Here is a 248128-nt window from a genome sequence, read left to right on the forward strand (position 1 = left end):
CTAATGCGGTGCGTCGATCGCATTGGATGAAAGGGAGTAGTACATGCGCGGCATCCAGCCGTACTCAGCACGGCCATCTCGGGGACCTACCTTTTGGCATTTGGAACGGGTGCTTGGCGTTCGATCCCGCGATGCGGTGGTCTGCTTATGAAGCGGGCTGCAGATTTCCTGACAGCCGGATGACTTGCGCTTTGGCAGCATTGGATGGCAGAGTCTGTCGCCAGGCCCGGGGGGGCAAGCCTGGTAGCGGCACAGCGCGGAAACGAGTGTCGATTCGGCCTTTTTTTTTTTTTGCATCACTTAGTCGCGAGAATACGGGATGCTCATCGGATGAACGATATGTTGGGCCGAATTCAATGGGTCAGTTGTTCCCGGTCGCGAACCCCGATATCAAGTCGGCCATGGCCATACACTCACACACACACACACACACACACACTTGCGCCGGTAGTTCGTGTCCTTGTTTTCTTTTTTTGCGCGGCCTCGGGTTACTCAGCCATCCATCGTATGTTCCCACGCCGGCCACTTTTTTTCCCTCCCGCATGACGGGCCAAGAGTTGGCTGGGGGGCTCGTCATGAGACCCTCCTCCTTGTTCGACCCTCCCAGGGACCGATTCTCGTGTTTCCATTGCCCAATGGAATTCCGCATCGACGGGTTCTTGTTCTTCACTGTTTTTTCCATCCGCGTGTGGCCCATGGGCGATCAGACTTCTGCGCTGTTGCTGACCATTACGCATAGTCCAGCTGCTGTACCCAGAGTTACGCGCATCCTCGGGTTCCCACCAGGGTCCAAGGGTCCAAAGGTGGGCATAATCAGGGGGAATTCCACTGATTTGATGGGTAACACCATGTCTGTGAGTGCTCGTGAGTCCACAGCCAAAAAGGCACCAGACGTCACTGAGTGAGGCCAACTAAAGGGTTGGCTACCAGCCGCTCTTCATGCGGTTGTGCTCAGCACTGCCAGCGCACATCATGGCCAGGGAGGACGGGGGAGGACCCTGTTGGATGTCTTCATCAGGGCCACCACACCCAGGACTTTTTGTGCTGATGCCCTGGAGCAATTGTGTCATTGTATTTTTTTTTCCTTTTCTCAGCCAGGTTATACTATGTATGTGCCTACAGAAAGACAAGTACTTTCCCAGGTGCCAATCAAGTTGTACCAGACATAACCCTGGCACCGCAACGGAGGAGGACCATGTGTACATAGTAGGCTTTTACCCTTTTTCCCATGCGCAGGTCAACAAACACCTGCCAATTGGGAGGTTAATTCCACGCCGCCCCTCCCATCCACTCTTTTCGGCTGGTTCTTCATTAAATTGATGGCCTTTTTCATACTAGCCTCTTCGGCTTCCTCTCCAGACAGGACGCCGACAGTGGACATGGAGAACTCGTGGATTAGCAAGGGAGAGGACGCGAAAGCCAAGAGGCAGATGGGCCAAGGAGGGGGTATCCATGTTATCCATTATGGAATAAAAACCCCAAAAAAACAAATAAAACAAATAAAAAAAAAACACAATGGCAAAACGTATGCCATGGCCATAGTAGTAGAAGGAGAACAGACACCATTTGCCGCGCCACCTTGCTGGAGACACTATTACGAGTGGCTTTCCTGCTAGCACCCGTCGGCCGGCACACTAGGCCCAAGATAGTGCGCCAGATTCTGCTGCTTCGTCGTCCTTTGAGTCTGCAAATGTTAAGACTGGAGCGCGGTTTTTTTGGATTTGGGAGGGATGCGCGAGATACGTACAGCTACTAGGGCCCCGACTAGACCGTATCTGCGCTTCCCACATCCTCCGTTAGGCCCTTTTTCCTTTTTCCCCTTGTACCTCTCTAGTCTCGTTCTCGTAACCGTTATTGCATCTGCTGCTGTTCCTGTGACTATTACGAGCTTTTCCATTCCCTTGTGTTTCGTTGTGGTGGCACACACACACCCTCACTCAGTCACTCACTCACTCACACACACACACACACACACACCTATTCCTCCTCCTCCTCCTCCTCCTCGTCATCCTCCTCCCTAGAAGCCCTTACCTTGCTTCATTGCCTCTCATTAAAGCTTTCCAACTTCATACCCCCTCTCGCCGTTACGAACCGAGTATCTCTTTTGTAGACATCCAGGCACTGTGTTCCGTTGTATAGAGACCGCATCACAACCATGCGTCTCGGATCAGCCGGCCTCCTGGCCCTGCTATGGTCCTATGGCAGCAATATCGTGACAGCTTCACCACTTGCTGAAGCTGGCGCAGCAATGCCCGGCCTACGGCCCAGACAACAATCAGGCACAGGCGTCCAAAACCCACCCACAACGTCGACGACTCCCCCAACAACCTCTATACCGATAACGAGCGCCGCCGACGAGGCCACGACGACAATCACACAAACCGTAACCCAAGGTGGCGGCGCTGGCGGTACCGTCACCGTCACGAGCGCATCACTTCGTACAATCATCACCACTGTTGTCGTCACCACCACCACTTTCGAGACTACCACGATTACCAGCAACGATGTCGCGACAGCAACTGTGACGAACTACGTCACGTCGACCGTCCTCGCGAAGCGTAGCATCAACTTCTTCGCCGCCGAAGCAGCCCCTGTCGATGCCCCCGCCGCTCAAATCACCCCCGCTGCCGACGCCGATCTGCGCAAGTACGCTTTCATTGAGAAGCGCGCCCTCGTTACTGTGACTGTTACTGTGTCAGGCTCCGCCGGCGCCGATTCGACTGTGACCGTAACTCAAACCAGCACCGTCGTCCGAACCACGACGTCGGCGCTTGTCCAGACTTCCACCATCACGAGCGTCCAGTACAACAACGCTCAAACGACGGTAACGGTGACTTCGACTCTCATCGTCACCTCGACTTCGATCGACACTTCCTCCCCATCGACGGTCGCCTCTGGCCCGACGACAGGCGCCATCGCGACGGAGACGTCTTCATCGTCAGGCGGCTCGGGTAGTGGCGATAGTGACGGGCTTTCCACCGGTGCGAAGGCGGGAATTGGCGCGGGAGTAGGTGTTGTCGGGCTTTTGGCACTTCTCGGAGGCGCATACTGGCTCTACAAGCGCCGCAAGGCCAACCGTCCCAGCGCCGCCGACCTCGCCGATATGCGCGCCTATGACCCCAACGGCCCTTCTCCCCTGGATCACACTCACATGTCGGAGACCGGTGCAGGTCTCGGCGCTGCCGGCGCCGCGGCTCACAGGCGCCAGCCGCCGCCCAGGAAGAGCGCCCAGCTCTCCCCGCCCACGGCAAGCGTTAGCCCCATGTCGAATCAGACTGTCACGCCCGCGAACGACTACGGCTCAGGATTCGCGAGGCCGCCGGCGAACGGCGCCAATGAGCTGGGCGACACGAGGGTACTCCCTGCGGAGATGGGTGGTGACGAAGTTGTCGAGATGGGCGACGGACAGCCGAGACCGCCGCCGCCGCAGCAGCCGCAGCCCGGCAGGCAGAACATGACCTTCCAGTCCGGGCCGGTGCCTGATGTGTACGAGATGCCCACCGAGAGGTATCGGTAATGTTTCCTTTGTCAAGGGTTGAAGGGAACGGTTTCTTGTGTATATATATACAGCACACTTTTTCTTACTTTTTTTTTTTTTTTTTTTTTTTTTTTGTTATTTTTTCCCCTTGGACATCGAAAGCGTTGCATTGAAGCTTTTGCCTTATCTGGACAGGCAAAGCTGGAGCGGGAGGGCGGATGGTAGATGAAGAAGAAGAAGAAGAAGAAGAAGAAGAAGAAGAGGCTGCGAGAAGCATCATAAGGGCTTTTTTTTTTATACTTAGTTTGCCCAAATTTTTCCGGTAGATAATCTTCGTAATGTGTACGAGGTTGCAGAGCAATGCGAATTGCATGACATGGAGCTTATGGCGTGTTGTTTTTCTTGTTTGTTTCCCGCGTGAAGCTGTTGTTGGTTTTAAAAAAGTTAAGCCCTGTTCGGATCGTCATCGCAGGTCATCCACAACGCCAACGGCCCGCCATGTCGGCGCCATGGATGAGTTGCGCCTCTAGTGTAGCCGGTGGGAGCTCGGCGCGTGGCTTGCAGAGGAGGGGGGTTTCATCCGCTTTTGCTTTTGCTTCCATTGTCCCGTGAGAGTTGCTGGAGATTCTTTGTAAGCATCTGCATTTCCAGCGCATGGGCTTTTCGCATTGTGCCAATTCGACACCCAACATCAATTTGGGTTGCTGGCGAGAGTGACATGACTGAGACAAGTTCCCTAGGTGTGGTATTACAGCTACAGGTGTATCCCGGGGAGGCATGTGTCGTTCGTCCCAAGTTTTGGTTTTGACGTGACAGTGATGTCCCTGATCGCCCGCAACTTTCGGGGGAGGCAAGCAATGATGTACGCTGTAGTCAATCTCGCAACTGATCGACTTGGGGGAGGGGGGAGGGGCTACATGTGTAATGCAACACTACTTAGAATACTCTGATCAAGATCTCATGGGGAGCGTTGCATGAGAGCTTCACGTGGGGGGGGGGGACTATTCCGGCTATAGTCAGAAGCAGCTCCAGCGCCTCCAACAGACCCTAGCATTCCGCTATCGGGAAATATGGCGGCGTCATTATGATTTGGCCGCAAGAGACATTCCATACTCGGACGTCATGTTGTCGTGGCCCCAACTCAGTCGTTAATCAACTTTGAATGTTCCAGAAGTTCGCCTCTTTCGTCAGCAATCAAGATCTTGCTGTCACCATTGTGGGATGCCATTTGTCAGTTTCAGAGTCATATCCCAAAAAACTCCATCATCGGCGATAATTCTGCCGAATTCTAACCCAGAGGTAAGCCAAGGCTTTTGCTGTCACAGCCAACCACCCCGGACGTAACACACCCGTCAAGCCAGGTCGAGGTGCTTAAAGAATGCAAGACACCTCGATAAGCAACCACCCGTCCTAAGAGCTCCGGGCGGTGGCACCATGTCGGGTATCTCCTACGATGCGGGCGAATCGGGGGATCCATTTAACGGCGGGTGCAGGGGAAAAGGAAGAAAAAAAGAAAAAGAAAAAAAGACTACTGCGTAAGCTCAACCACACAACATCCCTGTCCGGTTTGTTTCTGTCTCTCTAGCTGCAGCTCCGAATCGTTCCAGACCCCGGAACAGGAGCTTTACTTATCTGATTTCTCATCTTGAAGAAAATACCGCCGCCGTGGAAGGGGACTGAACGAAGACAGGGCCCTAGGAAGGGGGGCGAATCCGTAGTGTTTTGAGTCTTGACTTTTGTGACTCTTGGACTTTTTCTGCGATCTCTTATTTCCCATCTAAACATTGCTGTTCCTTTGTCTCAGCAACTCATCGTTTCCTCTGAACGACAGACACTCTTGTCCTGACTCGTACAAGCGCCCTTTCTTAAGGTTGTGCTTTTTTTTTTTTTTTGTTCTCGAAGCCACTGTTTTAGGCGGGTAATAGTCAACATCGTGCCATTGTGTCTCTGCCACCCCCGGCCGACATAGGAACTGGAGGGGGAAAAGGTTGCCAACGCGCTTTAAAAAAAAATTGCTTATCGTCCGATGCGCCGCGCCTGTATGTAATATATGCACAGCACCCCGCCATCTTCAACAGTAACACCCCGCCGGCCGCTCTACCATCACAACTCCGTCTACCACTTTTGACGATCCCCACGTCACTACTCAAGGGAGTGGTGCTCATTTGAGTCATAATTCGACTCAAAAGGCCTTTAGGTTCTGACATTTTTCCCACCCCCGGAGCCTCGATTGGCCTCCTTAACCTAAGCTGCGCTCAACGTCTCCTCATAGACACTTCTTGGCTTCAAGTCTTGCCGAGGTCTTTTGCTAGGTTACCACAACTCTCAGAAACCCCCGTCGCCGATCCAGCGGCAGCACAATGGACGCCGCAAAGAAAGACCGCGTTCATGACGCCGAAGCTGGGCCCGGCGCGAGCTCCGCCGACATCGACGCCCGGGACAGGGATTCCGTCAACGACGAACTCCTCGCGTTGAAGGAAAAGCAACTTGTGCGCAAGCTCGACTTGCACCTTATCCCACTGGTCATGCTTTTGTATCTCCTGAGTTTCCTCGACCGGTATGTTTTCCTCTCTGTCTCTCTAACCTAATCCTCTTTCTGACATGCGCCACAGCGTCAACATTGGTAATGCCCGGTTGTACAACCTCGAAAGGGACCTCGGGCTGCAGGGGAACCAATTCCAGGTCGCAGTCTCGATCCTCTTCGTGACGTACATCATTTTCGAGATCCCCTCCAATCTTGTTCTCAAACTCTTCACCCCTAGCCGCTGGATCGCCTTCATTACTGTCTCATGGGGCATCATCGCCACTCTCACCGGCCTTGTGGAGTCCTACGGTTCATTGATTGCATGCCGCCTTCTCCTCGGCGCTGTCGAGGCCGGCCTCTTTCCCGGTCTCAACGTCTATCTCACCTTCTTCTACCGCAGGCACGAGCTTGCGCTGCGTGTCGGCTACCTCTTCGTCAGTGCTGCCATTGCCGGCGGTCTCGGCGGTCTGTTGGCGTATGGCATTGGGCACATGGAGGGCGTCGCGGGGATGAGCGGCTGGCGTTGGATCATGATCATCGAGGGCCTGCCGACGGTCGTGCTCGGTATCGTGACCTATTTCTTGCTGCCCAATGATGCTGGCAGCGCGTATTTCCTCAATGAGGAGGAGAAGGCGCTGATGGTTGCGAGGCGAGGACGGGAATACGGCAACACGACCAGCGCGCAGGAGTTTAGTCGCGAGGACATGTGGAAGGCGTTCAAGGACTGGAAGGTCTGGGTGTTTTGCATTGCGCTGTTTGGCGCGGATACGATGCTTTACGGTGAGTTTTTGTTCCCCTTCTGATTTACTTGTAGAGTGGTGACTGATGATTTCCAGGTTTCTCGACCTTTCTCCCGACCATCATCAACGGCCTTGGATCATGGTCGACCGCCGAGGTGCAGCTTCTTACTGTGCCCTGTTACTTCCTCGGCGCCGTGGTGTACATGTCCATGGCTTTTCTCTCGGACCGGATGCAGCGTCGCGGCATATTCTGCGTCATCTTTGGCAGCATCAGCGTCATTGGCTACGGCGTGCTCATCTCCAATACGTCGTCAGGTGTGCATTACTTTGGGTGTTTCCTCGTGGCCGCGGGACTTTATGTTGTCGTCGGGCTGCCGTTGGCATGGGTGAGTTAAACTTCAACTTGTGTAAAGGGCGTGACGTTGTGCTAACATGAGTTTACAGTTGCCGAATAATACCCCGCGCTATGGTAAGAGAACAACTGCTAGCGGTATGCAATTGTCGATCGGAAACTGTGCCGGAGTCATGTCATCATTCATATAGTGAGTCTGCTTCTAGTTATGTTGCCTTTAGGCAAAAACTGACAGAGAAATAGTCAAGCAGTTGATAAACCAAGATACATCCGCGGCCACGCGGTGACACTGAGCATGGTCGGAATGGCCACCTGCTTGTACGGCTTCCTGTGGTTCTGGTACTCGAGGGCGAACAAGCAGCGTGAAGCTGGCCAGCTCGAGGATAAGTACCGCGACCTGTCAGACGATGAGCTTGCGGAGCTAGGCGATGAGAGCCCGCGCTTCAAATACACTTATTGAGTTAAATAGAGGAAGAGACCTCACGAAGGAGGCCGGGGCGAGATTAGATAGAAGAGATACCGGGCCTATCAAACGAAAATAATATACCCCTCAAGAACGAGACTGACTTTCCACGTTTCCTAGCCATGATATGTATGAGCCTTTGGTATAAAAACATGTTTCCATAGCTCTCTCCTTGTGCAAAAGCCGTACCTAACGTGATATTACGTCTGTCTATTGGATACGACAAAAAATGCAAAATGAGAGGGACGAGACTCGAACTCGCGCGGGTTGCCCCACCAGGAAACAGATGTTAAGCTGACCTTAACCTGGCGCCATAACCAACTCGGCCACCCTCCCGTGATGATCCGATGGATCTGATTGGTTGTTGGAACGGGCTCACAATCCCAATTATCAACCTTGCCTGCGAGTGGAGATGAGCCCGTAGTTCACTCCGCTGTGGGGTTGTCCTGTTGTTGTTCCAGACGGTTGAATATCGTATGCTCGCGACCAGTAGCACGAGTACTTTTCATTGCTCGTTTGAGTTGTTTAGAGATTTAAAGTGCGTATGCCAAATCTTCGTGTAACGTTTTCGTCGAAGCATCATTTAGGCTCGGACCCTGTATGACATTTAAACGCAGCAGTTCTTCCTCGCAAAAATAACACACTTTACTGTTCTCAATTCGCTAATTAACCTTAACTACGTGATTTTCACAATGGGTTCGCTATCGTACTCGTTTTCGTAAGCTGAGTAAGGTAGTGAAATGATACTCCAAAGCGATAAGAGTTATCTGGGTCAACCATATCAAGACCTTGTTAGCATCCTCAAAGGCAGAACTGATCAGTGTAAGGAGTTTACCTCGAGCTTAATCATCAACTGTCTTTGGATAGTCTTCCCGCCCAAAACACCACATTTGTAGATGCGCCGCAAATCAGCCATGACGCTGCTTTAACTGCAGAGCCACACCTCTTCCGTATCCTCAACCACCCTATATTGTAAGAGTCACGGCTCATAGAGTCGGGTATAAAGCCGATGGTTTGACTTTCGCTTTAATTTGTTTGAGTTTTCCAACGGCCTATAAAGATATCTATTTGACCTTATTTATCTGACTCTCTTAAAGTAGGTTACAGGTTGCCCTGTTGCCTCAGAGGTTTTGTTACTTTAATTACCCACTAAGCCATTCACTCGAATGCGAGTGCCAAATATTGCACTGTTTGGACAAATAGTTTCCTTTGTTCAAAGGATCGAGGAGCGTGTCACTTGCCTGTAGCCTAGATAAAATACTGCTAACCAAAGGCCGTATTCTGGCTGCAGTAGGATTCCTCACAGATATCCGCTCCCAGCAATCGAGTTGGCTCTCCCCCCAGATCTGGGAACCATCTTCAACAGCAACTCTGACCTACGGGGCATATGAAATGCCAGCGATGGTGTTAGATCCGCTGAACCGAGTCAATTTGACTTCACCTGCGCCAAGCTAAGAAAACTTCGCCTTGGCAACGATGCGGGCCAGTGGGCTTAGTCAATGTGACTCTACATGAGCTCGACTGGTCATGTTCGGAGAAGCGGCGGCCGATCTCTCGGTTTTGCGAATCCCGAGAACTTGTTCCTTTTCGACGTCGAGTTGCGACTTAAATGCTCTACCTGGGGTTCCGACGGAGAGAAAGCCGACGGAAAAGGCAGCCAAGACAACTTATCCTAGCGCACTCGCCTAAACCCTGTCAACCAAACAGTAACGACTGGTTATTTCAACATCGTATGTCGTGTTGCAGCTTGATTTTTGTCTCCGCCTGCGCATCGCCAAGTGCCAAGTGCCCAAAGCCGAAAGAACTATTTGAGGGGTAATCTGGGGATCCCATGGGACTAGTGGAGAACTCCGCCGGGTGAAAGTTGTGAGAGCATATAGTTAAAAGGAGACAACATGTCAGAGCTTGGTTTCTTATGTTGAAAGATATGTTTCTATTCGTTTCTAGCATCTACACAAGACATTGAAGCCTTCGGACTTAATATGACGACCAACATGTCTGCCAACGCTGGCGGCACTCCCGCTGGAGTTATTGACGGCAGCTCAATTCACCGTGTTGATACCGCCAATGACGACATTCAGAAGATTCCTAACATGGAGAAGGTGGACGAGTTTGGCGCTCATGCCAAGACTGACCCTAAAGAAATTGCCCTTGTCAAGAAGCTGGACGCGTTCATCATTGTATGGAAGATCACAGTCGTACCAGAGGGAGTGCGCTAACGCATGACAGCCTATTCTCTGGTTGATGTACCTCTTCAACTTTCTCGATCGAAATGCCATCATCAATGCCAGGTTAAACACACTGGAAGCCGACCTTGGCCTGGTCGGGACCCAGTACAACACTTGTGTCTCCATCTTATTCGTAGGGTAAGATTTCTTCTTTCAGAAACAGTGCTGCCAGAAATCTAATGCGTGTTGTAGATATATCTGCGGCCAGATTCCGTCCAACATGATTTTGAACAGGGTACGGCCTTCCTGGTACATGGCTGGTAAGACGCTTTCCCTTCTGCTGAACAATTGGCCATCGCCGCGATCGGGAGATAGGATTGTCGTTATCCCATGGAACCCATTCTAACTTCTTCAGGCTTTTGCCTCGCATGGTCTATTGTCAGTCTCTTGACGTTCAAAGTCAACAGTTATGAGGGAATGATTGCGTGTCGCTTCTTCCTTGGTATCACCGAAGCACCGGTAATTTGGCCCTAGAAAAGGAGGTTCTCTTGATTCCTGCCGCTAAATGATATCATAGTTCTACCCAGGCGCACTATATATCATCAGCATGTTTTACACCAGAAAGGAGGTCGCGACTCGCATGTCCCTTTTCTATACCGGAAACATGCTGGCAAGTTCGTTCTCTGGACTCATCGCCGCGGGTATCTTCGCAGGGCTTGACGGGACTATGGGCTTGGCTGGATGGCAATGGTAAATATGCTTGAGAATTCTAACTCCAATAGTTGAAAGGCTAATACTTGCCCAGGCTTTTCATTGTCCAGGGAGCAGTATCAATCGGAGTTGCGTTTGCGGCATTCTTCCTTCTCCCTGACCATCCGTTAACCACGCGCTGGTTGACGCCCCAGCAAAGACAACTGGCACACAACCGCATCTACATCGATACGACTGATCGCCGTGAGGCAACTAGTGTATGGGTCGGCCTTCGTGACGCTTGTCTCGACTGGCGCACCTGGGCATTCTGCCTCATGTACCATCTTCACCTCGCAGCGAACGGCTTCCAAAACTTCCTGCCAACAGTCATGCAAACCCTGGACTACAACACAACTGTCACCCTCGCTTTGACTTGCCCACCGTATATCCTGGCTGCTTTAGTCGGCATCTTGGTTTCTTGGACTTCCGGCCGATACAACGAGCGGACGCTGCATATCACGATCATGAAGGCTATTGTCATCGGTGGTTTCGTAGTGGCGGTTGCCACCCTCAATATTGCTGCACGGCTGGTGGGTATCGTGTTCTTCGTTGGCGCCACGTTTGGAATCAACAACATTATCCTCGGCTGGGCATCTAGCACGTTGGGACAGACGGATGAGAAGAAAGCCGTGGCAATCGCCATGTGTAATACCCTTGGCAGTGTCGCCAGCATTTACACACCTTACCTTTGGCCCAGCACAGACTCACCTCGCTACCTGACGGCATGGATGGCAAGCATCGCCTTTTCGGTTGGAGTAATCATTATCGCTTGGTGGCTGCGCATCTCCCTGCAAAGAAAAAACAAGAAGACAAGGGAGAATCACCCAGAAGAGACAAACTTTTACGTATATTAGTGGTGCCATCGAATGTCGAAAGAATAAAATGAGGCTGATTCCACAGATTCTGAGCTCGGACTTGTAACCAACCATAGAGCTCAATGAAAAGATACTGTCTATTGAAACTTACTTATGCGAATGAAAAGTCGATATTGACTTGATGACGAGATGAAAACTTCTCAATTATTGTGTGTGTTGATCAAGGTTCCCATGAATCTTGTAACAGAAAACCAGGGAATTCTCTGGAATCTCTAGGAGAGAGCAACTAGATTTATGGCTTGCATGCGTCGTATTAAACTCTGAATTTTGACAGCTGATTCAAGCTTTACGAAGACTTAACTTTCTTTCGGCCCATAAGGGAACTTTGAAATGTTTTCCAAAGTCAGAACCTCTACGGATTTATCCTGGTTGCATTTGCACGATGGGGACGTAGATGAGCCTTTGAATAGAAGCTCAGGTACTCCTTCCTTTCGGCCGAAAAGGTGCCTCTTGAGCCTATTACACTAGGTGTTGAGAGATTTATCTGCCACCATCTGAATGTTTGGGTACTTCACCGGCGTCAATGCTTGGTTTGGGTCATCTACCTTTTGTTCAAGGCGTCATAGAAACCATGACGGTCTCTCCATACAACTGTCCACGTATCCTCACCTATCTCAATGAGAATGACTTAATTCAGTGCAAAGCATGTTCTTCCATCTGCCTTATGAGAAGTTGTCTATTTAAGTCGAGGCCTTCTCCCATGTCTAGCCTAGAAGATTCAATCACTCTCAAACCCTGCCTAGATCTTTACCCATCTCTCATCGGTGGTGCGTTAATACATTCGTTGTCTCGTCAAAGTATGTAAGTCAAGCCCATCAATCAATCTCGCCACAGTCTAACTTTTTGCAAAGCTGGAATAAGTCCTCAACCTGAGCAAAAATGCCTTTTTTATTGATAAGTTTTGCTACCGTTCTAGCCATTATTGGCACCTTTGGAATAGGTGCTATTGTGGGAAGAAAAACTGCAGCAGGTGAACAAGGAGGAATAGGGGGCCGGGTGAGATTTGAAGAAAACTCCGGAGATGGGGGGACGGACATAAAACAAAATGTCGAAGGGGTTGCTCTTTCAGCAGGAGTTGGGTTACTAGCTCTTGTGGAACAGACGTTCGACAACCGCGTCCTTTACAACACTTGGACCGACGATAAGGGCACATTCTCAACCTGGGGACCGGATCCCATCCATGTCAACATTACAGAGACCCCCACCAACGACCAGGCCTTGGATGTCGACAAGATGGCAAAATGCTCGTTTGACGTTGAAAAACATGAATGCAGCAGAGACAATGCTGGACACGCATCCGTCTGCAAGGCTCTTGTTGAATCTTTCAGTGGAAGCCAGGCCAACAATTGGGTTGAAGCGACGGTTCAGGACTCTTGCCTCCAGAACCAGGAAGGCAAGTGTTGTGTCAGCTGGCGAACTCAAGCCATCAAGGACGTCAAGTACGAAGAGTTTGCAGCCCCTGCCAAGAATTTGCTTGAGCAATGCACGGACGAACAGAACGCTTCCGGACGGCTTTTTGATTCCTCGATCGGATCGCAGTGCACATTTGTCTGCATGTCCAACAGTCCCAATGGCTGCTAAAACATAAGCAAGCATAGCAGATCGTTGCTTACTCCTCCTGGATAACGAAAGGCAATGGGCATCACGGAGTGGCAAGAAAGGGAGATGTGAACAGAGTGGCAGTGGAAGTAGCCAGGCCATGTTTTTGCTGTTTTTATAACTTCAACCTGGATACGAGACGTTGGGTATTTCTGATGTGCTATGACTCTAGCACTACTGTGGCATCAGTTTTGCGGCAGAAATAGTGGGCATTTGTATTTCCCTTCTATCTATATGTCTAATCGCGTGTTTTGGGTTTCGAGTAATCTTTTCCTTGGGCAAGGCTATCTCTCTAGAAGCATCAGCCTACCGTTACATTCTCTTAGTTTAGACCCAATTTAAGCAAAGCTTCAAACTAGTCGAAGGGTGATTCACACGTCTCATCAAGTATGAGTTGGGAATGATCACGGATCAGGCAGTCTCGTAAGTAGACATTGTGGTTTTAAAAGTCTTATTTGTTGGGAATATTAGGAAACAACTTGAGCGATCGCCTCGAGACACCCTGCCTACGCAGACGTACTCAACAGAAACCTAAAATATATTTCTACAAGCCTATTACAGTGAAAGACGGTTTTTTTGAAACTGAAAAGAACTACGAAATGAGCTTCGTGACTAAGGAGGGCAAGAAAACAGTGTATGCTTCATGTCACGGCCACGGTCCTGTTATCGTCTTGAGGTTTGGTTCCGAATTTCCCTACGTCGACATGCGCTGTTTTTATTTTTATTTTTGTTACTGATAGATGTGTATGACTTGAAGCAATATGTTCATCATTCAACGGTTTTCTCTACTTAAGCTGTCGAAGCAATGGTTTGGAGTCAGCCAATGGCAACTGATGGATGCATCTTGCTGTAATAGGCAATGAGGTTGGTAATTGGTTGGCTATATCTTGTGCCCCTGTCTACCTAGTGTCAGGGCCAGGCAGCAGTTGGCAAGGACTCAACATGCGGAGTTAATCGGACCATTTGTTGTCACCTCGACTCGCTTAGTTCATACGGCTTCCTGGCCATGACCAACACCTGAATACAAGATCTGATCGCCGTCGTCAGCCAATAAACGTCAGAATGTTGTGCTCTGCTTGCCAGGAAAAGCTCAGTTTGATAACGTCACTTCGGATGACCGACTTTCCATCCCACCACCGAACTTATCAAAGCCTGGTATGGTCCGTCAACGCCGGATGCTATATTTGTAATCGAATCTGGGGTTTGCTATCTTCTGAGGAAAGGCATTTTGTTTCCGTCCAATCTCAAAAATCAGATCTTGACAACTCAAGCAAAGGCACCAGCGAGGCAACGACTCTAGGAAGTGCCGATAACGCGATCACCTCTATCCGCATAATACCTGACGAGAGCTCCGAAGGGTCCTATTCAATTGTGATAGTATTCAAATTGAGGAATGCATCCTCTTCAAGGGTCCCCACGGCGAGGAGACGCTGGACTCAATTAAAAGTGCAACCCTACAGAGGTAAGATGAATGGTACATCATACACACAGGAATGAGCAACTGCCGCTATTACTTTTAGCAATAAATTGCATATGAATCTTGTAGACCCCTGACTGTGGTATAGATCGAACTCCAAGCATACCAACGACGGTACATTCCCGAAGCACGTCCTCGGAAGAGACCCTATCTCTCGCGAAATCTTGGGTGCGAGATTGTGTGGCAAATCATGAAGCATGTAACGCGAACTATGCAGACCAAAAGTGGTATCCGACACGTCTTGTTGATTTCGGGCCTGTGGAAAACGCATCTATCTCTTGCCGTATCCTGAACACTAAGGAGAATATCCCCGACGGTCCTTATAGGACGCTTAGCCACTGCTGGGGGCTCGCAGACTGCCTTTGTCTGACCATGAGTAATTACGACGAGTTACACGCTGGAATTCCCCTAGAAAGCGTCCCGCGGCTGTACCACGATGCGGGGCTCGTCGCCAGAAGACTCGGTATTCGGTATCTATGGATAGATTCTCTTTGCATCATTCAGAAAGGCGATGAAATGGACGACTGGCGCCACGAGTCAACCCTCATGGACAAGGTGTATTCCCGCGCCTTCTGCAACATCTCCGCCATGTCTGCTCCCGATGGCAACCACTCGTTGTTTAACGACCGCGATCCCGATTTCCACCAACCCCAAATCGTTGACTTACAAACCGGAGACTCCACGATTCCATACCTGGTCATAGACGAGGCGTTCTGGGACAGCGAGGTCTCGCAAGCGCCCATCAACAAAAGAGGCTGGGTGCTACAAGAAGTGCTTCTCTCTCGACGCATATTATACTTTGGTGAGAGCCAGATCCTTTGGGACTGTCGGTCCCATCGCGCGGCTGAGATATGGCCCCCGGATGCTCCTCTCGACGACCTCACCAAAAGAGGCCACGTCAAAGATCTTGGCCTCGGCTGTGGTGTCAGTCATGGCTCTAGCGATAGCCGCAATGCGCACCTCTGCTGGGACGATATCGTTTACGACTATACCCGTTGCGACATCACCTTTGCTGGCGACAAAATGGTCGCTCTTTCTGCGGTCGCGAAGGAGATGGCATTGGTATTTGGGGATGAGTACGTGGCGGGGATGTGGCGCCGGTACTTGGAATCTGGGCTCCTCTGGCACGTATGCGAAAATCGGACCGCTCCGAGTCCGCGAGCCGCGGTCTATCGCGCTCCGAGTTGGTCGTGGGCGGCGGCAGATGATGCGGTATTCCCGGGCCGACCGTTCGAGAAGGGGGCCTCAGAGATTCTCATAGAGGTGGAGGACTATCACCTCGACTACACCACGAAGGACAGAACCGGGCTGGTTTCCGGAGGATGGCTGCGCCTGTGGGGCGTGCTGAAGCCGATCAAGCTCGTGCCTCATACTGTAGCGACAAGACCGAATGACGTCCAGTGGGAAGTACTCGTCGATGGAGCAAGTAACATTGTTGGGACTTCGGTGCATTTCGTGGGACTAGACGACTTTCACGCCAACTTTGACGATGAGAATGCCGAGTCGGCGTTGTTTTGTATGCCAGCTAAGCTGCTTACTGGCCTGAATGACTTTCTCTACATTCTGTTGCTCGAGTTGCTGGATAAAGAAAGAGGCATATTTCGCCGCATTGGGCTTGCTCGGGGGTTTTCTGGGGAAGCGAAGAACCGTGTTTTGGCGCGCAGTGCGGAAGAGAGCAAGCTTCCTTGCGAAGAGTATCGTGGCGGAAGACACTTGATACGAGTTATATAAGACGAATCCGCAAGAAATTACTACAAGCAGCAACCCTTCAAACAGAATTCCCCACCATTCCATATTTTTACGGTCTTCTAAAGTAGACTGCGACCTTGGATGACATAGCTTCTTCATTGACTAATCCATCAGCATAAGACCGAGGTTCTCTGGATACATGGCTAGGTGCTCGTTGCAACATGATGCCATTTTTTGCAACGCACCGCCCCAAAACGCCATAGCCAAGGGCAGATAATAAATCTCTATCCATCAACACCGCCGACCAATTCCTCAACCACTACTCTCGAGCACCCTCCAAATCATCTGCCGATGCTTTACATGCGCGCCGATACTCAACCGCGCACCCGTCTTCAGTAAGACCTCGCACGGCAACGCGTTCTCCTCACCAATCCTCACCGTCCTCCTCCAGCCGTCGTTCCGTCTCCACTCCCACCTCTCCGCCGTAACCTCATCCCCTACCCTCGAGATACCCTGGCAGAACTGACCAAGCCAGACAACCATACCCCGGGCCTTGTTCGCGTCGTCCTCGAACTCGAGAACCACGCACTCCGGACCCTTGGACGCATCGTCGGAGCCTCGGCCGCCGGCGCGCTCCGGCTCAACATCCCGCCAGAGTTCCTCGTAGTCGCACTCCTTCCCCGTGGCCGGGTTCACCATGCGCCCCTTTTCGAGCGTGAGGTCGCCTTCCTGGGGGTACATGTCGCCTTCGTCACCCGCCTTCTCGGGTTCCGTCGTGCGAGAGTCGATCCAGTGCTCCCACCGCGAATGACGGATCTCGCCGCCTTTGCCGTCGGGGATGAGAGATGAAGATGAGGTGCCAGCGATGCCCCACTCCAAGCCATCAGTGTAATGTTCTGTCATGCAGCGTCAGTCATGCGTTGTCCAACTACACTAATCTCTCTCTCTCTCTCTCTCTCTCTCTCTCTTTTTTTTTTTTTTTTTTTTTTGGCTCTTTTAATTATGGAATTGTAAAGCCTCATCATGTGCAGTTCCGGGGAGACGGTTGTGACTTGACTCACCCTTGGCGGCGCCCTCCGTAGTCGGCCCGGATTTCAAGATGCGGAGATCGACGAACCGGCGCTGCGGGGACGTGAGCACTATCGTGGACGTCGGCTCGCTCGCCTCGTCGGGCACCCAGCGGATGTGTTCGCGGAACGAGACGCTGCCCATGATAACCTGATCTGGTTTCTACTAGGCCGGGCCGGCAATAAGGTTTCAGCGAAACGTGGATGGTGGCTTTCTCGGCGGGTTTAGTGAGGAGGTGAGAGCGTGTGGGGGGTTTAAAGTGAGTGTGTGAGTGTGAGAGGCGTTTAAGTCTTCCTGCACCGTGTGGCAGGAGTCAAACGTTGCACAAGGTGATCCACAATAAATTGGTTACACCCTCATGCCGTCATAATCCAACCGGATACCTCCCACCCCTTGTTGTCTACGTTTTCTACGCTTCGACGAACCGCAAAAAAACGTGCCTTTATTACCGTTGTGCTCTATGCGAGGTCTATGTCTAAGTCTATGTGTAATTGCCTTGTCTATCCCAACTCCCCAGTTCCCAGCAAAAATAATTGGGGTTGACTCGGTCACCTCATGTGGCTTTCTCAAGTCGCTCTACAACTTCGACGAGCTCCTTCACCTTCTCCTCGCACTCTTGCTTACTGCGCTCTTGCGCCTCGTAAGTTTCGCGCAATCTGTCGACCATGAACGGCTTGAGTGGCGTGCGCTTGGCGGTCTTGTAGTCGTAGACGACGATGTCCTCGAAGCAGCGGGCCGCGGGCCGGCGGTGACGGTCGGAGATGAGCAGAGCTTCGAGAAGGACGTAGTCTGACTCGTAGGTTGGTTTGGACACGAGTTTGTGGAGGACTGTGACATGGTCTGGGTAGGCCATGGGCTGGGTGTGTTAACCCTAGAGGATAAAAGGACGAAACCAGACGGAACAATTTCACGAGGGGGACACTGAAGGGAGATGGATCGTGAACAGATATGGAAAAGAGCAGACTTACAAACTTGTAGTCGGTCTTGATGCTTCTCATAATCAGGCCAATGTCCCGGGGCGTCATAAGATTGGCCCACTCGTCCGCGTGCTCCGGGTCCACGGTCGTCGCGAAGTTGCGGAGCCAGTTCACCCGCGCCGACTCAGCGTACTTGTTATACACGACGTTGTTGACGTGACCTGTTTCTGTTAGATAATGTCCCGAGTATAAGGCACGTGCGGCGAGGTGTAAGTCGTACCCTGCAGCGTGTTAGTGAGTTCTCATATGAGGTAGCCATCGTCATTCACTCACCATTGCGTCCTGTTACAATGTCGTTAGCAATTCACTTTATTTCAGCTCATCTCAAAGAGCAAACATGGCTGAAAACATACCTGATCTCCCCATGTCACAGTGTGCTTGTCCAGGCCCCTCCACCCTGGACCTGTGAGGAAGCCTTCACGGCCGGCGAGCAGCTCAAGCCACTGGCCATTGACGGCCGTCTGAAGCGCCTTCAGCTCCTGCGCCTGCTCGCCCTGCAGATTGAGGCTTGCGCAATGCTTGATGCGCGCCTGCAGCTCTGAAAGCCACCTCGGGTTAAACTGCGCGGCCTCATTGCCGTTGCCGTTCGTGGACGCAGCGCGATACGGCGCGGTGGTACCGAATGAACGGCTGCAAGCCGGGGCCTGCGAGACCCGGGAAAGAGGGCTACGGAGGGCGGAGATGACGCTGCGCATTGTAGAACGTCACAACTGTAATATGATAAATAAATGAGAATAACTATATCAAAAAAAAAAGCGAGAAAAAAAAAACGAGGTGTGAAGAATTTGACGATGCCGGTGAAAGTGGATGATGGAACAATGAGGAAACTCGGTTTCCGTCGGCTGCGAACCGCGAGGACGAGTGGGAACGCAATTCCCAGTCATCGGCGCTGCCTTGTTCGGTAGTTTGGTTGGTGCGCCCTGTGGGATGGTAGGGCGTGGGGGCATGGTGCTGGAGGGGCTAGTGGATGGCTGAATCAGATATAGGTGTGCGTTTCGCTGCTTCAGTCATCCACCAAGCGAGGCTTAGCCTCGTTACTCCCCTTGGTGTAGTTGGTTCATCACGTTCGACTGTAATGGTTTATCCACATTCATCGAAAGGTCTCTAGTTCGATTCTGGAAGGGGAGAACTACTCTTTTTAATTTTTTTTAGCTTTGTGCCCAGCAAGACTTCTTACTGAGGATATCATGTGTTAAATTTTTGCGTGCATGCATAGAAAAGAAGCATATCGATGTCGATATACTATTATTTGTTTTGATGTGAATTATACTTTGCATCTAATCATATGCTGTCATGCGCATTTATGAGATGCCGTTCAAAGACGCATGGCTGCTTTTGCTCCAAAAGGAAGCCATCACACCCTGCCCCGACCGCAGCAAATACCGCCCCTCACCAGGTTGAAGAATTCTCGGTGTGCAGCCCCTCCCTCACCTCTTTCACCCCAACGGCTTGCTGCCCGTTCGGTCAAAAGGCCACCGGATGCTTGTCTTGTGGAAACGGGTGTGCGGGGGCCGCCGCCGCCTCGCCTGGCCCTGAGAGCTGCGAGCTGGTCATAGCTCCCAGTGACCCACCTTCCGGATCTGGGAGGACTAGGTGGAAGGGTAGGAGCTACTACGACTAGCAAAGCTACCGCGCGACGCACATTCTCTTTTGACTGCGGTCCCAGGGGAAGTTAACGCACGCGTCGTTGCCGTAAAACTCTGCCATGTTGCTTCCCCAATGTTGCTACGTCGCTTTCTGGTGATTTCAGAGTAAAGAAAGGGCTTTAATTAACGTTGAAGCTGTTTTTTCTGCATTTACAACTTGTTGAAAAAGTTTATCGGCCAAGAAAGTGGCGGTAACTTCTGCCGTGAGGGTTGGGCACGCGTGGGCTGACTGTCGGACACCAAAACAAATCTTAGCCGGAGACTTACCGACGCCATATTTGCGACACCACATGTGGTTTAAATTGATTATTCTATTTTCTCTTCATCAGTAGAGTCTAAAAGAGATGGAACTGTCGCCTTGAGAACCCCGCTTTTCTTGAAAGAGACGTTTAGTCAAAAGGGAGGCAGTCAATGGCGGTGGGGTTTGTCCTCGTTCCTGCCCGAGTTTCCCCGCGTCGTCGGCGGTCCGCGTTCAAGAAGCCAGCCAGGCAGCCGACTTTTTAACACAACGAGGCCAACTTCTTCCTAGCATAATGCACTTTACTTTTCATATCATGAAGTAGACCTTGAGGCGACTGCCAGGCGTAAGCTGTGGTGACGTCGCAAGTTGGCGGCGGGGCGGCGCGCCATGTGTGACGTGTGGTCGCCCCTTATTTTCGCCTCGCTCGACGCGACGTCGCCGAGCCGCCAAATGCGTTTTTTGCGGCGAAGCGATGCCGTGGAGTCCCAATCGATGACTCGTAATGCTGAAAGAGCTTCGTGTTTTACTATGCTTTGATTGTCATCTAGATTTTGGGCTGTTGGGAGGAGCGGCCAACTTATCGGTCAAGGCAGATGACCATGATGGCTGGCACACGTGTTCTCCTCCACATTGGGTATACATGCGTCAGAGATTGCGTTGGCGGTTCAGAGTCACAGGATGAATATGAGGTTTCAAAAAGTGAGTAGAAGATCAATAATAAAGGACGTGAAGCTCTGAAATGGGACTTTTCCGCCTGGAAAGGCCGTGTCGGTCATGGCCGTAGTTGGTTAGTGAGGAGGGCGGTGATATGTGAATAGCTTCCATCGCACTCCGCCTTCACTCTTGACGTGCCCCGTGGCTTTTGGGGCGCAAAAAAGTCATACGCGCTTTTGAAAATAGTGCGAGGCAAAAAGATTTGCAATCTCGAGTTTACAGTAGTCACCAGGGAGCAGGCTGAACAGATTTGTGATGGTGGCACGTGTGGACGCAAAAGTAGAGTTTTCTCATCGGTCGCGTGACGCGATCGTGGGTGGGTGAGGGGCGATACTCGGTGTAAGTCAAATCGGGCAGGAAAAATGCAGGAAATCCAACAAAAATATCCGCGACCAGATCGTCGACCAAGATAATGAGCCAGTGTGTTTTTTAGATGGAAAAAAGGGTGTTGTGGGTGGTTGTGAGGTGGTGGTGCAAGATGTGCGGATAGCTTCAATTCGGCTTCGCGCGACCGAATCACGAGAGGCCGGAGGACCGGCCGGGGTTGAGCGCGCGATATCCGGGTCCCGACGCGCCGTAAATGCGAAAAAAGAAGCACCAAGCGACGGAGAAAAATTCGAGCAACACGACCATGGCATCAAATTTGGACGAAAGCACAAGTGCAAAGGCGTAGGCCAGATGCGACGGGCGGCATGGTGTTGGATGAGATGGAGCGACGGGCGGCGAAAATGGCAAACTCGGCGAGGGAAAGGAGCTGCAATGCGAGGGAAGTTGGGACCGGACCGGAGGGTTGTGGATCGGCGGATGCAAGGCTCAAAAACGCGATAAATGCGAGCAATGAGTCATTTCTCGTGATGGAGGGTGACCAAACAGGAAAAAGAGGGAAGAGAAGGGGAGAGAGGAAGGGGAAGAGAAGCGGTGGTTGAGGTGGGCGATGAGAATGAGTTGGGTGGGAATGGCGAAGGTGCCGGATCAGACAGCAGCAGCGACAACAGCAGCAGCATTCGCAGAAAGATGGGCGAGCGGCGTGGAGAAGAGAAACTAACTCCAACATCGGCTTCGAGGGAAATTTTGACCAATCAGAAAATTCAACCACAGCAGATAGAGCATTTGATTTAATGCGACAGATGGAAATTTGGGAATGGTACTTGCTGTTTGTACCTTTTCGTGGCCATGGAAAAGAGAGAAAATGGCCATGGCAGTTGCGAATGGGGGGAGGGGGAGAAGGGACGAAGGTGGGAAGGGGGGATGGATGGTGGGAGGGGCCCGGGGCCACGGGGAAGGAAGGCAAGGCCCAAGGCCAGTGCAAGGTGGGCAAGCACTGATCACTGATCTTTGGTAAGTATGATCTGGGACAGGTTCTAGGTGGAGATGGGGGAATGGGAAGGCGTGAAAAAAAAAAAGCCAAGGAAGGATTAGAGGGTGTTTGCGTTTGTTTGGCGGGAACGCAGCCGCGGCAGTGGCCCCCCTGGAGAACCGTAGAAAAGAACCAGAAGGCAATTTAGTGACGGGCAATAAAGGACCCCTGAGGAGCCTTGACAGGACCAGGCAGGCAGCGGGTTCGAACTGATTTCCCTTCATCCACTCTCACGCCATGGATTTACAGGGAGTCGAGCTGCTGAAGGGGGGGTTTGAGAGGGGCCCCATCTAGGGTGTGACAGCAGAGACGACAGAAGCTTCAGAAGCTTCATGCGACGCGTCTAGAGCTTGGATGGATGGATGGGTGGTGGAGGCGGTCGTGGCATGAGCCTTCATCCGTCTTGTCTTGTCTTGTCTTGTCTTGTCTTGGGAGATGTGCTCGTCTGTGCCGTTTCTGTTGCTATGATCTTCATTGCCACACTGGCATGGCATTTCTTCCATCTAGGAGAGATACCGTTTCTGTAAGACCACTCATAACTGTTTGAGCATAGCTGGCAAGATGGCAAGGCAACAAGTAAGCACCGCATGTAGGGAAAGAATCGTAAGCCGTGCTTGCCTTCCGTTATCTCTTCATGACTACACAATACATAGTAGGCAAGCAGCGTCACTGGGCCAAATCTAAAATAAAGGCGCACGTATGTCGATTCCAGCCAGCCAAGCGCCAATCGCCGATTCAAATCAAGACAAGGAAAAGAAGGAGGAGGGAGGAGAAGAGGGGAGCAAAAGAGGAGGTGAAGTCGGGGGGCAGGAGAGAGGGAGTGGGAAGGTGTGTAGGGCAGGAGGGCAAGCACGGAAGCTGGGGCTCTGCCACACCTGCCGCTGCCGCCGCCGCCGCTGCCCATGTTGTTGCTGTTATCAGAGCAGAGGAGTAGGAGCAGGAACAGGAGCAGGTACTGCTGGTATTGGCGTCTTCCCTTCCACCAGAGAACTAGAACCAGACCCAGAGCAAGTGCAAGAACCCTACATGCCTGCACTTGCACCTGCACCTGCACCACCGCCGCTAGCTACCCGACTCGACGAGACCTTGCTAGCTTTGACGGGGCAGGGACCGTCTAAATCCTTCTCAACTGCCACAAGTGTGGGCTGGTGCAGCCCTTTTGGTGTGGTGTGGTAGTGGTGCTGGAAGTGCTGTGGTCACTGGGTGGGTGTAGGGGTGATGGGGGACCGGTCACTAAAAAAACCATACACGCGGGAGAGCACCTTGAGTCTTGGGGTGGGAGGGAGGAGCGGGAGCTTTGCCCAAGACCGCCCTCCCACCAAAAAAGTTACTGATTGCGCACCACGCTCTTCTGTCCCCGCCCATTTATAAAAACAAGCCCCATCCCCTCCACGCACGCGCTCCCTCCCCCCTCTCGTTCCCGATCTCTCTCTCTTGTCTCCCTCAACCAACGCGTCAATTTCTCTCGCAATTTTCGATACTTCGAATTCTTAATCGACTTCAATCGCCCTTTCGATTGCATCCGCAAAACAGCACCCTTTTCCCACGCATCAACCTTTCCCACCACATCAATCACAATGCCTCCCAAGAAGACCGAGGGCGCTGCCGCCGCTCCCAAGAAGGCCTCCCACGCCAGCTACCAGGTTCGTGCCCAATCACCCGGTCTTTTTTGCAAAGTCTCTTCTTTGCTAACCATCTGCAGGACATGATCACCGATGCTATTGTTGCTGTATGTTTTCCAGCTCCTCTCCCTCCGGCGCAAAGGGTTACGCGATCGGGGATCCACGGGTCGCCTGTGCCGGGTCTCACCACCTCCGCACCCCTTCGACTCGTGGGCCTCGATTTGCAGCGCCTACCCTCACCAGGGCGGCAAACCCCTTCTTGAGTATGCATTGATTACTGACGCGTCTTTTCTCATACAGCTCAAGGAGCGCAATGGATCTTCCCGCCAGGCCCTGAAGAAGTACGTCAAGGCCAACAACCAGATCAACGTTGTTAGCGACACCATGTTCGACTCTCTCTTCAACAAGGCCCTCCGTGCCGGTGTCGAGAAGGGTGCCTTTGAGCAGCCCAAGGGTACATTTAACTCTGACCCTCTCTTCATCTCATCCCATTTAACTAACATCATGCAGGCCCCTCTGGTGGCACCAAGCTCGCCAAGAAGGCTCCCAAGAAGGAGGAGAAGAAGACTGAGAAGAAGGCTGCCCCTAAGAAGGCTGCCGAGAAGGAGACCAAGGAGAAGAAGGCTGCCGCTCCCAAGAAGGCCGCCGCCAAGAAGGAGACCAAGGAGCCCAAGGAGAAGAAGGCCGCTGCCCCCAAGAAGGCTGCTGCCGAGAAGGAGACCAAGAAGCCCGCCGCCAAGAAGGCTGTAAGTTTTGACTGACGATCGGTTTTATAACCTCATGTACTAACTTACTATCAGGACAAGGCTGCTGACAAGGAGAAGCCTGCTGCTCTTACCAAGACCAAGACTGGTCGCGTCACCAAGCCCGAGAAGAAGGCTCCCGCCGCCAAGAAGGAGGCCAAGGAGCCGAAGGAGAAGAAGGCTGCTGCCCCCAAGAAGGCTGCCGCTCCTAAGAAGGCCGCGGCTAAGAAGGACTCCAAGAAGGAGGCCAAGTCCGAGACCGCTGCCTCGGCATAAAAGCACTGCAAACCGCGCCGCGCGTCCTTGAACGATGAATCATATCGGGATAGCTGAGGCTTCGCAATGTTTGGTCACGAATCTTTCTTAGCTCCAACAACGGCGTTTACGGGAGTATGTCGATTTCTTGGGACAACAGGTCAAATGGGACCGGGAAGGGTGGTGGGAAACCAACTGGAGAAGGGAAAACGCGACGTCGTTGTGTTTCTTATTTTGCGCGTTGGTTCTGTGTGTTTTTAAACCAGTTGGACTTGCAGAGAGTCCCATCTCGTTTGGACTCGGGATGGTGTGCGTTTTGGGCTGAAAGAAGGGAACACCGGATCGGGATGTGTGTTTGTCATGTTCTTTTTGCGCGCCTGATTTCTTTTACAAAGGCCTTGTTTTTTCGCGTTGCGCGCGCGCGTTGTTTCTGAGACGATCCCCTGGTTGTGTTTTTACATCATGGCCTGGGTCGATTGATCTCTGACGACGAAGCCCTCACCATTGTAACTATAGCTCACGCGATTATACCAACGAAGAGGGCCTTTTCACTGTTCAATTGCGAGCGAGATCTCGATTGTTTCATTCACACCAAGTGCATTTTTGTGTGTGTCCCCTAACATTTCATAACAGCTCTCAGTTTATGATTCTCATATGACGCGACTACGAGAGAAAGAAGAGGATCAGAGAGGCTCGAGCTCACCTGACGGTCTCGAGTGGCGGTCAAGCCGGTGGTCAAGGGTGGGAAGCGCGGACGGAGCAGCCGTATTTTATCCCAAAGTGGCTCGCCATCGTTCACCTTTGCTATTTTATTTCATTTTAACATTGTCACAGGGAAAGGCGACATTTCGTTTGATGTTCACCTGGGTCCGAGCAAATAGACGAAATGAAAGATGAGAATGTCAGAACGGAGAAAAGGAAGGGGGGAAAATAAAATAAAAGGAGAGACGACGGGAGGGCCAAAAAAAAAAAATGGCTGTTTCCACGGCCCCCCCTTCTCTCTCTCTCACTCTCCTTTCTCCCCAAGGGTGAAGAGTTTCGGGGTGGAGTCGACGCGGTTCTTGTTTCCAAGGGTGGTTATGTTTTTTTTTTCCCCCCCTCCTTCTCTCTTGTGTTTACATTCTGGGGGCACCGCCTTACGCCGATTCCTTCTCGTCCTTCGCACCCAAGCTTCCGGCGTGTTTCGGTCAGGCATAGTCACGTGCACCTCCGGGGGAACGGCCGTGAACGGTTTCTCCTCCCTCGTGTCCTTGGCTATTTTGTCTTGTCGGTGACTCTTTTGTTCATTCTCTTTTTTGTTTCTTCCCCCCTTCCCCCCTCTATTAACCATCCATACTTCTAATGTTGCCTACTTTTGCTGGTGTCATTTTTATTTCACATAGTTTTTTTTTTTTTTTTTTTTTTTTTTTTGGGTGCTATGTGCTTTTTGCTGGCTCGGCTATTTGCTGCTCATGTCTTACCGCCATGCTCGCGACTGCGCTGTGGCCTGACTTGATCCAAGACTAGAACCGGCCGCTGACCTCATTAGACGACATAGATGTTATCGCAACGTCGAGTTTTGTTGACTCGTCAGGCACAGAATGCTGGAATGGACACAACCTACAGAAACAGCGGGCATCAACTTTTGTTTTTATCCCACTCAAGAACCACCCTCACCTCCCCAAGAAAGAAAAAAAAAAAAAAAAACTGACAAGTGTGTCATGGTGTGTTTCTCGACGTGAGCTTTCTCACGCTGGATTGGGGTATATGGACTACTCCAAACCGACTCCAAGAAAAACTACGTAGCAACAGATTAGGCGTGGCCCTGCGGCTACCGCGATTTCTAGGCAGGGCAGTTTGACACGTGCGGCGAGCAGACGGTGCCACACCACTAACCGGGTCCGGTCCCATCCTCGCTGATCCTACGGGCTCTGGTCCGAAGACACTGCAGAGCTCTGTGGGCATGAGTGATCACTTGATCATCTGATATGCTACCGAATAAGAGTCGATTGCTTGTGAGTGCCGGTGCTTGGCACAGCAAAGACAGGTGGTGCAGATGGATGGGGATGGAGGTCATCACTACTATCACTTTCAGATCCGAGTCATAGTTAGCTGTTACTGCCTGTGCTCCACAGTTGAGAGTTCCCGGACGTCGGGTCCCTCAAACTAATCTCTCCGGGCGAGAAGATGACGGGCGGGCGGGCGCTCGGAAAAGCCTCAGGTGGCGATGCGGGGAAAGCTTGAACAGAGTGGTGGCCAAGTGAGGCGAGTGAGGTGATGACCACACTGTAACGGGTGTCCAGTGTCGAGCGAAGCCGGGAGCTCTAGGTTGTACAATCTCGCCGCGGTGTTCGGTGAGCCGCTGTCACACCAGTGAGCGCGGTCTTGGGTGCTGGTGCTCTGCAGCAGCTCATCAGTCTGGCGGGGAGCAATGCGCTGCAGCAGCAGTTTGTAGCAGTTTGGGGAGTGAATGTTGCGTGCTGCTGTGCTACAGTAGGCCTGATGTGCAAGGAGTGACGTGGATGGCTAGTTCCGAGCTTGCTTCCCATTGGTGTTCCTGAAACAAACCTTCATGTTTGGAGGGGGGAAGACACAGAGAACTTGCCTTGAATGTCGAGTAAGGTATCGAGTACAAGAGGTACATGCCTCGGTGTCATGTTTGCACGAGGGAGCGTGCTGGGCGACTGTCGTTGCAAGCGCCGACAGCCGAGATATGGGCGCGCCATGGCATTGTTCTCTCTGTGTCTTGTTTCTGGGCGCGCGAGATGATGAAGCAGACATGACAAGACCGATAAGTCGGCCGTCACTGGGCAGGGCGATTCCTTTTCAATGCTTTCCCCCTTGACGAGCGAATCTCCTCCAACCATGTCCCCTACCAGTGTCGATTCCGGGTCGGGATCCCTGTTGTCAATCCGGAACACCACGAGCGACATGTGCAGGGGGCAACCGTACAGTTGGGGGGGAGAGAGCTGGAGTGATGAAGCGAGGGGTCCTTTGGGGGTCCTGAGCGGAAAACGACTGAGGGGTCGTGGGAGGACGGGCCTGCTAACAGCTGGGATGGAGCCTTGAGGAGGGAGAATGGCCGAGGGAGGCTGCCTGTCTGCAAGTCACAGCGCGGCCTATGTGAGGCGACATGGGAGGACAAGCATTGACAGAAGAAGAAATAACGAATGACGAATGGCTGGATGGAGGGTGTATCTTGGATGGACGGTGATAGTTTGGGACTGGTGTGAGTGAGAAGTGGTCGAGCATGAAGAGGGGGGAAGGGAAGCTGCTGCTGACATAGTGACGGCGCCAGGGCAGGTGGTGGTGGTACTGGGGCGCTAGTCAAGATTGGCCTGTGCACTGTTCTTGTTCCTTCCCGTCCGTTTCGGGGTATGTGGGGGAGAAGGGACGCAATGTCATCGCGGAAGGGTAAGAACGAAGAAGAGAGGTACCTACCGAGTAGGGATACGAAGGGGGAAAGGGAAGGTACTTGCGGCCGTCTAGTGATTCTGTGGTTTCCTTGCCTTCCCTTTACCTCCCCGACGGCAGGAACAAGGTCAGCAAACACAAACTGACTGTGCTGAGAAGGTACTTCCCTCCCTCCTGCTCTTTCCCAACGTTGCAGATTGACCGAGCTGCACTGAATCTGGAACTGCAACTGCGACTTCTGCAACTGGCGCGCAGATGCAAAAATATGGAAACCGACCTCTAAAAAGGGACTAAAAAGGGAAGAGGGAAAAACAGAGAAGGAAAGAAATAGTACACTAGGTAGCAGCAGCAGCAGCAGCAAGCACGTCTTGATCCGGAATGTACACTATTACTACACCAACCGACCAGCAGACAGACAGGCACACATAATCGGGCTCCTCTTTTTCATCATCCCCCCCGCCTCAGCGCCAGGTTCTGTCGGTGTCCCCATCAAAAGTGTCGTCAATTCACCACTACTGCTGCGAGCTGGTTCCCAGCACACCTAACCCCCGGCCACCGATAAGCAGATACAGATAGCTGCTGCGACGTTACGCCTGCTTTATTCGTACCTCCATCGCTGTGCCTGAGATTGAGATTGAGAGCGAGCGAGCGAGAGAGGTGTGTGACTGGTCTGTCACTGTTTCTTCTGGGTCGACTATCCCACCAACCGTCACGCCGTTTTGATCGCAAGCCAACCAACCCAACGACTGACGGCCACCACCGCCGAGCACTGCCACTACACCACCAATTTCCACCACCATACACCTTAATACCTCACCTTTTAGCAGACACCACCCAGCAGTTCTATCTCTACCTGTCTACCGGTTGGGTCAAGTCAGTCAGTCCCGTCTGCCTGTTCACGCGCTTTGCAGCATCGTCTATTCCTCGTATCGACCTCGGTAAGCAGTGGAAACGCCCCCCGTTTCCCCGTCTGCTTTGCCAGTCATCCAGTCAACCCCAGAAATCCAAAATCTCCGTATTCTTGCGACTGTCCTGCGTCCCAACCGATCCTTCCGGCCGACTCGACTGACGCCGCCCGCAGCCTCCGAACCCCCTCAGACTATCAATCCAACCCTCCAAGCTCTCCGCTTCTCTCCTCTATCTTCTCATAAATCGAATTCCGTCCTTTACAGGAACGCTTCAAGCACCTCCTCCGTCGCAGCCTACGTCGGCAGCGTCGCTCCCTCTCACTTCGACACTGCCTGTGTCTTTTCCTACGGGACATGGCAATGGCGGCTGCCTAATATTTCCCCTCGATATTCCTGCATTACAAGAAACCCACTCCGCCCGTGCCGACGAACCATTGCCTACCCCAACCATGGCATCCGAACACAACCCATTCCGTCGGAAGAGCGCCTCGACCTCATTGTCATCCTCTACTCCCCAGCCTGTGACAACGTCGGCGTTTCTAGAGTCCATCACATCCGGTATCTCGAGAGATAACATACCCCCGCCTCTCGAAACGCGACCCGCCAAAGCAAAGGTCGTCAAGAGGGTCAGAGTGCTTTCCCCTCCGCCCTCATCCCCTTCGTCTCCCGAGTCGGTACATAGCAGAGGTTTCGGCCGGCAGGACGACACCAGCGACGATGGATCTGACGAAGAGGATGACCAGTTCTCCAAGAGGTTCCCCGAGCTTCCCGGTGACCTTCCCGAGGCTGCGCCGCTGCGTTTGGCGAATGCAAACAATACGCCCGACAACCCTTTTGTGAAAACACTGCAGGACCTGGAGTCACTGACGGATGGGAATCCTTCTTCGTCTTCGAGCGGAGCTGGCGGGGCTGCCAAATCACTGGACGTGAATGCGTTCAAGATGCTATTGCTCACTGGCCAGGCAGGGGCTGGATCGCCGGCTCAGCAAATGTCATCATCACAAGGCGACAAGGCTGTAGAAACGGCACAGTCATTATCGGATGTGTCTCAGGTTGCGGGCCACGGGACGCCCGGTTCCTCACAGGATATGGCGGACCGCGGCATTGCGCTTGCCTCACCAGGGTCCGCGAAGAAGAAACCTCCCCCGCCGAGTTCGAGGCATGGAAGGAAAATTAGCGTCCAGGTGCCAGAACAGCCGCACATCACATCTGAGCATGCCTCGCCAACTTCTCCATCTGATGTCAATAAACCCCTTCCTCCGGCTCCTACCTCTCATGGCGGGGACGGGCCGGAGGATATTTTCGCCCGAGAAGCCGCTGGTAAGGTCCCAGAACTGGACTCCCCCACTCCAACTTCAACACCTACCCCGGCGTCGGGAAAGAAGCCGACACCAGCTCCTCCACCACGACGGGGTCATGCGCGAAGCCAATCCCTGACTGCTTCTGCCGGGGGAAACAACCCGAGTGCTGCCGCTTATGAGGCCGATACACCACCTCGGTCGTCCATGGAATCACAACGGTCACGGTCAGAGAGCTTTCGAGGCGGCATTAATGCGCCCGCACCGCCGCCTCCCCGGCGGCCAAATGCTTCACACCGGCAGTCTTTCCAACTAGCCTCACCATCATCGATTGCATCGTTCAACACTGCCAATTCAACTCCTTCTGATGTTGAGAATCTGCCTGTGGGGAACACTCTTCCGAAAATATCACCTCCTCCGCCGCCGCCTGCGCGGAACCCATCAACACGCCGTCCCCCAAGCGTAAGGAGTTTTGACGCAACAAGCAGAAAAATTAGCGGTGGTAAGGAGAACGCCCCGCCGCCTCCTCCACCCAGACAGCGAGGTAGTAGCCGCGGGAGTATGGACGGATATGGGGTGGTCAGGAGAACAAGTACTGACAGCACGAGGGCTTTCAACACCAACGTGCCAGAGGAACCAGGTCCCGAGGACATCACGCAGGGGGCTGCAGCTGATACAGGTAAAGGAGCAGATATACTTGCTGACTTGGTCGCGTTACAACGGGAGGTAGATGCGTTGAGAGCACGACAGGGCAAGTAAGGAGTATGTTGATAGACGATTGGAGTTGGAATAGAGAGGCTACCCGCCAAGCGGGCTGTCACGCCCTCGTGGGGCAGCTGGTTATCTTAAACTAGGGTTTGTACATTTACGGACGTACCGGGATGCGACATGAGTAATGGAATGGTTATGAGCTGAAGTTCGCTACTTGATGTTTCCGTGCAACAGGTTCCAAGTGGCCGGGTCGGTTTTTGGATCCAAACAACCGTCACAGTCGTGTCTCTCCCAGGTTGAGACCGGAGGCCCGCGAATTGCTTCGGGGTGAATGAACGTCCGAACTGGCCGTAATATGTCTACACGGGGGACCCGACATAGTATTTTTAAGGATATTTCCGGACTAGTTTTCCACATGAGAAAGCAGCATGTGGCATAGTAGCTTTCACTAGCCCCCTTTCGTCTCTGCTTCAATACTTTCCTCAACGGGAACATGGTCTATTTTCAGTAATTCTCTCGACTGACGTTCGGTTTGAGGCATAGCTTCTTGTGGGCGCGGGTGCCGGCGCCGGTGCGCCTTGACCGCTGCCGCTGCCGTGGGCATGGTTGGTGGCGACCTGAGGTGAAGGGTGTCATTGAGTTTCTTTCCGCCATTTCGTGTCCGTAATGGCATTTGTGTGGGCGGAAGTGGGTGTGGCCTCAAGTTGCCGGGGCAAAGTATCGATGAAATTTTGACATGAGACGCGAGTGACATACATGAAAGTATTTGATAATGTCGATAGTTGGCGGTAGTACAGTTGGACTGACGCCGCGGGAGGCTTGGGAAGTTTCGTGCACAGAAACTGTAAAGCTTAAACAACAGCATAAGTCTAGACGGCCAAGCCTGTTTGATCGCCGATGTGACTAAACCAGTCCAGGCGCTAAATGGTGCCCAGGACAGTTTATATACTTCATTACTTGTTTTTAGCTTTTTGCCCTTTGCAAGTCTAACTATCAATGATTCACTACGCACGATGACCATCCCCGAGGACACCCTCCCTCCCGCTAGGTTGAAATAGACTCTTGGAACTGGGATCGCTCGTGGTGCCGAGGGAGGGGATGGGGGTTGCCCGCGTTGGGTTTGGTGGGACGTTTTGACAAGTAAACCCCTCCGAAATGCTCGCCGTTATTGGATTGTCACTTCAGCATCCTAGATCCGACGAGTTCGTTCCTTTCGCTCGTGGTTAAATTGCCACTTTCGTGATGTCTTGGGTATAATCTCCGTAACTTTCACACGATCATTGATACCCGACTATGAAGATGAACTTATCATTAGAAGCTAGGTAGAAGACACTCGTCCTGGCGATAAGATGCATGTACGCCAAGGTGACTACAACCGGGAATATTTCCGAGACGTATCTGGGAGTCGCCAAGATGGAGGTGAACAAAGGATGGCTTGGTGGTAAACCTTGGTTTTCACAGAGTTCAACCCCCGTCGGCGATTATGTTGTTTTCCTAACACCCTAAGGTTAGTCGGCATCGAGCCGAATCCGTTTGTAACGAAGTCTACAATTATGCTTCATTCAGATTCACCCATTGGAAGTGTGTCCGGCGAGATGAGGGGGGTGATGAGCCTTTGGAAGATTCTGTTCAATGGGCGACTATGATTTTGTATAAGAACTGGAGGATGCCACCCTCGTTTGAAGGATGGATCACTACACCTTGAAGTTCTTCAGCTTAGATCGTCTACAAACTGCACAGTTCTCTCTACATCGTTCAATCTACTTCTCTCTCTCAGAATACCATTAAATCACAATGTCTTCCCTCATCACTCCTGTACCAGTTCCCCTGGGCCCCGAGAGCAAAAAGCCTGTTACGACTGCCGCTGCCTCTGCTGCACCGCTCAATGCCGCGGGCGACAAGGCCAACTTGACCAACTTCTGGCGTAACCCAGATGCCGGCAACATCTATCGACATGCGGAGCATCTTACAGGTCCCGTCACCCAGTCTCTTGTCGATCATGCGCGTCTCCGCGAGGCCATTACCGCCGCCGCTGCGAGTTCCAACCCGAACCCGTTGAGGGTGATGGATATGTGCTGCGGTACGGGAGTAGTATCGGGGTGTATCCAGAGAATGTTGAGAGAGATGGGGACTAAGGAGCGCGAGAAGCTAGAGCTGCTAAGTGCGGATAGTAGTGAGGCGCAACTGGGGGTTGTGAAGGATAAGATTGCCAGAGAGGGATGGACTGGAACGGACGTTGCTCAGTGCGATATCATGGTAAGGGTTACAAGTTCCTTTTTAGAAAAGTTACGGCCATGGCTAATATTCGCCACGCAGGACCAATCTTTTCCTACCGGAAGTTTCGATGTCGTTATTTGCGCAATGGCAATCATGCTCATCGCCGATCCATATAAGGCCATGGCTGGTAAGTCTATCTGTCCTCATTCTCATTGCGAACCCGCCAACTGACATTCACAGAATGCTACCGTGTCACCAAACCAGGCGGTACCTTCGCCACGTCAACGTGGGTGATAGAAGGTTGGGTCCCAGATACTCGCGACGCCGTCGCTTCCTTGTCCTTGCCCGGTCAGCAATCTGTCTGCTGGCCTCAGAATTCAGCCGAGCTGACGAACCTTTGGGGCCCCGGGTGTTGGGAATCACCAAGCTTCGTCCGGTCGATGTTCACAGCGGCAGGGTTCGTGGACGTCGAGGTCGAAGTCGTGACGAAGTGGGTCAATTTCCAAAACGCCGACGAGTGGTGTACCGTCTTCCAGGCCTTCATGCACGGCGTTGTTGAGAGATTCTGGACGATGGAGCAAAAAGAGAAGTTGAAGGGAAAGCTGATGCCTACGCTGAGGGCGTTCCTGGAGCGGAAATACCAAGGCGGGCCGTTCAGTGTTGAGAGGACTGTTCTGCTTGCCAGGGGACGCAAGCCTGAGATGTAATTATCCGAGGACGTGGCTGCTCGAGGCTATGTGTTGATTGATAATTAGGCTTCTTTGTGTGGGCAGTTGAAATTTGGTTTTTGCATTGTCCAGATATTACGATGGCTCTGTACCCTGACGAAGGACTCTTCTGGATTACAACATGACAAGGCGCTGTTAAAACTCGTCCTAGGGAGGAAACCATAAAGTGAACCGGCACCCTGCCTTTCGAAACGAATTGAAGGTTCAAGGCCAGCGAAGTGGCAATGCGGCATACATTGATGTCAATGCTGAGTGTTGTATCAATAACAAACTCTTTTTTTTTTGAAGCTGAACCAAGAGACTAAAGACCATTCAAACACACGGATTGGGCCTGACAGTTGTCTGAATTCTCCAGATAAACGCCGTCCTATATTCAATTAGCCCTACCCTTTGCACCGGGATGCCCTGTCTCATTCGGTATCGTCCAATCACACTAGGTAGGGTTCGACCATATGTTCGTGTTCGGTTCTTGAAAGTTTGGAAGGGCCGGTCGCCAACTAAAGTAAGGCTGCGCCCGTGACAGCGTTTCTTCAGCGTCAAGATTCATTTCGTATTGTAACGGGAGAACTTCTCGCGACCTGAAGCTAACTAGGAAACGAACTATCACATCCTAAAGTGCGAGCCTTCGCTCTATTTTTAATGAATTTCAAAATGACACCTAGCGTTTGTGAATAGGGTACCAATTGTGCAAGATCTGGGCAATGCCATTCTTCATAGTTGATACTCTCATAGTTGATTGTGTAAAAACTCCCACCTGCTCCCTTGCAGATTCCCTGCCAGTTATTTAGGTTCAATGATTTACTCAATGTCTTTAAAATACAACCCTACGACTGTCGACCAACGGTAAGGGATAAGCCAAAATCAGCTAACATTGCGAGGGGCGTGTCCGTTAGCTACAACCCTTCGTATTGCGTCACACCACCTTGGAAGTTTTGGAATATCCTGAGCTTTGCAGTTGTGTTGACCTTAATAGCAGTACATTTAAAATTTTAGACCAGTCCCTTGCAGTGTATCTGAACTCATCAATATCTGTGGTGACGACAATGATGTTCTCCCTGCGGCAGCATCAATACCCCTCTATTGCTCACCTTGGCGAAGTTTCGAGTTGACGATTAAGAGTGGGATGCTGTAGCTAAACTTGTTTCTGCGACCTGAACAGTTCGCGACCTTTCTCGTGAGCGAATACCAGGCCAACTCCGGTAAAAAGTACAGGCGGGGTAAGAGATTATTGATGCAACCGGAAAGAGGCTATCACGAGACCTACGCTACTCTTAGTCTCTGCCACACACAATGTTGATCACTTATAGCCCAAGCTTTTTTGTGCAACACAATACTGGATTGCGGTAACTGAAGTCAAATTGTACGAATAACTCCATTTGCAACTCCACAATCCACTCTGCAAATTGATGTTATCTCACTAGAGTAAATACCTGAATCATCAAGCTCACGTATTTCACCACCTTAATCTATTCATGAACCTTCAAACACTGTGGCCCCGTTGTTTCCATCCAGCACATCTTTTGTAGTTAACAACACAACGAGATCAGAGTGTCAAGACTGTTTGTTCCAATTGCCAATCCTGGATGTCAAATGTAGAGCTACAATATTTTTGAGTAATTTAATTTTGCCTGATGCTTCCTCCGGTACGAACTAGGTGTCTTAAAAGGGCATCAGCCGGGCCATGGGTGCCCAAACAGGCTGCTGCGATGCCGCTCCGAGCATCCGAGGTGGATGTTGATTATTGTGGGCCACCGGGATATCGTGCTCGGGGATCGCAGAACCCCGTGGGATACGCGGGTGGGATAGTTTTCAAGAAGCAGGGATAGCCCATTTGGCGAGGTCCAATACAGTACGTGTAAGGGTGGTCGCTATTTGATGAGTGTGTTCTTAAGGACATGGATATTTTAAGCTCCTATTGACAGGTACCGTTTCAAAGAGATTGCTGCAGAACTCTTCGCGCCTGCGTACGACGTAGTACGCAGCGAAATGCTTATCACCGTTGTTATCGCCAAGGCGTCAATATGTTATACTTTCACCATTACGGAGATTATTGTTATGTACTAAAACCGCTTGCTATAGCGTCCGCCGTTACCGTTGAACTTACGATTCCGTGTACGTGTGTGGTCAGTGCCTTGAGCACAATTTGCCATCCAAGGCATTATGCTTTCTTATTCAACCCTTATTATTTATTCTTGATCTCGACCCGAGGGGACCCGAATGAGATTCATGTGAGATGTGGTGATGATTCAGATTGCGTGTTATGGCCCCCATGAAGCTGCAAACGATCTGCGGTTTTGAAGCAGAACTCGGCTCGTAGTTTACTGAGCATCGTCTGCGTGGCTGTCCGGGGTTCAGTGATGTGGTCTTCGGCCCCCCTCACGGATTTCCGAGTGACAACTTGATGCTCGCGATACCTTGGCGACCGAGATTGATAAAGAAAGCCTATGAAACAACTGTGAGGGAGGAATGCAAGCACCTCAGCCGCAGGTGGTCTGCCGCAAACGGCTACCGCAACCGACCAGACACCGGCAATGGTGCATCTGAGACAAAGATCTGGACTGTCTAGACCGGGCCGTTCTGGAGCGCCACCATTCCTCCTCGCCGGAGCCTCAATGCCCGTTCCTTGTCGATCAATTTGGGTGGTAATATAAAATTACTATACTTGAGTTGCGGTGGTTACCAAATGCACTGAGTCGAGAAACTCGGAGCGTTCCCCACCGAAGACCACCTTTCAATTCCTCATAATCAAGCAAATACCGAGCAGCGCGCCTGGAAAACCTCCTCTCCTCAGGATTCATCGCATCTTCACACACTCATTATTTCAGCTTTCTTTTCCCTACCTTCTTTTCGTTTAAACAGTCACTCCTTCAACATGAAAGCCGCTTTGGCTATTCTTTTGGCGCCGCTGGCCGCCCTCGCCACGCCACTGGGTATCGCGCCCAATAACATTGAATCTCGCTCAAACGGAATTATAAAGCGACAAGCATCCGTCAGCATTGACCAGCTCTACAAGAAGAGAGGTGGGCTCTACATTGGTGTCTCCGGCGACAATGGTATTATGCAGCAAGGGAAGACGGAGGCTATTATAAAGGCAAACTTTGGTCAAGTTACACCGGAATACTCCATGAAGTGGGAGGCTACGGAACCCACCCGAGGCAACTTCACGTGGGGCAATTCCGACTATCTCGTTAAGTGGGCGCAAGCCAACGGTAAATCTATTCGCGGCCATACGTTGTTATGGCATACTGCGTTGCCGACATGGGTTTCGGATATCAAGGACAGAAACGTCCTCTCTTCGGTTCTGCAGAAGCACATCAAGGCCGTTGTTGGGCGTTACAAGGGCAAGATTAGGTCTTGGGTGAGTGTTTTCCCTGGCAAAACGCTAGCCTGGCATTGCTAACCAAACCGATGTGCAAGGACGTTGTCAATGAAATCTTCAACGACAACGGGTCGCTCCGTAACAATACTTTCTTTAATGTCATGGGTGAATCCTACGTGGGCGTTGCTTTCCGCGCGGCTAGGGCTGCTGACCCGGCTGCCAAGCTCTATATCAATGATTACAATCTGGACAACAAAGACTGGGGAAAGATTCCCGCGTTGGTCAACAAGGTTAATCAGTGGATCTCACAGGGTATTCCCATTGATGGGATTGGTACGCTTTCGTCCTCACAAATAGGATATGCATCATCGGCTAAACATTTGGAACAGGATCTCAATGCCATCTGGCCGCAAACATGTCGAGCAATATCGAAGGAGCACTCAAGGCCCTGGCGGCCGCTCGTGTTTCTGAGATTGCCATCACTGAGCTCGACATTAGAAACGGCCCGCCGGCTGATTGGGCAACCGTTGTTGGCGCGTGCCTCAACGTGCCAAAATGCCGCGGTATCACAGTTTGGGGAGTGAGCGACAAGGTGAGAAAAAGGCGATAATTCATGCTCGTTGACATCCAACTGACTCTTGATAGCAATCTTGGCAAAGTGAAGTAAAGCCGCTTCTCTTCGACGAGAACTTTGAGCCTAAGCCGGTATACACTGCTATTGTGAACAAGCTGAAGAAGTGGTGAAGAGGTTGGAAATGTTCACTTTGGACGAAATGTTATTATTTCTAGCCTGTGCCATCTCAATATTTCACTCTACCTAGGTAGCGAAAGCGTCTCGAACTTATTGATAGCCTTTGTGTTCTGATAGACACGTCTTTAATTCAAGTACTACAAACACTGCCTGAAATCATCACAGATGATAGTGAGAGGGAAATCTTGGGAAACTATCTGTCATTCAATGTTCAGTATTCTGGTTCATGCATCGCTACCTTATTCATGGCTGACTATTAATGGCCTTGGATGTAAAGGTAAGTAAGTACATTGGTGGGCTTGAGAAAAACAAGATTCTTTTAAGACCATTTTTGAAATGTTTGTGTAAACAGGATGTTGAGGTTTCCACATGTCAAATAGAAGGCGGAAATGTGATCATTCAAGTTTGGGAGTACAGACCACCATAGTCCATGACAACAAGAGCAGTAAGAACGCTCGATGACGAAGATAGACAGCGGACGCCTAAGGCTGAATAGAGAGCAGAATGAGAAGTGATGGTGAAGTTATGGCATTGACAAGACAATCAAAATAAATGTAGATGACGTGAAAAGTAGTGAACGGAAAGTTGGGCTGCCTATCATTATTGCCACAGCCCCTTCGTTCATATTTGCTGTATTATATTCTAGCCTATTATCAATGCTCATCCTATTTGAATTTAGGGCTTGTCAGCCGGATCCAATGGCTTTTTCCCCTCCTTTTCCACGTTTGCCCTCTTCTGTGCCGCTGGGGCGTTCGGGTCATTCTTCATATTCTCCTGGCTAGGCTGCGGCTCCTCCTGCAATCCAATCTTATCATTTTCGGGGTTGCTGACGGGCTTCGCCAATGAGGCTGAGTCGGGGCTGTTTTCAGAATCGAGACCACGGGCTTTGTTAACGGTCTGGCTTTCAGGATCGGAGGAGATCGGCTCGCGGACGTTTGATGAGGCACCCGGGGAGGCTTGCTTAGTTGCAACTGAGCGGCTAATTAGGCGGTTTGCGGACACTGGGAGTGGCTGTTAGTGATGAATTGGAACCATGGATTGATACTATCTGTGAAGAAATACTGACAAGGTCTTGCGGTACGCCCTACGGCTGCGCGGAAGGCCTGGCGGTAAAGTGCTGATGACATGATGTTGGTTTGAGATTTTGCTAGTAAGTATTGGCGATGAGATACTTTTTCTCTGTAATGGGACGGGTTGGAAATCTAAGTACGGGTCTGAGGATTTTATTGATGATGATACCGATGTGTGTCGCAGGTTTGACGTCACGTTGTCAATAAACGTCATCATAGAATCACAGTTGAGCTATCCGACAGCCTTAAGCTAACCCCTGTCTGGAAAGCAAGTAGAAACATGCAGGCACACTCAAATAGCATAATTAATGCTCTGAATATATTTGGAGAAATAAAAGCGCGCGTTTCTGGCGTTTCTGAGCAATACACTACCTTGTATTCTATCCGCCTAAAGGTGCCAGGCCAACCGATGTATCGAGAGTAAAACTCTTTCTATCATTCTTAATTTATTTTTGCCATCTTAGGTGAAAAAATATTATATTTCTCTCAACTTCAAGCTTATCCTTGCTCTGCACAACCGCTAGGAAACGCAAACTGAAGTCACAAATCTGTTATTCACCATTGTCTGTGGCAGGTAACACTGTAGTGCTAACAGTCACACCGCCTAAACCATGGTACAATGAAAGTGAAATTCATTAAGAAGGTTTAGCAGGATTTTGGCGTCTCCTGTATTGGATGAGCTGAGGAATCTACACTTCAGTTTTCAGTTATGCTAATGTTCCCAAGGTTCCTCTTCTCAAACCAGAGTAGACCAAAAACTCCTTGTGGAAGTGCTATTAGTTATTGCACAGAATTTCTCAATCAAAAAAGTAGTTTGTAAACAAAATGATGTCCGGCTCAGATTCAACGGCACTATCGTCATAGGTACTTCTAACAAAAGAGTGAAAAGAACATGGAATGCCAAGGCCCAGTTTTGGCCTCAGTGTCCTCAAACTTGGCCTCGCCCACTGTCGCCCGTTATGACATGTGAGGTTTTCCAGGAAATCGATGCCATGAGAATCTGAGAAGTAATCATTCTGTGAGTACACAAAGTTGCGCTTGTGTTTCGTTGACGAGCACATGAAAATAGGCATTTCCGTAGTTACATCAGTAGTAGTAGAACCTGTGTTCAGGCCCGTTCAGCATACATGGGCTGTAGGCACGACATTTACATCAAATCTGCACCAGAACAGTAGTTTTTAGAGTAGTAAATGGGGTGTCATTAACAAATGGAGGTTATGGTGCGTCAGCTATCATGTCGATATTGAAAATTGGCCGTCCGAGAAAGATGCTCCCTGATGTTTCCCTTGCTATGCTGAAAGCTGGTGCAAGGGTATGACGAGGGCCATCTCGGTACCCAAAAATGACCCTTGGTCGATCCTGGTCCCAAGCCTTGCTGACATCAGAGCTTGCCTGCCTCAGGTTTCTTGTCTTTCCCTTATAAATCTAAATTAAGCTGAAATATTCTGCCTACGGGCATTTGGTCAATTTGAAACGATACAGAGAAGATGTAAGTTACCACCTGGAGACCATAAGTTCGAATTTGGGTCAGATCACTAACAACCTTCTAGTAGCATGGCCCCTGCACTAAGGATGACACGCTCAATCAAAGAGACGCTACCAATTTTTTTCCTCTTTCCATTTTCCCAAGTTTTTCATGGTCTATTATGTGTAGGAGATCTCATCTGTGAAGTATGAGCCTTTCTCCTCGCTAATCTCTGGCACATTCATACGTCGGCCAAGTTTGTTGTTAGACCATCACCAAATATTTCGGCTTTCATGTCATTAGTCGCAAGCCAGTCGCCACAGCAGTTATGCAGGGCGCGCAACCAGGTCCGATGAGGCCTGCGAAGATAGTTGCGCAAATAGGACCCTACATCGGCTAATGGTCTTGGTTAGCCCAAAAGTAAGTAAGGATCCGAGAGAAAAACTTGCCACCAGACTTTGAAAACACATCTGTCTTGCGTTCTAAGTTCAGCAGGCTCGTCCAATAGCTTCCCACGCGGTGTGCAAGCTGACCGGTCCACCAAGCATTGCTGAGATGATTCGTCCATAATCAACGGACCAGCAAAGGAAGTCGCTGGTTGGTTTATGAAAACTGCTTGCTATGTGAATTCATCTTGAATCGTGTTTCTTCCCTAGATGGCAAAACTGACGCTGACCACGCACCCAACGGCGGCATATTTGACCAAGGTAGGCACTGGAAGCACTCAGTGTCGAGGAATGCGGGGTCTCAGTAGCTCCGCTTACAAGGACTCCTCCGTATTACCTTGATCCCTGACTAGAGCTGCAGGTGATGTAGGCCAGGGTCGGCTTCATTCCCTCGGCCATCCATCGGACGACTGCGTTACTCCTCACCTGAAGAAGAAGTCAGTCAACCTCAAAGCCCCTCCTGCTTTGTTTCGTCCTGATCCGGTACTGAATCAGGGCAGCCCATAAACTCCATCATTTCATCCTGTCAACGCGAACGATTTCAAGCACATTGAATGGAACACATCATCATTGACTATCGCTGTGGACGTGATAACCCCCCATGAACACGACCGCGCAAGATAACGTTACACTTGGTCCGACAGTGACTGTGCCATCGGAGACAGTTCCGGGGAAAAAGCCGCCTAAGAAACGCATCCGAAACTTTACAGCTGACGACCGAGCTGCGCACCGAATCTTTGAGAAGGGTCGTCGCGAGGCCTTCAAAGAGCGGTTGATTGTATGTTTTCTGTGCCCCAGATGTATGGTACGAAGGTAGCTAACTTTGGCCTTTCACAGGAACTCGCCGGCCAGCTCCCTGCCCTTGCAGATGCGGACCCCCAACGCTTGTCGAAACATGTCGTGATCGACGAGAGCATCGCGCGCCACAAACTTTTGGAAAGTCGATGTGTCGGGGCACTGCGAGGCATCCAGTCATTGATTCAAGAGCGTGATGAGTTGCTGGCCGAGGTGAATAACTGGAGAAGTTCTACCGGTACCTCTTTGCGGCAGCCTAGACCTATCGTCATCAACGTCGATGGCCTTATAGAAACCGAAAAGGATACCCAGCGTCGCGCATCTGCCGTGCGTGTAAGCCAAAGCCAAACTACAAGAAGAAGCTCCGAACAGTCTGGAGGCCCTTCTGAGGAGGCGTTCCAAGCCGCAGTACCGACCGAGTGGGACCAGCCGGATGAAACGGCACATATACCTCGAGTCCTCCCGTCAGAGCCTATCCAAGATGTATCTGCTGCCTCTGAACTTAATGGCCTCTTAATTGACTCCTCCTGGCCACAAGTCACGCAGGACCGGCCGGTCACGTTTTCTGTAGAACCAGCCATGGAAGCCTTGGCTCTCCCGGGTCAACAATCAATGCAATCCGATGCCCATTCGGACCTTTTGCCTGCTTCTAAACCGGGCGTGAACAATTACCAACTACTGGAAAATATCAATACCCAGCAAGACTTGTACCGAGATATTCAATCCATGGAGTATACTGCTACGAATATGTCATTCGAGACATCCCATGTACCACCCTCCCCAAGCTATTTGAGTTCAGTCGCTATACAACAAAGCATGCCCTTTCAACATCAGCAGCAATGGGTTCCATGGCCTGGATGACTTCTTCTTGGTCTACGCTCATGTTCTACTGTGTATTGGGATGGCATGGTGTAGTGGCAACCTATATCTGTTGCAAGACCTCCTCCACCTTGGCCTTGCTTCTCTCTTCGCCACCGATGAAGAGTTTGAGTGCGTCCGCCAGACGGGTCGTCGAAACCGGGTCGGCCTGAATTGCTTTCTGCAACTCTGCGCCTCCATTGGCGAGGTAGTCGATGTCGGTGCTTGCCAGCTTGCCGTCCCATTCGGCCGCCGCCAAAGGGTCGATGTTTACGAGCTTTTTCAAACGCTCGGGGACCGGTTTGGCTTCCTTGTACACATTTACGGGTTTTGGGGTACCCTCACCAGGTTGCTTAGTGCCGTCGTACTCCAGCTTCGCAAGTTGGTCAAGCACTGTGTGTGAAATGGTTGCTGAGTGACAGCCCATTTCGCCTGCTGCCATGGCCTCCTTGGCCGAGATGAAACTGGCGTTCTTCACAAGAGGCTGTTCTTTCCCAGTTTCCTTGTACAGTCGCTTGTATGTTTCGATGATCTGGACAATGCGTGCTGACATGGGATGTTCTGTCGCGGGGTCCTCGACATTGGGCCAGAGAGTGTCAGGCTCGTCGTGAGCTCGTACCTCTTACCCTGCAGTCAGCTTCGTCTCTTGCACAAAGGCTTGAATGCACTTACCGTTGTAATAAGGGCTAATATAAAGCATTCCAGCCTGGCTGCAAGCGATAGCCTGAGGAAGGCTGAACAGCGCCGTGCCAAGAGTTGGGATGCCCTCCGAGGAAAGAATCTTCGCGGCGTTGAGTGCAGGTCCAGTCGAGGGGATTTTGATACAGTATCTGTCACGCCCAATACCCGCTCGCGCGAATTCCTGATCGTAAAGACGTGCGTGATCTAACGTCTCCTTTGTTTTGTACGCGTTCGAGGGAAGTGTTTGAAGCAGGACCCGGCCTTGGATAGATCCTATGTTCTTCTTGCACATGAGGACAGCCTATGATGCCTATTGTCAGCCAAAGACCCAATTATTTGAGTAGCTTGGAATTTTCGCACCATGCGGGTGTAGATGGCGAGCCAACCTTGATTTTTCAACTCTTTGGCGGTCTCAAGCAACAACTCCTTATTCGAAGGGTGTCCAAGCTGAATGTCAACCCATAACTGGTTGCTCGTCTGGTCATGAGGCACAATCGGCATGTTCCTGATGTACTCAGGATCCATCCAGTCGACGTCGACATTAACTACTTCGGTTAGCCACGAAACCCAAGTTTGTCTCACTTCAGACACTCACGCTCCTCTTCGAGTTTATCGAGCCACGTTATGTTGCCTTTGCTTCCCATGGTGTCTGATTTGTACAATTGAGCCTGGTAAATTATGCCGGTATTTTCAGTTGTATGCTGGAGATTGGCTACAAAGATCATTTCAATACTTACTTACTAGCTGCTTTAATACTATCGATTCTCTAAGTGGTTTGATTCTATTCATACTTGCATCAGGATGAACTATGATGCCCTGCGTGTGTCACTTATCCCACCGCCGTTATCTGGGCCTTGATGGTTCCATTCTTAGGCTCGTATGACCAATAGTAATATTTGCCTAGAATCATCTCATGATGCCACACACAGGGCCACATAAAGCACACACGCAGGGCATCGCGAACCCCGCACCTCCGGATGTATATCCCAGTCCGTCGTCTGATTGCGTCTGCAGGTTGGTGGGGGTCAAGAGGATCCTCTGGGGTAAATGCCTCCGGATACAATCACATTGTTTCCCCGGGAGTCGGTCTCCACAGCTGATGAGTGATGCTACACTAGTTCTAGCTCCTCGAATTTCTTCTCACTCTCTTTTTGTATTATAGGAAATATCTTAAGGTGAGAAACTGCGAGCAAGGCCACTGTATGTTGGCAGGCTTAATGTATGTATATTTACTTAGCCTATGAAGCTTCTTACTTTTCGTGCAAAACCCGGCGCCCGGGCAAGCCAGGCAAAGACATTCAGTTCTAAGTACAGAGGAAGAATCTCACACAGTAAAAACAGCGGTTCAAGGAAACCCCCCAGTTTGCCCTGCACAGGGCAGACAACTAGCGCGTCTAAGTCTCACTTCAGTCTAGCCGGTTTGTGGACACACACAGGGCAGCCCCGCACTTCTCCAGACGTCATGCAACCATCGACGCGGAGGCTGCCCTGTGCAGGGCGCTGCGGCAGCAAGTTTATGTCACGGGAGAAGGTTGAAAGAATCATAACAGCCGTTCAACAGCCGACTGATGTTGATTAGCCTGACACTGGTGACGAACACTATGTAAAATCTTAATCAGCCCTAATTGCGGAAGGAGGGGTGGTAAGGATGCTTTTAGTTAAGTTAGTGTGGGTTATATAAGATGCCGAGATGCTTTGACTTCATCGTGCGATCTGGTCAATCGTTACCAACAGTCTTTTTTTCGATGGTTTCTTTCAACAACATATAATCTCAACTGTGCTATCATGTCTCGGGTATCTGACATTGAGGGAGATGCCAAGGCTAAGCTTGATGTTCGCCACGTCGAGCACAGCAATACTGACTACAACAGGAACATCAATGCAAAGTACGGAAGCATCCATCGCCGAGCCTACGTAATACTGATTGGAGTATAGGATTCGCAACCCGCTCATTGGGATCTCCAGGTCAGACCTTCAAGTCCAGGTTGCAGGCTTCTGTCATGAGTTCGGGTTCGCAGGTCAAGAGGAGGTCTTCTATCGCGGCGCTCTCGCAGCTCAAAACCCCGAGACTTACGAATCAATAGAGGAACTGACCGAAGACGACAAGAATACTCTCCGTCGTGAAGTCACGCATAAATGGCACCTCCCGAAGGATCTTTATTACAGCATAGCTCTCTGCTCCCTTGGTTCCGCCATTCAGGGTTGGGATAACACAGGAGCTAATGGCGCCAATTTATCTTTCCCTCAAGAATTTGGAATTGAGAACAACCAAGCTCTTGTTGGTGTAATCAATGCAGGGCCCACGCTATTTGGCTTGCTGAGTGCATGGGCTGCGGATCCTATCAATAATTACCTTGGCCGCCGAGGCACCATCTTTCTTACTGGCCTTTTCTGCGTCTTTCCTGTGCTTGCTCAGGCTTTCACTCAGAATTGGTGGGGTTTGATGATCTGCCGACTTTTCATGGGACTGGGCATGGGCGTTAAAATATCGACTATTCCTGTGTACTCCGCGGAAGTAGCCCCTGCCACGGTCCGAGGAGGCATAGTCACGAGCTTTCAGCTGTGGGTGGCGTTTGGCATTTTGGTTGGATTCTGTTCCAACTTGATTTGGTATCGCATTGGTGATCTTGCATGGCGGTTCCAGCTTGCTGCTGCCTTTGCTCCGGCCATACCAGTCCTGATTTTTGTGTGGTCATGTCCAGGTAAGAAAAACCTTGAGTAAAGGCAACAGAGCCATAATTATTCACTCCAAGGCAGAGTCACCGCGATGGCTTATGAAAAAGGGCCGATACCAAGAATCATTCAAGTCCTTTTGTCGAATCCGAAATACCGAAATGATGGCTGCTCGAGACCTGTATTATGCTCATCGACAGGTAATCGAAGAGCATAACGCTTTCGGTGGCCAAACTCTCATGCGCCGGATGACAGAACTCCTTACTGTTCCTCGCTTGCGCAGGGCAACACTTGCTTCTTCTTGGATCGTGATCTCGCAGCAGTTCTCAGGTATCTACGGCGTACCCTTTCGCTTCAAAGAGCTGTGGATAACGCGCTACAGGTATCAATATCATGGCTTTTTACTCGTCGACAATTTTTCAGCAAGCAGGATACTCAGCCAAAGATTGTCTACTAGCGTCAATGGGCTTCGGGTTAATCATGTTCATCTTCGCTTTCCCGGCGGTTTACATGATGGACACTTTCGGTCGCAGAAACCTCTTGCTCATCACTTTTCCAAACATGGCTTGGTGCTTGCTAGCAGCTGGGTTGAGTTTCATGATGGATGCACAGTCGAGCGCTAGAGTGCCACTGATTGCCTTTTTCATCTATCTTTTCACGGCCATGTACGGACCTGGTAAGTAAAGTGATAATCCAGTGTTATCAACCCCCTCTAAACTTCACAGGTATCGGACCTTTGCCATCAATTTACTTCTCGGAAGCATTCCCCTTGTCTCACCGCGAAATCGGCTCGGCGTTTACCATTTGCGTCAACAATGCAATTGGAAGCGCTCTCACACTGTCGTTCCCCGAACTTTTGCACAGGATCGGGCCGACCGGGGCGTTCGGCTTTTATGCAGGCTTAAATCTGTTTGCTTTCATCGTGATTTTCTTCATTATTCCAGAGACCAAGTAAGTTGAAAAGAACCCCCGAAGAACCCCAAGTCTGACTTTTTCCTAAGGCAACGGACACTGGAAGAACTTGACTATATCTTTGGGGTCCCCACGCGTAGGCATGCAGCGTATCAAATTCGCACGTGGCTTCCTTGGTTTATTAGAAGATATGTGTTTTTCGAAAAGAGTGCTCAGCTTGAGCCCCTTTACCATCTGGAGTGACGTCGGAATCTTCAAAATGTTCACGAAGTTTGGTAGAGCCGATGCATAAGAATAATATTTGCTAGCTATGTTTTGACGCAAGGGTCCCCAGATCACCCGCCGCCTCAAGGTCGCGCGACTTGCGTGTCTTCAAGTTTCTCGAGACATAACGTCCCGCACCCACATTTAGGCACCCCCCACATTTAGGCACCCCAAAAATCGCTCAACACCATAACTACCCCTCAACTTCAATTATTTACTACTTTTTTAACTTTTTACTAATTATAATCTAACTTTATATGCTTATTATTTATACTTACATACGCTAATATACCGAAGATGACTTGCTTAAGGTATTTAAGGCTATTACTAGTAGCTATAGTATAAAAAAAGCAGCTTATAATAAAGGCATACTACGAACTATACTATAAAACAGAATAAGAAGTTACTAAACAAGAGGTATTGCTTTCGCTAGGTTATAGAAGCTATCACTAACCTAGGAAAGTTACTTAGCTAAATAGATTCGAATACAAGCTACCCTAAGCTTTCTACCAACCTATCAATAGCTTAAGGATTTTGCTAAGAGGATTCTATAGACACGTAGAGACTTCTAGCCTCTCGGAAGAAACTAGGTTTAATCATTTATCAAGAGAAATCTATCAATCAAGGTTTAGAGAAGCAGAGCAATTAATTCCTAGCGTGTCAATAGTGCCTTAACTAATATAATTAGGGAATAGTTTAAGCATCTCGCTCTACCTAAGATATAAGCAATCAAAGCAAGCAATCGATATAATATAGATAAAATAGGTATTTTAGAAGGTAGAAGATTAAATAGATTAGTTCTTAGATTATTAGAAACTTGCTTTATTCGAAAGAAATAGCCTAGGTCTTAGGCTTAGATATCTTTAATTAAGTATATCTTTATAACTAGTAAGGTATTACCTCTACTTATAATATATAAGGGGAAGACTATTTAATAATAGTAGTTTCCTCTCGATTTAACTAAATATAATAGCTAGAAGTTTATAATAATAGAAAATAGCTAGACGTCGGATTCTACTACTATTAAATAGTTATAAAAGGTCTTTATACTATTAACCTAACCCTAAGACCTTAAAGAGTCTAGATTACTTATTTTTAATAAGCATAGTAGCTATAAAATAATAGAATTTATATATATCTGCTTTAAGAATAAGATACTCTTACTCTTCCTACTGCTATATATATCTTACGTTCTTTAGCTGCTTAATTAGTTAGTATTTAGGCTGTTAAAAGCTATATATAAGAAAAAGCTTCTATACCTAGATTAATAAGACGCTAGCATTATTATAAGCAAGAGAAACTTTCTCCTCTGCTATGGAAAAGCATGCTATATAGCATTTATAAGCAAGAATATCATTAGCGGTTGGAAATATATAGGTCTATAGCTTATAAGCATAGCTAAACCGCTAATAAGCCTTCTTCTACTTAGGAACCTATCAATACTAGCTAGACAGACCGATCAGCCTTATAAGGGACTGTCTAATGCTATAGCAGGCGAAAAATAAGTATTAAAGATATTAGCAGTATGCTAGTTAACGCTAACGAAGCGGTCTAAGCTATAAGATTAATTTAACTTATATAATAAGGTTAGGCATGATCGAAATACTTAACGACTGCTTTTTTATAAGGTTTAAAAGGGATTTAATAAACAGAGCTATAAACTAGCTATAGCTTAGTAAAAGATTAAGGTGCTAGAAGCAGAAGTTAAGGCATCTAGGGCTAGGAAGTAGAAGAAGGTTATAATAAGCCTAAATTCGAAGTTTGCTAACATTAAAGCTATTCGGAAGGCTTAAATTAAAGTAGGCGAAATTAAGGATAGCTTAGATAAATCTAGTAAGTCTGATTTACTTATTCTTAAGGGAAATAGTATTGTTATAGCAATAGATTAAATATAATTAATGGCTAAAGTTGATATATAGTAAAATGCATTATGATTCTTAAGGTGCCTAAATATAGGGGGTGCCTAAATATAGGTACGGGACGTTATTAACTATAAAACCAAGCTATTTCGTATAGCATTATAACTAAAATCCTATTAGATTCTTCCTAATTAACGTGTTTTAACATAATCTATCTATAAGATATCTTTAGACTTATAGTCAAAGTATAAGGAAAGCTATTAGTATATTTAGTAAAATTATAACTAACGCTTCCTACGGTTTAACTAGTAAGGCAGAACTTATAGTCGACTGCCGAATACTAGCTAACACTATTCCTTGTCTAAACTATACTACTATACTTTTAAATACGGCAAGTAGTAGCTATAATAGAGGAGTAACCTAAGATAATAGATAGAAGGAGTAAGTTATTAAGCTATATAGTAGATAATAGTTAGGTTAATATTAAATAGAAGGCGAGAGGTAGTAAAAGTAAAGTAACTTAGGAAGAAATCTAACTTAAGCTATAGAAAACGTATAGATTAACGTCCCGCACCTATATTTAGGCACCCCCTATATTTAGGCACCCTAAAAATCATAATGCATTTTACTATATATTAACTTTAGCTATTAATTATATTTAATTTATTACTATAATAATACTATTTCCCTTAAGAGTAGGTAAATTAGACTTACTAGATTTATCTAAGCTATCCTTAATTTCGCTTACTTTAATTTAAGCCTTCCGAATAGCTTTAATGTTAGCAAACTTCGAATTTAGGCTTATTATAACCTTCTTCTACTTCCTAGCCCTAGATGCCTTAACTTCTGCTTCTAGCACCTTAATCTTTTACTAAGCTATAGCTAGTTTATAGCTCTGTTTATTAAATCCCTTTTAAACCTTATAAAAAAGCAGTCGTTAAGTATTTCGATCATGCCTAACCTTATTATATAAGTTAAATTAATCCTATAGCTTAGACCGCTTCGTTAGCGTTAACTAGCATACTGCTAATATCTCTAATACTTATTTTTCGCCTGCTATAGCATTAGACAGTCCCTTATAAGGCTGATCGGTCTGTCTAGCTAGTATTGATAGGTTCCTAAGTAGAAGAAGGCTTATTAGCGGTTTAGCTATGCTTATAAGCTATAGACCTATATATTTCCAACCGCTAATGATATTCTTGCTTATAAATGCTATATAGCATGCTTTTCCATAGCAGAGGAGAAAGTTTCTCTTGCTTATAATAATGCTAGCGTCTTATTAATCTAGGTATAGAAGCTCTTTCTTATAAATAGCTTTTAGCAGCTTAAATACTAACTAATCAAGCGGCTAAAGAACGTAGGATATATATAGTAGTAGGAAGAGTAAGAGTATCTTATTCTTAAAGTAGATATATATAAATTCTGTTATTTTATAGCTACTATGCCTATTAAGAATAAGTAATCTAGACTTTTTAAGGTCTTAAGGTTAGTATTATAAGGTTTTAGCTAGAAATAGTTATAATAGTAATAAATATCGTATTTTTCTAAAGCTAATTCTTAATCCTCTAGATTAAGAGTCTAAAGCTAGAACCTATCTTTTATCTAGGTATTATACCTTGCTAAGTAAAATATATATATTAACCTTCTTAGTATAGTATCTTATAACGCTTCTAATAGTATAGCGCCTTATAGCTTTTTGCCTTATTATAACTACCTCCTTATTATAGTTACTATCCCTAGCAACTTACGTATAGAAAATATAGATCCTCCTTTTTTTTTTTTTTTTTTTTTTAAGCAAGGCGTAAGGCTCTAGGTCGGGCTTAGTTAGGCTTTTGCTTAGAGTTCGGTATAGCTTAGTCAGGCTAGCCTTTCTCTAAAAAAAAACTTTTCTTAGCGCTTTTATTTCCTTATCGCCTACTTTATTTATTTACTTTTCTTTTCTATTAACATCCTTGCTATAGCGTTCGGTTCTTCTATCGATTACGACTTACGTATTATTTGCTAGCTTTTCTCTTTATCTTTAGCAGAATCGCCTTATTTTTCTCTTTCTCGAGATTGTCTTTATTTATTCTCTAGACGTTCGGTCGCGATTAGACAGCATAGCGCTTTAAAAACCCTAGACCCGGACGCCTTACGAGAAAGGCAGAGTTCATAGTAGCAGGATTAATAAGACCCTTACTCTTAATAGTAAAAAAGGTAATTAGCATAGTTAGGCATAGCGACTTCGTACCTTAAAAGCAGCGAAAACCTATCGTTATAATACTATTCTTCGGGAGAAGCGTTAGCCTTCCCTAGGTAAAGATTAAAACTGTATTTTCGCTAATTTAACTACGACCGAAAAGTCTAAATCGAGTAAGTCTAGTAAAGAAGGCGATAGTAATAAGTCTAACGCTAGCAACTCGACCCTTAATCCCCTGCCTACTACTAGCCTTACTTAACGCTCCCCTACCCCCTTATCTACGGTAGAGTCTAGCTTTAATAACGCCTTCCCTTCGCCTCCTCCTAGTAAGTAACTTCCCGACCTTTAGCTAGAAGGTAATAATACTACTTTTTCGCCTTATCTTTATTATATTCGTATTATAATAAGGGAATTGATAGGGACGTATCACGAATTGATAGGGACGTATCATCCTTAGGGACGTATTATATTCTAAGGTTGTGATTAGCTAGAAATTTTGGTAACCTATAGGTATAAGTTGGCGAAGGCGGTGAGGCTAGCGTTGCTAACGCCCTACCTTTTCATAGCTATAAGAGGCCTGCCTCCGTTTCATAGATATAAAGCCGGCCTGCCTTACTAGCTTACGTTTCTTAGCTATTCCTCTTATTTGAGATTTGTAAAACTATCTAAACGACCGCTTTTGCAAATCTTAAATAGTAGGTCTTTTTCTTCCCTTTTAAAGAGGAATTAGGTTTTATCAAACTAAACTAAAACGGCTTTTATAAATCTTAATTGATTTCTACTTCTATTTCCTCTTATATAATAATAAAGAATACCCCCCCTACCTTTAACGTTTAAGACTTTTATTACTATTACTAAGTAGTTCCTATTAACTCCTTGTCTTATGTGTCACAGTTCTATTAGACACAACAGCAGGGATGCCACAGTTATGGGGCTGCCAGTGTGGCTGCCAGTGGGGCTGCCACACGTGGGGCGATACTGTCGCCCTAGACCGCCCTATAGGTATATTAGACCACCTGTTCGCTAGACCTAGGATAGACCTAACCTAATAGACAACAATGACTAGAACGACTGATTAACTGTGACAAGTGGTAGCACAACCTACTTTGCGATCCCTCGCGACCTCATAGTTAATTTTTCAGCATGGGCAAATAAGCTACTTTTTTCAATCCGTTGAGAAACACCAGACCGTGGCCAATCCGCCCGCACCAGGCTAATTCTGCTGCTAACGCTGCTGCTAACGCCGACGCCGCCAATATGCGCGCACCAGCTATACTATTCGCCTCCCCTCAAGACCCTACGCGAGACCATCACCCCTCGTACCGTCAACGCCGTTATCCCTCTACGCCTACGCCAGCGTGGGACCCAACGGTATGGCCGTCAATTGACGACCTCAAGGCTATCCAGACCCGCCAACAGCGCCCAGAGCCCTGCCGGAAGTGTAGCGCTAGATTCCCCAGCAAGAACGCTCTCTTCCGCCACGTCTATGCCAATAGCTGTGGAAGCCAGTTTCGCTGTCGCATCTGCTATAGCGATTTCACATCTCGCAACGCCCTATTCCGACACCTACAACAGGGCTGCCAGCCCTCAGCCTGTAGGGCTGGAATCCCACAGCAGGAGACTGCTAAGACTGCCGAGATTACTGAGACTGCCGAGACTGCCGAGACTGCCGAGACTACTGCCGAGACTACTGCCGAGACTGCCGAGACTACTGCCGAGACTACTGCCGAGACTGCCGAGACTGCCGAGACTACTGCCGAGACTACTGCCGAGACTGCCGAGACTACTACCGAGACTACTGCCGAGACTACTGCCGAGACTGCCGAGACTACTGCCGAGACTGCCGGCCAGACCATAGAAGTTATAGAACGGGCTTCTGCGCCGTTTCTACAGACCCTCTTCAACGCCGCTAAGCATGCCCATATCTATACCGAAATTAGCCTCTGTATGACTATGCTACAGTCCCAACGACAACAACAGCAACTGCTTTTCCTACCAGACCCAGGGAGAAGATTCGCAGCCATAACGAACATTCAGCAACGATACGGAGTATTCTGGCCCGACGCCGACAGCAAGTACGGCAGGGAGCCTATATTCTATGACCAACAGACACTATGCTACCGAGACGTAGATCTATGGCTCTTAGCAATTGGAAGGAAAATCGTTAATCCATACGCTCGAGACGAAGTCCTCCGAGAATGGCAGAGCCTACTCAGAGGTAAAGCACTCAGCTGGTGGGAATATCACCTTAGGCCCGTGGAAAGGAACCGGTATAGGGCCCTAGGATGGTACGGCCTACAGAAGGGACTAAGTGCCCGCTTTGGGCCAACCCAGCTAGTTAATTACAGCCAGCCAGCCAGCCAGCCAGACAGTTACGCCCAGCCAGTTAATTACAGCCAGCCAGCCAGCCAGCCAGACAGTTACGCCCAGCTAGTTAATTACAGCCAGCCAGCCAGCCAGCCAGACAGTTACGCCCAGCTAGTTAATTACAGCCAGCCAGCCAGCCAGCCAGACAGTTACGCCCAGCCAGACAGTTACGCCCAGCCAGTTAATTACAGCCAGCCTTAGGCATACCCCCCTATTACGCCTCGCACTAATAGAGGCCTAAGGAAGTCATGTTATTAAGCCGTTTAAAGTCATGTTTAGGCAGCCGAAACGATCGGGACGATCGTCTTTTTCGGGACGGGCACCTGTCACAGTTCTATTAGACACAACAGCAGGGATGCCACAGTTATGGGGCTGCCAGTGTGGCTGCCAGTGGGGCTGCCACACGTGGGGCGATACTGTCGCCCTAGACCGCCCTATAGGTATATTAGACCACCTGTTCGCTAGACCTAGGATAGACCTAACCTAATAGACAACAATGACTAGAACGACTTATTAACTGTGACACTCCTTGTCTTATGGATGCTTGCTTATAATCTTCTTCTATTCGAACGAAGGCTAGTTGATCGGCTAGTACTAAGAGTAGTTACTTAGCTTCGTGTCTGCTGCTAGGAAGAGGTTAGCGCCTAGCTACTGGCTGTCTCTTATATAAGCCTTGCTAAGGTAATCCTATTACGGCTTCCTAGTAGTCTGTTATATTTACGCCTTGCTACTAATTAGCTAGGTTGTTAACTTTATAGTTAGCTATATGATTGTCTAGCTAGCTAGCTGCTTGATTAGGTGCTATCCCTTAATGATAAGGATAATAAGACTAGCTATATTAAGTTCTTAAGTCTGCTACGAAGGTTTCTTATAATCTTCGGATTAAGGATCCGTCAATATAGATCCTAGGAAGAAGACTCCTATAGCCGCTATTATAGGTAAACCTTATCCTTTATAAACTATACCCTATCTATAAGTTTAAAGTAGATCTTATAATAGCATAGGATACTATACTTTATAGAGACAGTATAGTCCTCTATATAGTCTCTAAGAGGCGTTAGAAATAGATTTCTACCTATTAGTAAAGCCTTCTTTGCTAGACGGTATTGCTTCGTAATTAAACTAAGATACTATGATAAAAGTATTATTCGAAGCTCCCTAAGGTACTTAGATCTATTCCTTATAAACTTACGGCTTGTAAGGATCTTATCCTATATATAAGCTTGCTTAAAGCAAACCTCTTAATCCTTAAGCATATCCTATATTATATTAACTAAGTAATATAGGTAGCTAAGTCTATTAAGAAGATAGCCTTTAATGTTGTTATTACTTAATTCCGTCCCTAAGGTTATACGGATGCCGAAGTTTCGGTACTAGCGAATAGAATAACATACCTATTACTCCCTTAATAGTAGATATATTCTATATAGGTAGTTTAGAATAGGCTATTAGTCTTTAAACTCTTTATAAAGGTTTGCTTATGCTTTCCTAAAGGCATCCTCTATCTTAGCAAATAGAACTAACTTCTATATTATAAGAACCCCCCGGTAGCTATATAGCATAGCCTTATCTACTAAAGTATAGATATAAGCATAGTCTTTATTACTAAGTTTAGTATCTAGTTATAAAGCTAGATCGTCTTCTTTAGACCTATTATTATTAGAATAGCTTTAAAGCTACTTCTACTTAGCTTTAAGTATAACGTTTAAGTTAATATAGTAAATATAAAGCTATTATTATATATTTAGAAAGTATTTATTAAAAGCTGCTTTTATCTATCTATCGTAGTCGGTAATAATAATATCTAGTTAGCAAATAAAGTTCTAATTAATAAGTTATAAGATACTTTGCGATAAGAACTAAAACCCTTTTAGTCTCTTATTATTAATAAGACTAAATACTATATTAAATACCGATCTAAGATATATTTGCCTTATAGCTTAAAAGAGTAAAAGCTTGAAGCGATTAGTATTATAGGTATTATTAAAGCTAATAACCTCGGGGAACTGCTTCTATATCTAGAGAAAGTATAGAAACGTCTAGACAAGCCTAACAAGCCGATTTAGCTTATTATCTACTTACTTTATAATATAAAGGATCTCTTACTTATTAAAAAGCTTGATTAAAGCTATAGTTAGTATATACTTATTAAGCTTTTCGCAATTGATTTAGGCTCTAGCATTATAAATATCTTGCTAAGTAAAAATAGATTTAGGAAACTACTTCTAAATAATAATACCTACGTTATATACCTAAATACTAACCTACCGACTAATAGTCTTAACTATATCCTTAATAAGCTTAGTTAACTTCTTATAAGATAGGTATATAGATAATGCTAAGCTAGAGATATAATTATGCTAGCTATATATTAGGTTAAAATACTAACGTAAAAGCTATTTCCCTTCTTCTATTACTTTAGTAATAATTTGCTATTAGCAATCATACTTCCGAGATACGCAGGCTTAGATGCTAGTACTTCTACCTTGCTTTAATAGCCTAAATGTTGGAACGGTAGGTAGGAATCTCGTAGATAGTACGATATCCTTATAACAGGGTATTAGAGTAAGGGAACTTGTACTTATGAAGTAGGGCTTTAATAGTAAAGAATGTATAGGCTTATATTGAAGCTGAGTTGGTTGAGGAACTAATAGCTAGCTAAGGGAGAGAATTAGGCTAGTTATATAGTAGTATAACGTCGCCTATAATAGCTAATATAGGAAGCTATAAGCTAGGTTTAGTATACGTAAGTATATACGTCAACTAGCTTATAAAGCAGCTTATAAATCAGACTAGAATCTTCTTTAACTAAATAGACTTTTAGATAAGGTTAAAGAGAGTATTCCATAGGGATCTGAATATCATATGTTTAAACTAGCAAGCAGCCATTCTTAGCTAGTTACTTTTGTAAGTCCTACTAAGTCTTAGATAAGACTAAATAGGATAAATAAGTAAAATAGAAGTATAATATACTTATACTTCTAACACTAAATCGATTATAACGAAGTATATAGCGAATTATACGTCCTTTACGATAGCATCTATTATACTTTATAATTCTAAATCTATGCTTTTTTACAAATTTATTAACTTAGTCGAGGAGGGTTTTAATTATTACTTCTAGTTTGCTAGGGATCGGTAGGTTTAGAATAGTTTCGGGGGTAGGTAATTTCAACCTTTCGCTTATAGTAAGGAATAAAGTACTTAGAGAAGATGGTATCGCTATTACTTCTAGGCTTTGTCGGGGAGGTAAATAAGGTAGAGGAGGAGGAGACTTGCCGATTAAGGATATGTCTAAAGGGTGTAGTAAGTAGCCTTAAGCCTTACGATATCGACGAACGCGTTTATATTGTTAGAAGAAAGCATGCGTAAGACGTCGGTTTATCTTAACAACCTCTTAAATAAGGCTTAGAATAGTAGAGAACTAATCTAAAGTAGGTTATAAAAGTTAATTTTTAAGTTATAATACTAATTAGCTTTCTTTTAATTAACGTTTAAGTAAAATTATACGCTATATACGTATTATCCCCTTTAGAAAGGAATATAAAAAATATAATTTATCTCTCTAAGGGTTATAGCTTATATCGGAATCTTACTATAATTATTTAGATAGAATCTTAGAGATTAGGTTAGGTTAACCTTTACGATCGCTAGCCTTATAGAATTAACTAATAATAGTATTACTACTAACTAAGATAGCATAGCGTTAGCGCTTAGGAGAAGGCAATTGATTATATATACTAGAGCTGCTAGGTCGGCGACGCGATTAAGGCTTTAATTAACTTGTAAAGGTAGATATCTTAACGTTATAAAGGAGAATAAATTAAATATATCTAATACGCTTTTATAGTTATAAAGGGATAGGCTAAGAAGATAAGAAAGATACTTTATTAGATGATAGCAGAATTCGGATATACTAATAATAAAATTTTAAGCTAATTACAACCTTAGAATGTAATACGTCCCTAAGGATAATACGTCCCTATCAATTCGTAATGCGTCCCTATCAATTCCCTATAATAAAGGTATATAAATACGGTTATAAAAGAGATAGAATAATTCTCGATCCTAAGTAAGTCGCTATCCCTAAGTATTTTTTTACTTTAAAAAGATTTTTACGTTATACGTAATATAACTATCGCGGAGATATATATACTATAGTAAGTAAAGCGTTTTCCTTCCTTATCCTTAGCAATTAGCTAATATTTATCCTTATAAGTATTATCCTTTATATTTAGTAACTATTAAGACTATTTCCTTTTATAAAAAGTTATTTAATACTTAATATACTATATTTAGGATAAGAATAATAAAGATATTTGCTAGCAAATCTCCTTTATTACGCGCGACTTATTTATTAGCTATAACGCCTTAGAAAACGCTTACTATAAGTATTATAAAATAACTACTTCTAAGTAGCCTAAACCTATATATATTCTTAATTAACTTATTTATAAGGTTTTTACTAACGTTTAGTTAGGCGATTATTATAGCTTATAAAGTAATTATTAACCGTTGCTATTAGATATATAACGATTTTATAACCTTTATTTATAATAAAGGTCCCCCTTGCTATTTAGTAAAGACCTTGTTTTATTATATTCTTTATTTATTTTCTAACTTTCTTATCTAGCAAAGCGTAAGCAATTCTACCCCTAAGTCTTCCTTAGAGATATAAGCTTTATAAGTTAGCAATTAGCTAAAGAGATAGCTTACGAAGAACTTTTTCATATCTTCTATACCTAAGGCTATGCTATGCGATATAACTAGTAAGTAGTTTATCTTTTCAAGCTTTTCCGAAAGTATATTATTAAGCTTTCTTTTTACTAAGGTTCGGCTTTCCTATCCTTATTAGATAATAATTATCTTATTTTTACTTATTATTCGCCTTATTTTCGTTTAGTTTGCTTAAGACTTTTTTTAAGAGGATCGTAAGTTTAAGAATAACTACGGCGGATAATCCTATTTAACCCTGAATAGCAGTATTCTATCTCCCTTTTAATTTATTTTCCTATCTTCTTAGCTAGTTACGTCTTAATAGTTAGGATCGCTTTATATAGGCAGCTTATCCTAGCGGTTAGGTATTAGAAAAAAAGGTTTTTTTTTAGGTATCGCGCTACCTTGATATTATTCCTTTATTTTACTCTTTTTAAATTATCTCTTTCGTTTCTTTTTATAGTCTTATATTACCTATTAAGCGCTAACTATATCGCTAGAATATACCTAAGAGTTATACTTTACTAGCTACTTTTTCTATTTAACAAGGTAATAAGTATTATCTCCTTTTATTCGACGGCTAACGATATAGTCTAGTTCCTATAGCTAGTTATCTTCCTCTAGGTAAGGCATTAGTAAGAGATCGCTATCCTTATTACTATGCTACGGCTTTAGTAAGCTAATATAAAAAACATTATATAACTAGCTATATTACTTTAGTAATACTAGTCGGTATGCTTAATAGCTAATCTTTTCTAAGACCTTGAAAAGGCTTATAAACTTCGAGGCTAACTTATATTAAGTTGCCTTAAACTATAAGTTCCTTATAGATAATATAACTAGGGACTTCTTAAGGATGTTAAGGGGTTAGTACCGTTTATTATAAGCTTTTGCTTATAATTCGGTTACCTTTCCTTAGTATTCCTTAAGTTAGTTACGTAATTCTTAGAGTTTTTCTAGGCGTTTAGTTACTGTTCGAATATTCGTAGGCGCACATTCAGGGGTCAATCGTGATGTGTATTGTGCTTCTTCTTTTCCTAAGACCTGTCCGTATCCCTTACGCGCCTTCTTCCGGCGTGTTCCCTGTGACTAAGCGCACCTAGCGCGGTCCTCGGCCAAACATTCCTCCTAGCGCCTTCCTGGCATCCTAGGCGCTCTGCGTGTGCATCGCTTCCAGCGCCCCTGGCCTACCACCCTTTTTGACAAGAAACGTTTGCTTATTACCGTATGCCTTTAACGACATGAAAGTTTATTATAGCAAGGCCAATGTTTTCCTAAAATGTGCCAAAAAGGCAACTAAGTATGAATAAAGTTTTTCCTTTTTTCGGAACTTGAAATTGCATTGGTTTTCGTTCTAGTGGTTAGGCCAACCAACTCTCATTTACGTCCACTTCCTAAAGCCACGTCTCTGCCTTGCGATCTGTCCGCTCTGCGGTCTTCCCGGTTGCACCAGAACATGTGTATGGAATCGGTCTGAGCAAAAATGCCAGTGACACACGTTTCGGTACTCCAATTACAGCGGGTGAAGCTTGTTGTGAAGGCTTTAGGGGACAACCCAAGGTTGCTGTTGCTTGACTGTCAATACAAGAATTGGGCAGAGGCTGTACACGACATATCGCAAAGTTTATTTCGCCTTCTCCGCTCCGTCCGTCCCATTTGGTCTACATGATCATAAAGACAAAACTCATATCATTCGTCCCAGTTAGTGTCTTCAGTCGTAGCCTCGCCGAAAATTGCCAAAAATACCACTAGCGTAGTGTTCTAAGTTGACAACCTTACATTATGCTAAGCTAGTCAGTCCCCTGTAATATGTGGGGTCTGCATACTGAAGCTCGTTTACGATACGGCGTCGGCGTCGCCTGCCCAGTTTTCTGCTGAGCATCAGGCTGAAAGCATCAGCGCTGTCGGTAACAACGAGGGCCAAAGGAAGTTGACACCGCGCTGGCAAATCTCGATATGCTCATATTGGCGTCCTTTATGTTAAAAGCAACTGTTATCTTTTACTGACCAGCAACCACAATTGCGAGAGCCTAAGCGTAGGTAGGAAGTACAGCGTTAAATTGTTAAAGCAATCTGGAAAGTGTAAAGGCTTCGTCATTTTCGGCCTGGGGTTTGAAAATATTAAATAATCTTGGATTTTAAAAACTCAGCCTACCTCGTATGATTAATCAAGAAGTCAAACGCGCAGTCATGTAGGCAAAAACAATAATCAGTTATCTCTTTCACGGATTTGAGAGATTTGTGACTGATACTAGAGTAAAGGATTCCTCTTGACTCGGAACAGCATATTGTTTTCAAAAACTTCTTTGTTAAGTTGGTAAGAACAAAGAATAGAGGCCGAGGAACCTCTCGTGCCCTCTGGTTCATTTGTGCAGTACAGTAAACCGGAGCTGCCAATGGCCAGTTTGCAATGCTTTTGTCTAGAAAACACGTAGACTCCGTCTCTTATAAAGTTTCTGAAATACTGCAGGCCATTCTCGATTGATGTGTGATGATATTGGCTTAAGAACTGCCATTTATATAGTGCAATATGCTCAGGCTGAAGCCTCGGTGCGAGCCCACAAGTTGGTAAAACGAGCCGCGAGATCACCCACTCCTTCTTCTACGTCGGCTTGTTCCGCTCTTTGCTGCATTTCGCTGATATTAATTGCAGGCTTCCCCCTAATGTAATCATGCAATTCCTGCCATCTCTGTACCTCGAGCAATCTCCCAGAGTCCATATCAAACATGAGATTGGCTGAGAATGCGTTGCTTTGAATCTTTTGCACTAATGAAGTGATATCTTAACACTCATATTCTATTCGACAGGGAGATCTCAAGTAGGACTTACTAGAGTAGTTTTGCTGAAGCACCTGCAGAATAGTTGAGGAGCTACCGCGCAAATCATACGGGCTGATACCCAAGATCATGAAGGCTGCTTCTAGCTCAAACTTCTTGAAACCTTTCCCCACGTCAATAGCTGCTTGAACTTGCCCGATCGTTATCTGAGGTAAGTTGGATCCCATCTTGTTTCGTAGCATGTTCACCCGTGTAGGCCATCCGTTCCAAAACGCTTCATCTCCCAGCCCTGGATGGACATTAAAAAGGCCACGAGCAATGAGCTCTTCCATAGAAACTTGACAGGACTTTTCTGGGTCCAAGGCAAGTCTTCCTTGGGATAGGTACTCACCAAGGTAGAAAGTACCTTTGGCCCTTATATTGTAGAGCGACTCGAGACTATACCCGTCTGAGCTTTTGTGAAATCTATGGAAATATTCCAAGACTTGTAAATCTCGTGCAAACACATGGGATCCGCGGTCGAACTGGGCAGTATCTACCATTAGGATTTTGATATCTGACAACTTTTGTTGTTGGCCCAATGCCTTGTGACGGAACAAACAGTATTGAAAGGCAGCCAAGGGGGAACTGGTCCAGGATAGGAGGTTGCATGGGTACTCTTGCTTTTGGTCGGCGCATTGCCACTGCAGGTGATCATTGAGAAGGTCGGCAGCTTTCTTGCGCTCCATTTGGTAGAGGTCGGTTTCTTGTTTTGACGACTTCAGGGCAGCCGGGGAAACCGCCTCAGTTTGAGTTGTCATTCCGGACGAATTGGGATCAGAAACGCGGAAAAGGTACCTTGGAATATTCTCTAGTGAGGTATTCAGAGTCCAGTTAAACGGGTCTAAGGGATGGAAAGGAGCCCTGGCGTTGGCATCATTATATCCAGACATTGTGGCGGTCGTGATGCTTTAGACGTGGTTAAATATGACTCTGAGAGTTGAGTTCTTTTCGATTGGGTGCTTGAATGGGTGACAATGACGGCGCTTTATCTCCAAAATTGTCAATATATAGTTCACTGGTAACTGGTATGCTGGAGGCCGCGGGACCTTGGAAGGAAAGGCATATGATAGGCCAGTTTCACTTCAGTGGCCGAATCACCCGTATCTGGCAGTCCCTAGTACGCCCAACCTCAGCCATGCTTGATTATGTTCCAACCACAACCTTACAGTATAAATGCACTTCTGCCTAAAACGACTCGAGGCAGGCTGTGATGCACTGTCCGTACGATACTACTAGGAGCTGCAAATGACGGTCAAACCAGGGCGCAGGCGACATATGCGGGAGGCCGCATAAGTAAGGCAAGTAAGGCAGGCGCCCAATGACAACGAGAAGCTGTGTTTCTTTATGTGCACGTATCTGCTCGATGCCAGTTCCAACAACATGGCACAGCCCCTTTGTTGACACCGCATCTTCCTTTGGTACAATGCTTCCAACCAACATCGTCGTACCCTGCCGACTCGAGAAACTGGTATCAAGTATCTTTTAGACAACTGCATTCCCCTCGGCAGATATACCGTGTCTCTCTCTCTAGACTTACATCACTGTTCCAGCACAAGGACTTCGTTCACCGCCATTTTCACACGGCTGCAAAGCAACATCCATCCAAGCCATTCACATTTCCATCAGACGCATATTAGTCGCTCCAGTCAATAACATCCAGCGTGGTCACCGAAAGTGAACAAGGCCGTTGGTGGTGCTCCGAGAACCAGGGAGTAAAAAAAAAAACCAATCAAAATTTGCCTCCTTTGCTGCGAGAGGCAAACGACATCCCAGAGAAGAAACAGTTTGCTTTCAGAATTTCGAACATGGTAAGAGTTTTCCGTCCATCATAATGACCGCCAAACACAGTAACACACCCCAATGTACACAATCACGATTTACAATACACTCGTTCGCAGAACTACGCTCCAACGAAACCATCCGACCTACAGCCCATACTCGCCCCACCTCCCGAGTATTCCACGCCCGAGCCATGCTGTCAACCGGCACGATGGATATCGAGCTTATAGGGTCCGTGGAATGGGTCCGCAAAATGTACTATATACCTGGAGATTGACGAACCGTCCCGAAAGCGAGCGGGACAGGCTGAATCCACTCAGAAGACGGCTGTAGGGTCGGTTTTGGAGCGCTCGCTGCTCCCACAGGGGTGCCGACATTCAGACAATGAAGTATATGCACTCCTATGGGTCGACTGTGACGTGCAGAGTAGGATATTAGCACCTAAATCCGATATCTCCAGAGCGGAGCAGGACGGAGTTTTCAACATCACGAGTCAAGCATGGCAAGGGAGCGAAGGACGAGATCAAGATTAGATGTGAAATAATTCAGTGTGATCAATTACTAATTTCATTCCTCATGAACGACTCTTTTTGTACAAAGTTCAGGAAGCCACCCCACCTAACGCCGTCGCAATGAATGCTCATATGATACAGAAAGTCTGACTCTCAAAGAGCCATGATGCATGCATAGTGTGTGTATGCAAGTGATGTGTATGTCCAACGTGGGGCGCACGCTTGAAAACCCTGAAATGTTTTCTATCCAAGGCTAGGGGGTATCCATGCGAAAAGATATGCTTTGTCTAAGCAGTAGCCTCGTTCTTCTCGGCATCGCTGGCGGAAGCGGACTCGTGGCCGCGCTTGGCGTTGTGGCCGTTCCACTTGGCCGAGGTGATGGGGTTGACACGCTGCACATACATGGTGTCGATCTCCTCGAGAGAGCGGTCCTTGGATTCGATGACGAAGAAGAAGACAATGACGGCAAGCGCGGCACAGCAGCCGGCAAAGACGAGACCGTAAAGGTAGTCAATGGCGTCGGTGATGTAGCGGGTGAAGAAGGACATGAGGCTATAATCTGTTAGCAAAAGTCTTTGGGTAAAAGGAGCAAACAATACGTACAAGTTCCAGAGCCAGTTAGAAGCAGTGGCCAGAGCCATGGCGGGAGCACGGTAGCGGGCAGGGTAGAGCTCGGCAACGACGGCCCAGACGAGAGGACCCCAGGTAGTAGCGAAACCGGCGATGAACAAGCAGGAGAAGGCGACAAGAACAGCGCCAGCCTGAGGAGTGTTCTGGGGATTGACGTGGTCAAGAGCGAAGTGACCAACGAAGGCGTAGACGAAGAAGCAGGCCATCATCCACAGAGCACCGACAATGAGGGCATTGCGGCGGCCGCAGTTCTTGACAACCCACAGACCGCCGAAAGTGCAGGCAACGTTGACGGAGCCGAGAATGAGCTGGGTAACGTAACTGTTGCTGAGACCAGTGGCGGAGAAAACGGTAGTACCAAAGTAGAAGAAGAAGTTGGCACCAGTGAGCTGCTGGCCGGCCTGAAGCACAATACCGAGCATGGTACGGTAAAACATGCGAGGACCGGTGAAGATCTCCCAGATAGAGGTGTCGGCTCCAGCACTCTCCTCAGCGACCTTGGCGGCAATCTCTTCCATCTGGACGTTGACGGAGGGGGAGTTGGGCTCAACACCAGCGAGCTTGGCGATGGTGCGACGGGCCTCGTCCTCACGGCCCTGGCGGAAAGCGTAACGGGGCGACTCGGGGAGAAGCAGGATACCGGCACCGAGGATCAGGGCCCAGGCGAAGCCGATGCCGTTGGGAATGCGCCAGGAAGCGCTGCCGGCCTTGGCCTCGGTGCCCCAGTTGATGATCTCGGCGGTCCAGATACCAAGGGTAATGAACAACTGGTAGGTAGAGACAATGACACCACGAATGATGGCGGGGGTAGACTCGGACTGATACATGGGGACGACGACGGAAAGGGCACCGATACCGACACCGTTGACAAGGCGGCCAATGGCGAACTGGTACCACTTGGACTGGGAAGAGATCTCGATGACGATACCGACGCAAGACCAGAAGGCGAAGGCGGAGATGGTCAGGCGGCGACCAAGGGTGTCGGCGAGCTTGCCGGCAGTGAGAGCACCAACGAGACAGCCTACGCAGAGAAGACCGACAATGGTACCCTGGCGGGCAGCAGAGAAGATGTAGGAACCATCGGACTGAAGTTCACCGAAGCGCTGGGCGTAGTCCTCCATGAGGAAGAAACCGGAGATTTGACCACTAACGAGAGAAGAATAAAAGAGTCAGTGTCATGCAAACAGATTTAAAGTGAATCGGTCTCAGACTCGGGAATAGTCTCAAGAATGGAGAACCGATGGGATGGTAAGACATACCTGACATAACCGAACATGAAACCACCAATAGAGGCAACAAGACCTAGAAAGCAGGCGGCAAAGGTGACCTTCTGCTCGGCGATAACATCGGAGCCAGAATCCGGGGTAGAAGGATGGGACTGATCCGTATGGTCGTTGTGCTCGACGCTTTTGCCACCAAACTTGGGGAACTGCATCTTGAGAATAGGTGTGTGTGACACGAAGGTCGAACCTGACTGGATGAAGAGGTATTGGTGTAGCAACCAGGGGAGGTTGAGATGGAGAGACGAGGTAAAATCTTTGTTATTATAGTTGTTTGCTAATGCTGTCGAGGTTTGGATGGTAGAAGACGATAACGACGACGATGGTGTTGTGTGTTTTTATTTGTTAATGTTTGCGGAAGGAGGAAGGGAGGAAGGGTGAGATGAAGGAGGAGGAAGAAGGAGGTTGTGTGAGATCAAACTCAGATTAGATAGGATGGGAAAGAGAAAGACCAAAAAACAGCAAACGAAGAAGGCGCGGAAATATGTCTTTTGTATCAAAGGGAAGGACCAAGGCAGGTCATACATCACCTTCCCCGTTCACCGGGAATTTACTGGGGCAAAGCAAAGAAGGAAAAAAAAACAAAATACTTGTGTGGACGTGTGACCAACTCTTCTGGAAAGCCTCACCCCGATCTCCCCCGTATACCCCCGTTCGCCTCCGCGCATGTTCCCACAGACACGGATGGGAAGATGCTTTTCGTGCCTCATGATCACCTTTTCTCCGTTTCTTACCAAGCAGGCCAACTCCACTACCAAACGACACAAGTCGGGGGCCCGTGGGCGAGCAAGTAAGAGTGTGGGCAAACCACAACGTAAGAGTGTGGACTGTGGGAGATGGGGAGAGGGGGCGAGGAGTGAGCTGGTTCTGGCCAGACTGTGGGAATATCCTCACACTGTCCTCGACAGCTTCAATCTCGAACAACCTCTGTCGCTGGGATGTGACCAACGGAAGGGGCGTCAGGTCTAAGGTACGTATCGCCTTTGGTAGAGTACATGAGCTTAGAAGCCAAAGAGTACCCAGGTACCATCCATTGAAAGGGGAGCAGGGTCCGGCGTCCCCATCGGCCATGGACTGACTGACGTTGACTCTCATCACATTTTCTCGGTCGAATCCTCGGCCACTAAGAGGAGACGAGCTGAAGTGTCGAGAGTTGAGGCTCCGGGAAGGGAGCTGGAGCCACCGCTGGCATGGGCAACAGCACAGACGCAGACGCAAGGCACAGCGAGCAATGGGAGAGGGAAAGGGGAGAGAGAGAAAAAAAAATTACAAGCAAGAAACCACAATAATTCTGATAGATGGGACCCATCATCCCGCCGAGAGGGGACCGTCGTGTCGTTGTCGGGATGCCCTGCAACGTCAAGGGTGGGTAGGAATTCGCCGAAAAAGAGACTCAAAAGGGGGAACCACAATTGACATGGAATCGGACCCTTTCTCCTTGGCAACATGGCCTGGCAGCTTCGTTGTCGCAATCTGGTTTAGCGGGCTTGAACCTAAGTTGATCCGCCTGCGGCTGCTGGTGGAGATCCCGAAGGCTCCGATTGACGTCAGGGCGAGCTGGCGCTGTGGTATGGAGGGACGGGAGAAGGCCGCGGCGCGAGGCACGAGTGGCCGTTAAAGACTCATGTTCCTGAACATTGCTGACAAAGGGACGCCGGCTTTTAGCACTAGTCGAGAGCGAGAGAGTCAGATACCCTGCCACGTTTTTCTTTCGGGCCAGCCGTTTCTTCAAGAGATCGCCAACTACGTACATCAGACGGGGTTGTTCAGCCAAGCCAAACAAAAATGCTTGGTAAAGGGGACAGAAAAGCAGTCCAAGGAAGGAAAATAAAAAAAATATGTCGGTTTGATGCAAAAACGTAAAGCAGGGAACATGGTGGCTGCAAGTACCGTACCGTACCGCTTGCAGATCCACCGCACGGGCGGCATCTGCCATCTGGCATGGCACGGCCTAGCAATGGGAATACCGTGGGTATGGCCAAACGCCAGACACCGATGCAATCTGCAGATTCTCTCACAATCTGTCGGTGTCTCTGGCCGCGGTGGGTGGGATGTCGTGAGGACAGGGGTGTCGTTGTCAGTCGTCCACCAGGCCGTCAGCCAACTGCTGATGGTGCTGGTGTAGTTGGTGCTTGCTTGCTTGCTTGCTTGCATGGCATAGCATGGCGAGCCCACGCAAGGTCCGAATATAGAGTGGCCCCTGTCCCTGTCCCTGTTCCCTTGTCGCCGCCCATCTTGTTTTCCACCAGGTCTGATTTGGATTGCGCTTGGCTATCTTCCCTCGTTATCTCGTCCCCTGTCAGCTCAACCCCTGGCACCCTGCCCACTGTTCGGTCCGGCAATCAGATGCCGCCGCACAGCTCTGGCTTGACGTTTTAGCTCCTGAAGTTTGATCTTGCTGCAGAGCACGGTGGCGGCATTTACAACGCACAAATTCAGGCGTTGTTTCGATAATCATTACGACTTGAACCACTAATGATTTAGGTAACTAGGTTTGCATTTCGAACGAGGTCAAGCACTTGGCAAAGAGAAGAAGTAGAAGAGGTCCTCCCCCACTCGGAAGGGGGGCGTACGACTGCCTCACCGGCCTTTTGGAAGGTGATGACAGGAAAACGAGAATGAGAGCCCAGAAAAAGACCGAGACTCGGCCACAAGGGCCCGTCAAAAACTCCTTACTGTAGCCCCATCCTCTACCAAGCGAGGCGTGAGAAGAGAGACGCGCGAGACAGAGTGAAGAGAATGTGCTGGCAGAACCATGACGGTACGGCCTGAGCTTGATGAGATGTGGAAACGCAGAGGAGAAGGGGGAGGAGAATTGGACCGCGTAAAAGGGCCGAACTGGATAGAATTCACGATGGGCACGCGAAAAAAGGCGAGGAGGATGGCATGTAGCGTTGAATGAGAAGTGGGAATAGAGGAGCCGCGAGCGACGATGCAACGAGATGAGGCCGAAGACGCAGTCTTTTTTTTTCTTCATGCTGGACTAGTTGCTGTGCGTATAAACTCTGTCCGTCTGTGAATAGTCTGCTGCTACAAATCTCGCGATAATGCACTTGACCGAGATCATACCCCTCTCCTACCTTCCCCCCTATCAACCCCTCCTCCCCACCTCATCAAGTGAGGACAAGATCACAACCATCTGGACATCACCAGACAGTCAAACACATAAAATGTCAAAATATCACACAATTCCAATGTTCAAAAAACACAAAACATTCCACGTCGTAGAAAAGGTGACAGCACAAAACACAAAAAAAAAAGAATAAAAAAAGGTCCACATCGCGCAAATTCTCGCCTCGCCTTCGGGACGTGCGCCTTGAAAGCGGATCCATTCTGGCCGCGCCGGTGGACGCTCCTGCTTAAAGGGCCCGAAATGCGGCCACGCCGCCAGTGCGGCTCCCCGCCCCGCTGTTATTCCCGCCCGGTGGGCTGATCGGATGTTTTCCGTCGCCCTTTCCGCTCTAGACTTTGATGATGCGGCGCCACAGTGCCTTCCCTCCCTATGCTTGGTTGCTTGCTGTTCCTTCCCATCGACTAAAGAGGTACGTATAGAGAGAGTGATACCGGTAGTACCAGTGTGCATGTGGCTCCATCCATATAACCATGAACTATGCAAATCATAGTACCATTTTATACGCTGACATAATCACCAATAATATGGAATTTCATCACACCCAAAGAAAAAAGAAAAAACCACCACAAGGTAAGCCCACTGCCCAGATCGATTCCGCCGCGAATTCTCGAATGACGCATACGCCACAGTCGAGAGACGGTCTTGGCCCGTATACTCAACTCTCATCGTCACGCGCTTAAGTTTCTTTGCTACTCTAAGAGAGAATAATAGTCCATGTGATTCTCGGCGCCGATGGATTTCCCGTTTTCCCAGCCACGGACGTTTTCTCCCGGATCCCGGGCCTACGTCGAAAGTCTGGCTTCGTCTAATCAGATCCAGATCCAGATCGAGATGCCAATGACGTTTGTATTTCTTTGTTTTTAGTCTCTCTCTCTCTTTTTTTTTTTTTTTTTGTCTGTTGTTCTGGTTCCTTGTTACCAAGCGGACAGACTCTCGTACCAAGTAAACCCCCAATCAGAAACCTCACGACGACCCTGCCCTGCCCGTCGTCCCGTACCATAGTAGCGTAAGTTCTCCATTGTTGTAATGCATTTCTCATCAATCAGGCGACGACCCCAATTATTCTTTTTTTTTTTTTTCCACCGCACCTGAAGCTCCGAAAACTTGACGCCTCACAATCACGGGGATACACCGACTCAGACGATCGGTGTTACAGCCCTACGGCGGCGAAAGAGCGGATCGGGAGGGTCACGTCAGTTTGTCGGAGATAACAAAATCGTAGAGAGGGAAAAAAAAAAAAATCAATCAGTAGTCATCAAGGTATGACGGCATTGCTGATTTTTTTTTTTTTCCCCTTCCCCTTCGCTCTCCCCATCTAATCAGTCAATGGCCACTTGCCCTGTAAAGCACGCGATAAACGAGTCATGGCCAGTGACGTAAAACCTCACGACAAGATGCGCTCCATCAACAGGGAACAGCTGAGCAAAACTCTTCACCGGGAACACGTTTTTTTTCTTTTTCTTCTCTCATATCATCTAACGAAAGGCTTGTGTCACTCGAGTCCCTTTGCGACTCAGTTCCCTCAAGGTATTGATACATATGATAAAAACAAACGGTGACAAACTGCACATCATTGTCTCCGCAACTGTGTAATGAGTTCTTCGCCCCCCCCCCCCCCCCCCCCCCTTTACCGGAAAGCCGGCCTTCCCGTCCTCCTCCCCGCTCTCCGCTGAACACCGAGCAAAATATCCACACACATCGGGCCTTGTTAGCCCGTCTTCAAGCCCGGAACAAGCTCGGAATTGTAATCACGTAGTTATCCACCTCGCTTGTGTGCCTTTCGCTGCTTCAACCAGTGGTGGTGGTGACCTCGGTTCCGGCCCTTGACACCTTTCTAAGATGGGGACTCGGCCACCTCGACATCCTTGCGCCGGCGCTTCGCCTTCCGCGCGCTCGGCACGGGAGTGGCCGCGACCGATTCCGTAGCCCCCTCCTCGTCGCCGTTTCCTCCCGCTTCCAGCTCCGCCATGACCTCATCCGTCAACTCCACAGGTTCCCCTGGCAGCACGTTTGATCCCGTCTTGCGCGCAAAGTTACCCCGGAGCATCAGCTTGCCGGCCTTGGTTCGCGAAGGCTGGGTTGACGCGGGCACGCGGATAGGTGGCATGTCATCGTCGACATCGCTGTTCTGCACCGACTCCGGCTGCAGCGACGTTACTGACCGGCTTCTGCTGCCCGAAGTGATGCGCTGTCTAGCCGCCATCTTCTTTTCCTGTAGACGGTCCGGAATCTTGCGAATATCGAGCTGTGATTGTGATGGTGTACCGTTTTGCGAGTCTTCGCCCTCGCCTTCAACTTCGTTATCGCCGTTCCCCTCGCTGACGCGCTCTTTTGCAGACCGGCCCCTCGAAAGTCTAACCCGCTTCTTGGCCGGGCTGGGTTCTCTCGAACCTTCCTGCTGACTTGCGGGTGGCTGCAGAGACGGGGTAAAACCAAGTCGTGGAGTCGACTGTTGCGACACGGCCGACGAAGGCTGTCGTTGTGCGGACGGGGAGTCCTCAGCGTTGGTCAGCTGAGTCTCATCGTTACCCTCCTCCTCGTCGGAACTGTCACTATCTACTATCTTCTCGGCGCTGCGGGCGTTCTTCTTCGACTTGGAATCTTCCTTCCTCAGCTCGGCCCTAGGCGCGACAGCCTTGTATTCGGTCTCCACATCCCCCTCCTCAAGTCCGTCGCTGATGAACTTGGCACCTCTGGGACCGTTCTCTTTGGCGTCCTTCAGAATCCAGCGTGCGCAGTCTCTAACTTTCTTTTCCTGGTAATTCGGAACCCGCTGCTTGAGACGGTGCCACAGCAATTTGAGCGTAGGCTTGTGCCATTTCCGCCGGAATGGAACGTCGACCAGTTTCGACCAAGATATAGCCGCCTCATCACCGGCAGCTCCGGCCAGAATCGACTCGACAAATCTGTACTTGTCCTCGGGCGACATTTCCTGGATCTGCTTACGGGCCTTGTGCAGGATCCAGGGGACTTCCTCGTCGTCGGCTGACCGCCGAAGGAGATCGGCTTCGTTCAGTTCAACGTTGAGGGTTTTCCATTTCCTCAGGCATTGCAGGCGACTGCGTTTTCTATGCATCATTTCGCTAATGGTTTGCCAGTTGATGAGATCGGTGGGCTTCTCCAGGTGGCTGCGGAGCGGCTTCCTCATCCGCCGAAGTGAAGTAGTCACCGCCTCAATCAATTCCCGTTCCTCTTCCTCTGTCCACTTCCGGCGCTCGTCGGTTCGGCCACAAATAATGTAGTTGCGGTAACGATCGCGAACGTCAGACGGAAGCCGGCCGATCTCGTCGGCGATCATGACCCATGATCCGTCATACTTGTCGTGTAGTATTGCAACCTTGGCTTCCTCTTCCTTGGTCCAGTCTCCTCCTCGCTTCTTGTGGTTGTGAAATTCTTGTCGAGCAACGTTGATAACCTTCTGACGCGGCCTGTTGGGAATAGCCCTGGTGATGAAGTCCCACATCTCTTTAAATTGTGAGTGATCAAAATTCGCGTTCTTAACCTCTTTCGATATTTCGCTCTTCGTCTTCTTGCGTTGCTTCATGTGAATGAGGTCATTCATTTCCTCCTGCGTCAAACCGTGGTCGTCACGGTATTGGCCAACTATGTCCGCAAGCTTCTTAAGCTCCTCCACGTCAAAAGAGCCCACTTTGGGATTCGCCTGAGCCAGTGGTTGTGCACTTTTTCGCGGACTGCTCTGCGCCGACGATTTTTGGGCAGGAGACTTGGCGACTTTGGAGACGCGAGATGCTGCCGACGTTGCTGTCTTCGTCTTCTTGACAGTAGATGCTGGCGCTTTCAGCTTCGGCTGCTTCGTAGTGGCCGCCTTAGCAGATGCTACACGGGCCGACGGAGGCGGCGACGGGGCTGCAAGACTTTCGTCGGCTTCGAGATTCCCCGTCTGGTCCTCCTCATCCTGGTTTGAGAAGAAATTAGGCTTGGAACGCTGCCGCTTGGAGGCAGTCGAGCGTCCGGATTTGTGTACAGAGCTGGGTACGTTGCTTGGTTCAGACATGTCAACGAGTAAATCGGCATTCCGCTGGCGTTTGCGCCCAGGCGTGGCCGCCGTGCCAGCCTGTGCATCCTTGCGGTTACCTGACTTTGACGTCGAACCACCATGGTTGAGCGCGTCCTTGAAGGTCTTGATGGGCAGCTGAGGCTGCTCAACGTGTTCTACATCAACATCGTCGGCATCAGACTCCGCTTCATCACTACTGGGCGTGTCTTCCCTGGGCGGCTGAGATGACGGAGGCAATTGATCGGCAAAATCTCCCTGTTCAGACTGGCCGTCGTCGACAAGAGCTCCGGACGCCAGGGGCGCGTTCGAGGTGTCCGCCATGCTGACGTCTCCGTCAAGCTCGGACACTGGATCAGGCTGTGACTCTTCATCTTCCGAGTCATCCTGGCTGGCGGCCGAGGGACTTTGTTGAGCCGCCCCACTCTCGTCTTCTTTTTCCGAAGCTTCCTCTTCTGATTCCGCGGCTTCTGAGATGATGTCGTGCAGAGAGGTGGACTCCCTAGACACTCCCTGTCGGAAAGCTGAAATTTGAGAGCCCCGGGACATGCTTCGGCGTCTCTGGGCAATGACGCTCGGCGAAGAAAGCGAAACTTCATTATCGTTGTCGCTGGTGTCGTGATCGGCATCATCGCTGATGGAAAGACCGGTAGCAGAAGCGCCCTTCGTAGGCTGGAACAATTGTCTAGAAACAGTCGCGAGCTGCGATTGTTGAGGTTCGGACTTGAGGGTGGCGTCCATGCTGAGATCCTGGTCGAATTCAGGGCTTTCCAGTTCGCGTTCAACCGTCAGCTGGTTGGATGGGGAATCAGGTATCGTCTCTTGCGGCTGGGCTTCCATTTCGTCATCTTCAATGTCCTCCAAAGGTTTGCGGGTCTTTCTCTTCTTCTTGCGGCTCGACTCTTCGAGTTCGACGGAGTCAGATGGCCTTGATCTGCGCTTGCGCTTCTTTTTGTTGCTGGTGGGTGCAACACCAGGCTCGGTCTTGATCTCGAGGCGCTCGCTGGAGGACGAAGCATCGTCGCCATTTGCTTCCTCCCGTTCAGAGCGGCTCGTCCGCTCGCTTGTTGTCGGGCTGGGGAGAGCTTGATCGGAAGGCTCGTAATCGGCATTCTTCTTCTTGGATTTGCGCTTCTTTCGGCCAGTCTCTTTTTCCTCAACCTTCTTCTCCTTCTTGGGCATCTCCTGCTTCTGGGGGCTATTGTCGTCACTGGCGCTGTTATCGTTGTCGGATCCGTATGCAGCAATATCATCGTCTTCGTCGCCTTTAGCTTGGGTAGAAAATGGCATCATGTCGGAGAAGGGATCGACATAGTCTTCGGTGATGCCGTCAGGGATATCCTCGGACTCGTCGTTGTCATCCGTGTGATCCGCCTGGTCCCATTGCTGCGACATGTCCGATGCTCGATCGTCAAGCATTGACTCCTCCATTTCGGCGGGAGCGGTCGAAGAGAATTGCTTGTGGTCGACTTCCTCACGCGGTGGCCTCGTCGGGCCAGGTGACGAATTCTTATGTGGCGACGTGCCGAAGAATCGCTGTGAGAGGGAGCTGAACATGGCGTGGCTCTAGCAAGGCTACCACCGCAGCACAATTGCGCTATTGGGCGATTGAAATTAACCTAGCGAGGGTCCGTCGTCGTCGCTCGCAAGGCAGCTCTGTCAGGGAGCTCCTTGGATAGCGGTTGGGGGGGTCGACGTCGGTGTCGATGTTGAAGTCGAGGTGGGCGACGAAACGGACAGCGGGGAAACTTTTTTTCACCATGTAAGGGAGGCACGGTACGGTGGCTGGCTATTGCTGGCTGCTGCTGCACGTAACGCGACAGAAACGCGGGTGCAAACCCATAAAGACCTATAGTGGGTCCGACCGGGGGGTTTTGTGGCTGTAGGCGAGTACCGAAGGGGAAGCTTGGGCCTGTCTTTCCAGTGCTGTGGGATTCTATTGATAGAGGGGATGAACCAGTGACCAGTGGTGTATTTGGCCCACTACGATCGACCGGCTTAGCGACGTTGGTAACGGTTACGGCGCTGAAGCTGCAAGATTAGCGAGACCAGATTATGTAACACAGGCATCCCATCACTTCTATTTGGAAAGAGAGACCTGGAAATCCCCTTCCAAAGATGGGTTAGGCTAACATTCTCGTGGGGGCAGGTTCGATGACATAAATGCTTAGATTAAGAATGCAAATTGCTGTTTCTCTAAGAACAATGAAACTTGACATTTACTTTCTACCAGATGTAACCAGAACCCTCCATCTCAAGAGTTGATTCACTCGGCAGCTTCATATGTTGGATCACAGCATTATCCTCATTAACAATGCCATAATTCTACAGTTTCGTATTCCTATCATTACATCGTTATCTAATCAAACACCATAACCAACATACCGTAACACCAAAACATACACTTCCTAGCCACGTCGTTTGCTTCCTTCCAGCCCTACTTCTCTCCGTCCCTTTTTCTGCGGAAAAGACTACCAAAGAACTTCTTCTTGCCAGGCTCTGTTTTGGGTGGCGGGATAGGAGCACTAGGAGCAGTAGGAACAACACCAACACCGGCGCCAGAACCAGCGCCAGAACCAGAACCAGAACCAGAACCAGAACCAGAACCAGAACCAGAATCACCACCCTCATCCCCCAGGAACGTCCTCATGCCGACTGCCGCGTCTTCACTACTGCTGCCCCCTGAGCCCACCTCCCTCCCGTGCTTGAGTTCGGCCATTGAGACCATCTTGCCCAGGAGGCGGGTTCTTCCGGGCACCGCGGCGGGTTTCTGCAAGTTCGCCGCCGATTCCAGTCGCCGGACCGACCGTGGAGGCGGAGGGTCCACCGTAGGAGCTATTCATCCTTGTCAGTACTGTCCGTCATCCTTTCAAGTATTCGAGGAGTACTCACTTGTACGGTACGTAAACGCCGCCACAGACGCCGCAGGACGGACGGTTCGGTCCTTCTTGACAGAGAAATCGGCCCGAGTGACGAACTCAGAACCAGACGCTGCCGGCGGAGACGAAGGGACCGGGGGAGGGGCGGGGATGGACGCCACGGGGATGGGAGGCCGCCGCATAGGTGAACGCGGAGGAGGAGGAGGCGGCGGCGGCGGCGGGAGTTGCGGCTGGGGAGGTGCGTGAGTGACGGCTGGGCCTGGTCCGAAATCGACGTCGATGAAGGCAGGGGCCTCCGGTCGCGCCCTCCGCTGAGGCACCGATGGCAACGGCTTGTCAGGCGCAGGCAAGCTCGGCGCCTCAAACCGCAAGGATTTCATCGAGCGGACCTGGCGAGGCGGACGACGTGTAGGTGTCTCGATGTCACCTTCCTCCATCGAATCGTCACGCTCTGCGAGGCCCGCTGAACAGGGTGAGAGGACGTCCGCCATCTCACGGTTGAGCTCGTTTCCGATGTCCGCAATGAGTCTCGAGGTTGAGCGGAAGACAGTGGTAGCAGCAGTACTCGCTCCGGACTGGCTAAAGGTTGCACCAGGAGGAGGACTCTTCATTGCGCTGAAGCGGAGCGGTTGAGGATATGCTTGCGAGACGGGGATCTGGGCGAGGTCGGCGACGGCTTTACGTCTGCGGACTTTCAAAGAAGGAAGGTCCGAGTCGGTGGCTTGCTGGGCTGAGTCTCTTCTGTTGGGGAGCGATGAAATGCGCGAGCGCCCGGCAGAGCTGACAGCTGGTGAAGTCGCCGAGTTTCTGAGACCAGGCGACTGCGCGGGAGATTCCATGACGGGATCCAAAGCTGGAAAATGAGAGGTATCGCGCGCTGCATGCGGAGCGGCGAGAGCTGTAGCGGCTGAAGTAGACGCAGACGCAGAAGCAGAGGCATCTTGGGAGCTTTTCTCAATACGAGTACGCCGAGCGTGTTTGCTGGTCGTGGAGCGATCCGATGAAGCAACTGACGTAAAGGATAGAGCTTGAGAGCGACGCGACTCCGTGGTCGAAGAAGAATTGATTGAGGGTGCATCAGAAGCTGCTTGAGAAATACCTGACAAGCGATCGTGATGAGATGCGGCAGATGAAGCTACCGACGCAATTGAAGCCGCGTCCTGAGTTTGAGATTCCTGGGCGCCAACCTGTGCGATGGGCTGAGAAGATCGAAGCTTGGTTCTGCCTTGAGATTCCTTGGGAAGATGAGCATCTCCAACTGTGGAAGATGTACCCCCTCGTCCCAACATATTCTGCCGTCTCTCTTGTGAGTGCATACGACGGATGTCGGCGTCCATACGAGAGTCATAGGTTCCGTAGGAGCGGGCATCATGGACTGGCAGCTGACGGCTAGGCGGGCTGTCAATGGTTCGATTAGAGGCCTGAGAGTGACGGATATTCTGATGTCTTAATGAAGTGTCGCTGAGAGTGTAAGTCTGGGCCGCCTCGGTGTTGGGAATGTATGACACCGGTCGGAGAATCGGCGAATGTAGCAGGGTCCCAGCCTGCGGTTGGGCCTCGGCAGATGAAAGTTCGCTCAAGTGTCGCGGGGTCAGGTCCTCTTCCTTCTCATCATCACTCTGCGCCTGTGACATAAAGTCGAGGGGAGTAAGACGACGACCAGCAGCCGGACTGTGGATGACTGTGAGGAAACTGTCTTGTGAGTAGATTGAAGAAGAGTCTTCAAAGTCGGGACCGTCGTCGTCGAATGCGATACTTTGCGGATCTGTCTCGTCGCAGGGCTGCCGGGTCTGAGCGTCGTCTGATGTGCCGTGAGTCTGAGTGTCTTGCGCCGGTTCAAGGCCATCCGTCTGCGGAGAAGATGGGGAGCTGCAGAGAGGGGAAACTGGTGCGGGAGGCAACGCAGAGATGTCATAATCAATACTGTTTGGAGAGACATCGTTCTCGTCCTTGTCAGTAGTCGCTGGAACAGGTGAGTAGGGTCTAATGACGGTACAAGAAAAGAGTGCAGATTCTGGGCGGTAAACTGCTGTGATTTCGCTGAGCGCCTCGTCAACAATGACCTGGTTACGAGGGGTAGTAGGCACATCTTGAGCCTGTTGAGGTGCAAAAACCGTCGTCGTGACTGATCTCTGCGAGGCAGCGACCGAGGGCGGACGAACATATGTGAATTCATCGGAAACATCGTTCAGGTAAGCAGAAGCGGATGTGAGGTCTCTAGCGTTAGTATGCGAATCAGCGAGGGTGGCAGTAAGAGTGCTCGATGGAGGTGTTCGGGTTGAGACCCGTTCAGATGCAATGATGGGTCCCTGCTGTCGTCTAATGGAGTTTCTGTTCAAAGAGGGCGATGAAAGGAATTGAGGTGGGAAAGAACCTGTAAACTCACGCTCACTGCCTGTGTGAACAGCGACAAAGAAATCAGTGCTCTCGCGAGGGATTGAAGCGGTCGGGTCAAAGACAAGAGACTTGGTCGACTGCACCAGAGTCTGGTGTGCCGATGATGCTCTCGGCCGGTCGAGTGTGAAGTCATCAAAGGAAGATTCGCGTTTGTGGGTCGAGCTGAGGACAGAAAAGTGTGAGCTGTTGTTGCAGAGATAAGCCGGAAGTAAGGGTGATGAAGGGGCGAGGTTCAAAGGAAGAGGCATGAACGAACGTCTCTTTGCTGCCTCCTCATCCATGTCTTTGGTCACTGGAAACGGCCTCTTCTTTTTCTTCCAGATCGGGTCTTGTTCTTCTTCGTCAGGGAGGAAGTTTCTGGTTACACCTTCAGGGATGGAAGGCAACAGAAGGAACTCTTTGTAGTCTTCTGACCAGCACCAGGTCAGGTTCGGTTTCTGGACTGTGCAGTCCTCTCCTTGCCTGTCTGCCTTGGCTTTGGCGAGAAGATACCGTCGAGTGTATTCCATAGGCGCGAGGCGCGGGCGGGCGAGGCGGAACTTGGGCGGCGGTTCATTGTTGCCAGAATACACGGTAGGGTGTTGGGGTTGAAGGAGGTAGAGGGGGAGGTTGGACGAAATCGATGGTGAGATCAGGTTAGAGGGACTTCGGAGGGATGCAGCATAAGATGAAATTCGCTCGCTCTCGGAGGCTGTTCTGGTTCGCTTACGAGCTGCGGCCTGGCTAAAATCATTGCCGACGCGTCTCATCTCCTCCGGGGGAACGGGATCGGAGATTTGCGACTTTTCGATACCGGTGCTCCGCTTGTTCCGCAGCTTGGTAGCGCTGGGAACGGATCGAGTAGGTGTCTTGGGACGAAGCGAACTACTGGATCTGGTTGTGCGAAGGAAGCTTCTAGGTCCAGACTCAGTCGGGGTCCCGGGTGGCATGCCAAACTGGTCGAGAAGCTCTTTGAGGGTAGGTAGTTCGGGGATTTCCTTCTCCATATCGGAGTTGGCGACAAAGTTGGCAAAGGACTTGACCTTGTGAAGTATGTTTGACGGAGTGCGCGGCCGTTCAATATTGGAGGCCGGCGTTTGAGGCAACGGCGTCTTTGGACGCGATGCCAACACAAGAGCTTTGGCGAGGTCATCCTCGTCTTCATCATCTGACTCCCAGGTATAGGTTGGAGTGCCATTATCGATCTTGGCCGGGACGATAAGACCATATATGGCAAGTTGATGCTTTTCCCAGCCCTTTTCAAGCTCAATGTGGCGTGCTAGGGGATGTTCATGGAAATCAGTCTTGGAAAGATCATCCGGATACAGCAAAACTGGAGGGGAGTCAAAGTCGTAAGCCCATTCTCTGCCATCGGACTTGGCGCCAGAAATCTCGCGGCCTGGACATCCTGCGAGGAGGGGGGAGGGGAGGGGAGGAGGGAGTGGTGGAGGAACGACCGTCAGTGGAGGGCTCTCGATGGCGTAGGTCAATTGCGGGATGACGATCGGAGGGGGAGCAGGGCGATTTCGTCGCAGAAGCCCTGAGAGAGGTATAGGTCGAAGGGTCTCAGTTGACTCTGTGGTTCTGAGACTGGCTCCGGAGGCCATGAAAGAAGAGCCTTGAACAGGCGAATTGGGAGTCGGAGGGGGCGTGTCAGAAGAGCATCCATCATCCAGAGAAGGTTGAGGGCTGTTGCGGGATGATTCTGAAGCCATCTTCGCAGGTATAATCGAGCGTAAACAAGACCAAGGATGAAGGGCATCTGGAAGTTGTGAATTATTAGATGGAGGATCGCCGAATAAGATGAGTATGAGATGGAATATGGGATGGAGCGAGGGAAAGGATTGAGAAGTTCTGCAGCAAGCTTCGCAGGTGTTAGTTTTCAGCCTTGAGTGTGAGATTTGGTGACTATCAACGTACTGGGTATTGGAAATGCTTGTCAGAGAATAATGTGTTGCTTTGCTAACTCCAACTAACTGAGTAGTTGTAAAGGTAGTCGAGCAAGGAGCAGGTGAAGCTGAAGAAAGAAGATTGGCAGTTTGGAGAGAATATAGGTTGGTGAGTCGATTGTGTAGTTTGGCAAGTTGGCGATTTGAAGCGGCCACAAAATCTGAAGAGAGAAAAGTGAAAAAAAACAATAACACCTCCAAACCGATCCTCGGGTTGACGAGCTGGGAGTTGGGAAGGAACGACTGAAGGCAGGTGCACGGGCCAAGGGTTGTGATGCTCAGTGAGGATGAATCATGGTGTTGATGCCGCTTGTTGACATTCGAGGTGTCTGCCTGAAAGACACTGCCGAAACTTTGAGACGGACCTTGGGGAGTTGGTAGGGTTGTGAGATGGTTCAGGCTTCATGGGCAATATCTGGCTCACGAGACTATCTACACACTAGCAACACATTCCAATACATATTTATGATAGTATAGCAGTCGTGATATTCACATGGAACATTGACCAAGCTGTGTCAAATACACAGCGACGAAACTAACTCTAGCCTACGATATGTAGAGTTATTTCTTGATGTAGCATTTTGGTCGGGCCTCTGGCTGGTCAACCAGGCCAGCTATATCTGACCACGTGACTGAGTTGTGAGCTACATCAACTTTGATAAAGAAAGAGAAAGTGGTAACAGGCTGAAAATTACACCCATGGCAACGGCGGTGTAAGAAATCAAAGACAAGCGACGTCAGTATGCACCAGGCCAGGCTTTTCGCACGGTGGCCACACTTGAGCATGAGTTCGTATCATAGATGAGTTTAAAATGAAGGTTGACTAGTCTTTTGTGTAATTCTGTTATGAAAGCTAGACTGTGTTTTAGAAAATATTGCACAAGGAAGTTCGTGGGCCAGGTTAAGTTTCTTGCCTTGTTATCCATCTCTGCTAAATTAGGAAGTTCAAAAAATGAGAAAGGGGTGAAATTTGTCAAGATTAATTCGATTACAATCAAACAAGAGATATGGCATATCAGCCACAGGTCTCCATGGAATAACCTAGGCCAGTGGGTGAGAGACAAGCTTCTCGCACATAGGGAAGGAACAAACCAGCTGGCGAAGCCCTAACAGCAAAACATATTGAATGCATGTCTTCAAGAACATTATGAGATATTGATTAGATAACACACTGAATAGATAGAACGACTTGAGTGAGGCCTCAATTAAATTGTCAAATTACAGCTGGGTTGTAACAGCCTAATGGTAATCCAATTAGCCAATGGAGCCGGAGAAATATCTATAAACCTAACTAAATGCCAAGAAACTAACCAAATTGCAAAAGAGAACAAAAAACTTCACCGACTCCTCGGCCCCTCCGGATATCTCACGGGTATCTCACCTCCAGTGAAGCCATCGTGACAGCTCATTGGCGTCGTCAATGCAGCAACGTCCCACTGCATCCTGAATCCGGAACCAAGCATGTGGGGCTTCTTCCCAATTAGGATATCAAGCCACCTCCCTTTCCCCCTCCATCTTCACCGTTTCCTCCAATCGAGTCTTGGCAAAACTGCCTGCGCCACAATTCAATTGTTTGTTGGAACTACTACATGGTACTATGAATGTAGTGGTAGCAAAAACAAGGGTTGTGCCAAGGAAAAAGGGAAAAAAAAGATACATTGAATTACCAGGAACCGATAGGCGCCCTCCGTGTCACTGTGGCTTGACCAGGTGACGTTTCTGGCTGCTTTTGATCCATAACAATCAAAATCTCGCACCTCCGCCGCAATTTTCAAGGCCAGATAGGCTTGTTTCTTTTGCCCAATTCCGCTCGTTTTCTCCCCCATTTCCTCCCCTCCCTCCATTCCAAACGGCCAAAACGGCCAACCGTCATCCAACTTTCACTCACATTTCAAGGACCTGACGACAACCGTTGACTAAAGCTCGCAGCTGGCCCTGCATGCTAGTCATTTCTCGACAATGGCATCCGTGAGCAAGGGTGGTCGGCTTACGCTGCTGCGACCCTCTTCTCGGACCCGGTGGACCGGGACGCGTAGTCGTGGCCCTTGGTCTTGGGGGCTGTCAGCAACGGCAAACACGGCAACAAGAGGTCCGCCGCCGAGCTGCCTTTCGGCGAGGCCTGCCTTTACCGCAAAGTGCTTCTCCACATATCCTTCACGAAGGACCGGTACGTTGGTGCGCGTATGTTCTTTTCTCTTACGACTGTTTTCTGCCATGTTTCATTGGCGCGTATTGTGCGGCCTAGGGGGTGAGCCGCAGCATGGACGTGGGATCGAACCCGACAACATGGGAGGATGCGCTACCCAAAACCTGGGCAGTCCTTATTTGGCGTTGGTTTTGTCAGATTTTCGGCATCTTTATAGCAGGGATGTCGTCCTTCCAGTTGCCTGTTTCAGCTGCAGGCCAAGATGTGCGGCCAGGCTGTGTCTTGTCAGATCATGTCAGTCTTGTGATGGGTGTGATTTTGACCTCTTGGCGTCAGCCGAATAGGCTCATGCTTCACGATGAAAGTCTTGCATCGACATCTTGTCTTTGTACCACATGATTCCTTCTGGTCGAGGCCAGAATGTCAAGGCAATGAAAGAGCTGTGAAACGCCATCGCAAGATGTGATGAGCTTGACAAGCATCACAATATCATGATGATGCCAGTTTGGTCATATAACACCAAGCTCCGACCACTTCCAGTTCCCACCCCCCCAATCAAATGAGAGAAGCCATTCTACGATGAGCCTCTATAAAGATGTAGAGATGAAGATGAGTCTTTCAAGTGAAACTCATCGCTCACAACGCGCCTACCTCTCACGGAATCATGACTAACTCACCCAGACACACAATCCACCTCCAAACAAGACACCAAACAAGAAGCACCGAAATCCCAAGATGGCGACTCCCTCCCCAAAAAGATGCTCGAGTCCGCCGCGACGTCCTTCGCCTCGATACTAGTTCTCGCAGCCGGTTTCGCCATAGCAGGCTATGCCTACCACAAAACCTACAAGCGCATCGTCCTCCAGAAGATGACGCGGGCGTTCACGCCCGGCGATCCCGTCCTCGAGCTCGCCGCCATCGGCAAGGAAGTCCCGCAGACCGCCGCCGAGGCCGACGACCGCTGGGTGCAACGGCCGGAGCAGGCCCGCATCGACAAGATCGTCGACGGCTCCGAGGTCGGACACTACTTCCTCATGGTCGGCGAGAAGGGCACGGGCAAGAGCAGCATGCTGATCGAGGCGATGCGCAAGATTGACGGTGACGGCGTCGCCATGTTCGAGGCCCACGCCGACCTGGAGATCGTGCGTATCCGTCTCGGCAAGGCGCTCGACTTTGAGTTCCACGAGGACTACATCGGCGGCTACTTCTCCGAGCGCGGGCCGCGCGACACCACTGCGCTGCTGGACATTGAGCGTGCCCTCAACAAGCTCGAGAAGGTGGCCCTCGTCAACCGCGCCGAGCGCAAGAGGCCGCTCGTCGTCATCATCAACCAGATGCACCTCATCCGCGACGACGAGGACGGCAAGGACCTTCTCGAGCTGCTGCAGCAGCGCGCCGAGCAGTGGGCCGCCGCCAACCTCGTCACCATGGTCTTCAACACCGACGACTACTGGGTGTACGAACGCTTCAAGCAGCTGGCCACGCGCATGGAGGTCATGTCGGTGCGCGACCTGCCCAAGTTCCAGGCCATCAACGCGCTGTGGAAGTACCGCGTCAAGTACTTCAACGAGCAGCTCAGCCAGGAGAAGCTCGAGGAGGTCTACGACCTGGTCGGCGGCAGGCTGTCGTTCCTCAACCGGGCCGCCAAGAGCAAGGACATGGTTGCTACGTGCAAACAGATCTGCCAAGTCGAGAAGACGTGGTTCCTCAACCAATGCTGGATCCTCGGCGCTGAGATGGACGACGACGTGATGGACCAACAGAAGTGGGCTGTAAGTCACAATACCACCACCACCACCACCCACACCACCACCCAGGAGGACATTCTCCGGAGGAGGACAGGCACTTTCACATGGTGAACTTAACGCTGACAATCACAGGCGGGCGCAATGGTCCTGGCACAAGCCCTCGTCGACAAGGAGGAGGACATGGACAGCCTCTACGACCCGGAAAAGGGCCACGTCCTCCCCTCCTACCCCATGCACAAGGCGCAGCAAATCATGACCCGCGCCGACTTCATCCGCGACATGGACCGCCTCAACCTTTTTAGCATCGCCGCCAACGCCGAAGTCCGCGCGTCCTCGGTGCCGATGCACCGCGCCTTCCAGGAGATTTGCGCCGAGGAGGGCTTCCGCGAACACCTCGCGAAGACGATCCAGCGTATCGGAGACATCGAGTCGCTCGGCCGCACTCGCGAGCTCGTCGCCAAGGATCTGGTCCTCGGCGGCAAGTATGAGATTCTGAAGGAGGGTAAGAATGGCATTGTTGTCAAGCTTGTCGAGGGTGAGGACCGCGGAATGTATGTTTGAGCCTAGCGGGGCGGCGGGCGTGGAAGTGAACTGCGGAAGACCAAAAACACCAAAAAAAAAAAAAAAGTGTATGATGGGACGATGACGGGATGCTCGCATGGTGGAGGGATTTTAAACCGATCGGGGAACTCTCGCGAGGCTGACGCCTTGACTGGGAAGTCCCTAAGATTGCGATTAACCCGTTTCTGCGATTTGCGGATGTGAAGATGCGCGATCAGATTCGATGGGTCCGTCCCAACCCAACCCACCACACCACACTCACACCCTGATCCCGATCTTAGGGTATCCCATCCCCCCCCCCCCCCCCCCTTTCCACGGATCGGACATGACTCCGTGGTGATTGATTGGAAGGCTCACCGGTTCGCAGCTCATCTGACTTGGGATGAAGCTTGTTGGGGGGCCGGGCGATCACCCAAGATGGCGGATGGGGCTGTCATCGCGTGGTTCTAAGAATCTACTACTCACACTGACGTGTAAAGTCCATCATGGACATGGCCAACGATGCCAAAAACGATCCTTTTTTTTTTCTTCTTCTTTATCTTTTCCTATTTTTTTCCCTGCGTTTTATTTGCTTGTACGATACGGAAGAGTGTGGACTAGAGATACAGGTTGGTTGGAACGTTGCATTAATGCCCCGTCCATCCACCACCCTTGGGCGGCCCCCATGTACGATCGATTGTTAATATCCGACAAATCAAGATTTTTTTTTTTGTTTGTTTTCCCATGTACATGTACAATTGGTTCGAAAAACTTGGAAATAACCCCCGTGAGAGCTTCAAGTTTCGATCCCCAAAGATCTTCGCGTCGGAGCCCCCCCCTGGATCACGCTCTTCATCTCGCATACATGCACAGATTCTGATGTGAGATAGCCGTAGTCTTCCGATCCCCTGCTCTACGACGTCTTGGGGAGTTTCATCCCCCCCCCCCCCCCCCCCCCCCCCCCCCCTTCAAGATAGCGTCGCGATACGCAACCGTGGTGTTGCGATCTTGAATCGGAGAAGACCCCGTCATTGTTCGTCCTCCATCGTCCATTCTCACCACCCCCCCCTCCCCATGAATAATGGGAGAAAACCTAGAACGCGATCGACTCCACACAGTCTTCCGACAAATTCAACCTAGCAACCAAACCATCACCTTTTGCTAATTGCAATAGGCGGACAAGATTTACTAGACTCGGATCTCAATCCAATAGACCTGTTTGCTTTTGTCACTTCTTCACAAAAGGTCTCCCTTTCCCCTCCCCAAGAAGTAGGTAGAATGAAACGTGGAGAAGTACTCCGCTTTCTTCATCCTCTCTCCCAACCCCAGCCAGTGCCCCAACTCAATCTAACCAGATTTAACATTACCAGGTTTACTACTACTACTCTCTTTCTTTCTCATCACCTTTCCTCGTGAAGCGGTTCATTATTTTTTTTGCGCAGGGGTTAGGGAGATGGGATTCTATAGCAACGAATATTGGCCCGCTGGGGGGTGGAAGGACGGGGGCGTAGATTGGGGGCCACACGCCAAGACCCCGAAATCAGCCATTCTCCCGCCCGTCCAAATCTCACCTAAACGAAGATGCATCCTGCGAGCGTGCGAGAGAGAGAGAGAGAGAGAGAGAGAGAGAGAGAGAGAACGGAGGGGGAAAACCGAGGCACGACAACAAAAGGAAATGCACGCCATGCCGCCCTCCATAGGGTGGCCCTGTATTATCGTCTTTTTTTTTTTTTTTTTTTTTCTTTCTTCGCCTCACCTGCGAGCTGCAACGCCATCAAAAGACGCACGCACAGTCCGGGGATTGGTTGGGTGATTCAGGGTTCACCAAAAAAAAAAAAAAAGGATAGATCCATTCTGCTGCAGAATCTCATCCTCGCGCCGCGCCCCTCCCCATCTCCCCCATCTACGCGACCCAGCATACAGGCCACAGAAGCAAATCATAGACCCTTGCCTGCCGTATCCATAGGTACACACATGTACAGGGTGGTGGGATCTTCTCCACGTACTCAGGTAGTACTAGTAGCCTGTACGTGGACCAAAGCAGAGAGAGATCCCAATCAACCCACAGATGCAGATGCAGATGCAGATGCAGAGTAAAGGAGTGTGGTGGGAATTCATTAGGAGGAGAAAAAGAAGAAGAAGAAGAAGACGCCGGGGCATATTTAAAAAAAAAAAAAAAAAAAAACCAGAATGACAAGGGAAGAGGATGGACATCTTGTATGCATTGGCGCGCTGGCAAATGGAGATCCTCACCTCAGAAGGTGAGTCGTACGAGGGGGAATCACAAGGTGCCTCCCCACCCCCTCAACCGCATCTACTTTGCCAATCAGCATGCATCCGAATAACAGACCCTGCTTAGCTATACACAGATACATGGAACTGCACAAATTGAGTGCATGTCTTGAGACAATATGCATGAGCGGCCTACCGGCCCGATTGAGGCTCGTCCATGACATTGCCATTTTAACGCTGTCCGTCCAGTGTTGTTCCTCATGGGGATTTTCCTCTTCGCCGTAGCGGGTAAACAGACACATCCAGGCCGGGGGGGCACACCTGATACGTGTGATTGAATCTTCATCAATGAGTCGAGTCTCTGCAGCTGAAGGCGGCCTCCCCCCTTTCCCTTGACAGGGGAAACGCAAGGCCACGTGCATACAATCAAGCCATCATGATAGGACAATTGACGGGAACATACATTCATGGGAACATAATCTTGTGAGGGCGGGCGCAAACATGCGCGGCTTGTATGTGGTATTGTTATCGTCGGCCTCTTCAAGCCAGTGTTCGACCATGATGAACGAACGCCCTAGTATTGCCCTCCCTGCAAAACTGGAAAGCAGTGGTAGGTAATAAACATGTGCAAAAAAATCAGATTCGGACAGTGTCCGAGCCGCCCACCTAGAGATCAATCCCCTGATCCCCTGACTGTGTCCCAAATTACCCAGGCAAAAGAGCAGAGACAAAACAAGATGAAAAAAAAAAAAAAAAACACATGCCCAAGCAGACCATGGGAGAAGAGCCATCCTCCCAAGTACAGTAAGAAACTCCGGTCAGCGAGGCAACCAGCCGCTGAGGAAACCCGCGTCCAAGTCCACCAAGCTCCGCTGAAGAAAGTCCCGCGTGCAAAGAGTACCGAATCCGACAAGTCCTGACCGTTGTTGTGCTGGCCTTCTCAGGGTTGTAAAGTATTCTGCCTCTCGACTGCCTCCTGTTCGTCCGTTGTATGAAGTTGTGATGCATGTGGCTTGACCCCTTATACATGATGTCGTCTCCGTTACATGCCTCGTCCGATAACTCCAACTACACAAATGCCAACCCCAGTAAGAGATAGAGTGAGGAAATGATAAGGGAAAAAAAATAGCGAGAGAATACAACACACGGTCATGTTATACCGGCGGAAAAGCAAAATACGAGCATTGTGTACACCCCAGAGACTAGGTGCAGAGGAAGTCGAGACCTTGGTTTCTTGCGACACCTTGCCAGTCCCAAACAGAAACCCAGTCACCGAAATCCATAAGCCGCCAGAGCTCTTCGAGGACGTCAAGCACGCGATCGCAGTTACGGAGACCCGTGTAGCCACGGATCGACCGGAGCACTGTGCGAACGCGCTCTTGTTGGGCAGGATCGAAACAGGTTGCTCCAATGACGAGACAAGGCATAAGCAGCAATGTTAAGGCGGGGTCAGACGGTTTAAAGCCCTCCATGATGGCCAGAGACTCGTCGACCGCAGCAGTTATGCGGTTATCGTGTTGAGGAGGCCGACGAATGGGCGGCGGAGATGCAGGGCGCTGCTCGTCAATGATGGCACAGCTCGAAGAACCAGCATCCGATTCGTGCATGGAGCTAGTCCTGGATGGTCCTCGAGAGCTGGGATCGCGCTTCAACTGCATCGCCGACGGAAATCCGGCTGCTGTCGAGGGCCTTAGTCCGGGCGAAGATGCACAGCTGGTAGCTGTAGATGGACGGGATATTTGTGAATGACGACGGGAAGAAGAAGATGAGGTTGAGGTAGCGATCGAAGTCGCCACTGAAAATACTGACGGTCTCCTCTCGGAGGCCGTGGGAGGATAGATGGTTCGGAACAGATGCAAGAACATCATGTGCTTGTAAACATGCCCAACCCTGTGCCGGCTGTCACCGGGAGGCCACACAGGCATCCACTGCTCGATGGCCTCTTGGATCTCCTGAGCCCGGTACAGGATATGATAGTTCACCACCGTCTCGGATCCCCGGTAGACGTTTTCCCGAATGGTGTTCCTAATCGTGGTGATATGGCAAAGATACTGGAACAGACCATCGGCAACGCCCAAGAGGCGAGGTGACTCAATAGGAACCAGAGGGCTCCAATCCTCGGAAGCAAGACGAGGGCCGTCCATGGTAGGGTGCCACAGAAGCTCGTCGGCGTAGATATGATACTGAAAGAACTCTTGGATAAAGCTTAGGAATACAGTGTCTTCGGGGGGCGTCTGTTGAATGAGATCCTTGTAGGCCCGCAGATGAACCCTGTGGGCACCGTGAGGGTTGCCTTCGATAAGGGTGGTGACGAGAAGGCAGAGCATCTGAGCGAAGCGAGCAGAAGAAATCGCCTGGCCATCTGCGTCCTCTTCCTCGGAGCGACGAATATCTGCGTAGAATGACTCCATCGCCTGCTTGTGATGGTAGTCAGATCTCTCCTGCAGCGCCTCTCGGTTGGTGGTCGGATGCTGCTGCAATAGCTTGGCGCCATAAGGAGTGTCAAAGTCGATATGCTTGCTGCTCATAGCAAGGATCGAATGCATCACACCTTGGTGCAGATTTGCCAGGGGAAGGATAATGTCCTTGAATGCGTTCTTTGCCTCACCTTCAACCGTGAGTACGTTGCTGAGATGAACACCGTAGTGTTTCCAAAAGATCTTGTCCTCGATGGTGTCGACGCCATTGAACAAAGGTTGCATGGTAAAGACGAGCGAGTCTTCGGCCCCGAGGCGGTCTGTGAGGTTGTTAGACAGGATCGACAGGCAAACAGTCAAGTGCACACCCACCATCGCAGGCCTTCTCTTTGCCACTCCTCCAAAGCTTCTTCTCATGATACCCCTCGCAGACCACAGCGTTCTTTTCGCAGTTCATACCTGTTGCAAGATTAGAAGCGTTTTTAGTGATGAACTTGCACTCGCCACTCACATCTAGGCTTTGCCTCGTCGCACTTCTTCTTCCGTCTCCGACATGTAATGCATCCAGTCTTGGATCGTCCTTTGGTAACCTTGCTCGGGTTCACCACAGGTGCCAGAGGGTGCTTACGAGGCCGGCCACGGGGTCGTTTTTGTTTTGGTTGGTTGGAGGATGGCGAGATCAAGGCGGCTTCGGCTGAGCTTAGCGGGGCCTCCTTCACATCATCTAGTTTGAAGTCGTCGTCCATAGGTTCTAGTTTGGGTACGGTGAGAATATCGTCCGAGCCCTGTTCCCATACAATGTCGTTGTCAGCGTCGTCTCCGTCGAAGGCATCAGCGTGGGCAGTGCTCCAGGAATCAGTGCAAGACGAGGATGCGGAGTGTACCATTGTCGGAGCGCAGGAAGGGTCCATTGTTGCAATGTCCATGCCAGTGCTGACGGGAGACAACTGGCCCGTATGAGACTGAGTAGCGGTGGCCGAGTTCATCCAGGCGGCCGCTTGGGAGAGAGGCGAGTGCGGGAGGAGCATGTCTCCGTTCATGTTGTCGTCCGAGTAAGTGCTGTTGTTGTCTGACCAAGAGAGATCTCCCTCATCCGACGCGACCGGCATAACATTAGAATCCATGGCTCGTCAATAACGAGACCATGCCAACAGGGAAGAGGCCAAAACCAAGGCTCCTATGCCAGTTGACTGTGTGTCGTGGCAGGTGAAGCAGTGGCGAGTGGTAGTCGAGAGCTGGGCGGTCGATCAAATATCAAGGCCAAAGGGCAAGAGGATCTCCGAGGAGGCGAGAGTGTGGAGAAGCAGACGGCAGCAAAGTGGCCTCGAAGTTGACAACAGGGCAGAGTCAAAGGGGACGAGACGAAGTAGGCGAGAGAAGACGACAAAGAGGTTGAGGTAGGCGAAGTCGTCGAAGATCAAGAGCTGTGGCGGACCGCTCAAGAAGAAGGGAAAGGCTGATCGCTGAGAAGCCGACGTGGAATGGAGGGGCTGAAGTGGGTGGAGAGATGATCGCTGGGTCTTATTTGGAAACCAGCTTGCCGTCGAGACGAAGTGGGAAAGAGGGTGAGGGTCGTTGGACGACAGGACATGGGCCGGCTGCTTTCGAGGGGCGGGATATGCACATACATATCTGCAGATAGGTGCGCTACTAGTGGGTGGGAAGTTGGGACAGTGACAGGGTCTATCTGGAGGAGTGAGGACGACGTGCAGAGAGAATCGATGTTTCTCCCACACGCACTAAAGTCCCCTAGCACCTTAGCTCCCCACATGCGCAAGGTGTGCACGACGGCGAGTTGGGGGGGAGTATTGTTTCCCATACGATCATGGATGGACATGGGCGGATAAGGACGGTGTGGGATGTGAGGTGAGGTCTCACGTTGTGCCAAGAGAGCAGGGTAGAGGTGAACATACTGGGGGTGATCCTCCGCCCCCAGGCCAGCCAGGTACTGCTGTGCCGTCGGTGCCGTGAGGCAGATGATGCTAATAAAAGGAGAGCAGCAACCCAGCAGTTGTCGTATAATGAAAATGGTAGCGAAAGCACAGCGGAAATACTGTCAGCTTGGCCATCGTCAACACGGTGGACGCCATGTGGACTTTTGGGGCCTTCTTGGCGACAATTCTCCACTTTGTAGTGTACTGGTACGGTGTGGTTGGTGGTGCTCTCTGTGTGTCTGTTCTATTGATGAGTCGAGCAAGCAGGCAGGCGGCCAGCAACAGAGAGATGATGGGGAAGCCCTCTCTTAGTCGTCCCGTTTGCTCCTCCAACCCAGGAGCGAGCACCCTCGGCTCCTCCTCCTCTTCCTCTCAGGGCTCACCTCTACATCTGGTCTCTAGTGTGTACCTAGTACACTCGCCGTCCACCAGCCCTGGTCGCTGCTAGCGTCGTTTGGCCAAGCCCCCCTGTCGATGACAGAGAAGTATCCCTTTGTATCCCAAGTCATTACCCGCACGACACAACCCCACGATGTCTCAAGTCGTTATGATTCGCTGTCGTAGAATTTCTTCTGTTATTGACATGGGCCATCTTAGCCAGAAGGTGGACTGTGCGCACACCCCAAGCCCCAGTCATGCTCGAAAGAGTGATGCAGCGCGGAGGCTCCACCACAGTGGGAGAGATCAAGTTAAAGAGAGCGACGGTACGGTGCAATGCAGTGCAGTGCTTGGTGGTTCGAGTTACAGAGACACGCGAAAGGGCCCTGTTCAATCATGATGATGAGATGCAGAGATGAGCCATGACCAAGCCTGAATCACGACTCATGAGGTTATCGTATGCGTAAGGAAGACGGGCAGTATCCGCACCTAGTGTCATTTTGAGGCTGTCGTGCCTATCGCCCAGGGATGCTTCGGCATTCCGGCGTCTCCTGGGCCATTAAGTGACGGACGACTTGACCAAAGCAGTCGATATGAACAACATCTACGGTGTAAGACAAGGAGGTGGCATCGTATCGTGTCGCATCGTGTCAAAGAAAGTGTGGGGAGAAGGAGGGGAGACTGAAGCTGCGAGCGGATCTCGGAGAAAGGGTCCTCAAGGACTCAGAAGTTGTCCACGACTTGATTCGTCTCGTTCTCTTCTGGTGACCGAGATGTAGAATCTCCAGTCAAGAACATTTCGGTTCACGGAATTGCGGTAGTGGGCTCCATTTCGGGCACAAAAACGAGTCAATGTTGGCTGTTATTTGCCCGTGTGTGTATCGGAACAGTGGTGCGTACCAGACGCTGGCTGTGCCATGATATCATGGTGGATTCTGACAGTGAGGGTCACGCTTCTAAGGCCTGGCTGGTGCATATGCAGGCGGCCTGATTCGGAAGGACGATTGACACTCCGTGTCCAGCGTCTCCAGAGGTTTTGGGGCTATCCTTACGGCGAGTGTGAGTCGCCCGAAATGCGAACTAAAGTCAAGGTGCCTGATCTTGGGGGGCGGAATCTTTCTTGAGACGGAGTGTGGCATGGTGCGGTGTAGACTTTTGCGGTGGGCAATACCATATGAGAGGTGACGATGTGTGTGTGGTCGGTGTGTGTGGTGGACGGCATTGACAACTAGTTGGGCCAGTCATCGACCTTGGTGTGCGTTAGGCGGTGCCGGAAAATCTGTCGCCTTGTCGTTGCCTTCACAAATGCCGTGCTGTGGTAGTGTGGGAGACGTTGAGTGAACAAGGGGATTGGCCAGTGGATGGATGCAATGCGTCTGTTCTCTCCACGATCCAATCCGTCCGACCAACAGCCAACCACGGAGACGCCTGCGGTGAGAAGCAGGCGGCATGCTGCTACTGCTGGGTAGTCGGAGAAACTGTCGCAAGTGCCTGAGCTCTGCAGGATTGGTTTGGTCCTTGGGCAGAGACACATGGCCGGCGTGGTGGAGCGGACTCTGGATGAGAGAGATCTGACTCCTCAGGAAAGTGCTGGCGCTGCATCGATCTGCTCGCGAGCCAAGTTCGAAAAAGTCATCTCGTTGGTCGGGCTTGGAGTGGCAGGATTCGCCTCATTGGAACCTGAAACCTCCTCGTCGGTTTGTCTCCGTGGCCGCAGACGTAGCCGCAGCGTCGATTTGTGTTGTCATCGCGTGGTGTCGAGTTGTCACTGCAATGCGCCGCGCTGGGCCGGCTTGCATTGGCTGCTTCTAGACTGGGAGTGGACTGGACTGGACTGGGACGTGCTGGCGATGGGGCTGATGATGGGTCTGATGCTGGGATTTGAAGGAGGAAATTTGCCGGGGCTCATTGTCAGGGTCGTCGGGAATACAGAGGACATACGTAGTAGACGAGGGACTGTGGATGTATCCAGGTTGGCCGTGATGCTCTTCCGTGTGGCCGTCTCTCCGTGCCGATAAAGTCAGTATCGAACGACATCCGTAAGCTTGGGCCTCTTTTGCTGGAGTCTCTGGAGTCCCTGGAGATGTCGGTCGGAAGACACTTTAATTAGGGCGAGGATCTAGTGTATTGCTGGTAGTGCTAACTTGCAGAATAAGTTGATTTTGCGGAGCGGTTTGCGGGTCTTTCGGACGTGACCTGGTACTGGACGGGCGACCCTGACCCATCGAAACATCAAGCTAGTGAGAAGTGCATCGACTACTACGCCGTCGTCATGCGCCTGCCAGGAGGAATTAGGGAGCGGACGCCTGTCAGTAGCAAGGCGAAGACGCACGTCGTATTGTTGTTTTTGCTGCCGCAGATGAACGGCGGTGTTGTTGTTGTTGTTGTTGTTGTTGTTGTTGTTGTTGTTGTTGTTGTTGTTGTTGTTGTTGTTGTTGTCGTCGTCGTCGTGGTTAGTGAGCTGCTCGGTCCCAATGGAGTTGAAGATTTAGTTGGAGTTAGTCATTGGGCGGAGAGAGAGAGAGAGAAACAAATGGAAGAAAAACTCTCTCCTTCTTACCTAAAGGCCCAAAAGCCTAAAAAAAACTAGTTGTGCAGGATGTATGTACTGATTGAGGAAACTGTGCACCGGGCCAGAAACTCGCAGTTTCCCGTAAAAATGTCCTATGCTCACTCCGGTCCTTCCATGCACCCTTCCATTATTCCATTCTTCCATTCGGGAGGCAGGTACTCTGGCTGCGGAGAGTGCGGCCTTCCTGAGATAGCTAGCTAGCTCGGTATTTTAAAGTCCCGGTACGTACACTATCCACCTGGATGAGCAAGACAGCCTGTGTTGGGTGTGTTCTCAGCAGCTCAGAGGCTACGCTGTAAATAGAGCAAGATCACCTTCCTCTTTCCTCGTTCTTCCCTATCAGCGCCATTTGTGTTAATGATTCTCTAGACAGGTTACTACTTCCCATTTTGAACCTGTTCCGTTGCCGCTTTTATTTATTTCGGTGTGCACATTTTATTGTGTTCAATAGTCAGTGACATATCCGTAATTGACAGCGCCCGTGCTCGCAATCATGGTAGTCATGGACAGCCCGGGCAGGCCGGGCAGCCTCTGTGCTTGCATCATCCATAACCTTGACATCGGCCGTGACCACGGTTGAGCGGCTGCTCGATCGCAGAGATTTACATGCGTCCCTTCCCTTCCTTCCCTTCCCGTCCTGCTAATGTCTTACGATGCACTGTGCACCCAGTGGGCTCTACCGCCGCTTCAACACAACCAGGCCCACTATAAGCCGCTGTCGATGGGGGCCCACAGACATTCACCAGGCCACTGACGCACCCTGGAAGGTCGAGCTGGAGCTGAAGCTGGAGCTAGGGACTTACCTAGGGGTACAAGAGCACTGGAGTCAGCGTCTGTGGTAGGCGTAGTGTAGTGCAAGCGAAAGGCGGCCCTCTTGCCCTGCACAGTGGAGCTGGGTTGGGACCCTTCCATCCTTTCGCCAAGAGTGGGAAGAGACAAGGAGAGAAGGAGAGGAGAGCAGAGAAGAGCTTTGGTGAGAAAGAGGTAGGAAGGTACCTTTCCAGCGGGGAAAGGTACCTTCCTACCTTGCTTCTTACCTTGCACAATACGGAGCAACTCCTGCCCTGTCCACGATCCCTTCCCCTTCACCCTTCACCCTGTTCGGATGGATGCATACCATGTACTTTCCTCCTCTTGTATGCTCCTACCTTTTTAAATCTGCCGGAGAAAACTCCGTTCTGTGCCTGACTCTCCGAGGGAAGGTAAAGATGAAATTAACAAGGCAAGGCAAGGCAAGGCAAGGGCATCCATCATGACTACTTCGCTTCTTCCCGTTCCCCTGCCCTCAGACACATTTGGAGAATGGAGAGGGAGAAGAAGGGAAGGAGGAGAAGGGGGGGCCATTTCGCGCTTACCAACAACGACATCTCGTTACGAGGAACAATACGGTCGGAGTCCAAAATTGAAACGCCACAATTGATTGCGCAGGACCTGCGGTTGGCCTGGCCCGTGGTCTGGTCGAACCATACTTATCCCCCAATGTCTTTTTTATTCCGGCTGTGGTGTACCCATCAGCACCCTAAACAGAGACAGCAGCAGGCATCATGCAACCCACTGCAGCAAGCACAAGCCACAAGCAGCAGCCAGTGACGGATACAGGCAAAGAAATACCATCGATAACCTCATCACAGGCGATTCAAGTTTCCTCGTCTCTTCCCTCCCCCCCCTCCCCCTCCCCCTCCCCCCATGTCGGCCTTTCGCCGCTCGACATCCTGAATTGCTCTGTTCTGATTTGGCGACCCTACTACTACTCCCTCGGTGCGCCTCAATCAACCGGCCATTGACCGAGACGTAGCCCTCTCCAAGACTTTGCCTAGAAATATCCTGGCAAATATCGGTCCGTATGAGCCCTGCATCTGGGGCACGCCAAGCCAAGGTCCTGATGCTCTGGGATGTTGATGCACTCATCTACCACTCTTTCTGGGTCGGAGGCTCACCTTGCAATTCAGACCCTGGAGCCATTGTCCACACCTTGAAAACGGTCATTAGACAAGGTTGGCACAGAGGTCCAATCTTAACGACAGAGACCTACCACCAACGACATTACACCTCCACGGAGTCAAGACTTCTCTTTTTTCGAGTTCTTTGGAGGCGGGACAAAGGACGTGAAAGAGACGCAACGAATTGGCAAATCCAAATCATTCATCTCGCCAGGCTTGTTGTCACATCTCTCATCTTTCACTTAATTGTTACCTCCCAGCAATTATATACCTCCACTCAGGCGAGAGCAATCGACATCCATCAGAAGACGCCGCATCCCCGGCGGAGATGAGTCCTACATGTCACAATACCTAAAGTAATTATCCGACTGCCTTGTGTTGTCGTTGCTGCTCTGCTACGCAATGGCCCGGCGCTCGAGTCATCCATCCGCGCCCGTCTTGCGCCGTCGGTCGTCGTTGGCCTCTCGCTCCCGTAAATCGCCGATCGAGTAGATCTTTGTCCCTTTCGACCTTGCCAATGTCTCGCGCCTCGGCCGGCACTGAACCCCGTTGCGGCTTCTGTGATTGTCCCCCAACTCGGCTGTTCATCACAATCCCGAGCCTGCATGACCAAAAAAGCAAGCATCCAGTCAAGACAATGGCTGCCCACGAGACCTTATCCAACAAGTCATGTCTTATCGCCAACTCCCTACGGAGCACAACACCCTGGATTTCTCCCACTTCGGTACCAGCCGTTGCTCTTCACCCGCTTTCCGAGCCACCGGGGACTTGGCTGAGAGGTACTCCGTACGTTACGGATAAATCCCCACGCGCAGCCTTTGGTCCTATCATTATCCGCCATTGTGTGGAGAAGGAGGCTTGCTTGTGCGAAGGACGGCTTCGCCCAGCTAACATCGTCTTCGAGAAAGACCGTGTGCCATGTTCAAGCCGTAATGTGGAGGCCCTTCATAGGTACATGACGAACAGCAGGCATTGTACACTGTTCGGCCGAGTTTTGGTATGGAGAAATTGCGCCTTGCCACGGCTGTGCACTCTGCCCCGAGATATAGGCGTGAGACAAGCCGCCCTGCACCCTTGACATGTTCCTTTGTGGCCTGGAGCCGTTGACTTTGCCAGCCATCGGACATCAGAGCAGTTTGTGGGCAAGAAAAGGGAGATGGCCAATCCGTGACAATGGGACGCATGGCTCCGGCATGCCCTACACTCTGTATGGTTGGTTGGAAGTTTGGGCGTCCCAACTGTCACTTCTCACCCTCTCGGCAAAATGCTCAGGTTGAACGGCATATGCGCCGAGCCCTTTGCTTCAGCCGAAGAGGGGTTGCATGGCCGCCGCTGACTTTGTCACACCCTGATCCCAGGCCTAGCCCTGGTCGTCTCGGGTGCTGGCGCTGATTTTGAGCAGCGACAGCGAGTGGCGCCCCCACGTTCAGAAAAAGAAGACATCGGTTCCAACATTTGGTTTGCGTTTTGCGATGCCAGTTGACCCGTCAAAGGGGAATCTCTCCGTCAAACGCATGCGACTACCGAACCTTCCGTCCGTGCCATTTCTAACGCAACAATGTATGTCGAGTTAGGCTAGAGTTTCTGATGCCCACGCACGCTCGGTCGTCTTCCCACTCACACATGGCGCCGCCCGCTGATCTTCCATTACCATTTGCCTTGCCTAGGAACGATGTACGCCCGTACTGTGTACCATGCCATTCTGTCAATGAGCTGAGGCCCTTGACCAGGCAGGCCAGAGGGGCCTAGTCAATCGCCCACGATGGCTTCGGCCGACAGGCCCTTTCCGTGTTCAACTTGGGCCTTGACCCAGGGGGAAGCCACTGGAGCATGCGCGTTGACTTACGGGTGCTAGAACGGACCAGGGGTAGCTACACTTTCTCTTGCACCATTACGACAAGCTACCTCCAATAAGACGGCTAATATGGCTTCCGGGGAAACTTACACCACCCTCGTGACATTTGGAGCCGATGTCGAGGTACATCATGTGTCGTTTTCGCTCTCAAAAGTCGTCAGGTAACGGAAACTTGAAAGATCAAATTCAACGACAATAACGCTGTCCCAGAATAAGCCGGCTACCTCCAGCTCGGCTTGCTGATGACCTAAATGCACAGTAAATTTTCTCAAACCGACATGCAATGCTCGCTATACACCCGCGACCCATTTTTCGAGGGTTAGAACAGATCTGAACAAAGTCGCCGGCGAAAGTTTAGGCCATCCATAGATCGGCTTTGCAACTATTTAGGTACATATGACTTATCCAGTATTACAACAGAATGCATGTGCTTTTCATGAAACACCTATGTCGAGCTTTCCGGCCAGCGCCACGGCTAGTACTCAGCAAGATTCTTCTCGTCCGGGGTTATGACGAGTGGCTGAGACATGCATGTGCTCCTCCTAGAGGGCGGGCGAGGGGAACATCAATGCTTTCCTCCGCCCATGGAAATCTGACAGCACCTGTCGGCTTGCCTAACACGGAATTCCAGACGTTGGGGGGCTTTGTTCCGACTGAGGCTCATCCAAACGATCCAGCGCGGCCAACCTGTTTCCCTTTTACGACGGTGGCTTTAAAGGGCGCTGTCGCTGGTCGACCCAACGATGCCGGCTCTCTCAGTAACGCCCCCCAGCTCATCGTCACATATCACACACATAATGATACGACGACATTACTGGATGATGAGGTCAAAATAGAAAGCGGTGTCCATAAGCCCAGCAGGATAGCATCATCACCCTAACCAAGAGGGGTTCAATGGTCGTCGGCCACAGCAGTACCCATTGGCATCGCTTTGCCAGGTCAGAATAGGAAAAGCTGCATTGGAGGAGCACTCGATCAACGTGCGACTTTGGAAGCAACAGAGGACCCCGACGGCCGCAAATCTTGAAGCCCGAGCGCAGGGCTTGGACCGTCATCGGATCTAGCTACTTCCCGTCTTTTTTTTTTTTTTTTGACTTTGCGAGACGGTGCGTGCCGTCAACGGCTGATCTCCACCAACATTGGATCATCATCAGTGCGCAATCGAGTCCATTCTGCCACTGCCCGTGCGTCAACACTTCACACAAGCCCGATATATGGATCACGGCTGCTGCTTATTATCCGTTGGCTCGAGGTCAATCTAAATGTTCATCCTCTTCCCCTCCCCGTAAAGTCCCTGGATCGTGGTATTCCAAAGGCCCAGCTGCAGGGCCCGTGGTGGTGCAGGTGCGGTGAGGGGCAGATTCTGTTATTGTGCAGTGCAGCGCAGCAGCCCGCTTGGCTTCCTGCTTGTCATGCTGAGGGGGCACCTTCAGGCTGTTACAATGATTGTTGGTCAATTTCATGCTGAGACTGCTCATCTTGGGCCCGCAGAGGAAGGCCATGCCACAAAAAGAACGGGAAATAGAGCTGGAGAAACCCCCATTGCAACCTCAGTCGGGCTCACGGTGGAACATCAACCTCTCTAACCTCTCTTATCCTCTCGTTCGGCTCAACCCTAGATCCATGGCCCAATAGCACAATCCCTGGCCATGCTTGCCAGGATGCAGGAGGCTAACCAAAAGTCTGTTAGTGGGGGAAAAGAAAGACGAAGAGAGTACTTCGGAGTACTTTGCACCACACCCACCATACCCACCACACTTTTGGCGCAACCATCTATTTATTGGTGCGCATTCGACTCGTCTGCGATTCACCTTCCTTGCCCTTGGCGGCTTTGGTTACTGGACTGAGGATGTGGGGTTTTGTTCCTGTTTCTCGGCAGGCATCTTGATTGTGGTTCGTCGCTCATCCTCTAAGTGTCTCCATCCTCAACCGAAAAGGGTCCTCTTGGAGGTCCTGAGACCCTCTATACTGCTGCAGAGCCCGCTGCAGACTCGGGGATTTTCGCAGGGGGCCAGGAGGTGGGTGATTTCATCAAAGACGCCAACTTCGCGTTTATGGAAGGAAGAGCCTTGACCTTCTGCTGCTGTGAACCTCATCTCGCTCTTGAACCTAAGCAACCAGGAGTGGAAAGCTGATGCCTCCTGATCTCGTCATCCCACCTCACAATCACTTACAGCACAGCTGGCAATCTCCACACGAGTCGTGTGAGATCTTCAACAACTAGCTGCTGTTGCAGGCTTGATGCCTGCCTGGGCTGGGGTTCGACCGTCTGGTGCACATCTCGGCCGACCACCGCGTCAGCTCTGTAGTCCATTGATATTCTCTGGGTTTGGCATATACTACGTAAGCTGGCTTCACCTCCATGTTGGGAGGGAATGGAGAAACACTCGGCCTTTACATTGGGCATCCCGTGCCTCATATTTTTGATTGCAACATCACACCGCCAAATGGGTGTGCACTATGTTCCTGGGCAATCGACTTCGCGAAGGCAGGTAAATGCCAATCTAGTGGCGACACCGTCCGATCTACTCCGTTAGGGTACGCGAGCTGCCGTTGAGACCGAGATCGAAACAATCCTTTAACCAGCTCCAAACGCACGAGGTAGCAAACTGGTCTTGGTGGGCACCAGTCATTTCCTTTAGGCGTCGGTCCGCGGACTTCCTGGCATCCCTTCTTCAGCTCCCTTCCCGCAAGTGTCAAGACGGATTGGAGATCGGCCGCCTTGAATGCAGTGATGCTAACTCATGCAAGGCGTCAAGTAATAATCAGTAGCTCCCCATCGCTTCCAACAGTCTACTTGCAGCACAGACCCGCGCTATCACAAGGTCCGCAAATGGAAGTGGCGCGCAAGGCTCACGGGAGCAGGGATTAGGCTGTCAGCTAGCTGGATCACGAAAAAGATGTGATTCATGCCAAGTTGACCAACCACCACGCTCAAAGCTTCCTCTGGCTGAACCACTCATGTCCGACAGCCTTGCTGGATCTACATCTAGCGTGTGTGCTTGAGGGGCAGGGCGCAGGCATCCAGCGGTGTTCACCTCATCTTGCCTTGAGAAAGACTGGGTCATTGTGAAGCAGGACTGTCCCGGCGGGAAAAGTCGGTGTCTGGATCATCTAAACCTAGAAAACGGAACACGTTGATTTCTTAGCAGGGGACAAGCCAATTCCATATTTCTGGGGAAAGGAATCCCTTGACAAGGCCTCATTCGAGCGAGCTGTGAACCCCGCCATCTTCAACGACACCCCTCCACGTAATCGCGATGGCGGAGAGGACTAACAGACACAGCCCACGATGCAGGTTCCGGCATCATTTCAAACTCACTCCCCTACCAAACCTTTCAGCTGGACGGGCACAGCGAGGGGCCTCAGTTTGCTTCTTTCCAGGTTTTCGTCACGTCTAGGCCAGAGAAATCGGCCCAAGAACGCCTCCTAGCCGCCAACCATGTTTGGGTCAGGTCTAGCTCGTCGAGGAGGGTGGTGTCAAAGAAGCTAACAGCAAGTTAGCTCCCTGGGCGCCTAAACCTGCTTCGGAGGGTACCTCACCGCATTGTTCCCGTCATCATGACTGGCTCTAACACGAGGCCCGAAGGCATGTGCCATAACAATCCTCGGACGATGGCCGGTAGCCTCTCTTTCAGTCAACTTTGGCCGAAATATTGATATTTGGCACTTTTGAACTGCGCAGCATGCGGCAGATCTCCCACGGTCTACAGGATCTAATCTCGATCACCGACATTGGCGGGTCCACTGTCATCTGGCCAACTTCTCCGCCCATCGAACAGGTATTCTCCCGGCTGGTGCCCAAGGACCTTCGTTGCCATGCAGTGCCGTCAGTCAAAAACAAGGGGCGGTGGGAGTTCACATGCATTGGTACCTAGTTCGGGTAGTACATGCAGCATTCATGAACGGAATTGTGCCATGGTCGTAAGAATTGCAGCCCCGACAGACCGAATAAACCGGATGATTGACAAGTTTGCAACGGCAGCCGACTAGCACTAGCCCTTCACCACAAACTTGCCCTCCACTCCACAGAACTGGGACACTAAGTGTCTATCGTATGGCCGCGTGTGTGAGTACCAAATGCACGTAACTCTCGAGAGCAACATGTTCTTGCGCTGGGCCAAATAGGGTACAGCCTCAATCAACATATCTGTCGTAGATGTGCGGTATGACGGATGGGACCCTACTGGGCTTTGACGCAAGAACCGGAGGGTGTATCGTTCGTTTGTGCCTCGCAAGCCAACCGAGATGCAAAGGCCGTCATGGTGTCACAAGCTGGTATGCACCCCTTTTCTAGGACGAAGCATCGCTCTCTTGGCCCTATAGACTGCCATACGAAGACACCTCGAAATTTCGATACTCTTCTTTCACCGGTCTACTACGCAATGACGGATAGAAGTTGAACCTGCAATAGTCCGAACCTGGCCTACTAGCTTTTGCATTCACGCAAGTACCATGGTACCAGTAGCTTAGCTTACCAATGGATTTGATTCGGCTAGTGACCGCGGGGATAGTGAGACATTCTCCTCGGGTGACACAAAATGAATGTCGGGGTTTGTCAAGAACGACATGTCAGATCTCACGCGTGGTCTCTGCTTATGGGACTCCCTTACCATTGCCATCCAAAGAACTAACTACAACCTGACAAAGCGGCCGGCATTGCTCAGTAGCCCTCCGGAAAGGACAGGTAATATGCCTTTCTCGCATCCTAAGTGGCAACGTCTAATCTGACGGTGGCGCATTCCTGCCCTGGATCACTTGGGTCACCATCCACTTCAACTGAGGTGGCAGGTGATGGCATTTATTACCCCTGATTTGTTGGGTTACACCATCTCATCGGCAAATGTCTCTTCGTGCTAACCTTGCCATGTGAAGCTATTTTTTGACTATGATTGTTGCCTCTTGAGAACCGAAGGCTGCGACTTGGCCCATCGCGTAGCTTGTTTCCGCCTGCGAAACGTGGTCGGCATCATTGAACGTAGACCTATCAGCCAATGTTCAGCGTCGACGCAGCCCCGAGGCAATGGATCACTACGCCCCTGAGACACCAAGCACATTCGACCAAGACCAACACACAGCCCACAAAGTCTTGATGCGCGAAGCCATTCTCGTCGTCTTCATTTGCGAGTGGCGTTAAGAATCCGATGGGTCTGGATGCAGTGACTGGTCGCCTTGTGCAGCCAGATGAGCAACATCTCGGTTGGATTCGTGGTTCCGCAACACTTTAGATAATGCCATGAGCGCCCAAATACTTACTTTCTTTTTCCTCTTTTCCATCCTCCCAAGTTGCACACTTAGTGGCTTATAACCCTCGACCTTGCTTTTGCAGTGCGGGAAAACACATGCCCCCTGCGTCGTTATTTCTCTGACGCAGCTGATTGTTTCTTATTCCTGCTCCCCGTTGTTCTGTTTGGGTTGTCTCAACACAATGCACGGGGAGGCCCAGCTTTCTTTTTTTTTCTCATCTTTTTTTTTCTTTCATGACGTTTTCGGCTGCGGGCATTTGGCACGTACCGATGAGACAGAGGCGAGGGGGAAATCTGAGGGGAAAGATGGGCGTTGATTCAGAATTGCATGTGGCCGGCCCCTCTTGCGGGCTGGAATGCGCTTCACCGGTGGTCCAGGTCGGCGACGTCTGCTTCTAGGCGATTTTGAGGTCGCCGATGAGGCGTCAGGAGCTGGTATGTTGTGTCTCGGATCTATGGCCCGTAGCTGGAAGACCCAGCTTAAGCTAATGATGAATATCATCGTTGCTTTCTACAGTTTGATCCTGCTTGGCCTGCTTATCTGCTAATGATCTTCAGACGGGGGGAGGATAAGATGGCTTTTTCTTTCGCGGGAGGGGGGTGGCTGTTTACCAACGCGGCTTGACGAACGGCCCGCGACGAGACGGTTTAACGTTCGCCGGGGCTCCTTGTTGTCCACATTTTTCTAGCTCGCGAGCGTATTCAACGTTCGGAGGGGGCCCATTTGAGGCCGGCCAGCCCGCCGCCCGGGAAGATGGATGGAAGGGATGAGTCGGAAGGAGGCGTGGATGGCGTCAAGGTTTTGGGTTAGGGTAAGGTCTGAGCTTTCGTTGTGGGCAAAACGCCGTTCCGCAGTCTTTTTGGGATAAGAGAGGATAGGGGGGGCGTGAGTTGAACACAGGTCTTTTCCTTGTGTTTTTGCTTTTCTGATTAAGTTGTCTGGGTCCGGTGGATTCTGTTTCCCTGCAGGGCTTTCCAGGTCCCCGAGACCACGGGAAGCATTTCATGATCTACTCGGCTTCAGCCGCGTACTGCATCCCGCGCCGCGCTCTGCCATCTGGGGGCCTTGCGAGTGATGATGGCGTTGTTAGTTCAGCTGGTGTATTCAGCCGGAGGAAAAAATGGCATACGCCAGCAGAAAATATCCAAGACGTCATCTATTTGCTTTTGGAGTGCGGGGAGATTGACTGGACGCCCGCTCTTCGGGGTTCTCTTCGGGGTTTTGGGATGTAAGGGTTTGGGACAATTGGGACAATTGTGACAACCGTGTTCGGATAGGGGGATTTGTATGCACGGATGTGTGGAATGTCAGCAGCCATGGAAGGGACCAGTGAGAGGCTAGATGTATACTTGGGTGGCGGACTAGAGGGATGTGATGGTCGTTTTGTGGCTTTGGGCGTTGCACACGTGGATGGTGGCCTCCTGTGGCGAAAGGTTGTTTTGTTTTTTTTGGCGATTTTGATCTAGGGGTTATAGGAAGTTGGAGATGCGGCATGTGAGGGCAACTCTTGTCTTTTTGAGCTCATTTACATTTGAGATTGTTGGTTTACATGTTGGACTTTTGCTGTGTAAGTATTGACGACGCAAACAACTTCATAGTACTGTGTATTCTCATCCTGAATGGTCTTGGTATCGCAGAGTTCCTGAGTGTACATGAAGAAGCAGTGAAATGAAAGACATTGCGAAGAGGCAATGGTAGGGAGAAGCCTCCCTGATATGACAAGTAAACGATGACTGTGATCAGTTTCCTCGCAGCACACTTCCAGAACAAAGTTATCATGAAGCGAGGCTGCGAGTGGCCTAGACAGGCACATCCCTCCTCAAACATTGACTGATACTCGTGTCCGGTTTTCCACTGAAAGAGATTAGTTAGTAATCCAATACATCATCATTCAGAAAGAAGTGGAACTGCTACATGGCTGAATGTAAGACGTGTTCTCGAATTTATCGATTCCATTCAGATCAGTATCTCCTGTAGTTCTAGAAACAGTTTACGTGTTTCACGCCATGTCTAAGTGCCTCTGCCTCAACGTGACTGTGTGTATGTTTGGTGATGCCAAGGTTCGTCCCGAAAGTTTGCTTGCGTTGAGTTTGAGTATTTAAATTCGGCCTTCTAGGGCTGATGCTGAATCTGCCTTCTTCTGGTGTATTGGATTCGGAAAGTCTCCGTTTCAGTTCGGATGTTTTGTCGTGATGTTGTAACTATTTGTGTTAGGTTATAAATACGAGTTAATGACGAACAATGGCAAGTTTGCTAACCTTATGAACTATGACTGAATCAATAAGTAGGAATTGGGAATGCTAAATATTCTTACTGAGGCAGTGAGTGAATGGGAAGAAAGTTAATTGCTAAAAGTTTCATCCATCCAACGGAAAGTCCTTGGTGATTCATACTTCCATAACTTGTTGGTGAGAATACTGAATTTGATGAATGGCACAAGACACAGGCCGACAAAGAGATAGTACAACTCACTATGACAGACTGTTAATTTCAAATGTCTATTATCCGGTCGCATTTCACAATCCTTCTTCCCTGACAGAAGTATCCACGCAAGGAGTACGAAACTATAGGAGATATCTACCGGGTACCGTCGCTTATAAGGTTGAGTAGAGTTAAAACCAGCTCATAACAACGAACTTTATTAGCCGCAACCGTAGATGTCTTTCACTTGTTGAATCGAGTTGATATCACAAAATGGAACAGGTGTGCGAATGGATGGGGTTCTCTGAGTACAAGTTATTGTCTTTTCACTGTCGAGCTTACCATCCCACATTGTCTTTCCTGCTTTTCACCTTGGATCCTATAGTTGTCATCGTCACGCCTTTTTGTGGTACTGTTGGGTCTTCTTGGATTCTTCTAGGAAATCAAGAAAACCCAAGTATCGCTTTGATGTTTCTACCTCAACGCTTGTCGTAATTCTGTCATCTTTTTACCCGGGCTTTGGGAACGCAACTCCAAAAGCTCATCTTCTTGGGTTTGAGAAGAGTTAATTTATTCCGGCAAGTTAGTAGTCGCACTCTCAGCATGTTCTTTGAGGTAGCAGTTATGGTCCATCCTGCTCAACTATGGCCTATTACGTTCGAGGTACCCTAATGTAACCATGTGATTCTGGATCTAGCTGAGAGTGGGAGGCTCAGACATCATAAAGAAAGAATCAATTTGAAAAGTAAGAACTATCGTTCGAGAGGGGCGTACATAATCTCCTTCTCTGGTGTACAGCCACACACAGGACGTTTATTGCAAAGACATAAAATCGACATGCGTAAGCACTTTTGAAAGTTCTCATCAAAGGTTGACCTAAAGTTTCTCATTGCCTCGCAATTTGGAGTTTTCTCCTTCATTAACAACCAAGCCTATGACAGATATGACCTCAATCACTTATCCATCATCAAACGGGCGGCCGATGGTCTGGATGTTCGGCGGTTGATATTGATAAAATTGTGGGTCATCTGGCAAGAATAGAGCCGTTTAGTTGAGTTTCTGCGGCATCGTAAGAACAACTTAGACCAGGCATGGTTCAGCACGTTGTATGAGTCTAATCTGAGGGGACGATAAATCTTGTTCGGAGGATCAATCTCCTTGCTGACACGCAAAGACTATAAAGGTAGAATAGAGGAGGGATAGTCCAGCAGGTTATGGAGGCAAGTATTACCCCGTTAAATTTTGAAGTTGTGTGGGATACCTGCTGAGGGCGCAGGAGGGACGAAAAGGACCTCGATGGCATACCCGATTGCAGTATTTCTTCGGTTTTTATCCCACGTTCAAGAAACTGCTCTGTGAATTTTCTGAGTTTGAGGTTCGTCTGAGCCACAAAACCATGTCAGCTCTGAATAAGTGTCATCGTTTTGAATGCCCGCGAACCGAAAAAAAAACTTCCGTATAACTAGAAAGACCAGTAATGTAGGATTCGAAGAGATTGGCATGGCCCGAGACTAAGGGCTCACCAGAACCTTATGATTCGGTAGGATTTCCGTTTTAACCGCCTAGAAGCAGATGCGGAACTACCTGTTTTGTAGATTTTACCCTGGTTGCTTGGTTATGATAAATTACCGCGCTGTTAACCGCCTCTCAGTAATCAAAGATGTGTAAAACTCAATAAGTACATATATAACATTAGAGGCAGAACAAATATTCTTTGGAGGACAGGAGCCTATCAACACTTCTGTTGTGTTTCCTACAGCACTCTGAGTACTGGTGGATGCGGCATAACAACTCCATGCCAGGCTATGAGGGGGTGGCAGAAAGAAGAGAAGCCATCGTAATAGCAATACTGTATTAGAAATTTACCTAAATGCTAGTAAATTCTATAGATTCAATGATAAGAAACGAAACAACATCGGTAACATAAGTGGAATTGTCAGTTGCAAAATAAAACCATCACACCTGGTGATTTCTTGTTATGTCTGAAGCTGACATGACTCCGACTTACCTTTGAAATGGTTTCTAGCTGTGTGAGATATTTGCCCTGCTTCTTACAATAGCGCCAGAATCTCCCTGGCGGCCTTTTCTCGGCCAGCACCCTCAGGGTGGCGATCACCCAGTTCCTTGGCACGAGCTTTCATTGCTCCTGCTTCGGGTCCCAGCAAGGTATCCACAAGACCTTCGCCGAGTTCGTTGCGCTCCCAGTAAGGCTTAGCTTTTCTGTTTGCCCATTTTCCTATTCCGAGAATCTCACACCTCTGGGCAAAATCGTAGCAGTCAAGCCATCCCGGAAGAATTACTTGAGGAATGCCAGTACTTTAATGAAATACACGTCAGTAATCTTTTTTAAGAAAAAAGTAGTGCAAATGTGGAAAAGTGACTAACCACAGTGCCTCATGGAAACTATTAGCGCCCCCGTGATTGATAGCCAGGACAACATGGCCTGATTCGAGGACAGATTTGGGTTCGGCAGTGATCCAGTTCACGATACGGACTTGGTCTCTGTCAATCTCAGAACCCAGGATCGCCTTGATTTCTTGCCAGGGGCCGAGGAACTCCGTGCTTGAGGGGTCAGTATGGTCCCCTTCTGATGACTTTCGAGGCATTTTCCAGAGAATTTGAAGCTTTCTGTGATGCTGGGATACCTGAGCTTCGTCAAGCAAGTACCGGAAGGCTAGCGCGGCTTCTCTTGCGAGAGAGATATCGAATAAGTGGTGTGTACCAAGGTTCATGTAAACTGTCGGCCCACGGCTCAGCCAGCCGGCTAACTCAGGGTCTTGACTTCCATCCGAGATTGGTGGAGAGGCAAGTGTGATAGGACCACAAGGGGTGATAAAGTTAGGGATGACCTCAAAGGGGAAGTCGATGTCAGGGCTGTTGGCGACTAATACACGTAGGCCTTCTGGTGGTGCCTTCATCAAGCCCATATGGGTAATAGTAAAGACTTCGATTTTCGGGTCTATGGCGCGATGGAGGTGCTCAGATATCTGACTTTGCCTTTTACTAGTGGAAACAATTACACCAGCGACGATGGTGTAGAATACATTAAGCGGTATTAAGTGAAGGGGGACGGGATATGGGAAGCTGGTGCTGGTCCTAAATAGAACAGTCAGCAATGAACAGGAAAAAGTTGATAAATGCCTTATTTACATTGGGAACTTCCAGAGCATCCCCAACCTGGGCTGAAGGGGTAGTGCGAATTCCTTGATGGTGTTTGGGGCGAGAGCAATCCACTTCATCTTGTTGCTTTTGCAAAAAGTAAGCGCAGGAGCAAACATCGCCTCGGAAACCGTCACGTCTGGCTTGACCTCATTCCAAACCCGATCAATGTCTCTATAAATCTCCACAAACCCCTCTACACTCCAAGGGAGAAGGAGATTTGCAAAATCCAGCATGTTACGAGTGACGTTGATGAAACTTGGGACAGTCATCCATGGCGCGAAACCGGGGCTGCCAGGTGTGTCTATTGAATCAAAATGAGACAGCCCTATCAACTGGTGAAAAACAAGAGCGTCCGCGGCCGCTGACCCTATGTCAGCCGCTACCTGCTTGACAAGGCGGGCCATTGGCTCTTTGAGCTTGCTCTGTGATGCGATATGCACCTCGATGCGCGGCGAGCTGCGAACAATAACATATGCTATAGAGAGAACAACGTTGGCCTGCCCATAGTCGCTGTTCGTTAAAAACATAATTTTCTGTCTCGCCGTCTCCATGGTCGTACAATACGGAGGCTACAGATACAATGTAGGGGTCAGTGGCTTGAAAAGAGAAATGCTTCAGTTGTCCTTCAAAGAGGGCATTTGTTAGGTATTTGTAAATAATCGTGTCCTATAGAAACTGTTTTTGGAAGGGACTACAAAGCTGAGGTGAGCCCATAAATTGCAACCCTAACCACTCTATGATTGAGTCAGCAAGCCATGGATGTTTTCAAAATCCCTGGTGAAATTTGTTCACCGTATAATCCTAACCACCCAATCGAAATCGAAACTGCAGTCATCACGAGCGGCTGAAGTTAGTGCAGCGTTATTTTCTATGTGGGTGCGTGCAGAGGATACGAGTGATATCCATTCGTCAAGATCTTCTTGCGCAGGCCATTGAGGACGCCCAAATGGCTTGCGCGCAGAGTAAGATATACGAAGCATGCATCTCAGTGGAACCAAGAGAAGCATGCCAAGCTTGATTAGTAAGAAAATCAATATGACAGTTACAATTAATGCGTTACCGAATGCAATAGCGCTGGGTTTGTATGCAGTCATTGTAGATACACCATAAGCTGTGCCTACGCATTATCCCTCTTTAAGTGCAGCCACACAACAAGGAAGCGACATTTTGTTACGTTATCCTTTTGTGGGTTTAGCTCAATGTGGTAGCACTTCTGTTTTCACACGTGCTGAAGGCTAATTAGTGTGCGGCTGTCACTGTAACCCTGTAGGCGGGGTCAGCCCTTCACAGCGTTAGCTTGTTCGATGCAGAGCGAAAGTAACAGCACCCCTCGAAATGTGCGATCATTTGAAACAGCTTTAAATTCTTAAATGGCGTGTATCATGAACATGAACGGGAGGGTCGTCGAACAATAGGCTATGGCCCATCTTCGCCGCATGATTTTATGAATCCCAGATAGAAACGCGCTGGGTCTGCTCTGGCTAGATCTGCTGATTCCAGGCTTGGCTACGTTAAAAATAACGCTTCATATCACGCATAGCCTGGACAATTCTCAAGTACTTGTCAATTCTTATAACCATAAATCAGGAAAGTGTATTATAATAGTGCATGACAGAAAGCCCTCACAATCTTTGCTGAGATTATGTGGATAACAAAAGAACCCAACCGAGTAGGTGACCTGTCTTTACATATCTTGGAGACTTGCGCGGCCTGTCTGGGACGGCGTTGGACATAATCCGCTTATCGGCACCCATTGGTGGTAATCGCATTGAAAGCGCCAGAAGCTACTATTGGCTGAGAGTAGACGACATCATTTGAAGTTCAGCAGTAGCCCGCTTTGCGCAGAGAGTAATTTACAGTTCTCTGGCCGCCAGAAAAGTCAGCGCCACAAATGTTATTAACTTTGACGTTGTAGCCCTGGCGAGTGGAAGAGTCGATGATGTTGGCGTTGTAGTTGAAAGGAATGCAAGCACTGCCAACGACGGCTTGGTTAAAGTTGAGCAACTCGATCCGGCAACCGGTAGCGGCATTCGCAAGGCCGGTGTACAAGACCAAAAGGCAGCTAGTGGCGATAGTGAACTTCATTGCTGAGGAAATATTAGTCATAATAATCCTACATTTTGCAGACTGTGGTTCAACAGATCTTACTGTCTGGCTGGAGTGATATTGATGAAAAACTTTCAAGAGAAATTGGGAAAGACAGAAACTTGTGTTGGAAATTTGGAACCGGAAGAAGGCCGAAGGTCTGGTGTAGCCACCCTTTATAACCGCTGCTTGATGCCAGCAAGATCCGCAGCTTCCGCTGAGGGTGAACATAACACCGCTTTTCAGGCAACACCAGTACTGAGACAGCTCCACAAGTTAAATCAGCTTCAGTCGACTCAATATTGCTCGTATCCAGAGGGCCGGATCCAGCGGTACATCCCCAGAAAGCATGCGGCTCAAAAGTGGAGGCTCCAAGCGACTCGTTTTCGTCATCCTACGTTTAGCAAGGTTGCATGAGGGCGTACCAAGATCAAAATACTAAACTACTAGATCAAGATGCTATTCTGAGTTCAAGCCACGAAAAAGAGCTAGCGTTCGTTGAACACCGTTGAACATTGTTGAACTAAGCTGATGATCCCCTTCTGAAAGTGCCTTGAGAAAAGGGTCTAAAGACATCCCTGTAAACTCTAATTGCTAGAATGACTAGCTAGCTGGCTTTACGATCATCTCATTAATACATGACAAGATACCTGACTCGTTCTCGGACTCGGCTTTTGACGGTCACCGGTTAAAAAGAAATTGACTAATAGGACGCGTGGGCATTAATCTTTCGAATGACCATCGTTTTCGCTAAGGAAAAGAGCAATAAATGAAGAATTAGAGTATATAAAGTCATTCATCGTTGTCGTGTCGGCAGTTTCCGTAGAAACTTGATTGTGCCATGGTTCCAGTGATTACCTGAAGTCTAAAATTTGACTTTCGGCATAGGAAAAATTCAAGGTTATGCTCCCGCCAGTCTCTCTTACGCTAAGCTGACAGCCTTTCGATCTTGTTCTAATTATGTCGCAGTCACTGAGCTTAAAAAAGTCAATATGTGCGTTTAAAGCCTTCACAATGTTCTTTCAACGTCTAGTCATGGGTTAACTGGTCTTGAATGTAGACAAAGTCCGAAATAATCAACTACCATGCCGTTCGCGTAGACAAGATTTCGGTGCAAAATTCCCAATTCAGTCTGGTTACTTAAGTAACAAGAATCCCTGTTATCCATGTAGAATTCCACCTGACCGATTGGTTTAAGGTTATTGCCCTCAACATTTGAAGGGACAATCTGCTAAGCAGCAGACTGGAAGATCTACCCAAATTTCCTCTCTTTTTAGTTGGTTCTCTCACTATCAGCGCTTTGTTTTGCTGTTCTATTGTTCTGCTTGCCGAATATAAGCACTACGGCACAACTCCTCATTTTGCCGGACAGGAGGTGAATATAATCTGACGTCTCTACGGCGAGTTGGGGCAACCATTTCTAACGGAAGGGTTTAGCATTCTTCCTGCTTCCTAGCTAACTTATCCTGTACACTAAGCAGCACCCAAAGACAATACAAACAGCCACATCCGGGTAAGCAGGTGGGTGAATTAAATATAACTTTAAAACTTATTCACATTTATGCTTCTCATTCTGAGTGCTTTAGCGTAGAGCCGCATGGAAACGGATTTGTAGCTTCAACTTAGTCTATCCCATCGAAGCCAAATGATTAATATGATGAACACCATTTAAGAGGTTGGAGATAGGAAAGTTTACCTCAAGGCCATATGAGCAGCCATGATGATCTCACTTATTGGTCACTTAAAAAGCTAAATCTCAGCCAAGTGGACGCCATGCACGTGAAGCCCCTATTAACCATCTAATGAAAGCTTAAAGCTTAAGTTCAACCCGTGCCAAAGTTGCCCGTGCCACATTAAATCTAGCTGCGATTCTAGTACATGCTTAGCAGACTCATTTTCACATGTGGTACGGAACTACATCACCAATCTCCTTGTATACGGCTTCAAAAGCAGCCACAACATCCTCTGGTAATGGGCCCTGCTCAATCATATCGATGTTAGATTCCAGCTGTTCGGGGCTGGATGCCCCAATGATGACAGAGTCCCCGTGCGTCTTGCTGAGGACGCTATGATACGATGTCCACCGAAGGGCTGCAGCATGGCCTCCAATTCCGTGCTTGGACGCGACTTCCAGGGCTTTTTCGGTGGCGGCCGCAATGGATGGTTTCAAGTAGAAGTTTGAGTATGCTATACCCGAGGGGTTCTTCGGAGATTTGGTCAGTTCTTGTGCTACATTCTCAACCAGGAGTGACGTGTTTCCTCACAGATTTGTCGTATCGTCCACCTGCCTGCACATTCTTGTGGTTGCCAGCAAAGAAGCCAGCAGCAGCGGGGCTAAATGCATAAAATGCAATGCCATTCTTTCGTAGGAGAGGAAAGAGTTCCTTCTCATTGCTTCGCACGATCGGGTTGTATTGTCCCTGATAGACGCTGGGCTTGACGAAGCCGTGTTCATTGCAGATGTCCACAAATGTCTGTACTTCTTCGGCGGAATAGTTGGAAATTCCCCAGTGCTTGATCTTCCCCTCCGTATGTGCTTGATTCATGGCTTCACATGCCTCCCGGAATGGCGTTTCTCGGTCCGGCATGTGCAAATACTCAATGTTGATTTGCTTGATCTTCAATGCCTCAAGCGAGATATCGATTTCTTTCAAAATGTTGTCTTTTGAATGAAGGCCCGGTTTACCCGACATGACTTTTGTGTCAATTATGAATCTATCACCAGCGCCGACAGCTCCCATCCGAGGTTCGGAGCTTCCTGGCGCATGGGGCGAGTAAAGGCGTGCGGTGTCGAGTTGAAAGTACCCGCGTTTAGCAAAGGCGTTCAGAAAGCCATTAACCTCATCAGGGCTATTAAAACGTGCCATTGAATCAATAGCAGTATCCCCAATCTATTGAGGTTCGATGTCAAACATTCAAGACAATTAATAAAGAGAGGGCTACGTACGCTTGAGGCTCCTAGGACCAAGTTGAGAGGTGCTTTCCCATTGAAAGACATTGTGGCGCCGCAAGAAAAGAATAGGTCGGCAAACTAAGAGTAAAATTGGTAAATAGGAACAGTCTATTTGCCAGTATTTCCGTGAACCTAAACGTTTGGGTGTGAGATTGACTTTCGTAGTTCTTATTATGTTATATGCCGATGTTATGTGTTGGGAAGCTGAGGAATGCAAGGGATGTTGCGAGGGCTACGTATTTAAAGGGACTAATATCTCATAAATGATTAGAGAGGCCAAAGATAAATGTAGTCATTTTGGGACCAACTCCCCTACCTGACCTCGTCACCATGTGCTGCAAAGCCTCCGACAAATCAACTTCTGTGCGCGATATAAGGACTCCTTACCATCCCATCTTTAACAGGATCCATGCTATATCTTGAGAATACATTGGTTTCTGTTTTAAGACTATGTTGTCAGTTGGGATCGGACATTTTGGCGATGTTTCTTGTGAGAAAGGGGCCACCGATGCCGCCAGACCGGAAGGGCTGAGTGAGCCAGCTCGCAGTCGTCGCCAATAAGAACTAGTCAGAGCGTCAAAGTAGCTTAGACATGATACATGCACAACCCTACCTGAACTTTCCCTGTTGCACGACCTCCACAGCTTTCTCATCCATCCGCCTGCTCTTTTGGGAAATTCTATGAGTCTTTCGAGCTGCCACGTCCGATGTTTCGGTGCATCCCCACGGTTGACGGACAACAATGAGAAGTCCGGCATCATTCGTTGTACGCGGACGGTGCACATTCTGATGTTTCTGGTCGGAAATAATTTATGTTTGTTAGTGGTTCTTCGTTCCATATTTAATGTACTATTTGAAGCAGGAAACCGTTCTATCGTTACCAAAAAGAAGTCTACTTGTTTCTGCTATTGCACACATAAGGCGACAGTTCATTCTCAGTATTTAATCAAACATTCTTATACTTATTCATCTCGTTATATACATTGTTAAGAGCCTTGGCTTATCATTACTCTCTAATTTGTCCCTGGGACCTGCCATGCGTGCCTGTCGCAACGACTGAGTTTGACGTCTCCTGCGGAGTCCGTAAGGGGTACCCCTGCTTCAAACCTCTGTGCGGATGTTGTCAAACTCTTTCTCTCCCAAAAAGGTAGAAAAGCAGGAACATAAATGCTTGACAGTTGAAGGCTTGAAGCACAAAGACTATGGATTTTCGCCCATATCGATATGTTTGTAGAAGGAGCCACTTATTCATGATTCGCTCTCGACCTTTCAACTTCTAGAGCCTTAACTTCGGGAGACTGAAAGCCAAGTGTGTCTGGTTTTGCGGGTTTCACAGAGGTCACCCGCACGGACAAACAAACCGTTATGAAACGAGAATTTCTGGTGGCAATAAACAATGGTCGTAAAATGCAGAAAACTCAGGATCTGAAATGAATAGAAGAAATATGTCACCCAGGATGACCCTCACCGTGAGGAAGGGGGAGACTACTGGGTCTCTGCCCATGAGACAGGTATCTGGCCGTGTGGCAGGCCGGGATGCCGTGCAAACGTGACAGGTGCCTTAGTTTCCTCTTTTTTGTTGCAGTTCATCACACTGTAATTCCAGCCGACACAGACCTTGGCGCAAAAGCATGTCCCTGAACGTCCCAAGACTCTCCTTCTGATGATCAAACTGAAAATCTCTCAGGGTTCCAACTCGTGATCGAATGCTCATAGTCTAATCAAGTTTCTTCGTTCAATAGCCAGTACATCTAATACCCATGCCTCATGTGATTGAACCGCAGGCCTTTAAAAGTAACAGCATCTCTTCGGTCTGTCTTGATGAACATTCAGCTACAAAGTCGGCACAATACAAATGGAATAAACCATGATTTAACAGCTTAGGTCACCAAAAATAAAAGAGCGGTCAATGCAGCCAAATTTGAAAGAGCGAAAGGGAGTTTAAGTCATACATTGTGTCACAAGACTCCTGAGGCCGAAGGCTTAGAATTCAAGCGCAGGAGACTGTCAATGCAGATCGAAAGGGGTTTCTTATTCTCTGTGTTTGGTTTTGTTACTTGAACTCTATTAAAGTACTATTTTCACCATGGAAAGTGCTCCTACCAGAACACTCGAATTATTTTTGCCTTGTTGGGGGTTCTGGGGATACTGTTTGCTCCATCATAGTCTCCCTATTATTATGCTCCGAACAATACATGTTTATCATCCTACAGGCGCACAAGCTCCTAACCAGGTCCTTGTTGAGGCATGTCACAGAAGCATGTGGAAAGAGGCTTCCAGCGCCATTTCACCACATGGAACTGCCGGGTGCGACGTTAAAATATGCGCTATACCATGCTGTTCAACTGGAAGCAATTCATTTCCGTAAGAAGCAATCTGGGATGAAAAAAAAAAGGCTTTTAACAAGCCCGCTACTTGCTTTAATAGCTGCCTACTAATCTAAACGACCAGCGTGATTCAACATGGCGAGCAAATCTGACACGATGGTTAGGTTTTCTTCTATGATTCCCGTCGAAATTCTCAAACCAGCCTATCTGTTCATATCATCTGCTACTTTGACTGTAGTAGCTCTTCATTTTCCGACCAAGTTTCATTGTTTCTTTCTTTTGCCTACATGGTTGCTTGCGGCTTGGTCTTTAGCTTCAGTAACTGGGAACACGGGGCTGACAGGCGTGCTCACGGGGCTGAACTCGTACACAGCTATAACATGCTTCCTCTTCATGTTTATACTCCCCAATATCCTTGTTCTGGAAGACCACTCATTAGCGCCAATCACCAACGAAAAGCCTTCCAGGGAATTGAGACACAGTGGTTTTGTATGGCCCAGTCGACGCAGCATCTCAGCAGCATGTCGCATTTGGAACAATCCTCGGAAATTGGATTTCCGAGGTCGTACCAGCCCAAGCTGTGCGGCCTGGTCATCGCGTCTACGATTTGCTCTTCTCCGCGGACTCAAGGCTTTTTCGATCGTTTTTGTCGACCGTTGGATAGTCCAGCTAATCCGAGAGCGCCTATTCATTGACGGTAGCATTCTCGATTTCGCGCCTGACCAGCACCACATAATCAGGCCCCTCGTTAGCCAGTTGTCTTCTGTTGCCTTTGACACTGAAAACCTTGAATACAACTCAGTAACGGGCCGCCAGATATCGCTACGGGCCTTCATGAGTCTTTCGTGGATATGGTTTAACTTCATGACTCTCGAATGTTACCACGCCATTCTGGCAGTCTTCTTTGTTGCTGTTCTTCGACTTGACGACCCAGACGACTGGCCGCCCTTGTTTGGCAGCCTTGCTGATGCCTGGACTATACGACGGTTCTGGGGCCGCTTTTGGCATCGCATAGCAACGCCAACATTCACGAAGTGGGCAGAAATCATCTTGAGAGTAAAGTCAAGAACAGCAATTGGAAATGCGGCTGTGGCATTTGGTGTCTTCTTTCTTTCTGGGCTGATGCATGCGACAGCGGCATGGCGCACCGGCCAACGTTTTGCAGACCTAGATATATGGTTTTTCTGCGCGAACTTCCTTGTTGTTGCGGTTGAGATACTTGTCTCCCAAATCTACAATCGCGTAGTCAGGAGAACAGGGCTGTCAGTACATCTAAGACCGGATCCTTGGCTGTGTGTAGCTAGCAGGACTCTCGGTTTCATATGGGTTTTTACGTGGTTCTTCTGGGCAGTTCCGAGGTGGATATATCCCAAAACCTTGCGTTTCCTCATCAAAGAAGCCCTAATACAGTCCGAAAACCCATTTTTGTAAGCCATTGTGAATCTGCAGATCGGAGATGATGAGCCGATGGGTGTTGAAATGATTGATCGATTGCCTGTCTCATTTTTACGCCGTAGAACAAACAAGAAATGAAGATTACGTTACGGAGAGTTAGTTCGTGGTGTCTAAAGCTTTAATCCTCATACAGTTTGGTCTCGAAAACCGACACTTCGCGAGACTTTGATACGACTGTCCCATATATTCTTATATTGCTTGGTAGAATAATGTTATCTTGACAGTTATTATAGTCAATTGATAGACAGCTATCATGCCAACAACTGCTTGTATCCTGAGAACGTTCTGGCCGCAAGCGTTATCCAGCCCACGTAAGGCATGTAGCCTACCACAAGGCCTACAACCTGCTCTCTTAGTACATAGTCTTGGCCAAAAGGATATAGCATCTCATCTGTCAACCTGTTGTTGTCACCCTTCGTTAGGATTGACTGTCGACCACTGTCACTACTATAATGTCAGTTTATTTGGCCTTCTGTCTACCTAACCTTTTCTCTTCCTGAATCATTTGAAGATGACTGGAAGAAGGGCGATTGTTCTAACTTACTCGTACAGCACTGCAATAGCGCGATGCACCATTGGTAGCTGGTGACCCTCGAACCATACCACAGGAATATCGCCGACTTCTAACTCTTCCTTCCAGTTCGATAGGAATATCACATCCCCTCGGCTAAAGGCTGGGTACATGGACTCTGAAAGTACCACCATGGCTGGGTTGGAGCAATTAAGCGTCAAGCAGAGTAGCTTCCAAGCCATGAAAGTAGAGCCAATGACCGTGATCACGGGCAAAGCTGATATGAGCTTGGAATACATAGGTACCGCTCTCGAAAAGTGGGAGTAAGAGGTTTCAAGGTAAATTTCTGGAAAGTGGGAATGGTGAAGGTTCATGACCAGCAGCAGGATGTATGTTTTCAAGGGATTGGACAGACGAAAACAAGATTTCGATTTCTGTTTGGCAGCTCTAGTAAGGGAAAATGAACCCCATAGCTACACTTTGTTGAAGGGAGCGTTCGGGCAGATACTATATTTGTGAAAGTGGGTGCTGTGGTATTACAGAGCACGGCACAACAAACACCAAGTTCTCAAGCTGACAGGGGCTGTTGTGAGGGGTTGAATTCTTGCAAACCACTTGGCACCTTACAAAGCCTGCTTGGGCTTTGGCCCAGTCTATCTTCACGGTAGTGTGTATTTCACAAAGCAAGGGCGTGGAAAGATCATAGGCTGAGGTCAGCTGAGGGAGGAGCGTTGGACGGCTGTGGCGAGGAGGAGGGGATTTATCAGACGAGTCACGATGCCTTTGGCACGAGTAAGCTGTTCCGTATGTATTTTTATCAAATCGGTTTAGCTCCCTCTTGGTGTTATGAATCACCTATATTGACGTGCTCCTCTTGAACTACTGGACTTTGGTCGCCCTAGGTTTGAGTGTCAACGTCTTCATCACATCCAGTTACGCTAATCGCTTTCCTCCAGCCCGGTCACAGAGCTTTGTTAGTGCTATGTTTGTCAATGAAAACCAAATCCATCTTTCTGCGGCGTTCTGTCTTCCAACCCCAGATTTTCTCCTGATGTTGTCTCTTGCTGGCTAAAGTCCTATCCTGTTCTGAAATTGGTGGTATGATGGAAGACAGAGGTCTGTGTCCGCCGCCTTTCGACAACGAGGTAGTGTAGCTGGCAACACAACCCCGAGCTTTTTGGATCAAGTTGTCTATGACACTGAGTATAGTATTGATTCCGCCGCTCGTGGCTCTGATTTTTTCCTTTCTGATTTTGTCACCGGGTAAAAGCGAGCGGTAATTGCTATCTAAGCCTGGCGGCAAGTTAAGAATTTGTAGCTGCTCACGAGAGAAATTACAAACCATAAACCGAGTGATCAGGTGCTAATTGTCCTATTAATTGGGTTTCAACTGATTTCAAACGCTAGAATTCATGCTATCCAGCTACGGAGACAAAGCCGTTTTCTCTTGCTTTCCTCATTGATTCTGCCCGTTTACTGGAATTCCGCCTCATCAATGTTCCTCAAAAAGGTAGTGTACCACTTGACCAAGTTGATATGTCCCTTCACACTGGTCTTCTCATCAACGGTATGGATTCCGGCCCACTCGTCGCTCTCGGGATCAAATCCGGGCAAAAACCGGAAGATGTGCTTCGTCAGATCCCAGTAGTAGCGTGTGTCGGTGTTACCGGTCATGATACCCGGAGACACAACAATCTCTTCGCCATACAGAGCTCTTGTTGTGCCTGACAAGATACCGTAGGGCGTGACGCCATCTACGGAAGTGGGTGTAACCGGCGCGGGCTCGAGGACACGGTCGTTATCCAAAAGGTTGATGCTCGAGGGCGCCTCAGCTGCGCCGGAGAAGGCTTGGAGTGTAAGGTTATACTTCTCAGCGATGGGGCGAATGAGATTTGTCAGGTGCTTCTTGACGCTGGCGGGGGTGTCGCCGACGTTCACGCGGTGGTTGACCAGAACACGGGTCCTTTCAGGGAGGGCGTTGCTCTTGACGCCTCCGTCAATGATATCCGCCGCAACGGAGGTGGTGAAGAGGTACTTGACCTGGGGGCCTGCCTTGGCTGCCTCCTTGGCCAGACGATCCGTCTTGCGCTTGCAGACCTGCTGTTCGCCTCTCGGCAGAAGCTTGCGGAGGTTGGAAGGGAAATCGGGTGCATATGCGGCGCCGCATTGCAGCTTACCCAAGTAGGGGTTTCCGGGGAGCAGCTCAGGTTCGTAGGGCGATCCCTCAACCTTGGTGACAATCTCAGAGACGATACCAATGCCGGTGTGCGGTGGGGGAATCGAACTGTGACCTCCAGGCGTGCGCACGACAATCTCAACGTCAATGTATCCCTTCTCGGCGGTGCCGGGGAGCGCGAATGTTTGACCCCATTGGGTATCGAAACCGGATCCCTCATCGATGAGGATGGCAGCACCATCCTTGCCGTAGCGCTCAATGAGCGTAGGAGCCAGGTGGCCAGCACCTCTAGCGCCGGAAATCTCCTCGTCGAAACCGAAAGAGAGGACGAGAGTGCGCTTTGGCTCGAACCCGGCACCAAGAAGCAACTCGACGGACTCTAGAATGCCGATGAGCGAGTTCTTGCAGTCCATCGCTCCGCGTCCCCAAACGAATTTTCCATCGTAGGTGCCGCTGAAAGGAGGGTGAGTCCAGCTGTCGATGGTCGTGGGGGCGACCGGGACGGTGTCCTGGTGGGCCATCAAAACCGTCGGCTTCAGCTCCGCATCAGAGCCCTGCCAAGTGTACAACAGCCCGTGGGTGTTGACCTTCTCAAGCTTCAGGTGCTCATGGACCTTGGGGAAGGTCTTGAGTAGGTATTCGGAGAAGGCAAACAGCTTGTCCCAGCGGTCGTCCTCGCCCACCTTTCCATAGTCGTCGAAAGATTCTGTAGGGATTTTCACGGCGCCAGAGAGGCGAGCGACGGTCTCGTTGCGGAACTTGGGTGTGTCGAGGTACTTGTCCAGCTCAGACAGAGACGAGGTTGTCAGGGTTGGGAGGAGGGGGGAGACTTGGTGGCAGGCACCTGAAGCCGGCGACGCACCGCCGTGATGCCCCCCGAATGAGGGAACGACGGATGGGGCGTGAAGGTAAGTCAGCAGGAGGGCGGCCGGGATGAGGGACCACCACGCCGTCCTGCGGCGGCGTGACTCCGGGGCCGGAGGGTTGGTGAAGGGGAGTTTTTCGGACATGGCTGATAGTGCCTCTACTCGACGGCGTCCTTGGTCAAGCGCTTTAACGGGAACCCAATTGATGTATTCGCTAATGTACGAACAATCAATTGTTAGATGAAGGAAGAAAGAATGCAAGAAAAAGGATGGAAAGCGACCGTCACAGATAAGGATCGCAATCGATGATGTGCTCGCGTATGACAAATGGTGTGGCCCCCCAGACCTCCCGATTCGGCAGCTGGTTGAAGCTTGCGAAACTGCCCCGCACAAGCTTCTGTTAGAGGATTGGGGGGTGCGATAGCGGCGTGTATGCTCCGTCAAGACCAGGACCGGGATCTTGCTCCTCGGCTATCGGGAGCTTTGCTCGGCTGTTCGTCTGATTCTGGATAGCCATGTGCACCGATCATTAGGGAAATGCTGTCAACCTTCTCGATTGATTGAACGCTTAAATTAATTCAAGGGGTGGGCCTGGAATGAATGCGCATCGGAGAAATTTGGCGGTGCTCGTAGCACTTGTGTTGCAGCCAACCTCAAGCTGGATGACGTATTAAATCTCCGTGATCCATGTTAATATGAAGCTGACTCCAGCGAATGAATACAACAGTCTGGAAACTCCCAAGAGCGAGTCACGTACTGAGTCTTTAACACGGCGACTAAGAATGCGAAGCGCATTATATTGAGGCGTTAGGAAGGCTCACGACACTAGTCTAATTCATGGGCTGGCCCTATGGTGTTGATAGTGTGACTGTAAGCACTAATGGCTCTCTAATAAAAGCGGGACGAAGACGGATGAGTCTTCTTAGTATGGTTGTGAATCACACAACATTCATCTCAATTCCACCACCCCCAAGGGTGTACATTCCTTACCCCTCGTTGTAATCTGCGCGACGAAGAACTTGGGATGGAGAAACCCTTCTTATCTCTTTGTTTGGAAAATGCTCAAAAATCGGGCAAGCTATCATCTGATAGCGATCCGCAGGCCAACCGTCAACTACGGCTATCTTTAGCCTCCAGCTCATTTTGTTCTCGGCATGATTGGTTACTTTGTGTTATTTTTATTTTCAAATTCCTGGTAAAGGTTTTGGATTTTGATTGATTAGAAGGTTTCTTCATCCGCCTCTAGAGCTGCAGATGCTTCCACTTGACAAGCCGGAGGCTAGTGGGCATTCCTGCATAGGCACAGTCTTCATGAGAAGCAACCCCTCTCAATCCGAAAATAGATAATGCGAACAACACAACCAGATGTACGAGGGTTGATGCAATAAAGAAAATCAGCTGTTACGTAGTTGGCCCTCTTATCCAATCTTGCACCGTTGAAGCAGTCAACCGGGACATCCCTGCTGATGCGAGAGACAGCAGACACAATGCTGCGGCCACGCGGATTCTTAACTCCATAGTGGTGCCAATGTACTGACGACCTCTCAATGAATTTCTTCGCTTCTAGCATGGGCAACTGGAATGCTACCATGAGTATACTGGCATTGACGCTCATTGAAGTGGCCCGCAGCGTTGCCTACATCATTTTAAGCGAGGATAAAATGCTCTTTAAAACTTACGCCTATGCTGAATACAATCTGATAGCCATTGTATCGAGAGTTGATACCTATAGAACGATGAGGTGCGTGGACATGGCTAACCACCCCACTGCAGACTGCAACTTTGAAAAGCTTGGTTAAAACAATTATGAACTTGTCTGTTGTTTAGCATCGGTCATTGACTAGATCCTGCAAAACTTACGTTCTCAAAGAACTATTCCTGGCTTTGCAAACATAATTCGAGGTTTGACGTCATATTCAACTGATCCTATCTTGGCCGTTTCTTTGGATGACGTATGAACCATTTTGGGATTCTTGTCGCAATTGCCCGAAGTTGGTGTGGCCAAGAGGCTCCAAGGGCGGGATTTTGCTTGGCTTCATCCAATATAATGGCCTGATTCTGCCATTTGATTCTCTGTTGTGAACCTATCTCACTTACATCATAAATCTGTATTAAGAGGCTCAACTAGATCTTGGCAGCCACGTTTGAGATGCGTCTCTTCTATCTTTCAATATTTCAGCTGCTTCTGCTTTTTCCGTTCACTTGTACCGCCGCTTCCGCCATAGAGTTTGATCTAGTCTTCCCGGTGGCTAATCAGACGTATAAACACATTTGGCCTTTTCCTATTATATTCGCCGTTCGGAACGCCTCAAAGCTGCCAGAAGTAGGGGATGACGAGCTTGCACCTTTTCAAACTACCTGGTCGATCAAAGGTCACACAAACGAGGATGACTTGGAAAAAGAAGGACGTGTCTTTTCTATCAATTACTGGTTGACAACGAGCAGTGGAAACGAAAATCGTATCCTGGATGAAGGGGTCCATTTACTTATTACGTCGCCCAATAGCAACATCATCAATGGCCCAGAGCGGGTGTTTAGGTTGGATTATTTGACGACAGTGGCCAACATATGTTCTCCAAACGGAACCACGAAGATAGAAGAAACTACCCACAGAGGCGCGGTGCAATTCTTCTTAGACCCCGACTCGTCCCAGCTTCCCGACTTCGCCAACATCTCAAGCTCATGCCCTATGCACATTACCTCCTTTGATTATGCTGGTCGCAGAAACACCACAGACGGCGAGCAGTGTATGCAGACGGCTTTGAATAATTCGCCTAATCCATGCGGACTCAACTTGGACGAACATGACCTGGAAGAACATGTACGGTTGAAAATGCTGAATTTTGCTGAGTGCCCCAATGGGACATGGCCAGATCCCGAGGGAAAGCTAGGGCCGCGATGTCAGCTACCTGAGAGTTTGGCGAGCTTGAAGGAACGGAGTTTCAGGGCATTGGTCTTTTCCGTTGTTATGTCTACATATTTTGTGTATTGTATGGGGTAAACAACAGTTACTGCACGAGTATGGAATCTGTTCAACTGTGATGAGTGCTACACTATATCAAAATAAGCCCTGCAACTTCGCGATTCTGCACCTGTGCCGTGCAGATAACTTCTGTGTTTCCGTGACGTTAGAAACTGGCTTTGCTTAAGTCACACCCGCTAAATGTTGACGGAACAAGGTTGGTCTTCAGATATAACACTTTTGTTATACAGATCAGGAATGTTCAGCGATGCTATGACAACCAAATCGTGTTGCGTAGACCGTCCAAGTTGTAGGAAGAGTTAACCTCTAATAGTTCTCCATCTTATCTCCCGCTGCTTCTTCTACGGCTATTTAGACATTCGATCAGGGTCAAACTAATGGTGACTGTATAATTGGGTACTGTCTCAAGCTTTGATAGGCTCAAACTCCCAGCACCCACCTTGCAACTCTTCTGTAGCCTTGGCATCTCCCACGCGCACCTTGTTATCCCCTTGACGTAGAAATCCATTCTCAACCAATACAAAAGTTCCACGAGTGCATAAAGGTGCACAAAATTTCAAAGATGAAATGTTGCCTTTCTCGTCTGCTTCAATCTTAATAGAGAAGTCGCCCTTCCGTGTTGAGAAGCCGGCATCTATGGTCTTCAAATCTCCTACCAAAGGTTCTACGCGCCAACGTGTCCCCGCCTTCTTCTCAACATGAATTCCTCCTATGTAGGAGGTAAGGAGATACGTTTGAGCCGTGGACCAGCCATGAGTGTGGCTAATTCTTGAATACTCCCTGTATGCTCGGTAAACCAGGGACCCATCCGTCGAGTAGCCTTCCACGAATGTGGAGTTGGTCATCGGCGCACCATCAAGCATATAACCCCATTGTAGACGAATAAGATCTAGCGCCCTGGTGGGATTTCGAATAAGTAGGTTCGCCTCGCACTCCAGGCCACTGATGAATGGCGATATCGTTGTTCCAAAAGCCTCCGGGGCAGGGTAACGATCGCCCAGACGTTGCCATCTTGCGGGTGAAGCGTCGTAGTCTCGTTGTCAAAGTACAAACTTGACTGTGGATCCCAGAGTAAAGTGTTGGCCTGTTTCTTAATAGTCTGGGCGTACGTAGACCAATTTCCTGCAATCTGAGTATCATTAAACTGCAGCGCGAATTGAATGCCGAGTTGGAGCGTGTAGTACAAAATCGCGTTGGCTTCGATGTTCTGTGAATGTTTCTCTTTCAGCAAAGGGCCCTTCACTAGCTGGGAACAAGTAACTTACATGGCCCCCCATACCAGCTCTCAGCCAATCTCTGTTTGAAGTCACCAGCATCAGGCCAGTGGAGTCGATGTGGCTCAAAGACCAGTTGATGGCCTTGACAAAAGCTGGCCATTTCGCAGCCAGATACTCATTATCGCCAGAATACCGAACGTAGTGAGCGAGACTATTCAAATTGTGCAGGTGGTATGTGAAGGAAACATAGCCGTGCTTCCTCCCCTGGAAGTCCCAGCCGAGGTATGGGAGCATACCATTCGCTGCTTGACCAAAAAAGAGAGACTCGAGTGAAACCCGAAGAGGCTCCATGTCGTAGGTCGAGACTGCCATAGTCTGTACTTGAACGACAAGGTCTCCCGGCCAAACCAATCGGTCTCGCTTTGCTCCATCGACGACGCATGCAATACCCTCGCAGACGGTAGTGTTGAGCGACCATGTGTACGTTCCCTCAGCTGTGCGCCCACCAAAGTTCGATTCTCCTGTAGTTGGTTCGATAGTGTTCATTTGATTCGTGTACGCCCCTGAATTACTTAGACTCTCATTCTGATATGAGGAGCAGTAGAGTCGTGTACCTACCAGCGTACCAGATTCTATTCAAGAGCTCATCGCTGGAGTGGAAGTATCCAGTGTAGTCTCGAGGATCTCGGTGAGAAACAGGCGTAAAGTAGGTTGTGACGGCGTTGACCTCGACTGTATCCCCTGCACTCGTTGAGAGACTGACATACCGGAATCCGCCTCGGATGCGATCCTCCGGGAGAGTGAATCTCTTGTGATCGGGGGTAACGGTAAGATAAATCTTTTCGCCGCGACCGCCGTCCGACTGGCCGTCGCTAGAATTGACACTGATGAAAACCGGCGATTCGGAGAAAGTGATTCCAATACGAGCACCTTCGCCGCTGACCTTTTCGACGTCGATCGAAAGGAGGCCGCCAATGTTCTTTCCATAATCAAGCGTCACCCAGCCATCGCCCTCAAAGGTTGCAGTGCCACTTTTACCGTCAAGCAGAGCTTCTGAGTTTTTGACGGTCCCTCGGACGTCTTTTACCGATACTGGTTTGAGCTCTCGTGACCTGGGTGCGAGAATGTATGTTTCATAAGGGATCCCCGAAGCAACTCCAAAGATCACCAGCAGCCAAGTCAACGTGATCAAAGTGCGCAAAACCATGACGAGAAGAGACAAGATTGTCAAGACGGCGGAAGAAGAAGGATCATATCATTCTCAATTAAAAAGAAGCGGTAGAGTGAGGAAGTATTTAAGTATGCGTCTTCCATTGCGAGTCCGCCTTTGGCTATGGCACTTGTACTTCAGTTAATATGATTACGGAAATGGTTGACAGAAGCCATTTTTAGTCCAGGTTGCGAATTTCCCCGCTTCCCGCTTTCTTCCCCATACCCAAAAGTGTATCTTACAGGATATAAGTATGTAATTGGATATGTTGATCCATTCCGGGAAGACAGTGTGCGAGATGTTTAGACCATTTTCGTAATGTAGTGAGTTTTACCCCGAGAGCCCGATGCCAAGCGTCCGTAATCCCCAGGCTAAGGCTATGCGGTTCGGGTTAATATTTTGCGGGTAGTGCAATGTAGAGGGCAGCTTATACAGAAGCAGTCATTGGTTTCTTTCTTTTGGACTGGATTCACGCAAGTTAATGACGTGGGCCGTTTGTCGACGTGTAGTGAACCTTGCTACCAAGTTCCCAGCATGTACACTATTAGAACATTAGTTTCTCGGAGAGAATAGCAAACTGTCTACGGAGCACACATCATGGCAAATGTTCTCCGCCCCTTCTTTCTTGTCCTCACATAGTAAGCTGTCATTGGAGGAAAGACTAGCCTTTCTCACCGAAAAAGGAAGTGATGAGAATCGATAATCCCACCGTATCCTGCAGGAGACCACCAGTTGACCCGACTCACGGAGCTTTCCGTCGGGTTGAACCATCACTCAAATCTTCTAGCGTAGTGTGTTGCTTTTTGCCTCGCTCAATTTCTCAGATCCCAAGGTAAAGCGTGCTTTCACGACGGTAGAGTGGTCGCTGCGATTTTTTAAACAAACCATTTGCGAGCTGACTTATAGGTTAAGGTGGGGATGACAATTTGGAAGAGACAGACGCCAAAATTCTAAATCGTCCTGGTCATGTAGGCAAGGAACTGCTAAGATGATTAGTCAAGCACTCGACCAAGCAAGTGTATGAACCAAGTACCGTGGTGATTCTGGTCATGGGGCGGACGGATGGGTTGAATCCGGAGCTCTTACTCTGCAAGAAATCCATGAGACTAGAATTACAACCGCTATTATTCATGTCGATCAAGTCTACAGAAAATTAATAACAGGGCATCCATCGCATCCTATATGCCAATGTTAACAAAATTTGTTCAAGAGGTGGTGAAATTTAATATTGAAAGTCAAAGGTATCCGCTAACCAACACCATATGCACCGCATACATGCAAATATGAAATGATTATCTAAAAAGATGGACAAGACTTATTTCCCCCTCAGCCCGTCAAACCTCGTCCTCGCTGCTCTGAGCAAAACCCACGCAACGAGGCGGTAAATGATGACACATCCCGCCAGCGCCGCGATATTCACCTTCGGATCAACGTTGAACTTGTACAGATCCAACACCTCCTCGCCCGTCTCGATCGGGCACCGGCCGTTGGGCAACCTCTGCTCGTCGTTGCACGTGAAGAGGACGCCTTCGAGACTGTACGGCGCGACAGCGCGAGTGGCGTACTTGATTGGGGAGAGATAGTTGAAAATCTTGTACAGCTGCGGCATGTCGATAGACATGATACCCGCCATGGTGTTGGCCACAGACATGAAGACGGAGATGATGTTCACGGCGAAACCGGTGTGGTTGAAAAGAGTGTTGAACATGATGCCCACAGACTCGCCGCATGAGACGATACCGAAGCAGGCGAAAACACACGAGAAGTACATGGGGACGGTCCGAGGCAAACCCACAGCAAAAGTGCCGAGTACTCCGAAAATGAGACAGCTGATCACCTCGAACGGGAACTCGAGAACTGAGTAGGCTGCAAGGAAGGCTTCGACGCTGTAGACGCCGTCATCGTCCTCGCGGTAGAAGACGTCACGCTCGGCAGGGAATACGGCGACGTTTTGGAGCATGCCAACAAAGTACAAGGCGGCAATCTCTTGCACGAAACCCATGCGGTTTTGAACCGAGAAGAAGTCGTTCTTGACGGGGGCGAAGAAGAGGGCCAGGACAACACCAAGACTCACAACTTGCATCACACGCGCAACGAGGAGCGGCGGTTGTCGGCGGAAGTTGATCAACCCACGGTGCAGGAGAATAGGGAAGGCGGTAAAGAATGATGCACGTTTGCGCACAAGAGCACCTAGTTCTGCTGGAGTTGCCAGCGACGTTTTGTTGAAGGATTTGCGGGGACCGGGGCGGGACAACGATGGCCTGGCGATGGCATCTTGGTCCTGGCTGGTTTTTGCATCGAGGGTTTGCGTTTCTGTTGAGTTGCCTTCTTCCGTTTCTTCAATACCTGGAAGCCGTTTCTCGTTCGTCCCTTCATACTCCGTCACAGTCTGTGTCTGCCACGCCTCGACCAGCTTCTTAACCTTCTCACGACTCTCGGCCTCTCTTTGCTCATGCTGCAGATCGATCGTGATGAGATCAAGCGCAAAGTCAGCGGGATTCGTGTGCGGGGGACATTCGAACCCCTGGCGGGTAAAATAGGCTAGCATGTCCTTAGCCGAGCCGGCGTAGGCAGGGGAGCCTCCGCGGGCCAGCAATAGGACATTTCCAAAGTGCTTAAACAGGTCAGATCGGGCCTGGTGGATGGTAAGGATGAGTGTGCGACCCTCATGTGCGAGACCTTGCAAGACCTCCATGATGGAATTAGCGGTAAACGCGTCCAAACCGCTAGTGGGCTCATCGAGTAACAGAACGCGGGGGTCGCTGAGCAGTTGCACGGCGATGGTTACTCGTCGCTTCTCGCCACCAGAAATACCCTTGACCAGCTCGTTACCGACGAGATTATCCGCACAATCCTTCAGGCCCATCTTCAGAAGCACCTCCTCTGCCCGTCTGTACTTTTCATCCTTGGTCATATGGGATGGAAGACGCAGACCAGCGGAGAATCGAAGAGTTTCGCGTACCGTCAGAGACGGTAGCAGGGCGTCATCGTCCTGGCAGACATACGAGCACGCCGATCGGATGACTGAGTTTGAAGGTGCAGCTCCGTTGAACGTCAGCTTGCCGGATGGCAAGTACCTTGTGCCCACGCTATTATGCAGTCGCAGAGCCATAGCATTTAGTAGAGAGGTTTTACCGCTTCCCGAGGGACCCATGATGATGTTCAGCTTGCCAGCTTGGAATGTAGTGTTGACTGGGTTCAGGATAGTCTTTCGCGGCAGCTTCTTGCCCGATGCAGCTCTCTTATCCAGGTCCAGGGCAAAGTCATCCAGTCCCACGTCGATAGTGCGTACTTCGGATATAGACTGCGCCTTCATCTTCTCCTTACCAGCTGACAAGTCAGCGTCGGAATTTCTGGCTCGCGCAATGGTCATCTCCTGCTTGATAAACTGCAAGCCAATAGCTGCCAGCGCGCAGAAAAAGACCACAAAGGATAGCATGACGATAATTGGCCGCCAAACCCAATTGGGAGGGAATCCGAGAGAATTCATTACGAAGCTTCCCGTGTATTGGTTACACTCCGGATTGGAAGGGCCGCCCTCAACTGGGCAATCGTAGAAGGCGTCCGTGAATTCGTTACCGCAGTAAGCACCAAAACCGTAGAACTATACCATTAGTACAAGTTTGTTAGAAAAGTTGCTCAGAAACATACCTGGTACGTGATCCACTTGAGCCATCTCACGTAAACGGGAATGGTGTTTGACTGGATAAAGTAGCCACAAGCCATACTCTGCAGCGTAAAGACCATGTTGGCGATCAAACTTGCACCTGGGAAGTTGCGAGAGGCCGTTACGCAGGTAATGGCGCATGTGACGGCGATGTAATGGTTGATGAGCGTAATGGCGAAGAAGGTGAAGAACTGGCCCGCTTCTCTATCGAAACCGGCCATAAAATAAAAGATTACGGAGAACAGGAACGGCACGGGTAGGTCCTCGGTGAAAAGACGAGCAAGGCGGCGCGAGAGAAGGAACGGGACGGCATCGACGCAGTGCTCGCTGTGTTCGCGGTCATATGTAGGTACATCCAACGTGAGACGGTAGACCTCGAACATGAGTGTCAAGTATCCCTGCAGGCCAGAGACGGTGTAGAGTGCACCTTGACGCGACCTAATGCCGGAAAGGTCTCTGGGCAAGTCGAAAAAGATATACCCTGTGACAAGGGCCATCAAAATGGCCTCCATAATCGCGGCCGCCATTCCCATTGGGTCACGATAAGTGACTTTGAAAGTCCTGTCAGTCAGGACTCGTATTTGTCGTCCATAGGCAGCATGTTTTGTAGTCGCCGTTTTACTACTTCGTCTGCGTCCAGACGTCTCTACGAGCTTCTCTGACGGCGCAAACTTCTTCTCGCTCTCGTTGTTCCACGCCGTCTTGAGACGGTCTACCCGTGCCGTCGTCTCTTCCTCGAGTTCTGGTGTGCGGTTGTCTATGGCAGCAATATCGATGACGAACTCGGCCGGGTTGACGAAGGGCGGAAGCTTAAAATTCATGCCCTCAAACCACGGTACACAGTCCTTGGCCGGGCCCGAATATACTGGGCTTCCCCTAGTGAGGATGATGAGGTTGTCGAAGAGGTCCCAGATTTCGGACCTAGGTTGGTGAATGGTCGTAATGACTGTCCTACCCTTCGTGGCCAATTTCTTCAGCGTGCGCACAAGCTGAAAGGCACTGGTGGCATCGAGGCCTGTCGTCGGTTCGTCGAGGAAGACCACCGAGGGATTCGCCAGAAGCTGAACACCAATGCTAACCCTTCTCTTCTCACCTCCCGAGCATCCGCGATGCTGACTGTTTCCTATCCTTGTATCGGCGCATTCTTTCAATCCCAACTCGAGAATAACCTCCTCCACAATGCGTTTTCGCTCTTCGGCCGTTGTTGGTGGCGGCAATCGCAAATCGGCAGAATACTGAAGTGTTTCCCGTACAGTTAAGGTGGGCAAGAGAATATCCTGTTGCATCACGTACGCATGGCGAGCGTTGTGCACTCCTTCGCTTCCATTGAAAGTAATAGACCCGCCCTGCGACAGCCGAGTGCTAATCATACGTTCCGACATGGTGTTGAGCAGCGTCGTTTTACCAGATCCGCTACCGCCAATGATCGCCGTCAGGGTCCCAGCTGGCAGGGAAGCGCTGACATGGTGCAACAGAGTTTTGGAGCTCGGTTGGGGGTTAAACTTCGCCTTTGCTAAATCCGAATATGTTGCAGGGTCGAACCATGAAGGTGAAGTGTCAACGCTCACCGCGAGATCACGTATTTGGACATTGACAGCTTCAACATCGTCGAGAGAAATGTGGCCGGCACCCGACAATGAAAAGCGATTCCCCTGTTGCGGTTGATCGGCTGGCGCGATTGGCTCCATCGCAGTCTCAATGGAACTGGCGCGGTCGATCTTGTCGACGTCAAGGATGACGGGGTTGTCGCCAGTCGTATTGCTCGACGGCGGTAAGTTGGCAGTGGTGTCGGGGTATTCCAGCGACATGACGGGCAACGGACGCTGCAGCTCTGTATATCACCTTGCGATCGTCTTCAGCATGCTGTGCTATATGATGGTCGGTGGTGTTTGACTTAGAAAATAAGTATGGGGGGGTAAGACCTGGGTGGCGATCAGGTACTCGAAGCGGTCGCTTATGGGAACTCGGGGATTGCCCAAGCGCTGACTTCAGAGACAGGTCAGAAGTAATGTATAGCCAACAGGAGAGTCGTGACGGAATGGCAGACGGGATGAATGGTGAGAAAGATGACGGCGTGCAAGAGCAATTACGAGCTGCCGATTCCGAACACAGCAGCCACAAACGAAGCTCTGTGGCGGGCTGAAGTGACGAGGAATGATGTGGGACTTGGACTTTGGCTCAATAGGTCAATGTTGAAGGAACAGCCGGAAAAGAGGATTCCCTACGTGAGACGCGATAGACAATGATTGATATGTACAAGATAGAAATCCTTTGGGAATATCATGAAACGGGCGGCAGAGAGGAAGACGTTGGTCAGCCCGCAGGTGAGCGAAGGAGTCTTTCAAATAATCATGTTGAAATATGGTTGGACGGATGAAACGACGAGGGGCGCCACGAAGAGAATTAAAGCAATATGGGCCCGACAGGGCAGCTTTGGCTGATGGATGCAACCTCGAGCTCGTCGACCTCGTCTTTTCAGGGTCGCCGTTAAAGGGTTGGTCGGACCGATGCTTGCTTTGCCAATGCTCTGCTGCCCCAACACCTCGCCTCCCGTGCAGACGACAGGACAGGACAGGCGACAGGCGAAGCGAGGCCAGGATTAGCTGCAGCTGCATATGGTCCCTCCTCCACAGGAAGTCCGCATGCCCTCGTTCCACGGCCCCATCCCGACATGGTGCCTTTTTCTTTTTTGCTAGGACATGCCGAACAATCTTTTGCTGGTCGAGCACTCATTCTAGCCCGTTCCGAGGGCACGCACGCTTCTGCACTGATAGTGTCGTCAACCTGAAGAGCCCAAAGAATGGTGGCCCTGGCGGCGGCGTGCGAGAGGCGTTCGTTGGCACTAAAGTTACGACCTGAAGAGTCGTGCCTCAGCCAGCCTGATGGCAAAAGACAGACGAGGACAAGGATGGGCTAGAGTGGAAGCGCCATGTGGGCAGAGAGGGCTAGCACAAGCCGGAAGTGGACAAACGACATATAGGAGTGGGCGACGGATGGGGTTAGACCGGGGCGGATGGCGAGATTCGAAGATTCCCAAGGTGTTGGTCAATGCAATATCGACGACAAGGCGACAGCGATCCAGAGATGCTTCTGACTATAATACCTAGTAGATAACCGCAGGTTGTCTTCTGATGGTACCCAAGGACGTGTCCAACCTCTGATGCCGCTGATGCTGCTAGTGCTGCTGCTGACACCGATGCAGCGGTAGCGCCTCGACTCAAGCCAGTCGGGAAATTGGAAGCACGAGGCGTCATCTGTCCTGGCATGAGTCGGCGTGGGAACGGTTGATTTGAGGGACCTGAATAGAGAGATGATGTGAGTTTGATGCTTGGATTTTCCGCCTTGAGAAAAATGGCACCCGATTGAGAGACGAAGGGTAATAACAAATAACAATTCGCAATACCAGCAGGAGCATACCTACCTTTTGACAGCAGTGTCCGTTTCCGGCAGCTCGCTTAGGATATGCCGGTACGTACTTTTCGTACTAAGACTACGGTTAAGGAATCACCCACCGCGAAGCGGGGTCTCCTGTAAACAGTTGGCGGCACATCCCCGGAGATGTAGGCTCGCTTAACTCGTCTTGCTCGCATTGTTCGCTTACACTGGCCTCGCTTACACACACCTAGATGACAGCGGAGGGCCCTATAATATACCATGTATCCGTACTCCGCACTATCATATAACACGGCTACAGTGGGATATTTGGGGGCCGCAGTGGGGGTCCCTTGTGAACAAAACCCGCTGGAACGCCGATCACAGCGCTTTGGGTGGATCAACTAACGGCAGGGCATAGACACACGGTTTGGGCATCGTTGGTTATCACTCAAGAGTCAGTCAATCAAGTCTCCGCGGTTGTCAACTAAAGCCTCGCGTGACCAGAATGTCTCATTGCCTCGCCATGCTGTTTCGTTTCCACATTTTCACGTGAGATGGTGAACAAAAAAATGTTGGAGTAAGCAAAAGTCCATTATATTTGACATCACGATGACGATCCATCATTTGTCTCATCCGTCCCCTCATCGCAACGTCCGATGAAGAGAGGGAATAAAACAAAAAACATGATCTACTTCATCTTCTTGTCTCCCAACTCAAAAAACGAGCAAAAGAAGTGGGATCCGCCCCTTTCATTCAGCCAACCCTCAGCCCCACGAGTTGCTGTCGCGTCCCATGTCGCTTACAAGGCCAGAGTTTGATAGCCTGGATGGGAATCACCTCGGCTCCGAAGCGAACACGACCCTGTCTCTCGTCATCCCCGCCTCTTTCCTAACAGAACCGCACGCTGGTGTTCTGGCAGCATGGCACCATGGGTAATTAAAAGAGATCAGTAGAAAGGTAAGCCGGCTATCTCCGTTTTTATCCAAGGCAAGAATTCGTCTTCATTCTAGTTGAGTACCCGTTCTCCCGTCGGCTTGATACACGGGCGTCGGCCATGCAGCCGAGACAGATCGGCGGGAGGCTGCGGGCGCTGGGGATCGATCTGGTCCATCGCCTCGCCTCTATCATCGATAACCTAGTCGCCGCAAATAATCTAGAGCAGCCTACGAGTACGGAGCACACGTTCTCCGAGTCAGAACGTCGTCTGCCGTTTGTCTTTTGCTACCGTTATCGTGGATGCCATGACTCAGTCATAGGCATAGCAGCGTAGCTTCAGTCGTATTCAACATTTCACTTTCATCGAGCGTTTGAAAGGCTCTGGGCTGGTTGGTAGCCGTCTGTGACGAGATTCTACACCAGGAGTAACTTGCTTCGCAAGCTCTCGTTGTAACTGCCACACCAAGTCTTTTCTTGTTTCATTTTGCAGTCCAATCTCAACTCTCTTTTCTGTCGTGAGTCTTTCAAGTGAAAGATTATACCAATACACGACAATGTTTCCCACAGAGACCTGAGAGCCAGTTTAGACATCTTTGGGACCGTTTATCAAGCGATAAATCATCAAGCATGTAAAGAAGACCGCAAATATTGTTTCAACAATTGATATCATTATTCAAAGCACAAACATGCTACCAGCTCGCTATAAATTCCAACAATGCACCCCTCATTCCATAACTCAAGCAATTCTCTTCTCGGTGATAGCCTCACCAACGGGTCCCTGCCCGATAAATCCACCATTCACACCGCCAAACTCCCAGACCTTGCGGCCTCTAACCCAGGTGTCCCTGACTCTGCCCGTGAACTCGTGGCCTTCCCACGGCGAGCACTTGTTCTTCCATCGCATGTCGCCAGACCGGAGGGTCCAAATGTCCGCATCGTCAAACACGCAAATATCGGCGTCCATGCCGACCTTTAACGCGCCCTTGCGGTGTGACAGACCGACCTGCTTGGCCGTGGCCTGGCTGCACAATCTGACGATATCCAGAATCGACGGCGCCGCACCCTCACCGGCCTCCGCGATTCGCGCGACCGACGCCGAGTGCACAATTGGCAATCCCAGTCCCACGGACGAGATGCCGCCCCAGGCAGCGAAGAAGTCGCCCTTCGTGCTGGCCTCAGCGACAGCGACGGCTGCCTCCTCGAGCGTCTTCTCCGCGATAATCTTGTTGAGGCGTTCGCCAGGGATCGTCATGTCGATACCGGAATCGGCGTGGTGCATCTTTGGCCTGCTGAGGGATTCTTCTGTCGGGGGAGGGGGAGCTTCGAGACTCGCTGGGAGGAGCTTGAGCTGCGGTGTGCAAGGCGAGTGGTCCGAGACGATGGTCTTGATGCATGAGTCCTCGGCGACCAGCTCCTCCCACAGGCCGTCGCGGTTGGAGCGCTCGCGGATCGGCGGGCAGCACTTGTGTCTGGTGTCGCCGTCGGCGATGTCCTCGGATGCGAAGCCAAGGTAGTGGAAGCAGGTCTCGGCGGTGATGTTGATGCCGTTCTGCCTTGCGTTGCGGAGGAGAGGGATAGCTTGGGTTGCGGAGAGATGGACGATGTGCAGGTGCAGATCGGGGGCGAGGTGGGCCAGCGACAGGATTTCTTCGACGGCATAGGTCTCAAAGGACGGGGGACGGGATTCGAGGAATGTGTTGTAGGAGGTCAGTTCGCCGGTGGGGGCGGCGGGGGGTTCGGATTGCTGGACGGCATCGCCTACGGAGTCCGCGATGGGAGGGATCATCTCAGCGTGGAACATAAGGGTCGTCGGGGTGCCGTTGAGCGTTTTCATCGCCAAGGCGATATCTTGGGCAGAGACTGCGGGGAACTCATCGACCTGTTTTTCGGTCAGGTTACATTCGCAACACCTGTGTCGGAGCGGGAGGTACTTACGCCAGACTCGATGAGGAAGCCCTTGAAGCCTCGCACACCAGCCTCGACAAGAGGGAGCAGCTCATCCGCGTTACCGGGGATCACACCGCCGTAGAAGCCAACGTCAACCCAGCATTGCCCCTCGCTAGCAGCAAGCTTCTCCTTGAAACCGGCGACGGTAGTGGTAGGCGGAATAGCGTTCAGCGGCATGTCAACGACGGTGGTTACACCGCCAGAGGCGGCGGCGCGGGTGCCAGTCCAGAAACCCTCCCATTCTGTGCGGCCAGGCTCGTTGAGGTGGACGTGAGCGTCGACGAGGCCAGGTAGAAGAAGCTTATCGCCATAATCGACATACGTTGTTGAGGCCGGGAAGGACGACTGGGGGAGGACAGCGGAGGTAATATCCAGAATCTTGCCGGTTACAGGGGAGATGGAGATTGTGGCAGGCGTGAGTACGAGTTTGTCTTCCGGGAGGGTAAGGACCGCACGGGTCGAGACGAGAACGACGATGGGCGTCGCGAGATCGTGGGAGACCGTCATGGTGGGGGAGCTACGATAAGAGCTTGGACGGTCCGATAAAGGGAATATGTTGACGGCGTTTCGAAGAGCTTCCCCGCGAAAAAGTGTCCGAGAGACGGTTTGCTGTTTCCTCTGGATCTGGGGACGACACGAGCTTATCTGTGCCGAAGGGTGGCGGGGTGATTGAGAGAGATAAGCGGTGTTGAGGTATGAGGTGTGTGGCTTGTGATAAGGAGGTGAGATTCAGTAACAAACGGAGTAAGTTATCTCGGGTATCCTGATAGAGTCTATGAACTAAAAATAAAATGAAACTAAGCACCGTGTCTACAGATAAGAGAGAAAAGAGAAAGAAGAGAGAGAAACAGGAAGGAGGGCGACAGAGGGAAGGAGGAGGAAATAAAAGGGAACCAAAGAAGGGACTCGGCGTGTTGAACCTGGAGTCCGAAGAAATTCGACCTTCAGTCGATCCACCGCCCACCTTTCTCTCTCTCGGCCTCACCCTCGCTCATGACCGTCGTCGATCCAGACCAGCCAGTCCCTTCCATTTGGTGTTCTGGGGGCCTTCCATTCCCAGTTTGTGCCACACACACCCCTGATAAGATAACGTGGTCTTGACAAAGCGCAGGAAGGACAAAGGGAACGACCAATCCAGCCAACGAGGACTCAGGCCGAGACCTCCCACACACACACTGGCTTATTTCTGGTTGCCCGCTGTCATGACGGTGCTGGGACGGTGCCGTCGGCCTAATGTGGGGTACGTTATCGAACCCTCCTTCCGGTACTGGACCGTATCGAACTCGCTCACCCCGGGAGACCCTGAATGTCCCTTCTTCATCGTTGTTATCAACGCCATGTAATTGGTTGGAACTTCATCGGATGCAGCCGTTTCCCGATTCAGTAGTCCTTTAGTCATCCATCCAGGCCAATGAGAAGTCTTATTGTTGCTATGGGTAGGGATATCCACTGTGTGGGTGACCATTGGTCGTTTTTGGAAAGGTTAGGACCCCATAACTTTTATTTTTATTTCTTTTTTATCCTTTTTTATTTTATTTTCCCCCTCTGGCCCTTCATTTTTGGCTTTCTAGTGCTTATCTGCCGTTGCGTCCAAGGCCCGAGCTTCAGCTTTCTCGAGTTTCAATCGAGTAATGATCGAGTAAAACACCGCTCCTTTGGGGAATCTGGCCCGCCGGCTTGTTAATGCGCCATCTCTGGTGGATGTCTTAGGGTTTTCTATGCAGTTTGCAGATTCTGCTGATGCGACGTGCCAGGGTTTAATACGTTGTTCTGGCCTGGTGTTTGAAGTCTTCATCGAGTAATGGACTCAACACCAGGAGTGGCCGCTGTTGGCTGGCTTTTTGCCTGTTACTCGATCAATTCGCGATGGAGGCAAATCATGGCCCCATCAGGGAAACCCCAGTGGAGGTCGCCAGGGGCAAATGAAATGCCCCAACTGCCGGGAGAGCCACCTCGATGGCGGTGATCACGCACCCGTCGCGCACCCGTGCGGATGACCAAGCCATCTCTCTCTTTCCATTGCCCATTTACAGTCGAGGCGTCATTAGGAGGAGTAAAGGTGGTGATGGAAAGTGAGCGGCAACGAAATCACCGATCCGGCCCCGATAGCCGGTCCCTCGTTTTCGCTATTGTACCGTTCAACAGCCTCGCCCGGTCCCCCGCCCCCGCCACTGTCTCGTTTTAAGTCCTTTGGTCCCCTCGTGACAAAGGCTTTGTTTGATCTGTACTTGGCATATGTTTTCTCAGCTCGAGACCACTCTAGTTCTTTTTTTTCCCACGTATAGATCAGATGGAACACACTTCAGCCATCATGGCCATGGGAGACAGTGACATGGAACCGGCCACTGAGCTAAGCTTCGCTGGTCCCTGACCGATCCCTGCGTCTGATCATGGCAAACTTGCTGGCCGCCGCTACATGCTGGAGCCATCGAGCAACAGCGCAACGTAATGGAAACCCCTTCTCCACGGAGCTCGCCGCTTTCCTGGGCCCTCTCCAGTTGTATCGACCTTGTCGAGACCGCACACGGGTTTTGACTTTCCAATGCCATGGGTATTTCTATCGAGTAAAAATCTCCAGCTGTCCAATCCCCGGTCTATACCGGTTTCCTGTCAGCAGCCCCATTCCGCACTGTCTGTGAATCGCTCTGCAAAGCCCGACATGTCGATGAGACGCTCTGTCCGATATCCGCTGTTCATGCCGAGCACGGTGTCAGATGGGAAGTTGTGTGGTATTGAGCTGCAGGTGTTTTGTCACCTCTATCTTTCCGTATCCCAGTTCCCCGCCATCCTCCTTCCCCCTTCCCAACGTCGCCGTCTAGTAAGTAGTATTGAATAATATCGTTACATGTACTCTCCAAAGAGCCCAGATGATTCTGTTGTACAGGTCGAATGCAACATATCATAATGCATGCATTCCAGGTTTTTTGTTTGTACAAGTTTTGGGTTGTGTCTCGTGGTCGAACAACACCGATCCAACCCCCCCTCCCCCTCGGTCTCTTTACTTCTGTCTCTTCAGAGACTTCATGGCCATCTCAATGAGACCGTCCTTGGCCTCGCTGTCGGGGAAATCGGCCAGAGCGGCGATCGCCTGCTCCGCGTAATCCTGCGCCAGTGCCCTTGTCTGTTCAATGCCGTCGCTCTGGAGAACCAACTCGCGTGCCTGAAACCATGTTAGCTAAGCTCTGCAAACCATCTGAAATGAACAGTGCTCACCCTTGCCACGTCGCCCTCTTGCTCAAACTTCCTGCCAACCAGAGCACCCAACTCCGGCATCTGCTTCCACGCGAACAACAGCGGGGCCGTCGCGAGGCCTAGCTCCAGGTCGGCTCCCGCAGGCTTGCCCAATTCCTTCTCGCTCCTTGTATAGTCGAGCAAGTCGTCAACTAGCTGGAATGCGAGACCTAGGTTCTTGCCATAGAGGTAAGCAGCCTCCACCGAAGCTGCATCCGCACCACCGAGAATGGCGGCAGCACGGCAAGACTTGGAAATCAAGCTGGCCGTCTTGAGGTAAGTCTTTTGAAGGTAGTAAGTGAGGGCCTCCTCGGACCAAACCGGCTTACGCTCGTCGTGCGCGGTGTTCTTCAGCTGCATAAACTCGCCCTCGACAAGGTTGGCGATAACGGTGGCCAGGAGCTCGATCACCTCGGCGTTCCGCAGGCGCGCCAGCGCAACAGAGGCACGGCCGAGAAGGAAGTCACCAGCCAGCACGGCCATCTTGTTACCAAACTCGAGGTTCGCCGACGGGTTACCACGGCGCGAGACAGAGTGGTCGATGACATCGTCGTGAAGCAGAGAGGCGGTGTGGATCAGCTCCGTAATCTCGGCCAAACGGCGCTGGGAAGGAAGAATGTCGGATTCCGACTCGACGGGGTCAGCAGCCACGCCGCTCAGGGGCGTGCTTGGGTTGACGTCGACGAGGATTCCGGGAGGAGATATAGCCGTGTCGACACCGCCAATAGCCTGCGCGGATTGAAGGCGTGGGCCCTTGGGGCACAACGATGTTGCTCTTGACATCAGCAGGACAATCAAGGGCCGCATGTGTTTGCCCTCAGCCTGTGTGTAGTACTTGGCAGCACGATCCAGCGAAGGATGGCCTGAACCAAGCAGCTTTCGAATGTTGCCCGTGAGAAACTTCATTTCCTTGGCCACCGTCCGTAGAGGGTCGATGTGCATATCCCCCTTCGGGACCACTCGGTTGATAGCATTAGATGCGATGTTGGAAGCGACAGACACGGCAGCTCCCCAGGCGGAGGATCGCTTCGACGAGGAATGGTACAAGGCAGCGGTCACGGGTAACCGGACATCGAGGGGTGCGATCCGCCGACATTGCGCGCATCGGGATGACGAAGATAGGAGGGCAGATCGTGAGACTGTGTAGGTGCTACGCAGCACCGCTGCTCCCGGACGGAGCTGCATGGCTCCGGTAATGCTCCAAAGGGTTTCAATGGAGAAAATAAAGAATCTCCAGGGAGTCCAACGGCTTCCGATATTACGTAGAAATGCTCAAAATTCGTGGTTGGATCAATTGGCAGCTGGAGGCGAGTGATGATGCTTCGAGTCGATGACTTTTTTTTTTCTCCCTCTCTCACTGCGCACCCGGTCCTTCCCTCTGATGATTCCTTAGGTAAGGTACGTACCGACAACGTGCTGCTGTGGGTGGTCCAGGCACAGCTTGTGGGGGTACATACTGTTGGGGGAGATAGTGGGGCATAAGTGATCTGATTGGGTAAATGGCCATTTTCCACCCTTAGCTTGCTGTCCAGAACGGTAAAGAAGCTCTGCTATTGTGTGTATGGGTGGGTGGTATGTGCTTGCCTCGGCGTCGCAATATGCATTTGGAGACGCAACGCTATTACCCCGATCTGACAGCCACATCTTCAGACTGCAAACTCTCTTGTTCCGAAATGTTCTCGTGAATCTGAAAGATCACATTTACAATATGGTTCGGCTTACGATGACCTCTTCCATTACGGAGGGCCTCCGGAAACTTTCTGAGGTCAGACCAAAGGTGGAGGATACGGAAGTTCAGGATGTTGAAGGACGAGAATCACCACAAGAGTCGAGTCCCGTGGCTGCACCAAACGAGGCTGAAGAACCGAGTCTTGAAGATCCCGCTATCGGAAACCCGATTACCCATAGCCAGATTTTGGACCTTTGGAGGAATCTAAAAAGCGAGGGCATCGCTGGGTTCTCTCTGGAGGGGTTGCTGCGAGGCTCTCGGGTATACATCCCGCCACCACCACCCAAACCGGAGCCAGTAGGGAATCCCGAATATCTCCTTCACCTTATAATGCTGACGGTAATGCTATAGTCCGATGAGTACAAGGCTCTTATGGCCCGCCTCCGGCGCGACGAGGAAGAACGATCTTACCAGCGCATGCTCAAGCAGCCATCCCGCCTAGAAGCCTTCTCCCAGCAGTTTCCGAACGCATCTGCCAGAGCACACGTTTTTGCCGAAGTTAATCGACCGATGCGAGAGTCCGATAACGGCGACGATGAAGCCACATATGGTGACGTTCAGAAGCAGCTGATGGTTATCCTTAATTTCCTTCTGAGTGTCATTGGCGTTGGTGCTACGATATGGATTGCCGCGCGCTGGTGGAGTCTGACAGCGCGGATATTCTTGACCATGGGTGGCTCTATTGTTGTCTTGATCGCTGAGGTTGCAGTCTACTCAGGCTATGTATGGAGGCTTACGGAGGCGAAAACGAATCGAAAGGAGCCTAAAGAAGTCAAAGAAGTGGTGCAGACGTGGGTGGTGGGCAAAGACGAGCCCCCCGCTGAGAAAGATGCAACAATCTTGCTGGATACAAAGTCCCAGGACATGGATGAGGGTATACGACGGAGGCTGAAGGGTTTGACATAGTTCTCCAGCTATTTCACGACAATGTTTTGTTTCCTGAATCTGTGTTTGCCCCTTGATTCAACACAACATTGCAACGGGCCAGTTGATACTAACACAATCGCCGAAAACGGAAGCGCTGCTGAACATGAACGACGATCGCATAGACTCGCTTACTTTTTATTCATTTAACAAGGGCACATCGCCTGGGGAGGAAAAAGGTTTCTAGCAGTCTGACCTTGCCAACGGTACACGTGACCTGGTTCGTGGGGTACGCGTTGAGTCGCGTTCTGCACGTCATTCCCGGAACGCGACGCGCCTCTGTGGGGCAGCACTGAAAGCTCCCCGTCCACTCTCCCAGCCAAACCATTTACAACCCCAACCTTCACCTCGGCACCATCCCACCTTTAATTCTCTGTTGCGTATTAATGTCTGTGCAGTTTGTGGCTTGGTAGTTCTGGATGCCTCATTATGTTTAGTCTGGTCTAAAAAAGACCTTGTTCTGAGCGCCTAGTTCCGAATAAACACAACATCACGCGTCGGATCGCATTCGAATTCTTAATTCATCCCGACACCCCTCGCCATCTTCATTCCTAAAATGGATCAAACTGAAGAGTTATCATTGTATGGCTTCTCCATGTCCGAATCAGTATTTTAGCTCTGACAGTTATCTAGCACTTCAAGCACGTCCGAAATCTCGCGACCCGTAACAGAGAAACGGTACCGTTCATTCGCCAACGAACCCTTCGCTCTCAACTAACCTATGTTAGCCGGACTCTGCGAACCTACAGCAAACGATCGCGGTCGACCGAGGACGATGCGAACGCTAAGCCGCTGAAAAGGCAGAAGATACCTATTGACGAGACACCTGTCGCACAATCCGAACTACCACGGCCTTCTGCTAAGGCGAGCAATATTCCCAAGAGCTCTATTCTGAGTTACTTCAAGCCCTGCCGCTCTAGCTCGGCAACAGAAGCGTCCGATCCCCTCTCCGACTCGGAAAAGCTCGTCAATACTCCGCCGTCGTCGCCGCCCGTTATCAGAAGGATAAGAGAGCCTCGCAGGCTTAGGTTACGACATAGCTCAGCGACTATTCCGTCATCAGATACAATAAATGAGACCGAAGAAGAAGCGGACGATAAGTGGGTAAATGTTGAAGTGGCCACGAGGAGGATCACTCGTTCAAGTAAACGGGTCACAAAACAATTACAGGAAACGACGGAGAGCAAGCTTAACGAAAGGAGGAAGGGCGTAAAAGCGAAGCCGAACCAGCAGACGAGCAAACCGAACTTGCGATCTAAATCAACCGCCACGATACAGACAACTATCAACATCTCATCAAAACCTACATTCGAGGAATGCAAGACATGTCGTATAGTGTACAACCCGCTGCATCCCCCTGATGTCAAGTACCATTCTCAGAGGCATGCGGCGTACTTGCGGGGCAGACCGAGAACCTGAGAGATGCAGTCAGATTTTTGTCGGAGAGCGCCGTGTGAGACATTATCATGATACCACTTGAGAAGTAATGAGTCAATGATACCCCTTAGCAATACAAACACGTTGCATTTTGTTTTACTTCCCTCGCTACAATACTCAAAAACCATATAGCATGAAAGAGTGACCAAAAAAAGAGTGTTAAAGCCAGCATAAGCATAAGAAACGAAAGTCCGCATCCACTTCGACCTCCTCCCCAAAGCTAACCGATCAACAGCCACAACCAGATACTCAGTATCTTTTCCACGGACGCCCGTCCTTCGAGCCATGTTCAGACCCGTTCTCCCCTCAGCCTAGGTCCGTGGAAATATTTCCCTCGCGTGGAGCTCAACCAATGCGAGCAGCAAGGAATCTCGGGGCAGAAGTAGCAGCATCGGCCTGGTACAAGAAATGCGCCGGCAGGATAAACAGCGTGCCATAGCACACAGCATCGGCGAGGGCACAGTACACCTCGGTCTTGGACGTCGAGAAGTTGGGGATGCGTCCAAGGTTCTGCAGGTTCTTGGTGTAGCCGAACAGGACGACGCCCTTGATCTGGTTCTGGATCGTGGAGCTCAACTCGGAGATGGAGGACGCCATCACGGCTGTGCCCTGGCTGTATCCGCCTGCGACGACGGCGGAGTTGGGGCACTTGGTGTTTGCGAGCGTGAAGAGTCTCTTAGCCTCGTTGATGGCGACGCGGGAGGTGCCCTCGGGGATGATGAAGTTGGAGGCCAGGTCGGCAGAGTAAGGGCCGCCAACGCCCTGAACCCAGACCTGCGAGGCGCCGTAGCGGCTTTCGAGAGCGTCGGCGACAATGGGGCCTGCGCTGATACCCTGTTATAGAAGTCAGTTATCATCCTGTGGAAGGGAGGACGCTTGACTGTCGCTTACCATGTTACCGGGCTCAGTGGAGGCACGAGCAAAGATGTAGATGACCTTAGGGCAGTTGGAGCTGCTACCGGACTCAAGCTCGTTGCGGGTCGAGGACTGGCGGGCCTCGAGGTTGGCAACACCGGTGTCCAAGCCGACTTCGACAGGAGCGGCAGCGACAAGGGAAACGGCAAGAGAGATGATGCTGAGGAACTTCATTTTGTGTATTGGGACTGGTCTTCAGATGCGACGACTTGCGGCAGAAGAGAATGGTCTTTGGAGTGAGCGCGCTGGCTGAGCTTCGAGCGAAGGAGAGAGTGTTTGGGGTCTGAGTGAGAGATTGAATCTGATGATGGTCTGGATATCAAGAGTCTTTTCGTGGGTTGTTCAGGAGCTATTTATCTTCATGCCTTGGAGCGTCTATGGCCATGATTGCCTCGTTATCCGGCTTACAATCCATTCCATGATGCTCTCACTAGCTGTCCACTCCTGAACTATTCAAGCCGCGTACTAACCGGATCTCAACAACCAGAGAAACACATACAATATTCCTCCGCCAGTCGCATCTTGAAGCCATCCCCGACTACCTAGATCCCACAGTCCGCAAGGTAGATGTTCCAAGGCTGCGAGATCACATGAGGATCGGCTTTTCGCGACAGAACATCAAATTGGGAATGGTCGGAAGAAACTCTTCCATCTCTTTGGCTGAGGAAAAGGGGCCAGCCTCGGTCCACCGTCTGACGCCAGGGAAGAAGCATGACTTTGGAGTGAGGGGAAAATGCGGCCTATGACTTTCTCGATTTGACGGTGATCGAGTGATATGGTCAACCCCTACGAGTTTCGCGATGTCTTTCTGGTTTACTCTGCCAGAGGAAAGTTGTAAGGGATTAACAGGGTCCTTGGTTTACGTTGCAACATAATACAACGCCACAACAGTCTAGTTTATGCAAGGTAGCCGGTAGAGAACTGCAATCCCCGCAGGACCCCGCAACTCGGCGACGTTGAATGCCTCGGCTGCAGGGCCGGGCTAGTTCTTTTTCGGCACGAATGTCACCGTTTCTCAACTTGGCAGACATCGCGAGAGTCCCTATACGGTATTTGTATGGTTGATTGTAGAAAATCGAAAGAGCCAAGCTGCTGCTGCATGTGCACGTGTGCGTGGCTACACTAGAATTTCTGCTCGGTATGTGGGTTGTCTGGGGTAGGTGGTCTCAGATGTGGGATAGACTGCAGAGAAGATTGAAGCTATTCCTTATTGTGTAAATGTTTGCGAGCCTGTCAAGTTGGCTTGACAGGACCATGGCTGTGCTTACGTACTCTCAAATCCGGTGAGAATGTCTTTGTCTCACTGAAGTTAGGTATAGTTTTCAGGTTAAAGTTGAGGAAGCCTTCAATGTGCAGGTGACGTTGGCAGCTAGAAGTGAACTGTAAAGTTTAAACGATTTATAAACCGTGGGACAGCAAGATGCAGAACAGTCTCAGTTGGTAGACGTGGGAAAGAGAGCAAGTTGTTATTGTGCACATCAATCAGAATCAGAGCATAGCCCCTTTTGGGTATCAATTTTGGACTAGAAACCTGCTTACGCCGGCCGGGCTGCCTGCAGCATTGCTAATCCGCCCTTCAATCGTAAACAAAGACCTCCATCCTTTTGAGGGGTCAGGATGAGCCGGAAACCATTGGAAGAGTTGGTCGTATCCATGAGAAGTGTTCTGGGGTATCCACCAAGGGTGTTCTATCCATGTGTGAACACCAATGAGAGGATATCTGCTAAAACCTGTTGTCTGGGAGTCAACTAACTAGCAACTTGGCATGCTCAACAAGAGGGGCATCTTTGAAGATCACCATGAACCTCGGCCACCTGATGGGTTTGCTTGCGAATTAGAGTCCGATGCCTACGGCGGAGGTAGAGCTGTGTGCTGATTTAGCTCATGCGGAGAGATTAAGAAATCATGCTACGTGGCTCCGACGAGATTTTCAGCCTACCTATGAGGCATTAAATTATTTGAGCATGGATAAAAGTAAAATCCCTAGTTCATGATCATAATCCACTCAGTGTGCAGAAAGAAGGGGGAGTTACATGAAGGAAGTCATCATATGGGCGATAGCATTGTCTTTCCTTAGCACATTAATGCCTCTTTGACTGATTCTGAGGCTTCACAAAGTGGAGCCACTGCCTCAAGGCATTTTTGAGCTATTGAAAGTTCCAAAATATTGTGTATTAATTCATGGCGAAGGTGTTGAGTTTTACGTTCCTCTATTGCTGCCCTTCAAATGTGGCTGAAATTAAATGCTTCCCTCAGCCTCTCAGACCGTGCGTCCTTCTTGACATCTTGTACATGAGATGAACGCGCACTATGGCTCAGCTATCGAATTTTTGAATGAGCGCTCTTAACTCATCGGAGTGCTTTTCTAGTAGCTGCGAAGTTTCTGGCTCTGCAAACTTTGGTGATGCCTGAACTGCGCATTAACACTGCGTACTCTCCCTGCTCATCTGGCCTCCACCTCGAAGCCATAATCACAAATGTAGACGTACCAGCAAGCAGACATGAAGTAACACAAAAGATTTTTAACTGAACTTCCTTCGCAATACTTCGTTTGGACCACAAGAGACTGATGACTGTTTTCCCCGATAGCCGTCCCTAACACACCCAACCGCCATCAACATTATATACAGCTCCCGTAACGAAAGTTGCTTCGTCGCTGAGAAGAAATGCGATGACTCGCGCAACCTCGATAGGCTCTGCTCTTCGCTTCTGGACGGTGACCTGTAGGCCACGCTTCACGTCCTCTGGGTTCTCACCTCTTGATAACGGTGTGTTGACAGATCCTGATAACATGGTTACTACATGGAACTTCCCGTGAGTTCAGACGTCAAAACTTACCTGGTGAGACGCAGTTAACACGAATATGTTGATTTTCCTTCGCTGCGGTCCTTGATAATCCGATGACAGCTGCTTTACTTGCGCAATATGCGGAGTTTCCAGGGGCACCAAATTGACCAAAAACGCTCGCAGCTGATACCTAAAGTAGAAGTGTTAGAACAAAATTCACTTCGGGGTACTGGGAGGCTATCAAAAAGTATAAATTGCAGTAGTGGATCCTCCATCTCGATTGCTGGCAGAGGGATTTGACGTACAATGCTTGCACCGGCAGTCATGGCATTTAATTGAGCTCGCAGGCAGTTGAAAACACCTTTTACATTTACAGAGAAGACGAAATCCCAGTCCTTGTCTGAAAGTTCTGTCACAGGGCTGGCGTGAGTGATGACTCCAGCCATGTTCACCGCGCCATCGAGCCGGCCGAACTTCTGAACGGTGGTTTGAATCCACTTGTCTACCGCTTCACCGTTTCTGACATCAACAACCTCGTACATGTGTATACTTGAGTCTGCCAGAGAATCGACAGCTTCTTTCAATGACGTTTCGTTTATGTCGGCAAGAGATAACTTGGCGCCTCGCGAGGCCAGAAGTTGAGCGGTGGCAAGGCCAATACCTGACCCTGCGCCGGTAACAGCCACCTGTGTTGTATTTAGCAAATTGTCCAGGAGATTAATAAAAGTGACGAATACGTACTACTTTGTTTTGAAAAGAGGACATGACTGGCCTCCAGTGTATTGCAAGCAAATTTTATAATTGGGTGAAACTATGAAAATGTTGTCTAACGATGAGTATACCTGAGTCAATTTTATGAAGTCTTATACTCTCTTTTCAAAGCTGGATTTCATAAGACCCACAGTCCTTTCTGGTGATATGTGAGTACGTAGTACCTAAAGAGGAATAGGAAAGTTATCCCTAGCACAATTACGGATAAAGTGTACAGATCGGCCAATCATCTGTGCTTTCAAAAGGTTGAGAGGGTTAAAGGATATCACATGTTATGTAGCCACCAGAACAGTCCCAAAAGACAACTGGATTCATTTGCTTCTGCTAAGCCAAAACGAAGTCAACATTTGCCTCTTGCGCCCGTCTCTTCACCTCCCAGCGTCTCTCAACGTCAGCCAACGAGTCACTAAATATTCGGAGACCACTGCGGCGCTCCCAGTCCTTGAACCATTTACTAAATGATAGCCGCATCTCCGTATCCTCAGCCTCACTAGCAGCTATGAAAGCAGGCCACACAAGCCTAGCAGAACCGTGTGCCATCTCTGACTCTGTCGCTTCAAACCGAAGCAGGCAGTCTCGAACACCGGCAACCTTATCTTGCAACATGTCAGCCTCCACATCGTAAACTACTCGATAAAAGTATATAGCCAGCGCAAGCCGCATGGCCTGGGCAAGATTATCCAGGAGTTGCTGGCAATGTTGCGCGTCCCGGTCCATGACCGGCGTATCTGCTACTACATGGTTGAATGTTCGCTTGAGTTGATGGATACACTTTTCAACAGCTTTGGAGCGGCTCATGAAGTCTGAGAGACCAGTCATGCCTGAGTATTCTTCTTCGTTCTTTGCTCTTCTTAGGCGGATGACAAGGGAGAGCAAGAATATGTGAATTTCGGGGATACCGAAAATTTCAGGGTAAAGTGTGGGGGCCCATATGCCAGGTATCTGTAAGTGTAGATCATTTTCCCCTTCTTGCTGACCTTTGACCTTGAGCATCTCTTGGTCGAGATTGACCCAGTCCGCCAACCGAAAAGATAAGCTGTCCTGGCTATAGGAGCTGGCGTTGCTGGACTCGATTTCCTTGCGCACATGCTTGCGTTGTGCGGACTGGCTACTACCAGAAAATGTGCTCTCATGCAAGAACCTCTCGAAAGCATAGCAATGATGTAGAAGACGGACTTTGCGCGACTTCTTGCGGTTAAGACCCTTGACACGAATGAACTTTTCCGCCTCGAGTAAGTAACATTCCACTTGATCTCTGGTGCCGGAAACGCTCGAGATCTGAACCATGGTTAAAATTGCTATGAGTGTGGACTTGTACTTTGCCGTCTTGGGGACGTCATAAGCTGTCTGTAGCATCGAACGAGCATGGCGATAAGCCCGCTGTTTGTATTGTTTTGCCTGCTCTGACCATTTGCTGGAGTTGGAAATGCCGCCAAGGCTGGACGCACTAACTGCAAGGGTTCCAAAGAACACGGTCAAGCTGGCGTGGTCCATCTCTTCTCCTAGTGTGAGAGCGGCCAAGCAGCCTTTAACGTAAGGGATAAACAGAACATGCCAGGGCGTTTTACTGTGGCGGAACGGTGTGAAACAGCGAAGTACTGTTGTAGAGTAATGCTTGAGGAGAAAGACTGCATCATGAGGAACGGCACAGTCGATGGTGGGCGGTATGGATGAGCTTCGCCGTGTTGTCAACTGCTGGGGTTGTGCCTCAGTAAGGATACTTGAGACATTTGGATGACGGGAGTCCATAAAACCTGATGGAGACTGCTGAAACATGGTGAATGATATATCGGCCGGAATATGTTGGCTTGAATCCAAATCTATCGGCCCATCCCACCAACCATCCATGCAAGGTAGGTCGTCCATGCTCCACCATTCACTCGTATTCCACAAGTCGGTCATGGAACTGGATGACCTCTCGTCTAGAGTTTGAAGGCTCGGATCTACCGGTAATGGCGGTTCTTCCAAAGGCACACCTTCAGAATGAACTTCGAGCTCCTCATCAACTGCTTCAGGCTCTCTATGATAAGCGCCCTCGACATCTCCAGCAGCAACCGCACCATCGGCAAAACTTGGTTCCTCACTAGTTTTGCACAAGACCTTATGAGACTTATTTGGCAACCGAGGTAACCGGATTACTCCGAAAGGACCCCGACTTATCTCTATGCTTTGAGCGGCTGAGAGTCTCTCACACTCTTCCTCAATCTGAGCAATGTGCCAGAGAGTTAAAGCTGGTGGAATGCTCGAAACCAACTCATCGCTCATAGACTCACGTTCCTCTTCTGTGAGCAAAGGACGTCGAAACCGCGACATGCCAGAGCTGGGAATATTTTCGAAATCGAAAAAGATGTTTTTCTCGTAACCACTACATGCAAGGCCAGATGCCTCGCACAAAGAGCATGTCGGTCGCCCCTCATCACACTTCATACGGCGGTTCCGACACTGTACTTGGTCAGCTTTGCCAAATGTTGCCCAGGGGGTCTAATGAGCAGTGCAGCACCACATACCGTACCGCATCCACCGAAGGACCGATTTCGGCGCGCATCCATGTTGATAAGCTGCAATGAGTGGTTTTGCCTACCCATGCTTCGTCGAAACGAGCAATTCTTCCACAGGGCTCGCTTGCTGCCTTGAGCACAAAGATGGTAATTTGGAAAGTAGAAAGTAGCTGCAACAAGTCATCAAATCGATTCAAACATGGAAAGTTATATCAGGAGGCTGAGTTGTTAAATGTCTTCCAAACAAGGCCATTCTATTGGGGAAGAAGATGAGAAGAGAGACGAGGGTACAGATAATGCATCACATCTGTCTGAGTGGGGGAGATAAGAGCGGGGAAAGAGCCCGGCCCGGCCCCAGAATTAACCTGGGGTACATGTTCGGGCTTGGCACTGGGGAAGCTTTCCTATCTTTGACCCCCGCTCCAGATGGCAGGGCACATGGTCAACTACGCTTATCAATGTGAGAAGCATTCAAAGAAAATCTGCAGAAACTAACAGGGCACTAAAGAGTATTCAAGCAGCTACATAGCATTGGGGGCGGACGGAATGGTTATCGTCAAGCTGGTTTGAAGTAGACGTAGCGGTAGATAAGCTAGTGCAGCTTGGGAATAAATGACAAGGAGTTTGCCCGTGTAAAAGGTACATTTGTAGCATTGGATAATTTAAAAGATCTTAACTTCCCACCCAATGTTTAGTCTTCTGTAAGATATAATGGATCAGTGATTTTCATTATCCTCCTACCGCCATGGCTTCAATTAACGACAAGTCACCCTTCCCAAAGGAGTCAAATGCCATGGATCTCGCCAACGACCAAAAGACTCAAGACGATGGTCTCTGTCGGCTCGAAAGTAATACCTTTGGAGAGTCACATCTTGTCAGTCAAGGTGGGACCAAACGAAACGTCAAATCACGACATGCCCAAATGATTGCTATTGGTGGCAGCATCGGGACTGGACTCTTCGTGGGTTCTGGTCAGGTCCTCGCAGTTGGAGGCCCTGCATTTCTGTTCATCTCTTATGCCTTGACGTCCATCCTCGTATACGGTATTGTCACAGCGGTCATGGAAGTAGGGACATATCTTCCCGTCTCGGGTAGTTCCATGTCCTACTATTGTGCCAGATACACCTCGCGATCTCTCGGATTTGCCCTTGGCTGGCTTTACTTTTACTCTTTCGGCATCATACTCGCGTACGAAATTGTAGTCGGATCAATCATCATCAACTACTGGCCTAACAACATCCATGTCTCGTTGTGGTTAACAATTCTCATCATCGTCATAGTGGCTCTCAACTTCTCTCCCGTGGGCGTATACGCAGAGACAGAGTTTTGGTTTGCAAGTCTAAAGATCATCTTATTTATCGGCTTGCTTATAATGTCTCTTGTCCTCATCCTTGGAGGTGGCCCCAATGGGCAACGTCTGGGTTTTTACTTTTGGGTAGACCCAGGCGCAACAAAGGAATACCTTGTGGCCGGCCCTGGAGGCAGATTTACTGCACTGCTGTACTGTTGGGTGTTTTCTGGGTTTTCGTTCTACTTCAGCCCAGAACTGATTATTATTACCGGCGGCGAAATGAGAAACCCTCGCAAAAACCTTCCGATTGCAAGCCGACGTTTCTTCTACCGCCTCATCATCTTCTACCTTTTGGGTTCGTTGGCTATCGGAGCGATCTGCAGTTCGAATGCAGAGGCACTTACATCTGGCGCCGGCAACGCAGATGCATCGCCTTGGGTTGTTGCCATCAAAAATGCCGGTATCAGTGGACTGCCCTCTGTCGTCAATGCCGGAATCCTGACAAGCGCCTGGTCAGCCGGTAACTCGTATCTGTACATGTCGAGCCGGTCACTGTATTCCCTCGCAGTTGCGGGTAATGCTCCTCGAATATTTGCTCGCTGCAACAGCTACGGCCTGCCCACCTATGCCGTACTTGCCTCGAGTTGCTTCACTGTTTTAGCATACTTGAGCGTGTCATCGGACGCCGGCGTCGTTTTCAACTGGTTCGTCAGTCTAACCAATACTGCTGGCTATACCTCCTGGATACTTTGCGCATTCATATTCCTGCGCTTTCGCAAAGCGTGTGATGTCCAAGATATCAAACCCCCTTATCGATCTTGGTGCCAACCATATGGAGCGTGGATATCGATGGTTTGCTTTGCTTTCCTTCTCTTTGCTAACGGATTTACCGTGTTTTATCCGGGACGATTCTCTGTGTCCAGCTTCCTCACAGCGTACATTGGAATTCCATTTTTCTTGGTAATCTTCTTGGGCCACAAGGTCATCGCGGGACGAAACGACCCATGGGTCCACGCACCTGAGGATGTAGACTTGACTTCTGACCTGAGGGAGGTTGAGGCTGAAGCTGAGTGGTGGACTAACACGGAAGAAGCCAGCAAAGTAGGCCATCAAAGCAAGAATTGGTGGCGCAAGCTCTCACTCATTTGGGAGTGAACAAGTTCAATTGATGTCCAACGTTAAATTTTGTAGCTAGGTATTTAGTAAGCAATGCCGCCGAGGTCTCATCAACTGTGATCGCCCAGACTAGTGCCTCTTCCTGTAGTTCAATAAAGATCAGTCAGGCTACTAAGTGTCTGAATTACACATTTGATAATTGTTGTGGAACGTAACTGAGCTCATTTTGTTGTCCTCGTAATAAATACCATCTCGGCGTTGACACATGCCGAGCCAAGTTAGGTATGCTGGCATACAACGACTTGTGATTGTAGCTATTAAACCAGAAGTCTTTTCAAAGAAAAAAGAAAAAAAAAAAAACAGAAAACTAGTAACAATGAGATCTACAGTGGCACAACAATAGAGCTTGCGGTCTGTTAATGTCCCAATATCAGATAAAGATAAAGTAGTTTGACTGGGGTTTGGAACAGGGAAGCCTTTCTACATCGGATTATAGTGCGCTAAGTGGAGCGGGGAATGCGGGGGATGGACACCACTGGCGCGACTTTCCTATCACTGTCTGCCAATTCCAAGATTGGAAAGTTATCCCCCGGACTTGATAGTCTCTTGGATTTTGGCCCCACTCGCCATGGGTGATCTGAGGCGGACAATCGGAATGTCGTGACAGGAAAGTTGGGCAGAGACCTTTTTGGCGGCAGAATAATTGCACGAGCTTCTGCTCTTATGATTCATATCATGTCATTATGGTGCTTATTTATTTAGATGACCTCGATTCTTCACATAAAGACTGAGTCAACTCAATCGTGACTCAAGCAACGCTTTAATTACACCTAGTTTTGCCATCTCCACAGTAACCTACACATTGCTACGCCAACAATGGGATCTATTCCGACACCAAACAAAAAGGTCTTTGATATCCTCATCATTGGTTCCGGACTTTCTGGCCTTGCAAGCCTTCATCATATCCGCAAACAGATGCCCGACTGCCGCGTCCAAGTCCTTGATAACGGCTCAGACGTTGGTGGTACCTGGTTTTGGAACCGTTACCCCGATTGCCGATTTGATTGCGAGTCCGTTTCCTATGGTTACTCTTTTGATAAAGATCTCTTGAAAGAATGGCACTGGAAGGAGGCTTTCTCGCCCCAAGCAGAGACGCAAAAGTACATTCGCCGTTTCGCGCAGAAGAACGATTTATACAAGCATATTCAATTCAACACAACTATCAAGTCTGGGCACTGGAATGACAAAGACCGTACCTGGACATTTACCGACCAGGACGGCAATCAATACGAGACCACCTTTTTCTTGAGCTGTATCGGGTTCCTTTCAACGCCATCCCTGCCTGCTATTCCCGGCATTGAAAATTTCAAAGGCAAATCTTTCCATACTTCAAGATGGCCGGAGAATCTCGACGTAAGCCGGGATTTTGCCGGAAAGCGCATCGGCGTCATAGGGACCGGAGCCACTGGAATTCAGATTATTACTGCCTTGTCCAAAGAGCCAAGTGTAAAGTCGCTCAGTGTATTCCAGCGGACAGCGACTTGGACTGTGCCTCTTCGCAACTATAACATCTCGACAGAGGTAATGGAAGACTTGAAGAACGATTATGATAAGATTTTTGAAATTTGCCGCTCGACGCCCTCTGGATTCATGCACAAGGCTGATCCCCGAAAAACCCTCGAAGTCTCAGAAGAGGAACGTATTGCACTCTGGGAGAAGCTTTACGAAGAGCCAGGTTTCGGTAAATGGCAGGGAGTGTTTAGCGACGCTTACACCGACCGCCACGCCAACGAGCTGTATTCAAAGTTTATTGCAGACAAGATCCGTCAGAGAGTCAATGATCCCGATGTTGCAGACTCTCTAATCCCCAAGACGCATGGTTTCGGGACCCGTCGCGTCCCGCTTGAGAGCGGCTACTTTGAGGCTTTCAATCAGCCTAATGTTCACCTCGTCGACCTGAAGAAGACGCCCGTTTCCGAAGTTACATCTAAAGGCATCATAACATCGGACGGAAAGGAGCATGAACTCGACATTCTCATTTATGCTACAGGTTTTGATGCTATTACAGGGTCATTCAGTGCCATCGAGTGGCAAGGTAAAGATGGCCGCCCCCTAATTGCACCCAGCGGGACCCCCAAAGGCGATCGTGCGGTCTGGGTTGACAATCGACCCTATACCTTCCTTGGCATGACGGTTCCGTACATGCCAAACATGTTTATGGTCTTGGGTCCACACCAGCCTTTTGGCAATGCTACACGTAACATTGAGCACGCCGTGCAGGTTGTTGTAGACTTGTTGCAGCACTGCAGGAAGAATGGATATACATATGCGGAAGCGACAGAGGAGGCTGCAGATGAGTGGACAGAGCACGTTTTTGACTGCAGTAAGGGTTCATTAGTCAATGAAGTTGATAGTTGGATGACTGGTGTTAACACCAACATCAAGGGCAAAGCCGTTCGGAGTGTTGTCAGATATGGAGGTCCTGCGCAGGAATACCAGAGACGATGCAGAGAAGTGAAAGAATCCGGGTACAAGGGGCTGCTACTTGCTTGAGAACATCGAACTACAATTGATCTTTTTTAAACAAAGTATGATTTCAGTTTCGCCAAGTTGTAGTTGTGAGGAATCCTATCGAAAGCCAGGTGGTGGTCAACGCAAAGAAGCCGTCCAAGTTCCTCCAAATATGTGCCATGTAGAAAGCACCAAAGATGCCAATCAGCAAAAAAGGTTTAACGAATGTTGAGGCAGAATGCATATAAACTGGAGATGCGTAACTGATTGTAATGCGGTCGGTGGTATCATTTTGCGATAACAAGCACATAAGTTTATCTAATGGTGTTAACATAGGTCCAGGATGCAACATCATCGGAGATTCCATATGACCAATTTTCCACGGGGAAGGGGATGAAATCCCCCGACTTCGCTTTGTGGGGTTTTTCTCATCGCCAAAACAACCCGCAACAGTCTAATGACACACATCTACTGTCCTTACTTGATAGTTATCGGACTTGATACGTATTTTCTTGCTTGAGAAGCCTCCAGGAAGATACTACCTGAGAGGCTGCTCCATCCACCATGTGACAGTGATTTAGACTTGCCGATAAGCCTGGTTAGAACAGATGTGTCCTAGTTAGTGGAGATGGGATGACGGTCAACCCCCCTGCAAAATACCACTGCGGGGAGGGGACGGCCTGACGCAAGTCCATGTGTGGCTTAAATCGAATCAGGAAAGTCCTTCCCAAGCTGAGAATAACCCCAACGGAAAGTTATCCCAGCTAGTGTTCTCTTGTAAGAGCATCTCAAGTGCAGCATTGTGATCACCAGGTATTTATTTAATGCTTCATAGACCGTGGGAATGTATCCTCAATAGAACTAGTTCACACAGCACCCAGAATGTGTACTACTTGCTTCCGCCGCTTTATTTGCCACTGTTGTCGAATCTCAATTATCTAATACCAAAGACCACAATGGACGTCCCCGGTTTTGCTTTGATCACAGGAGCAGCTTCAGGCATTGGTAGAGCATGTGCCAACGCTTTCGCTCAAGAAGGTTCCGCTGGTATTGCTTTACTGGATCTCAATGCAGAAGCTCTGAACATCGTTAAGGACGAGATCGAAGCTCAAATCAACAAGAAACAGACAAATGGGGACGTGCGCGACCGACGAATTGACTTGCTCGTATATCCTATCAACATTACCGATGAAGCAGAGGTCAATCGCGTCGTAAGCGATGCAGCCAAGAAGTTCGGCAGACTGGATTACGTCGTGAACGCCGCCGGAATAGCTATGAAACATGAAGGGGGAGCCGCCTTCGCTGCAACGAATGATTGGCAACGCATCTTGGATGTCAACATCAACGGCACATTTTACGTACTGAGAGCGGCTGCGCAGATCATGCTGAAACAGGAGCGGATACTGTCTAGCTTAGACGGTCGGCCTCTGCAGCGTGGTTCCATCGTCAACTTTGGTTCAATTCAGGGCGTGGTTGGTATCACCTTGTCCACAGCATACACAACGACAAAACATGCAGTTATTGGGCTTACTCGCACGGCATCTGAGGATTATGCTCAGGATGGACTACGCATCAATGCTATCTGTCCTGGGTACACAGAAACACCTATGACGACGAAGAACCCGCAGGTGTTGAAAGCGATGGAAGAGAGGGTGGCAAGTGCGGTGCCGATGCAGCGGATGGGCAATGCGAAGGAGATTGCGGACGGAGTTTTGTACCTCGCAGGCGGTCGAAGCTCGTTTGTTACCGGCTCAGCACTTATGGTTGATGGAGGATATACATCACGGTGATTCCAAGGTTCAGCGTTTTGAATATGATATTTCGTCTTGCTCTATGTTTCTGTATTTGGCAGGTTCATCACTCACGTCTCCAGGTGAAGTAACCTTGAACTATGTTGCACTGCAAACTTGCTGCCACATTGGAGCGTAGGAGCAAGGTGACGTCAAATGGTAAATCAGTAACCCATGAGATTGCTCTACAATATTACATACAACACTTGCTTCTGAAAAGCATTCAGGTCAACTTCCTTTCAAAGGCACTGGCTTATGCCCATTTCAGGTTTCTGCTAACATGAGCTGCTTTAAGAGAAGATAGGTACGGATATTAAAGCTCACTAAGAGGTACCAAGACATTACAGGCAACACCACAACCCGTGATGGATGATTGATTTGCTGTGGAGAAGTGGACTGATACAGGGCCTCAATAACCTGACAATATAACAACAAACGAAAAACTTTTAATGGGGTCCTAGATGAATGCTATTGGGGATGGATTTGAATGATTTTTTGATATCAGGTTAATCTTTGACAGTGTACAGAATATTAACCACAGTTTTGGAACAACCGCGGCGTTATTGGATCCTGAAAGATTGGGGACTGGTATGACCTAAACCGTAACAGTATAAGGCTTACTCATCGACGTTGACCGAAACAGCAGTAATAAGCATCCGGAAATATATAAAATCGGTATCAATAGCTCCTCAGCTCCACTAGGAACAGGTGAAACTCTCCGCCAGGCGGCGTGTAATTCAGGCAAAATCCTTTGATGTAAAGTTGAGGTGTCGCACAGGTCTTCCCAAGTCCGCGTCCGCGGGGGTGGGACCCCTGGACAACATGGATCACTCCTGAATCTCCCCCAAATTCCCCCTCAATTCGTATCATTCGCTCGGCAGATGCGGGGCATTAACACCGCCGATTGTGGGCACGGCGGCTTTCAAGGCATCCAAGTGGTCAATTCTGAACAATGTCATGTCATCTGCCTTTTTTCGTGGCATCGTCGTGGCCTGCGATCTCCGTCCATCGGTCTAGCAACAGGAGAACTCCGCACCCAGACCACAGGGTATTCGCGGTACGTGCCGACTACCTGCGGACGTAGTACAAGAGTAGAAGGCGCCTCACGATTTACCACCAACTACCCCTCACAACGGTGTCTTTATCGTCAGCGTTGTTCCTACAAGGCATTTGGATCGCAGCCTTCATTTTTTGCTCTTGGTTCCTCATTGAGTTTTGGGGTCTCTACACCTTTTAATTCGACCTCACGCCAATATGCCCATCTACGAAAAAGACGACAAGCTCGTCTTCACCTACGACGCCGAGAAGCTCTGGATAGAGCCATGGGGTCCCAATGCATTCCGTGTGCGAGCCACCAAGGCTCGTGAAATGCCTACGGAGGACTGGGCTCTTCTTGAACCAAAGAAGGCCGACGTAAAGATCACTATTGACGACGAGGCCGGCACCATCACCAACGGCAAGATTAAAGCCTCCATCACCCGTGGCGGTAAGCTGTTGGTATGGAACAGCAAAGGCGAACTCTTGCTCGAGGAATATTCGCGTCACCGCCGTGATGTCTTGGATCCGAAGTGCAGTGCCCTTGATGTTGAGGCTCGCGAGTTTCTAGCCATTCTTAACAGCAATGACTACCACCTTACGGCCAGATTCGAGAGCGTCAACCCTGACGAAAAGATCTATGGCATGGGCCAATATCAGCAACCTTTCCTGGATCTCAAGGGACATGACCTTGAACTCGCCCATCGGAACTCCCAAGCCAGTGTTCCCTTTGCCGTTTCATCACTCGGATATGGATTCCTCTGGAACAACCCCTCAATTGGCCGGGCTATGCTTGGAAGAAACATCATGAGCTTCGAGGCAAAGGCTACAAAAGCTCTGGACTACTGGATCGTGGCCGGTGACTCCCCTGCCGAGATTGTCGAAGCATACGCAGACGCTACCGGCAAGGTTCCCATGATGCCTGAATACGGTCTCGGATTCTGGCAGTGTAAACTGCGATACCAGACACAAGAGGAACTTCTTGAAGTTGCACGTGAATACAGACGACGCGAACTCCCCATTGATCTTATTGTTATCGACTTTTTCCATTGGCCTTTGCAAGGAGAGTGGAAATTTGATCCTACCTACTGGCCTGATCCTGAGGCTATGATCAAGGAGTTGCAGGAACTGAAGATCGAGCTGATGGTTTCCATCTGGCCCACGGTTGATCAAAAGTCTGAGAATTGGAAGGAGATGGTTGAGAAGGGCTACCTCATCCAGCATGACAGAGGTATCCGGATCGGCATGAACTTCCAGGGTGATACGACGCACTTTGACACCACGAATCCCGAAGCCAGGGACTACGTATGGAAGAAGGCAAAGAAGAACTACTACGATAAGGGCATTCGCGTTTTTTGGCTCGACGAAGCAGAGCCCGAATACACGATTTATGACTTCGAGTTGTATCGCTACCACTTAGGATCCAACGTCTCTGTTGGTAACATTTACCCTGTGGAGTACGCCCGTGCCTTTTATGAGGGCATGGAAGCTGAGGGACAAGAGAACATTGTCAATCTCATCCGCTGTGCTTGGGCCGGAAGTCAGAAGTACGGTGCCCTCGTGTGGAGCGGAGACATTGCCTCTTCTTGGGGCAGTCTTCGGAACCAAGTTGCTGCCGGCCTCCACATGGGTCTTTCTGGTTTCCCATGGTGGACCACGGATATTGGAGGATTCCACGGTGGTAACCCCGACGACGAGAAGTTCCGTGAACTCTTTGTTCGATGGTTCCAGTGGGGTGCATTCTGCCCCGTATTCAGACTTCACGGTTGCCGTGAGCCTGAGCAGCCTCAGCACGGCACAACTGGCGGTGCGACGTGCCGAAGTGGCGCGCCGAACGAGGTCTGGTCATACGGCCCAGAGGTCTACGAGATTTGCAAGAAATACATGTTCCTCCGTGAGGAGCTGAGAGACTACACTCGATCGCTGATGAAGGTAGCTCACGAAAAGGGAACCCCAGTTATGCGGACGTTGTTCTACGAGTTCCCCAACGACAAGGAAACTTGGAGCATCGGCCAGCAGTACATGTATGGCGAGAAGTACCTGGTGTGTCCAGTATTGGAGCCTGAGCAGAGGAACATCAAGGTTTACTTGCCGAAGATTGATGGCGGCAAGTGGAAGTCTCTACAGGAGGGCAAGGATGACTCGTATGAGGGTGGTCAATGGATCGATGTGGAAGCGCCTTTGGACTGGATGCCAGTTTTCAAGAGGGAGTAGATACTTGAGCCAACAAAGATACTTGTGTAAAAGGGAAAGTAAAATGAAATAATACTAAGGACTTGGAATAGTATTTAGAATACTAGCCTTTCGTCTCTTGTTGATCCAGGTCATCAAATTACCAATTAGATCGCATGAGCTCCACCAGCTCTATCTCCAAAAAAAGCCCGATCTAGTCATGATGACATGCATTCAAGAACGTTAAAGCAGTTTTAGTACATCATATGGAAGTTCCTCCAACTGTTCGAACAATGGATGTGTCGAATAAAATTCCACGAAGCCCAAGCGTTCATATGCTTCCTCACATTGTTGAGATTTCTGCAACATTAGCCCGCCCCAACATATTCCTGGCCGGTTATATAACAGAAGACACTGCGTCTGAATCATGGCCGGCTTGGGTCTTTCCACAGGCCAGATGCACTTTTGTAAGTAGTACTTCCCAGTCCGATCTTGCTCCGGTGACAATTGTGTGTCGGGCCAGAAAACAACAGTTTCATGAATAAGACTGCAAGTATCGCAATGGGGTTGAATAGGACCATGACCCTGATAGAAAATATCGTATTTAGGGATTGCCAAGTCTGACTGAATTGTAGGAGGGTTCAGTAAAAAGCTGCAATGCGGATGGCTGGCGATCGGAGACCCGCGTAGAAGAAGCTGGCCAGGTACCTCTACGGCAATGTCCATCACTCGCCCTCGAAGTGTGAGACTGCAGGTTGGGCTCATGATCCAGTAGGTGTTGTTAAATAACTTTGGATAGTCCAAAACCACGATTTCGGCGTCGAAAGAAATGTTGCGGACGCTGCGTATTAAACTGTAATTAATGGGGCCCTCGACGGACGCCCAGCTCCATGACGGCGCTTGAACCTCGGTTGCAATCTTTGCCAAAGGAAAGAATATCTTCTGCGTACCAGTTCTATCAAGACGAACACTTCCAAAGCACCGCCATAAAAGGCCCAGAAGCGTGTGACTCTCCCAAACGCCTGATATACACCGGTCTTCTTTGTGAGCAAGAACCTGTGCAGCCATTGCTGATATGGCTGGAAGTCGATCTCGTTCGAAGCTGAGAGACATTTGAGTGTATTCTCTGATAAGATTGGTATACCAGTACTCTATCTGATTGGCAACATTTGCTGAGAAGTCCAGAATCTTGCGCTCATATTGTATCCTATCAGGACATTGGGCGTAACTTTCATTGCGACCGCATTCGCACCAATGAGCTGATCGACACTCAAAAGTTACTTCCGTATCTCGGAATGTCAAAACGCGTCGAGGTACTAGGCGCTCCTGAAAACACCATGCTCGTAGCCAGATCGGCTCTTTACCAGTATAGCTGACGTGGTCTATTTGCTGTCGGGCCATGATACCCATGGTAACATCTTGGGAAAGATATTGCGCTGGCCGTGTTTTTAAAAAGCCTTCTTCGTCGCCCCATGCAACGGCTGCTGCAATGGTGAGGTACGAGTCTTGGTAAAGGCTGGCCATTTTTGCTGATTCTAACTGCCAATCTTCCTCATCTCCTTGAATAATGCATAAAGAGTCTATCCAGAGGTATTGAACGCCCAGACTTCGAGATACCATGACGGCGTCTTGGAAGGTCTTTGGAAGCTCGCTCCATCTTACTCCTTTCTTTCTTCTAAATTCACCTTAGTTGTGATGCATGACTTTTGATTTCCCCAACGATGACTGAGTGCGACGTAAAGTCCTTCTTCACCATCTGTTTCCAGAAGTGATATGTCGTTATTGGAACTACCTATTTTGAGAACTCTGTGAGGAAGGCGAGGCGATTGGCTTGGTAAGCACTCTGTGTCTCTATGTTTTTCGTTACAGTGCTGTACCCAGGCTGTAACCCGATCAAGGCAGCATTCTGAGCCTGGAAATTCTGAGATTGAAGGAAGGTGTCCGATTTTCAGTCCTTTCGGTATTTCAATGCTGCTGAGTAATTCGATGGATCCAATCCTCACAGGGCAGTTGTCTCCCGCCGAGACCCGATAACCCAGCTCTTCTCCATCAACAGTTGGAGATTGATGAGCTTTTGTTATGGCTAGCATGAATACTTTGGCGGTTGGACAGCCAGTCAAAGCGCTGTCTTTGATATCGGACATGGTGAAATGCTTTGTTTCGAAAACAAACCCGTTGACAAGTTTGCAGATTCTGCAACTGTCATCAATATGACGTGACATACGGATGCCCATTTCTCTTGAGTTCGATTTTAAGCATGTGTTCCTCTGTATCAAGTGGACAAGAATCTCAGCACTTCGAGACTAGTTGTGTAACACAATGTGATTCATTTTATCAAACAAAATCTGCACATCGTTTTAGGCAGCTAGAATGGTTAGCCGAGCTGAAATCTGGATGTGGCGAGATAAGCCGACATGCATCGATAGTTCGCGACACACAAGCACGTGTGGACCACAGGGGAGATCATAATTCGCCAGCTCTATTTACGTTTGAATTTAGTGTAAAAGCCCTGCTTATTTCAACTTGAGCATGCACTCTTTTGCGGGGTAGCATATCATGATTTATTTGCTTTTCCAATAACTTGACACCAACCTTGTTTTCGCAATGTACTTAATGAAAACTTATATGTTGACTCGGATAATGCGGCACGGTAAATAGCATGCATTACTAGTCTACCATCTAAACTGAGCATCACTTAAGCTTCCACGTCTGCTTAATGAGATCAGCAGCCTTCTCGCCAATGCCATATGCAGGCATTTGGGTGTGACCGCCGTTGAGAATCGGCATGATGCTACAGTCAGCAACTCGCAGTCCCTTCACGCCCTTCACAGTCAGCGTCGCATCAACAACAGCCTTGGGATCATTTGTGTTTCCCATGGCGCATGTACCAGCGGCGTGGTAACCTAACATTTGACGTTAGTAATTGTTCGCTGAACCCACAAGAATAAGCAAGACTTACAAGTTGTTGCATTGTCTTTGACGTAAGGGATCCATTCCTCCCGAGTTTTGTACTTGTGATGTACAAGGTCACTAGGCCACGAACCCTTCACAATGTCCTTGGTGCCGCTACCTTCCATAATGATTTCGTTGCCGAATCGGCAAGCCTCGGCGAGGACCTCCACATCGAGGGGATCGGCAAGATAGTTCGTGTCAACAACAGGGACAGCAGTAGCATCAGTACTACGAAGCGTGACTGTACCGCGTGATTTCGGGGCAAAAAGCTCGGCAATCATGCTGAAAGCATGTTTTCCATCGGTAGGAAATTTGTCAAATTGCTTAGGCCCGCCATAACACTCGGTTGTAAAGAACTCAATGTTGGGCTGTTTGGGAGTAAGCCCCATAGGGTCACGTCCCTCGCTGCGCGGGGCGTTCTTCCAGAGGTCGGAATCTTTGAGGCGCTCGTCTAAACGGGCGTAGGCAAAGGCGCCGAAAGGGAAGGTCGAAAGAAAACCCGCCTTATGATCCTTCCACAAAGCGTATGTCTTGGCGAAGTTATCACCATGGTAGACGTGGTGGTCGTTAGTCAGACCCTCCCTTTCAGTTTCATAAAACATGAAAACAATCTATATGCTTCTGTCAATAAATACAGCCCCCTTTCAGAGCGAGAAACACTTACAAGATGATCCATCAGATTCTTTCCAACACCAGGCAAGTCAACGAGAGTCTCGATACCGAACTTTTCCAGTTCGTCCCTGGCACCAATACCAGAGCGGTTCAGGATGTTCGGACTGCAATAGGCACCGCCGCTGACGATAACTTCCTTGCGAGCCCTAATGGTGACGATGGAACCGTCGGCCTTGACTGCTTGGACGCCGACAGCTTTTAGCTCACCATCAGAATTCTCTATGATCACCTTGTCGACGTGTGTCTCCGTCAAAAGATGAAGGTTATCTCTTGTGTTGTGATTGGTGACGAAGTTAGCGGCTGTGGTACGCGAGCCCTTATAAACCGTTCTGGGTGCGTGGCCGCACCCATGAGGGTTTTCGCCATGAGTGAACATGTCATGGTCAAGAGGGAGTCCCTTATCCACCATGGAGTCCATGATCAGATTGGATATGGGCGCCAGGTCGTGGGGCTCAATGTCTAAGTGACCATCGGTGCCATGGTCATTGGACGCCTTGAACCAGTCCTTTCCATGGAAGTTCTCAGCCTGGATGGCAGTTTTAGTGAGTTCTGTTAAGAATAAAATGTCCATGAGATGCCTTACCTTGCGAATGTATCTGAAAAAGTCCTCGCCACTCCAACCTTCAACACCCCAATCATCGTAGTCCTGCTTGGCGCCACGGATACAGAGGGTTCCATTACATCCAGAGCAGCCGCCAAGGAACTTGCCACGACTAAGTTTAACCTGCCTGTTATTTACAGCAGGCTTTGCTTCGCTGATCACATTCCAATCTGTCTCTTTATCAAAAAGTTGAGACCAACTAGTCAAGAAATTTGTATGTCAGCAGGTTCTCGTAGTAAGGTATGTAGTATCATCGCAATCGACTACTTACCCTCCAGTCATGTGGACATTCTCGAGATCCTTGTTGTGCTGGCCTGCCTCGATGACGAGGACACTCACATCGGAATCTTCTGCAAGACGGCTGGCTACTACACATCCAGATGTGCCGCCGCTAGAAGGAAAATGGAACTTGTTAGCCGCCAAGGGTCTCTTGCCAGTTAAGTATGGTGTGATGTGAAGCACTCACCCACAAATGACGAAGTCATAGACAATGTCTTGAGGAATAGAACCCATGTTATATGCTTGTGTCAAGCTAGCAGGTTAGGGTGAACTTCTTGCGGGAAGCTTTGACAACAAAAGAAAGAAGCGGCAGGTAGGTCACACTGAGCGGCTTGGGTCGGCATTTTTGTATGCAATCTCAACTCACGGCCTTCAAATGGCTGTCCGAACTGTGACACCTGTCTCTTGCAGGCCACCTACGGTAGCCTGGTCCAGGATACACGAGTCTCGTTCTTTTACAAGGGGTGAGAAATCCCTTACATGCATGAAAAAGGCAGATATGTACCCAAGCGTTGGCCTTCTGCGAAAGGAAAGGCGCCGGATTCACTTCCGGGTGATATCGGTGGCTATCGCGGCATGCAGGGTCCGACTAAGCCCTCTCCATCCCGGCTGCACCGATGTACGGGGTCCCCGCACATGCAAAACAGTAAGACTGTTGGTGCCAGGGTTGGAAGTTTTCAGCGACCCGCTGTGCATATCACAGAACATCCACACAAATTCGACAGCAATAGGGGAGAGCAGCGGGCAGATCCCCTACTAAGTATGCATGCTTTAAGCCTATCCTGAACTGACTGGGGTTTTCTGGCCAGCACTAACGACGTTCCATTAACAGAAATGGATGGGTCATTTCGGTTGTTGTCGCCGCGTGCGGTGAAGTAGGGAGTGAAGATCATCATAACTGAGACGTCGGAGACCAATGATGGCCATCACTGGTGAGTGAGAATCATACGAATAGTTCCTATGGCGCACAAAGTCTCCCGCGTTTGGAAGCTAGTGAAAACAACACCTGGTCTGGAACAAACGAAACAGAAAACGCCTCCCCCCCCCCCAGGCGCGTGTTGTTGATAGTCTTGTTCGGCAGTGAGTGGCACGTAAATCGCCCAACTGTTACCTCCTTCTTCTTTCAGTAAAGATGAGCACACCAAGCTTCCCAAAACCGCGCACACCTTGGGATGGGGCCACGGAATGTTTCGGCAATGCAAGGTGCTTTAAGCTGGGCAGTTTTGTCGAACCATTCGAAGACCTTCATCCTATATGCCGCGTTGAATATTGACATGATTGAGAAGTATCAAATCAATTTTTTTCCGACATTATAGAGCAGCTTAAATCTGTCTCAAGCTATCGCGATCTCAGAACCTGCTTCATGTCCAGGGTTGGCTGCATTTGAATCTGTGGAGAAGTCTCTGATTTTTGGCGTCCAACGAACTCGAGTTCCAGGGTCTTTCTAGTCCTTCTAAATCCCCCGTGGGAAATTTCGTAAAAAAAAAAGACAGTGAAAACCGGAATATGGGGCCGGACGGACGGGAAGGAGTAGCGCCCACATCACTTCAAATTTAGATTAAGCACTCCCTTTGGCCGGTGAGACGACATGTGGGCCGTCTCCAACTATTCAAGGACTTGAGCGTTGAAGAGCCTGCCATCAAGGGCCCATGCTTTCAATGGCTGGATGAGATTACGTTCAAATTTGATATTGCCAACAGCTAACCCACCTGATGGTCCATTGACCCGCTGCCTTGCGAAAGAATTATCTTCATGCATGGACTTACATAACGTATCATACGTGGCCAGATTAGGTAGTGTAGAGCGCAAGCCCCTGCCGACTAGCCCCTCTTCTTGCGGTTCGCTTGGCAAAGACACCCTCGGGGAATGCCTTGGTTCAATTGGGCCCTGAGAAATTCGTGAGGCGGTTCTGCGGATCAATGGCATTTTGAATACTACGTTGTGTTGGAGCCAAGACACAGAGGGAGCAGATTCCACTGTTGGACTACCTGAGATGTGACTGAAGAATTACCAACAGTGATGGACCACCCAACTGTTGTTCCTCGGTCATCTAATTATGTGGACCAAGACGTGTCATTCAAGTTTAGACCTACCACCGAGCCTCACAATACTTGTCCAGCCCTTGTAATATCATAAACGTGTTCTGCAATGTCTGCTGGGGAATATGCAAGGTGCATCCGCAGCTTTTGCGTAACTCGTTTTTTGCATTTGTGCGCCTTGTATGTCACTATTAAGCAGCATCGTACTTTCAGTTCCTGTGCAGCTAGAGTAAATTCACAATAACCCCAAGTCTTTGTCTGCAGATGTGCCAGCTCCGAGAGGTCGCGGACCAAATGCCTCCTCTTATCATCAAACAATAATGACTTGTTACATGCAGGGGCACTTTCGAACTAGGGCCTCATCGTCATCCTCCAAGGTAACAATAGAAGGTGGCGATCTAGTAGTATTCGCCTGCAGGGTTTATCAGCTTCAGCTCAACATTACTTGCCGGAAAACTTTTGTCATCCCGGGTGCTATCCCCTGCCTATCACAAACAGGGGAAGGGGGACTCAAGCCATGTCTAGATGTTGAAGGCCCGATGTACGTAAGCGAATATCGGTTGTCACTAAGAAACGCAGTTTTTAATCCGAGACGCCCCAAAAGTCTTCATCAGCCTCATGTTAGACGTATAGGCAGTTAGGGCACATGCAGAGGTGCTTGCTAGATTAGTTTCTTCGCTCGTTAATTTCTTTTGTACATCTCGTTATGATGGCAACACCCTTCCAAACTGAGGCATGGACGGAATATGGCCTTGGGGTTATTGTACTCCTCCTTCGAATCTTTGCACGATGGAGAGTCGTTGGATTTAACTGGCAAGGGGACGACTACTTTGCAGTCTTGTGCTTGAGCTTCTGGACAGTAAGTACACACTATCGGATCTTTGTCTAGGAAGTGGAAACACTGATTTGTTATTGCGATCCAAAGTTGGAGTTATGCATGTTGGAGCTTATAGGTAAGTGAACCAACCATTCGCCTTGTCTTTAAGTAAATCGCTTGACTTTTTCCTAACGTGTGAAATCACAGGCCAAAACGGGACCAATATCGGAATCACGAACGAAATAGGCGCCACCCTGACACCTGAAGAAATCTCTAGATTCGAATTCGGCTCGAAGTGCCTGCTGGCAGGTTGGAATTTCTATGTTACACTTATCTGGTGCCTCAAGGCGTGCATACTTTTCTTTTTCAGTCGCATCACGTGCGTTATGACCCGCCTTCAACCTCGAGGTGTTCACAATCAATTGCTCACGATGGTGTAGTCTAGCTACACGGCAACAGAAAATTGTTAAATGGACAGCCATTGCTACTGTTATCGCCTACTGTGGCGTCATTATTGTAGTTTGGGGTCACTGCACTCCGGTTCACAGAAATTGGCAAGTTGTGCCATACCCTGGAGATGAATGCACATTGGCAGTGCCCAACTATTTGAGTTTGGTAGTTTTAAACGTAACGTAAGTGATGTTTCTATTCCAAAGCTAATCAACTCAAGGCCTGAAACTGAAATCTCCTCAAGAACGGACATGTGCATAGTCTCGATTCCATTACCTTTATTGTGGACTGTCAAGCTAAGCTTGAAGCGTAAACTGGCCATCGGTGTACTGCTTTGCTCCGGTGTCTTCATAATGATTGCCGCCTTACTGCGTTGCGTACTTTCACTGAGAGACATTGATGGTATCAACGTCAGTACTATTTGGGCGATTCGAGAGACGGTAAGATGCTTCAAGTGCCTCCCGTAGTTTCTGTTTATTTCACGACATGCTAAAGTTTTTGCGTTCTCTAGTTTGTGGGCATCATAGCAGTCAATGCAGCCTGTATAAGACCGCTGTTTTCCTCGGCACACTGGCTAAGCTCGAGCAAGGGCAGCAGTAGCGGAGGGATGAAGTACGTTGGCTCAAGTGACAAATACGGCCATCAGCTCGTCACAATTGGAGGAGGAGGCCAGAGCACTGACCGCTCTTTGCCAGCCAAGAGAAGGCACAACAAGTATAACATGACGGAGTTAGATAACAACTCGAGCGAGGAACATATTGTAAAGTCATCAGAGTCTGCTAACTGGCCTGAGAGTGGTGGCGGCCAGGGCGGGAGCTTGACGAGCAAGTCTAGCGGTCAGCATAGTGGCATCATGGTCACAACAACATACGAGGTCAACCCTGGGAACCAGCGCTGAATGGTGTCAGGTTTGCAAAGTTTTATGGAGTTTAGAAATAGGGGGAATGATTTGCGAGTGAGTAGGGTTTCACAGGGGCCTGATGCTGCAATGGACCCCGTATTGAATGTAGAATAAGTATTTGTCTTATAATCACGGACAAACTGCAACATGGATAAGCAAAAAGTGTTCTTAGCCTTAAAAATTTCTCAAACAGCATACCATGTTTCCCCTATTGCTATTTCTTCCCAATAGCAGGTCAATATATCTGTAGACTAAGATGCTCCATTGCCAGAGCTGACGTAAACCGTTTATAAGGAACGGTCTGATGCTGGTTGTTGGCGCATGTAAAAACATCGTCTTCTCTATGGCCATATGCCAGTAGATGCCCCCCTTCTGTAACAATGATAGTGATAATGCTGACTTAAGAAATGATCTTTCTGAGAAGGCCTTGCGATAAGACAAAGCCATAAAGTAGTTTACGGTAAAAAATCAAGTAGTAGTGCTTCATGCATTGCGCAAACATCAGGTAATATCTTATACCAGGAGCTAGAGCTGCATGGTTCTTGTTCTTAATATAGACAGACATACCAAGGCTTTAGTGGGGCTTGAGGCAACACAAGGATAACAATAGCCGGAACTACGTGTTCATTCCGGCTGGCATCATACACTGCGATAACTCAGTTTTGTATGCCCAACTCGCCAAACTTACTACGACTCGAGGTTTGTATTTCTCAAGTCTCTTGTGAGAAGTTGGGATAATGGTGTTGATGAGATGAGAGTCGAAAGGCTTTAAAGGGTACGCGAAAACCGATAGTAAGGGTTGAACCATTGTTTTGTTGAGTATTAACTGACACCAAAAGCTAACTCATTCGTGCTTTGACCCCACTTTCTTCAAATACTGAACCACATGCTATTTTTGTTTAAGAATAGCCATAGTCTCAAGACTTTTGTCTTACCCTTGGCACGCCAAGTAACTGCTGCAAGCCAACCCTCGATGGGATACGCTTGGGTTTGAATATAGAGGAGCTGCATCATTAGCCTCACACATTTTTGAAAGACTTGTGGTCTTCCGGTATGGGAAGGTCTCAATTTCAGCTTATTTTGACGAATGTGGGAGGCAAAGTATAGATCTGGAGGACGATCAAATGTTAAATATCCGTCGGAAGCATATCGGAAAATTGTGCTAACTGGGGTTGGGTGTCTATTTGCCAATGGCACGAGCAGAATTGTAGCCATTTTGGTCTTCCTGGCCAATCGAAAACAACCTTTGCCATAATTCTATTATAGTTTCGTAGCATGTAGTTAGTCATCACGCAGGCGACTTTTTCTCAGTTAGGTGGGAATCGACACCAGGTAGCATTTAACCGGCGGGGACTCTGAACTCTGGCGGGCAATTGGCAATTAAAAACACGATGCCAATAAAACGGGCATCTCTTCGGTTTCTCCACGAATATGATGACGCCTTTTGCGCTTTAGTAGGACGTAAATATGGGCGCAAAGGAACCATTCCCCACTCAACTTGAGTTTTTCCGCAATAGCTTCGTTCCCCGCTGCGTCGATCAGTCGTTCATCCAGGTCATGGGCCTCATCCGACGGCCAAAAGGCTGCCGTGACCTAATACCTGAGATCAAAATGCATCAAACCTTGGAGGCTCTCATGCGTATAAAACCGTCATTAAAGCGAGGCTAAGTCCCCAGTCTGATGATGAGACGACATCTGTTTATGCCCTTCCGAAGTCAATTCAAATCGTGATGGCGCGGCGTTTCTTTACTGTTGCGGGCGTCTTAGGAGTCGTAGCAAACTCCAATGCTGCGCTTGATGGTAGTCGTTTCCTCTGGTACAAAACACCAACGCAAGAATGGGAGAAAGGAGCACTTCCAATTGGAAATGGTCGGTTGGGAGGCACGGTGTGGGGTGGTGCAAATGAGACCCTCACTATCAACGAGAACTCTATCTGGTCCGGCCCTATTCAAGATCGCACTCCACCCAATGCACTCGAGGCCCTGCCGATCGCTCGGGAGTTGTTCCTGGCCGGAAAAATAACCGAAGGCGGCCAGCTTGTACTAAGAGAGATGACCCCTGCTGAGAAATCCGAACGCCAGTTTGGATATTTTGGCAATCTAGATCTCGACTTTGGACACTCTGGCGAATTGACCGACTACGTGAGATGGTTAGATACCAGGCAAGGAAACACCGGCTCTTCGTACACATACGATGGTGTCAATTACTCGTGAGTAGTTTCCCCCAATCTTGCTACACAAGACACGCGCTGAGAAAAAAGCAATCAGACGAGAGTTCATTGCAAGCTACCCTGCAGGCGTTCTTGCTGCACGTTTCACCTCTAGTGAAGAAGGTTCTCTGAACCTGAAGGCTAGCTTTAGCCGACTTGCAAACATACTGGTCAATGTTGCTTCCACTGCAGGCGGCGTCAACTCAATCACGATGATGGGTTCCAGCGGCCAACCTCTCAATGAGAATCCAATCCTATTTACAGGCCAAGCACGCTTTGTTGCTCCTGGAGGTTAGTGGCCAGAACAGTTATCCAATACACTTTCTAACATGCAATCAGCGGAATTCAAAGCCGATGGTTCCGTGCTTAGCATCACCGGAGCTACGACCATCGACATCGTGTTTGACGCTGAGACGAACTATCGGTTCTCATCCCAAGATGAATGGGAGGCTGAAATTGATCGCAAACTTGATGCGGCGGTAGGCAAAGGATATACTGATCTGAGAGATGAGGCGCTGGAAGATTCAAGGAGTCTTTTAGAGCGTGCCTCTCTGGATCTTGGCAAGTCGCCTGATGGCCTTGCTTCTCTCCCCACGGATGAGCGCGTTGCCAAGGCTCGTACTGATATCAGTGATATTGAGTTGTCAACTCTGGCATGGAACCTCGGTCGCCACATGCTTGTCGGAGCGTCACGGAACACTGAAGCGGACGTTGACATGCCTGCCAACCTCCAGGGGATATGGAACAACAAGACGACGGCGGCATGGGGCGGCAAGTACACCATCAATATCAACACTGAGATGAACTACTGGTCTGCGGGCCCGACAAACCTTATCGAGACTCAAGAGCCTTTGTTTGACCTGATGAAGGTGGCCAACCCGCGAGGTAAAGAGATGGCGAAGCGCATGTACGGATGCGATGGGACAGTGTTTCACCACAACCTGGACCTCTGGGGCGACCCGGGCGCTACTGATAACTACACGTCGTCAACAATGTGGCCGATGGGTGCGGCATGGCTTGTTCAACACATGGTCGATCATTATCATTACACAGGCGACAAGGAGTTTCTCGCCAACGTTGCATACCCTTACCTCATCGACGTGGCTACGTTCTATGAGTGTTACACCTTTGAGCACGAGGGATACAGAATCACTGGCCCCTCGCTTTCGCCGGAGAACACGTTCATCGTCCCGAGTAACTTTAGTGTTGCCGGCCGCGCTGAGCCGATGGATGTCGACATTCCCATGGACAACCAGCTCATGTATGATGTCTTCAGTGCTCTGCTCGAGGCAGCGGACATACTCGACATCCCCGACACTGATGCCGATGTCTCCAAAGCAAAGGAATTCTTACCTTGGATTAAACCAGCCCAAATCGGGTCCAAGGGCCAGATTCTCGAGTGGCGATATGAATACAAGGAGAAAGCGGCGAGCCATAGGCACATTTCCCCGCTTTATGCTCTGCATCCTGGAAAGCAGTTCTCGCCGCTGGTTAACGAGACTCTAGCAAAGGCAGCCGGGGTTCTTCTAGACCGTCGCAGGGACGCAGGCTCGGGAACTACTGGATGGAGCCGTACCTGGATGATCAACATGTATGCGAGAGCGTTCCGCGGTGCAGACGCATGGGAGCAGGTGAAAGGATGGTTTGCTACTTTCCCCACTGCGAACCTGTGGAACACAGACAAGGGGGCGACGTTCCAGATCGACGGTAACTTTGGATTCACCAGTGGCATCACAGAAATGCTACTCCAGAGTCATGCAGGTGTAGTGCACATCTTGCCTGCGTTGCCTGCCGAAGCCATTCCGAATGGAAACGCCAAGGGTCTAGTAGCGAAAGGAAACTTTGTCATCGACATTGAATGGGAAAACGGGGCTTTCAAGTCCGCAACAGTTACTCCGAGGATTGGTGGAGAGTTGAAGCTTCGAGTCGGCAATGGGGAGAAGATACTGGTGGATGGGACGGAATACAACAATGGGATTCAGACGAGCATTGGAAAAGCAGTGAAGGTTACGCCGGCCTGAAAGCATTATCTTCATCAGAGGGTGCCTTATGCAGTTAGTGTTTCGCTATTTTCAATCCCATAAAGCTAGGGTACTTGACTGCCTTGAACCACCACATTTCTCTCTATGCTTGCTTCAGTGCCAAGAAAGTCTTTCTAAGGAGATGTCTTTATTGGTAGATCTTGAATGTCTGTGAATAAAGTCTATTGATTAAAATTAAGGGCATGCAGGGAATGTTTCGTTGATGCCATCAAGTAAGGTAGAGTATGATTTGCATTTAATGGGGCGTTAGACAGGGCAGAGTTGATAGAATTGAAGGTGGACTAGTAACAACAACCGACATAAAATTCTTTTCGCTGGTGGTGGTGATTAATGGGACGCCTACCATTGCTGAGATTGGTCACTAGGAATTATCGCCGGAAAAAAAAAAAAGCGTGGTCGTATCTGGTGCAGTATGGATGCTTGAACTAAATCTACTTATAGTGAGCCAAACTGGATGCACTAACTATCTACCTAGCCTAGGTACTTTAAGCAGTAATGAGGATCACAAGTGGGAGGTGCTCGTCCGAACCTTGTGGAGTCACTGCGCTTATGCCTTCTGAGTGGCTTGGCTTGTCGTGTTAATGACGTTGCGCTGGCATTAACGCTTTGTTTTTTGGTCTTTTCGTCCCAAGCGCAGCTTTATGGCAGTGCAAAAGAAACAGCGATTGCTGTGAAGCGTCCGGCCTAGAACATAGGAGAAGAGAGCCAAGCAACAAACGCCGGGCTTCCCGCGTCTCATGAAGCGGTCGCAACTGCTCAGCTATGACATCAACAAGTCGAAACATGAGATGGAAAGCGTCCATTCGACCACTTTCCTCTTGTTTTTCTTCAGCTGCACAGATCATTTTGGGCAGCAACGCAATTTTTCTTAAAAATGTCATCCGACCCGAACTTCACTCCATCGCATCGTTTCCATCTTTTTAACGTCGCATTCTCCCCATATCCCCCTTTCGGTATCCCTTAGGATTTTACCCCGAACCCTTCGGAATTCTATCCCTGCCAACTCGCCGTGAATAGCCCCCGGGATCTCCGTGTTAATCACCCGAGACCAGGCCGGAGGTCGACCTACCTCCCACCATGTCGCAGTTTATGCAGCGTGTCCAAGGCGACGGCGCCCAGCCCACTTTCACTCGAGATACTGTCCGTTCGGTCCGCAGCCTTTGGGATTTTTTCTTAGCATGGCTTCGCATCACCTGGTTTGACATCCTGACTATGGGAGTCCTCGGCGGTGCCGCCCTTGGTGTAAGTTACCTATAGCTATGTTGCAAGCATGACTATACTTGAGAAGAAACCGAGACAAGGCCAAGACTAACCGAGTTGTCTTTCTACAGATTTACCAAGCTCCTGTGGCTGCAACAAGAAATTTCCCCATTACATTCAACGGCTCTGGCGACATTGTTTACCCGCAGTTCGCGTACCCTTATCGCGGTTGGATCATCGAGACATGGGTGTCCGGGTTGCTCTCCGCCCTAGTCCCCATTGTGGTCATGCTCCTGGCTCAATTCCGTGTTAGGAGTTTTTGGGACCTCAACAACGCTGTCATTGGTGTTCTTTTCTCCTTAATCCTTGGTTCCTTGATACAGGTCGTCGTCAAGCAACTGATTGGCGGTTTCCGTCCCTATTTTCTCGAGGTTTGTATGCCTGATATATCGCGTGCAGCCTCGAGCAACACTACCGGACTCAACGCAGTTGGGTTTCGGCAAATCATGTACTCAGTCGATGTCTGCACACAGCCCGACAAGGATATGCTGAAGAATGCCATGACATCGTTTCCTTCCGGGCACTCTACGGCTGCCTTTGCGGGCCTCGTCTTCCTTTTCCTGTACCTGAACGCCAAGCTAAAGGTGTGGGCCGACTACCGCCCTGCATTATGGAAGATAGCCCTGACGTTTGCGCCGCTTTTCGGTGCTCTACTTATCGCCTGTTCCCTTACCATCGATCAAGCTCACAACTGGTACGACATTGTGGTGGGGAGTGCGATTGGTACCGCCGTTGCATTCGCCTCTTACCGCGGATCTTATGCCGCCGTATGGGATTGGAGATTCAATCACCTACCTCTTGAAAAGCGCGATCAGTTCGATTACTTTGCGGAAGATGGAACAGACTATCGTCATCTTGTCTTCACAAGAGCGGCGGGTTGGGGGCAAGGAAGAGACGAAGCCTCGGAAAAACGCCAGTTTAGTGGACGAAGTAGTGGTACCTATGCCACGCAACAGACTGCATTCCAGGGTGCTCCTTACAGCGAATCAATGCCCCCACAACCCCCCCGAACTCGCTACAAACAACATCGGGAAACTTTACAGGGCGACGATGCAGTATGATTGACTACCCTGAAGCGTACCCTTGAGGACCCTATTATTGATTTAATCCTTTACTGCATAATATCCGTAGTGGCTAAGAACGAGGTTCTTTCCGTGTCGATTCGACCTTAGCGCCGTGTATCCTTCTAGGTGTATTCTATGAATAATACATGTTCTCCCCTGATACAATAACGGACATTAGAGGTTACAGCCGTGATTTAGCAATACATTGATTGATTTTGATTGAATCCAAATATTTAAATTGACAGGCTCGGTCTTTGGCTCTTTCGTCAGGTTTGCAAGTATTATGTTGCTAGCACTGTAATCATCTTGGTGCTCAATCAAGGTACTAGTCTGTGGAAGGCAGGTACAAATAATTTGCACTTCTTTCTTTGGAAACATAGATTGTCTGATTTTGCACGACGTTTCAACGCTGGGTAATGACCTTGCGAAACCAGTTAGATATTTTTTCTTCCAGAATCATCTTCGGCTAGCCAAGAGACCATTCTCGGTATCAAACTCCTCATAGTAACCCCAACGCCACGGCCTACATCACAGGTCTTTCAGCCGTTCTAGTACGTCAATACGGTTGAATAAGGACTTTATGAATAGAATCACATGTTGACACACCTGAACCTTGACATGGGCAATTACGGAGATTGCGGCGAATATTGTTAGACGTCTCTTAGCACATGGCACTCGGATGAACCCAAGGGATCGAAGGCGCTAAACAAGTGAATGTCGATCTGAAGACAGTACAATAAGCATTGGCTGCTTCAATCACATTTAACTGTAGAGGTTGTAAACATAAAATTCAGTCTTGATGAAAAGGTTTTGTTTGATCTGAACGAACAAACTGGTAAGACTTGGACAAATTTCGTCGCTTACCTTTAGGAATGAGATTGATCAAAAGACTGAATTGCGAAAATATGTACCATACTATGTTCCCGTCAAATGCTGTAAATTCAAGATCAATATAAAATGTCGATGTTCCAAAACCAACACGCGGACACATTCCACCTTTACCGCATCCTACATCAGATCTGGTTCCAGAGAAAAGCTGTTCCAGAAAGTGCGAGAGACAAGAGGGAGGTGTGAGAATCAAGACTATTGGATTAGTCAATGCACGTTAATTCCGCTATTCCTGTTTCGGTTGATCTCTCTCCAGAGCGAGAGAATGAGCCAAAAAGAGAAATTCACTGCAATTTTAACCTCTAAGTAGCCCTTCTTTAGTCAACAGCAACACTTAGTCTGCACATCAAAGCACACTTTCAAAGCCCATCCAAGCTCTAAGCCCATAAATATTCTAAATCTCTTTCAAAAACTCAACCTGATGAATACCCTCATTTCGAGGGTATCAGAATTGTGGGCATTGATTTTGTTATCTTTTGGTGAATTAGTTCGCTTCTCTGCTTGTCAACAACATTTTCTATCTAGGAGTTCTCTAGATAGTTTGTTTACCTACGCCAAGGACCTTACTTGGATGCTGGACCATCCTCCAAGCTGCAGTGACAAGCTTGATGGCTGAGAACGAGTTATGATTCGAGGAAAACCTTTCTCGTCAAGTAAGGACGCATGTAGTGAGCTAGCCATGAAGAGTGGTGACATGATCGCCCTCCTTCCCAATGATTGTACATGGATCGCGAGAATGACGGCGCATGCGTATTCAAGTTATCAGAGAGTAACGGGGCTAGTCCTGGTCATTTCATCTGAACTTGAGATGGCAGCTTTTTGCGACAGCGAGAACAAGTATCTAACAAGCATGCGACAAAAAGAAACACGCCCTTCATCTTTCTATCCCCCCCCCTATTATCTGGATCACTGCAGCTATATTCCAAGCTTATCAAATATGATTCCAACATCTCAAGGTACCTAGCCGATGACTCGGTTTAAATCAGCAATCATGCGCTGTCATAACTTAAGTCAACATCCTCCTGATTTGCGTCATCCCCTCACGGATACACAATAATAGATGTAGGGCTATGCCATCTTTCATAATGGCCGATCTCTCCGAAATCAATACCAACTACCGACCTGCGACACTAACATGTTTGCCATGCGCAAATATGACAATACGTTGGGTATCCACAAAACTCGAATTTCCACAAATTTCTGTCAAAGTTCTGGAGACCTTGCCAGTACCCCCTGATCAGATTTAGGGTGCACTCGCTTAGGAACCCTGCCTTGATGGCCAAAAACTCATCTGAGGCTGAATGGTCCTGTTGTTTGTCCATCCGCCGATTAGTGTTGAAATCGTATCCGCCATACACCGAGGAGCTCGAGTTCCGCACTGAAAGGTGGTGTTCGTCGACGTTACGGTACTTATCATGCGCCTGTATTCCTTTTTTGTTGCCTGCTGGGCCCTTTTCCTTGACCGCATAATTTCCATCGAATGACATCCACATTCTGCCCAGCTCGTATTGCCAGTAGTCCTGGCAACTAGGCTCATGCGTAAAAGTTCCACTCTGCATCCCTGTTAATGATACTAGCCCGCGATCGTCTTACTATTTTTGAAGGACAACACCGAGGAACCCACAATATCATTGCTCGGCTGAGTCGGTAAAAATTAGAGGGAGATATGTGCTTTACTTGATGCAACAATGAACCGACACTTTATCTGCGATCCACATCCAAGGCTCCAGGCTGAAATAAGACTCCGCATTCCCCGGACTTTGAAGTTCGCAAATTTGGTTTTCGATACACTCGCTCGTTCGCAAACCATCATTCGCTTTTCAACCTTCGTAACACGATAGTAATAAGTCATAATCCTAATCAACCAAAATGTTGTCGCCAAAGGCCGTTGCCACTCTCTTCAACTTCATACTCTTGGCCTCTGCAGCCCCCGGAAAACGCCAGTCTACTGGTTCTGGATCTTGCACTGATCTGCACCTTTTCCTGGCCCGCGGATGGAATGAAGACTACCCTGGCCGTCAGCAGTCTATCGTCGATGCTACCTGTAACGGCCTCTCAAGCTGCGACTACGAAGATATTCGATTTGATGCGTCTAACCCTCGCGGATACCCGAATGCTGTTGAAGAAGGCCGCTCTTCTGGTGTTTCCCAGATCAAGGCCTACGTGGAGAAGTGCCCCAACTCCAAGGTTGTCCTGACCGGCTACAGCGAGGGTGCCAACGTCGTTGGAAACATTCTTGCTGACTCGGGTCTTGATGCCACTTCTTCTCCGGGCAACAATGGTAAGATTACAAAGAATGGCAGTTTCATATGAATAGGTCACTAATATCGATCTTAATAGTCTGTGCTGCCCTTCTCTTCGGCGACCCGACTCATATCGGCGAGCAGAGTTACAACGTCGAGGCCGGCTCCAGCCTCAGCGGTCAGATGGCTCGCTCCAGTTCATCACTCAGGAACTTGAACAACTTCTCCGGCGTCCTCCGATCATGGTGCAACGGTGAGGACACCGTCTGTGCCTACGGCAACGGCGGTCGCACGATGGGAGAGAACGCGCACACCAATTACTTCCAGCTCTACACCAATGACGGCGCTGCCTTTATCAAGGAGAAGTGTGTGGCCTCCGGAACCACTCCGACCACGACCTCGAGTGTTCCTGCTCCCACCTCGACCGGCTCGTTCTGCACTTCTGGCAAGGTCAAATCTGGCCTGTCTGACAACTATAGCGGACTCTGCGCCTTTGCTTGTTCAAACGGATACTGCCCCGATGGTGTTTGCCAATGTGATTCTTTCGGCCAGCAAACCACCAGCCCTGGTGGAGACGGACGCGACGGATGCCCTGCTGATGGGCTGGATGAGAGCTACAAGGGCCTCTGTAGCTTCAGCTGCAGTCATGGCTACTGCCCTCTCGGTGCCTGCAAGTACTGCTAAGCGGCACGAGCATGATGTTGATCGAAGACAGCACTGCATGGGATAATCAAGTATGAATATTTATGCTGAAAGTATTAATAATACGACTCTTAATTGCACACCTTCCGTCTTACGATAACTAAAGACCCTCCCTCCATCGTTGACTCGATAGAAAGAACCTACCTATATGCGTGATCTTTGACTTACTTCTCACCAGCTGACCTTTCTGGTGCTCTCTATGACCAAGGATAGCAGCCAACACTCATTTAATTATCTCACAGAAGCAATTGACAATCACACATGTTAGTGTAGTCTTTGTCTTCACCTGAAAATCAGCAAATATAGAAAATGAAGCTTCACTGTGTGACCATGAGCTCTACAGTTTTGCTGCCTAGTCAATCGTTCGCCGGACAAATCAGCCAACGGTAGTGACCTCCAGACTCGTACAAACAAGTTTGCGTCATTGGATGGGGTGGCTCGAGAGTCAAGTCAGTGGGGAGCTCCGATATTTCAATGATCTACCCGTCTTGCCGGCAGGTCCGGACCCGTATGTGACCACGTTCGTAAGGGTGCCTCGTGCACAAAACGAATTCCATGAATCAAGAACTTCGCGCCAATTCTGCCAAGAAATATTGTGGATCTAAAAGTTGACAAGACTGAAAACTTCGTGAACCAGACAAACATGGCAAACATGATAATCGACGTTCAAAACTGGTGCGGGGGTAAATGATATGGGATGAAGTGGGGGAACACTGCTGAGATCCTAACCTGAGGTGAAGAACTGAGAAGACTTCCATTTCGCCTACCGAAAACTGCCATCGTGTCTAAATTTGTCAGGGTTTAAGGAGACTAGCTCCATCTGTCTGCTGACTTTTGACAAACACTAAAAGGAACTCGTAAGTTCATCTTCAAAGAAGGGAGGGAAAACCATCACATTATTCCGTCCGTGGGTAGAAGTCCAGTTACGAAATTCTGTGCGTCAAGTGGAACCCAGCTGACCAGCCAGCCAACCAGCCGGATGTAAAAAGCCGGATGGATCCCTCTGAACATAAAAAATCACGATAACGGCCTGCAAGTGGGTTGTGTCAACCACACCAGAAATATCGAGATGTTCTTGCTCGTCCCGTTGTTCTGTTGGCTAGCACTTGATGATCGTTATTGCTCTTAATGTGTTGCCCACTTTACCATGTAGCCCCCTTTCTGTCATTTCTTTCTCTCCTCTTTTGGTCACTCTGTGTACTGTCCATTTCCATTTTGCGAGACTGTCTTTCAAATCTATCCCCTAAAACACATCGCTAGCTGCACAACCCCAGCGAGTAGTGGGGTTCCATTTTCATTTTAGGGTGTAGAGCGTCAGTGATAATCGACTAGCATCGACACAGCCCATCCATTGCCATGCTTCCTGCAAGGCCGATCGCCGTGGTTAATCGGACATTTTTCTTGGTCAAGGGAGAAAAGTCTGCGATAATTAAGAGCCGCATCGTTTTATCACAGTCGTTTTTGTCGGTGTAGGTGCCCCCGTGCCTAATGCCGTCACAACTGCCTACGGTACGCTAAAATAACAACTCCATCCACAATTGCTCGGAGGTAGGTGATATCCCTGCTTCCATCGATAACGTCCTGTTGACATCACCGATTGAACTCCCTGCTGTCCACGCACATTCTGCGGGGCAGAACACAGTGCCAACGCTTGGCCCGCAATCCAACAAGGTATTCTTTCGTCCCTGATGTCATTAACCCACCAACCGATTGTCGCAATCACGGGACAACGGCATGGAAAGCGCCTAAATGACCATAGCATGTCACCTCAAGCAGTCTAGACTCTGTAGTGCTCAATTGCGCAGGCCCAAAAAAATTGTCAAAAAACGGGGTGCCAATGTTAGGGCCTGGCTCCCAGCACCGTTGACGAAAGAAAACCTTTGAACTGAACGCGTCAGACTGGGGCAGCCGCTCAGCTTGGTGCCGTCAGAGTTGGACATGGATGAGACTGATGCCAGCGCACGTAGTCTAGGTCCTCCGATACGATTGGTCCACCTGGATGATGAAATGTGTGAAAGACAATGAAACAGTTTCCCTTAGCTTTCGTCCTCCATAGGCTTTTAAGTCGGTTGGCCGCCCCCGCTGCGGTTCATAAGCGTGTTCTTTGTTGACAAAGTATTCAAACTCCATTTACGGCTGTGGTCCAAAATGGCACCATTTCAGAACTCCCTTCTTGTAGGCTTGGGCCTCGTTTGTGCTGCTCGTGGTGCTGATAATGTTCTGTCTCTATCGCTGTCTGAGGATGTCCCCTCCGACATTTCTGCAACCGTCGACCCGTCATTCGCCGGCTTCGGTATCGAACTTGACCACCTCTACTACTTTATGGGCGACGAAACTCCAAACGATCTTACTATCAACCTTCTGAACAACCTTGCCAACTTCACCGGCCGCCCGCCGCATATGAGATTAGGTGGAAATACACAAGACTATCTGATTTATGACGACTCGCAAGACGAGTGGCTCATTAAGCCAAACCCTCGACCAACCGCTCCGGGAAATGTGCCAGCAGACAACTTTATTGTCGGTCCCAAGTTCATGGAGATTGCCAATCGGCTTCCGAAAGGCACGCCTGTGACTTGGGGTCTGAACCTTGGATACGCGGAGTCAGACTACATTGAGAAACTCACAACCATGGCTACGCAAATCATTGAGCGATGCACAAATATCAACCTGGTTTCATTCGAATTCGGCAATGAGCCCGACCTTTACGGCGATAACGGCTTCAGAAAAGGTTCATGGACCGGTTCGGTATACGCTCAGGAATGGCTTGATCGCGCCCGCGCCGTGTGGGAAGAGGTACTTCAACCACGTAATTTACACAGCAACTTCTTTGAGGCTGCTGCTTCAACTGCTTGGGTCACCGGTACTGGGTTTGAGATAGAAGACCTGGAAGCAGTCCTTGATGTCAAGGCCAACAACTCCGACAAGGGGTTCCTCAACAGCTGGAACCAACACAACTATTACTACTTTGTCGGGTCGATGTCATACCCTCTGACGTTGGACTACATGATGCATTTTGACAACACCAAGGAACAATTCAGCCCAATCGAAGGTCAGCTTGAGCAAGCCAAGAACACGCCATACCCATTTGCTCTGAGAGAGATGTCCGTAGTTGGGCCTCTTGGTGTTGAAGGATTGAGCGACACATTTGCTGCCGCCCTATGGACCTTCAACTTCCTGTTTTACGCCGCAACACTCAACATTTCTTCTGTCCAATTTCACATGACCTTTGACAGTAACGCCAGTGCTTGGCAGCCAACTCGGATGTTCGGTCGTGATCGCTTTGTTCGACCCCTTTACTACGGTATGGCAGCCTTTGGGCAGGCTATTGGCCGGTCTTGCACGGCTCGAGTTGCAGAGACCAAGGTCTCTAATGCGCCTTCTGGATACCAAGAATACATCAAAGCCTACTCGATATATCAGAGTGATGCGCTCTCCTCTGTTGTACTCATCAATGGCAAGCTGGCAAATGCGTCCGAGGCTTCGAAGGGTAACATCACTGTTGATCTGACCCTCCCATCTTCCCTGGCTGATGAAACGTTGCACCTCGCATATCTCACCAGCGATGGTGCTGACGCAACCCATGGAACAACTTGGAACGGCATCAGCTTTGAGCAAGACAACACCGGTAGCATGAAACAAGTCTCCAACGAAGACATAACGGTCAAGGTTGAGGCGGACGGCAAGGCAAGCATTGTTCTACGAGACTCTGAGGCAGTCGTGGTCAATGTTGGCGCCAGAGTAGGCACTTCGGAGCCGGATCCAACAGCATGCGACGCGCTTAGCTCCGCATCACCTGGTGTGGGCACGGCGACTACCTCTACACCAGGACCGGCTGGTGATTCTAGTAACTCGTCCGATAACGGCACTGATAACGCTGCAGCGAACTTAATGCCGGGGAACGTATTTTATGGTTGCATTACATGGAGTTTAGCATTTACTCTTGGGGTTCTGCTCTTCTAGATATTACTAGACATGATACCAAAGTCTGATTTCATTAAGCGTAAATAGCGAAGTTAATAGGTTACAATTTAATGTTATGAACACATGTTTTCAATCTCAGCCACTGACTTATACTGTGATTATGGACACGGCTAAGAAGTATAACTATGAGGCGGAATTCCTTCTGCACTTTGTCTCCTAATTGTCTTATTTGATCAATCGTTCTTCAATAGTCCACAGCAATCTACTGCACCAAGTCATTCATCATTCAGATGCCAATTCACTGATGGTATGTATGAACAGAACTATTATGTCTACCCCATTGGATGGCAAGATTTTTTGGTTAGAAACTACCTGAGTTCTTTTGCACTCATTCAGAGTATGGCTGAACGAGATTTTGAAAATGTCATGAAGTCATTCTAAATCCTCCATGAAGAAGTATATACACGAACTTATACTCAATTCTACCCGCTGGCAAAGACCGTCGCTAGATACCCGCGTCCAGGTCCATCAAGGCTCAGAAAACTGTCTGGCACGTGTAGAAAAGAGTCTGATGTTTCCTCACAAGCCACTTAGCATTGGCCAGACTTGGTGCCAGGGCCGGAGTAAAGCTGGCAGGGCGTCTTGGCATCAGTGCAGATGTTAACTAGCGTAGCCTCGTCGCCAGTATCTTCGTTGATGCCAGCAACCTCGCCACCGCCGTATGCGGATACGCCCTCAATGCTGACAGTTCGCTTGCAAGCATCGCACTGCATGAATGTTAGACTGATTGTTGCGATATAACCCATCCGAGAAGTTGGAGTACTCACAGTGCCGCAAGCTCTGTAGACCTTGCCATAATCCTCGGCGTAAAAGTTGGAGATCTTGCTAATGTTTAGCTGATAAGCATTTCTTTTGAAGAGATTTCAAACGTACGCTGACGTGACCACAGCCATTGTGCTGGACGACTTTGTCGGCCGCTTTGTAGGCACCGCCGCCGATGATACGAGTTTCCGTGCCGGCTTCATCTTCCTTGCTGAAACGAGATTCCCGTTAGTATTCTTGGATCAATTGACACATCTTCTGATTGGGACGTACATTGAAATGGCATCCTCGCAAACGTCCTCGAACCAGACGTTCTCGATGGTGCAGCCACCACCCAAACAGTAAACACCCTCCATCTGGTCCTTGCCAATAATGGCGTTTCTCAAAGTAGCACCCTTGCGAAGGATGAAGACGGCGTCTTTCTGACCGCCCTCAGTCTGAGCCTTGCAGGCGCCAGATCCTCTGTCGAAACGAGCTAGTTTGCCGTCGTAAGTTTCCCCAGCAGCAACCTCGATGGGCGCATCGCTAGACACAGTTTTGGTGGCGTTGGGGAGAGCATCCTTTCCCACGCAAGCAGAAACCACAGGCAGGGAAACCGCAAGAGCAGCGAGCAACTTGAAAGCGTTGGTGCGCATGTTGACTGATATGAGAGAAATGAAGTCGGAAACGGGTAGATTGAAAGAAACGAGTGTTGCTGAAGATGTCAAATCTTAAACCTGCGCACTTGTCCAACTTCCTTAGCAATGTTGGACATCGACTTGAAGCTTTATAGTCTTTAGCCATGCTTACCAACGTCAATTGAGGAGTGGATACTCTTTCATTTTCCAGGTCGATCTCAGACAGGAGCTTGATGCTGAATTAAGGAGGTCTTGGCCAACGAGGGGCTTTGGCTGCCTTCTCGACACTATCACTATATAGCGCTATGGATCGAACCCACTGAATGTAAACATTGTTAAGCTATGGCAGTGGAGCGGCAGCCGAAAGTCTAAGTTGAATCGAACCTCGCCCTAATCAAACCTCGTCCTACATGAAATTGCACCGGGGAGGGATGTACAATCAACTCATCAACTCGAGAAACAAAATTGCAAGCATGTTCATCTGAAATTCGACATTACACGTGGAAAATTGATTTGATGAATTCGTTTTGAAACATGCCGAGCCGTTGTGGCACTAAGGTAGAAAGGAGATGCCATCATCTGCCGTTGGGTGGAGTGAATTCCCCGAGCTCCGAGAGGTTTTCTTGCCAACTTCGGTGTCGATCGTTACCCAGTCCGCGCCAAGGGGCTCGGCACTGCCACGCTTGGCACCTTGCCCAGATAAACTAGAGATTCATATTGAGATAGAAAACCAGTTTGCTATGGCTCGTAGGCTAATGAATGATTCCGAGTTACATGAAATAGACAAAAGGGAGACATTTTGCAACGCTGTTAACCTAAGGCCACTAACACTAAGAACAGAAACATCACCCACTGAGGGGCAAGAGCAGGCATCATTCAAGGAGCATTAAATACGGAGGAGCAAAACAAATGCTGTAATCATTCAACTAGTGTCCACAAAGCAGGGCCAAATCAGCCGCGCAATTTCTCAATCATGGCGGGTTTACTTGCGAGGGTTTAATGGGTTGATCGCTCGCCGCCAGTGACGGAGAAGGGGCGTCACATGATGATTCCGGTGTTAATCATGTCTTCTTTGTATTTTCTTACTTAAGCACCTCTTCGTCTATTCACTTTCCGATGCAATACTGCATAGGAATCATTTAGCGATTGAAATCTGACGCAACAGCAGGGCCCAGAGTCCCAGGTTAAGTGCAAGGTCTTGGCGTAACGTGCGAATTAAAAGATTGTAACGTTTCTATGTTCGTGTATGAATTGGGTCCTAACAAGACCCTCAGGCGCCCACATTCCGAACCAGAACTAGCCGTTCCCAAGATATTGGCAATCCATGACAATGCAAAAGGAAAGAAGTTGCACTTCTAGAAGACTAGGCCAAAGCCAGGATGTTTTATCCAGAGTTAGGGGATTTTGTCCCAAAAAACCATTGTAAAATAATTGATATACCGGAGCACTTTAACTAGCCCGTCAATGTATTACCAGTGGCAGGAGCTATGATACAAGAAACATTACACATAAAAGAAAGCTAACAAATCCAGTCTCTTCCATAGTCGCTATTTATTTGTAATAACAAAAGCCAAGGTTGACAGTTCTAACAGACACTGTCCGAGGCAGCAGAAGTAATGCAGGATTATAAAGTTTGAGTAAGGCAATGAGTCCAACTCTTTATAACCTAAGAAATCCAATATTAATCCTTGATGCTGAGATTGGCCATTTCTGAAATTAAAAATAAGAATGTGGCAGACAAAGACGTCAAATTTCCAAGAAATTGTCAAGGTGACCGAGATTGGTGTTTGGTGAAAGGTGTAGTAAGTGGGTATTCCTTGCGTAAACGTTTGAACTTTCGTTCCAATGAGACATATTGATTTCGAAGATATCAATCTTTTTTGTAACGATTCTTCAGATAGAACAGAGCGTGTTATAGTCTATCAGACAGCGCATGACCACGGCACACACTTCGATCGGCTCAAGCAAGATCGAAGCACGGAATGGTTACCGAGTTTCAAATTCAACAGCATGGCTATTCGGGATATTTTGTGGATTTGGAATTACTGAGTAGTAGAATGCCAATGGTTCAATTATATTAATCAAATACAACTAATAATGCAAAAACCCTAAGAGACAATTACCATTCTGATGTTCGAAGATCCACTATGTTACGGCCAGCTATCTGACAGTAGGGTTCTGCTAACAGAAGGTGCAGTAAGAGACTAACACTGGTTCGTAGAGGTCGTTCTGGTAGATCGTAGGGTTAGGGTAAGGTGATCAGTCTTACACTATGGTAACGAGGTTCTTAGTATTCACAATACTGAGAGGTAAGCTGAAAGTCATTCGAGGATGAATCACAAGTTGATTGCTGAAGAACTATCTAGAGGGCTTGAGCAGGTACTCAAGTCCTGGTCTATATAGGAGTCTATCTACACGTATTGTCTGTAGTCGTTGGAGATCATATTGATCGAACATGATCCGTTGGCCCCCAACTCTTCTTGGATCATTCTGACCTAGAATGATTCATCACGTGACTTGTTCCGTTCTATAGTTCTTCCGTTCCGAGAGGTTACCTTTTGTTCCCGTGGCCCTGCATACAAAGTCCTGTCATAACCGCCCAACCGAGTGGGTCCTGTTAGGTGTATCTAACGGGTCGTAACACACTAACTGAGGAAAGTGACACAAGATTGTTTAAGAGCTTTTGTAAACTACTGAAACACAGAACATGTAACATCCCAGTTATTAAACAGTTCTGCGTTCGGGACACATTGAATATTAAGTCTGAAGTAATAAGCATTTATCTTTGCATATGCTCAACACCTCCTCTATGCAAGAACATTCGGAAATCTTCTTTATATCATTATTGAACAGTTGCTATGTTTTTCAGTAAACTGGTTTCAATTGAGAACCATTTAGGGGTCCTTGAAAAGTACAATAATTATTTTTTGGCACCGGTTATCTAGCAACTAACGCACAGTAAATACACTACCTGTCCCTTTGACTGCAGCCTGGCAGTAGGTACATGCCCGCGAGGGCGACAGAGCTAGCCAGGACTTCTTCTAATCAACCAAACAACCTAGTTTAGTAGTACTTCTATTTTGCATATAATCTAACCATCTAAGAGTTATTGGCAATTATAAGAGTTACAGAAGTGCGGCAGGACAGCATAAATGTTGGTAGTGTACCGTCACATACGCCTTTTCTGAAGGGTAAAAAGTGGGCGTTAAATTTGGGACTACGTACCCGTAGCCAACCGAACCTTGATGTGATAACTTTGGCCGCCGCCAAGGTCTTAGAAAGATAAGAAGACTGACGTGTTTCTCTCGGCACACAATAGCTACGGCACCTTAGTCTAGGTAAATTGCAACAGAAGCCAGAAACAAATTCTTGCCGCCGTTCTCTGCCGTTGCCTTATCTGACTGAGCGCGGCGCTACCAGCGCGATGATAAATTGATCCAAACAGATAACACGAAGTCCTACTGCAGTAAGAAAATGACTCAATAGCCTTTATTACTGCAGCAGGTGGATCCCATCCAGGGTGAGTGGGCAACAGGTGCATGACATGCAAGACACTAGCCAATCATATACTGAAATGATGATTTGTTCCAATGATGAAGACTGTGGTTAGCATTTGGAGGAATGTAGACTTTGATTTGGCCAGTTCGTACCCGTTGCCAATTTATCCTCGATGGGGTAGTGTGTCACGCAGTCAATTTGCCCACCACTTATGGGGTAAAAAAAGATGCTTCCATTCATTAGAGACTGTCTAGGGGTTATTGGGTTGATTATATAACCGTCTATTCGGTAATTACCGATTTGAAGGTTTTCATGCACAAAATGACATCCCCGTTAGTTTTATATGGGAAACAATAGCCGGGTGCATGGGTTGAATGCATGCCCCGATATATGCAGTGGTCCGTGTGACACACCCCCTCAGAGAGGCAACCTGTTGTAGGTTGATTCTCTGTATTCTCATTCAAATACAGAAATGATACTATTCAGAACTCCGTATACTTACTACCAAATTCCAGATTCATACTGCGTTCTTCTCGATCAAATGTTCAATATTCATTGCAGCAATCCATTTGTGACTGTATTGGTGTTTGATCGCTTCACTGTAATTCTTTGGAACTGGTGGAAGTGTCTTTTGGTGTGGATTGCCTAAATCATCTGCTGATGCATCCCATTGATCTCTTCCTTTTACTGTATCCGTAGATTGCAGTGTGAAGTGGGATTCTCTTGCTCTTCTCAGTCTTTGTGATGATCTTGTTGCTTCTGGTGGCTGTTGATTTGTTTGACCAAGAGGGGCTGATCGATTGTAGATGTTGTGATTTCTGCTGCCACGAGGTCTTCCCCTTCTCGCTATGTTTGGGATTACTGTGGAGGAATCTTGTGGTATGATTTCTTCTGGTTCCAATTCTATGACTGGTGTCTGTTGTAGTTCGAGTCGGTCTGTTGAGGTTTCCTCTATGGTCTCACTTTGATCCGATTGTTCTGGAGTTGGCGATACTTCTGGAGTTTCTGGAGTCTCCCTCACCCCCTCAGTTGTTTGAGAATCTGACAGCTGTACTGTTGGTGATAGAGAAGTGGGTGTAGGTAATTGAAAATCCCCTGATTCTTTCTCCTGCATCGGTGTTGCCGGTGTTGTTTCTTGAGCGGCTGGATTCGAGGCGGGTAGTGGCCCGGTAATATTATCGCTGAAATCTTCTCCATCCCAGCCAGCTGTGTCTAGGTCTTGTTCAATTGGATTTGTGAATGGGATATCCATTTCTGTGAACTGGAATTCAAGTTCCATTTGGCTTAACTTGCTGGTATCCTCAATCCTTGGATCATACAGCGTGTTTTCGTCGAAAGTAACGTCTCTAGTTCTCATGACTTTTCCTATTGCTGGGATCCAGATTCTGTAGATATTTGTGCTGTCATAACCACATAGATAGCCAATATGAGCTCTTGGCGCAGTTTTGTTTGACTTTTCTATTCCTCTCTTGTAGTTTTGTGTCAAGGGGTAAGCTCTGCAGCCATATCGCCTCAAGTGTGCTAGTTGTGGCTTTTCAGCCCTCTTGTGGGTAGACTGTTGATGAGAGTTCAGCCAAGTGTTGACCAACCCCAATGGTGTCTGCCACTTGTGGCGTCTTCGAGGCAATCTGTTTGACAGATAAACTGCTGCTTTTGCCAGCTCTGGTGCCATCAATTCAGGAAAGCGAGATTGAAATCGAAGTGCTCTCATGATCATAAACACAGCACCTCCAGCTCTTTCTGCTGGGTTTTGAGCACCAGTGTACTCAGCTGATCTTTCAATCATATATCCATTCACAGCTGCCCATAGTTCAAACGCATTGCGTAAAGCAACCTCCCAATCTAGGCGTAGAATAGAGATTTTGATAAAGCACTGTCTCTCGAGGTATGCTGCTAATTCTGTCATAGCTTGTAGTCCCTCCTTTCGAGTACGAAGAGTTCTTATCCAGAAGAACCCTGACCAGCCATCGCTGACCAGCAGGATTACCTTCTCCCCATTGTATGCTTTGCTAAGTGTAAAGAAGTCGAGAGATAGATAATCTCCTACAGCAGTTGGCCAATGGTCTGGGTTTCTGCGGGAAATTTGGCGAGTTGCCTTCCCAACAGCACAGGCATCACATTCCACTTTTGTGATTCCTTTTATCTGTATCCCAAGAGCTGTTTTAAGTAGCTGTTCCAGTCCCTCAGCGCCTGGATGACCAAGTCTCTCATGCCACAACTTGGCTTCTGCTGATGATGTTGGGAGTGGTTGTCTTGTTGACTGAAAACCTTTGGTTGGTTTCCTTTCTACGGTTGGGCTGAATCTCACAGTCTTCTCGGTATTGCTGAACGAGGTATTGTTCAGCAGAGCTGGGCCAGCTTCAATAATGTATTGACCATATCGGTTTGGTGTTTTGAATAGAAGTCTGCCTTTTGAGTCGATAAGACCCGGTATTCCTGTTGTAAAGATGATCCCTTTTTGCTTCAGCGGTTCTGTCCCAAGGAGCGATGTTGGGTATCCAGGCACAAGCCATACATTTCTGACTTTGATCTCCTTGTTGTTGGATTTGCCGCCTTGGTTTGGTTTGATGATCATTGTGCCTTTCGCAATTGCATGTACATCTCCTCCTCCAGTGGTGAAGTCTTTTGTGACTGTGTAGTCGAGATCATGAAGTCTTGAGGAGTCGTTGCAGATGTGGAATCCTGTTCCTGAGTCTACTATCACACTGTCTGACAGTGGGAATCCTGAATAGAGACTTGCTTCTCCTTGATTGACGATAGTGACGAAAGATGAGAGTGATCCTTCTCCATCAGACACTTCTTGAGTATAGTGGGATGATGATTGTGTAGTGTTTCTCCAGTTTGAGGAAGATGTTGCTCGATCTGGGGACTTTTGAGACTGCTGATCGCTTGCCCCTTTTCGTAGTTTTTCAACTATTCTCTTTAAGTGTGGTTTCTTCTGGAGATACTCATTCAATCTTTCCAGTGCTTTCTTATTTTCTGGATTATCTTCATGATAGTTTGGGCCTCGCTTCTTAGGGTTGGCATGTTTGCAATCAACAAATCGGTGACTTTCGTTTGGGCAAGCTGCACACTTTTGCTCTCGTTTTGCCCCCTGTTTTATTCCTTGTTCGTTTTCTCCTTGCCAAGTAGCGAAACTCGTGTCTTTTAATGGAGCAGCATTCAGCCAGTCTGGGTGGAAAGTTCTCACCCAACTGCGGAAATCGTTAGCTTGCTCAATTCCAGCAGTCTTGCTGATCGAACTGTAGGTTGGGTCATCCTTGTATCGCTTTGTGAAGTCGTAAGAGGCAGATGTGTAGTAATCTGGTGCAATTTGCTTGACTGCTTTCAAGAACTCAGAGACTTGAGTAACTGGATCGCTGAGAGCAGGGATTCCGATTGTTTGGGCTTCATCCATGATTTCTCGATAGATTATGAGCCATCCTCCAAGTTTTGCTCTTTTGATTGATAGCATATGCTTGTTATATCTTTCCAATACCATTTGTTGTCTCCCAAAGTTGTCTGGCGCTAGCTGTTTTTCAAGAGCTTTTATGATATCCCTGACTGTTTGCTCCTTGCTGACTTGGCTGATATAAGTGGCTGCTACAGTGTTCATGATCCAACTGTGAATTTCTAGAAGACTTCGCCGAACCTGGTTGTATTGGTCTTTTTCTTCTTGATAGATAGCTTTTCCATAGCTGATAACGTTGCTATAGTTTGCTCGTTCTTCTTGTCTGAGGTCTTTTGGGTCTGGGAATTCCAATCTTGGCTTAGTATTAATCTTGGTTCCTTTTGGATTCACATAGTCCCAGACTTCATGAACGTTTGCCAGCATCTGTAAGTTGTTGAACCAGTGGTTCCAGTCGCTGTCAGTCTGTAGCCGCTGTGTGTATTTTGCAGTTTCCGTAGTTGAATTCATGATCTCTCTTGAAAAGAGAACTGGTCTCTCTCTTCTGATCGTTGTGCAGTTGGTTTTTCGCCGTGGCCAAGATTGAGTTCGTGACTAGACACTTCTTGTTTCAAGTTGGTGATTTTGTCGATTGTTGCCTAGAGGTTTGAGGGTATATAGCCAATCTCAACGCCTCAATTCTCAACAAAACGCAAGACGCCCCCCCTGTCTAATGAACCTGCCGTTTAGTGTAGTTGGTCTAGCCACCCAACTTGTAGCTATTCGCAAGGACCGTAAGACTGGCAAGCTCCCCTTCGTGGGTTCAATTCAGGGTTGTGGAGTTTTCGCAATTTGTAAAAAGTCTTATCGGTTCCGTTACACGAAGACTATAAAGTGAACCACCTGTTCGTCTTATCTGCCCGAAGCTTTCAGAGGCATAAAATGAGCAACTAGGTGTCTCTTCCGTTTCGTAATTCCAACCCTCCTGGCTGCGTATCCGTGGTATGGTCGAGCATGAACTTATATAAGGTTCAAGTTAAGAGTCCTGGGTTCAACTCCTCAGATGTGGTAAGTCCCCCTGAGTTGAGATGAACTTTTTGTGATTTTTTGATAAGTGTTGATGATATGAATTGATGACCAGAAGTTCTTTTGTGATTGAATGTTTCAACACTTCAACGTTCAGCCTTGTGTGATTGGAATTGATGTTTTGTTTGGTGGACTTGACTGCCAAAGTCTCATGGGTCGGTAACTTCGTCAATTGAGTGCCCTTGTCTATGGCATAAGTCTGAACTGCTCCCTTCTGGAAGTCGGTTTTTCAATTGGTAATTGTCACCATGAGGTACTGGGCTCATAACTGTCACGCAGTCAATTTGCCCACCACTTATGGGGTAAAAAAAGATGCTTCCATTCATTAGAGACTGTCTAGGGGTTATTGGGTTGATTATATAACCGTCTATTCGGTAATTACCGATTTGAAGGTTTTCATGCACAAAATGACATCCCCGTTAGTTTTATATGGGAAACAATAGCCGGGTGCATGGGTTGAATGCATGCCCCGATATATGCAGTGGTCCGTGTGACATAGTGCTTATCTTACCACCCAGTTAGTTTTCTTCCCAGCAGACTGTGTTTAAGAGGCAAAACAAATCATTAGTGGCGTCTCTAAAGGGATTAAATGTGTTAGTCTGTGACTTGGCCCGCTCGTTGATGTTGGGAGCTTTAAATGAGGTGACCAGTATCTCTGAATTTGTTCCTGCCATTGAAAATTAGGGGGGGGGGGGGAGGGGGGGGGGGGAGAGGGGAAGTCCACTGATGCCCACAAAATACGGAAACGATGCCATCATATTGTAACTTGTAAATTCTTTAGGCCCTTCAAGGACTACGAACATGATACGCCTTAGAGTTCGCACAGAATGACGCTAATTGATTTAAACCCTGCAGAGGTATAGATTGGGGAAAGAAACCGATCAGAGGAACGTTGAAAGATCATGAACCAAGTGGGCAACAATAATGTGTTACCCCCGAAGTATTTTGCGAGCGAGCTTTCATGTAACGTGGCGTTAGGCAAGCCAGCATAAGATACGCGATAGAAAACAAAATATTGAGAGCTGGCGGAGTTTCCTCCGGTAATACAGCCAATCGAAAAAGCCCTTCCATGCCAGGTCTCAGTGCCACGTTTGCTCCTAACCAATCAATTGCAGACGATGACGTTCCGAAACCATGGCGAACCTCATTGCGGTGCACATTGGTCGGCGAGGTGGTGGCTAATGGCCCTTGCGTCTGCAAGGAGGCGCCTGATCAACGTTCCAGCATCAATTTGTTGTGACTACACTACAGTGTCGCTTAGAGACGATGACGAGCACGCATTTCTTAAACACTGAAGCTGTTGGGAATAAGTCGGAAATAAGACAATTCAATCAAATCATAGGACTATCCAGGAAGTCGGTTGTACGCCTTACAACAGCCGCAACCAAGTGTCTCCACTCTTTCCTTCTCTACTGTCCATGGGACCTTTGAAGTATCTCGTAGATGCCATGTCCGAGAGTCACAGCATTTCATTGACCAGAAACTAATATCATAAATCACACACATTTATAAAGAAGGTGGTCAGTGTCAAAATCACTAGGACCAGATGCAGGCCATGAAGTGGTCATCGAATGTACTAAAGCCAAATGATTACGGTGCAGGGAAGTGTGGCTGCGTAGTCGCGCATCAAAAGCTTTTGATAAATTTCTGAGGGCTTTGCTATTGTGCATATCACTACGGGCCTAATCCTCCGTTTATACCCCTCATCAAAGCCGTGTTTTGCGCTACCTTTCCCCCAACTTCTTCATAGGAGGCTCACCTACATACCCAAGGAAAGCCGACGAACAATCTTGGCGAATTTTTCCAGAATCTTACACCACCGAGTCTTCCGCTTGGTTGCACGTTCAGCCACGCCCAAGGCCTGCCCCTCCACCCCGGCAATGTATTTCTTCTCCAACTGGTACGATGCTTCGCTTCCATCACGCAGCTCGTGCACATGCATCGCCCTTCTAGTTTCATATGCCCGCATGTAGCCAATCAAGCCAGTCTGAACGTAATGCCTATCTGCCAAAATAAATTTCTCATCACAACTCCACTCATCAAGCATCCGCCGATGGATGAGAATAAGTCCCCTGGCCTCTGTCAACACGCCACATGAAAGACAAGGGGGGAACAGCCGCCACTTCTCCTCACTGGTGATAGGCGGGCAGTTTGTGTGGTCAGGGTCACTCCACGCCTGACATGCCCCGTAGGCATGTTGATGTTTGGCTAAGAAGAGTATACGCGCACAGAGTTTGTTATCTGTCACGGTACAGGGCTGGCCCGAAATACAGGCTCGATGCTTAGGGTCACTGGCATCCCAGAGCCCACATTCTTGGTAAGTCGAGAATATGGCCATTACTGGACATGTTCCCTCTCGATTGATGCTGCAAGATGTTCCGAGCCTGCACTCGGGATGGGAGTTATCGTGGTCTGGTTCGAAAACCCATTCGGTAACATGATGATGATGAAAAGGGTCAAACCGATTTCCAGTCATGTTGACTATTTGACATGAAGTAACGTTAATAACTGTGGCTCCTGCATGCAGCAGCAAATAGGAGAATAAATCATCATCTTGGGTTATACTGAGCCGAACTTACAATCTAGACGAGGATGTTGCTCAACTGTATTTGATCGAATGCTCTTGTGCTCGAGCCAAAAGTAACGGATGATCTGTGATTTGTATTTTCTGTGAGGTTCTCTTCCAAGTGATTGAAACTTTGGGAGGTTGAGTTCAATGAAGCCCTCCTCTTGATGTGAGCTTTTGTAGGCCAGTGTCCTGCGAATCCTTCATAATCACGTGTGACCTTCATAACCGCACTATGCATGTACTGGACGTTCCTAAGCTCATGTTTCTACCAGACCAGCACTGACATGGCCCTGTTAAAAGATAGCCACACAGGCGCGAGTCTTCCAACATGGTTTTGTTCCTCGGGTATTTTTTCAGCACTGGGGTTACACTGAAGCTCACATAGTTTGAACAGAAAGATCGCATGCACGCAATCAAATCATATCCATCACGAGCTGATTGTGTTAGCTTAGAAAAGTGGTGATTCATCAGAGATGTCCTTATTATTTGACTACTTCTATTTACGTCCAGACATTTGCATTCCTTACGATGCGGTTTCATGATGCTAATGAGCTCTAAGCTTTTGCACAGTGCAGAATGTGCCAGGCTCACTTCCAGCACAAGCGACGGGAAGACACCAATCTGGGAAACTTTAGGCAAATGGTGCAGATAAGAAACCCTTGTAGTAAGTCCCATATTCTCTACCTTGTCCAACCGTGTTTAAAACATAACTAGTTGTGTGCGAGCTGCAAGTCCCATGATTGGTGAAGCTGAGTTGAGGGTTGGTGAGCTTTGCCACTACCTGGCCACCATAGAATTGGTAGCTGAAAGAAAAAGAAAAGGAAGAATAAGAGGAAAAAGAAGAAAGAAAACCCAGCATGTTGCCTGACGCCGAAACAAAAGTATAGGAGGCACATGCGTGGAAGCGGGGCAAAGGCCCTTCGCCATGGCGCTTGTCAGCCATTATCTGACATCTGATATTAGTAGTTTCCCTCGAATTGGAATGTCTTGGATGTACAACCTCCCCCCTGGGTCCATTTGAGACAGTCACATTCGCGAAGCCTTCCCATGTTCAAAGGAAGGACCTGCACCAAACATGAAAACATACACTAAGCTCCAAATCTTATAGCTTTGCTATACTCAACGCACTAAATACAGACCTTTTTGATATTATTTTGCTTGTAGTGCATGCCGAAAGCCTATTGCCGTCGAAAAATGCATACCGATCGGCTGACAGCAAAGGCACGCAAGCAAGTGTGCGCTCACAAGGGTGATTGACTACGAATAAGAAAAAATAACAGTGGAAAGCAGAAACGGTCATAGAGCCACGGTAAATTTATGCCACTTGGAGTCAGCCGCCTCAATCGCTGTTTCTAACCATCAGCTTTGTGGCTTGGTGTGGAGCAGGACGCCCCCGCACGCAAAGATACCTACAGTCGTATCCCAGATGACACAACAAATGCGGAGTAACAACCATCAAGTTTCGCAGCCTCATCGCATTTCCCAGAGAATTCACTCTGTAAGCCTTGCAGGCCCTCATATGTAGCTGTCTTCGGAGCTATCCGACATCTGAACTGTTGAAGCATTGCTCAGCAATTGCTGCACTCCCTTCCCCAGTTCTCATGAACCAAAAATGGCTACTCTTGAAACCTCAGCAAACATCTCGCCTCTGTGCAGGCCAGCCCAACAACCATTAAACTTCTTAAAGAACTACACACCCAGGCGCTTACCGATCCCCGTATGCCAGTACAGACAGTCAGCCAGCCTCGGCCGTCTTAGACAGATTCGTTGCCCTCGAGCCCGACAAGTGCGCGTTGGTGTACTTACTTCTCCGAGCTTCCGGTGCGCGATACGTTGTTGAAGCGGGAACTTCGTTCGGTGTAGGCACAATATGGCTTGCCCTTGCTGTGGGACAGAATGCCGCGGCTCAGAAGGCTGATGCCAAAGTCATCGCGACTGAGAATGAGCCGACCAAGGCCAAGAGAGCCCGGGAGCATTGGAAGAGAGCAGGAAGTGAGGTTGAAAAGTGGATTGAACTTCGAGAAGGGGATTTACGAGAGACACTTAAAACACATCTACCTCAAGAGATTGATTTTATTCTTCTGGATAGTAAGTTATCGCCTCATATATTATGCCCATGCAAAAGTCCCTGAAGCATGATTAATTTGAATATTGACGTGACGGGTAGTCTGGTCTGTTCTTGCCATGCCCGCCCTGGCAGCTGTAAAGCCTCATCTGAAGCCAGGCGCCTTGGTAGTGGCTGACAACATTGTTTCCAGTAGTGCTGGTTACAAGGATTTTATCGCTCATCTATCAGATCCAAGAAATGGGTTTAAGAGCACGACAGCTCCATATCCGGGTGGACTTCACATCGCGATATACATTGGAAACTAGATAATGGTCTCGAACGGCTGACAAATCAACCTGGATATCACAAAAGACATTATCTCTAAATCCTAATCCAACGTGCAAAGGTTGCTCTCTTATTTACTCCATCAACGCCTGTTTCTGGGGTGGTTATCAATGGCTTTAAGGTCTTGCTCTGTTTGCTATAGGACACCTAATACCGTAATCATCAAGCATAAAGTACAAACGTTGTTTGGAATTTGGTGAAAATGCAATGGTCTGAACGAGATGGCAAATTCTTGAGCTGGCTTGGTATAAATCATCATGATTTTTCCACTTGGATGGTATAATTTTCGCCACGTTGTCCTGTGACTGTAACTGTGACACCAAACGCGTCGACCTTGAGCAACTTGGCACCGCTGCCATTAAGGCTGAGCGGCGCATCATCGAATTCATTTGCCCCGCAGTTACCAGCCGCCGAACCGCGACCTGGACTTCCATCAATAACGCGGAAAGGTCCCTCTCCCGTTGCAACATTAGTTGAGACAGTGTAAAGTAACACTCCAGGCGAGCAAACATCCTTATCTACCCCGTTGTTGGAACGCACCTCAGCGACAAGCGCCTCCGTCTCGCTCTGCTTGATCACCACCGCCTTGACGCCACCAACCGTCTCTAACGCCGTAAGCTGATGTGTAGTTGATCCAGATTCAGAAATGCAGTCAATCTGGTTATCATCAAGCCATCCCAATCTCCATTTGTTCCAGGCAAAAAAGTCCTGGCTGTGGTCCTGGATTGTAGCCATGATATCCCAATTGCCGGTCCATTTGGCAGGATCAGCATCTGTCAATGGGTACATGTCGGGAAGACATAAAGCGTGACCTGTCTCATGTTGGAAGACCTTTTCCCAATAACCTGGGTCATCTTCCGGGCCCAACGTTACCGCCCGACTGGCAATCAATTTGTTGTCGAGAGTGTGAACGGGGCTAGTAAGAGTTGCTGATGTTGAAATGGACCGTGCATTCGCCGTCGCGACAATGTAGAGAACATCGAACAAAGGGTCAGAACTGCTAGAGACCTGAACATCGGAAGTCTCCTGCCAGGCCTTGAATGCGTCTAGAATATATTCGAGATGGTCTTCGTAGGAAAGACCCCGGCCGAAGTTGTATCTAGCGGCGGTTTTGGGCATTCTATAGAACTTGTCGGGGTTGGTAGTGATATTTAGCGCTAACTTGCCATATGACGAAGTATGATACCATTGATTGGTGCCGGGGAAGAAGGTATCATGAAGCTCTTTGGCGGTTTCAGTTGCGGGTTCGTCGGAAAAGTCAACAAAGAGTAGAAGGCCCCTTAATGTGCCTGTACTAGGAGCGCAATCGTAGTTCTCCTTGGTGATAAATCCGGAGCTAAGGGTAACGTCTCTAATAGCTGGTAGCTTGCAGGCTGAGCTATTGGCTTCAACAACAGATGTCGCTGTGGCAAGTAGTCCAAACAGATGGAAGATCGACCTTTGCATTGATTTGTTATACATCTTGAATCGTTTGAGCATTTATAACAAGCAAAAGATTGGGTAAGGGTAAAGGTAATTGCCTCAAAACCTTTACTGAAAGAAGAGAAAGCTATAGCCACGACAATTCGCCCAAAGACTCGTGCCGGCTTGCTCAGTTATAGCATGGGAAGAGTCTCTCTTGGAAAGCAAGTTCAGTTTTATGGAAAAAATATCAAAGCTGCCTATCTAATATGAGACGATTAATAGGCATGCAGACACAGCTCCAAATGAACTGTGGGGAATAAAGTGATGAGAAATCACCAGAACCTTTTACTAATTAGTTCCCGTCCATAAGCTTCAACATAGGGATCTTTTAACCTTATTCTTTTGGTTCCTAACAGGGATATTGAGGGGTCAGCATTAGTACCGCTCATTAAACAATTTTCCGATGTCCGGTCTCCCATTTAGTGAGTGTCTAAACCCAGAAATCGTTAACCAAAAGGAGTCTAGATTGTAGGCAATTAATTGCTGTCTGACAGAAATGACCAGGGCTTGACAGCCCCCTACAATCTGCCCAGCCCATCAACATCCGTCAAGTAGTTAACCTGGAACCAAAATTAGATAGTCACATAAGGCTTTCTTGCGTTCTTCTCGGTATTACTGTCACCAACGTACGGAAGGGGAAAGTAACAAAAAACTGAATTTGGCAAAGAACAATATCAACTTGCTTAGCGTAAGTCAATGCACCTTCACTAGCAAGTGTTAGCAAAGGCCTTTGGAGCGGAAGGGAATGGCGGCTATCCCCCAGAGGAACAATTAGCAGTTAGCATACATTAGACATATTGTTAGATATCATAGGCTGGCCCATGCGAAAGAATGATATCGCCAACATTAAAGCTTGAGAATTAGTCCTAAGAGATGAGATCAATCTGATGATAGTTGACGCTGCAGCCAGACATATCTAAGCGTGGTAAGGTATCATTTTTTCTACTTTTCCTTTTCTTTTCTCCATTAAGTCTCCTGCGGCAACGGTGGTTTCAAACTTAGTTGTTGGTCAACGCGTTAAAATTGGCATTTATTGTTTAACAGAAAAAGAATTAGGTTTCACATATGTCTGATTAGCGCAGTGACCCAAACACGGCACACGGAGACTTTCGACACGAACTTGGGTTCCTGAATCAAGCTATCTCAATCTCAAGACTTGGAAAGCCTTTCACAACTACTAGCATACAACTCATCAACGCTTGCTTTCAAGAAAATTTTCGTATCACAAGTATATATTATTCTAAGCATTTATATAGTGCTTTGTTTTGTTGTCCAACCACCTGCCAGCTTTGTTAGCACTCGACCGTAGGTCTTTTCCAGCCTCCACAGTCCACTAGTTTAGCTAGTAAGTTCTATACACAACATATCACTACTCTCGGCGTTTATTTTTGCCTACAGATCAATGTGCTTCGTTGCACAAATACCTAGAACTACATGTTTAAGTACAGATCCCTCACCCAACTTACTTACCACTACAGCCTACATGCTTCAGATTCGATGTGCCTAATCATTAGACCTGTTTTAGCTTGCTCGTGACAATAGGGTTCCGCTAACATGAGCTGAGGCTGCAAGACCATGTCGGGAAAGAATGCTCACTTATACAGCGGACTGGCAGATCGACTGTATCGAGAAAGTGACCAATCTTACTACATGAAACGACATAAACGGTTTACGATGATATTGAGGGTAGGCTGCAAGTCTTTTCAAGGTGAATCATCCTGTTGATGTTGTAGAGGAGCAAGGTATTGGGACTCAAGCTCAAGTTCCGATCTAACAAATGGTCAATCAATTTCTTACGATCCTAGTGGCAGGGTATCGACTGCGAAATAAAACCCCGATCCTGAGCTGTCCCGTTACTTTACTTCAGCTCTTCCATTGGGAGTTGGCCATTATCCCTGCACCTCCCTAGTGCGTGTACTAAGGTACCGAAGGCTCTAGAAGCGTGTGGGATTGCCCATAGTTAAGTTATGCTAGTGGATAAATAGTCCTCAGATGGCTCAAGAAGTAGGTGGGTACACGTTGTACTTGCTTTTATCAATTGATCCCCACGCAGTTTGGATCAATCAATTCCTCATTCTGCCTGTCAGGCGTATGTGACATTAGCGAATTGTGACACGTAGTTAAGGAGTTGGCAAGCTGATCACCCTGGAGGATACATGTGTGGATGGTGGATACCTAGATACTGAACACGTTTCCAGTTTTTTCGGCGGTCCATGTTTCCTAGCCCCGTACACTAGCAATCTAGGATCATGTCACGGTTGGAGTGCATGAATGTCGTCCCACTGGCAGAAAGCTGACTATTCAAGTGTTTAGTATAGGAGTCTCAAGTCAAATCCGTGTTTTCTCTCGTCATTACCAAATGCCCATCGGAGTCAACCCAATTTTCGGCTCTTGTCTTATATTTTCCGATCCTTTTGTTAACGGGAGACTGGGGAAGGTAACTGTGAGCTATCCTACATTTTCTCGATGTCAAATGGAGGGAAACTTGAACATTCAATCTAAACTCAACGATTGGTTAGATGTCTACCTTTACTTGATATACTAGCCTTTTCAACAAGAGGTAATATTACTAATTTGTGGAGCAAGAGGCTCATTCGCAATGCTTCATGGTTGGTACGTATGGAAAAAAAAGTATAAGACTAACATTGTGAGGTAAAAGTTATACTTTCGCAAGATTAAAATCAAATTCGCATCGTTGGCTATATTGTGGTCATTAATTCAATCAACGCTAAGATTAACACAGAACTCTTGGCGATATCCAAAAAAAAATCGCTCCACAATCTAAAGCACCCTGGTGTTTCTACTCGAAAACATCGACTTACAAGCTTGAAAAGAATTTTCAACTCAGTCGAAGAGTATCATGTATTACTGAATCGCAATTATACAATCTGCCGTCAACGGCGTCATGAACAGGCCTGTAGATCCTTACACTATGTTACCACCACGGTTCTTCTCAACCTCCATTCCAAACTCCCGCTGAACGCGAATTGCACCGAGACCACCCTTGCTCACAATTTGCTTTTGGCTATGGTCGTCAGGCAAACTCTCACTGCTATTGCCATCCATATCTCTTCCGTATACCCTTGTTTCAACACCAGAGCGACTTGCATTGGCGGTCTTCTTCGATGCTGTGTCCCTTTCGCCGAGTTCTAGATAGCTGTTTTTAACAGCAGCCGATGTGGCAGGGTCTTTTGAGGATTTGTTTTTCGAACCGGTGAAGGATGTGAGGCGTGAGAGGGCTCGCTCGAGAAGTGGACGGCAAGCTGGGAGATTGGCTACTAACATTCCGATGCCAACTTCTGCTTGTGCCCAGGCAAGAATGATTCCCAGGGCTTGAAGGAATTTCGAGGTATCATTCATAAGAAGGAGATATTTAAGACGAACAATGGGCGCAATCGATGCACTGGGATTCATTAGCGGTTGCAAGGATAGAGATGGGACAGACATGGTCATACAAGAAACCTAACCCAAGCAGACCAATAACCGAGGCTTTGACACGGTTGGCCATCTGGAGTTTCCATATCAGGGCAAATGGAAGAACAGCAAAAATCCAGTCGGTCGAGATCGACACAGCCGCAACAAGGAACGAAAGCGCAGTCTGAATTTCGCGGGGTTGGCAGGTGCCCTCGATGCTTTGATGCCAGTTTTTCCTATTGCGGTGAGCATACAGAAGATAAGCGAACCAAATATAGAGTACTTACTCAACTGGAGAGCATTGAAAGAACAAATACATGCCCGTACCTCCAGTGCAAACTGTGACCAAGGCGAGGCAAGTGTATATAACTACCTGCACCCAGCGTTGTCCATTGGCAATGCGTAGGAGTGTAAATCCGAGTGACCATTTAAGAGCCACTAAAGTAAAGCACCAGAACTCTTGGAAAACATAGAACCACTGCAGAACCAGTCAGTAGCTGATGTCAGTTTACAGCCTTTCTTCAACACTTACGAAGTATGAGTCAGCCCTTTGCTGCTCCGTTAAAGTCACATCAAGCTGCCCAACGCCGCTCCATGCCATACCGATCAATCCGACTTGGGACACTACCCATACAGGCTTTTTTCTTGTTAGTCGAACTTTTTGCGAAGCTTAAGAAAGTCTTACAATCGTCGCCGTCATGGCCCAGTCATCCGGTCCCCATGCCTTTCTCTGCGTCCGGATCCAGAATCGAAGTGCCATCGTTATGATATTAAATGGAAGCGGCACTAGCACGGCTGCCGCCATATCTTTCGACGTTGCCGCGCCCATTTTGTCTTGATGGGCTTGCTGTGACTGAAGAGCACTCTTTGTGCTCCACGCGTTGTCGAAGAAAGGAAGGGTAAGGAAAGAACCACAAAACTAAAGCATACGCATCCAAAAAAATCCAGAAAGGGTATAAGCAAGGAGAAAGCCAACGCCAGAACGACCTCTTTAATCACTTAATGGAGACACAGATCCTTTTTCAACAGAGCCTGCGCAGAGTATCCACCAACCCCAGCCAGCCCCAGAATCGTTACTGTGTGGCACTGTGGCAAGGCCTCGAAGAAAGCGAGCATGGAACAGCTTGCAAGCCCCTTGTATTGCACAAACTCTCCAGTAAGTACGGCATCTCGCGTGGGCTCCTTTTATTAATTGCTGAACTCACGCCGGTTAGTAATATCCTCGTCAAGCATTTCCTTATATGGTTTAAGCCGTCTTCCATTCGAACCAGACAGGCATCGAATCTGCCCACGCACTTCGTGTATTGGTATCTGCTAAGTTCATAGCTTTAAAAACAGAAATATTCTTTTTCTACTAAGAAAGAATGTCGTGTGTGTTGTGTTTGTTAGAGTGACTACGTCCGTATTCTTTGGGACACCTCCGTCTATGTGAGCTTATTGCTATTGAGACAATGTTTCTGATACTAGCGTTACTCTTAATACTACGCAAGATCGGGTTCGTGTGGGAACGGTAATTCAAATCAGCCGTCTAGTGTAGCACTCATTCCACTGTCTCGAAACCTTTGGACCCCATCTAAGAAGATCAATACTTGATGTGGCAGAGTCTTTCCGAGAACGGGAGACATTCTTCAACGGCTTCCGGCGGTGTCATCCTAGGTAGCGCCTTGGCACAGCCCCTAATGGTGGAGCCGGCCTTCAATCATGTAACGGCATTTGGTTAGCCGCGACTTTAACTCCATATGCAAATCCACACCTTCCCCTATTCCATCGATGAGTGCCGTTAGGCTACCGTACAAGCTAACCGAGCTTAGTAGTAAGGCCCATACTCTCCAGATACTGGAAAAACTATACTCACGATTGAGAAAAAGTCGCATTGTTGATATCTGGTTGATTGATACCCCGCAATCTATATGCAGAAGTTAGAACACTCATAATACTTAATAGGACATTACACACAACCCTTTGTGTTCATGGATACAAGAATGTTCGCACTATGGTGCTTCATGGCTACCTGATCATAAATCCACAATCACTCCTTACGAAATATTGAAGGAAACGTTGTATGTCTCCTAACTTTATCAACGAGGGATTTTCAAGCAGAGCCGTGTTTAGAATACTGAGGTACTGATGCATTCAAGGGTTACGACGTTTCACGATTGGTTTACGCATATTGAGATCGGCAGAGTGTTTTGGTAATTGACGTGGCTGCGTGGAGACTAAGAGTTGTTGATCCTGCTTTAATCCTTGTCTAGACTGTTTTACGGAACCCACTTCTAAGCGGTCCCCTTGCTCTGAGCCTGCGTACTACGAAGATAGAAAGACACGGCATTAGAGGCACCGGTTGAGGAACAGAATATAAAAAGAGTTGTTTATCACGTGGGGTTGAGGAGGCGTTCCCCACGCTATTGTGTTAATCATCGATCAGAATTACCATCGCAAGAAAATGACTCCTCCATTCAGGGTTTTCGAGGGCAAGCTTGCCATTATTACCGGCGCATCACGCAGTACGTATTGGATAAAATTGAGTTTCTTCTAACCTGGCCTGCAATAATTCACTTGACCGTAGCGTGAGAATGATTGACTAACCGATTAAAGGTTTTGGGGCTGTGGTCGCCGAGCATTTCGCTAGCAGAGGTGCCAATGTTGTCATCAACTATGCTACCGAGGGTTCAACGCCAAAGGCTCAAGCGCTAGCCAAGAAGTTTGAGGAACAATACAACGTCAAGGCACTCCCTGTTCAAGCGGACCTGAGCAAACCTGAAGCTCCTCAGCAGGTTGTCGACGCTGCAAAGTCATACTTCACTGATGCGTCTGGCCGTTTCCAGATCGACATAATCGTTAACAACGCCGCTACAGTCAATGCCCAAGGCATTGACCAGCTTGACATCAATCTCTTCCAAGAGACTTTTGACCTGAACTGCAGAGCTCCCGCTCTTCTCATTAAGGCAGCTTTTCCCTACCTGCCTACAGACCGCTCTGGTCGTATTGTCAACATCTCTAGTGCCACTACTACTTGGGGTGTCTGGTGGCAGACATCCTATGCTGGCACAAAGGGTGCTATTGAAGCAATGACCCGGGTGTGGGCGCGCGAGCTCGCAGAAAGAGCCACGGTCAATGCCGTTGCTCCTGGACCAATGGATACCGGACTTTACTCTGGCCTACCTGACGAGCCTCGTGAGGCTCTTCGGCCCCTTAACATCCTTACGCCACTTGCAAAGGCTAGGCCTGGCGTTGACAGTCAGGAGGTCCTTGAACTAGCCAAAAGCATTGGTGGTCGTCCCGGATATCTTGAAGAGGTGGCAGGAATTGTCGGTGTTGTGTGCCTGCCCGAAAGTGGATGGATGACTGGTAACTTGGTAGGCGCAAATGGAGGAGGAGCTTTCGTCCGATAAGCGACATGATGAGATATTGCATAGCATGGCGGTGTTTGGAGTGAATATATTCTCTCTTGTTTCAAGCGTGGGCGATTAGAGCAAATTACCACAACCATCAAAGTGTTGAAATCAATTTTAGCCTTCATGAATGTGAACGAATGTACCCTGCATCTTGAGTTTCTCAATTGGCCCTAACTAAGACTTGTTCTGCATGGCGTGGTGGACAGGTCCTGGGAGCCAATACGCACCCCAGGTTGAGGAATATATCTAGCCCAAACGATGATAAACTCTAAATACTCTATGCATCATAATAAAGTTACTATGTATATTAGCTGTTATATGTTTCCATGGTTCTTTACGAGACAAGGTTCGTGTGATGCCATTCTACATAGCTATACATATCAATATTATCCTAGCGAACCATAGATATAAAGAGATGTTCACATAGCTATCAACTCAGTGCGGATCCCTGGATTATGTTAATAATACTCATGCGGATTAAATGCTAAACTTATTCAAACAAAAGCTTGCATTAAAGACGTTGGGCCACTAAGATTAGCGAAGTCTAAGTTTCTTCCACTTAATTCCCGCCATGAATTTTCATTTACCCAACTGTGAGGACAATGTTGATGCTCTCTGAATATTTTAAGCCTACTATGTCCATCTGATCTCTCCAAGGTGCAAATGGTTGATATCTTTACATGCGTGCTTCTACACATGTTCTCTCTCTTAAATCAAGTCACTTGCTCATACTATTTTCCGCCTGGTCGCTATGTCCATAGTTCGTTCCATCCATTTGATTAAGAACCCAGCAAGGCATTTATTAGATGTCATCTTTGTAGGAGGGCCTTGCCATCGAGTGTAGGAGAGTGGCTCGTAGCTTGTAGAGTTACAAGCCAATGGGACATAGAAATTGTAACTCCTCGTATAAAATGCTTTATCTTGTTTACTAGCTATTTGAAAAAACTAAGATCTCAAAATGGCTTGGGCCGTGCCTTCTGTTACGTGGCATTTGGAGACAGAGAAGTTAAAATCGGGTTGAACAGCCAAGGCTAAATGATTAATGCATGCTTAGTATCATCATCATTCAAGCATTATCGAATCTCTACTCGGATACTTAAACTTTGCTGATTACCTCTAGATCGAGGGCTCTTTATGACTTGCAGTAACTCAGTTTTACAAATTCACCACTACATAGAACTTCCATAAGCTTGATCTTATGAGTTCGTAATAAGTACTTTACTTATAACACATTGCATGACAATATCCCATCGAGTGCTGTCTGACTATAGTACGTCAAACCCGCCTTGGTTTCCTATTTTTCCCTTTACAATAGAGATTCAAGATAATACATCACAATCGCTTTTTTTTTTTTTTTTTTTTTTTTTTGCCACTATCCCATTGACTGCTGTCTGGCAACAGACACATAGGTCCCAAATTTGTACCCAGTTCTTTTCTTCGTATGAAAGGGATACATAACGTTATGCAGTGCCCTCTACGTTCTCCTGCTGCACTCTTGTAACTCTGCAAGGTTGTAGGTACCTCTGTCGTAGTCGGAATATATAGATAACGGAAGTACCCTCCTTTAGGATTATTTGATTAGCTATAAAAAGTCATCGCTGGTCTTTGACTAGCTAGTCCCCTTCATGGGCATGTACCTGCTGCCAGACAGCAGTCAATGGGTTACTATGCAAAATAGTACGCCGACAACATCTCTGTAAAAACTAGTACCATTAAATTGACTAGAAATTTTGGAAAATCGAATTGCTAATTACCGAGACTATTTAGTTAGACAATGAGGGTTTAAGCTTGCCGGAAGTGGCTGTTGTTTACTATGACAATACACTGCAGTCACGCCGCAATCGATGGGATACAATAGTGTAATATTCTGCTACATACCTTAGTTACAACAGAACACTTTCCGACATTGAAATGTATTACAGACTATAATCTCTGGTGCCACGGCGCTTTTGCCTTAGAGCCCTTGTGTGCCAAGGCGGAAGTTGACAAATGAAATAATAATAATGACTAAAATAAAAAATCCTTTTGGCTTTGGTAGTGTGCAGGTAGGTTCTAGCAAAGCTGTCAGAAACAAGGTTCCGCCACAAAGTTTTAGGGCCACCAGTTGTGGATAATCTTAAAACCATTCCCTGAATGTAAGGAACTATAAATGTCCAAATATGGACGATCCATCTACTTCATTGTTTGGACCCTGGGCCGTTCTCGGATCTTTTCTCGATTCAAATTAACCACTTCACAAAACTCTGTCGAGGTAGGGTCCTCGTGGTGGCCGATACGTGCCGAAGCTCATGTGCCCCGCACGCAGTTCATCCGCATGAAGAGGTCGATCCATAGTTTAAAGTAGGCTTGTCCTGCACAACAAGCTTGTTTCAAGGCTTCTCTAAATTGCTATTACTGAGTTTTCGCTTCGAAATTGTGGTTTTCCTTGCTAGCATTGCATAAAAGACATACTAATGCCCTGAGTAGAAACGTATTTTACTAGGAGCCTTTGTGTCTCCTAAGGTCATACACAGACCAATTTACGTTAGCAGAATGTCTAAGAAGACTTGATGAAAATGAACAACGTTCAACATCTTCCCTATGTCGCTGCGATTTCATTATTCGCAATCGCTTCATTCTCTGAGTCAGGATCGATAAGTAAATATTTTTTCGGAGTTATTGACTCAATTGCAAAGGCCAGTAGTAGATACCTCCGAGCAAGGTGGCAAGTAAGACATTACAAAGAATGGAAGGCCCACCGCACACAAATAGCCGAATTTCCGGGTTTCATGCGAAGACTAAGTCATCCAATTCACAAGTGGATGCAATAAATTTACATCCAACACCTTAGTAAAGATTCTATTTTCCTAGGGCGTGCAGGTTCGAGCCCACCGTGGAATAAAAGAAAGACCCTATGGGCGACAAAGGAGTTACACTATCTGAGGCGTCTGAAGCTTTGTCGTCCGTATTTCTTTGCTAGGTTCCGTGAGAATATTTCCCTTAGCAAGACATGACGTTATGGTGTCTGGTAATACTCACACCTAACGGAGGCTAGCGGCCCGACAAATACTTGGCCCCTTAGTTTCGGAACACGGATTGTTATTACAAGTTATGCTAGAAGAGGAAAGTCGCACCCATTAACTCGATTATCACCTTGGGGTGCATCAAAAGTAGTATTAGCCTCCATCGCTTCTGCAAGAAACCCACTGGTCTACATTACCCTATTCCATATGTATGTCGCGGTCTTTGCGGAGTAACTGACAGACAAGCTCCAAACCCCGGATTCAGCATCTTTGTCCCGTCGGCCTCGGCACCAAAGCGCGTTGACTAAGTCGAACGCACATCAAGGCCAATTAAAAGATTGTGTGTGCGAATATGTCCGCCTTATTTCCCTTAACCTCGCTTGGCGCCACCCTTTCGGTCCTTTTGCCAAGCACCCCACTAAAGTTCTCGCGCATCATCCGATGACTCCGTTATTTACCACTGAAAAAGATCGGTTCACTCGGCCGAGTGGAGTACAACACCTGCTCAAGTGTTCGGATTGTGGCGTACCCTCGCAAAAGTTCCTGGGGCGAGCAACTTAGCCGGACAGAACTTTTGAAGTGGAACTCGTATATCGCCTCCAACATGTCGGAGTCGACCGAGGGTAAGGGCATTATTAGTGATTAGTGTCGATACTAATGGAGGCTCCATGCTCCCCACTGGTACCGTTTGACCATTTCTTGAAAATTTCTTCTTCTTTCCTCCCTTTCAATCTTGGTTCAGCTCACGCGTCGGGTCTTGACTTCAAATTGCGTAAACATGGCCCAGAACCACGAGGATACGGTGGCCGAGTACGTAACAGGACGCATATCGTCGGCTTTTGGAGAACAGGTCACTGACACTTCGTATCTGTAGGCTCCACGAGACGTTCAATGAGCGCGTGCCACACGACCTTGAGAAGAAACAACCACTGTCAGACAAGGCAGACGCTGAGTCTGGTCCTACACCTGACGGAGCTGAGCCCAATGAGTACGAAAAGAGCACCCTGCGTCGCGTCGGAGAAAATCTTCCTGCTTCCGCCTTTCTCATTGCGGTTGTTGAGCTTACGGAGCGATTCACCTACTACGGCGCCCAGGGTCTGTTCCAGAACTACATCAGCAACGATGTTAATGGTCTTGATGGCCCCAAGGGCCTTGGAATGGGTCACCAAGCTGCAACAGGCCTAAATCTCTTCTTCCAGTGGTTCTGCTACGGTATGTAAACAATCTTCTATTATGTAAACCAAAAATTGAATCCATGAGTCTCGGTTGCAAATACTAACATTTGCCTTCTTAGTCACGCCTATTCTTGGAGCCATCATTGCTGACCAGTATCTCGGCAAATACAAGACCATTCTTGTGTTTTGTGTTTTTTACTGGGTCGGCCTTATTGTTCTTTGGACCACCTCACTCCCAGTTGCCATGGAGCACGGTGCTGGCAAGCCCGGCTACATTGTTGCGATTATCATCATTGGCCTCGGCACTGGAGGAATTAAGTCCAACATTGCCCCATTGATTGCGGATCAGTACCAACGCCGCGTTATGGCTGTCAAAACTGAGGAGAATGGGGAGCGTGTTGTCATTGACCCTGCCATCACATACCAGCGCATCTACATGATCTTCTATTGGTGCATCAACCTCGGATCCCTCTCGTTGATGGCAACGCCGTTCATGGAGAAGTACAAAGGGTTTTGGACTGCTTACCTAATGTGCTTCTGTGTCTTCAATGTAGGCATTGCTACGTTGGTATTACGCCGTAAGACGTTTGTCAACCGCCCACCCCAGGGGTCTGTTATCACAGATGCGTTCAAGGCTTTGGGAATGATGATTGCATCCCGCAATATGGATGCCGCCAAGCCCTCATGGCGAGCGGCTAATGGAAAGGAGAAGCCCGTTCCTTGGAACGACCACTTTGTTGAGGAGCTTAAGAGAGCTCTTAGGGCCTGCAAAGTGTTCGTTTTCTGTAAGTTACAATGCGCCCGCCGTCTCAAAGCATTTTACTAACTGTACCTCTAGATCCAATCTTCTGGGTCTGCTACGGGCAATTCTCGACCAACTTCGTCACTCAGGCTGGCCAGATGGATGGTCATGGCATGCCCAATGACTTCATGCAAAACTTCGATCCCATCTCCATTCTCGTCTTTACTCCCATCCTCGAAAAGATTGTTTACCCCTTGCTGCGTAAGGCTGGCATTGAACTTAAGCCGATTATGCGCATTACCATTGGATTTTGGCTTGGCGCCCTTTGCCTTGCGTATGCGGCTATAGTACAACACCTTATCTACAAAGCCGGTCCCTGCTATGAGTCGCCTGGCAACTGTCCTGAAGGCATGCGGGATGGAGCATCTCTGCCCAATAATGTCCACATCGCAGTTCAAACTCCTGCCTACATCTTTATTGGACTCTCCGAGATTTTCATCTCGGTCACGGGCCTTGAATACGCCTACACCAAGGCCCCTCCGAGTATGAAATCGTTTGTTCAGAGTATATACCTCTTCACCAATGCCTTTGGATCTGCTATCTCCGAGGCCTTGGTATCTGTGGCAGTGGACCCAAAGTTTCTATGGATGTATACAGGAGTGGCATGCTCCGCATTTGTGGTTGGGTTCGTATTCTACTTCACCTTCCGCCATTACGATGATGAGGAAGACAAGATGTATGACCTGGATCGCGACCAACCTGTTTTGACCAACACGGGCGTCAAGCAGACCGAAACGGAGGATTAAACTGCAGCAAAGAGTGTAAATCTTTTTGCGGGTAGCCACAGGCGTGGTATCAACGAAATGTCGTCATATCAAAACGTGTATAATGCTTGTCACGATGTAATTCAGATGTATGATATTGATTTAACATGCTTGTAAGTCAACTGCAAGCCCTTGTAAATAATGTCTCGCCTGCGCTGTATTATAATAAGACTACTTATTACCTTGTAACTTAATGCCTTTTACTTATAGGCTTAGCCCTACTAAACCTCAACGTTCTGTGACTCCCGCTCCAGTCCATAGTAGAATGCCCTTATCGTCGAAGAATTCATAGACGCCCTGTACAACTGGCAATGGAAACCGATGTCTCGTATTCTTTGGGTATACTAAATACGGATCTTATCTAAGGAGCTAAGACCAGCGACTTTTGTGTCATGGATAATGTTAAAACCAATTTAAAAGCGAAGCCAAAGTAGAGTAGAAAACATGTATTACATATGAATCTGTTGCCATACCTCAAGCGATAGATAAACATTTATTAGTGCTCTCATGAGGCTATTTAGTCTTTGCCTGTAGAACTTCCTTTTCTTTACATTCTGTTTGATTTCAATGTCTATTCAAGTCTGTACTCACAATGATGTGTGTATGAGTTTTGATGAGAATAATGATTACGTCAACTAACCTGACGTCAGGTTGAACTTGTCGTACGCATTGGTGAATAATATGTGATGGCATCATGACATCAACCACCCGGCCAGTCAATATCCATTGTTTTATTCCGTTAAAACGAAGATGCAGTCCGCTTTTGAGAATCTTAGTCTCATTCCATCTATAAATTTCTTTTTCGTTGTACCAGCAAATCCACGGAAATACGAAAATTGGGTAAATTAAGAAACCTACATAAAATTCCAACACATAATTGTTTCCAAAATGGCCGATGCTAGAAAAGGTGGGGACATTTTTGACATGGCCAAAGATGGCACGAAAAGTAAGCAAGTCTACTTCCAATCCCGAGTACCTATAATTAAAACAAAAGAAAATAGTTCCTGGCGATGCCGGAAAGCAAAACGTCATCAAGTCTGTTCCCAACATACACCAAAGAGATGGAGAAGCGGGTGGTGGATTCGGAGCTACAACACTGCATGAAGCTGCAGATAACTCCTCTCTTGCTGCCGATGAAGGCAGACCTACGGGGCTTGGTGAAGGAATTACTGGAACTGGCAATGCCATCCCCCAATCGGCTGTCGGCAAGCCTGGTGGTAGAGGAGGAACACAAGGCTCTGAAGACATAAGAGCTGCCACCGGGGGGTTTGCCACGAAGAATGGCCGATCTAATGAAGCCGCTTGAGCAAATTTTCTATAAGTAAAAAATATAGTCAATTCATGAAGTTTATTTCTTATAATCCGTTTCTGCAAACAAAATTCCCCGGATGGTTACGAGATAAAAAAATAGTAGTGTTAGCTATCATACTTGTAGTCGCGAGTATCTCTTATAGTACTAAACACTATGCGCGGCACGCCTCAATAATCTCAAGCAACTACTTATTATTACTCAATAGTACCAAAGAACGCAAGTATTAATCTACTAATTAGGTTTGTAGTCCGAGTCTTGGCTAACTGCCCCCCGCCTGAGATCGAATAGAGGAAGCTCAAAATATGGAATAGCTTGAGTTGAGCCAGACCATAACATTAACCCAAGTCTTTAGCAGACTGCAATATTAATTAGAAGACTACGATCCTATCAAGTCCTTCGAAATAGGTGGGGATGCATTGCACCCAGTTTTCATTAACTTTTTAACGTTAGTAACAGAGATGGTTAAATCAGCGTTATCGCCGTCTATACTTCTTCAGCGACGCTCATTTCCAAATCTAGCAACTTTGGCTATTGTAGAAATGGCCTTAAATAACATTTGTTGAAAGTGAGTGCCTGCCCTATATGCCTGGCTAAGTACACACAGTTAACGGTAGACAGCGGCAATCGGAAACGAAGAGAATTTTTCAAAACACTGACTAGGAAATAAAAAACCTACATTAAGATGCCGAAACGATTATTATCACAAATTACTTAAAAAGCATGCCACATATATTGTTAAGTTTATTACTAATTAATGTTCTTTAAATCTATTTAAACCGGCATACTGAAGCACGTAGAACACTTCATATATGTTAGGCCCATTAGTCAACAGGGCACAGGGAATAGATATGCATAAAAAAGAGAGGTATACGCGTAATCGTGCGTAAATCCACAGTTATAACAAACGTTAAATGTGGCGTAGCACTTAGCGAGGCCTTCGGGTTTTTCGCATGCTGCCCAAAGCAGGACTGATAATCACTCTACACCAGGTCTGCTTTGTACGGTTCCAGTTTTCCGTCGCGGATTTACCTGCTTAGATAGCGAAGTATTTATAACGCTGTTCACTTAGCCATCAATGTGCTCTTCGTCATCTCCTTTTAACCGCTTCTCAACGAGGAAGCGTTAGGGCAGATGTCGGTCAACTACCTCAAAACGATTTATTATGAGGAACTTATTGTTGACTTGCTCTGCCGTTGTGGTGATGCATGCTCTCTTGTAGTGGTATAATTGTTATTATGGCCCTGGAGCATCGGAGTCCCTGGCGCCCTGATCCCCGTTCTCAGAAGGCAGCCGTGTAAAGGCCGAAGAATCTGTGTAAGGATTAAAACATAGATAGGCACTACTCATGCAGCCACTCGTATTCGTTTAAGGCAGAATTGATTTTCTTCAATCCAAATTTGAACAGATCTTCCGCGTTTTGGTACAAATTAGCTTCCTTTTAACCAGGTCTACTTTGACCCAAGGGACTCGATGGAAACCACTAATGAAGACGAGATGCTCCGGCTTCTGCAAAGGACATTACTATTTTTGTTGTTTTTCTGAACTCGCCCTTTCAGAGTTTCTTTGATTAGCAGACATCAAAGCACACAGACTATTATTCACTCAGCCAGAAGGATTGCCACTTAAATTCTTCTCTGATCCAGCTCTATCCTTACCGCCCTTACACACTGTGTAGAAATATCTAGCTTGATCTAGCTTATCAACCGCTTGCAAATCACAATGTGGAAACGAAAATCAGTTGATTCCACTCTAACTCTATCATTCAAGGTAGTTTTGGCCGTCTTCTCTAGTTTTCTAAAACAATATTACGCTTCGAACGACTCCGAGCTGTACTCCGAGCTTCTGTGTTGGTCTGCTCTGCCAGTTCTTTCTCAAGGAGCGAACTGCTTGCAGAAAATGATTAGCAGCGAATCAAAATCGCTTTTCCCAGGAAACAATACAATTAGTACATCCTGTTCCACGTCTTCCAAATCTTTATGGTTTATTGCTGTTGCTATTACGACCAGTAGCCTCTACAGAGCTGAAAGCAAAGCTGCAATCGCCTTATTGGTAAGTAGTGCTTGATATCAGTACAAGGCTCTCTAGTGATTAACTATAACTTTTACTAATTCTAAACGATCCTCCAGCCAGCGTAAATGCCATTGGTACAACATCTTTCAGAAACACATTACGGCACGATTGGAACCCGATTCACTTAGAATTGTTCGATCATGTTATTCGACAATATGGCACTTTATCTTCGAAACATTCTGGGGAACCACTTTGTTTGCGTTGTTTTCCACCTTGACCTTCACAAACTGGGATATACGCCCGTTTGTGCTAGCTGGCATTCTGCTTTGTGCTCTCGGCATCGTTTACACGACTTTTTTGCACGGCAGCAAACACAGCCAAAAGCACATTCTCTCGGCTAGTAATATTCCTATCAATCCTCTAGCTAGCAGAATAGTTGTTCTTTTGGTAGATTCACTTTTCCTTGAGTGCTTAGTGTTTGGAATGCCGAAGGGTGGTGTTCTTCATTCTATAAGACTAGGTTTGTGTAAAGCCTTGTCATGGCACTTTGTTATTCAGACATCCCAGATTATCTCTTGGACCATTGCTCCTACAATCGATGTCTTTAGCATAGGCTCATCCGCTAGGCCACACATGCAGCCCTCAGATTTCCAAGCTGTCTCACATGTTGTCGTCTGTCTCATTACCATTGCCCATTGTGTGAACACAGTCTCTCGGCGGATAAAGGCTGGTCGAACACTGTGGGCTTTGGGGCTTATCCCAATTGGTCAATACGTCATGGCAAAACTACCCGTACTAGCTATCGACTCTGCAGCACGCAGCTTTGATAGTCACCCTTCACTACATCCCGCCGAAATAATCAGCAAGCTCGCCGAAGAGAAATTCAAGAGAATGCAGTAACATCAGTCAAAGAATTACACAGAAGCCCGTACCGAATACCAAATTCGCTATGGCAAAACACCTCCACCTGGGTTTGAGGCGTGGTACGAGTATGCAGTGGCTCACAATTCGCTTATTATTGATGAGTTTGAACGATTTACGAGTCTATCTCACCGTTCTGGAGCATGAGTGGCGAGGAGTTTCTCAAAGTCATGCAGGAGGTGTATGAAGCTCCGGGGACAATGAGCTCTGGAGTTGTACATTTTCCGGGAAACACACAGAAACCCGCTGTCACCATCCAAATCGGACTTATAACAGACATATTCAGCTATTATTAAACAAATTGATGAAAACTGTCCGGTTGGATACTCTACCGGATATCAAATTTGTTATCAATCATCTTGACGAGCCTCGAGTATTGTTACCCCCATTAGTGGCCAAGGATGGAGGCAAGCACTCATACGGTACCGGTCAAGTCATTTTGGAAAATTTTCAGGCCGCGACGCTCGGCAGAAAGACTTACAACACTGCAAAGGTCATTCTGTAGACGCCAAAGTCACAAGACCTAGACCTCAGCCTCTGGATACCTATGGTCTGCCGTTTGTCACCGATCCACAACTTGAAAACGATGTTTGTCAACACCTTTCGAGCATTGACCTACATGGACTGGTGGTCGGGCCCCAACTCCTCAGACTCATCGAAGGCCTGGTTCTGATTCTTTCAACTGGGGCACCCTCCAACATCAGCGACATTCTCTTACCGAGTCCAGCATATATGGAAAACGAGTTTCTGTGTAATGAATACCATGATATAGACTGGGATAGGAAACGAAACAACATTTACTGGGCTGTATCTACGACCGGTGGACTTGCTTCTGACTCGCAGTGGATTAACTTATTGAGAGGGTGAAATCATATTTTCCTAACACAAAACTTTTCGATGTCGCTTTTACGAGAATTATTCAATGTAAAAGAACACAGTGCAGAGACCAGCGCTCATACTTCGCCGTTCGTAGTTGGGCTAACAATAACGAAGCATTTAGCTCCCGTTTGGTGTTTGATACTGATGGGAACGGAATTAGCGGGAGGTTCTATAAACTTTTAGCATCGAAGTCAACACTAAAGCAGACTATTCTCAGAGAGTGGCATGACAACCGTCTCATGCCATGGGTTCACGATATTCCAGTAAGCTTAGGCTGGAAGAGCTTCTGGAACTAATTGCATATCCTACGTTATCTAATACAGGTCGAGAAAGGGCTAAGGTAATTGCAGATAAAGGGCGGGAATGGTATAAGATGGCCTTTCGAGAGGTTGATATGACTATCTATATATATCGACTGCTCTCAGAGCTGGCGAGACTACAAGATTCTAGGCGAGAGGCCTCACGATTTAAAAACATCGAGGAACAACATAACCTATAAAAAACTTCTAACAGTTTTCGTCTAATCTTCTGGAAGCATATATCATCGTAGGATAGGCAAACGCCTCTATAGAGATCCTAATCAGCAGGGTTTGTAGTCAAGGACGCAAGGGGACGGATTTAAGCCTATGACTTTTTCTTTTTCTTTGTAAAAGTCGTAATAATCAGTGACTATCTTACTAACATGGCAGACTATCAGTCAAGAAACGCTGTTCAATTATTCTTTTCCCAGTGATTCTCACCTATCAGAATCAAAGAGTTTCCAAAGACGAAAGTGACACCACTAAATACGTAACCCTCTAATTAAGTACTTAGATAATGGAGGAGCGAAAGCGCCATACAGTCAGAAGCCTAGGTTCTTAGAGTATCAGAAGGCCTCTGTCGGCTCTCATCAGAGCAAGTGAGATCTTGAGGTGAAATGTAGGCGTGGTAGCGTTTGGTATGCAACCGCTGCCGGCCAGCACATTGAATTCCACTATCCCGCTTCAATAGACGAGACTAAACCGTTTTATACTTCTCTTACCTAATTCCGCTAAGATAGACAATGGGAGCATTGTTAAGCAACTCTAGCTCTTTAATTACTAAGAATCTATAACTTTGTCAAAAAGTCGGTCGATTTCTAAAAATCTTGTTGTCCGTTTAGATCGGAGGAAGTTATACAGTCCTGCTGCAGGATTGGTTGAAACGTCACCTCCGTGATGACAGCTCCAAACCCCGCGTAAAATGCGGGGTAATTGAAAGTCTAAATGCTGTGTGTAGCATCATCCAATGTGATGGAGGGATCGTCGTAAGGATTTCGTTGTGATGTTTCATCAGAAGAAGCCGAATACCGCACTCCTCCGAAATAGCCTAGTTATAAATATTATTCGAGCCTTGTCAAAGACAGTATAGGTGAATTTATCAAAAGCAGAAAAACACAAGCTATTATTGATAGTTTCGGAGACCTAAAATTCCTAGCACAACCTAACTTCTTAAATTTCAGATCATGGCCGAGCCTACAGTTCTTATCATCGGCGCCGGAACGTTCGGTATTTCCACAGCCTACCATCTCGCTCAGACCTACGAAGACCCTAGTCGTGTAACCGTAATTGACCGCCGCTGTCGCATTTCATCCCCCAGCACAACAGATCGCGCAGCCGCCATAGATGTCAACCGTATCATTCGAACAGATTACGTTAGCCCACTATACTGCAATCTTGCCAATGAGGCCATTCACGATTGGTTTTGGAGTAAGGAATTGGGTCACTTCTTTCATAAGACCGGTTGGATAGTGCTTGATCAAAAGGACAACAACTTCACCAAGAGCGTTCGTAGGACGTTTCAGCTACGTGGTTCCGATTACACTGAGGATGTTGACTGTAAGGACTTGGGAAAGCAATTTGGATTTCTGCAAGGGTTGAATACAAACCTACTGGGGAATGGCTATTTCAATCCAGAAGCCGGATGGTGTGATGCTGCTTCCGCAACTGCAAACTTCATGGCTGCGGCTGAGGCGAAGGGGGTAAATATGATAACGGGTGAAGTTACGGAACTATTATTCGACTTTGAAAGCAGGAAGTTGGCAGGAGTCATGACTACTACTGGACAGAAACTAACGGCAGATAAAATTGTAATAGCTGCAGGTGCGTGGACGAGCAATCTTGTGTCCCCAGTCGAGGAGGCCTTAGGGTTGGTAGAACGGGATCGCATCGAGAATCAAGTCAAGGCAGTTGGGAGACTGTCAGCTTATTATACGCTCTCGGCAGAAGAGACAAACCATTTGTGCGAAGTCGGTTTGCCGGTCTTAGCATATGCTGGGTGGGGCATACTTACTCCACCATCTCACGACAACCGAATTTTGAAGATTAACGATCTGCGGACGGAGTTTGTCAACACAATTACCATGCCTTCGGGAAGCCAAATTTCTGTACCTTCTGACCAAGGACAGTTTGGCGTCTCTGAAAAGCTGAAAAAAGAGGGTACGAAGCTCTTGGATATGATGGTGCCCTTGCTTGAGAAGGGTCGAAGTCCGGACCGTTGGCGTATTTGTTGGGATGCCAAAACCCCGACAGGAGACTGGCTTCTCTGTAAACACCCCTATTCGGAACTTCAAAATCTGTTTCTGGCTGTGGGTGGTAACTTTAATAGTTACAAGTATGTCTCGACAGCTCCTACGTCAGCCCTTTCTAGAGACACACCTCAAACTGACTACACTGGCTACAGATTTTTGCCTATTGCAGGCAAGTACATGTGCAATGTATTAAATGAAAGGAGTAATGGAGCTGAAAAAGATAAAGCATGGTGCTGGAAGAAAGAGGAGGCTCTTAAAAACAGTGATCCCAAGGAGATTGGCTCCGTGGCACGGGCAACGGCCTTACCTGAGCTTAAATCTTTTGAAGATGGAACCCGGCCAAGATTATAACATTCATATGAAAAGTTTGAACTCTAGACGAGTTTTGATCTTCCTCAGAAGGTGGAGTACTTTTTGTTAAATTTCATCTAGTGTAGCTAAAAGAGATAAAAGAAACGCTATATTAACCGCAGACCGCAGAGACCCATGAACTTAAGAAAGTTAAAAGCCACTTTCAATAAGAAAGGCTGTATTTATTATAGCCTTTGGCTCAGTACCTGTTCAACTATAGGTAATAGAAGTATTCTATTAAAAAGTATATAAGAGAAATCTATTACAAGTGCTAGATATAAGAACTGACTTTAAATCACCTTAATGGACTACTATTAGGAAAGTATAAAAGACTAAGACTAAGGCTTAGAGGACTCTTGAATTTTTTAAATAAGGTAGTAACCTAGGTAATATAAATTTTTTAGAATGGTTCTCAAATCTATTTAGTCTATCATCTTACACTTCTACTAATAATCTATAAGTTTAAATAAGTCTTAAATCTCTTATATAAATGTTCTAACGCTATTTTTGGTATGTATACCGAGGGCCCAGTGAGCTAAGAATCTTGAGTTCCCTCGGCGCAACATAGAGAGGCTCCGTTGCATCGAAATAATCATTATAATAGTCCTTAGTCATTTGATGCTAAAAGATTAGATACTTCATTAGCTGGATGTTTAAGTCATGGCATATGATCTTACTTACCTTCATGATCCAGTCTAGAGGCTCAGACCTAACTGACTATTAGAAACAGTTCAAAAAGTCTAGAATGGCTTGATACCAGTGTGTGACATACCATTTTTCGATCCAGGTAATGGTACCTGGTGAGTCATGGACCTGATACATTTCGAAGTACAAAAGGTGAGACTCTTTCTTCATTTTCTCGATAGTTGGCTCTGCTGCTTCCAGAAATCTAGAAACATCTCTAGGCGCAACATAAACAGTAACCTGAAAAACAGTTGACATTCTAGCGGTATATTGCTGGAATTTGCTTGGTTGAAACCCACAATGTTTGTTGGATGTTATTAGACGAAGTTGTGAATCATCATTTCCAGAATGCTTGGGCCTTTTAAAGTCCGCGATAATAGTTGCTCCGTGCTTGAGCTCAGGCGAAATAGTGGCTTGAGTAGTGAAACAAGTGATGTTTCAAATCTACCAGACTAGGAAATGAGCTCTCCTAGTACGTAAACCATGTCACCTGCGATAGAACTTTATTTCCTTCATGCTGGAGAGCTAAGTTGGGTGTGACGAACTAGGCACATAGTAATTAGGCTAGAAAAGAGTGAAAAAGTAACATAATCTTAGGGGGAGGATGTGCGTAGGTATATACATATTAATACCTATGTGTTGTATGTTTTCCAGATATCTAATGAAAAAACACCTCACTCGGCGAGTGCGATGAGTATTGAAGTGTTCGCCGGTTGCGAAAGTAGCTTGTATCCTAGAAAATAAATCAGTTTTGCTAATAGGCAAGCTAGATAGTTTTAAGAAAAGAGACCTTTTAATACCAGCTAGTATTGTTGACTGTGGGTTAGCTAGCCCAAGTAGACATCTACCAAGAACTACCATTGATCACAGAAGAGAAAGTAACCGTTAGAAACAAAAGAACAGTAATAGAAGTACAATGGGTTGAATGCTGGCTAGAAATAGGCCACAGATAACGAGAATGCCAAAAGTTGGCGTGCTTCGGTCAAAAACAGGACCATTGCTGAAATGAGTTTCGATTTGACTAACTGATCGTAAGGGTTTATATGACTGAATCAAGACGAGTCAAGCCAAAGGTTGCCATTCTATTTGTTGCATGGGCCACCGTATCCAGATCCTCGTTACGGGAGACATGGTATTATAAATGCCTGACATTAAATGGTCTGGCCAACCTTCTAGCATCCACACACCATCCATGTGTTTTAGCAGTACCACGAAAAAGGCAAAGAACGCCAGAGCAATGTTCTCTTTGGTTTGCAGACGTTGCATGAACTCCTCCGAGACGTGATATAGCCAGGCAAACGCAGTTTGAGCACTTATCGGGCGACACTTGATGTCGTCATCGCCAAATACGGCCGAAAAGCATGTTGTGAGACGATGAAGGGCTTCGACATACACAATTCTGTCAACGCTTGCTGTGTTCAAGCTGTCCAGCGTTGCACAACGAAGATCCACAAGCGCTCTGCTCCAAGATGTATTCAGTTCTTCTGGAGGCAGCTCATCTAGATTCATTTTTGCAATGCCGTACATAAAAGCAAGCGGTCTGTCTGAAGAGGGCATACCCAGGTGGATGGATGCATCAGCGACAGACCTTAGACCGCGAAAGAAGATAGGCCATTGTGAATTGGTATCATTTGTAAAGAGAAGGTAGTTATTTTCTTGTGGTCCCTCCGCGAATGTGTGCAAACAGGTAAGCATGGTAAACACAAACAGAGGATCGCAAGATTGGTCGTCAATGGCAATCAGATGTGGTGTTGCGAGTTGAATGGCCGCATTCCAATGATGTGTTGCTTTTGTCTTGCGCCAGCTGTGGCTTCCTGCGCTCTGTTGAACGCGATCCATGTGCAACCCCCCAATTGCAAGAATAGCTCGGAGAAGAAACGGGTAGGAGAACGATAGCTGAGGTACAGTGACATTCCAGAACCCCTGAGTGACCGTGTCGGGGGAAAAAGTTGTGGAAGTATAGAAACAGTAATGGTGGAAGAGGCTCAGGTCTTGCACGTCCATGTTGAAGCCGGGGCCGCAATCGTCCCCCGTTGTCGCTGGACAATCGCGAAGTGGGGCGACAAAATGGTCGGTCTGACAAGGTTTGCCAAGTGTGGACGAGGGCGAAAAAGTCTCTCCAAGGCTGCATACCAATGACCTTTTGATGCAGTTGGTACAGTTCGGTTTCTTCTCATCGCACTTGCATGTCGTAAGCTGGTCGCCCTGGCGCCTCGCATAGAAAAAATAGCGGCTTACTTACCTTGATCCTTCGCCTCTTGCAGAAACTGCAGCCGCCTCTAGACTTTCGGTGAGATCTGCGCATGCCTCTGTTGCCCATAACGCTGCTGCCTCCATTTTGCGGCATAGTGGTGACTGACCATAAGTTAGAATTCAAGTGAAAATAAATTAAATGCAGACCAGCACATAATGATAAAAAGAAAAAAAGCCGATACAGGTCTCTGCTATGCCAAGGCACTAAGTGGCTGAGTCGTCTTGGCGTTGGGTAGGCCCACTGTAACAACCATGCCGACAGTAAATCATCAGGATCCAACCAACTGAACGAACACCCAACCAGTTATTACAGCAATGATCATAAATAATAGAAATGTTGTGATGATAGTGTCAACGCTCACTAAACAAACGCCGACGGTGTGCGTTTCATATGGGTCCCGTAAACATACCTCGCTCGCTGCAAGTATGGTTAAGCGCTTTTTCACACATACTAGTATAACGTCGCACACCCACTTCTCGCACACCCCCACATTTCGCACACCCATAAATCGCTCATGTAGAATTTTACCCTCTTCAACATTCTTTAATATCTTCACCACTTTTACAGCGATTATTATAATTCTTTGAATAGTTACTCTTATACGCTTAATGGGCCAGTATACGGAAACAGAAGTCAATCAAGCTCTCAATGCAGTTGCAAGTGGGCAGAGTGTCCGAAAGGCAGCTCATGATGCTGGAATTCCACCATCAACCCTCCAGTCTCGATTAAAGGGTTCACAGGCAAGAAATGTAGCTTTCTCTAGCTTCCAGAAGCTATCTCCAGCACAGGAAAGTCACTTAGCTGAATGGGTGCGTATCCAGGCGGCGTTAGGGCTGCCGCCAACACATCAACAACTCAAGGAATTTGCCCAGCGAATCCTAGACATCAGAGGCACTACCCAGCCACTTGGGAGAAACTGGATTCAGTTCTTTATTAAGAGAAATCCATCAATCAAGGTTCATAGAGCTAGAGCCATCGATTCTAAGCGTGTCAATGGGGCCTCAACTAATGTAATCAGGCAATGGTTTCAACAACTCGCCCTTCCAGAGATCAAGGCGATCAAACCACATCATCGCTATAACATGGATGAAACTGGTATCCTAGAAGGCAGAGGATCAAATGGCTTAGTACTGGGATCATCAGAAAGCTCATCAATGCGAAAAAAACAGCCTGGGTCTCGGGCTTGGACAACTATGCTTGAGTGTGTCTCTGCAACTGGTCAGGCGCTTCCTCCACTTGTTATTTATCGAGGGAAATCGGTTCAACAACAATGGTTTCCTCTTGATATCCATAAACGTGATATTTACAGTGGTTGGAAGTTCACAGCAACTGAGAATGGCTGGACTTCAGACTCTACAGCTGTGGAATGGCTTGAGAACATCTTTATCCCTCTGACTAAGCCTGATCATCCCTCTGAGCAGAGACTATTGATCCTAGACGGTCATGGCAGTCATGAAACAACAGAATTTATGTATCTCTGTTATAAACACAAGATATATCTCCTTTTCCTACCGCCACATACATCCCACGTTCTCCAACCTCTAGACCAAGCAGTCTTTGGGCCTCTCAAGGCGACCTATCGAAAAGAGCTTGGATACCTCATTCAACACAACGATTCTACAGTTGTAGGCAAACGGAACTTTCTTACCTGCTATGGAAAAGCACGCCAGATGGCATTTTCAAGCAAGAATATCAGAAGCGGCTGGAAAGCAACAGGACTATGGCCCATTTCGATAGCTCGACCGCTCATGAGCCCTCTACTGCTTGAGAATGCTTCCAAGCCCTCAAAGCCAGGCTATTCTACGCCTATGAGGGCCTCTGATGGTGGAAAAGACGAAAACTGGGCATCTGCTACATCCATAGTAGCCTGGTCAACGCCCAAGAAGACAGTTGATCTATATGATCAACTTAGCTTATTCAGCAAGTTGGATAAAGATCAGCAAACGCAGCGACTGTTGTTTCGGAAGGTTCAAAAGGGATTTGATGAAAAGGACTATCAATTGGCTACAGCAGAGAAGAAGATTGCAATGTTGGAAGCAGAAGTTGAGGCTGGAATGGTACGGAAGCGGCGTAAGGTCCAAATGAGCCCAAATTCGAAGTTTGCCAACATTGAGGCAATTCACAAAGCCCAAATTGAGGCTGGCGAAATTGAGGATAGCTCAGATGAATCTAGCGAGCCTGAATTACCTATTAAAACTGGCGATAGTATCACAGTTGCAGGAGACGAATCAGACTTATAGTTATGAAGTTGATGAATACCTCATGATGACCCAATTTATGGGTGTGCGAAATGTGGGGGTGTGCGAGAAGTGGGTGTGCGACGTTACCCTCATTCTAATCAAATCATTCTTTTCAACTTTTCTAGCCTAATTGCTATGTGCCTAGTTCGTCACAAACGTCCTTGCAGCTAACTTCGCACAACCATAGAGAGAGCCGAATATTTGCCTTGCTTGCATCCTAGAGTCTAGTTATGGAAACCGCTAGACAGGGGGTAGCCGTGGTAACCATATTCGCAGAGGGCGCTCTTGTTCATTTTGTATGGATGAAACCAATTAAGCCAGAGCAGTCCAAATAGCATCGGACTGGCGTCAAACAAGTAGACAAAATACTCTCGTTTGACTAAATCAGAATCTTTACCCTCAGAGTGCTCGATAACGCGGAAAATGTTTCGGATCGTAATTAGGGTCACAAGGCTATAGAGAGTTATAAGCCATCGATTAACCTGGGTGAATGTGCCGGACTTGAAGTTTTTGTGTAATCGATAATGAAAAACGCTGGAAACGATGACGAATAGCACCCCAAATGCAATTTGGACGATCAGACCAACCAGCACAATACGCTGCCCTGTTTCTCGAGACGATTTGCTTGCATCAGGCTTGGTAATCATGCTGCCTCCTATAGAAAAGTTAACTCCAACTTTCTGGGCTTTTCAGTGCAAACCAACCATATGATTGAACCAAGAATGAGACTATATCTCCAGCCACAAAAATTCGAGTTATCCACCTAGCAGACATAATGGAGTATGACTCTCCCTCAGATACACGAATGATTTTCTCGAGGAGCATGTACAATGAGGCTGCAATAGCGGCTGGTGCGACTAATACCAAGACACTGTGTACTATGAACGGCGGAAGGCTCCAGCAACCAAATTCTTCGCTAGCAGAGAGGCATCGCATGATGTATCCAATGGCTTCAACTGTGATGGAGACCTGTTAGCAGCAAAATATTTAACCTGAAGAGCAAGACATACACCAAGCACCAACCACAAGCGGCATCATTGACCAGGTCTTGAAATACACCGTTTCTCCGAGGTGTAACACTGCGGATATACTGAAAGCAGAGGCGTAAAAGGCAGCGAGGGCAATAGATGGTGCATAATGGAAAAGTGAATGGTATTTGCATGTTGTCATGACTGCGACAAAAAGGTGGTGTATCTCGACGCGAGGAGATGAATTTTGTTTAGCGCAGCGTTATCGAAGTAGTAAAGTTAATGTTGATTTTGATTTGGAAATAATTTATCTTTGTCACAAAGCCACACAAGTAGATATATTTATTACCAGCCGGTCATCTCTCGGTAAGCTGGATACGTCCTCCAGCGCTTTATATTAAGGGGCAATACACAAACGTTGGGCGTATAACATACGCAATGTCCACTACAAGGTACGTCCAATCGATGTCGTCTCGGCATGCTATTCCCATGTGAATCTGTATCGGGATGCTCTTAGCTGATGATACTGAAAACAGACCAAGCCCCGTGGGGCTCAAATATTTGAATACGCTCTGAATACGCTCAGAACGGTGGCCTCTAAGGAACCCTGCTGAGGATCCATAATTCTATGCCACAACTGTCCAGCGTATTGCGAGCGTATTACGTCCAATATGGAGCTTATCACTCTGTAATCCAATTGCGGCTACAACCGGTTTCTTGTTCAATTTCATTGCTTCGCTCCACTTACTATATTTAACCTGTGCTACATTGTCTATCCGACTATTTCTTTTCACGTAACTCCATTAGCTACGTTCGTTCTAGACCTGTAAATATTAAGACTTAGGCCTTGGCAGTAATGGCCAATTCAACTTCAAAAATCCAAATACGTTTTTCTTAGCGCCTAGGCACCTCGAATACGCTGCTCAAGATTATAGCTAACCGTTCTAAGGCCTGTTAGACCCGAAACGGCAATAAAAACGATCTGCACAGATCTCTTATGTATTTATATTAAGGCTATCCTCTTTTTTATTGAGCAAGACATTGCAAAGAAACAGCTTACTACAACTATCTTAATTATTGGCTCTTCTTGTTTACAAGACTCATTGCATTCCTGACCAGCAATAAAAAGAACAAGTTGTTACGCTACTTCAGATTCTTACCATCTTACTGCCATCCTCTTTTTATCATCTCTCTTAGCATTCGAGCTTATAAGATATATTTCCGCTGCAATGACCTGGTATTACACGGTCATCTTTGTTGTCTTGTGTCTTGTTGGTCATGCGACTGCAAGATGCAAGACACAAGTGAACACGACAAGCTTACCGCGTTTCCATGTCACATTCACTCCGGACTTTGCCTTCAACAACTACAAACTACATGGCAATCTTGTGTTAGACGGCGATTTTTCTCCCAATGAAACATTTCTGATGTTGCCTACCGAACTTTTCAGTCTCCCTGGAACTAAAGATGGAGGCAACGGTCTCGCGGCTTTTGACAACAAGGGTTCTCTTCCTCTTGGGTCTAACGAAACGATCGGGCCGTATTCTCAGCCTCATCGAACTTGGACTGTCCAGAGGGCTACCGAAGGCCCTATCACGATCAGCTTTACCCACCAACCAGCACCTGTCAATGTCAAGGCTTTACCTGGACCTCTTTACGATCTAAGAGCTGGAACAAATGGATTGATAGGATCGATGTGGGCTGTGGTACCTGCGCCATCTCCACTTTCCAATATAGAATACAATATCTCGCTCGAGTGGAACATCACTGAACGACAGTCAGCAGCCTTCACATGGAAAGATGGCAAAGGACGTCATATCTATCAGTTCAATGCCACGCTTAGGCAACTTCTTCAAACGTTCTTTATGGTCGGTGATATCAAGGGGTATCCTAGTATCCCTACAAACACGACCTTTGGTATGTACTGGCTAGAAAACCCGCCATTCGATATTTCGGCAGTTGGCACCTATGTCAAAGATTTCCTCGAATTCTCTTCCAAATTTTGGCAGGACGCATACCAGAAGTCGTATCATGTTTTTGCCCGTATCAACGACGAAGTCGCGATCACGCCTGGTGGATCTGCGCTGCTGCAATCATTTGCCTTTGGGTACAATAAAGAAGCTGGCATTTCCTCTGACAGAATCAGAACTCTTCTCGCGCACGAGATGACCCATAATTGGACGCCATGGCGAGATGGTACTCTCGCTGAAAGATCTCGTTACAATGAAGGTGCGGCAGAGTACTGGTCACTGAGACTTCTTTGGCGGGCGGGGTTGATGTCTTCCAGCGACTATCTCCAAGAGATGAATCAGCGCGCCTTTGATTACTACACAAACCCTGCCGTCAACATGTCAGATGAGGCCGCACAAGAAATTGCTTGGACATTACGGCCTGCTCAGAGAATTCCTTATGGTCGCGGCATGATTCATTTATTGAATATTGATACTCAGCTTAGAACCAGTGAATCTGGTAGGCTTGAAGACATTGCGATACCGTTCGTGCAGATTTGTCGACAGCAAGACGCCTGTGGTGCACCAGAATGGTTTAATCTTCTCCGCGAACGACTTGGCGAGGGAGCAATCCATGAGTGGGACCAAGTTTCGACTGGTTTTCCACTAATTAAACCTCTAGATGACAGTCTTGGTCCTTGCTTTGATGTCGTACAAAACAGTAGCAGCCCCATTGTTTGGGTTTGGCAAGCTAAAGATGGATTGGATATCTCCAGCCCAGATTGCCTTATTTGATTGTCTTCGTCACTGTGAGTTGAGGTCATGCCGGTTATTAGTGTCAAGAAGATATTATTCGTATGTAAAGTCGACACAGCCAGTTGCTGTCCATGATTGGAAGCATTCTTAGCTTTAGCTTAGTGAACGTTGCAGTCAAAAGCGTCTTTCTCGCATTCTCTTTGGACCAAACTTTACCTACTTCTGGAAACTTGTAGAATAAACTCTCAGGAGGCATTCCTAAATCTTTAGTCTCTCTGAATATTTACAAAGAAAGGTATTGGCTTCGAGCCCAGACAAGAAAATCAACACAGAATACAGTTGAGTGAATTTGAAGGTACTGCCACTAGACAGTGACACTGAACCCTAGCGGCTTTGGAGTAATTTTAGAGCTTGGATAACTGAGATGATTTCGATTTAAGAATATGTGGTCTAAGCCTTTTATTTTCAAAAGTAGCAATAGCTGACTCTTACCAAGTGTCAAGCTATTTTGCAAAGTAGAAAGAAAACGCTCCCGTTGGATGTCGCTAATAAACTTAGCTGCCTTTCCTCCCGTTTAGAGAAATCCATCATCTCTAGCGCATTTTGGGGATAACAATCTTGGCAATCTTCCAGATCTTGCCGCCTTGCTCCGAAGTCATACCGGTGTAGGTGGCGCCTTGGCTAACTCCAAAAGTATCAGCGAAGTTGGGATCGGCCTTGTCGAGGCGAATTTCCCAGTCAACGTAAGTGTGTTCAGAAACGGTGGTTGCACAGTCCTTGTTACATTCCACAGCAGTGCCCACGCCGCTTTGGTGCAAGCCCGAATCCGAGGTAAGGGAAGTAAGCAGCTTGCCGGTAGCAATGTTGGTCGCACTCTGAACCCAATGCACCTAGAGTACTCAGTCAATAGCAGAACACACTACCAGCGAATTGTTTATATACCTTGTCAGCTTGAAGCTTGTACTCAATACGGATCTTGTCATTGGCATGAGCAATACCAACCGGCCCGTTAACATAACGTGGTCCGGCAACATACGGCTGGACACACCAGCTCTCGGCGTCCGCCTGGCAGTTCTCGGCTGTCATGAAAACAACCTGCAAGAGATCTTTGTCGCCACCAACGCCGGGCCAAATGAAGAGATCGCCTTTGGGGTTGGGGGGAGGCAGTCCAGGGGTAAGGGTCATGGCGGCATATACAATTTTAGCGCCACCAGCAGTAGGACCCGAAGAAAAAGCTGGGCCCCAGTAATCTCTCTTCTGAAGGACGTGAGCGCTGGCAATAGCCGGAAGCGCAGCCAAAAGGAGGTTCAAATACATAGTGGATTAAACAAAGAGCGCCTGATAAAAACAGTTGTAGGAGTTGAGTTGAGTTGCAGAGTGTGCTAACTAATAAGTTGAAGGCTGCGATTATACGACATTATATAGGTCAATAGAGACGACCAGTTTCACAAGGTAAGGTTCATGTCCGTGATGTCAGACAATAATCTGTGAACCTTTCCTCTGGCCGTATTTTCCTTTCAGGTTTAGCTGAATGATCCGTTTTGAAAAATGATTGGTGCAGAAACTTGGGGGTGGGTGCAGCCATCCCCACATTGTTATTAATCCGTTACACCAAATGAACCGCGCAAATCAACTAATTACTTGCTTCTTTCCATAACCAACTCACATAGGCAACTCTTCCTATGAAAAAGATTGCAGCTAATCAACTCAGTACTTCAGTTCGGACCTGACTTGAGAATAAGGAGCGAAACCAATCACTGTGACAATTAGACTAATACGAAGGGCAAACCATCCAATTCGTGAATGCGCCATGGGTTCACACCCTCAGTAGGTCCGAGCTACCTAGGTGTTGATAACTCATCGACTCTACTTTGGTTCCGGAATCGGTTTTCCAGGGTCTTCCATAACCACCAAATGCCACTTATCTAGAGAAAAATTGGACAAACACACGACCTTGTTAGGAGACGTGGCAGGCTTAAAGCATTTGCTTCACGGCCTTACTGCTTAATAAGCTTTCCCAAGCCTTCTTTATTCGAACTACATTAATACCTAGCTATGGCTATGAGTGGAGAAGGATTTTAACGAAAACTCATATGTCCTGACTAATTTTGAAAAACATACCTTACACAACTTCAGTGTAACGAGCTATTTAAGCTGTGCAGGGATTGCTAAGTGCGGATCACTAGTGGTTGGACAGCAAAACGTGAAGGGCCAGGCCCCCGTGGCATTGCCAGCATCACAAAACACAACTTCAACCCCGACTCTTCAGGGTCTTTTAGCCAGAAGGTTCTGCGTGTCTCTGAAGATTTCCAGACGGGTTCATCCAATGGAGATTGATCTGACGCTAAAGGACGCGTAACTTGTAGCTCAAGAAATGGTTGACGGGTTCAACTCTAAAAGAACTTAAAGGTTCGTCGAGCTTGACCCAGGCGAGAAACTCAAAAATCTGTGCCAGGTATCTGATTTGACAAAAGCATCAGGGTCCCTAAACAACTTCAGTTGCACCAGGGGGTTGATGTGGGAGAAAATGCTTTAATTGACTTTGAAGTAGGTGAAAGTAATAGATTGAATATAGTTTAATAATAATGGCTAGACCCCGCAAATTCCGAAAACCAATTAGGTAGTGGATATAGAAGATTACTTGGGATGGAGAAGGTTTGAAACTATCCTACCAGCTAAAAGCATCTACCTCTAGCTCAAACACGACCTTGCTCTTCCTTCCGAAACCCACCACGGCCATACAAACATCGTCACAAAGCCTGGCCGGGTTACAGAACAGACGACGACGCCGATCTTATTCCAGCCCGCTTCGATGTCTTGTGTCAGGAACCTGTTCACGTCTAGTTGTTGGCAACTAATATGTCCCTGTTGTCTATACTGCTTAGTGCTGCTTTAAGATCTTCTAGAATGGAGCGGGCATTCTCCTTGAAGTTCACGTGTACATGAGCCCAGGTGAGGATACCGATGATGTCGATATCGCAGCTGATTAACAGCACGCAACCGCACTTGAGCACCTCTCGGCTCGAATTGGCGCGGTACGGGCCGTCGAGCAAAACAGGAAGTTCAGGGTGTTCGCGGAGGAAGCTTGTCTTGCCCGAATGCTTCTTCACGTTTATTGAGATGCTATCCGTGCCTTTCGCAAATGAGATTGCTACAACCTAGGGAATTTTACTCATCTCAACATCACTTAACCCCGATGAAGCATTTAACGAGGCGAAGAAGTCAATTAGGGCATTGGCAACTCTCATTTAACAAGAAGACAAATTTGGCATCAGATTATGCATTCAGAAGTCAAAGGTGCCATCTGGCTCTCTATCCTTTCACGGTGGCTGAGGGTTCCGTCCCGATGGCGGATAATACCGTTGGGGCGTTTTTATGGGTAAAGGTTTCGATTAATGGAGCGATCACAGGACCAGACAGTCCGAACGACTCATTTTAGCGACAGTTCCTTGCTTAATACTTCCAACTCCTGATGAATAGCGTGGCGTCTCAAAGCTCGCTGATACAGCTATGTGCGAAAAAGATGTCCTCTTTGCACTCATTGATGTTTGGTCGCACGAGCCATCAGTACTTGAGAGAACCTAGAAGTACATAAGTAAGCCAAAAGTAGCTGCGAGAAAGCCTAATACATTTCTGTGTGCTGCTTTTTAGGTCGACCCAAGTCTCTCTAAGTAGCGGAGAAAGTGGGCCCGTTTGTTAGATTTACAATCAAGGTTCCCACAGTATGCCTGACTATGAGAATACCAATCCTGCTTACTTCAGGCTCCACATTGCAAAATCACCCGTAGGTATAGTAGTACTAGACAGAAATCCTTCCAGTTGCTTGGTGTCCTTTTTTTTTTTTTTTTTTTTTTTAACTTTTTTTACTGGCTTTCCCTCAAAGTTAGTTTATGCGACACCTCTAGACAGCGGCCGCCGAGATGGAAACAATCCAAGCAAATGTCCAGATCGTCCCCATTGCAAACTGAACAATGATAATACTTGCTGTCCTCTGAAATGCTGAAGGTGCAAATATCGCAATAATGGGCAAATTTTTCATGGCGCTTTGTGATGACCTCTACAGCCGTCTGACTCCCATCCGAGAACACGCCTTGGTCTCCAACTTCGACTAACAACTGAAATACTTCAGCATGTCCATATCTTCTAGCCCACCATAAGGGGGTCCGACCAAAGTTATCAGTAGAATTGATATCGATAGAGCCAGTAGATACGAGCGATCTCAAAACATCAGAATGACCTTTCCTAGCCGCTGCAGAGAGAGGGGTTGAGCCGTAGTGATCCTTCAAATCTGATGCTGCCGCGTTGTGCAACAAAAGAATATTAACTACTGCGTTATGCCCCTCATTACATGCAAAGAACAACGGCGTCCGGCGTATATTGTCTACTGAAGTAGGGTCAGCGCCGGCAACTGTAATAAGTTGCTCTACAATGGCTTCATAGCCATTCTCTGCGGCGTAAGATAGAGCCGTTCTGCCAGAACGAGGGTTTTTGGCTTCTGAATCTACCTCGCTTAAATTCAGAAGGAGCGAGACAACCCCTTTGTGGCCTCCATATGAGGCAGCTTGGAGAGCGTTGCCATACTCGCCACCCTGTTTGTTGACGTCTGCTCCTATCTCGAGAAGAAGCCGTACGATCTCTTGGTGGCCTTCGGATGAGGCAGCTTGGAGAGCGTTGCCATACCTGCCACCCTGTGCGTTGACGTCTGCTCCTTTCTCGAGAAGAAGCTGTACGATCTCTTGGTGGCCTCCATATGAGGCAGCTTGGAGAGCGTTGCCATAGTAGCCACCCTGTGCGTTGACGTCTGCTCCTTTCTCGAGAAGAAGCTGTACGATCTCTTGGTGGCCTTTAGATGAAGCAGCATAGAGAGCGTTGCCATAGTAGCCACCCTGTGCGTTGACGTCGGCTCCTTTCTCGAGAAGAAGCTGTATGATCTCTTGGTGGCCTCTAATCGAGGCAGCTTGGAGAGCGTTGCCATACAAGCCACCCTGTGTGTTGACGTCGGCTCCTTTCTCGAGAAGAAGCTGTACGATCTCTTGGTGGCCTCCATATGAGGCAGCTTGGAGAGCACTGCCATACTCGCCACCCTGTGCGTTGATGTCAGCTCTTTTCTCGAGAAGAAGCTGTATGATCTCTTGGTGGCCTCCATATGAGGCAGCTTGGAGAGCGTTGCCATACTCGCCACCCTGTGCGTTGACGTCGGCTCTTTTCTCGAGAAGAAGCTGTACGATGTCTTGGTGGCCTCCATATGAGGCAGCTTGGAGAGCATTGCCATACTCGCCACCCTGTGTGTTGACGTCGGCTCCTTTCTCGAGAAGAAGCTGTATGATCTCTTGGTGGCCTCCATATGAGGCAGCTTGGAGATCGTTGCCATACCTGCCACCCTGTGCGTTGACGTCGGCTCCTTTCTCGAGAAGAAGCTGTACGATCTCTTGGTGGCCTCCATATGAGGCAGCTTGGAGAGCATTGCCATACAAGCCACCCTGTGCGTTGATGTCGGCTCTTTTCTCGAGAAGAAGCTGTATGATCTCTTGGTGGCCTCCATATGAGGCAGCTTGGAGAGCACTGCCATACTCGCCACCCTGCGCGTTAATGTCGGCTCCTTTCTCGAGAAGAAGCTGTACGATCTCTTGGTGGCCTCCATATGAGGCAGCTTGGAGAGCACTGCCATACTCGCCACCCTGTGCGTTGACGTCTGCTCCTTTCTCGAGAAGAAGCTGTACGATCTCTTGGTGGCCTTCGGATGAGGCAGCTTGGAGAGCGTTGCCATACCTGCCACCCTGTGCGTTGACGTCTGCTCCTTTCTCGAGAAGAAGCTGTACGATCTCTTGGTGGCCTCCATATGAGGCAGCTTGGAGATCGTTGCCATACCTGCCACCCTGTGCGTTGACGTCTGCTCCTTTCTCGAGAAGAAGCTGTACGATCTCTTGGTGGCCTCCATATGAGGCAGCTTGGAGAGCGTTGCCATACCTGCCACCCTGTGCGTTGACGTCTGCTCCTTTCTCGAGAAGAAGCTGTACGATCTCTTGGTGGCCTCCATATGAGGCAGCTTGGAGAGCACTGCCATACTCGCCACCCTGCGCGTTGATGTCGGCTCCTTTCTCGAGAAGAAGCTGTACGATCTCTTGGTGGCCTCCATATGAGGCAGCTTGGAGAGCACTGCCATACTCGCCACCCTGTGCGTTGACGTCTGCTCCTTTCTCGAGAAGAAGCTGTACGATCTCTTGGTGGCCTTTAGATGAAGCAGCATAGAGAGCGTTACCATAGTAGCCACCCTGTGCGTTGACGTCGGCTCCTTTCTCGAGAAGAAGCTGTATGATCTCTTGGTGGCCTCTAATCGAGGCAGCTTGGAGAGCGTTGCCAAAGTAGCCACCCTGTGCGTTGACGTCGGCTCCTTTCTCGAGAAGAAGCTGTATGATCTCTTGGTGGCCTCCATATGAGGCAGCTTGGAGAGCGTTGCCATACCTGCCACCCTGTGTGTTGACGTCGGCTCTTTTCTCGAGAAGAAGCTGTACGATCTCTTGGTGGCCTCCATATGAGGCAGCTTGGAGAGCGTTGCCATAGTAGCTACCCCGTGCGTTGACGTCGGCTCCTTTCTCGAGAAGAAGCTGTATGATCTCTGGGTGGCCTCCAGCTGAGGCAGCTTGGAGAGCGTTGTCATACAAGCCACCTTGTGCGTTGATGTCTGCTTTTTTCTCGAGAAGAAGCTGTATGATCTCTTGGTGGCCTTCGGATGAGGCAGCTTGGAGAGCGTTGCCATACCTGCCACCCTGTGCGTTGACGTCGGCTCCTTTCTCGAGAAGAAGCTGTATGATCTCTGGGTGGCCTCCAGCTGAGGCAGCTTGGAGAGCGTTGCCATACAAGCCACCCTGTGCGTTGACGTCGGCTCCTTTCTCGAGAAGAAGCTGTATGATCTCTTGGTGGCCTCTAGCTGAGGCAGCTTGGAGAGCGTTGCCAAAGGTGCCACCCTGTACGTTGACGTCTGCTGCTTGTTCCAATAGGCTCCTTGTCACTTTGTGAAGCCCCTCGTGGCAGGAATAGTAAAGTCTCGATCCACTTGGGCGTCCTGGATCCTCGTACCATTCCCTATCAGGCTGGTATAAGCGACCCCAACACTGAAATGTTTTGGTATCTTGTAAGAAGTTTGTTGATTCTTGGACAATGCTTTCGGAAATCTCCCCTTCTTTTGCATGCTCCATCCAGAGTTCTGCCGCATGTCTGGCTAGTGGAAATTCAGCCTTGATCCTTTCAACTGTTCCAGTAATCTTGATGTCCTTGAGGTATGTCAAGCAGGTCCACGTAATAGTAATGCTGGCAGTTGGGAGTTGAAATTGGTCTTTCCCCACCAAGTACTCTTTAACTGAGAAGTGGGCGAGCTGAATTGCTTTCGTAACCTTACCATCACGTGAAAACTCAGCAATTGATGTCAAACTTGGACAGTATTGTAATATGTCGTCAGCACGAAGAAGTCGACGCTTGACGTTAAAGCTTCGCTGTCCTATACTTTCAATCTGTGTTGCTGTGATATCGATTGCTTCTTTTAATGTCAAGGGCCGTTTAGAATAGATAAGGAACTGTAAGAGGCGTAACGCATCGCTCTTAAGCTCTTCCGGAATATTCTCAAGCATACGCTGGTATGTTTCATTTAGATCGCGAGGCAAGCGTTCGAGAGCTTCTTCAATAGCCTGGACATGGAGGCATTTCAGAAGGCTGTCTAGCTGACATGCTGCCCATCTGAACCTGTACGAATCAATATGTTCTTAGTATGGTAAATTCTATAAATAGATATAATGTATACATACATCCCGTCGGCCCCATCTCCGACTTTGATCCGGATCTGTTCGAAAAGATCTTGAGGGAGCTTCTTCTCGGTAAAACCACGCCTTTGTTCAAGTTCGTGGGCCACGTAGGAGCGTATATCGGCATCAACAGCCTTCTTGTCGAGCAACATACAATTATCGTCTTTAAACAGCTGAGGAATCTCACGCTGAAACTCGGCTTCAGGTCGCCCAGTTACAATGATTTGGACGTTGTTAGTAGCCGAACCTAAAGTAAGCCTCCGAATCCATAAAAGAAGATCGCTCCTTGTCGTACACTCATCGAGAGCATCTAAAACAATAGTAACCTTCTGCAGTTTTTGCATCATCAACTCAATACAGGCTGATAAGGTACTAGCATCAGGCTGTCTCCGACCGTCGTCGTGGGAATGATAAAGGCTGTCTAGTATCCTTAAAGCCTCATCCCCCGTATGGTAAAGCTGAAAAGCTAGCGAGCGCACAAGGTTGTCTAGCGTCTGCTTTCTGGCGTCGTTGAAATCAAAGAAGAACATGATCGTGGGAGTACTAGCTGTTTGCTGGAGATGATCCAATATTGTTGTGCTCAGGACTGTTTTGCCACATCCTGCTAGGCCATAGAGCCACAGATGCCGACGCTTTCCGGCCTCCCACTCATTGAAGGTAGTGCTTTCCAAAAGCCAGGTTCCAGTGCCGGCGTGCCTACGTTCTCTCGCCATTGAGGCGTTGCTTGATGGGTCTGATGGCGACAGCCACCGACGTACTTTGTCGAGATGCTGATTATTTCTGGTGGTTGTCGCAACAGCCTTGGTTTCACTCACATCCCGCTGCATGCGATCGACATCTTCCTGAACTATCTAATGTTAGGTGAAATAGTTGAATTAGGTTAAGATACTAACGTAGACTTAAAACATCGGCGATCCTCCGTTCAGCCTCAACCTTGTTGGGTGGGATCTGGCGCAGGAGATCCGTCGCGTATGCTGCTGCCGTCATCGCTGCAAAGCCTTGCCATTGTTTGTTCTTATGCGAGTCGGAATAGTCGCATATTCCGCGGATCACCAGACATGGAAAATGGTTCATTAGGCCGGCCGCCTCCATCTCGAAGCAAAGGACGCCCTTTTCAGTTGCTAACTTATCCCGGATGCTAGCATCCTTCATGAGCTGGTTCGCACTAGCAATCAATCCATAGTGGATTGCAGGATCGTCGCTATGTTCACCTCGTTTGTTCCGACCTACCAGATAGGTTGGATCGTCACCACATATGGCGTCACATCCTTCTGGCGAGTTTGGATGGATGATTTCAGATCGGTAGAGCCTGTCGCTTTCTAACGGTGGCCGCGAATATTCCTCCCGCAGCCGAGGCCATCGATCCAAGGCCTTGTCAATAGCGGTATTCAGCTGATGGCCTTTCCTCTTGTATCGACTCTTCAGTGCGCTGACAGCTGTTCGCAATACTGTGGGTGGTTGGTCTAGGAAATCGGTATGCTCGAAAGGTATATCTTGGTTCTGGATAGCCTTGCCAAAATCGTACTGGAAGACACCACCTTTGCCTCCATCGCGACTGCTAACCACAACGTCGCCAAGCCGTATATCATGCTTCGTAGGCGCGCCGCCACCAATGCCGACCATGAGTCCAATACGCACGTTTGGGAAGCTGTGGAGCATATCCCGCGCCACTGCAGCAGCAGCACTCGTACCATACTCTCCATCCGGCAAAACAGCAATTACTACGTTATGATTACCGATTCGGCCTAGGGCGTAGTTGTTGTTGTCATTTTGAGCGACTGCGGGCTGGTCGTCGTGCTCTTCGTCTAGGAAGGCCTGTGCTGCGTCGAACTCAGTAGGAAGCGCGCAGATCCAGCCGACCGTATACTTGGAGGCGTCCGACATGACTAATGAGTGATCTCGAGTTTAAACGTTGTAGCCGCCGCTAGTGCGAATTGCTTTTTGTTGGCGATGACACCAGAATACAGGCAAATATCACACGATAGCAAATGACGAAGCCATATGGTGGGTGAGAAGCGGGGATGGGATGCGCTTTTGATTCCTACCGATCTTAGATCAGGCTCTGGCTACGTGACATGGTCCTTGACGGCTGTATGTCGCAGGCTGCAGCAGGCAGAACGTTCTGCGGCTGTGATTCGTGCTGAAAGCCATGCTACTCAGCCACAGAAGAGAAAAAGGCATCTTGCCGCCTGGAGCCAAACACGCGGTTTCCCCGCCCGACGAAGCACTGGATGAGGCGAACAAGCTCGGTGACACAAAAACGAGAGGATATCGCTAACCTGCGAAGGACTATTTAAGGAGATAGCGAGTATCCAATGGATGGCAGCGCGACAGGTTGAGAAATGAATCGCGAGTTTTCAGGGCCGTCGAAAAAGGCGATCAAGGGTGGATGCAAGCTGGGACCTGTCATCTGGACAAATATTTCATTCTGGCGAGTATGGAGAAAGTACGCCCAGCATAGCGCATTTGATGCCTTATGATTGGATGTAATAGTCTGAGTACTTTCTAGAAGCTTCCATGACAGTTATAGACCCACCTATTGATCAAGCCAGACCAGAATCCCATGCAACCTATTGACCTCACTTAAAGTGCTATTTTGCCTTTACTGGATAATTGCCGTGTTTCATTCTATCTCTCTGTCTGCGTTGGCCAATGACCGCGATAATGGCTGCAGACGACTGGGTGTACGAGCTCACCAGCGACGATGAAGCTGATGGCCAACACTCAGCCGTCTCCGATTCTGACACCAGTGAACTCAACCATGGCGCTAGTTCCCCGCACAGCCAGCTTCCCCTCGTTCCAAAGCCACTGCCGTTCCTGAAATATGCAGACTGGGTTCCAGGCCGGTCATACGACGAAAAGCCCCTTCGGTGGATGTACTATACTATGCAATGGAAGTTAACCCTGGATAATAGAAAGGCTGTTGAACAAACCAAGAAGAATCTACCCGTAGCACCGAGCGAATTTTAGAATCAAGTACTCTCAGCTAAGTTCGTCGAGATCATCAATACGAAAAGCAAGCCCTATGAGATTGGTGATACAACTATTGTTTTATCGGTCCCTAATGACCGGTCCGAAGACAAAGTTTCAAAGCATATACTAAAAGACAGCAAATCGATTGGCTAAGTATTGAGGAGCAACTTCAAGGATGGAGCCAGCTTCTCCGCGCTGGGAAGAGGCTGAAGCTCCAGATTCAGCAGGACTACAAAAAACTTGCCACTACGGGTCGGCCCGCTGGGCGAGGTGCCACAGCTATAGGCCTTGCAGAGCTGAGCGCCCGGATGGATGCAGAGCTGGAGGCTACTGGCGAGCTTGATCCATGGCGGCGAGTCTACCAGCTTATGAGATGCCCGGGAGCCCCGTGCGACAATGGGGAATGGTGCTGGCAGGACCGACAACAACAGGGAAAGCATCTCAAACTCATGGACCATCATTTGAGAGAACTTGTCCGATGGGTTCAGCGAGGCAACAAGTTAGACACGCATGACGATATTCCCGAGGAGTTCCGAACGAAGTTATACGCCGAAGATCAACAAGGTCGCGACCGCAAGCGCAAGCGACAAAGCTTAGGACCGGATTCTCCTAGCCATGCCCCCGTAATTATTCATAACCACATCTCTGACTATATACCAGCGCAGAACGCGCATTCCCCAGACCCGGGAAGCTGTTCTTGCAGTCGTCTGCCTCCCCTATGCGTGCTTGGACTGAGGGATGATGCTGTCGCGGTGTATCGTGACTGGCATTGCTCCAGAGTGGGGAGCGAGATCCAAAAAGAACATTTCGAACTGGCTTATAACCTCACAATGGCAAGAGGACTAGACCTTGAACTTCTATATGAGGATAATGATGCTCAATTTTTTCATCGATCATGGCGTCTTGGAAGGCGTAGGGCGTCGTTGGGTGCGGGATGTAAAGATCTATGTAGACCAAGAACAAGTCATCTGAATCGCATAACACACTGACATTCCCATCTGCTTTAGTCTTAAGGTTCGTCAATCGAGATCGAACAGCTACGGAAATGACCCCTAGCACTCTTCTTTCGCTGGCCGACAACCATGACACATTCTTCCAGAAAACCTTGGAAATCGGCCCTGATGAACCCCTGATGCTCGTCCCAGACCTTCCGAATAAAGTTCTTCAGCTCCCCGAAAAAGTGCTCAATCGGGATGATATCCGGGCTGTAGGGAGCGGAGTATATCAGCACCACTCCGGCTTCGCTGCACATTTCCTGAATGCGCTCCGAGTGATGAAATGATGCATTATCCATGATCAATACTGACCGGGGCTCAGGCCAACGACCACAGTGTAGCAAGAGAGTTTCAATGAAACTTTCGAAAACCTTAGCATCCGTCGAGCCTTCGAAAACCCGAAAGTGTATCACTCCATCTTGGGTATAGGCCGGTAAGATCTGGTACCTGCGACCGCGGTGAAATCGCTTGATTTGACGTGGTCGCTTTCCTCGGGGAGCCCAGCCTCTACGCCGTGTACCAATACTCTTATCTACGCCGGATTCGTCCACAAACACCAACTGATCAGACCGTAACTGTGATATCTGGTGCATAAACTCGTCTCGCAGGTCAAGATTACGCTCTTGCGCGACATTCTGTGTGGCTTTCCGAGACCACTTGTCTTCTCTTAAGGTCCTACTGATGGTGAAGCGGGATACGTCGGTATCGTAATGCTCGTAAAGGAAGGTGGCTAGTTTATCAAGGGTAAGGCATGGATCGACACCAAGCTCGCTGTGCAGAGCGTTTAGCATGGGAGGGGTGATGGATTTGGGGCGACCGGGTGTATTTATCGGAATCTCTGTTGTCCCAAACGCGAGCAACTTCGAGCGAATTCGGCGTACCGACCGAGGACTACAACCGACCATCTTGGCTATGCTGTCATCAGGAGCAGTCACTTCGCCCTGCAACTTACTGTAGATAATATTTCTGAGGAAGTCATGGGTAGAACGGGCGAGAAACGGCGCCATTGTTGTAAAACCTTTTGCTGATTCTGCTGACTTTTTTTGGTGATGTTGCTGATGAAAAAGAGGGAGTAGCATGTTCTGGCGTTCGGACCGTGACTCATACTGAGGCGACCACACTGAGGCCACGGTGTTCGACAGGTCCCAGCATAATCCATTTTTGGAGCCATCTATCACGTGGGACTTCTAGTACTATGTGTGAACAAATCGTATTTCACACAGTATAATCAAGCGTCCGTGCCCTCAGAGACCTTGAAGAGTTCAACTCAACAGGACACTATTTTCGCACCTAGCTGTAGCCGCGTCAAATATTCAATCTTGAATAATATCAATCCACAACCAATCTATCTGCCCATTAGCACCAATATGCCGAACTTTCTCCTGGATTTTACAATGCAAGACCAACAACTTGAGATCGCTAACCATGCAATGCGAGCCGCTAGCTTCAAAGTTGTGATCTCTGGCGGCAGTATTGCTGCGTTTACACTCGCTCTTATGCTTCAAAGTGCAATATCGGCTTTGTTGTACTGGATTCGTATAAAAACATTGCGCCGCAAGGTGGTGCTAGCTTTGCTCTTCTTCCCAATGGCCTCCATACTCTGGAGCAGCTTGGCTGTTACCAAAACTTGTTAGCCCGGGGGGAGAAGGGTGTCAGTGTCATCTCCGCAAGCCGGTCCAATCTCGAACCGTTCTACTGCTTCAGAGATATGGATGAAGCTATCACTGATCGGTGTGTAACCTCCGGCGTCGGTTCCCTTCCGATTTCTGTCGACAGCTTTTGCAACTACGGATACCCGGGGCTTTACTTGGATCACCGGATGGTGGTCGGGGTTTTGAGTAACCACATCAGCGACAAATCCAAAGCGTTAACCAGTCAGCGGGTAAGAAAAGGTTGACTGCAGCCCTAATGAAGTTAGGGTGCATATCGCGAGTGGCATAATACTCACAGGCAGCTTTGTTGTCGGATGCAACGGTGTGCACAGCTTGGTAAGGAAGCTGATTAGCTGCCGGCAAGGCTGCCCATGAGATGATCGTGAGCTGGCTGCCCATAGCCTTTCTTGTGCGAGAAATTATCACTGACCCCATAATCAAGGATTGGAGGCGTCATACTACTGCATCTTGGGCATCAACCTGGACGTGCCCAACCATCCTCAAGGAATATTACCCACTAATTGGGGTGACTGATGTTCATTTCTGGTTCCTGATTGCCGTCTAAACCGTACCTACTGCGCAATTTTAATAAGCACCGACAAGAAATATCAGGGTCATGATATCCCAAGGCTGAACAAGGCGGACGAGGCCAAAACCGCGCAGAAGTACATTAGCACGCCTATTTTACCTGTCATCACGTTTAGCGATTTCTACAGTCGCATGAGCTCCAGTATCTATAGTTCCTTGGCCGAAGTCGTACTCGACAAGTGGTACAGCGACGGTGCTGTCCTGATCAGAGACTCAGCTCATAAGATAGGAAGACGATCTTGTTACAAACTCTTGTCTCTCTTCAATACTCAGTTCGACTACCAACTATCCAGCTTAGTTCGAACCACTGATTGGCCAAGGTTGTAACAATGCTGTCGAGACGTTTGCAACTTTTGTCAACGAATTACATCCTGCGCTCAGCGATAGCCCCAGAGGCCTCACACCTGAGGAACTGAGTGGGGTTTCCGAATTAATACAAAGAGCTCGGTAGCCCAGAGTATCCCACCTGGTTAAGGGACCGCATGATCAACATAACTTGGAGGCTACTAAGTCATCCTTGATCTCCTGGATGGCTGCGAAGTTTCTCAAATGCTTTGAGCCGGAGGCTATCCTGGACGGCCTGGATCGTGATTTCCTAGAACCACCTTCGCTACATGTGTTGCCGACGCCACTGAGCCATCAATTTATCTATGAGTTTTTTAGTGAACCCAAGAGCAGAGGATGGGGAACCTTATTTTATCTCAATTACATATGCGGCTATTGTATTGCTAGGAGAGGAGTTGATGTGGAATGCCACCTCGGCCAACGGATGTTTTGGCCTGATGGAAAGTGTCCTTGCCTTGGATCAGCACGAGAATGGTGACCCTGTGCTCCATAATTTTTTTGGTGTTCCGGTCGTGGACAAGACCACTCTTATGCTTTTTTTGCCCGCCTTTCACGCACAGGGCCAGCTCCTCAGAAGTCTTGGCGATTAAGTACGGTATTCTAATGGCCTTTGCCCTTCCTCCGGTAATCTTCATCGAAGCAAGCCGCCGGCAAAGCAGATGGACACCACCTACCAGTGCAGTCTATTGGGCCCTCGTCGCACTTGTTGTTGGTGCTGGCATTGTCTATCCAGTGTTATTCCTTGTCCATGGCCTGTCTCACTCGCCCTGGGGTTTTTCTCCCAGCTCAAGATCCATCCTAAAGACAATCGCGGATAATCTTGTGGCAGCGACCCTTGTGGGGTTTGGCATCCCTACCGTTTTTGTTTTTCTCACAGACGAACCAATGGCAAAGTAGCAGCTAATATTCGCTTGGCAGTTTACACCGGCGTTCATTGCCAGTACTTTGCTAGCTCTATCGTATCTGACAAGCGATTCAGACGCATCTAGCGCCATTAAAACCGAGATTTCATCGAAAAAAAGCTGACCCAAGTCCTACAGCAGCGACCTCCCCAGCCTTCAAAACCTCTACAAGGTTATGTTCTCCGCGTCCGCAATGGGTCACGTATTGCTAATCAGCGCAATGTGGAAATTTGGCATCTCCCTTGTCGATGTATTCTTACCACGCGATAACTATCGAGCCGTGAACAGTCTCCTAGGGGGTTTCATGATCTTAACTCTTAGGCTTTGATACTTGGCCTGGGAATACTTGTGTGGGCTTTTACCGTAGCCTACGAGCTTGCCCACGTCTGGCTGAGCAATATCGAGACGATATACGTGCCTTGTTCTCTTGCTGCTGGATTCGTTATCCTAGGACCGAGTGTCTCGTATCATACGCTATGGCTCTGGCATGAGGAACTGATAGCAAGAACCAATTTTGGCAGAGTGGGGGACAAATCCTGGCCAACCTTGTTGAAAGGCCGCTGTAAAGATATCCAAAACGGAGCGGCCCGCGCCCCGAACAAGCAGTTCAAATTGTATGTCTCACGTGGCCTACCACGGAATGTGGTAGGAAACCCTGAAAATTAGGCTAAAACAAACCGTGCGAAACGTACATAACCTAGCGAGCTAGTGAGACACTCTTACCTCTATTTATCTCATCTACAGCTGTATTTCCGTGGTTACGCAGTCCCATACAGTAGGGCGGGGGCAAGGACGCGTCCATTTTTTGTCTATTTAGAGCTATATGTTGCCGATAAACACTTGTATGGATAAGGACTTGGATGATACTTAGAAGATGTCTATCTCTCAAATCTATTTAGTCTACCTCCCGGTTAGAAATGCTATTATATGCTTCGAATTATTGGTTTCTCGGATAACTTTTAGAAGGAATACAAAGCTCCCAGACATAATTACATTGGTCAAATAAGTTATCACACTCTCTCGCCCATATACGTTGCTATAAAAGAATTTGACCTTGAGGTACCACTGTCATTTAACCTCCTAAGTATTTCAATCGAAGGTTTTGTATGAAATATGAGGTAACACTTTTCTGTGCTTAACCAATAAAGAGCGCACGGGGAAATATCGGAGATGAAAAGATAATTTCAAAGTTGTTTCTTTTCTCAGACATGTAAGGAAATGTTTTCAAGACATAATATTAGAATACGGAAACGCCAATCATGTTGCCGCAGTGCCCACTAGGAGCCCCCAGGAACAGCCTCCACATGAGACTCGAGGGAAAGAGTAAAACCTCGTGGATTTTGTGAGCGATGAAATCCAGTTTAGAATTTTTCTTTCAGTACATCTATTTTCCTATGCTCAGGTCATACGCAACCCAAATTGGATCCCCTTATTTTAAAGCCGACTAAGATCAATCGTTCCTCGATCACTTGACAGCTATTTTGTCCAGATTACGCACGTTTGCAATGAATCTCTCCTTCTCCATCTCACTGTTAATTTGGGCACTCTGTGTCCTAGGATCACCACTTCTCCAAAGACGCGATGCAAGTCCCCTCTCACTCTTTTATATCGCTTTAATCTAATCGCCTGTCAAACAGAGCGACCTCGATTCTACGCGCTGCCCCAACTACTGCGCCGGCACGAACTCGTCGGACTCGTCGGAATCTACGCTCTACGTCTGCGGGGATAAGCGTCTTGGGCCTAATACCCTGCCCTCCGGTATTCCACTTGAGGGTATTGTGGGTATGAACAGCACGTACCGACGCTTCGGTGGGCTTTGTCCAGGCGAGTTCCTCGCAAAATACACAAACGCTTCGTCAGGCCAGTTCGTGTACCCTCCACATGATGGTTACAATCTTGACACGGCGGGCAAAGTCATCACGTTCAGTCTCACACTGACGCCCGGTCTGTTCATTGACCGGTTCGGCAGCGAGTACGGCAAATACGTCGCTCCGGCGGGCGCGCCGTATGCACAGCGCAGTTTGCCCCCTGTCAATCTGAACGCCGCGCAGGATGCAAAGTATCCGTATAATTATTATGTTTACGTGGTTGTGAGGAGCATCGTTGTGCAGGCCGGACCAATTGCACCGTGGTTTGGCCAGCAGGGATTGGGACTACAGTTCCTCATGCCGTCGACTCTTCTGGAGCTGGTTGAGCAAGGGTATCTGGCGAGAGTAGATTTAGAAGCCGATCCCAATTGGTGACCATGATATTAGAGTTCAAAGAATTCATGTTTCTTCGCATGAGAACGCTGCTGTGTTTATAGTAGGATTCGCCAGTCCGGGCACGTTTTTTGATGAGAATCGGGTTTCCACTTTGGGTTGTATAATAATAAGAATCAATCAACATATCCTGTCAGATTCGCCTAAAATGATGAGTATTTAATCACCGTTGCCTTCTTCTCTTCTACGTCCCTTAGTCTGTTAACTCCGTTTTTAATGCTGTAATTTGCGCTGGTTCAGGTGATATGCAAGTTAGTATCGATGCCATACTGTTGCTACTTGACTGGTCGTATTCGACATCCCTCTTTCTGCAACGCCATCGTCCACTCCATCACTCTCCTAGCGGCCTACGTTAGCTTTAGTGCCTACTGGATCTGTGGTATTGTTACGACGCTTTGCCTCGTAGTTATGTTGTTTCAAAACGCTGTTTCGTTCCGTCACGCCTCGTACAAGATCTTTCTGATCCCTCACAACCTCCTGGCCGTCTTCACTGTGACCAGCTACTGGTACCGCGTCTTTTACTGGAAGGGCTTCACTGGCGTTTACGAGCTGTGGATCTACATGATTTTCGCTGTGTGGTTCTTCGACTGCCTTGTAAGCGTGAAGCATATCATCAAGAATAGCATCCTCCGTGCTGTCATTGTTGAGCTGGCATCTGATATCGTGCGTCTTAACATCCACGGCGTGAGGTGGTTAGCCAAGCTGGGGTATCACAATTACACCCCATAAGCGGTGGGTCTTGGGCAGCGTGACACGACCACTTGACCCTTACATAAACACACGGAAAAGCATTTATCCGATTCCGAAATGATTTGGAAGCGTTATCCATCCCTCTTACAGCCCGAAAAAATAACCCGCTTACACAACTGACACACCCATTCCCACTCTCACACTTGGATATGGGGCGGGGTCATTATTAGTTTGTCGAATCACTCTTGCACCACCTATTAAAGAATTATTTATCGATAGCTACTTACTATTGTCTCAAAAAAAAGACCTTAAGAAAATAATACATACGTTTTACTTGGAATACAAATGAAGTGTTGCGTGCGTTTGGACCTGGCCAGCGTCGCCAGGGTTGTTGCGCGGGGTTGCGGCCTTGTTGGACCGGATTTTGAACTAACAATGACTTGATTTGGTCTTTGCCAAGACTTGAATGCAAGGCTTCGGCTGATAACAGCTTGATGAAGCGGCCCAATCGGCAGGTTTTACCGCCAAAAGGGAAACGTTTGTGGCTATATATCCTCTAACGTTCCCTCTCCTATGACTTACCACTCCTAGCCCTTGACATTCATTCCGGTTGGTTAGTCAATTGAACGAGCTCCTTCTATTGCTTCCAAATTCATATTTCTACCTAGCAGGTTACATCGGAATTCGCGATGAATTCAGATGGAAAGATAGAGCAACTGACAGATGTGTCGACTGACGTTGAACTGCCTGCATCAAAAATCCCCGGATCATCAACATATACATTAGATAACAGCCTGGCAACAATGGATAGTACTCTCGGGCAATCGGTCAAAAGCTGTTCGAAGAATCTTTCACAAGAAAAACTTTGGCTTATATCTCGAAGATTGGGTTGCGAGGATCGGAGCTACGGAGGTATTCCTGAAGAATATGAGAGACTCATAGCTTCAACCGTTTCCTGCGAGACCACATGTCTTCACACCTTATCTGTATTCACTCACTGGCGTGACAGTGGGGATCCTGGATCAAGAAGTATTCTATGGATTCATGGGAGAGTCGGGTCTGGAAAGTCTGTTTCAACAGCCACTCTAACTTGTCATCTCGCCCAAGAACAGGGGGCGCGCGTTTTAGCCTTCTTCGGTCCGTCAGCCTTTCATCCGAACAGAGGTCTCAAGACAATCCTACGCTCTTGGATCTCCCAGATGTTACTCCTGAGTCCCGCGCTGCAACTAGAGCTGAATAAGTATCAGTTCCATGGAAAGAGCATTGGGAAGCTCTCAGTCGCTGATCTTTTCCAACTTCTCCGCATTGCTTTTGCTGAGAGTCCAAAGATTTTCTGTATTCTCGATGGGCTGGAGGATATGCAGGAAACTGAAGGAGCTAATTTGCTTGATGATTTTACCCATCTACTCGAATTGA

The 248128-nt window shown here is 48.6% G+C and overlaps 69 protein-coding genes across 69 annotated transcripts; 35 read left to right on the forward strand and 34 right to left on the reverse strand.

Annotated features, from left to right (window-relative positions):
* Positions 1–2155: 2155 nt before the first annotated feature.
* CTRU02_209197 (uncharacterized protein) lies at positions 2156–3517 on the forward strand (the record flags this gene model as incomplete). Its single annotated transcript, XM_036733564.1, has 1 exon — positions 2156–3517. The coding sequence occupies one exon, from the start codon at positions 2156–2158 to the stop codon at positions 3515–3517; it is 1362 nt and encodes a 453-aa protein (XP_036574714.1).
* A 2321-nt stretch (positions 3518–5838) lies between these two features.
* Positions 5839–7554, forward strand: CTRU02_209198 (MFS transporter; the record flags this gene model as incomplete). The annotated part of the gene is made up of 5 exons (XM_036733563.1): positions 5839–6035; positions 6091–6782; positions 6839–7128; positions 7187–7284; positions 7338–7554. The coding sequence occupies 5 exons, from the start codon at positions 5839–5841 to the stop codon at positions 7552–7554; spliced, it is 1494 nt and encodes a 497-aa protein (XP_036574713.1).
* A 1997-nt stretch (positions 7555–9551) lies between these two features.
* CTRU02_209199 (MFS transporter) lies at positions 9552–11329 on the forward strand (the record flags this gene model as incomplete). The annotated part of the gene is made up of 6 exons (XM_070205222.1): positions 9552–9742; positions 9816–9923; positions 9978–10045; positions 10141–10244; positions 10303–10475; positions 10531–11329. The coding sequence occupies 6 exons, from the start codon at positions 9552–9554 to the stop codon at positions 11327–11329; spliced, it is 1443 nt and encodes a 480-aa protein (XP_070061297.1).
* A 3469-nt stretch (positions 11330–14798) lies between these two features.
* CTRU02_209200 (heterokaryon incompatibility protein) lies at positions 14799–16157 on the forward strand (the record flags this gene model as incomplete). The annotated part of the gene is made up of 1 exon (XM_036733561.2): positions 14799–16157. One exon carries the CDS (start codon positions 14799–14801, stop codon positions 16155–16157), a length of 1359 nt encoding a protein of 452 aa, XP_036574711.2.
* Positions 16158–16427: 270 nt separating this feature from the next.
* CTRU02_209201 (uncharacterized protein) lies at positions 16428–17327 on the reverse strand (the record flags this gene model as incomplete). Its single annotated transcript, XM_070205223.1, has 2 exons — positions 16428–17011; positions 17177–17327. The coding sequence occupies 2 exons, from the start codon at positions 17325–17327 to the stop codon at positions 16428–16430; spliced, it is 735 nt and encodes a 244-aa protein (XP_070061298.1).
* Positions 17328–17736: 409 nt separating this feature from the next.
* CTRU02_209202 (uncharacterized protein) lies at positions 17737–18855 on the reverse strand (the record flags this gene model as incomplete). The annotated part of the gene is made up of 3 exons (XM_070205224.1): positions 17737–18039; positions 18152–18367; positions 18514–18855. 3 exons carry the CDS (start codon positions 18853–18855, stop codon positions 17737–17739), a joined length of 861 nt encoding a protein of 286 aa, XP_070061299.1.
* Positions 18856–23695: 4840 nt separating this feature from the next.
* CTRU02_209203 (histone h1) lies at positions 23696–24759 on the forward strand (the record flags this gene model as incomplete). The annotated part of the gene is made up of 5 exons (XM_036733559.1): positions 23696–23761; positions 23821–23847; positions 24041–24194; positions 24251–24486; positions 24541–24759. The coding sequence occupies 5 exons, from the start codon at positions 23696–23698 to the stop codon at positions 24757–24759; spliced, it is 702 nt and encodes a 233-aa protein (XP_036574709.1).
* A 4729-nt stretch (positions 24760–29488) lies between these two features.
* CTRU02_209204 (uncharacterized protein) lies at positions 29489–31096 on the forward strand (the record flags this gene model as incomplete). Its single annotated transcript, XM_036733557.1, has 1 exon — positions 29489–31096. The coding sequence occupies one exon, from the start codon at positions 29489–29491 to the stop codon at positions 31094–31096; it is 1608 nt and encodes a 535-aa protein (XP_036574707.1).
* Positions 31097–32842: 1746 nt separating this feature from the next.
* On the forward strand, positions 32843–33972 carry CTRU02_209205 (uncharacterized protein; the record flags this gene model as incomplete). The annotated part of the gene is made up of 3 exons (XM_036733556.1): positions 32843–33304; positions 33365–33452; positions 33506–33972. 3 exons carry the CDS (start codon positions 32843–32845, stop codon positions 33970–33972), a joined length of 1017 nt encoding a protein of 338 aa, XP_036574706.1.
* Positions 33973–36865: 2893 nt separating this feature from the next.
* CTRU02_209206 (glycosyl hydrolase family 10) lies at positions 36866–38056 on the forward strand (the record flags this gene model as incomplete). The annotated part of the gene is made up of 4 exons (XM_070205225.1): positions 36866–37355; positions 37400–37645; positions 37702–37904; positions 37958–38056. The coding sequence occupies 4 exons, from the start codon at positions 36866–36868 to the stop codon at positions 38054–38056; spliced, it is 1038 nt and encodes a 345-aa protein (XP_070061300.1).
* A 682-nt stretch (positions 38057–38738) lies between these two features.
* Positions 38739–39190, reverse strand: CTRU02_209207 (uncharacterized protein; the record flags this gene model as incomplete). Its single annotated transcript, XM_036733554.1, has 2 exons — positions 38739–39064; positions 39130–39190. 2 exons carry the CDS (start codon positions 39188–39190, stop codon positions 38739–38741), a joined length of 387 nt encoding a protein of 128 aa, XP_036574704.1.
* Positions 39191–41645: 2455 nt separating this feature from the next.
* On the forward strand, positions 41646–42700 carry CTRU02_209208 (uncharacterized protein; the record flags this gene model as incomplete). The annotated part of the gene is made up of 2 exons (XM_036733552.1): positions 41646–41822; positions 41882–42700. 2 exons carry the CDS (start codon positions 41646–41648, stop codon positions 42698–42700), a joined length of 996 nt encoding a protein of 331 aa, XP_036574703.1.
* Positions 42701–42761: 61 nt separating this feature from the next.
* CTRU02_209209 (transaldolase b) lies at positions 42762–44022 on the reverse strand (the record flags this gene model as incomplete). The annotated part of the gene is made up of 4 exons (XM_036733553.1): positions 42762–43318; positions 43370–43679; positions 43739–43923; positions 43974–44022. 4 exons carry the CDS (start codon positions 44020–44022, stop codon positions 42762–42764), a joined length of 1101 nt encoding a protein of 366 aa, XP_036574702.1.
* Positions 44023–45163: 1141 nt separating this feature from the next.
* Positions 45164–47206, forward strand: CTRU02_209210 (sugar transporter; the record flags this gene model as incomplete). Its single annotated transcript, XM_036733551.1, has 6 exons — positions 45164–45264; positions 45314–46080; positions 46136–46381; positions 46434–46727; positions 46777–47002; positions 47053–47206. 6 exons carry the CDS (start codon positions 45164–45166, stop codon positions 47204–47206), a joined length of 1788 nt encoding a protein of 595 aa, XP_036574701.1.
* Positions 47207–52522: 5316 nt separating this feature from the next.
* CTRU02_209211 (uncharacterized protein) lies at positions 52523–53833 on the forward strand (the record flags this gene model as incomplete). The annotated part of the gene is made up of 1 exon (XM_036732846.2): positions 52523–53833. One exon carries the CDS (start codon positions 52523–52525, stop codon positions 53831–53833), a length of 1311 nt encoding a protein of 436 aa, XP_036575485.2.
* A 7049-nt stretch (positions 53834–60882) lies between these two features.
* Positions 60883–62058, reverse strand: CTRU02_209212 (uncharacterized protein; the record flags this gene model as incomplete). The annotated part of the gene is made up of 2 exons (XM_036732845.1): positions 60883–61115; positions 61179–62058. 2 exons carry the CDS (start codon positions 62056–62058, stop codon positions 60883–60885), a joined length of 1113 nt encoding a protein of 370 aa, XP_036575484.1.
* A 1688-nt stretch (positions 62059–63746) lies between these two features.
* On the reverse strand, positions 63747–65524 carry CTRU02_209213 (hexose transporter-like protein; the record flags this gene model as incomplete). Its single annotated transcript, XM_036732844.1, has 3 exons — positions 63747–64011; positions 64063–65235; positions 65349–65524. The coding sequence occupies 3 exons, from the start codon at positions 65522–65524 to the stop codon at positions 63747–63749; spliced, it is 1614 nt and encodes a 537-aa protein (XP_036575483.1).
* A 4812-nt stretch (positions 65525–70336) lies between these two features.
* Positions 70337–79487, reverse strand: CTRU02_209214 (uncharacterized protein; the record flags this gene model as incomplete). The annotated part of the gene is made up of 4 exons (XM_036732842.2): positions 70337–74083; positions 74512–74548; positions 74959–75352; positions 75410–79487. The coding sequence occupies 4 exons, from the start codon at positions 79485–79487 to the stop codon at positions 70337–70339; spliced, it is 8256 nt and encodes a 2751-aa protein (XP_036575481.2).
* Positions 79488–82625: 3138 nt separating this feature from the next.
* CTRU02_209215 (uncharacterized protein) lies at positions 82626–84176 on the forward strand (the record flags this gene model as incomplete). The annotated part of the gene is made up of 2 exons (XM_036732840.1): positions 82626–83639; positions 83748–84176. 2 exons carry the CDS (start codon positions 82626–82628, stop codon positions 84174–84176), a joined length of 1443 nt encoding a protein of 480 aa, XP_036575479.1.
* A 3413-nt stretch (positions 84177–87589) lies between these two features.
* On the reverse strand, positions 87590–89928 carry CTRU02_209216 (C6 transcription factor; the record flags this gene model as incomplete). The annotated part of the gene is made up of 3 exons (XM_036732839.1): positions 87590–89124; positions 89177–89263; positions 89316–89928. The coding sequence occupies 3 exons, from the start codon at positions 89926–89928 to the stop codon at positions 87590–87592; spliced, it is 2235 nt and encodes a 744-aa protein (XP_036575478.1).
* A 2050-nt stretch (positions 89929–91978) lies between these two features.
* CTRU02_209217 (uncharacterized protein) lies at positions 91979–92092 on the reverse strand (the record flags this gene model as incomplete). The annotated part of the gene is made up of 1 exon (XM_036732838.1): positions 91979–92092. One exon carries the CDS (start codon positions 92090–92092, stop codon positions 91979–91981), a length of 114 nt encoding a protein of 37 aa, XP_036575477.1.
* A 556-nt stretch (positions 92093–92648) lies between these two features.
* On the forward strand, positions 92649–94530 carry CTRU02_209218 (uncharacterized protein; the record flags this gene model as incomplete). Its single annotated transcript, XM_070205226.1, has 3 exons — positions 92649–92835; positions 93273–93568; positions 94456–94530. The coding sequence occupies 3 exons, from the start codon at positions 92649–92651 to the stop codon at positions 94528–94530; spliced, it is 558 nt and encodes a 185-aa protein (XP_070061301.1).
* Positions 94531–107202: 12672 nt separating this feature from the next.
* CTRU02_209219 (udp-glucoronosyl and udp-glucosyl transferase family protein) lies at positions 107203–108864 on the reverse strand (the record flags this gene model as incomplete). The annotated part of the gene is made up of 3 exons (XM_036732835.1): positions 107203–107467; positions 107537–108247; positions 108302–108864. 3 exons carry the CDS (start codon positions 108862–108864, stop codon positions 107203–107205), a joined length of 1539 nt encoding a protein of 512 aa, XP_036575474.1.
* A 1270-nt stretch (positions 108865–110134) lies between these two features.
* CTRU02_209220 (uncharacterized protein) lies at positions 110135–110398 on the reverse strand (the record flags this gene model as incomplete). The annotated part of the gene is made up of 1 exon (XM_036732834.1): positions 110135–110398. One exon carries the CDS (start codon positions 110396–110398, stop codon positions 110135–110137), a length of 264 nt encoding a protein of 87 aa, XP_036575473.1.
* Positions 110399–112295: 1897 nt separating this feature from the next.
* On the reverse strand, positions 112296–113396 carry CTRU02_209221 (aflatoxin b1 aldehyde reductase member 2; the record flags this gene model as incomplete). The annotated part of the gene is made up of 3 exons (XM_070205227.1): positions 112296–112601; positions 112663–113289; positions 113346–113396. The coding sequence occupies 3 exons, from the start codon at positions 113394–113396 to the stop codon at positions 112296–112298; spliced, it is 984 nt and encodes a 327-aa protein (XP_070061302.1).
* A 2456-nt stretch (positions 113397–115852) lies between these two features.
* On the forward strand, positions 115853–117109 carry CTRU02_209222 (toxin biosynthesis protein; the record flags this gene model as incomplete). The annotated part of the gene is made up of 2 exons (XM_036732832.1): positions 115853–116058; positions 116146–117109. The coding sequence occupies 2 exons, from the start codon at positions 115853–115855 to the stop codon at positions 117107–117109; spliced, it is 1170 nt and encodes a 389-aa protein (XP_036575471.1).
* Positions 117110–117384: 275 nt separating this feature from the next.
* On the reverse strand, positions 117385–117943 carry CTRU02_209223 (Signal peptidase complex catalytic subunit SEC11-like protein 2; the record flags this gene model as incomplete). Its single annotated transcript, XM_036732831.1, has 2 exons — positions 117385–117577; positions 117678–117943. The coding sequence occupies 2 exons, from the start codon at positions 117941–117943 to the stop codon at positions 117385–117387; spliced, it is 459 nt and encodes a 152-aa protein (XP_036575470.1).
* Positions 117944–119117: 1174 nt separating this feature from the next.
* CTRU02_209224 (peptidase family M20/M25/M40) lies at positions 119118–120830 on the reverse strand (the record flags this gene model as incomplete). The annotated part of the gene is made up of 1 exon (XM_036732830.1): positions 119118–120830. One exon carries the CDS (start codon positions 120828–120830, stop codon positions 119118–119120), a length of 1713 nt encoding a protein of 570 aa, XP_036575469.1.
* Positions 120831–124073: 3243 nt separating this feature from the next.
* On the reverse strand, positions 124074–126093 carry CTRU02_209225 (uncharacterized protein; the record flags this gene model as incomplete). Its single annotated transcript, XM_070205228.1, has 4 exons — positions 124074–124702; positions 124723–124876; positions 124935–125449; positions 125505–126093. The coding sequence occupies 4 exons, from the start codon at positions 126091–126093 to the stop codon at positions 124074–124076; spliced, it is 1887 nt and encodes a 628-aa protein (XP_070061303.1).
* A 1318-nt stretch (positions 126094–127411) lies between these two features.
* On the reverse strand, positions 127412–131571 carry CTRU02_209226 (ABC efflux transporter; the record flags this gene model as incomplete). Its single annotated transcript, XM_036732828.1, has 2 exons — positions 127412–129700; positions 129748–131571. 2 exons carry the CDS (start codon positions 131569–131571, stop codon positions 127412–127414), a joined length of 4113 nt encoding a protein of 1370 aa, XP_036575467.1.
* Positions 131572–134810: 3239 nt separating this feature from the next.
* On the reverse strand, positions 134811–136528 carry CTRU02_209227 (allantoinase; the record flags this gene model as incomplete). The annotated part of the gene is made up of 2 exons (XM_036732827.1): positions 134811–135953; positions 136010–136528. 2 exons carry the CDS (start codon positions 136526–136528, stop codon positions 134811–134813), a joined length of 1662 nt encoding a protein of 553 aa, XP_036575466.1.
* Positions 136529–139019: 2491 nt separating this feature from the next.
* CTRU02_209228 (hexaprenyl pyrophosphate synthetase) lies at positions 139020–140437 on the reverse strand (the record flags this gene model as incomplete). The annotated part of the gene is made up of 2 exons (XM_036732826.1): positions 139020–139181; positions 139235–140437. The coding sequence occupies 2 exons, from the start codon at positions 140435–140437 to the stop codon at positions 139020–139022; spliced, it is 1365 nt and encodes a 454-aa protein (XP_036575465.1).
* A 523-nt stretch (positions 140438–140960) lies between these two features.
* CTRU02_209229 (vacuolar h+-atpase assembly protein) lies at positions 140961–141887 on the forward strand (the record flags this gene model as incomplete). Its single annotated transcript, XM_036732825.2, has 2 exons — positions 140961–141278; positions 141333–141887. The coding sequence occupies 2 exons, from the start codon at positions 140961–140963 to the stop codon at positions 141885–141887; spliced, it is 873 nt and encodes a 290-aa protein (XP_036575464.2).
* A 574-nt stretch (positions 141888–142461) lies between these two features.
* CTRU02_209230 (uncharacterized protein) lies at positions 142462–143324 on the forward strand (the record flags this gene model as incomplete). Its single annotated transcript, XM_036732824.1, has 3 exons — positions 142462–142487; positions 142539–142583; positions 142634–143324. 3 exons carry the CDS (start codon positions 142462–142464, stop codon positions 143322–143324), a joined length of 762 nt encoding a protein of 253 aa, XP_036575463.1.
* Positions 143325–143687: 363 nt separating this feature from the next.
* Positions 143688–144431, reverse strand: CTRU02_209231 (cutinase; the record flags this gene model as incomplete). The annotated part of the gene is made up of 2 exons (XM_036732823.1): positions 143688–144176; positions 144234–144431. 2 exons carry the CDS (start codon positions 144429–144431, stop codon positions 143688–143690), a joined length of 687 nt encoding a protein of 228 aa, XP_036575462.1.
* Positions 144432–146852: 2421 nt separating this feature from the next.
* On the reverse strand, positions 146853–150400 carry CTRU02_209232 (uncharacterized protein; the record flags this gene model as incomplete). Its single annotated transcript, XM_036732822.1, has 5 exons — positions 146853–147040; positions 147096–147234; positions 147350–147730; positions 148161–150257; positions 150323–150400. 5 exons carry the CDS (start codon positions 150398–150400, stop codon positions 146853–146855), a joined length of 2883 nt encoding a protein of 960 aa, XP_036575461.1.
* Positions 150401–151058: 658 nt separating this feature from the next.
* CTRU02_209233 (proline-specific permease) lies at positions 151059–152759 on the forward strand (the record flags this gene model as incomplete). Its single annotated transcript, XM_036732821.1, has 1 exon — positions 151059–152759. The coding sequence occupies one exon, from the start codon at positions 151059–151061 to the stop codon at positions 152757–152759; it is 1701 nt and encodes a 566-aa protein (XP_036575460.1).
* Positions 152760–153596: 837 nt separating this feature from the next.
* On the forward strand, positions 153597–155273 carry CTRU02_209234 (phenylacetone monooxygenase; the record flags this gene model as incomplete). The annotated part of the gene is made up of 1 exon (XM_036732820.1): positions 153597–155273. One exon carries the CDS (start codon positions 153597–153599, stop codon positions 155271–155273), a length of 1677 nt encoding a protein of 558 aa, XP_036575459.1.
* Positions 155274–156187: 914 nt separating this feature from the next.
* Positions 156188–157021, forward strand: CTRU02_209235 (short-chain dehydrogenase reductase family; the record flags this gene model as incomplete). The annotated part of the gene is made up of 1 exon (XM_036732819.1): positions 156188–157021. The coding sequence occupies one exon, from the start codon at positions 156188–156190 to the stop codon at positions 157019–157021; it is 834 nt and encodes a 277-aa protein (XP_036575458.1).
* A 1254-nt stretch (positions 157022–158275) lies between these two features.
* CTRU02_209236 (glycoside hydrolase family 31 protein) lies at positions 158276–160270 on the forward strand (the record flags this gene model as incomplete). The annotated part of the gene is made up of 1 exon (XM_036732818.1): positions 158276–160270. One exon carries the CDS (start codon positions 158276–158278, stop codon positions 160268–160270), a length of 1995 nt encoding a protein of 664 aa, XP_036575457.1.
* Positions 160271–160471: 201 nt separating this feature from the next.
* Positions 160472–161296, reverse strand: CTRU02_209237 (heterokaryon incompatibility protein; the record flags this gene model as incomplete). The annotated part of the gene is made up of 1 exon (XM_036732817.2): positions 160472–161296. One exon carries the CDS (start codon positions 161294–161296, stop codon positions 160472–160474), a length of 825 nt encoding a protein of 274 aa, XP_036575456.2.
* Positions 161297–161780: 484 nt separating this feature from the next.
* CTRU02_209238 (uncharacterized protein) lies at positions 161781–161885 on the reverse strand (the record flags this gene model as incomplete). Its single annotated transcript, XM_036732816.1, has 1 exon — positions 161781–161885. One exon carries the CDS (start codon positions 161883–161885, stop codon positions 161781–161783), a length of 105 nt encoding a protein of 34 aa, XP_036575455.1.
* Positions 161886–162919: 1034 nt separating this feature from the next.
* CTRU02_209239 (gmc oxidoreductase) lies at positions 162920–164966 on the reverse strand (the record flags this gene model as incomplete). Its single annotated transcript, XM_036732815.1, has 6 exons — positions 162920–163131; positions 163188–163791; positions 163845–164378; positions 164436–164652; positions 164725–164844; positions 164920–164966. The coding sequence occupies 6 exons, from the start codon at positions 164964–164966 to the stop codon at positions 162920–162922; spliced, it is 1734 nt and encodes a 577-aa protein (XP_036575454.1).
* A 2514-nt stretch (positions 164967–167480) lies between these two features.
* On the forward strand, positions 167481–168936 carry CTRU02_209240 (glycoside hydrolase family 95; the record flags this gene model as incomplete). The annotated part of the gene is made up of 6 exons (XM_070205229.1): positions 167481–167630; positions 167697–167724; positions 167796–167967; positions 168029–168220; positions 168259–168478; positions 168550–168936. 6 exons carry the CDS (start codon positions 167481–167483, stop codon positions 168934–168936), a joined length of 1149 nt encoding a protein of 382 aa, XP_070061304.1.
* Positions 168937–170669: 1733 nt separating this feature from the next.
* On the forward strand, positions 170670–173169 carry CTRU02_209241 (alpha-l-fucosidase; the record flags this gene model as incomplete). The annotated part of the gene is made up of 3 exons (XM_036732813.1): positions 170670–171148; positions 171207–171439; positions 171488–173169. The coding sequence occupies 3 exons, from the start codon at positions 170670–170672 to the stop codon at positions 173167–173169; spliced, it is 2394 nt and encodes a 797-aa protein (XP_036575452.1).
* A 1098-nt stretch (positions 173170–174267) lies between these two features.
* On the forward strand, positions 174268–175511 carry CTRU02_209242 (PAP2 superfamily protein; the record flags this gene model as incomplete). The annotated part of the gene is made up of 2 exons (XM_036732812.1): positions 174268–174432; positions 174522–175511. The coding sequence occupies 2 exons, from the start codon at positions 174268–174270 to the stop codon at positions 175509–175511; spliced, it is 1155 nt and encodes a 384-aa protein (XP_036575451.1).
* A 2760-nt stretch (positions 175512–178271) lies between these two features.
* CTRU02_209243 (Acetylxylan esterase 7) lies at positions 178272–179329 on the forward strand (the record flags this gene model as incomplete). Its single annotated transcript, XM_036732811.1, has 2 exons — positions 178272–178683; positions 178743–179329. 2 exons carry the CDS (start codon positions 178272–178274, stop codon positions 179327–179329), a joined length of 999 nt encoding a protein of 332 aa, XP_036575450.1.
* Positions 179330–181495: 2166 nt separating this feature from the next.
* CTRU02_209244 (glycoside hydrolase family 79 protein) lies at positions 181496–183310 on the forward strand (the record flags this gene model as incomplete). The annotated part of the gene is made up of 1 exon (XM_036732810.1): positions 181496–183310. One exon carries the CDS (start codon positions 181496–181498, stop codon positions 183308–183310), a length of 1815 nt encoding a protein of 604 aa, XP_036575449.1.
* Positions 183311–183861: 551 nt separating this feature from the next.
* CTRU02_209245 (pectate lyase) lies at positions 183862–184728 on the reverse strand (the record flags this gene model as incomplete). Its single annotated transcript, XM_036732809.1, has 4 exons — positions 183862–184038; positions 184099–184152; positions 184205–184304; positions 184367–184728. 4 exons carry the CDS (start codon positions 184726–184728, stop codon positions 183862–183864), a joined length of 693 nt encoding a protein of 230 aa, XP_036575448.1.
* Positions 184729–188725: 3997 nt separating this feature from the next.
* CTRU02_209246 (reverse transcriptase domain protein) lies at positions 188726–192106 on the reverse strand (the record flags this gene model as incomplete). The annotated part of the gene is made up of 1 exon (XM_036732808.1): positions 188726–192106. One exon carries the CDS (start codon positions 192104–192106, stop codon positions 188726–188728), a length of 3381 nt encoding a protein of 1126 aa, XP_036575447.1.
* A 2314-nt stretch (positions 192107–194420) lies between these two features.
* Positions 194421–195137, reverse strand: CTRU02_209247 (uncharacterized protein; the record flags this gene model as incomplete). Its single annotated transcript, XM_036732807.1, has 1 exon — positions 194421–195137. The coding sequence occupies one exon, from the start codon at positions 195135–195137 to the stop codon at positions 194421–194423; it is 717 nt and encodes a 238-aa protein (XP_036575446.1).
* A 1705-nt stretch (positions 195138–196842) lies between these two features.
* CTRU02_209248 (O-methyltransferase) lies at positions 196843–197603 on the forward strand (the record flags this gene model as incomplete). The annotated part of the gene is made up of 3 exons (XM_036732806.1): positions 196843–196880; positions 196957–197318; positions 197398–197603. The coding sequence occupies 3 exons, from the start codon at positions 196843–196845 to the stop codon at positions 197601–197603; spliced, it is 606 nt and encodes a 201-aa protein (XP_036575445.1).
* Positions 197604–197877: 274 nt separating this feature from the next.
* Positions 197878–199068, reverse strand: CTRU02_209249 (uncharacterized protein; the record flags this gene model as incomplete). The annotated part of the gene is made up of 1 exon (XM_036732805.1): positions 197878–199068. One exon carries the CDS (start codon positions 199066–199068, stop codon positions 197878–197880), a length of 1191 nt encoding a protein of 396 aa, XP_036575444.1.
* Positions 199069–202011: 2943 nt separating this feature from the next.
* CTRU02_209250 (cation-transporting atpase 4) lies at positions 202012–203329 on the reverse strand (the record flags this gene model as incomplete). Its single annotated transcript, XM_036732804.1, has 5 exons — positions 202012–202489; positions 202542–202736; positions 202788–202978; positions 203033–203137; positions 203186–203329. The coding sequence occupies 5 exons, from the start codon at positions 203327–203329 to the stop codon at positions 202012–202014; spliced, it is 1113 nt and encodes a 370-aa protein (XP_036575443.1).
* Positions 203330–204943: 1614 nt separating this feature from the next.
* On the forward strand, positions 204944–205892 carry CTRU02_209251 (short chain dehydrogenase; the record flags this gene model as incomplete). Its single annotated transcript, XM_036732803.1, has 2 exons — positions 204944–205004; positions 205096–205892. 2 exons carry the CDS (start codon positions 204944–204946, stop codon positions 205890–205892), a joined length of 858 nt encoding a protein of 285 aa, XP_036575442.1.
* A 3783-nt stretch (positions 205893–209675) lies between these two features.
* Positions 209676–211620, forward strand: CTRU02_209252 (MFS peptide transporter; the record flags this gene model as incomplete). The annotated part of the gene is made up of 4 exons (XM_036732802.1): positions 209676–209707; positions 209772–210109; positions 210192–210857; positions 210911–211620. 4 exons carry the CDS (start codon positions 209676–209678, stop codon positions 211618–211620), a joined length of 1746 nt encoding a protein of 581 aa, XP_036575441.1.
* A 906-nt stretch (positions 211621–212526) lies between these two features.
* CTRU02_209253 (uncharacterized protein) lies at positions 212527–212944 on the forward strand (the record flags this gene model as incomplete). The annotated part of the gene is made up of 2 exons (XM_036732801.1): positions 212527–212584; positions 212640–212944. 2 exons carry the CDS (start codon positions 212527–212529, stop codon positions 212942–212944), a joined length of 363 nt encoding a protein of 120 aa, XP_036575440.1.
* Positions 212945–218243: 5299 nt separating this feature from the next.
* CTRU02_209254 (L-pipecolate oxidase 2) lies at positions 218244–219659 on the forward strand (the record flags this gene model as incomplete). The annotated part of the gene is made up of 2 exons (XM_036732800.1): positions 218244–219391; positions 219461–219659. The coding sequence occupies 2 exons, from the start codon at positions 218244–218246 to the stop codon at positions 219657–219659; spliced, it is 1347 nt and encodes a 448-aa protein (XP_036575439.1).
* A 501-nt stretch (positions 219660–220160) lies between these two features.
* CTRU02_209255 (uncharacterized protein) lies at positions 220161–220601 on the reverse strand (the record flags this gene model as incomplete). The annotated part of the gene is made up of 3 exons (XM_036732799.1): positions 220161–220280; positions 220341–220368; positions 220432–220601. The coding sequence occupies 3 exons, from the start codon at positions 220599–220601 to the stop codon at positions 220161–220163; spliced, it is 318 nt and encodes a 105-aa protein (XP_036575438.1).
* Positions 220602–221405: 804 nt separating this feature from the next.
* CTRU02_209256 (retinol dehydrogenase 12) lies at positions 221406–222663 on the reverse strand (the record flags this gene model as incomplete). The annotated part of the gene is made up of 2 exons (XM_036732798.1): positions 221406–222524; positions 222586–222663. The coding sequence occupies 2 exons, from the start codon at positions 222661–222663 to the stop codon at positions 221406–221408; spliced, it is 1197 nt and encodes a 398-aa protein (XP_036575437.1).
* Positions 222664–223679: 1016 nt separating this feature from the next.
* On the forward strand, positions 223680–224837 carry CTRU02_209257 (transposase; the record flags this gene model as incomplete). Its single annotated transcript, XM_036732797.2, has 1 exon — positions 223680–224837. The coding sequence occupies one exon, from the start codon at positions 223680–223682 to the stop codon at positions 224835–224837; it is 1158 nt and encodes a 385-aa protein (XP_036575436.2).
* Positions 224838–225061: 224 nt separating this feature from the next.
* Positions 225062–226007, reverse strand: CTRU02_209258 (rta1 domain protein; the record flags this gene model as incomplete). Its single annotated transcript, XM_036732796.1, has 3 exons — positions 225062–225492; positions 225542–225793; positions 225848–226007. The coding sequence occupies 3 exons, from the start codon at positions 226005–226007 to the stop codon at positions 225062–225064; spliced, it is 843 nt and encodes a 280-aa protein (XP_036575435.1).
* A 1027-nt stretch (positions 226008–227034) lies between these two features.
* On the forward strand, positions 227035–228549 carry CTRU02_209259 (peptidase m61 domain-containing protein; the record flags this gene model as incomplete). Its single annotated transcript, XM_036732795.1, has 1 exon — positions 227035–228549. One exon carries the CDS (start codon positions 227035–227037, stop codon positions 228547–228549), a length of 1515 nt encoding a protein of 504 aa, XP_036575434.1.
* Positions 228550–229103: 554 nt separating this feature from the next.
* On the reverse strand, positions 229104–229827 carry CTRU02_209260 (uncharacterized protein; the record flags this gene model as incomplete). The annotated part of the gene is made up of 2 exons (XM_036732794.1): positions 229104–229400; positions 229453–229827. The coding sequence occupies 2 exons, from the start codon at positions 229825–229827 to the stop codon at positions 229104–229106; spliced, it is 672 nt and encodes a 223-aa protein (XP_036575433.1).
* Positions 229828–232373: 2546 nt separating this feature from the next.
* CTRU02_209261 (uncharacterized protein) lies at positions 232374–238190 on the reverse strand (the record flags this gene model as incomplete). Its single annotated transcript, XM_036732793.2, has 3 exons — positions 232374–236247; positions 236310–237153; positions 237200–238190. The coding sequence occupies 3 exons, from the start codon at positions 238188–238190 to the stop codon at positions 232374–232376; spliced, it is 5709 nt and encodes a 1902-aa protein (XP_036575432.2).
* A 780-nt stretch (positions 238191–238970) lies between these two features.
* On the forward strand, positions 238971–240014 carry CTRU02_209262 (uncharacterized protein; the record flags this gene model as incomplete). Its single annotated transcript, XM_036732791.1, has 3 exons — positions 238971–239255; positions 239417–239902; positions 239940–240014. 3 exons carry the CDS (start codon positions 238971–238973, stop codon positions 240012–240014), a joined length of 846 nt encoding a protein of 281 aa, XP_036575430.1.
* Positions 240015–240288: 274 nt separating this feature from the next.
* On the reverse strand, positions 240289–241281 carry CTRU02_209263 (uncharacterized protein; the record flags this gene model as incomplete). The annotated part of the gene is made up of 1 exon (XM_070205230.1): positions 240289–241281. The coding sequence occupies one exon, from the start codon at positions 241279–241281 to the stop codon at positions 240289–240291; it is 993 nt and encodes a 330-aa protein (XP_070061305.1).
* A 3985-nt stretch (positions 241282–245266) lies between these two features.
* On the forward strand, positions 245267–246004 carry CTRU02_209264 (uncharacterized protein; the record flags this gene model as incomplete). The annotated part of the gene is made up of 2 exons (XM_036732790.2): positions 245267–245344; positions 245399–246004. The coding sequence occupies 2 exons, from the start codon at positions 245267–245269 to the stop codon at positions 246002–246004; spliced, it is 684 nt and encodes a 227-aa protein (XP_036575429.2).
* A 426-nt stretch (positions 246005–246430) lies between these two features.
* CTRU02_209265 (Ferric/cupric reductase transmembrane component 1-like protein 1) lies at positions 246431–246751 on the forward strand (the record flags this gene model as incomplete). The annotated part of the gene is made up of 1 exon (XM_070205231.1): positions 246431–246751. The coding sequence occupies one exon, from the start codon at positions 246431–246433 to the stop codon at positions 246749–246751; it is 321 nt and encodes a 106-aa protein (XP_070061306.1).
* Between the last annotated feature and the right edge of the window lie 1377 nt (positions 246752–248128).

Source organism: Colletotrichum truncatum, assembly GCF_014235925.2.
Source record: "Colletotrichum truncatum strain CMES1059 chromosome Unknown Contig_0005, whole genome shotgun sequence".
In the NCBI taxonomy this organism is placed as follows: Eukaryota; Fungi; Ascomycota; class Sordariomycetes; order Glomerellales; family Glomerellaceae; genus Colletotrichum; species Colletotrichum truncatum.